The following is a 228,718-nucleotide window of genomic DNA, read 5'->3' as shown; positions in this document are numbered from 1 at the left end:
TTGGGTGGTTACACCCCGAGCAGCACTGGGGGGTTCAGGTTCAGTGGGAATTTCAGCTTTGGGATGTCCTGGGAGTGCTCAATGCCCGGGGCACACAGCTGGGGCTGCACGGCCAGCGTGCGCATCTGGAGCCAGCTCGTCTCGTCTGGGCCCAGGTGGAACATCTGGAGCCAGGGCAGCACATCTGGAACTGCACAATGCGGGGGGATGTGGAGCTCTCCCGGCACAGATGAGAGCTGCGGTTCCCGCATTTCCCAGCCCCATCTCCCTCTGCCTGACGCGTCCTTATCCCCTCCCGAGCACCGGGGCTGCAGCTCAGAGCTCCCCGGGCAGCGGGGCCGGGCTCACACCCGGCTCTTCCCGCAGAATCCTCCTTCCCCTGCTCGGGAATCTCAGCTGCTGCCGCCTCCCCCTGAGGCAGCCCCGACTTTCCATCCCCTCGTGTCCGGGGCTCTCTGTGCTCTGCTCGGGTGTCCCTCAGAGCCCGATGGAAACCGAGGCAGGGTCAGGCTGGGTTTGGGCAGGAAATCCTCCCTGTGAGGCCGGGGAGGCCCAGAGCAGCTGCGGCTGCCCTGGGATCCTGCGGCGCCCAGGGCCAGGCAGGGAGATGAAAACAACATTAATGGATCGATGGAACACTTGATTTGTTATTCTTGGTGGGAGCGCTCGGGCAGGGCAGGGAAAGGTCGGGACGGAGCCGGCTCTGCTGCCGGGGGACACGGGGGACACAGATGGGGCACAGGCTCGAACCCTTGTGTCCCTGCTGGCAGCTGCCAGAGGACACTCGGATATTTGATCCTAAAGCTGCCGCGGTGGCACCTGAGCCAGGGCTGAGGACACTGTCCCTTCGGGGCTTTCCTGTCCCCTCGGGGCTCCCCTGTCCCCGCGGCGGGACAGGGACACGCCAGGGACACAGGAATGGGCCTCAGCCCCGCTGGCACGGCGCTCCGGGCACGATTCGGTTCCTCTCCCCACTGGAGCAGCCGCTGTTCCCTTCCCAAGCCCCGGGCTCGCAGCAGGAACAAGGAAGGTGATGCCAATGTCAGAGCTGTGATTTTTGGCTGGGGTAAAAGGGCACCCGAGATACGGGGAGGTTGCTCCCGGACTTTAAATCCCGTTTGTCCTTCCTGTAACCCTGCCAGGGAACAGCCCCTGCTCCTTGCAGCAGCACAGAGGCGAACGGGCCGGGAAAAGCAAAGTTCGGGCAGGGTTGGATTGTCCCTGCCAGGCCCGGCCCAGCGTGCCGGGGCAAGCGAAGCTCCTGACCCGGGGCCACCGAGCCCCACACCCTGCGGAGCCTGCAGGCCCTGGCTGTGCCCAGGCAGGCCCTGGCAGCGGGAAAACGGGGAATAACCCTTCCCAAAAGGGGCTGTAAACACCGCCCTGGCCACCGGCAGGGAACGTCCCGCTGCTGCCTTCGCTCCTCACTTGGGGAGCGATTCCCAAACCAGCCCTGCAGGGGTTTAAAACCGCGTGGATGCACATGGGATAGCGGTGGCCTTGGCTAGATGGGCTTCGAGGGCTTTTCCAACCTAAACGATCCAAGGTTTGATGGAATTGCTGCCGTTTCCAGGCTGAGCTGATCCTTCATTCCCATTCCCACCTCCATTCCTCCCACACCCCCGGAGCAGCTCCCCCGAGGCTGCAGCTCTGTGCCCCCACCCGTGTCCTGTCCCCTCGGGGGCTCCGGGACACCGTGGGGACGGAGCTGTGCCAGGAGGGACCGGGCTGACAGGAAGGGCTCCCGCGGTGACACCGAGGTGTGCGTGTCACCCCTGTGCCCCCACAGACACCGCGGTGTGCGTGTCACCCCTGTGCCCCACACCGAGGTGTGCGTGTCACCCCTGTGCCCCCACAGACACCGCGGTGTGCGTGTCACCCCTGTGCCCCCACAGACACCGAGGTGTGCGTGTCACCCCTGTCCCCACACCGAGGTGTGCGTGTCACCCCTGTCCCCCCACAGACACCGAGGTGTGCGTGTCACCCCTGTGCCCCCCACAGACACCGAGGTGTGCGTGTCACCCCTGTCCCCCCACAGACACCGCGGTGTGCGTGTCACCCCTGTGCCCCCACAGACACCGCGGTGTGCGTGTCACCTCTGTCCCCCCCACAGACACCGCGGTGTGCGTGTCACCCCTGTCCCCCCACAGACACCGCGGTGTGCGTGTCACCCCTGTCCCTCACAGACCCCGAGGTGTGCGTGTCACCCCTGTCCCCCCACAGACACCGCGGTGTGCGTGTCACCCCTGTCCCCCCACAGACACCGAGGTGTGCGTGTCACCCCTGTCCCCCAGCCCTCAATCTGCTCGCTGTGCCCCGCAGGGCGGGGGCGGTTTTGTGCTCCGAGCCGCCTTGTTTTGGGATTTTTCCACTTGGCAGAGCATGGCCCGGAGGGGGAGATTTAATCTCCGCAAGGGAAGGGCCGGTGCCAAAACGCTGCGTGCGGGGTGAGCCGAGGGCAGCACCCGGCAGGGCGCAGGGCCCGGGGCCGCCGTGCCAGGGACAGCGGTGCCAGCTCGGCTCTGACCCCCGGCCGTGCCCCGGGGAGGCCGGAGGGGGCCTGTGCTCTGCCCGCACGGGGGACACGCGTCTGGTGTCCCCTTGTCCCTGCAGTGTCCCCAGGCAGTGCCACCCCATGTGTGAGCTCACCCAGCCCCCTTCCCTGCTCGTGCCCCCGTGCCAGACCCGGGGGTTCCCCTCACCGATGCTGCCCACCCCACACCCCCTGCGATGCCCCCCTTGCTGCGCCCCCGCACCAGCCCCGTCCCACCCCATCAGTGCCCCCAAACCCGTCCCTGTGCCATGCCCACCCCTCCCCGCAGTGTCCCCAAACCCGTCCCCGTGCCATGCCCACCCCTCCCCGCAGTGTCCCCAAACCCGTCCCCGTGCCATGCCCACCCCAGGCAGAATCCCCCCCGTCCCAACCCCCCGTTCTATCCCAGCCCCCATCACATCCTCCCCCTATCAATGCCCCCATGCCAGCCCCTGTGCCACCTCCCCAGCAATGTCCTCTGTGCCACCGTCGCACCCCATTATTGTCCCCCATCCCAACCCTCTGTGCGCTGTCCCACATCACTGTCCCCCAAGCCCTGTGTGATGTCCCCATCAGTGTCCTCGTCCCTGTGCCATGTCCCTATCCCTGTCCCTATCCCTGTCCCCGCCGTGCCATGTCCCCGCCCCTGTGCCGTGTCCCCATCCCTGTCCCCCCCGTGCGATGTCACCCATCCCTGTCCCCTCGTGTGCCATGTCCCCTATCCCTGTCCCCATCCCCATCCCCGTTCCCATCTCTATCCCTGTGCCATGTCCTTATCCCTGTTCCTATCCCCACCACTATCCCTATCCCTGTCCCCATCTCCCCATTCCCATCTCCCCATCCCTGTCTCCCAATCCTGTGCGATGTCCCCATCCCTGTCCCCAGTGCAGTATTCCCGTCCTTGTCCCCATCCCCTCCCCTGTATCATATCCCCAACCCTGTTCCCCCCCGGGCCGTGTCCCCATCCCTGTTCCCACCTCTGTCCCCATCTCCGCATCACTGTCCCATCGCCTGTACCCCGTCCCCATCCCTGCCCCTGCCCCATGCCATCTCCCCATCCCTGTCCCCACCCCCGTCCCCCCCTTGTACCATGTCCCCCTCCGTGCCCGGTGTCCCAGGCCCCTCCCCGTTCCCTCCCGTTCTCTCCCGGTCCCTCCCGGTCTCTCCCGTTCTCTCCCGTTCCCTCTCGTTCTCTCCCGTTCCCCCCGGTCCCTCCCGTTTTCTCCCGTTCCCTCCCCGTTCCCTCCTGTTCCCTGCCGTTCCCTCCCCGTTCTCTCCCGTTCTCTCCCGGTCCCTCCCGTTCCCCCCGGTCCTTCCCGGTCCCTCCCCGTTCCCTCCCCGTTCCCCCCGTTCCCTCCCGTTCCCGCCCCGGTCCCTCCCGTCCGCCCCGGTCCCTCCCCGCGCCTGCGCGCTGCCGCCGCTCTGGCCCCGCCCCAGCCATGTCGGAGCCGCGCAGACGCCCCGGGGCCGCGGCCGGGGGGGGGCCCGAGGGGGCGGCCGAGGGGGGAGCCCCCGCCGGAGCCCCCGCGCCCGGCGATGCGGAGCGGGGCATGGCGGCCCCGCCGCTCTGCCTGCGCCTGCTGGCCGCCGCCTTCTACGGCCTCAGCTCCTTCCTCATCGTCGTCGTCAACAAGAGCGTCCTCACCTCCTACGGGTACGGCCGCGCCGCCGGGACCCCCCCCCCTCCCCGGGAGCGGGAATTCCCTCCTCGATCGGGACCTCCCAGTCTGGGATCGGGGATACCCCCGGGATCGGGACCCCCCAGTCTGGGATCGGGGATACCCCCGGGATCGGGACCCCCCAGTCTGGGATCGGGGATACCCCCGGGATCGGGACCCCCCACCCTGGGATCGGGGATACCCCCGGGATCGGAAATCTCCCCGGGAATGGGACCCCGACCCCCCACCCTGGGATCGGGGCACCCCCGGCCCGGGATCGGGAATCCCCCCGGGGTCGGCGTGGGGACCCCCGCGGGATGGGGACCGGGACCCCGCCATTCACTCCGCTCCCTGCGCTCGGGTCCCCCCCGTGTCCCCCCCTGCCCCGGGTCCTTCCCAGCCCTTGCCCCCGCACCCCGCTTTGGGGCTGCCGCTCCCCGACCCCGTCCTGTCCCCTCGCCGACGCCGGTGTCCCCTTGCGGTGTCCCCACGGCCGTGGGGCCGTGTGCGGGACCCCCCTGATCCGCGCTCTCCTCCCGCAGGTTCCCGTCCTCGCTGTGCGTGGGGCTGGGCCAGGTGAGTGGGACCCCGCGGTGTCCCCGCACGCCGTGTTCGGGCGTTGGGGGCCGTGGGTGACCCCTGCTCTCTTGCAGATGGTGGCCACGGTGGCCGTGCTCTGGGCCGGGAAGGCGCTGCGGGTGGTCAAGTTCCCTGACCTGGACAGACACATCCCCCGGCGGGTGAGACCCCTCCCCGGCACCCCAATCCCCTTCCCAAGCACCCAAATCCCCTCCCCAGCACCCAGATCCCCCTCCCTGGCACCCCAATCCCCTCCCCAGCACCCAAATCCCCTCCCCGGGCTCCTTTCCCCATCGCCGGGGTCCCTGTCCCACAGGGGCTCTTTGGGATGCCCGTGCCCGTTCCGGGGATCCTGGAGCTCCGGACGCGTGTGAGTGTGAGTGTGTGTGTGTGTGTGTGTGTGTGAGTGTGTATGTGTGTGTGTGTGAAGGTTTCCATGGCGGGTGGGAACAATTCCGTTCTATTTTCATCCCCCGAGGCGGCTCGGGGAGCTCCCGGCTCGCTCCCACAGCCTCCTTTCCTTCCTCTCCTTTCCAGACATTTCCTCTACCTCTCCTGTACTTCGGGAACCAGATCACAGGACTGTTCAGCACACAGAAGCTGAAGTAGGGATGGGTTTCCCGCCCGGGGGTTTCGCGCTTCCTCGGGGCTTTCCGGGGTTGCCGGGGAGCCCAGCGGGCCCTGCGGGTGACGGGGCCGGAGCCGCTCGGGGCCCTGCGCTTCCCTCCCTCCCTCCCTCCCTTCCTTCCCTCCCTCCCTGCCCACGCCGGGATGTGCCACGTGCGTGTTCCCAAACGCTCCCCGCGGGCAGGGAGGGACACGGGGCTGGCCCTAACCACGGGCTGAGGGCTGGGGGTGTCCCTGGGGGCCCCATCCCTGCAGGCTCGGATCTATGGGGTGTGGGAGCTGTGCCATTCCCATAAGGGAATTCCCCACTAAGGACAGGGGCCAAGCCCATAGCCCTGCTCTGATCCTGTATCCCTGCTCCAGTCCCCTATCCGTGTCCTGATCCCATGTCCCTGCTCTGATCCCATATCCCTGCTCTGTTTGGGATCCAGTATTCCTGCTCTGATCCCATGTCCCTATTCTGATCTCATATCCCTATTCTAGTCCCATATCCCTGCTCCAATCCCATAGCCCTGTTCTGGTCCCGTGTCCCTATTCTGATCTCACACCCTTATTCTGATCCGGTAGCCCTGCTCTGATCCCGTATCCTGATTCTGATCCCATATCCCTGCTCCTGTCCCATATCCCTGCTCCCATCCCATATCCCTGCTCCCATCCCATATCCCTGCTCCCATCCCATATCCTGATTCTAATCCCATATCCTGATTCTAATCCCATATCCCTGCTCCCATCCCACATACCTATTCTGATCCCGTATCCCTGCTCCCATCCCGTATCCCTGCTCCCATCCCGTATCCCTGCTCCCATCCCGTATCCCTGCTCCCAGCCCATATCCTGATTCTAATCCCATATCCCTGCTCCCATCCCACATCCCTATTCTGATCCCATATCCCTATCCTGATCCCATATCCCTGCTCCCATCCCATATCCCTGCTCCCATCCCATATCCTGATTCTAATCCCATATCCCTGCTCCCATCCCACATCCCTATTCTGATCCCATATCCCTATCCTGATCCCATATCCCTGCTCCCATCCCATATCCCTGCTCCCATCCCATATCCTGATTCTAATCCCATATCCCTGCTCCCATCCCACATCCCTATTCTGATCCCATATCCCTGCTCCCATCCCGTATCCCTGCTCCCATCCCATATCCCTGCTCCCATCCCATATCCTGATTCTAATCCCATATCCCTGCTCCCATCCCACATCCCTATTCTGATCCCATATCCCTGCTCCCATCCCGTATCCCTGCTCCCATCCCATATCCCTGCTCCCATCCCATATCCTGATTCTAATCCCGTATCCCTGCTCCCATCCCATATCCCTATCCTCATCCCATATCCCTGCTCCCATCCCTTATCCCTGTTCCCATCCCATACCCCCGCTCAGTTTGGGGCGCAGGGAAGGGGGCACAGCCCCTCAGCGCTGCCCTTCCCCGCAGCCTGCCCATGTTCACGGTGCTGCGGAGGTTTTCCATCCTGTTCACGATGTTTGCCGAGGGATTCCTGCTCAAGTGAGTGCTGGGGCCGGGCTGGGTTTGGCTCTGGGAGGAAGGGGCGGGTTTGGAGCTGCCGGATCCATCCCACCCCATCCCACCCCATCCCACCCCATCCCACCCCATCCCACCCCATCCCACCCCATCCCATCCCACCCCATCCCATCCCATCCCACCCCATCCCATCTCATAGATCCCATCCCATCCCATCCCATCCCACCCCATCCCATCCCATCCCATCCCATCCCATCCCATCCCATCCCATCCCACCCCATCCCATCCCATCCCGGGGGAGCTGGCAGAGAGGTCTGTGCTGCTGTGGCTCCCCTGGGGGAGGTGTGGGGTGCTGTGCCAGCCCCAGCTCCTGCAGGGAGCCCAGAGCCCCTGGGCAGGGCTGGAGCTGCTCCGTGCCCGGCTGAGCCCGCCCTGCCCTGCCCTGCCCCAGGCAGAGCTGCAGCTCCTCCAGGCTCAGTTCTTTATCCTCTAAAGAATCACAGAGATAATTGTCTAAAATGTCTTCACTCACAGCTCCTGCAGGGCTTGGGTTGGGGGTGGTTTGGGGTTGGTTTGGGGTTTTCCCCCCTTTCCTCAGGAAGAGAAGCTGCTCCCTGCTCCGGGCATTGCCAAGGCCTGATGCCAGGTCCTGCTGCCTGTGTTTTGCAGGAAGAAGTTTTCCTGGAGCATTCAGATGACGGTGTTTGCCATGATCTTTGGTGCATTTGTGGCTGCCAGGTGAGCCGTCCCCGTTCCCGTACGCAGTGCAGTTCCCTGGAGTGTCCCAGGAGCAGAGGGATTCCACACTGACCTTGCCCCCTGCCAGACGTGCTCTCCAGTAGGAAAGAATGTTTTCCTGACCCAAATCCCACCCCCTCCTGCCATCATGAACTTTTCCTGGCTCCACAGAGGGTGGAGGGACCCTTCCAGCGCTGGCCCTGCCCAGCCAGAGCTTTAACTCCCGATTTTCCCTTCCCAGTGCTGACTTGGCATTCGACCTGGAGGGATACATTTTTATCCTCATCAACGACGCCTTAACAGCTGCAAACGGTGCCTACGTGAAACAGAAGCTGGATTCCAAGGTGGGATGAGCTCTGGCTTCCTCTGGGATGTTGGGATTTTGGTTTCTGTGAGGGCAGAGGGGGAGGCTCAGCCATCCCATTCCCAAAATCTGTCCAGAGCTGCAGAGGGGCTGGGGACAAGGCCTGGAGGGACGGGACACAGGGAATGGCTGGAAGTGAAAGAAGGTAGATTGAGATATTGGGATGTTGGGAAGGAATTCCTGGCTGGGATGGAATTCCCAGATTTGCTGTGGCTGCCCCTGGATCCCTGCAGTGCCCAAGGCCAGGCTGGACGTTGGGATGGTGGAAGGTCCCTGCCCTTGGGACTGGATGAGCTTTAAGGTCCCTCCCAGCCCACACCAGCCTGGAATTCCATGAGATGTGAGAATTCCCAGCTGGGTTCAGCTCCAGGCCCAGTGGCAGTGTGAGCAGGAATTTCTGTTCCCACTCCGACTCTTGGGTGTTCCCATTTCCAGGAGCTGGGGAAGTACGGCCTGCTCTACTACAATGCACTCTTCATGATCCTGCCCACCCTGGCCATTGCCTACATCACTGGAGATGCACAGAAGGTAGGACAGCCATCCCAAAATCCACCCCAAATCCATCCCAAATCCATCCCAGACCCCATGGGTTCTGTGGCACACTGTCACATGGAGGAGCTGGGGAAGGGGGTGCCCCAAAACCACCCCAGCAGAAAGGAGCCACAGCTTCAACGTTGGACCCAAACCCACAGAGTTGCTCCATTCAGGCACTTTTGTAATGCCTGAGGAATGGGGAAGTGGAGAGCAAGGAGAAAACCCAAATATTATTTAAAGAAGCTGAGTAATTTTAGAATCAATGAGTTTATTCAAACTTTCTTTTTTTCCTGTCCTTCCCCTCTCGCCGGGGCAGTTTTGTGGAGTTGCTGTGTGGGTTGGCTTTGCTTGTGGTGATCCTGGAGATGATAATAATATTAATAATAGTAATAAATAAATAAAATAATAATAGTATTAATAATAGTAACAACAATAATAGCATAATAACAACAACAACAATAATAATAGCGGCTATGGTTCTGAATACATGAAATTATTCTTTATTTTTACTATTATTATAATTATCTACCTGTGGTCCTGTATACTTGAAATTATTAATTATTATTATTATTACTACTATTACTATTATAGTTATTATAATTATTACCATTATTATTATCATCATTATTATTATTAATTGTTTTTGTTGTTGTTGCACTCACTGATGTGCAGCTGGCTCTCCTGAGCAGCAAATTCCTTTTTCCTGTCTGTTTTTTGGGGATCTCCTCCACGTGCAGGGAATTCAGCTGAATCCTCTCCCCCAAAGGCTGGAGGTGTTGCCCACCCTGGGGGTGGCCCTGCCACCCCCCCTGTCCCCCAGCCTGGTGGCTTTGTCCTCGTTAGGAGCTTAAAGCCCGGGGATAACGAGCTGGGCTTAGCAGGGACGGCAGGAGGGTGAAGGTGGCTCAGCCCTGCCCTCTCCCAGGGCTGGATTTGGGATCAAAGTGCTCATTTAGGAGCAGGAGCTGGGCCTGGGCAGGAAAACGGGGCTGTGAGCAGCCTCTGTTCAGCCCGGGGAGAGAAATGGCTTTTTGAAATTTGCTTTTCCCCTGAATAAACTCCTTTCTGGGCTGCACAAAGATGTGCTGTGTGCCGGGGCTGCTGCCAGGAAACTGCAGCCCCAGGAACCCCTGGGGAGGGCTGGGGAGGGCGGCTGGGCCCCTCCTGTGCCTCTGGCTCTGGGAATTCCTGTGCTTGCTCTGGAGGAGCCCAGGTAACACATCCTGCTCTGGGCAGGATTCCTGGGCAGAGGGCGTGCAGGAGCTGCAGAGGGGCCCCCGGGGCTGGCATTTGGTGTCCCTGGGGAAAGGGCATCCCCAGGTGCCAGGCAGGAGCCCTGGGTGCCCTGGCATCCCCTGCCCAGCTGGGAGGGGGTGAGGGAGGCAGCTCCTGCCCTGTGGCTGAGCTGGAGCAGGTGAGATTCCACCTGGATTTTGGGCTGTCTCCAAGGCTGGAGGCTCCCCCATTTCGCTGGGCAAGCTTTGCCCCTCTCCAAGTGCTGCAGCCACCCAGAGGGACCTCCCTGGGTGTCCCTGTGTGCCCCTAGGTGCTCCTGGCTCTGGGATCCTGTCCCTGGGTGCCCCTGTGTGTCCCCTGTGTGTCCTTGGGTGTCCCTGTGTGTCCCTGGCTCTGGGATCCTGTCCCTGGGTGCCCCTGGGTGTCCCTGTGTGTCCCTGTGTGTCCCTGTGTGTCCCTGGCTCTGGGATCCTGTCCCTGGGTGTCCCTGGGTGTCCCTGTGTGTCCCCTGGGTGTCCCTGGGTGCCCCTGGCTCTGGGATCCTGTCCCTGGGTGCCCCTGTGTGTCCTTGGGTGTCCCTGTGTGCCCCTGGCTCTGGGATCCTGTCCCTGTGTGTCCCCTGGGTGTCCCTGGGTGTCCCTGTGTGCTCCTGGCTCTGGGATCCTGTCCCTGGGCACCTTGGGCAGAGCCTGGCTCCTGGGTGACACCCTGAGTGTCCTCAGGGATGCTCCAGTCCCTGGTGGCCCCTCTGGGCTCTCTGTGGCGCAGGATCCAGCCCTGCAGATGCTCCCCAAAGCCCGGAGGCCCAGGGAAAAGCCCTGCCCTGAAATCCAGGCTGCCTCAGCAGCATCCCCAGGTCACAGCTCCCTTGGGATGGGAGTTGTGGTTGGCAGGGAGTGGGAGCCAAAATGATCCAATTTGGCTGGGAGAGGCCTCTCCTGAGCCCTCTGGCTTGTCACACTCCTGCCCTGCCCTTTCCAGAGGGAATGAGCTGAGAGCTGAGCCTGGAGGTGCTGCCAGAGCCTTGGGGTGTCATTCCAGGGTTGGTTTTTCCTGCTGTGGGGTGACAGCAGTGCTGGGGGTGCTCCTTGTCCTGCTGGCAGTGGTGTGGGTGCCAAGGCTCTGAACCCAGGCGCTGTTCTGCAGGCAGTGGAGTACCAGGGCTGGGCAGACACCTTCTTCCTCGTGCAGTTCACGCTCTCCTGCGTGATGGGGTAAGCATGGGCTGCTGGGCTGGGGCAGGGAAGGCACCTCCATCCCAGAAATGGGGATTCTGGCGCCCTGGTGTTACTGAAAACCGTCACAAACCCTCGGTCCTGCTGGGAGACCATTCCTGGGAGATCTGGTGGGTGGGGATTATCTCCCACCCTCCTCCAGTGCAGGTGTGGCTGAAAAAGTGGGAACAAAGGGTGGGAATGGATCCTGAATCCTGGAGTGCTTTGGGCTGGGGGGCACCTCAGGCTCCCCTCATTCCCTGGGGGGCAGGGACCCCTCCCCAGGCCGGGCTGGGGGGACCAGGTGGTTCCAAGGGGCTGTCCCTGATGGTGGCTCCTTTCCATAGGTTTATTCTGATGTATTCCACGGTTCTTTGCACTCAGTACAACTCTGCTCTTACAACTACAATAGTTGGCTGCATAAAGGTGGGTGGCATTCCCCAAAAAGCCCCTCAGCCATCCCTTGGGAATTGTGTTAACCCCTCATGTTCCACCCCCTGTGTTCCCTTTCCCATAAATTCCATTTTCCATACAATTCCCTTGTCTCAGGCTGTTTGTTCCTCCCATCTTGTTCCTTTGCAGAATATTTTAATAACCTATATTGGGATGTTTTTTGGAGGAGATTATATTTTTACATGGATGAACTTCATTGGTCTAAATATCAGGTAAGAGCAGAGGTTCATTTATGACTTGTAACTGAAAACTGGGGTGAAACTGAAACTATTTGACACATTTAATGGATTTCCCCCCCCAAAAAAACCCCCATGGTTTTGGGCTTTTGTACTTGGTTTTTTTTGTGCTTGTGCTTGGGTTTTGTGCTTTGTGCTTCGGTTTTGTGGGATGTTCCCAAACTTGGTTTGTTTTAAAGCCAGGAGAATCCACAGGGGTATTGTAGCAGGAAAATCGAGTTTTCCCTGAGTTACCAAGCAGAGTCATGGAATTAAGGCAGCAAAAGAAGAATTTTGGGGATTATTTCATTTGCATTATTATTTTTTGGGGCGATTATTTCAAGTTAAAGAATTTGGGGATTATTTCTTATTATTCTTATTATTTCTTACTATTCTTATTATTATTTGGGGATCCATCTTATTATTCTTCTTATTATTTGGGGATACATCTTATTATTCTTATTAGTATTTGGAGATTCGTCTTATTATTCTTATTATTATTTGGGGATTCATCTTATTATTCTTATTATTATTTGAGGATCCATCTTATTATTATTATTTGGGGATTCATCTTATTATTCTTATCATTATTTGAGGATCCATCTTATTATTATTATTTGGGGATTCATCTTATTATTCTTATTAGTATTTGGAGGTTCATGTTATTATTCTTATTATTATTTGAGGATCCATCTTATTATTCTTATCATTATTTGGGGATCCACCTTATTATTCTTATCATTATTTGGGGGTTCATCTTATTATTCTTATTATTTGGGGATCCATCTTATTAGTATTATTTGGGGATTCATCTTATTATTCTTATTATTTGAGGATCCATCTTATTATTAGTATTTGGGGGTTCATCTTATTATTCTTATTATTATTTGATGATCCATCTTATTATTATTGTTTGGGGGTTCATCTTATTATTCTTATTAGTATTTGGGGGTTCATCTTATTATTCTTATTATTATTTGAGGATCCATCTTATTATTCTTATCATTATTTGGGGATCCATCTTATTATTCTTATAATTATTTGGGGGTTCATCTTATTAGTATTATTTGGGGATTCATCTTATTATTCTTATTATTATTTGAGGATCCATCTTATTATTAGTATTTGGGGGTTCATCTTATTATTTTTATTATTATTTGAGGATCCATCTTATTATTTGGGGGTTCATCTTATTATTCTTATTAGTATTTGGGGGTTCATCTTATTATTATTATTATTTGGGGGTTCATCTTATTATTCTTATTATTTGGGGATCCATCTTATTAGTATTATTTGGGGATTCATCTTATTATTCTTATTATTATTTGAGGATCCATCTTATTATTATTATTTGGGGATTCATCTTATTATTCTTATTAGTATTTGGGGGTTCATCTTATTATTCTTCTTCTTATTTGAGGATCCATCTTATTATTATTATTTGGGGATTCACCTTATTATTCTTATTAGTATTTGGGGGTTCATCTCATTATTCTTATTATCGGAAAATACAATATTGGGCAGTATCTCCTTTCTGGGCTGTGTGGTGGGAGTCTGTCCTGGCCTTTGGGGTGGCACAGATGCGGAATGACGCAGAGCTGTGGCTTTGGGAGGGAAGCTGGGGGTTCTGCTGGAGCTCTGCCTTTCCCCGGGGTGTGTTTGATCGCCGTGAGTTTCCCGGAGCTGTTCCCCACGTTCTCCCCGCACCTCCTGCAGTATTGCCGGGAGCCTGGTGTACTCGTACATCACCTTCACGGAGGAGCAGCTGAGCAAGGAGCCGGAGGCCGGCGCCAAGCTGGACCTGCGGGGCAAGAGCTCGGTGTGAGCGGGGCCGAGCCCAGCGCTCCTCGTGCCGGCCTGATGCGGGCAGGGAGCCCGGGCTGCTCTCGGTTAGCGCGGCTGAGATTGCCGCCTTCCTTCACAGATCCTCGGCAACGCCCGCCCAGCCTGCGCGGGGAACGAGGAGCCTAATTGAGCCTGATTAACGGGAGGAATTAACGGGTTTCTAATCAAGGCGGGGCTGGCAGTGGAGATGGGCACGGGCAGGGCTGGCAGCTCTGCCCCGGGGTGTGCCAGGGTGTCCCTGACGGGATCTGCTCCCTGGGATGCTGGATCTGCTCCCTGGGATCTGGATCTGCTCCCTGGGGTCCTGGATCTGCTCTCTGGGATCTGGATCTGCTCCTTGGGGTCCTGGATCTGCTCCCTGGGATCTGGATCTGCTCCCTGGGATCCTGGGTCTGCTCCTTGGGGTCCTGGATCTGCTCCCTGGGATCTGGATCTGCTCCCTGGGATGCTGGATCTGCTTCTTGGGGTCCTGGATCTGCTCCCTGGGATCTGGATCTGCTCCTTGGGGTCCTGGATCTGCTCCCTGGGATCCTGGGTCTGCTCCTTGGGGTCCTGGATCTGCTCCCTGGGATGCTGGATCTGCTCCTTGGGGTCCTGGATCTGCTCCCTGGGATCTGGATCTGCTCCCTGGGATTGTGGATCTGCTCCTTGGGGTCGTGGATCTGCTCCCTGGGATCTGGATCTGCTCCCTGGGATTGTGGATCTGCTCCTTGGGGTCCTGGATCTGCTCCCTGGGATCTGGATCTGCTCCCTGGGATCTGGATCTGCTCCCTGGGATCGTGGATCTGCTCCTTGGGGTCCTGGATCTGCTCCCTGGGATCTGGATCTGCTCCCTGGGATCTGGATCTGCTCCCTGGGATTGTGGATCTGCTCCCTGGGATGCTGGATCTGCTCCCTGGGATGCTGGATCTGCTCCCTGGGATCTGGATCTGCTCCTTGGGGTCCTGGATCTGCTCCTTGGGGTCCTGGATCTGCTGATCCCAGTGGGCTGGGAGCTGGGGCTGGGAGCTGGGGCTGGCTCTGTGCCCAGCCTGCTCCCTCTGGAACAGGGCAATGCCCTGGGAGCTGCTCCTGGGCTGGGCCAAGACCTCCGGGGTGAATGTTCACTGCTCTCTGGACTGAATTTAAGCTGTTTTCAGTTGGTTTTCTGTTTGTTTGGCCCATTAACCCACTTTCCAAGCTGGGTTTTCCCTCCTGGCTCTGTCAGAGCCCTGCATCCACCTCAGTCTCTCTGAGGTTGGTGACATTCCCAGCAGGAAGGGTTTTCCTGCCCTGCTGAGCTCTGCAGCCTCCCTTGGATCCAGCGTGGCTTTGGGAAAGCTGCTGCCTCACTGGGAGCATCCCAGGGAGGAGCTGCTGGGGTCACAGGAGAGCCAAGGTGGCACAACTGGCACAGCACATCAGGGAATCGCAGGGGCTGCAGCTCCCACCCCTGGAAGAGGCACAAGGACTTAAATCTTCTTTTTGGCAAGGGGGCCCCATAATTCTTGTTTTCTATGGAATGAATCACTCTGAGTTTGTGACCCACTAAAAGAATGGAACTGTAGAACATTGGGCAGTGTTCAGTGAGTTTTAAAGGTTGTCTTACCCAGCACCTCTTTCCAGGTTGTCTTTCGGTTTTAAAAGAATTGTTTTTAAGCTTGGTTAAAAAAAATTTTAGTAAAATAACGTATTTAGAGATTTTTGTACCCTAACAGCTTCTCTAGAAACTGACAGTGGGATTTTCTAGGAGATACTTGCTTAAGCTGAACTGCTGTTGGGCAAAGCTGAATTTGCTGGAATTTTCTGGAAGTTTTTGGATGGGAAGGAGATTTTCTGTGAGGGTGCAGCTCCAGCCTGCTGTGCTGGGGAAGGTGTGGAGCGAGTCAGCTGCTGCCTGCTCCAACATCCCACTCCTGGAGCAATTCCAGAGCCACAATTCCCCTTTTTTGTGGGATTTTGTGGTCACTGCAGGCAGTTGGGGTGTCCTGGAGCAGCCCCTCAGCACATTCCCCCTGTGAACACAGTCAAAAAGAAATCCCTGATTATTTTGTCTCCCAAAATTCCAGTAAAACCTTGGCTTTGTACCGGGCAGGGAGGGTCACAAACCTTTCCCGGTGTGGAGAAGCCCCCCAGTCCCAGCCCAGATGGGGTTGCTGGTCCCAGTACTGGTTCTGGTTCTGGTTTTGTACTGGTTGTTCTGGTTCTGTCCTGGTTCCCAGGGCCCAGGTGCTCCTGCCCTTGCTGCAGCATTCCCAATTCCCAGATCCCAATTCCCAAATCCCATTTTTCTCCCCCTTGTGCTCCAGCTGCACCATGCTGAGGTCACAGCCAGCAGGGTGATTCTGCCAGAGGGGTTTTTATGATTTTCTGTTTGTTTTTGAATCTACTGGTTAGATTTGCAGTCCTAAGACAGAAGGATTTTTAAAGCTTTTTGATTTTTTTTTTGTCCACACTGGGATCCTGCTGGATCCTAAACACTGGGAAAGCCAAGAATTCCTCTAACAGTATTTTCTATGCTATTAATTGACTAAAAAACAAATGTTTTCTATAGAGAATCTATTTACAAAATGAGCATTTTAGTGATGAAAACCTGAATGTATGGCAGGCTGTGGATGTGAGGAATGAGAGCAGAAAGGATTTATGTGCCTCTGTATTTTTGTATTTGCTTCCAATAAACCAATGAACCAAAGCTGCTGCTGCCTCAGCCTCTCTTCCCTGGTGGAGAGGGTGGGAATGCTGGGCTGGATAAATCAGGGATTTAGGGGGCTCCTCACAGCCCCCAGTCCCTACAGGGTGAGGGGGGGAATTCTGGGTTTCCAGCTTTGAATATTCCTTGGGAAGGGATTTGGAGACATTATGGGGAATGAAGGGAACAGCTGGAAGGTGATGCAGAAAAATGGGTTTTGTTTCCATGAGTTTCATGCAGAGGACCAGAGTCACTGCTCTCCCAGCCTCTGAGAGGGAATATTCCACCCCTCTGGAGCAAGGAAATCAGGAATTTTGGATGCAGACAGTAAGTTTAAAAATATTTTAATAAGCTTTTCCAGAATTGCAGACGGGGAAGGGGAGGAAGAGGAGGGAATTACCGACAGTGCAAATACTGTGTGGAAAAAATGTATCCAACAAATCTGTGGGGTTTGTGTGTGTGGGGGGAATTTATAGCACATTGAACCCTCTGGGAAGCCCAAGGATTCCTGTTGGACTGGATTCCCAACTGCACAGAAGGCTTGGAAAATAAAAGCAAAGTTAGCAGATTTCCAGGATTTTCAATAGCTTTAGTAGTGCAATGACTTATCGAGTTACAGTGGCTGCAGTTTGAAACATGAACAAATATTGTATAAAACACCAGCATAAACAAAAGGCAAATTAGAATTAAATATTCTTAAAGTCTAGCTGAGCATTACATAGTGGATTATGGAATGTCAGGTCTCTTCTAAGTATCACCAAAAAAAAAAAAAAAAGAAAGAAAGAAAGAAAGATAAAAAACAAAGCAACATTCCTGAAAATATACACAGTGCTGGATTTCACACACGAGCCTGAGACAATTCACTTGGAAACTTTCCTATGGATTTTTGGGAAGTATTTCCAACTTGCAACCGAGAACAAAGAGCATCAAAATGAAACTGAAAATAGGATTCTGCTTGTGTGGAACCGTCCTTGAGGTTCTGCTCACGACCAGAGGGGAGAGTTAACAGCAACCTCTGCCTCAGGCATTAATCACTGCATTCCTTAATTAACACAGGCCTCAATTAACGAGCCTCACCCAGAGGCTCTCCAGGAGCAGGGCTGGCAGGCAGAGCTGATCATTCCCCAGGGTTCTGCATCCACAGCCCATCCTCATCCCCAGGCTTGGCTCATTCCTGATCACAAAGTCCAAGGGAACGTCAGTGGAGAAGAAACCAAATCAGCCCAAGCCCTCAGCACTGGGGTTTGGGTTTAAACATCCATTTCAAACCATTCAGTCCAACTGGAACCATAAAGAGCATAACCCTGCAGAGAAAATAACCAGTGAAGGATGAACAGCACACCTGTGAGGAGGAGGAGGAGGACACGGGGTCAGCAATGGTACAATTGAACAATTATCCCAGATTTGAACAGAGCAGAAGTGGAGCCGGGCTGAAGAAAACAACCAAACAAAACCAAAGTGAATTGGGATTTCAAACGTTCCTGATTGCTGGATGTAAATCCTACACCCACAACTTCTCACTGGTGCTGCTGGCAGGGTGACATCACCCTATTGCCATTTATTGATGAGGGATTTTTGGTTCTCACACTGGAATTAGCTCTCCCCAGCTCAATGTGAAATTCCTGCTCTCCCTTCTCCAGGTGAGCGTGTGCAGCAGCAGAGGATGCCAGGATTTCCTAGGCTGGAAAAGACCTTTGAGCTCATCAGGGGCTCCCAGTGCAGCCTCCTGTGCTGCTCAGCAATTCCATCCAGCCCCAGCTGCATTTCCAGCCTCGCTGCAGCCCTGCTGTGCTCCCTGGAACCTGGCAGGGCACAAACCAGGGATGATGGAGGGCTGAACCTGCAGAAGATTCGGGAAACTCCAGAATTTGGCTGCTGGGAGACTCCTCTGCGTTCCAAACAAAGGGAGAAAGAAAGCAAGGAAATGTGTGCAATGCAAGCAGCATGCTTAACAAAAATTGAAACATCATTATTTGCCATAGAACAAGAAAAAAATAACACATTTCCAAAATCAAATGCCTCCTAACCATTCTTATGTTAATTATTTACCAGTTTCTGGGAAGAAAATTAACACGTTGGTGATTAATTTTTAACTCCATTGATTTGGTTTGGTTTGGTTTTTTTTTTTTTGTTGGTTTTTTTTTTTAGAAAAGACTTCAGCAAAATAAAAGGAAGCTGACATTAGACTCAGGGTATCAACTCTCTCATAAAAGTTTACCAACTGTACAAGGTAAGAAAATTATACAAGCTTTTGTTTTAAGAAAGGACAGTTCAATCAAGACATAAGTACTGTAAAAATCTTTCAAAGGCTACAAAGAAATCTGGAAAAATACAGAATGTATTTCTTTAGCCCAGATAAAGAATATGGAAAGACATCATTGATGTCAACAATTTTACATAGACAAACCTGACCTGGTTTATTTATTTACCTTTTAAAACTTCTATATATAAAAATAGTTGTGCTCATAACTTTCAGGATTCATGAGGGTTCCTTAGTGATGGAGTGACATTTTCCTCTCTCCAGCAGGAGTGGAAGTCTCTGTGCCTGCTCTGTCTTGGCTTTTCCTGTTTTATTTTAACTTCCTGCAAAGCCCCAAATGCTTTGTTCACTTGTACACTGATTAAATGCTGTTTTATACATTAAATGCTGTATTAACACATTCTTTAATGTATTAGGCTGGGAATATTTTTGCAGCAACTCACTGCTTTGTTCCTTAAATATTTAAGAGCCTTTTTATCCCAGAACTGCAGCTGCCAGCTCTGAGAAATCCAATATTCTCCTGCTGCTTTTCAGCACTGAAGAAAACCAAATCATCGGACCTTTAGAGCCGACTAGAAGGTCTCAGGAAACAAAAAGAAAACCTCAGATTGTTTATGGAACTGGACTTTGGAAGGTAACCCATCAACCCTGAAAATTTTAGACACCCAGAATTTACTCCAAGGAATAAAATCAGCTCCCAGCACTCAGTCTTCCAGAGTTTCCAGCTCCTCCAGCTTCCCGTGGGAGTTGGTTTCCTGGAAGAACTCTGAAGCACCCGGGCTCTCCTTCCCATTGCTGTTCATTCTCCTTCTCTTCAGAGGCCTCTCGCTCTTCTCTTCCAGCTCAGGCTCGTTCCTGGGGGCTGAGTGAGCCACTTTGGGGTCACTGGGGAGGTTTTCGGGCTCGTAGCCGTTCGTGTCCAGCTCTGGGTGAGGAGTTTTCTTCCCACTGCAAGGTCCATTGGCGTGCAGCCCCTCCAGCTTGGCCTCCTCCTTCCCTGGCACCTCCCCCGGGCCGTTGGCAGAGACACCTGGGAGGGAGAGAAACCCTTCAGCAAGGCTCAGCAGCACAACTGCCTGGGCTGCCTCAGGAAAGCACAGTCTGAGCTCAGATTCATTTAAAATCCAGGGGTTTTCTCCTCCTCACTGTGTGACTGATGTGCACACAACTGACAGAACCTATGGAAGTGCTTAAAAGGAACAGAGAATGTCCTGGAATCCCAGGACCCCAGGTGGGCTCTCCTCAGGAAAGCAGAATTTGAGCTCAAATTCCCTTAAAAATCCAGTGTTTTTCTCCTTCTCCTCATTGTGTGACTGATGTGCACACAATTGACACAGGGAGTTCATGGAGTGCTTAAAAGGAAGGGAATGTCCTGGAATCCCAGGACCCCAGGTGGGTTCTCCTCACCTAGGCTGGCTCAGGAAAGCAGAATTTGAACTCAGAATTCATTAAAAATCCAGTATTTTTCTCCTTCTCCTCACTGAGTGACTGATGTGCACACAATTGACACAGGGAGTTCATGGAAGTGTTTAAGAGGAGCAGAGGATGTCCTGGAATCTCAGGACCCCAGTGGGCTCTCTTCACCTGGGCTGGCTCAGGAAAGCAGAATTTCAACTCTGCTTTCAAATGGATTTATCTTCCTGACAAGGCCCCTGCCTAAATGCAAACATGGAGGGGGTTTTAAAAACCACTTTGAACTTGAAATAGGCTGCTTGTCTGTGGGGGTGCCCACCTGGAGAAGAGGAGGCTTTGGGAGAGCTCAGAGGCATTTCCAGGGCCTAAAGGGGCTCCAGGAGAGTGACTTGGGACAAGGCACGGAGGGACAGGACACAGGGAATGGCCAGGGACAGATGGGACAGGGGGAGAGAGGAACAGGAGCAGCCTGGGAGGGCGGCGAGGGGCTGGGATGGAACTCCCAGAGGAGCTGTGGCTGCTCCATCCCTGCAGTGCCTGAGGCTGGCTGGGAGCAGCCCGGGATGGGGATGGTGTCCCTGGCAGGGCAGGGATGGCTCCCAGGCCCAGAGCAGCCCGGTATGGGGATGGTGTCCCTGGCAGGGCAGGGATGGCGGGGATGGTGTCCCTGGCAGGGCAGGGATGGCTCCCAGGCCCAGAGCAGCCCGGGATGGGGATGGTGTCTCTCAGGCTCTCCCAGGCCTCCCGGGATCGCCGTGCCGGGGCAGCCCTGCCCCTCACCGTTGGGGGTGCTGCTGGAGGCGCACTCGTCCCGCTCCGACTGGCTGGTGCTGCTGTTGGAGGCCGTGGGCGGCGGCGACGGGGCCCGGCTGGAGGCGGCGCTCTCGCTCTCGTCCAGCAGGCGGTCCATGTAATCCCTGCGGGACAGACAGACAGACAGACAGAACTGGGACAGGATCCATGGGATCCCTGCGGGACAGACAGACAGAACTGGGACAGGATCCATGGAATCCCTGCGGGACAGACAGACAGACACACACACAGCTGGGACAGGATCCATGGGACACTTGCGGGACAGACAGACAGAGAGACAGAACTGGGACAGGATCCATGGGATCCCTGCGGGACAGACAGACAGACACACAGCTGGGACAGGATCCATGGGATCCTTGCGGGACAGACAGACAGAGAGACAGAACTGGGACAGGATCCATGGGATCCCTGCGGGACAGACAGACAGACACACAGCTGGGACAGGATCCATGGGATCCTTGCGGGACAGACAGACAGACACACACACAGCTGGGACAGGATCCATGGGATCCCTGCGGGACAGACAGACAGACAGAACTGGGACAGGATCCATGGAATCCCTGCGGGACAGACAGACAGACAGACAGACAGAACTGGGACAGGATCCATGGAATCTCTGTGGGACACACAGACACACATCTGGGACAGGATCCATGGGATCCCTGCAGGACACACAGACACACAGAGCTGGGACAGATCCATGGAATCCCTGCAGGACAGACAGACAGAAATGGGACAGGATCCATGGAATCTCTGTGGGACACAGACACACAGCTGGGACAGGATCCATGGAATCCCTGCAGGACACACAGACACACAGAGCTGGGACAGATCCATGGAATCCCTGCAGGACAGACAGACAGAAATGGGACAGGATCCATGGGATCTCTGTGGGACACACAGACACACAGCTGGGACAGATCCATGGGATCCCTGCAGGACAGACAGACATACACCCAGCCAGCTGGGACAGGCTGGAGATGCTCCTGCACACACTGCAGCTGTGGGAAGGTTTCCCATTGGCAGAGGGCAGGGAGGGCTGGGATTTTGGGAATTCGGAACTGCTCCCAGGGATGGGATTCCCAAGCAGCTGGGGCTGCCCCTGGATCCCTGGCAGTGCCCAAGGCCAGGATGGACACTGGGACTGGAGCACCTGGCAGTGTCCTCTGCCCCCATCCCTGCCCTGGATGGGCTCTGAGCTCCCTCCCAACCCAAACCATTCCATGATTCCAAAACCTCTATGTGCTCCCAAGGGGATCCCTCCGGCCACTAAACCTGAATTTGCTGAGCCACCAATACCAAACCATTCCAGTAAAAATAAATCCCATTTGTGCACAAAGCCCCCAAAGGGGTCAAGCTAACAGCAAGTGAAAAACTCCAGAGTCCAAGACATTCCCATCTGTGCCATTTATTCCAGAGCTCCAGTTCAGGGCAGGATGGAGATGGAAACAAAGGGAGATGGTGGATGAAACCCTTGGATGTGGTGGGAGGGATGGATTAACTCCAGAAACTTCTCCTGACACGTAATTATCCTGGAATTCCACCCTGAATTCCCTGAATTTATCTGCAAAATCATTCAAGAGCAGACAAGTCCAGTCCTTAATGACACTGCTGCTGCACCCAACTGCAGGAAGAGACCCAAAAATGTCTCTTTTGGGGAAAAATGAAAAATAGGGGGAAATGGGGGGAAAAATGGAAAATAGGGGGAAATGGAAAATAGGGGGAAAAAACCCATGAAGAGATGGAAGGGAAGGGGGAGCCAGGCAGTCCCTGCCAGGTAAGAAACTCTCTGTAACACCCACAAAGTCCCTGATGGCACTCTGGGTGTCCCAGAGCTCTGAAATGTTTGGAGGAACAATAATATTCCAAAGAAGGATCAAGAGAGGAGCCAGGAAGAAATGAGGAATGAAAATAATAGTAAAACAGCTTGGCAGGAGGCAGTGGAAAGAGTGGGAGAGGCAGATCAGAGCTTTGGAATGAAGGGCAGCAGAACAAACTGGGAGCTCTGCTCACACATTCCCTCTTTCCTCAGGATGGGAATGGGAAAGCAGCTTTGGAGAGCCCAAAATCCCCTGGGATTTGTGTTGTGCTGGCCAGAATGATGGACAAGCAATGCACCACAAATTCCACCTGGAAATGGGAATTCATGCTTTTGTAGAAAATATATTTAATTAAAACAAACATTAAAAAAACCCCCATTAACTTTTAAAAAGTAAACCAATCAAATCCTAACAGAACTCAAACTCAGATTGCTCCTCAGTGCAAAGTGTTTGCCTTGCCCCAAATCAATGCACTTCACACATTATTTATACACACTTAGGGCATTTTTTTACACTTTGGCTGTTTTCCTGCTGCAAATTAGGCTCTGAATCCCTGAATTTTCAGCTGAGAAGAAGATAAAACAAAATTGAACCCCAAAATGATGAAATCAGGCACATCTTACGTGACCCCAGGGTGCAGGTTGTATTTTTTCTTCCCAAAGCGGGTCTGCTGAGCGAAGAAATCGTAACGCTCCGACTTTTTCCACATGTAATAAAAGGCCACACACTCCCCCACCGAGCGGGTCCGCACCTGCAGCACGCACAAACAAGCCTGGGTCAACTCCTGCTCCAAAAAATCAGCATTTCTAGCAAAAAAATGTGAAACTCCAACTCTAAGCTGCTTGGAAGAGGGGAAATTCTTGGGGTAAAATTTCAAAATTGAGAGGGAACTTCAGGGTGTTGTAAAAATATTGGAGAGAAGGAAAGGAAAGGGAAAGGGAAAAGGGGAAAGGAGAGGGAAAAGGAAAGGGAAGGAAAGGGAGGAAGAGTGGAGGAAAGGAAGAGAGGAAGAAAGAAAGAAAGAGAGGAATAAAGAGAGAGAGAAAGAAAGAAAGAAAGAAAGAAAGAAAGAAAGAAAGAAAGAAAGAAAGAAAGAAAGAAAGAAAGAAAGAAAGAAAGAAAGAAAGAAAGAAAGAAAGAAAGAAAGAAAGAAAGAAAGAAAGAAAGAAAGAAAGAAAGAAAGAAAGAAAGAAAGAAAGAAAGAAAGAAAGAAAGAAAGAAAGAAAGAAAGAAAGAAAGAAAGAAAGAAAGAAAGAAAGAAAGAAAGAAAGAAAGAAAGAAAGAAAGAAAGAAAGAAAGAAAGAAAGAAAGAAAGAAAGAAAGAAAGAAAGAAAGAAAGAAAGAAAGAAAGAAAGAGAGGAAGGAAAGGAAAGAAGGAAAGGAAAGGAAAGGAAAGGAAAGGAAAGGAAAGGAAAGGAAAGGAAAGGAAAGGAAAGGAAAGGAAAGGAAAGGAAAGGAAAGGAAAGGAAAGGAAAGGAAAGGAAAGGAAAGGAAAGGAAAGGAAAGGAAAGGAAAGGAAAGGAAAGGAAAGGAAAGGAAAAAGGAAAAGGAAAGGAGCTCCTCCCACAGGAATTTTGCACTTCCAGTTACAAATTCTGGGCTTTGAGAAACCAATTTGGATGTCAATATTGGGAAAAAATGGAGGAGGAAAAAATTCTTGCCTGGAGCCATCCCTGGAAGGGTCCAAGGCCAGGCTGGAGCAAGCTGGGATACTGGAAGTGTCCCTGCCCATAAGATTTTTTAAGCCCTTTCCAACCCAAACCATTCCAGGGTTCTGATTCAACAGCAAAAATGAAATAATTTTGTCCATTTCTTTATGAAGGACAAAATTTATTCATAATTACTTTGTTTTAAATGTAAAAAGTGAGAACTGCACTTAAAGCTTACCTTATTTGCCTGAATCACGTGGAAATCCTTGCCATAGACTTTCAGCCCTTGCTCAAAGTTCCTGCACTCCTCTTCTGTCCAAACAGACAATTCTTCTACAGCAAAATCAAAAATAAAAGCAATAAAGAAAATAGTTAATTAAATAAGCCACTAAAAGGCAACTCAAGTGACAGAAAAGATCTGGGTCCTTTCTCCAGCTGCTGATTCCATAGGAACCAGCCCAGGAATTTCACTTTTTGTTAAAAAATGGGAATTCTGCCTTGGAAGGACCAGACTGGGAAGTGGGAGGAGCTGGTTTATAGGGACTCTATAAATAAAATCTGATCTGGCCTCATTGATCCTTTGGGTCACCAGTAAATCAAATGGTGGGAAAGCAAAATAATCTCATTTATTGGATCCTTCCTGCCCTGTGATGTGCCCATGGAGAGCTTTGGAAGCTGAGCTCCCCCAGTTTGCTGTGCCTGACTGCAGCGTTTGTATTGTTATTTTTGTAAAATAAAAGGTTTATTTGCTCCTTTGTTTAGGATTGTTTCATTTTATGTGTCAGGGTTTTTAATGCTACACTCGGTAAAATAAAAAATTAATTTGCTCCTTTAGTTAGAATTAACTCATGTATCGGGATTTGTAATGTTATACTTTGTAAAATAAAGGGTTTATTTGCTCCTTTATTTAGGATTATTTCATTTCACATATTAGGGTTTTTAACCTTATACTTTGTAAAATAAAAAGTAAATTTGCTCCTTTATTTAGGATTATTTAATTTTATGTATTAGGGTTTTAAATGCTACACTTTGTAAAATAAAAAATTAGTTTTCTCCTTTATTTAAAATTAGTTTAGTTTATATATCAGGGTTTTAATGCTACACTCTGTAAAACAAAAAATTAAATTTCTCCTTTATTTAGAATTAACTAATTTATAACATTTAATGTTATACTTCATAAAAGAAAAGGTTTATTTGCTTCTTTATGGAGAATTATTTAATTTTATGTATCAGGGTTTTTAGCTCTACTCTATAAAATAAAAAAATAATTTTCTCCTTTATTTAGAATTAACTCATTTTATGTATGGTTTGTAATGTTATACTTTGTAAAAGAAGAGGTTTATTTGCTCCTTTATTTAGGATTATTTCATTTTACATATCAGGGGCTTTAATGCTACACTCTGTAAAATAAAAACTTAATTTGCTCCTTTATTTAAAATTAATTCATTTTATGTATTAGGGTTTCTAATGCGACACTCTGTAAAATAAAAATATAATTTACTCCTTTATTTAGAATTAATTCATTTTACATAGCAGGATTTGTAATGTTATTTTTGTAAGATAAAAGGTTTATTTGCTCCTTTGTTTAGAATTATTTCATGTCTCATGTTTGTTGCATCCACTTTGATGACTGAAAGGTCTAGAAGAGCACAATAAAATACCTAAAAAATACCCAGGCGAGTTGTCAAGAAGTAATTTTCAATCTGAAGTTGGGGCTGAAATCCCAGACATTTGTATCAAATATGGCCAGGAAGGGAATTTCCACATCTGCTAATTCCATTCTCCCAGAGAACAAGGAGAGATGCATTTAAATGAAGATTAAACCAACGTTCTGAGCCTGTGGCAGCAAATGTGGGTGGAAATCAGTGGGAATTGAGGAACAGAAACTCACCTCTGGCTGCTTTGACATTGAACCTCAGCCTCCTTAAGGACTCCTCCGTGTCAAAATTGCACTTCACCAGCTCATAGAGGGCCTGCAGGGAGGAAAATGCACAGTTGTAGATTTTCATGTTTCTCTTTGCTGATTTATGACCGGAGATAGCTCAGGGATGCCACTTGTAAGTTTTCTGTGAGCTGTTTAGGTGGCCTGGAAAGGCCCAGGGATGGCCTTGAAGAGCCGGTGCTTCAAAGGATGAGGAGAGACTCCTGATCTTGTCTCGGTCTCGGTGTTTATTAATTGTTTATCTAAAAGATTTTCTTTCAGCCCGACAGAGGTCTGCACAGCAAGTCAGCCCTGGGCACACTGCGAGCCCCCGGGCGGTCACTTATCTTTATACCCGAAGTTACGTGTACAATATTTATCATTTCTCCCCAATACCTTCTACCCTTATTAACCGGTGCACTTCTAGTAATGACCAATCCCCAAGTGCCACCACCACCACAGAAGATGGAGGCCAAGAAGAAGAAGAAGAACAGGACACGCCCCAATTCCTCCATCTTACTTCTTTAGACCCCCCTGTACCAAAATCCTAAATCCTGTGTTTCACACTCCAATTAACTTATCCCTTCACCATTCACCCAGTGAATTCCTCCCAGTCCTCATACAGGTCTCATCTCCTGTGTAGGATTAAAGCCCTGCCACCAGACACTTCTGGCAACATTCCAGGACTCCCGAGCCCCCCAAGGGTGGTCTCGGCCTCTCTGCACCTCCGTCCTGAGGTGCTGAGATCCCACACACAGTGACCCTGCAGAGCCACCCAGAGCCTGCTGGGCCAGCAGCACGCCCAGAAAGCCCTGACACCTCTGAAGATTAAAAATAAACCCTTGGAATCAACACAGCGTAATCGAAGATGTATTTACTGCGGTTACACTTCCAAATCTCTATTTACAGAAGCGAGAAAATGCCCAAGCAGAGCACTGCAACTTTTTCATCCACGACACACATTTGTAAAACTGATGGAAGGGTTTTTCTGAAGCTTTTTCATCTACTACACACGTTAGCAAAATTGATGGAGGGTTTTTTTGGAAGCTTTTTCACCCACTACATACATTTGTAAAATTGATGGAGGGGTTTTTTTGAAGCTTTTTCATCCACTACACACATTTGTAAAATTGATGTGTAGGGGTTTTTTGGGTATGAAGAAAAAAAATTAAGTGAACATTCATAGAGAATTTAATGATTGAAAAATTCTGTACCTGAGAGAATTAACTCATACAGATTCATATATATATATTTTTTATTTATTTTCTATTATATATTTATTTTACATAAATCAACATTAAGCCCAAGTTAACAGTTTAACATTCTCTGAGAGGTAAAATCCTCATAAATTTCGATGTCCACAAGGAACAATAAAACTTCAAACCCAATTTTACCTCTTGGGAGTAAAGTGAAATAAAAAGATGATTAATTCTAGAAAATAAACTGCATATTTATTTTTTATACCTGCTCATTGTCTTTAATGTGGGAGCCCTCAGGAATTGCATCCAGGCCCTTCTCCTCTCCTGTGCGCCTTGAGGCCTCGTTGAGGAATTCTATGACTTTGTCCTCTGGTAAAAAGTCAGGGTTCCAGAGCAGCTGGTCATCATTTTCATACACTGGAAAAACCCCAGGGAGAGCACAAGAAAATGAAACCATTATAATAAAATTAAATAATTATAAAGGTAATTATTGATCAACCTTGGGGGATCATGGGGGCACCATTAATCTGGAAATCAATAAAACCTCATGGATGCAGAGATCCAAATGACCTGGGGTTTGGTCTTGGGGTTTGACTTTGCTTTCAAATCCTGGCATGATCTGGGTTCTGGATTTTAGAACTCATCCTGCAGCTCCAGAATTTTAATCTCCACCTTTTCCAGAGCTTTCACAGGAGTTTGAGGGCAGGGAAGCCACAGTAAACCAAATTTAATGGCGAAATGTGGGCCAAGTGAGATATACCCTGATTATTTTGGAAGAGTTTTATTTTGGAAGAGCCAAGCTTGGACTGCAGCAGAATAAAGTGAAATTCTGGCTATTAAAGTAGGAAAATATCCAGAGCTTGGCTGTGGACTCCTACAACCTGAGGAAGAGCAGCAAGGAAGGAATTTGGGCACTGATTCCAAAAGGAATGCTTGGGAGAGCACAGCCAGCTCAGGGAGGGAGGTGTGGGGCAGCTCAGGGGGTTCAGAGATCAATCTCTACGTGGAAAAAGTATTTTATAATGGAAATAAATACAAATAAACTCCCAAAAGTGGTAAAGAAATGATTAAATGGCTTGCAAAGAAAGCAGCTTCACTTCCCCCAGGACACACTTTGGGAACAGTTCCCAGAAAGTTTTGGGGTTTTTGTTCCAGAGGTTCCCACTCAGCTGATGTTTGGCTGCTCACTCAAGAAAAATAAAGAGTTCTAGGAACCCTCAGAGAATCCTGGAATGGTTTGGGTTGGAAGGGACCTTAAAAAGCATCCAATTCCATGGATTCCCCTGGGAGGAGGGAGCTCCACTGTGCCAGGTGCTCCAAGCCCTGTCCAGCCTGGCCTGGGAGCCCCAGGGATCCAGGGGAATGCAAACCTCCCTGGCATTGAGATAACTGAGCACAAACTTGGCTTCTGGGAGGGCTCCAGGCTTTGTGCTGGTTCCTTAAAAACTAAATTCTACAAAGCTACAAAGAAATCCATTCTCATTGACCTGCAGTGGGAGCAAATCCTTAGCAATGGGCTGAATGAGCAGGAAAATTTCCTTTTTCTGCTCCCAGCTGGGTTCAAACTGGATCTGCCTTTCCTGACAGCATCCAGCCAAAGCCTCTGCTTGGGATGAGGGGAAAAATTGCTGGGGAAAAAAATCCACAAGAGCAGAACTTCTTCTTCCTGATTGAAGAGGTACAAAATGTGAAAAGCAAAGCTGCTGGTACCATTTTGCCCTTTTTACTGTGATAATCTAGTTCCAGCAGTGCAATTTCTCCATTAGCTGTTTCATTTCACACAAAAGAAATCCAGAAGTGAAGAGGCTGCAGCTTGTGTGGATCACTAAATCAGAATCCAAGGGTTCAAGAGACAGCAGGCCAAGAATAAATCCTTCTTTTCCTCTTCCTCCAGCTCTGCTGAGCACAGGATGAGCTCTAATGTGATGATGGTGGCTCTAATTGTCACTCATTTATTAAGACACATGACATCAATCCAGTCTTTTCCTTCTCCTAATCATTGATCCCAAGGAGCAATAAATGGTCAAATCTCACCTTTTTCAGTCTCTTTGTATTTGCAGGTGCCAGCTGGAATTTCAGCTTGGAACATAGAGCCCACCATGATTTCCTGAGTGGAATAAAAAGAAAAGGTGAAGCCCCCCTGAGATTTTTTGTTAGCAAACAGGAGCATGTCCACATCTTTTTTCCTCCCTTCTTGAAACTTTCGTTGTTTAAAATCTAAAAATGCAATTAACAGGTTTCAAAATTGAAGGCAGCTATATGGAAATGGATTTTTGACTGCTTGGGGAGGATTTAAAGACTTCTCATTACCAAAACTCTGCTATTTATGGGGAAAATCTGCAGAGGATTTAGGTGCTCCACAGAGCTCAGAGTTCCCCAGTAACAGGTTAATTAATTATTCATGAAATGTGGGCTGAATATTTACCTTTTTCCAGTCTTCTGAGGGAATATAATCTTCATCTTCTTCAGATTCCTCCTCTATTTCACTATCTGCAAGGAATTTCACAGCCATCTGAGCCCAGAGCAGCAGGGCTGGCAGAGCCAGCAGCCCCAGCCCTGCTCCCTGCCTCCCTCCTTATCTCAGGGACACTTTTGGGGACAGCACTCCTGGCTCAGCAGTGACAAGATTAAAAAATGACCCACCCAGATTTGGATTAAGATACAAGCCAGGCTCTGAGAAATTGAGAAGATATAAATAAAAACATCCCTAAATTTTGTTACTAAATTCACGTTTCTTTTCCCTTGGCTTTGAAGGATCCCCATCCAAGTTTATTTTGAATTTGTGGGAATATTTTTGTGGGGTTCAAGCCCTTTTCCATCAGCTCCTGGCTTAGTTGCTGCTGGTTTTTTTTCAGATAGGTCTCAGCAGAAGGTGGGAGAAATCTGGGAGTGTTTCCTCCTGGGATTTGGGAGCCTGGGATGCCCAGCAGCACTTCCAGGAGATTATTTGGGATAAGGACTGGCAGGAATGTTAAGCTCTTTATGGTATAGGCCAGCTGCCTTTCCCAAGGTGCTGGCTTCTGTACAGGATGGGATACAGCAGCATTAAAATTATCTAGACATTAAATGACATTTTATAGACAGCTGAAAGCTGTGGAAACCCCCAAACCTAATGCAATACACTTGAATTAAGTTAATTCTGTGCTTAAAAATAGGAATTTATTGAAGATATTTGCAATCCTCTGCACAGCTACATACTTGGCAATTCTTCATTTAAATTTAAAGGTTCCTTGGCAATTTTGGATTTAAATAAACCACAAAATAATAATTGCATTTCTAACTAATAATTATCAAGTGTAAGGTATGGTGAGGAATCTTTTATTTGTTCAAACACAGAACAGAAGGAATTCAAATAGCAACAGCCACTTTTATTGAAAAAAAGATGAAATATCTGCTGTCCCAAGCAGCCCAAGAGGGTCAGATCCCATCAGGGGAGATTCCAGGGAAATCAGAGTTCAGGGGTGAAAATGATCAGCTCAGTGCTGGCAAAACTGGAATTCTTGAATTAAATTTTCTTCTTAGTGACCTCCCCCTTCCACTATTTCAGGGTTAGCAATTCTTGACCTTTCCCAGATTTTACTGCTTTTCTGTTTCTCAGGAAATCTGTGTTTTATTGGTAGGAAATTTCAGTTGATTCTTCCCTTCAGGTGGACTCTGAGCTCCTCTGGATGAGAACAGAGCCCAGGCTTTGGCAAATAACCAGGGCACACCAATTAATTTTAACCTGTAAAATGTCAAATTTCAATGATTCAATTTCCCAAATCTTTCTTGTAAAATCAGAGATTATTTCCTGTCCTTCCACAGAGCCAGCAGTGCAACTTCAGCCCTCAGCTAAAACCAGGACTTCCCTTGTTTGTTTTGAGCATGATTCTCATGCACAGCAGTGCCACGAAGAGGAAAATCCAATATTTTTAGGGCTCAAAATGCATTTCTGGCACAGGATACTGGGATTTTGGGGCTGATGAAACTGGACTTACTGGTATCAAAATATTTACAGCGCCGAGGGCGAATGATCTCCTGGGGGTCTTGAGAGGCCACAGACGGGGCTGGGTCATCGTTGGAGGACTGGGTCTCGTCCTCCTGCCCTGACGAGTCCTTGATGGTCTCCTCCTGCCACAAGAGCAAACCAGAATCAATGAGGGAGCAAATCAGCAGCACCTCACTCATCCCTGGCGGTGAAAAATCTGGTTTTGGCAATATTTTATTACTAGATTAACCCCAAATCACTTTTATTTGTGGCATGTCCAGGCTGAGGCACCACAAATGTAACTTCTTATTGTGTGAACACATTTTGAAGTTGTTTTTTAAGTAGATAAAACTTAAATCTTTGCTTTTTTTTTAAATTCACATGGTTTATATTGAATTTCATTTCAATGACATTTTACTTTGGTCTCCAAAATAATTTCTCATGAATTTTCAATAAAAAAGGGAGAGATTTAGATGGAAATAGTACCTGCCATAAAAATCCAAGTTAATTAGGTGGTTCAACCCCACAGGAAGAACAGGCTTGGCTCAGTACATTGACACAAGATCAAAAATAAGAATAAATTCCTTAATTAGAATAAATTCCTTTATTAGTAACATTTTAATGCCTGAACATACTCTGAGGTTGTTTTTAAGCAGATCAATAGAACAGCCAGACTGTCACAAATCTGAAATATGGACCCAAATGAAATGTGAATCTTTGCTTTTTTTAAATCCTCGTGGTTTTTATTGAATTTAATTTCAATGAAATTTTACTTTGCTCTTTAAAATCCTTTCTCATGAATTTTCAATAAAAAAAGAGAGGGATTTAGATGGAAATGGTACCTGCCATAAAAATCCATGTGAATTGAGTGGTTCAACCCCACAGGAAGAACATGCTTGGCTCAGTACATTGAGACAAGACCAAAAATAGGAATAAATTCCTTTATTAGTAACATTTTAATATATGAACATATTCTGAGCTTGTTTTTAAGGAGATCAATGCCAGACTGTAACAAATCAGAAATATGGACCCAAAGGAAATCTGAATCTTTGCTTTTTTTAAATCCTCGTGGTTTTTATTGAATTTTATTTAATTTGAAAATTTTACTTTGGTCTTTAAAATCCTTTCTCATGAATTTTCAATAAAAAAAGTGAGGGATTTAGATGGAAATGGTACCTGCCATAAAAATCCATGTGAATTGAGCGGTTCAACCCCACAGGAAGCACAGGGTTGGCTCAGTACATTAAGCCAAAATCCAAATAAATTCCTTTATTTGCAGACGAACCACCACAACTACAGGAATTATTACAAGCAGAGAAAATGAAAATTATAAATATTGTTTTAAAATTATTTTTTGGTGCTCCCAAGCCTGCTGCTGTACACGTGGTGCTCTGTGCTGGCCACCCAGGGGCTGTGGGGAGCACCATGGCCAGCACACAGGGCCGTGCACTCCAGCAGAGCCCTGTCACATGTGCAGCTCAGAGCAGATTAAAAATAGCAGCCAGTGAGGGCAGGGAGGGAAATGGGCTGGGAGAGCTGAGAGGAGAGAGCTCAGTGATGCCACAGCGCTCCACCCCCACAGCCTGCAGCGCCCCGAGCTCAGAGCCTGCACAGCCAGGGAGCAAACACAGCTGGGATGGGCTGGGGGGGCTGGGATGGACTGGGGGGGCTGGGATGGGATGGACTGGGGGGGCTGGGATGGGATGGGCTGGGATGGACTGGGATGGGCTGGGATGGGATGGACTGGGATGGGCTGGGATGGGATGGACTGGGATGGGCTGGGATGGGATGGACTGGGATGGGATGGACTGGGGGGGCTGGGATGGACTGGGATGGGATGGACTGGGGGGGCTGGGATGGACCTGATCCTAGGGCTGGGATGGACTGGGAGGGCTGCTCCCAGGGCCAGGATGGACTGGGATGGACTGGGATGGACTGGGATGGACTGGGATGGACTGGTGTAAACTGGGCTGGGACTGGGGGTGTCTGCTCCCAGTGCAGGGCTGGGATGTGCTGGGCTGAACTGATGTGAACTGGGATGGACTGGGATGGACTGGGATGGACTGGGATGGACTGGTGTAAACTGGGCTGGGACTGGGGGTGTCTGCTCCCAGTGCAGGGCTGGGATGTGCTGGGCTGAACCGATGTGAACTGGGATGGACTGGGAGGGCCTGATCCCAGTGCTGGGCTGAACTGGTGTGAACTGGGCTGGAAGTGGGGGATCCTTGCTCCCAGTGCAGGGCTGAACTGGTGTGAGCTGGGCCAGAGCTGCTGAGGGCAGAGTGCCAGCCCTGCACTGTCCCTGTGGAGAGGGGCCCTGCAGAGGACAGGACAGGGGTGGCTCCTGTGTGGGACACAGGGACAGCACAGGCAGGGCCCTCCTTCCATCAGCTGCTGGGAGCCCTGAGGACAGCCAGGATGGCATTTGTGCCAGCAGGGACTGAGCACTGAGGGCACAGCAGCGAGTGACCCTGCAGGAGCAGCACCAAGCTCAGCCAAATGAACATTTGGGCCTTAGTTTGATTCTGCACAGGGTGACTGAGGTTGGAGAAGCCCTCCAGGATCACCCAGCCCAAGCTGGGACCCATCCCCACCCTGCCACCAGCCCAGAGTGTCACATCCAAGGGTTCCCTGGACACTCCAGCCCCTTGCAAAGCCTGACCACCCTTTCCATGAGAAAATTCTCCTGAGAGAATTTTCCCTGACAGAATTCTCCCTGCAGCCTTCATGTTACATAAGTTTCTCCCCCTCCCCTGAACCTTTCCTAATCCAATCACACTCTGGATCTTCCTTTTGAACTGTTCAGCCCCCACAAAGAACAATCCTCTCCAGCACCTGTCAAGGCAGCTTGTAAATCCCAGCAACTTCAGCTCCTGACTCAGATGTACCATTCCTCATCCCTGGGTGCCATTCCAGGGTTCTCAAATAGGTGAAGGTACCAAAAACCCAGAATGGATCTCATTTAAGGCCACACTAGGAAATGAAACCTCCTCTAAGGCCTCAGCTTTTAAGTCACTGACAATTCCAAGGGGTATCTTAATGAAATACAGGATGCAGCAGCTGTGCCCGTGACAGGACTCTACATTCCAAGTAGAAAAATCTCTTTTTTAAAATCAGAAAAATATTTGAAGAGAACACAGAAAAAGAGTTTGAAAATGCTAAGCTCAAAACTAAACATTTGGCAAAGATACTTGAAGCATTAGGGTGAGTTAATTCAAGTACAACCAGGCTGGAAAAACACAATTTAAAAGGCTCAGGCTGGAAAACCTGCAGGATTTCCAAGAGCCAGAGCCACATTTAATCCAGCAGTTTGTGCAGTTTCAATAATCAGCTTTTCTACTCCAAGTGAGTGTTCAGCTGTATCCCTAAAAGTGTCTGCAGGCATTTAAAATGTCAGTGCTGAGGCTGAAGGACAATTCCCATCCCTCACATGATGCTGCATCCAGGGACTTTCAATTGCCTCTGCTTGGGATGAGAGAGATGGAATTAAGAGCAATTAAGAGAAATACAGATGGGTAATTAAGAGTAAACCTTATTAGTAAAGCAAGGTTTACGAAATCAACTCTATTACAAATTAGCTCTGCCATGACCTGGGACGCTGAGTAGCGCGGGTATGCAAATCACAAATTTACATATGCAAACGAGCACTCATTTACCTTGTTTTCCCCACTGCAGCCGCTGTTGTCATCGTTATCGACATCATCATCGTCTTCTCCCTCCTCCTCCTCCTCTTCTTCCTCCTCCTCCTCCTCCTCCTCCTGCAGGGGCACGGTGCCATCGTAGCCGTAGCGGCTCAGCAGCTCCTGGATGGGCATGTCACTCTCCTGGGAAGCCCACCAGAAACTGGCATTAACTGGGACATCCCACAGGAACTGCTCCATGGCACCAAGGTTCTCACCACAGCTCAGGGCACTCACACCCACAATGGCCACTATGGACTGGCAAAATTAACAGGAAGTTTGGGCTCCTAAGGAAAATGTGGGGTTTCTGTGTGGGATGACTTATTTCCCAATCCTTAATTTATTTCCAGCAGACCTCCCACCTCAACACAACGGGCATGTCACTCTCCTGAGCAAAATTCAACCAAAACCTGGGAATTAACAGGGATATTTCACAGGAATTGCTCTGCAGCATCAAGGTTCTCACCAAAGCACAGGGATCAGAATGGTCACTAGAACTACACCCAGATTGGTCACTATGGACTGGCAAAACTGGAATTTTGGGCTCTTAAGGAAAATGTGGGAGGCTTTTTCTGCAGGATAATTTATTTCCTAAGCCCTGACTTATTTGCAGCAGACCTCCCACCCCAACAGGATCTCCTGGATGGGCATGTCACTTTCCTGGGAAAATCCCAACAAAAACTGGGAATTAACAGGGATATCCCACAGGAATTGCTCTGCAGCATCAAGATTCTCACCAAACTACAAGAATCACTAACACCCACACCAAGAATGGCCATCCCAAAAGGAATTCCTTTTGGAATGGACTGGCAAAATTGGAAGTTTGGGCTCCTGATAAAAATGTGGGGTTTTTGTGGATATTTCTGGGATATTTCCACAGGGATTAACTGGGATATTTCCTTGATGGATTGATAAAATAGGAAGATTGGGCTCTTAAGGAAAATGTGGGGTTTCTGTGTGGGATTATTTATTTCCCATCCTTGATTTATTTCTAGCAGACCTCCCACCCCAACAGGATCTCCTGGATGGGCATGTCACTTTCCTGGGCAAAATTCAAACAAAACCTGGGAATTAACAGGGATATCCCACAGGAATTGCTCTGCAGCATCAAGATTCTCACCAAACTACAGGAATCACTAACACCCCCACCAAGAATGGCCATTCCAAAAGGAATTCCTTCCCCAGCTGGAAACAAACCTGCTAAACCTTAAAAAAATTTATTTAAACATCATGAAAAAGCTGGTCTGCTCTGAGGAGACATTTCAATTTGTACTGTCAGGTCTCAAACTAATTCAAGTACAACAAAGGCTCCCAAACTCTCACCTTTATTAATAAAAATTACTAATACATACTACTAATAAATACTTTTAATTAAATTTTGTTAATAAATAGTATTAGTAAAAATTGCTGGCTCTGCTAATTAATTTCTTTATTACTTTTAATCCTCAGTGTCCAGCCTCTCTCCATAAGTGAGATTTTTCAGAGCAGAAATTTTGAGGAATCATTTAAAAATTCTCTCTCAAAGCATCAAATCCTTTGTTTATTATTTGGAATCGTGTGCTTGCTCTAAATAGTTTTTTCCTAGTATCTAATGCACATGTTGGCTGATAATCAGATATTTTTAGTTATTGGCTGACCTTAGACTTCCTATCCTAAGGGCCTGCACTGATCTAATTTCTGGAAACATCCCAATAATCCTAATGACAAAGTGGAGCTGGTTGTGCTCTGTAAAAACAAGAGTGACAGGGCTTATCAGCACTTCTTATCCGCATTATTTTATTTTATTTTATTTTATTTTATTTTATTTTATTTTATTTTTTACTGAACTGAGCCATTCTAGATCTTATTCCCCTACTCTCTGGTTGAGCTTTACACCCAGCCATACAATTAAATGGTTTTTGGTCCCCACAGTGTCACTTGATGGGGAATAAATATTTTACTGACACAGATAACATGAAAGGCCTGTGCTCTTAATTAAATCTGGCAGCAGAGCCAGCAGAAAAATCATACTGGAATCATCCAAATGTTCTCCAGGACATTTTGGAAAGGAATATCCTGGCTTTAAGCACTCCCATCCCCACAGAGCTGAGAATTAGAAATGAAAAATTGGAATTTGCATTTTTTTTGAGAATTATGGAAGAGGGATATCACTGACCCTGTGTTACCCAGCAAAGGGGGTTTGTATTTATAATGTTTTTCTATATTTATAATGTTTTCTCAGGTTAAGCCTCTTAACTTCAAATAGTCCATTGCAATTCCAAGAGCTCCAGGGACCAGCAATTCCCCAAGAGAAAACAAAAACTGGGATTTCTTCATCGCTTCAGGGTATTGCAAAATGGAAAAGGTGAAAACAATGAATGTATTTAATTATTATTTACCCACAGCTAGAGGCAACCACTGGCTATGAGGGGATAAACTGAAGGGCTGTAATGTGGTGAGAGAGTTACATGAAATATGAAGGGAAAAAAGCCAATTTTCAGTTTAAACCCCACATGAGAGACATGTGGAGCTCCACTCCTCATTTAATCTACATGAAGCACATTTGGATTCACCAACTATTTATTTATCTTTATGTTTTCCATTTAGTATCAACCTGGAAATTAGCAGATTAAAAAAAAAAGATAATTTCCACTGGAAATATAGATTAAATGGAGTAAATTAATTTCAAGTCCTATTGGCAGAATCACTTAAGCTAAATAGGATTTGTACATCAAATATTCATTAGTGAATCATTAATGATCTGTTCTGGGGGCCAACAAGGCCACAGACAGGATCTAAATTACTCTGCATTTATAATGAACCCACTTGGTAATTTAAGAATATTATTCCTGCCTGAGAAATAATTGAAGACAATACAGAAGTGACAGCAGAACCAGGAAGAAATTAGCATTTACACTGGAAATATTGATTAAATGCACCAAATTAATTTAAAGTGCTATTGGCATAATCATTCATGCTTAAATAGGGTTTGGACATCATTTCCTCTGCATCTTCCTTTAAATGAGGCTATTCCTAAGTGCTCCACTAGTTGACAGATATCTGTATCAAAATGCACAAGAACTGTGAATTATGAGAGGTTTTAGTTTAAAACAAGAACCTACAAGCACTACTCTGGTGCAGCTGGAATACACAAGTTTAGTCAGATGATATTTTAATTTATATTAGTTCCAAAATTCACATCCTATAGATGCAAAAAACAACTAACCAAGCACATTATAAATATTTATGTACCATTTATTTCCCCCAAGTCTTGGTAAATTTACTCAGCCTTTCCCTCTCTTCATTATTTATTTATTAATTTTTTAAAATTCCTGCATGTTTTGTGGGTGTGGTTTGGGATCTGTTCCAGATTGCAAGGCAAGATGTATTGTGTATGTCAGTTGTCTTTTGTCAAGTGGCAAGTTTGCCTTATCTCTCTGAGTGACCACAATCACTCCCCCCTCAGGGGAGATATCTGCTGATAACAGCTATTGAATGTCACTGCATGGCTGATAAGAGCTACAGCATCCCACTGGGAGATGTGAGCCCAGAGGGAGGAGCCAAGCATTCCTGCCTGGATAGAATCTGGAGATCCTGGAACACCAGCCAAGCATTCCTGCCTGGATATAATCTGGAGATCCTGGAACACCACCCAAACATTCCTGCCTGGATATAATCTGGAGATTCTGGAACACCAGCCAAGCATTCCTACCTGGATAGAATCTGGAGATCCTGGAAACACCAGCCAAGCATTCCTGCCTGGATATAATCTGGAGATTCTGGAACACCAGCCAAGCATTCCTGCCTGGATATAATCTGGAGATTCTGGAACACCAGCCAAGCATTCCTACCTGGATAGAATCTGGAGATTCTGGAACACCAGCCAAGCATTCCTACCTGGATAGAATCTGGAGATTCTGGAACACCAGCCAAGCATTTCTACCTGGATAGAATCTGGAGATTCTGGAACACCAGCCAAGCATTCCTACCTGGATATAATCTGGAGATTCTGGAACACCAGCCAAGCATTCCTACCTGGATATAATCTGGGGATTCTGGAACACCAGCCAAGCATTCCTACCTGGATATAATCTGGGGATTCTGGAACACCAGCCAAGCATTCCTGCCTGGATAGAATCTGGAGATTCTGGAACACCAGCACAGTTTCTGCACTGGATTTCCCAGAGCAACAGCAGCTGCCTCTTCCACTGGATCTTCCACCCTTCTACTGGGAACCACCCCTGACACTGCAGGAGGGCTGAGCCACAATTCCAATGGGATTTCTCCAGGATCCCTGCTCCAGCAGAACCACCTCTGACACTGAAGGAGGGCTGAGCCACAATTCCAATGGGACTGCTGCCAACAGGCTGCCCCACAGGGTGACAGGTTGGGTTCTGACTCTGGCAGTGTTGTTTTAGTGTACTGCATTGTTTATGTTATCCTTTTATTTCCTTCCCTGTTACAGAACTGTTATTTCCTGCTCCCATACTTTTTGCCTGAGAGCCCCTTCATGTAAAATTCATAGCAATTTGGAGTGGGGGGTTTATATTCTCCATTTCAGGGGAGGCTCCTGCCCTCCCTAGCAGACTCCTGTCTTTCCAGACCCAGACAGGCTCCTGGAGGCCACCTACCCTGTTGAGATCCTCGATTTCAGACCTGAAGTTTGTCTCCCCTTCCATCATCTCCTCCTCCTCTAGTGTGCGCTCGTCGTCGAAGTCGTGCACCAGCATGTCAGCCGAGGGGTCGAACTCATGGTCATCAGAGGCTGCTGATCCTCCTGGGAACATTCCAGAAACAGCTCAACTCCAGCAGCCTGCAGCTCTGCTGGCCTTCAGCTGTGTCTGCAAGGGAGGCTCCAAGCAGAGCTGTGAGCAGGAATTCCAGTTATGGCTCCTCTGACTCTGCCCAGGGAAATTCCCCTTGTGGGGAGATCCTGGCAGGAAGGAGCAGGAACCTCCTGCACAGCCCGTCTGGGAAATTCTATCTGGGAGCATTTCAGCCTAAATAATCACAAACCTGCCTCCACTGAGCTCTACAGAGTCAAAAACTCACCATCAAAAACTCACAAATAAAACCAAATAAAAATCAACAAATAAAAACTCAAAAACCAACTCACAAATAAAAACAAATAAAACCTTGCAAATAAAAGCTAACTCACAAATAAAAACTCAGCAAATAGAAACTTATCAAATAAAAACAAATAAAAACTCACAAATAAAAACAAATAAAAAACTCACAACTAAAAACTCAGCAAGTAAAACAGAAAAAAACTCACAAAATTCTCCCTTAATCCCAGCCCTGCTCATATTTACCCCCTTTTCTCCTGATTTTAATCCCAACCCTGCTAATCTTCTCTCCTGAATTTTAATCCCAGTCCTACTCATATTTTCCCCCTTTTCTCCTGATCTTTAATCCCAATTCCACTCATATTTTCCCCCTTTTCTGATTTTTAATCCCAACCCTGCTCATATTTTCTCCCTTTTTTCCCTGGACAATTTAAATTCCATTTTCCAAGCTTTGCCCTCACACTGAGGGTGTGACAGGGAGGAGTGACTCTAAGATTTAATTATGAAGCACTTAATTATTTCTCTGAAAGAAATAAAATCTCAGGAGAAAACAACAATCCAGCTGAAGGAACTCCTGGAAAGTTTTCCACCCATAGGATGCCCAAACCCTTGGAAATTATTAAAAATATTTACCTGGGCTTGAAGACTCAACAGAAGGCTAAAAAAAAAAAAGAAAAGAAAGGAAATTATTTTTGGTATGTTGAACCTGTGTAAATAAAATTATTTAGCTGATAGAGAACAACTCACTGCAGAAAAATAGATTTATAAATAATAAAATTTAAAATAAATTTATAAATATTATAAATACATGTCTATAAATAATAATTAAATTGATAAATAAATTAATACATTTATAAATAAAATTATTTACCAAGGTAAATAATACTTTCACTTTAGCTGTGATTGAACTCCAGGTATAAATCCCCTTTTCCACAACCCAGGGATATCCCAGATTCCACTGCCAGTGAGTCTCAGTTTAAGAGGAATTACTAAGGAATTATTTAATTATAATTCAATAAATTAAGAGGAAGCTGAGCACAAATTCCCTGTTCTCCTTCAATTCAGGGACACACTTTTTAAAGGAATCCCAAACCATAATAAGAACACCTTACAGAATAAAGGAAAAAAACCAATTTAATTTGAATCTCTAACTCAGATGTGAGGAAAAAACAAAAAATATTATTTTTGAGATAAAGAAAATGATTCCCTAATAATCCAGGTAGCAGAGCCCCTCTCTGGCCCAGAATTTGGTACCCTGGTCTTTACAACCTCCACAAACATATTCTCCCACAAAATCCTGCTTTCCTTGTGCCAGTCTTGAACCCCTGGGGGGAAATTTGGATGTCAGCCATTCAAAGCTCATTTGTTTGGATAATTCAAGCAAATGCTCCCACTCTTTTCAGGCACACAGTAATGAAATGTTTATTTCCAAGGCAGGAAAACTGAATTTTCCCCGTGGTGCTCCTGCCACCTCCTGCAAACTCAGATATTGCTTGGCACCGTGGATTTTGTTACATTAATTAATGTATAAGGCTGTCCTCAAGGGAAAACTTGGATTTTCTGAAGGGTTTTCCTTCCACTTGCCTCCTCAACTCAGCCTAGTGACGCAGCAAAGCAAAATTAAAACTGAAAAAATTCTGTCTGATTTGAAGCTTTTTATATCAAAAGTTCCTCAAAGAGAGAAGAGACCTTCTTATGGAATAATTTCCCTTACACGTCTGCCTCCCTTTTGTGGGAGTCCCCAGTGTATAAATGAACTCCAAAATTGTCCAGAATCAGGAAAATGCAGAATATAAACACTGAATTCCCTGCCAGCATCCCATCCATCCATCCATCCATCCCCGTGTCTCCTTGTCCCCCTCTCCAGCTCTCCTGAGGCCCCCCAGGATTCCCAGAGAAATTCACATTAATGGGGAAACCCCACAAATGTTTTGCAGATGGTTGCACAACATCAGGGGAAGTTTTGCTAATCACTACACCCAAAAAAGTCTTTATTTGCAAAGATTATCTTAACAAATTCCACAGTCCAGCACTCCTGATCTGGAGCTGAATATCAGCATCAGCAACCTGGACTGGTCTTTATTTGGTGATTTGTTTGTCTGATGAACCTGCATAATTAATAGAATGCAATACATGATCATTAACACAAATTAACAAAGTCTTACTGAGTTTGCAGCAATCTTTGGTTGGAAACTGTGAGAAATGAATTTGCAGAGAAATCTTAAAGTGTGACCCAACTATTTCTTAGTTGCAATACACTCTAAACATTTCTTAACCTATCAACTTTCATAACAGTATGTTAAAAATACCTTAAAACCAATAATCTGAAATGACCCCTCATAAATCCTACTATAATCCACCTTTCATAATTCTATTTCTCCAAAATATCTCATCTTTTTTACAAAACCACTCTTTAAAAGTTGTTTCTAATTCCATTTCTCTCTCAGCAATTTCTATCCTATTCCATTTCTAAATCAACATTTCTTATCTCAACATTTACATAGAAATCCACACTATGTGAACCTTCTGTCAGGCTTTAACATTTCTCTACGAATCCATTTCCCAGAGGAAACCAAATGAATTCAATCTTCCCAGACCAGGAGGGAAGCCACAGAGAGCCTCCCCTTTTCCTCCTGGAATGGGCTGGAATCAGCACCTGCAGGTGTCCCAAACCTGGTGGCACTTGGGGACATGGACTCATGGCATGGATTCCATGATCTTTTCCAACCTTAATTGCAGGATGAAAAATTATTCCAGCAATGACTCTGCCCTCCAAGGAACAGAGCTGGATTCAAAGGCCTGAGAAGAATTTATTCTGAGGGATAAAATATTTTCCTTAGGAAACAACCAATTCTGCAAATACCATCTTAGAACTCCTCTGGAATTAAATTATTAAAGCTTTAGCTGTGATCTAACTCCAGGTAAAAATCTCCCTTTCCACAGCCCAGGGATATCCCAGACTCCAGTGAGTCCCAGTCCAAGAGAAATTATTCCAGTTTGAAGCTGAGCACAAATTCCTGTTCTCCTTCAATTCAGGGACACACTTTTTAAAGGAATCCCAAACCACAATGAGAATTCCTTGTGGAATGAGGGAAAAGCCATTAAAATGTGTTGTTATTGGGAGCCTCTTACACAAATTGACACTCACTTTGCCAAAAAACCTCTTTCCAAAAGGTTCCCTGCCTCCCTGGATAATTTTGGCTGTAACAAAGGAGTGCTGAGGAGGTCTCAGCTGCAAAGCAGGTTATGGGTTTATCACTGATTTGGTGACGATCCATGGGGAATTCTGGCTGCTCCATGCCCAAGGGGCTGACCCAGCTCAGCTCCAGCCTGGGCAGGGAAGTTCTGGGACAGGACTCAATGCAGAAGGAAGAACAGGACACAAAGCGGGGATCAGGGGAGTTCAGGGAGCTGTGGCTCCCAAAAGCAGCCTCTGGCTCCCTGCCCCTTCTCCCAGGCTTTGCCAGTGACACCTGCCCTGCCCGTGCACTCTCCTGTCTGCATTCCTGGCTTTCCAGCCTGGGACGAGCTGCCAATCATTTCCTGCTTCTATTTCCAGCCCTGAGCAGTGTCACACTCCTGCTCATCTTTATTAATGCCCAGCTGCAGCCAGGAGCAGCCCTGACCTCTGGCACCACTCCAGTGCCAGCTGTGCCAGCCCATCCCCAAGGTGACTGGCACCACTTCTCCAGCCTCTCCCTGACTCTGGCCTCTGTGAGTGCCAGCTGGGCTGCAAACACCAGTCTGGGGCTGGACACATGGAAAGGAGAGCTGGAAAACCCTGCAGTGCCAGGCTGGCAGCACAGAGGGTGAGGGAGCAGCCTCTGGTTGCAGAGCTGCCCCAAGACAAGGGCTGGTCAGTCCCATGCCCTGCCTCCAAGGGATGGTGGCTCTGGCCAGGGCACAACAGATGGCTTTGGGGGCATTTAGTGATGACAATTTCCTGGCACTGCTGAGGGCCGCATCCCAGATCCACATTCCTAAGGATGGCACGGCCATGGGACAGGAATTCTGGGAAAAGGCAACAGGAATTCTATCACAGAAGAACTGATAGGATTCTTGTTCTTCAGTGATCTTCATTTCCTGCCTAGCCATTCCCAGGGAAGCACAGAGCACTTTTTGCCTCAAGGGCACTCATGGGAACAAGGAGCTGCCACCTATCAAAGGATATTGGGATCCAAGGCCCAGGAGAGAAAAATACAAGAAAAATCAGGGATAGTGACCATCCACAGGCAATGCACACTGCAATTGTTCTGGAAGTGCACCATCAGCAAAGGTAACAGTGAGCAGCCTGCTGTGAGCCCAAAGGAATGAAAATCACCCAGGAACTCCTAACTCATGGACACTGAGCAGATCTCCAGTGGGCAAGGACTCCTGCTGCAGGGATACACCGAGGAGCTCCCCTGTTAATGCTCCAGAGCAGCCTGGAGGGAGCCCAGCTCTGGGGGCTGCAGGAACAAACCCCAGGCAAAGAGGGGAAGGACAGACACTGAGCCCCAAAGCACCAGCACTGCTGAGTGCCACTGCTTGATTCCAGGGTATTTTCAGGGATCCCAGGAAAGACAGGACTTCCCAAGGTGAGGGACACTGGCAGCAACAACCTGCCAGATCACATCCAGTGCATTCCCAGGATGTATCCAACAGGATATGGGATGGATGGGATAGATCCCATCCAACACATTCCTCAGGGTGTGGATATGCGATAGATGGGACAGATCCCATCCAATCCATTCCCAGGATATGGGATAGATGGGACAGATCCCATCCAATCCATTCCTCAGGGTGTGGATATGAGATAGATGGGACAGATCCCATCCAATCCATTCCCTGGATATGGAATAGATGGGACAGATCCCATCCAATCCATTCCTCAGGGTGTGGATATGGGATAGATGGGACAGATCCCATCCAATCCATTCCCTGGATATGGGATAGATGGGACAGATCCCATCCAATCCATTTCTCAGGGTGTGGATATGAGATAGATGGGACAGATCCCATCCAATCCATTCCCAGGATATGGGATAGATGGGACAGATCCCATCCAATCCATTCCCCAGGCATGGATACAGGATAGATGGATATGGGATAGGTGGACTGAAGCTGGCCAGTGTCCCTCAGACACCTGTGGCTGCCAAGAGGCGAAGGCAGCAGAGATGTGTCACACATGGGAACATGCCCAGCACTCCCCAGCACTGTGACAGTTCATTCAGCTCAGGAGGCAGCAGCCGTGCCCAGTTTATTCCAGGCAATTCCCAGGGCTGCAGGGGATGGCCAGGTCTGATTCCAGCACGTGGGATGCACTGGGATGCTCCAGAGGGATTTACTGGGATGCTCCAAGGGGAATGCACTGGGACACTCCAAGGGGAATGCACTGGGATGCTCCAAGGGGGATGCACTGGGATACTCCATGGGGGATGCACTGGGATACTCCAAGGAGGATGCACTGGGATGCTCTAGAGGGATTTATTGGGATACTCCAAGGGAGATGCACTGGGATACTCCAAATGGGATGCACTGGGATACTCCAGGGGGATTTATTGGGATACTCCAGGGGGATTTATTGGGATGCTCCAAGGGGGATGCACTGAGCTTTCTCTCCCCTACAGCAAAACCACCTGAACAGAAGGGACAGACACTGCACAGTTTCACTCCTACCCGCAAAACTCTTGTCTCTGCTAACACCTTTCACACTGTTTAACAGAACTGATTAATAATGAAACATCTTAAAGTTTGCAGAATAATCTGCAGTGTCTACAAGACAAATACACATCCTGTCCAAATTGACTCAGTTATCTTTAATAGCTCCTGAAGTGTTACATAAAACAGTTAAAAACTAGAATTAAATTATCCTTATATTGATAGCAATATGCCTGACAAGCCCATCAATTTGTTCAGGTCTTGAACTCTGCAACAGCAAAATATCCCAAAGTTAATAAACTCTCCTGTGAGCTGGGCCTGGAGAAAAGAACTGGGTAAAACAGGGAAAAACACCTTTTATTCCAGAGGGGATGTGTCCCTTTCCATAAGAGGAAGGCAACAGCCCCAGCCTGCCCCTCTCTGTGTGTTGTGTTGCAAATTAACTTGTGTTAATTTTTTTTTAAAAGGTCACATTTTTATCTTGGGGAGAAAATAGCAACATTGAAGCAAGGAAAAAAAGAAAACCACTTCTGGTCCTCTTTTCCAGTCCTACATGTGAACATTTCCACAGCCCAAACTGCAGTGACATCCCTCAAATGGAAGCCTTTACACCCATGGATTTTCACTTTCTAAAATTCCTGTCCTTCCAGAAGACAAGGACCAACTGCAATGTTTGAAATCCCAGATCCCAAATGTGAACCTCACAGCCTTGCAGCTTCCACCTCAGCAAAGCTGTCCTGGCCATTTCCCTCTGAGACTTGACCCCTGTATCCAGAGGACTTTTCCCAATGTTTGTCTTTGGAAGTTTTCAAGACCAGGCTGGAGGCAGCCCTGAGGGCAGAGAAGGTCCCACCAGAGACCTCCTGAGCTGTGTCCCACCCCAAATCATCCCACAATGCTGAGCTCTGAGATTCCTGAGAGAGCTGTGCCTGTTCAGCCTGGAGAGGAGAGCTTAAACCCACCCTGCCATGGCAGGGACCCCTCCCATTGTCCCAGGGTGTCCAGCCTGGCCTTGGCACTGCAGGGATCCAGGGGCAGCCACAGCAAATCTGGGAATTCTATTCCAGGGCCTGCCCACCCTCACAGCCAGAATTCCTTCCCAATATCCACCCAAACCTATCCTCTTTCAGCTTCCAGCCATTCCCTGTGTCCTGTCCCTCCATCCCTGTCCCCAGCCCCTCTGCAGCTCTCCTGGAGCCCCTTCAGGCCCTGGCAGGGACAGGGCAGGGCAGAGAGGTGACAGGGACACCAGAGTGCCAGGCCAGCAGCTGATCCCCCTGCACTGAAGGACTGGGCTCCATCCCAGCAGGAACCCCTGCCAGGGCAGCTCAGAGCTCTCCTGGTGCTGAGGCACACAAGGGACAGGGCACTGCAGGGTGCTGCCAATGGCTTCTGCCCGAGGTGCCATCCAGAATCCAGGCAGGCATTTCCCAAGGGACTGGCCTCAGGGAAGTGCTGCTGCTCCAGGCTGAGGAATCTGGGGAGGGACAGGAGATGAATCCCCTGCAGCTTCCCCAGGAGAGCTTCCCATTCCAAGAGAATTCTGGAATCACAATCACAACTCCACCTGCCCTGCCTGAAGGACACGGTTCCACACTTCCCCATCTCCTATTCATTTTCACCTTAACTTCCTGTAACAATCTAAAATACTGTGCTAAGAAACCTGGGATTTTATGGAGTGATTGGATCCTGCTACAGAATCCCAGAAGCAACCAGCCCCAGTCATATGCCAGGCAGCACAAGGAAACATTCCTATGGACAATTTGTGACGTGAATGGATTAGGAGGGAAATATTAATGCAGCCTGGGGCTTCTGGCCAGGAAAAGGCTCAAAAAGAAACAACTTTACAACAATTCCAGCCTCTGCCTAAATCCCTCTGCTGCATCAGGAAGGACTTGAAGTCCTGACTGGAAGCCCAAAACCATCAGTGTTTGATCACATGTGGAAAATATCCTCAAAACTCTTCTACTACAACAAAAGAACTCAAGGGCCACCCTCTTTTTAAGATTAAAAATGCAGAGTGCCACTCTATCCCTGCAATTCCCTTGAGGGGATCCAAGCAGTGCCTATAGCAACCACTTTGGGGTTTATTCCCTCACCAAGGAAGGGAAAATCCAGAATTCCCAGCTCTCCTTTAGGTTCACTGCTACCTCAGTGCAGCGTTCCACAAACACTGCTCAAAATGACACAAAACCCTCCATTAGTTACAGCTAAGATCAAACCAGGAAAAACATGATTGACTGCTGTCAATGCCTGATTTTAATGGTGATTTAGATCAGTAGGAAAACTGGATTTAATCTATTTTAACCTTGTTCTGTATCCAGGAGCTCCTCAAAAACCCTGACTGTTCAAACAGCTCAATTAGCAAACACATCAGTGACTGTGTGAACTTCCTACTACACCTTAGTTCAACAAAAACACCAAGAAAGTGAAAAGGTTACTCAGAACAGTTAGCAGGTCACGTATTCCTTCAGCACTGAAGCTGTTCCAAAACAGAAATCAGAAAGTAATGCTCAAAGTATGAAAACAGAATTCAGTGACATTCCCAAAGTTTAAAATTCTTCAGCTGAAAGAAGCAGAACGTTGAGGAAAAGGGGAATTTTTCCAGACAATAGGGATTTATAGATGACTTCTTAAAGCACACCATGTGAATAAACTGATTTTTTGGTTGAAAACAACAAAACTTTCAGAAATTTAAAAACATTGAAGTGCACTCAAAGAAATTAGGTTGAGACATTGAACTGTCCACTGACACCAGAGGAGAGCTCCTGCTCCTTCCCATCCTTTCCCAACACCATAAAATGCCAGTCCAGGTTTTTATCCCCTCAGAAATTCCCTCTGCAGAAGCAAAACTTCAGTTTTTATTTCAGCAAGTCAGAAAATTGAGGAACCTCAGACATTCTGTGTGAGAACCACACGGAGCTGCTCAGCTGCCTGCCGGAGCTTTGGGAGAAACAGGAATTATGTTCCAGCATCAGTCACGGGAAGGGAACCATGGAATCCCCTGGGTTGGAAAACATCTCCAAGCCCATCCATTCCAAGCACTGCCAAGGCCACCACTGCCATGTCCCCAGGTGCCACATCCACAGGGGCTGGAATCCCTGCAGGCATGGGCACTCAGCCCTGCCCTGGGCAGCCGTGCCAGGGCTGGGGAACCTTTCCACGAAGGAATTTCCCCAATATCCACCCTGAGCTGCCCGTGCCCAGCCCGGGGCCGTTCCCTCTGCTCCTGTCCCTGTTCCCAGCCCGATTTCCCTGGCCGTCCCCTCCTGGCAGGAGCTGTCCCCTGACCCTCCTGGGGACCTGCTGCTCCAGGGCTGCTCCTGCTGCCCCATTCCAGCTCCTGTGGGATCTCTCCCTGCCTGCCCTGAGGCTCTCAGCAAGATGGATCAGCCCACGGAAGCTCAGGGCCAGGACACAAAGGCAGCAGGAGGAGCAGGATCTCCCCTTTCAGGGCCTGTCAGACCCCTCAACCCAGAGCTAAACCAGCCTGCAGGTAATTCCAAGCTATGCCAGCCAAAAATCAGGGGTATTTAGTCCCCAGTGCTCCCACCTCACCACTGGCCACACATGGCCACCCTCTCTCCCACTCCTAATTCACTGAAGGACAACAAAAACCCCAAACCCCCCTCTGGTTCCCTTTATTTTTGCATGCTCAGTATCCTGGCAAGGATATCCTGCAGGAACCTGGCTGGTGCATCCCTTCATGGAACACAAGGAACAGCAGGAATTGGCACTTCTGGAAATGACAGCAGGTACTGAGCTGCCTCTGCTCCACACAAAAGCCTGACCCCAGCTCTTCCAGAGGGGATCAGAAGATCTCATTCTCTCACTTACATTTCACTCCACCACTATAAAGGCTGAATTTACAAAAACCATTCTCTTTCAGCTGCTAATCAAGCTTTTCAGCACCAACCTTTTCTTCTCAGGAGGCATTAAAATACTTATTTTGGAGAAAATCTGTGTGTATCAGCATTCCCTCCACCAAAACCACCCCGTAAGCAGCTTAATGCAGGATACTGGAACAGCCACAAAGCTTCAGCTGATCTTAAGTTAGAGATATTTTCTTTCCAGTTTATGTCTGGAACAAACTTCTGACATGTTGGAGTATGAGGAATCATGTAAAAGGATCCCTAACACAGGTTATTAATCCCAAATTTAATATATATTCAAAATATTTTTTTTTCTCTTTGTCTGTCCTGTATTCAAATCGCTTCTGCAAAAGTGAAGCAGCACTTTTGGTGAATTTAGTTTCACTTTCTGGCCTCCAGCCCTGCTTTCTGAAGGGCCTTCCTGTGCAACCCAACAGTCCCAGAGCCACACTGGGACGGGAGGGGCTGTCCTGATCCTCTGCAACACAGGTTCTAGGATGGCAAAGAGGGCAGGATGAGTTCCTGAGGGCAGGATGAGCTCTGCGCACCCCCAAACAGCAGCACAAGGTTGTAGGATGGCAAAGAGGGCAGGAACCATCGGCCTGCCACCTTGCCATCCACCCTTTGGTGATCTGCAGCTCCTCCAGGCCGTGGCTGCCACCAAAGCTACGTGGAAATGCCATGCTAAGGACAATTCCCGCTCTGCTCCCTGTGGATTTCCTAAATTCATGAAATCCTGGCACGCTTGGGGCTGGAAGGAGCCCTAAACACCATGTAGTTCCAGCTCTGCCAGGGGCAGGGACACAAACCGAGCTGGAAACTGTATCCAGGACCTTAAATCACTCCAGGTATCAATTTTTTAAATTATTACTGTTTCCCCATGAAGATGCAACAGTTGCCTGGGGATGAACTCACCCACAGGCTGACCAAACGCTGCCCCTGCCCCAAAAGAACAAGGAATTCACCTCCAAAAAGGCCAAGATGAAACCCCCCAGTGCAGTATTGGGACCTCAGCCACAGGAACCACATCCACAAGGGAAAAGCCACAGGTGGGCAGCCCCACATCCCGGTGGGACCTCCCTGCCCTGGGGCTGGGACAGCGAGCAGGGAGCGACCCCAGCTCAGCCCCACACGACACAGAGGGACTGCCACAGGAAACTGGGGTTAATTCACTAAAAAATGGACAAAAACTCCAGCCAAACATCCCCAATACTCTGATGGCCACAGCAAAGGCACCACTGTCTCTCCAGCTCTGTAGGAGTGGGTTTCAAACCCACATTTTTGGGATCAGACCTGTGATTCCCTCTGGAGATACAAAACCACCCAGGCAGGTTCTCAGAACTTCTAAGATTAGCTCAGGACGTGTTGTCCCAACAACAGGAAGAGTGCTCCATTAAAGGTTTCGTTTGGAAGGGAAAGAGAAAGCAATTTAAGGGGAAAACCCCATACATGCAGGAATTTCAAGGGGAGAAGCTCCATCTATAAAATCCAAAATCTGGACACTCTCAGCTCACCCTGGGAGCAACACCTGTCCCACAGGTTTTACTTTACCAAAGTATATTTTTCAAATTTCCATTTCCAACACATTTGTCGACACTGTCAGAGCAGCAAACAGCCCCGAGATTGGGATCTGGGGATAATTTAGGGAAAACTTCAGGGAATATCCATTCACCAGTCCCCTCCTGAAAGGCAAAGAGCTGATCCTATCGGGACGGGCCAATCCAACCCCAGCAACCCAGCCCTGCGATCAAGAGGCTTTTTTCCCATTTCCCCATTATTTCCCTATCATTATCATCTTACATCCCGCAACACAACTCCCATTATACCCAGCTAACCCCCCCATCCCCGCAAATCCTGGGAATTCCACCAGAAAGCTCTCCCGGGCTGCCTTTTAAGCAATTCCCCTTTGTTTTAGGGATTACAAAAAAGATATTTAAAGGAAATAAAGCGCTGGTTTAGCATACGCGGTCCTATAAGAACCGGGAGGCGCCGCGCTCGGTCCCGCCCGCTCCCCTCAGGCGCCTTCAGCCCCCGGGACGGCCCCGAACGGGAGCGGGCGGCTCCCTGAGGGGAGCGGGCGGGACCGCCGGTGCCCGCGGGCCTCCGCTCCCCGCAACAAACTTGCGGCGCCGCGCAACAAGTTCCCGGGCGGGCCCCCGACGCTCTCACCTCAGCCATGGTCGCTGGTATTCCCGGGCAGGGGTCACATCGCCGGCGAGCGCCGCCGGATCCCGGGGGGAGCGGCGGGAGCAGCGGGGACGGGACCGGGAGCGGCGGCGGGGCGGGAGGGGCGTGGCCACGTTACGCACGACGTCACCGCGCACCGCGGGAAGCGGGCAGGGCGCGTGCGGCGGCTGTCAGTCAGGGGAGGCCACGCCTATCCGCGCCTGTCAGTCAACGGGAGGACACGCCCACTAGTGTGTAATATAGCGCTGTTCAGCCTGTCAGTCAGGGCGGAGGACGCGCCCCCTTCCTGTCACTTGGGGGATTGGCCACGCCCTCGCCTGTCACGCAACGCACAGGCAAGGCTGAATCTGTCACTCAAAGTCTAAGGCCACCTCCTTACACGTCAATCAAAGCGCACACCGCTCCCCACCGCCTGCCACTCAGCGCACACGCCACGCCCCTCGTTTGTCACGACGCCACAGGTCCCGCCTGTCACTCAAACCGCAAGGCCACGCCCCCAGCCGGCCGAGGCGCGGCCGCCGCCGCCCCCTCATGCCCATATATGTCATCCGGCACAAGCCACGCCCCTCGCGTGTCACCAAAGAACAAGCCCCGCCCCCCACCTGGCAATCACGCTGAGGCCACGTCTCCTCTGAGCTCATTCAATGCCCGGGCCCCGCCCCGGCCGGTGCTCGGTGCTGCAGCTCCCGCTCACCGCGGCCCCTCACGGCCCCCGAGTGCCCCCGGCCCCGCCCGCCGCCGCCTCGGCATCATCGCCCCGCTCCCCCTCCCCTCCCCAGTCCGGCCGCGGCCGCCGTACTCACGCGGGGAGCCGCAGAGGCGCGGGGGGAGTCTCATCGGCCGTGAGGCGAACGGGGGGTCCTCGGGGAACGGGGGCTCTTGCTGGGCGTGAAGCTCTTGGGAGACACAATAACAGCTCCAGGTTACGCACAACACCCGTAACACCACCCCGAATAAACACAACAAAGATGCGGACCCGGCGGTCGTTCACCGTGTCCTCCGTGCAGCCCCGGTGCCTCACCTGCCCGGCTCAGCGCTGTCCCCGGGCCGGCGCGGGGCAGCGCCCGGCGCGCCCGTCGGGCATCGCGGCCGTGTCACAGCGAGGACACCGCGGCCTCGGCCGTGCCCCTGCAGAGCCGCGGCTCACGCGCGCCCGGCGCCTCCGCCCAGGAGCCGCATCCCCGACCCTCACACGGTCCCCGCGGGCGGTGCCGAAAGAGCCGGCGGGCGCGACTTTGCTGACTCAGGGGCGAATCCCCCGCGAGCGAGGCGCCGCAGCCCCGCGGGAAGGTCGAGCGGCGGGCGGGGCGGTGTCGCGGCGGGCGCGGGCAGCGCCGGTTCGGTGACACGGGGCGGGGGCGGGACCCGAACCGGGGCCGGGGACGGCCCGGGGCTGCGGCCGCGAGCACAGCGCGGCCCGCGCGCCGCACGCCGACCAATCGGCGCCGCCCTTGCTGGCGGCCAATCGGCGTGCCGCGTCTTGGGCGGCGTTGTCACGGTAACGGCGCGACGCCATGCAGGGGCCGCGGCCTCCGCGGTGAGTGGGAGCGGTCCGGCCTAAAACTGCAACGTTATGGGAATTAAAAAGCTTTAAAACCCTGAAAATGCCTCTGAATAGATGATAAATTATAGTACAGAACCAATTATAACAGATCATTAATTATAATTAATGATGGGAAAAGTTCCTTTGGTATAAATGGATTACATCCCTTAAAATACTTAGTAATACATAACTTATAATAAATAATTATATTCTGTAATATTAAATTATATTTAATAAATTACATAAGTGTCCAGAATTCTTAATTATAAATGGTTTACATCCCTTAAAACAAAGGGTAGCATTTAATGAATTGTAATATGTAATAAATTATATTCTATAATAAGTCATAATTAATCAATGGTAAAAAGCCTTTATTATAAATGGTTTACATATTTGAATTAATGGGTAATAGATAATGAATTGTAGTATATAATAAATTGTATGCTATAATAAATTATATTCTATAATAAATTGCACTCTATAATAAATTACATTCTCAATAAATTATGAGGCATAAGAAGTTATAACAAATAAATAGTCAAAAGCCCTATTTATAAATGGTCAAAATCCTTTACAATAATTGTCAATATGTAATTAATTATTGTACACAATAAATTATAACAAATGGCTGAACTCCTTATAAGTGCTTAAGATCCCTTGAAATAATTATTAATATATCATAAATCATAATCCATAAGTAGCTGCAGTCCCACAATCTTGTATTATAAATTATTTACATCCCTTAAAATAATTGGTAATACATAAAAAATTGTAATACATAACAAATTACCTTCAATAATATGTCATAATACATAATAGTTTATGATAAATAAATTGCTACAAATATTTTACTTATTACATTATTGTATTGATTATGAAGTGATTTACATCCCTTAAAATAATTGGCAATATATAACTAATTATAAGAATCCTTTATTCTAAATTGTTAAAATCCTTTAAAATAATTTATATTTTATAATAAATTATAGTACATTAGAAATTGGAAGAAACCTTTCTTATAAATAGCAATAGATGGTTAAAATTCTTTAAAATAATTGGTAATATATAAGTTATACTCTATAAGAAATGGTAACAATCTTTTCCTATAAGTGGTTGCAATCCATTAACATAATTGATAATATATAATCAATGTAAGAATCCTTTATTATAAATTGTTAAAATCCTTTAAAATAATTGGTAATAAATAATAAGTTATATAAGAAAAGATGAAAATCCTTTCTTATAAATTGTTTACATCCTTTAAAATATTAGGTAAGATATAATCAATTATAATAGATAAGAAATGGTAAAAATACTTTCTTATAAATGGCTTACATCCTTTAAAATATTAGGTAATATATATTCTATTATAATAGATAATAAATTGTGAAAATCCTTTATTATAAATTATTTACATGGTTAAAATATTAGGTATTATATAATCAATTATAATATTTAAGAAATGGTAAAAAATCCTTTCCTATAAAAAGTTTGCATCCTTTATAATATTAGATAATATATAATCTATTATAATATTTAGGAAATGGTAAAAATCCTTTCTTATAAATGGTTTACATGCTTTATAATATTAGATAATATATAATCTATTATGAGAATCCTTTCTTATAAATAGTTAAAAATTGTTAAAATCCTTTTAAATGATTGGGAATTATAAGCAATTATTAAAAATAAGTTGTAATATAAGAAATTTTAAAAATCCTTTCTTATAAATGGCTTACATCCTTTAAAATATTAGGTAATATATAATGTATCATAATGTTAAAAAAATGGTAAAAATCCTTTCTTATAAATTATTTACGTCCTTTAAAATCTTAGATAATATACAATCTAATGTTAAAGAAATTGTAAAAATCCTTTCTTATAAATGGTTTGCATCCTTAAAAATATAGGTGATATAAATATAGAATAAAGATATAAATATAAAATATTAGGTAATATATAATATATTATATATATATTTATTATATGTATATTTTATATATTATATAAATATATTTTATATATTGTATAAATAATATATATTATTTATATAATATATAAAATATTAGGTAATATATAATCTATAATATATAATATATAATTAGGTAATATATATATAATCATATATATAATATATGATAATATTTAAGAAATCGTAAAAATCCTTCATTACATATGGTTTAAGTCCTTTATAATTTTAGGTAATATATAATAAATTTCTAATAAAAATCCTTTATTATAGACGGTTTAAGTCCTTTCTAATAGCAGGTAACAGATGGATGTTTACAAATGAATGTTCCCGTGTGTTGTTTGCAGGGCACGGCCGGGCGCCAGCCGAGCCCCGAGCCCCCGCGGAGCCTCCACGGCCTCCTCGGCTTCCCTGGGCAAAGCCCCCCAGGGCGGGGTCCTCGGGGGCAGCCAGGGAGCCCCGCAGGTGAGGGGGGAGAGCCAAAATCCACCCGGGCCATGGCCTGCAATGGTTGGGTGGGAAAGGTGGGAAGAGCCCCAAATCCACGAGCAGGAATGATCTCAGAAACCCTGGAATGGTTGGGTTGGGAAAGGAGGGAAAAACCCCAAATCCACGTGCAGGAACGATCTCAGAAACCCTGGAATGGTTGGGTTGGGAAAGGTGGGAAGAGCCCCAAATCCACGTGCAGGAACGATCTCAGAAACCCTGGAATGGTTGGGTTGGGAAAGGTGGGAAAAACCCCAAATCCACGTGCAGGAACGATCTCAGAAACTCTGCAATGGTTGGGTTGGGAAAGGTGGGAAGAGCCCCAAATCCACGTGCAGGAACGATCTCAGAAACTCTGCAATGGTTGGGTTGGGAAAGGTGGGAAGAGCCCCAAATCCACGTGCAGGAACGATCTCAGAAACCCTGGAATGGTTGGGTTGGGAAAGGTGGGAAGAGCCCCAAATCCACGTGCAGGAACGATCTCAGAAACCCTGGAATGGTTGGGTTGGGAAAGGTGGGAAAAACCCCAAATCCACGTGCAGGAACGACCTCAGAAACCATGGAATGGTTGGGTTGGGAAAGGTGGGAAAAACCCCAAATCCACGAGCAGGAACGACCTCAGAAACCCTGGAATGGTTGGGTTGGGAAAGGTGGGAAGAGCCCCAAATCCACATGCAGGAAAGATCTCAGAAACTCTGGAATGGTTGGGTTGGGAAAGGTGGGAAGAGCCCCAAATCCACGTGCAGGAACGATCTCAGAAACCCTGGAATGGTTGGGTTGGGAAAGGTGGGAAGAGCCCCAAATCCACGCACAGGAACGATCTCAGAAACCCTGGAATGGTTGGGTTGGGAAAGGTGGGGAGAACCAAAAAGCCCTGGAATGGTTGGGTTGGACACCCTTGGGAAGAGCCCCAAATCCACCTGTGGGAAGAACCCAAGAGCCCTGGAATGGTTGGGTTGGGAAAGGTGGGAAGAGTCCCAAATCCACGTGCAGGAACGATCTCAGAAACCCTGGAATGGTTGGGTTGGGAAAGGTGGGAAAAACCCCAAATCCACGTGCAGGAACGACCTCAGAAACCCTGGAATGGTTGGGTTGAGAAAGGTGGGAAGAGCCCCAAATCCACGTGCAGGAACGATCTCAGAAACCCTGGAATGGTTGGGTTGGGAAAAGTAGGAAAAGCCCCAAATCCACCTGTGGGAAGAACCCAAGAGCCCTGGAATGGTTGGGTTGGGAAAGGTGGGAAGAACTGGAATGGTTGGGTTGGACACCCTTGGGAAAGGTGGGAAGAGCCTCAAATCTACCTGCAGGAAGGATCATGGAAATCCTGGAATGTTTGGGTTGGGAAAGATGGGAAAAGCAGGAAAAGCCCAAAAAGCGTCTGTAGGAGGAACCAAAAAGCCCTGGAATGGTTGGGTTCGGAAAGGTGGGAATAACCCAAACCCACCTGAGGGAAGGCCAGGAATGGTTGGGTTGGGTGCTTCTGAGAAAGGTGGGAAGAGCCCCAAATCCATCTGCCAGAAGGATCTCAGAAACTGTGGAATGGTTGGGTTGGGTGCTTTTGGGAAAGGTGGGAAAAGTCCAAAATCCACCTGTCTGAGAAGAACCAGAGAGTCCTGGAATGGTTGGGTTGGGAAAAGTGGGAAGAGCCCAAAATCCATTTGTGGGAAGCCTGGAATGGTTGGGTTGGACCCCCTTGGGAAAAGCCCAAAATGCACCTGAGGGAAGAATCATGGAGCCCTGGAACGGCTGGGTTGGGAAAGGTGGGAAGAGTCCCAAATGCATGTGCAGGAAGGATCTCAGAAACCCTGGAATAGTTAGGTTGGGCACCTTGGGAAAAGTGGGAAAAGTCCAAAAAGCACCTGCAGGAAGAACCAAAAATCCCTGGAATGCTTGGGTTGGGAAAGGTGGGAAGAACCCCAAATCCACCTGTGGGAAGAACTGGAATAGTTGGGGTGGGTGCTCCTGGGAAAGGTGGGAAAAGCCCAAAATCCACCTGTGGGAAAAACCAAAGAGCCCTGAAATTCTTGGGATGGAAAAAGTGGGAAGAGCCCCAAATCCACGTGCAGGAAGGATCTCAGAAACCCTGGAATTATTGGGTTGGGCACCCTTGGGAAAGGTGGGAAAAGCCCCAAATCCACATGCAGGAAGGATCTCAGAAACCCTGGAATTATTGGGTTGGGAAAGGTGGGAAGGCCTGGAAGGGTTGGGTTGCCCCTCCAAGCCCAGTGACAGGAGTGGCTTTTCCCAAAGAATCCCCAAAACTGGGGCTGGTCCTGCAGGAAAGCAGGAATTCAAACCCCTTCCAGGTGCCCTCCCTATAACACAGGGAAATGATCCTGAAAATTATTCCAATTTTTCTCCAGGTTTTTGATGAGGAAGGGAAGAATGTGACACCCCAACCCCTCTTCCAGCCAGACCCAAATGCTGCCAGGCAAGAAAAGTTTTATTTAAAAAAAAATAAAGCATTTAAAGTATTTTTTAAAAAAATAAAGTATGTATTTTAAAGTATTTTATCTGTAAGTGCAGACAAGCTTTTATGCAAAATTATAAAATATAGAAATTAAAATATCGAATTAGGATATTAAAAATACCAGTTCAACTATCAAAATATGTTTAGCATAATAAAAATTCTCTGCTTTAATAATATTTAAGCAAGTTAGCTCTGTGTGGTTATGTGCATCCATCTCCAAAAATGCTCTTGAACAAAAAATTTGGAGTTAAAACTCCTAAATTATGTTTCCCTACACTTTCATTTACAAACCTCCAGCACAGAGGGGAAAAACAAACTCCGTGGAATTTGGGCTGACAAACTCAATTAAGTCAAGCAAAGAAGGGAAATAATTATTGGTGTTTTAAATGAAAAATCCTGAGCCACAGCATTATCAAAATGAAGGAATAATTGTAATTGATTACAATTTATAATTACAATAGTAAACACTGATTTCTGAGATGAAGATTGCTTTTTTGCCATGTTTCCCAGGCTGGCTGGTCCAAAGGACAACCCCAGGGCTTGGGATAGCAACCAGGATCAAATATCTATAAAAAATAACTTAAAAAATATAATTTAAATACTAATAATTAAATATAGATACTAATAATATTTAAATATAAATACTAATAATTAAACCACTAATAATTAAATATAGATACTAATAATATTTAAATATAAATACTAACAATTAAAACACTAATAATTAAATATAGATACTAATAATATTTAAACATAAACACTAATAATTAAAATACTAATAAATATAGATATTAATAATATTTAAATATAAATACTAATAATTAAACCACTAATAATTAAATATAGATACTAATAATATTTAAATATAAATACTAACAATTAAAATACTAATAATTAAATATAAATACTGATAATATTTATATATAAATACTAATAATTAAAACACTAATAATTAAATATAAATACTAATAATATTTAAATATAAATACTAATAATTAAAACACTAATAATTAAATATAGATGCTGATAATATTTAAATATAAATACTAACAATTAAAATACTAATAATTAAATATAAATACTAATAATATTTATATATAAATACTAATAACTACATATAGATACTAATAGTATTTATATATAAATACTAATAATTAAAATACTAATAATTAAAAATACTTATACTTACTTAAAAGTACCTCCAGAAAAGAAACACTTTTTAGTTTTTGAGACAATTCCTGCTTGTTTTTCCTCCCTGAAGGACACATGGCAGCAGCCTGTGGACGTCACCCCAGGACGCGTCACCGACCAAGCCCGGCTTGGATGAGGCAGAGCCTGAGGCAGACGCAGATTTCAGCCTGTCTGGTAAAGAGCACACCCAGCAGTTGGACATTTCCCGTGTGCAGTTCTGTATTCTGGGATTTGCTGGATTCCCAGCATTACTTTCCCGTTGGTTTGGAGCAGCCAAGGTGCTGTTTGTGCTCTGGTCCCCAGCAGAACAGCAGGAGGAGGAGGAGGAGGAGGAGGAGGAGGAGGAGGAGGAGGAGGCAGCCCTGACAGAGGCAGAGCTGGAGCAGGTGGTGGAGGTGCTGCTGACAGAGACAGACACGCGCTGGATGCTGCACCTGCCCACGGCCCTCGTGTCCACCGAGGCAGAGGAGGCTCCCAGGGTGCTGTGAGTCACCAATGGCATTGCAAAGATTAAAACAGATTTCATATGTGTAGGGCTAAAATAAGTTTGCTATAAATATATTGGTTTTATATACATTGCTATTTATATTATATTATATTATATATACACAATATTTACATATAAATGTAAATACTAAAATGTATTTTATACATGTACGGTTAGAAGAACTTTGCTATAAATATATAATTTTTATTTTTATATATAAAATATGTATATATATTAAATTTGTATATATATTGCTAATATTAAAAGAGATTTCATACATGTAGTGTTAAAAGAACTTTGCTATAAACGTATCATTTTTATTTATATATATGTTGCTATATATATTATATATGTATTATTTTTATATATTGCTAATATTAAAATAGATTTTATACATGTAGGGTTAAAATAACTTTGCTTAAATATATAATTTCATTTATATTTTACTGCTATATATTATATATTTTATGTATTGCTATATATAATAATGTGTATTTTTAGATATTATATCTATATATCTTATAGAATATATATTTTAATATATATTGTGGTTTTATATATTGCTATATATTTATATATATTGTTATAAAGATACAGTAATTTTAGATTTTATTTTATTTTTATCTTTTTTTTTATTCTATGTTAATTAAGCTTAGACATAGTAGTGAAATAGCTGATATAAGCATACTTGTGTTAAAGTACCAACTTAGATGAAATAACATCCAATAAACATATTAAAGAAGAGACCTACTACAAATATACCAACTATCAGCACTCATTGTCTAAAGACAGTGTGGGCCAGCACCTAAACAAAATAAAAGAATAAATAAATAAATAACATATTTTAAATAAATAAATAAATAAATAAATAAAAATTGTAATTGAAAAACCTAAACCCACAACCAAAAAATACAGATGCTATATAAAAGACCTGAAGAGGAGCCATGCTAAACAATTCTTAGAATATGTAAACTAGTTTAAGAAAAAGTTTACTTAACTTGATTATTTATGAATATACAACAAGCTAACGTAATAGAAAAATATTTAAAAGGCATCTCCAAAAATTAGTGTGCTCTTGGCTGAGTGCCAAGATGCACCCAGCCCTCATCTTCACTCTGTGTTCTTTATCTCCTGTTATCCTTTATGAAACTTTTAAAATTTTCACAAGAAAATAAACGTGTTTTTCACAGCTGGCCCCCATTTCTTACAGCTCCCTGTTGTGGGTGAAATTCTTCCCCCCTTCCACTGAGAATCCATGGCAGCTTAGGAGAATCCAGGGTGGAGGAGGGTGATAATTTGATTTCCATGAAAGCAGTAAGACATTCCAAGCTGCTGCGTTGATTCTTGTGGGTACTTCTAATTATTCATTAATTAGGACGAGTTGAAGGTAGCAGGCAGCTCCCCTTGGTGCTCCCTGAGCCACCAGGGCTGTGTGGGAGTGCTGGAACAGAAAAGGAGAACTTTCCTTTTTGTCTCCTGCCTTTCACTCCCAGGTAGAGAGAGCTCTGAATTCCCCAAAGCTCAGGGGCAGCTGGCAAAGGGAATTTTGCTTTTTCTGGGCTCTGTTCTGCACAGGCCATTCCTGTTTTAGGGCAGCATCACAAAGATCAGAACGAGCTGCTGAATAATCCAAGGCTGAGATTTCACCCAGCAATGCAGAGAGCAGTGCATGGGGGACATGGCAAAGCCTCTCCTGATCAGCTCCTTGTTCCAGACCCTGAGAATTCCAGGCAGGATTTCCCAGGGACTCACCAGGCACCGTTTCCTTTATTCCCCAGGGAGAGGAATAAGATTTACACAGAGCTTTGTGAGGCTAAAATTGACAGTGAGTACTTTGAAGAAAAAATCGTGCAAACCTTCTCTGGAGCTGCCAAAACCAAGGAGGTGCAATGTGAGACCATCACCGTGGCAGAGAAAGGTAAACCTGGCACTGACAAAAGGGAATTTTTACTTCCATCTCTGAGCAGATGTTCCCTCAATTTCCACTTCCAGAGCTTTGAGTGCAGGCAGGACACTGTGGGTTGTGGTGGCCTTTTCTGCCCCTCCTAAATCTTGAATTTAGTGCTGGAACACTGAATCCATTGCAATAAAATTGTTGTTAACGCTCCCAGAGAACGTTATTGTTGTGTGTGAGAGGCTAAAGAAATTACAGGGAATGCTGTTCTAAACACTTTTCCTGTGTCTTAGTGTATGTAAAACCCCAAAAGTAGATAATAATCTGTTTTGAAAAGCTATTTGCCACTTGTTTTGTGGCATCAGCAGGGCTCATTCCAGCCCTTGAGCACATCAAGGCAAAAACCCTGATGGAGCTGCAGCATCACACAACAGGAGGAGCTTTAAAATAATCTGCTTTAATGATTCTTATTAAGCACAGGCAACCTTTTCTGTAAATTTGTAAAGGATGGCAATTAAATGATGAAATTAAAATGTTAAATGAAAAGTATCAGTTCAAATACCAACAGCTTTGGAAGCAGAGGTGGTTCCAAAGCCCAGTCCAGCAGTTGGGGTGTAGGAAGCTCCCTGCAATAATGTAAAAAAAGAATATAATAATGCAAAAAAAAGAATATAATAATGCAAATAATTCATTCCCAGGGGTGGTGGTGACTCCCTGGGATCTGGACCATCCCCTGGATGCCTCAGGAGCAGAACCTGCAGAGACAGAAGGACCCAAAAGCCCAGCAGGGACAAGCAGCACGTCTCTCACAGCTGGAGAGCAGGGTCGGCCTGGGGCTGTCCCTTCTGCCACAGGTAACATTTCCCATTTCTGCCCTTCCTCATCCTCCTAAACCAGGCACATCCCTGGGATCTGTGGGGAAAACTTCCTGGAAAACATCCCTGGGACCTGCAAGTGAGTCTGCTGAAGAATCTTGGGCAGGGCTGCACTTCTCTGCACACTGCCATCAGAAATCATCTTAAATAAAGAGAAATACCCAGCGACAGAGATGGCTGGTACTCACTTTAAAAAGTAAAAGCAAAACACCATTTGTGAAAAATTCCAGGAGTAGCTGAAAAAGATAAGGAAATTATAATGAGAAAAAAATGGTAAGATGATAAAATAATAAGAAAATTATAGGGAAAAAAAATCACAGTGAAAGTATTTTTGGAATTCTCTGCTTTTTTCAGGTGGAGGAAAATTCTTATCCCTTGATCTTTCTGTGTGAAGTTTTATCATGTTCAAAGCATTTCTATGCCATTTATCTGTTATCAGGCAGCATGGGCCTGTTGGGCTGCATCCATGGATCCTTGTGGGTCCATTCCAGCCTGGAATATGCCAGGATTCTGTAATTCAGCTTCTTCCATCCCCCTTGCAGACAGTGCTGCTCCTGCCAGGAGCCCCGAGGAGCAGGAATGCCACTCAGGAGCAATCCTGACCTCAGCAAAGCTGCAGCAGGATTTAGTTGTCATGGAGAGGATTCTCATGGAGAACATTTTCCAACCCAAGCTCGCAGTCTATCGGCAGATTCCCGTCCTCATAGGTTTGTTCCTTGCTCAGTACCCTCTTTCCAGCCAGAAACTCCTCCTTTTCCACAGAATTTCCTCACTTTTGCCTGGCTAGCTAAATGCACCTGCAGCAGACCTGGCTCACTCCAGCCCAATCCAGCTGTCTGCTCTGTCCCCAAGCAATTTTAGGCACAGTTTTAGAAGTTAGGATGTCTTAATTCCTTTCCTTTCCTTTCCTTTCCTTTCCTTTCCTTTCCTTTCCTTTCCTTTCCTTTCCTTTCCTTTCCTTTCCTTTCCTTTCCTTTCCTTTCCTTTCCTTTCCTTTCCTTTCCTTTCCTTTCCTTTCCTTTCCTTTCCTTTCCTTTCCTTTCCTTTCCTTTCCTTTCCTTTCCTTTCCTTCCCTTCCCTTCCCTTCCCTTCCCTTCCCTTCCCTTCCCTTCCCTTCCCTTCCCTTCCCTTCCCTTCCCTTCCCTTCCCTTCCCTTCCCTTCCCTTCCCTTCCCTTCCCCTTTCCTTCCCTTCCCTTCCCCTTTCCCGGCAAATTTTTCTTCTGGTGTGAATAATTGGAGTGAGATAACAACCTATAATAATATAGATTATATATAATAATATAGGTTATTTAATATTTAATAATATAATATTTAATAATATAGGTTATATTACATAGGTTATATATAAATATAAAATAATATATAAATATAAAATAATATATATACAATAGTATGTAAAAATAAATATTAATAAAAATAAATATAAATTATGTATACAATTATACCTGTAATGAGGTAAGCGAAATATTTCCACTCAGACTCTGTATCTGTGCATTTTAGAACCCGTTGTCACCTCAGACACTGAGGCGGAAGAAGATGAAGAGGAGGAGGAGGATGAGGATGAGGATGAGGATGAGGAGGAAGCAGCAGAGGCAGCTGAAGGCCCAGCAGAGGAGGCAGGCCCCAGGCTGGAGCTGCTGTGGTCCTACAGGTGTGATTTAACCAGGGGCCACAGCGTGAGCAGCATGTCTTGGAACAAAGCAAACCCTGTGAGTGCACAAACCCTCCTGAGCTGAGCTGGCCACAGACTGGGACAGGCAGCTGGGGCTGGCAATAAATCCTGATCCAATCTCTCGCTCTCACTTTAACCTATGGGCTTCCCTACACACCACAGCTTTAATCGGCCCAGAATTTCATTAATTGCTCCCTGAGCAGCAATGTTCATAGACTTGGGCTGTTCTAAAATTGAAATTTAACCCCTGCTGCTAAACTTTGTTTTCATTGATGGAGTTTGTTTGTGGTAGTTTAGACACCACATCTTTGTCTCTAACAGGAGCCTCCCAAAACAGCAGAATTCCTCAAAATTCAAGGATAAGATGCACAATAACAGCACAGAAGACAAAGCTTCCTAAATCTGGTCATGTAAATCTCTGTTTGCCCACCAGAACTCATTTATTAAACAAAAATAATGAATGGAAGAGAGGCAAAAAGCAGCTGAGGATGAGAAACAGAAACCCAGTGAGGGGGGGGGAAAGAGAGAAAACAAAGACCATTTCATGCTTTTAGTGCACCAAATCTCCAGATATTAAAAAGTTAGACACATTTAGAGACTTCAGTCTTAGAATACAGGGCAAACAATCAGCTCCTTTTAAAATGTGAGTTTCACAAACTACTTGTTGAGTGCAAGACAAGAAAAATTACTGGAGATGAAGGCTAAAGGCTGCTGGTTTTTACTTCTGCCTATGGAAAGGAATGAAGGGAATTCACTGGATTGTGGAAAGCTAAAACCCGGAATTTGAGGTGCTCTCTGAAGCTCCTTTTACAGCTGACCCTGAAGGGGAAAATTAGAAGTACTCTATTAAATAATGCACAGTAAAATATGATTATAGAGCAATGTATCTCCTCCATGGGAGAGAAGCTTTGTTATTCCAGACACAAAGGAGCTTTGGAAATGTCCTGCGGAGCTCCAGGTGGATCTGAGGCCCTGCTGTTGCTCTGTGCTTGCAGGATCTCCTGGCTGTTGGTTACAGGGAATTTGTTTCTCGGGGTAAGAAGAAAGGTCTGGCTTGCTGCTGGTCGCTGAAGAACCCCATGGTAACGAGCCCTTTTGTTTGCTTTCCCTGCAATCTGCTTTTCTCTTGACAATTTCTGCTGTATTTCCCTTTTAGCTACAGTTATTTACTCTAACTTCTCACAACACTGTCAGCGGAAGAGGAAATTTCATAGATGTAACATTTACACCTCTGCAGATCCATCTGAGAAGGGATCATTTAAAACCAACCATTAAAAGAATGAATCATTTAAAACCAATCATTAAAACCAACCATTTAAAAAAAATAATTTTGAAATCTCACTTACAAGGTGTCCCAAAGTAAAAAAATTCTGATTGCCATAAATTACAACATTCCAGTTTGATTTCTACTACGAACTTCTCTTGGCCAAAATTCTATTAGACTAATTTAGACCAGGCAGAGTCAAATCCTTGATATATCATTACCACACCAAATACTCTCATGATTCCCTGCTGCCACCATAGATATTTTTATGTATTTGGTTTGGAGTAGCCTTGCCGTACCAAATACTGTCATGATTCTCTGCTGTCACCATAGATATTTTTATGTATTTGGTTGGGAGTAGCCTTGCTGTACCAAATACTCTCATGATTCCCTGCTGCCACCATAGATATTTTTATGTATTTGGTTTGGAGCAGCCTTGCCGTACCAAATACTGTCATGATTCTCTGCTGTCACCACAGATATTTTTATGTATTTGGTTGGGAGTAGCCTCATCTAACTTATTTTCCAGTGTCATATTTCTGCCCAATCTTTATCCTTTTCCTAATTTTATCAGTTGTAGCAATAAACACGTGGCGCCAGTCAGAATTTCTGGTCCCGTGGGCACCATCCCTGGCATTTCTGAGTCTCAGACGGGTGAGGGGGCAGCCAGCCCGGCTCAGGGGTTGCTGTGCTCTCTCCGGGCAGTGGCCAGAGCGCATTTTCTGCTGCGAGCACGGCGTCACCGCTGTGGATTTCTCCCGGGCCAGGCCCCAGCTGCTGGCGGTGGGGACAGCCAGTGGCCGCGTGGCCGTCTACGACGTGCGCGGCCGCCAGGACACCGCGCTGCTGGACAGCAGGTCAGGGACGTCCTCCTCATCCTCCTCCTCCTCTCCTGAGCCAGCAGGGCTGGGACAGGCCAACGGGGAGCCTCAGGGACTGCAGCTATGCACCCCGTCAATTATAGATTCATTAATAAATAATTCATATTCTGGGACAGTCCAGCCCCGGGTAATAAATCCTTGTGGCACACTAGGGGTAGCTTTTGGTGCTTTCTCTCTGATCCCTCTTGCCAAAACAAAAGTGAGGGGTGAGCAGGAATTAAGAATAAAATGAGAGAGGGGATGGGTGGGTGATAAAGGAAGCACCTGCCCTAAGGGCAGCTCCCCAGGTCTTTCCTACAAGGTGCAGACTGATTTCATGGCACAAGCACATAAACAGTGCCCTGAAACTAATTATCAAACATGTTTAATAAGGAAACATTCTTCTAGAGAAAACAACCCCAGTGTTCAGACCATTTTTTTAAAAAGAAAAGCTAAACATTTCTGTTATAAGACTTAACAGTCATTAGAAAGTGGAAGTTTAATTATTTTTCAAACATGCTGTCTTGTCTTTGCTCACCTGTGATTTACCACATGTATTTTTTTGTCCCAGTGCATGCCTAAATAAGCACAAAGGTCCTGTGTGGCAGCTGAAGTGGGTGGAGCAGGAAGGAGGTGCAACAGCAGGTGACAAAGAAGAGAGACTGATGTGCATCTCAGGAGATGGGAGGGTGACCCAGTGGTTCATTCAGCAAAGGCTGGATTGCTCTGGTGAGCCCTGAAACTGCTCTCTCTGACCCCAGCTGGCATTCTTTACACCAGTAATCCCACAAAACATCTCAGAGCTGCTGGGCATCCCAGAGCGGCACAGGTTCCTCACTCCCGTCTGACAAAGCCTCCTGCTCTCTGCACAGATCTGATGCAAATCAAACGAACAGAAAGTGAGAAGAAAAAATTACCAGGCGAGAGAGAAAGGAAATGTGAAGGTCCCATATCACAGCAGGCAGCTGGAATGTGCTTTGACTTCCATCCAAAGGTAGGCTCAGGAAGCCCATCCTGGCTGGAGTGTTAGCCAGGAAAACTCTGCAGCAGAGGTGGGAGCTAGCCAGGGACTTGGCACTGCTATTTAAAGCATGTTAATTTTGAAATAAATTGCTTTCTAGCTACTAAGGTTTACCCCAAATGGGTGAAGTGGTAAAACAAGCCCTGTCTTCCTGATGCCCAGAGAGGCTGCCTGGAACACGGGGAGGAATACAGGCTGGGCAGTGTTAAAGGAACAAAGTGGGGATTTATTAAAAGGCCTTTGAATGATACACTTGGGCAGTGCAAGAGCCTGGCCAGGGCTACACCCAGGATGGACCATGGGTGTTTTCAGGAGTTTTCACCCTTTTATAAGTTTTGGTCCATTTCCATGTTGGGGTTCAGTGTCCAATTCCAGCTTCAGGTTCTGCAGTCCCATCCTCTGAGATTGCTCTCCCCCGTTCCCTGTTGTTTGCAATTTTTGGGGCTGAAGCTGCAGTGGTGTCCTTCGTTTTGGGCTGGAAAAGGATTGTTCTGTGGGACTGAGCTGAGAGGAGAACTTGCTAACATTTATATACCATTCAGAGTTATACACCAATGCAGTACAGAATTGTGGGAAATGGATTTATAGGGTAAATTGTGGGAAATAGATTTATAGGGTAAATAAGCTCAAACTTCAGGCATCACTCCCAGGCACGTTACTCACATTTCCTTGGGCAGGCCTCAGGGCAGTTCCCCTCTGAGTGATGGCCAAGGCTGGGAGAATTTGTCCAACACCTCCCACATCCAGGACTCAGCTGAGCTTTTCTTCATCCAGCTGAGTCCTTCCTCCACAGAGCACTCAAAGAATTCATGTATTTTCCACATGGATTGCTGAAAATCCAAGATTTTGAGGAGTCAAACCCCAGCACGTTGTGCATTGGTGGAGAACACGCCCAGGAAATGTGCAACGCTGTGGTTCCACTTTCCCCACCACTCACAGAAGCTCCTCCTTGGCTCTGAACTCCTCCAGCCCTGGATGATTTCTGCAGGAGTGATAAATCCATCCAACCTAGGCCACTCTGCCCTTTCTTTCAGGATACTGATATTTTTCTTGCTGGAACAGAAGAGGGACACATCTACTGCTGCTCTTGCTCAGGCAAGGAGCAAATTCTGGGCACATACAGAGGCCATGAGGTGAGTGACACTGTAAACAAGGACAGCAGGAACTGCTCAACTCAAAAATGGAATCTTTGCTTATATTTAGTGAGCATCTGCAACAAAAGAAACCTAAACTTCTTCTCTTATATTAGGAATGAATTCCCATAGCATAAAGCATCACAGTCCTACAGCATTACTTTCTGTCAGGAATTTTCAATCTATCAGGAATTTTTCAAGTAATTTATTAAAACTGATACTATAAACTGTTTTAAAGCTTTAGCTCTGGCTTTATTCTAAGACAGCAATCAGACACCTGATTGTCCTGTAGAGTTAAATAGTCTTACCTGTGGGAGGAAGGCTGGGTAGCTCTAGAAGAGATTCTGTAGCTCTGCAGCAGCACCCAGTTCTGGTTTGTTTCTCTCCAAACAGGGCCCTGTGTACAAAGTTGCCTGGAATCCCACCAGCACTGACATGTTCCTCAGCTGCTCTGCAGACTGGAGCATCCTCTTGTGGCACCGGGATTCCCACACCCCCCTTTTAACCTTCACCTCTGTCACAGCTGTTGTTCACGACATCAGCTGGGCTCCACACTCAGCCCTCATCTTCGCAGCAGTGAACGAGAAGAGGGTGGAGATCTGGGACCTGAGTGTCAGCATGTGAGTAAGGACTCTTCTCAAGGAAAAGTCTGAAATTTAATTGTCACACACTGTTACCTAGTCAGTGTTTTTATCAGATCATTACAGCTCCATGTTTGTAAATACTCGTTGTGTAAAAGCAGATGGTGGTTACCAGAGATTTGGGGTGAGAAGAGAAGGAGCTGGATGCCTCCTGGAGCTGATGAAGTGTAAAACTGCCAAAACTGCCCTTTCTCTGCAGAAATTGTGGCAGAGTTAGGAGGACAAATAACAAACCTGAGCCTTTGGTAAAGATTGGATGGTCTGAAGTTGAGGTGACTCAGTTACCTGTGACCTTGTCCAGCTGCTCTGGGTTTTGTGTTACTGTCAGTGTGAAGCCCTGGTGGATCCAGAACCCTGCCACCCTGCCACCCTGCAAATTATTCATCTAACAAAAATATTAACCACCACTGTCCAGGTTAGGACAGATTTTAGGCAAGTAGGATATCTCAGTTAACAGCAGCTGGGATTTTTCAGCAGGCAGAGCCCAAACCAAGCCCCGCCTCACTTCCCAGTTTCTGAGATAGCCTAGACCACAGCCAGTGAGATGTGCAGCCCTTCAGCTGATGCATGCATGGTGCCCATTGACTCTTGGCTTGCAGCTTCGACCCGGTGCTGTGCTGTGCTGCCAGCCCCGAGGGGAACCTGAGCTCGCTGCTGTTTGCCAGGAACGCCGAGTGCCTGCTCCTGGGGGACAGCCGTGGCCAGGTGGGGGTGTGGCTGCTGCCCAGCCTGGCTGTCCCCAGCTCCGAACAGGTATGGCCGTGCCCTCAGGGCCTGGGCTCCGTCCCCAGCCAGGCAACCCCGGGAAACACCCAGCCGGGCAATGCTGCAATAGGTGGGGTCACCATTCCGGGTTAGAGGTGGTGCTTCCTGCTCTTCTGCTGCCACACCACTGGGAATTATTTTCCTTTAGAAACGAGATAATGTTTGCATGCTGCCAAATAGGAGAGTGCAAATGTAACCCAACCTGGCCTGCCAAAAGTGCTGTTTTTCCAGTTTTAACAGAATTCCACAGAAGAATCAGCTCTTTTTCCTCTTGTTTTCCAGGTTGGCTCCTTGTATGACATTGTTGCTCCTGCTGGAGCTGTTAAACAGTAGCTGATATCCCTTCCCCTTCAGGAAATGCTGTAGTGTGAACATAAACTGGTTATGTTTGTTAATCAATAAAGTTTCTCTTTGAAGCCACACTGCTTAGAAACTTCTTTCAAATGGCCTCGATTTCCTCCTGGAAGTCCCCTCAGTGCACCACCAGTGCTCATGCATGGGTGGCCTTCTCTGGAATCCTGATCATGGAAAGGTCTCTGCAGTCTTTTCTCCTTGGGTTTTTATCCTTTCCTGCTTTTCCCCCAAAGTCTTTCCTCCTTGGGTTGAAAGCAGGCAGTGTTTGGCTGCCTGGGCTGGCTTTTTTGAGAAGAAACAGAAAAAAATACCCGGCTGGATTTCCAGGCACTTGCTGGCCACAGGAAACAGGGAGCATCTCCAGAGGAGTGATTAAGCACAAGCTGTAGCCCTGCTCCGAGCACATGATGTATGGAAACCTGTATTTTATGGATGCAGAACATGCAGCCTCTCTCATTATCCTGACAATAAACACCCAGCACTCAAACACAGCACTGAATTAAGGATCATTTGTGCTGCATTAACATCCACTTCCTCCTGTGTGCTGCACACCTGACAGGAGACATGCAAACTTCCCCCGACATAAAATTCATCTTGGTGTGTTTCAAGGAAAGACACTCGTTTAGGTGAATCATTTGTTAATCATTATTATAAATCCGACCAAAATACACCCTGTATTTTCCATTCATGCCCGTGACTGTTTGCTTACTGCTAAAAAACAAGCTTTCTGTAACACATCATAACCCACCCTGCACACAGTGAAAATCAATTACCTGTAACTTTATGGTGCTGGAAAATTCTTGTGGTGCTAGGAAGGGCTCAAGATCTCCAAAGTTCCTCATGTATTTTGTTCTTAAATATGGAATTTCTGACCATGTAAGTCAGAAATTTCCTCCTAGAAGCATTTTATTGCAAGGATTTTTTATAGAATTATAAATACACCAAAGCCAACATTAGGAACCAGTAACCTAGAACCAAGCCCTGCTCCCAGAGCAGAGACTCAGCTCCATGTGCTGCAGGATCGTTGGCACACTGGGAATCCTGGCTGGGATATGAATACATGGCACAAACTCCTCTGGAGTGAATTTTGTTAGCAGTGCTTGGCACTGGCAGGGTTTCCCCACAAGCACCCACAGCTAGCAGTAACCAAGGTGAGGAATGAAGAGGTGCATGATGCAGACATCATGGGGAGGAGTTCATTCCATTCTTCTTTAGGACCACCAACACAAACAGACTGGGCATCAGGCTGTGTGGGGAACACAGACACCAAACCCACTGAGGACAAACCCCATCACAAACACCCTTTTGTTCTGGCAGAACACACATTAACTGCACCCACCCAAGCCATACCCCATAAACTGTCACACCTCAGGTGTTCCCAGTAAAGCAGCTACGTACAGAAATCTCTCATCCCTGACTGAGATCCCAAAGCACTTCAACCATGACCAGAAACAAGCAGTTTATTTGTTTTCAGCAAACATTGCCACCCTCAGAGCGAGCTGTTACCCAGTGGAGTGGACAGACCGTCGGTATAAATGGGAAGGCTCCGGCAGAATTCCCCACACCCAGCTGGGAAGCACCACGTTGGCAGCATGAGGGGCACGCTGCTGGCTCTGGGCTGCCTCGCTCTCCTGCTCCTGGCACGGGAAGGGACAGGGGAAGGGAGCAAGGTGAGGCTCTGTGGGAGAGACTTCATCAGAGCCGTGGTGTTCACCTGCGGCGGCTCGCGCTGGAGAAGGGACCGCGATCTGCAGGGTGAGTACAGCCATGGAACCCGGGCTGCCTGCTTGTACCCATCCCAGGGCATCCCAGGGGCTGCCCTGCCTGCTTGTACCCATCCCAGGGCATCCCAGGGCATCCCAGGGGGCTGCCCTGCCTGCTTGTACCCATCCCAGGGCATCCCAGGGCATCCCAGGGGGCTGCCCTGCCTGCTTGTACCCATCCCAGGGCATCCCAGGGGCTGCCCTGCCTGCTTGTACCCATCCCAGGGCATCCCAGGGGCTGCCCTGCCTGCTTGTACCCATCCCAGGGCATCCCAGGGCATCCCAGGGGGCTGCCCTGCCTGCTTGTACCCATCCCAGGGCATCCCAGGGGCTGCCCTGCCTGCTTGTACCCATCCTAGGGCATCCCAGGGGCTGCCCTGCCTGCTTCTACCCATCCCAGGGCATCCCTGGGGCTGCCCTGCCTGCTTCTACCCATCCCAGGGCATCCCAGGGGCTACCCTGCCTGCTTGTACCCATCCCAGGGCATCCCAGGGCATCCCAGGGCATCCCAGGGGCTGCCCTGCCTGCTTGTACCCATCCCAGGGCATCCCAGGGGCTGCCCTGCCTGCTTCTACCCATCCCAGGGCATCCCAGGGGCTGCCCTGCCTGCTTCTACCCATCCCAGGGCATCCCAGGGGCTGCCCTGCCTGCTTCTACCCATCCCAGGGCATCCCAGGGGCTGCCCGCCTGCTTGTACCCATCCCAGGGCATCCCAGGGGCTGGGGAGCAGCACATCCCCTGCTCCCCTCAATCCCTGCAGCTCCAACCCCCCAGCACAGGCTGTGCTCTGCTCCCTCTCCTTGCAGCTTGTCTGGCTCAGCTTCCTGGGCTGCTTTGCTAAAGAAAAATAGTTCAGACTTCTAAGACTTCCCAAGCTCACCTGAGGAATGAGATCCAAGGCAAGGCTATCACTGAAAACCTGCCATCTCTTGTCAGTGACAAGTTTCACTGAAGGCAGTGCGAATGTCTTGCTGTGGTCTTCACTCTCCCCACTAGAAACCCGAAGCTTTGCAATTAAAGCATGTTGAATATCTGCTCTGCAATTTAAGCACTTTCACATGGGCTGTTTTGTTAAAGAAAAATAATTCAGACCAAGATTTTCCAAGCTCACCTGAGGAACAGGATCCGAGGCAAGGCTATCACTGAAAATCTGCCATCGCATTTCAGTGACAAATTTTGCTCGTGCAAGTGTCTTGCTGTGGTCTCCATTTTCCCCACTAGAAACCAGAAACTTTATAAAACGTTGTAATTAAAGCATGTTGAATGTCTGCTCTGCAATTTAAGCACATTCACATGCTTTTGTGTATTTTTATACTTACTAGCATATTTCTTGATACTCAAAATTTTGATTTGATGGTCAGAAAATTCAACCATTACACGCACAGCTAGACATGTGTACTCTGATCAAAACAAATAGGGAACAAGAAAATAATGGAGGAAGGTGACAGCAGAGGCTTTCTACACTTCCTACATCTCCATTTTTGGAAAAGTCTCTTGTAGCAACAGCTTTAAGCAAATACAAAAGTGGTAGCACGGGCAACCCCCTTCCCAAAATCTGTTGAAGAGCCTTGCTTTTAAAAATTGAGAGCTACTACACCTTTACAGACTGCACAAGACCCAGCTGTACTGAGGTACTTCAGCTGCAGCTGGACTGTAATTTCTGTGGGAACACCAGAACTCTGGGCTAGCTGATGCCTTAATGCAACACCTGCAATTCAGGAACCCCCCAGGTCCAGCTTAATGTGCTGGTCAAGAGCCTCTGACACACCAAATCATAGTTTTTCCTGGAGAAGCAATGTATTAGTGTAAGACTCAAGGCACCACAGGACACTTTTTAACATAAATCCCTGAACTCCTCAGTTTTACCACGTTGATCACAGATTATTCCTCACAGTGAGGAGTCCGTGATGCGGTGCTCTTATCAGAGGGCAACACTCAGCTCCCTGGCTGTAGCTTGGTCTGTCTTTCTAGTAAAGATAAAAAGCATAAATTACTCATCTTCCCACGACTTTTAACTTCTCATTTTCCTGCGCCAGAGAGTGAAAACCCCCAGCATTTCCCACACGAGGACGAGGGTGATGCTGACTTCTCACCACACCCAGAGCTGAGGCTGGGAATCCACAGAGAAGAACCCCAGGATGTCAAAGCTGAGCAAGACTTGCAAAACACCAGCAGAGTTCCTGTGCTCAGCAAGCGTGAGGCAGCCAAGCTGCTGGCCACATCCTGCTGCAACGAGGGCTGCACCAGGACAGAGATCAGCTCCCTGTGCTGAAAGGCAGCAGCTCGGAGTCACAGCGTCCAGGGATTAAAATAATCATGACAGAAACCACGGTCCTTTCAGTTGTGTTCTTTAATTGTAGCTTTTGGTGTTAAAATGTCACAGTGCACACCAGCAAGTGGCTTCAGGTTGTCTGCATTTCACAGTGTTTACAGTGGGTTAAACTTTTAGTCATGAGTACATGAAATGTTTCTTCCCAACTAACTACTGTTCTGGTATCAGCTTTGCACCTAAAATGTAATAAAATAAGCAGCTTGTGATAGGTTTGTTCTCTGACTCAGGAAAACCTAACAGCAGGTTTCAGCTGGGAAATAGGGGTAGCAAAAAGTCTGGTTTCAGATTCAGAGCGAGGTGAGCCAGACCCCACCTGGGTGGGGAATGGCTGCACCAGGAGAGACTCAGGACCATCAGTACCAGCCCCAAAAGTGGGCAGGCAAAACCCATGGTTTATTCCCTAATCCAAATACTTCCAGTAACGTTTCCTGGAAGAGAACAGGGAAAACATTAATTACAGGCAATATTCTAAAAATATTTCCCCTACAGAGCAAGTTCTGAAAGCAGCAATGAGCTGCAAAACTGTGCCATAGAAAGCCACTTCCCAGAGAAAACCCCGGGAAAGACCCTTATTCCACTCACCCACAGGCTCACATTTCAAAGCAGGTGAGAGTACCTTGGTCCTTCACAATATTTTCAACAGAGCCAGGAAGAGTTAGGCTGAACATTAATTTCTCCTGCTGCTAAACTCTACTGCCTCCCTATTCAAAATACACACCATAGACATTTGCCACAGCAAACAGCGAGGTGTTCTTGAACACATAGGAGGAAAAGGTGTCGCTCTTGGGATCCCAGAGGCACCTGCTGCTGATCTGCAGGCTCTGCCCACCCAGCTGCCCAATGTGTGCCACCACCACGATCTTGTACCTGGGCACCGCCAGCGCCTTGACCCGCGCCTTAATGACCTGCGGGGAAAAACAGAATCAGTTCATATATCTTCAAATATGGGGATGGATTTACAGCAGGGCAAGGGGGTATGGTATTGAACTACCAGAGGGATGGATGGGATATTGGGAATTAGGAATTGTTCCCTAGCACTGGTGCCCAGAGCACCCGTGGCTGCCCCTGGATCCCTGGCAGTGCCCAAGGCCAGGCTGGAGCAGCCTGGCACAGTGGCAGGTGTCCCTGAGGCTGGATGAGCTTAAAGGTCCCTCCCCACCCAAACCAGCCTGTAAATCCATTAACTAACTCGTATATGTCTGCACTGTCCTCTGAGCAACCCCTGCTGGCATCTCAACACCGCCTCCAGCCTTTATCTTACACTTTATCCGGCATTTTGGGGGACATTTGGGGCACCCATGGAGGCACAAGTGTCCGTCCCGGCCGCACCTCGGCGATGTCCTTGGCCGCCTCCAGGCACGGCCCCGGCTCGTAGCGCCGCTCCCTCAGGGCGCTCCCCAGCACATCCCTCAGGATCTCCTCCACCGCCGCCACCGGGAAGCGCCTGGCAGGTCCTGCGAGGCAGAGCCCGAGTTTAGGAAGGCACAATCGCAGCGCTGGAGGGTTTTAGAGGGGTAATCAACACCCACCTGAGCCGGGCTCGGCGGGGGATTCACCGCCCTCCATCGCCCTCAGCTGCGTGAGGGGAGGCGGCGCCCGGAGCGGGGCCCGCCCGCCGCGTTCCCGTTCTCCGACTCCACCCTCCGTATTCCCGGCCTACATCCCCCCACGTTCCCGTTCGCCGCCTCCATTTACGCACGTTCCCGGCCTTCGTCCCTTGGTATTCCCGTTCCCCTCCTCCGTATTCCCGTCCCCCGCCTCCGTATTCCCGTTCGCGCCTCGTCCCCACACGTTCCTGGCCCCGCCATTCCCACCCTCACGGCTGTGAGTTCCTGCGGCTCCCCTGGCTCCCATAGTTTCCAGCGGTCTCTGTGTGTCCCCACAGCCCTCACAGCTCCCACGGGTCCCCACCGCTCTCTGTGCGTCCCGTGGCTTCCACATTCCTACAGTCCTTGGTGTCCCACAGCTTCCTGTGTGTCCCTACAGTCCCCAGAGGTTCCCATGACTCCTGCATGTCCCCGTGTTTTCCACAGGTCTCTGGATTCCTTTACAGTCCCCATGGTTCCCATGGCTCCCATGTATCCCTAGAGCTTCTCCAGATCCCTCCCTGTCCCCACGGCTTCCACAGGTCCCTACATGGTCCTATAACTTCCACATGTCCCCACAGCTCCCAAATGTCCCCACATAAACCTAAAGATTCTGTGTGGCCCCATGGCCTCCAAATGTCCCCACATGGCCTTTATGTTCTCAAGGCTCCTGAGGGTCCCTGTGACCTCCTCAGGCCCCCATGGCCTCCACGGGTTCCCACAGCCCCCAAAATGTGGGTCCCTATGGTACCCATGGGGCCCTATAGCCCACACAGATTCCCGTGATCCCTGTGGATCCTCACAAACCCGTGTCCCCACAGCCCTGAAGTGACACAATGACCTCCACAGGTCCCCCAACCCCAATCCCTCATGTCCCCGCAGCCCTGAAGTGTCCCCATGGCCTCCACAGGTCCCCCCAACTCCACATCCCTCATGTCCTCACAGCCCTGAAGTGACACAATGACCTCCACAGTTCCCCCAACCCCACATCTCTCATGCCCCCACAGCCCCATTTCCTCAAGCTCCATCCATCCCCACAGTCCCTGTGGATCCTCGTGTGTCCCCACATGCCACCCTCGACCTGTCCCCATGCTGGGACACTGTGCATAACTCCAACAGCAATGACAGTTTTTGGGACAGGGACCCTTTTTTGGGTCAGCCTTCAATCCCTCTGCCCGCTCCTCTGGGTGCTCCGGCATGTGGTAGCAAAACCAGCTCAGAAAAAGAAATGTTTTACTTTTTTTGTTTATTTTCAAGGAAAAAAAATAATAATAATCACATTTAAATTGCAACTCAGTTGGGTATTTCATGTGGTTCTTATGTATAGGATGAATAAACTTTGTTCTGACGTGGGGATTTCTTTGTCACAACGCTCTGCATGGTAAATAATTGCATATTTGAGAGTCGGTGAAATTGGTGACGGGGAGGATGGAGGAGAGACATTTATAAAAAACAGTATTTACAAAAATGATATCCACATAGTCGTACTCTAATCTATAAGGCAAGTAACATTTAAAATATGTTGTTTCATGATTATCTTCAACAAGTCAATACAACACATTCATATTACCAGTGGTCAAATACAAAGCTTCGCTGCAGTAGTCCCTGTGCAACAAACCTGTACGTCTTTTATAGGTTGTTTTTTTTTTTTTTCTCTGAGAACAGTAGGAAAGCAGCAAAGTTTTCATCACAGACTAAGCAGTACCTAGGCCATCGTAGACTAAAGGTATATTATATCTCATTGCACGTTCAGGCAGAAAAGGCCAGCCATTCATTAACTTATTTAACTTAAATCTTAAAAATAGACCTGTGTATCTTCATCCACAAATATTTATAAACATTTTATACACGAGGGAGTTCATTAAGTGGTCCAGGGTGATACCTGGGGATATCTGATTCACTGCTGGGGTGTCACAGTGGGGCTGTCCCACACCCTGGGCTCTCCTCCCACCAGCCCTGGGAGCTTCCTGGCACATCCCAACCCAAATCCTGGCTCAGACCATGCCACATTTCTGTTTGTTTCATGTCACCCAAGCATCCAGGGGATTTCATCAACCTTACAATGTTTGGGAGTGAGAAACCCCTTCCTGCATGGATGAGGAACCCAACATGGGGGCAGCACACCCACAGCGATTCCCACTGTCCCAGAAAATCTGGATTTCTAATGGATGAACAGGGCATTCCCAAAGCCTCCCTGGGATCTGGTGTGTTCCACCACATCCTGCTTGTCCCCAGGCCTTTGAAGAGCATCCCACCATCAATTCATGTTCCAAGAACCACTGCCAGCACCATCATCCCTCCCAAAGGGAGAAGGGAAGCCAGGCAGGAGCAGGGCAGGTTCCTGCAAATCTTTTCCTTGCCTTGCAGTGAAAGAGGAGTTAAAATCCTGACTGGAATAATCCTGATTATCATAAAACTTCCCTGGCTCTACACGGATTCATTTCCTTGAGAAATTGTGAGGAAAAGAGGAACAGAAGAATTCTGGCTATGAAATGAAATCTTTGAGACAGTAATTTCTAACCTGGAAAGTACAACAGGATGACATTACGTATTTTGGTCATGACTAGCTTCAAAATTAGGGGTTTTAACCAAGATGTTTTCACATAAAAACCACAAAAGGGTAGGGAAAAAATGTTTGACTGTCTCTTAGGTAAGTTAAAAATCTGTCACCTTTTCAGTGCACTCCAGCCATTGAAAAATGCTTCTGCTGGGAGAAAGAGATGGTGACTCTTTATTTAGGATGCTCCTGCTGGAGGGATCTCAGAGAGCAGCCCAGGAAGGGTGGCAGGGGGGCTGTACCTTCCCTTCCCATCCCTGCTCTGCCTGGCTAAAAAGGGAGGGCATTCCAATGGAAACTTGCAGGTTTTTCTCACTTATGTTTTAAAAATGATAGATAAAACCTGAAATAGCAGAGTGAAGACAAATTAATTTCACTGGAATACTGATGACGACAAAACCAAGAAGATGTAAACAGGGCAGTAAATTTAAGAACAAATGCAGACACCAAGTGAAAAGCTCAGTATCTGGTGTTTTTTCCTACTATTGAGAGATTTCAGAGTTATTGAGAAATATTGTTAAAGCAGGAAACTGCTCTGAAAGATCTCCTGTGAGGAGCACCGTGAGCTGGCTGAGAATTGTGACTGTTTGCAACAAACAGCAGAAAGGTGGTAAAAAAAGAGTTCCTGCTTCTACCATGTAAGATTCCAAGTCTGAAGGTATCCATGGGGAAAAACTCCTGCTCTGCCAGTGGGACCTTGACTCTGCAGGTGTGGGCTGCCAAATTCCCAGGGGAACATTCCTTTGGGAGAGGCTGCTGAGGACAGTGTAAAGGGAGATGTCCACGGAAGGAATGGAGCTGAAGCCTCTCTGTGCATGCATTCACATATTTGTGATTGAATGCCGCCTTTATTTGTTATTCTGCTCACCCTGATGGATCCTGGTGCTGCTGAGCTCAGGGGTGCCAGGGCTGGGCTGAGCCCCCTCTGCAGCCTCAGCCTGACTTGGGAAAAGCCCTGCTGGGAAACAGAGCTGTGGTGCTTCCCTTGGGAATGCTCCAGGGCTGGAGCCAGGCTGGGAGAGCTGGGAATGCCCAGCCTGGAGAGGAGAAGGATCCAGGGAGAGCCCAGAGCCCCTGGCAGGGCCTGAAGGGGCTCCAGGAGAGCTGCAGAGGGGCTGGGGACAGGGGTGGAGGGACAGGACACAGGGAATGGCTCCCACTGCCAGAGGGCAGGGATGGGTGGGAGATTGGAAAGGGATTGCTCCTGTGAGGGTGGGCAGGCTCTGGAATAGAATTCCCAGATTTGCTGTGGCTGCCCCTGGATCCCTGCAGTGCCCAAGGCCAGGCTGGACATTGGGGCTGGAGCAGCCTGGGACAGTGGGAGGTGTCCCTGCCATGGCAGGGGTGGAACAAGATGATTTTTAAGATCCCTTCCCACCCAAACCAGTCTGGGATCTGTTTGGAACCAAACCAGTGCCATTTCACCTCCCTGCTCTCTGTGAGGGGCCAGGCAACTCCAAACAGATGAAATCCCTGAAAATAGACAGATTTTCCTTCCTAAAAGCCGAGGTGAAGCCTGCAGAGCTTGAATGCCCTGAGCACTACAGGTCCCTCTCTGGAGCCAGCTGCTCTCACCAAGCTCCCAACAAACCCCAGGGCACTCTGAGAAAACCCTGTGCCAAAAACTGGCAAGAGCAGTGTGGAAAAACCTGTCCCAAATCGCTGCTTTTAGTCCCAGTGTCACAGGGCTGGTGTCACCTGCCAGTGCCTGGAGCTGTGTCCCTGTGGGGCTGGCAGTGCTGGCACATCCCACATGTCCCAGAAATAGGACAAAATGTCCCAGGCTGTTCCCATCTCTCTCTCCAGGCCGTGAGGGCTGCGTCCCCACAAAGTGACCGACCTCTGTTTTGTTCACCAGCTCAAACAGGGTGAGCTTGGGAGCTTTGGGTTATGGGTTTTTCTGTTTCAAAGCACTCAAAAACCCAATGCTAATGTAAACACCTTGTCTTTCAAATGAAATATAAAGTAAAATCTCTATGTTCTGGTAATATTTACATTATAAATCCATTTTTTTCAGGTCTATGCCATAGATCTCTTTTGGAACGGTGGGTTTGGAGCAATTGTACATACCATAAACCTGATTCTTAGGGTTTGCCCCTATATTTCTGTGTCAGAAAGGGGTGAGCTGCACACTTTATACAAATTTCCAGTTCAGGGGGAAAACCATTCACGGAGTGGGACACTGGGGAGTGCACTCCCAAAATCTGTGAGGATGTGGGAAGCTGCAGGAGCAAATTGTGCTTTTCCTTTCCTGCTGCTGCCTTCTGTCAATTCACACACAGAGTTCACCCCCCAAATCTGGGAGCCACCTCACACCTGAAATATTCCCACATTTCCTTCTTTTCTCTCACGATGGGCACAGATATCTGCTTTCCTTCATCAAACTGCTCCATGAGCAAGCACTTCCAACATGCCCGGGCTGTTTTCTAGTCTAAATTCACCACTCTAACCCTGGCAACACCTGGAAAACCAGCACTTTTTGTCACCTTACACATTCCCAGAGTCCCAGCACCCGATTCATGGATGCTCCTCTGCGCATCTGTGTTTAATTTCACACAGGTTCCTTCATTTTTGTTCCCAAAATTGCCAAACTCTCCTGTTTCACAAGCCTGGCTGCAGCACATGAATGCCACCCACGCTCTCACCGTGCTGCCAGGAGTGGGATGAGACTGAGATCCACAGGAATGAGCAGCACTCACACAGTGGGACAGGGAAAACACAGAGGGATAATGTTTTGTGCCCCATTCTCCAGTTCAGCACTTCCATGTGTTTTCCCATTTCTCTTCTTCCCAGCTGCTCCCAGTGCTGGCGAGCTGGGCTCCTGCCCTGGCTGCTCCCAACAGCCCCCACGCTGTTCCTGCTCCCTGGGGAATCCTTTCCCAGTGTTTTTCCATACACATTTCCCTGCCTCAGTGCTAAAACAGAGAAGCAGGTGCGGCTGCAGTCCTTTAAAGCATTTTCTAAACCCGTAGAGCTTTCAAAAATGGGGGGCAAAGGCAGAAAAAAGCCAGCAAAGCAACGTAAAACCACAACTGAATGTCTGGAGGAAGCTCGGAAAACGCATCCTTGATCCCAACAGAGACATTTTGTGCCAGTGCTGGGAGCTCAGAGGGACCACCCAGCCTCTTTGCTGCTTCTTTCCTCATCTGTATCCCTGTAAAATACCTGGGCACGGGGCTGGGAAGAGCTGCTGGGATTCCAGCAGGGAATCTGCAGCTGTAAGAGAACACAGAGCTGGAAATTGGGAGTCAATACTCCTTGCAGAAGTGAGATTTCCTTCCTGGGAGACTGTCCTAGGAACCTCCACCTTTCCAAGAATATCTTTCTGGAGTTAAACCAGCTAAACCTGAAGGTTTTTATTGATTGCTGTGAGACGTACGAAGGACTGAAGGAAAATTAAATCAGTCTGTGGGCCCTACTGAACTCTCTTTTGATGAGGCACCCCCTTCATAACAGCTACCAGTATCGTATTTAAATTGTATATATTGACAAAATGCAATCTACCTCTGTAAGCATTGTGCCATTCAACAGTACTACTATAAGATTTATATACCACAGTTTAAATTACATCCATTTCATGAATGGTAAAATGCTAAAACTCAAGTGTCTAACTGCCAAAATACAGCCTTACTGGAATGAGTACAATTTACAAATACAATAATTACATTTTAAAACCATTAACAATGTTACATCTAGAAGTAAATACTGGAGGACTGGTCAAGACGGTGTTTTCCAAGGAAAAAAAATGCTGAAAGTTGTCGACACTTCCAACAGAAATGTCCCGAGTGCAGGATTCAGTTCATTTATCCTTAAACTGTAATTAAAACCCGTTCCACGCACAGCAGTCCTTGGGTATTTTCCATAGTATTTTCCATGGACTTGCATAAGCTTCCATCAGTTATCCGCCAAATATTTACCTAGAAACGGGATCAGAAATCAGCTGGGGGGAGGGAGCAGCCCTGATTCCCAGGAGTTCTTGCCCACCTCCACCAGCCCTTCCTGCCCACGGGAAAATCCTCATTATACTCTGCAACCATGAGGAAAAATCCTCGATATTCTCTGTAACCATGAGGAAAAATCCTTCTGCCGCAATTAGGAAAAATCCTCGTTATTCTCTGCAGCAATGAGGAAAAATGCTTGTTATTCTCCACAGTTATGAACACAAGGAAAAATCCTCGTTATTCTCTACAGCAGTGAGGAAAAATCCTCATGATTTTCTGCAGCAATGAGGAAAAATCCTCGTTATTTTCTGCACTCATGAGGAAAAATCCTCATTATTCTCTACAGCCAAGAGGAAAAATCCTCGTTATTCTCTGCAGCAATGAGGAAAAATCCTCATTACTCTCTACAGCCATGAGCACAAGGAAAACTCTTTGTTATTCTCTACAGCCATGAGTACGAGGAAAAATCCTTGTTATTCTCTACAGTTATGAACACAAGGAAAATCCTCGGTATTCTGTGCAGCAAGGGGGCAAAAGCTCTTCCTGGAGATGCCCTGGAGATGCCCTGGAGATGCCAGCCCTTGCCTTTCCAGCAGGAGCAGGCATGAGCCATGGAACCCCAGGCTGGCGGGTGTCAGCAGGATTCATTTCACGCAGTCTGTCCGTCTGTTTGTCCCCCTGCCCGAGCTGTAGCGTACAGACACACAGCACCAGCGCTCCCAGCACCTCGGCACGGCCAGAGGGAGCTGCGGGGACACTCACCTGCCGCAAACCTCTTCTTGATGAGGGAGAAGCGGTAGCCGGCGCCCACCAGCTCGATGTCGCAGCTGGACAGGGTGCTGCCCTCGCTGGTGAACTGCACGGCCAGCGGGGCGGGCGAGCTCGGCCCCTCGGACAGCTGGAACCGCGCCAGCAGCGACCCCACACCTGCGATGGAAACCGAGAGAGCCGGTGAGGGCACTCGGGGCACCCCGGCACGGACGGGGCACGGGCAAAGTGCCACCCCAGCCGCAGCATCACCCGGGCGGGCGCAGCCAAACCCCCTCATCCACCCAGCAGCATTCGGCTGCTCACACACCCCAGCGCTAGGAGCAGCTTTCCACCTGGAAAACCTCCCGTGGGACACAGCAATCACCCAGCGGGCCTCAGCCTCCCTCAGAGCGGAGCCGAGGACTTGGCACCCCACCACATCCCAGCCCGGTGTGTGAATGCCCCTCGGGATGCCAAGGTGGCTGGCAAAGCAGCACGGGTGGCACACAGCCCTGCTTTTTGAGCTCCAGAATTAAATAGCTTTGTCCCCAGCAAGCCCCTGGGCTCGTGTGCCGGCACCCACAGCGGGTCCGTGCCTGCCTGAAGGATCCCGAGATAATGATGTGCATGTTTGCAGGATTACCTCCATTTTCTGACTTCTGGGAGATATCAGGGATCTTCCACAATATCCTTTGCTGTTCAGCATTCCTGCAAACACATGGAGAAGAGCATTTCTGTAGGAATCAAGGAATTGCCAAAGAGTAATTTGAATTTTGCTCATGGCCGGTGGTGGGGTGGGGAACTACTCTGGTGCTGCTCTCTGGAGCAGCAGTTCTGAGAGCTTGGATTTGGGTTTCACAGCAAGTGAAAGTTCAAGTCATGGTTGGACTTGATAGAAGGCTTTTCCAAACAAAATATTTGTATGATTGTTATGAGGATTGCAGGTGAGCAAGAGACATGGAAATGTGCCAGTGCCTACGGCAGCGACAGCCACACATCCTTCCATGAATCCCAGAATCCCAGACTGCTTGGGTTGGAAGGGACCTTAAAACTTATCCAGTGCCACCCCTGCCACGCCAGGGACACCTCCCAGTGTCCAGCCTGGCCTTGGATACTGCCAGGGATCCAGGGGCAGCCACAGCTGCTCTGGGCACCCTGTGCCAGGACCTGTCTGTTCATCCCCCTAAACCCTGGGTAAAGCAGCCAAAACACAAAATAAGGGCTGATGCTCTGCTGTCTGCACATGTCCCTTCATCCCTGACCATTTTCCTGTGGGAATGGCAAGAGAAAGGGAATTGCAGTGGGGTTAACATTTTCTCCTACAAGGGGAGGGCAGGTTTGGGTCCCCCAGCGTGTCCCCAGCTCCCATCCACAGACCCCCTGCAGCAGGATGGGGATTCTGGGCAGGGACAGGAGGAGCAATCCCTACCAGACAGCAGGAGGAAGCACAGCTTGCAGTTTGGTTACTCCTCCGTCGACGGGGACGAGGAACTGGACGTTGTTTAGAGCTACAGGCGTGGCCATTGCCTCTGTATTGTATTTGTAGTCGATGCGCAGGTCAGTGCTTGCAGGGTCACACCGCCAGCTCACTGCAAGGTTTAATGGAGTAGACTGAATACCCTGGGCAGACACCTTCCAAAATGACAGAAAAAACATTTAGTTTCCGTAGGGCTGAAGGGAGAAATCCCATTTTACAGACGCGGACATCGCATTTGGAGGCAACACCTTGAATTCCCCCTGAATTCTGTACTGGGCTTAAAGTCAGACAACCCAGTGCCACACAGAAGGGACAGTGGGACAGCAAGCCCCCACCTCACATTAGCTCCACTCTGCACTAGGGAAACACCATTTTTTACATTACCATTTTTTATTTTACATTTACCATTTTTTACAGCCATAATCAGCACACTTCTATTTTTAAATTTTTTTTTGCACGGTTTTATCTCACAAAAAAAACCCTACCTGGTATTTGAGCATATCCACATTGTAATAGGTGGCTTGAGGTTTCTGTTCCGATACCTTCTTTAGGTGAGTCATCAGATTTGGCATGTTGACCCAGAACTCCTTGGAGTTGGAGTCACTCTGCACGCTGTCACTGCACAGAGGAGAAGGAACCCTTTGGATAACCTGCCTGGGCAGGACAGGGCTGTTGTACACAGCAGAGGGTCTGCACTGAATCCCACCTCCAGAGGAACATTGGCTCCCTCCCACCCAGCTCTGGCTTCTCCTGATCCATCTGCACTGGGATTCAGAACCCCCCAGTGCTGGGCTGATCCCCCAGGGGGGATTCTTCCCCTCTGCCCTCCCAGGTGAGGCCCCACCTGCAGAGCTGCCCCAGCCCTGGGGACAACATCAGCAGCACCTGGAGCTGCTGGAGAGAGCCCAGAGGAACCCATGGAGCTGCTGCAGGGCTGGAGCCCCTCTGGAGCCAGGCTGGGACACCTGGGGGTGCTCACCTGGAGAGGAGAAGGATCCAGGGAGAGCCCAGAGCCCCTGGCAGGGCCTGAAGGGGCTCCAGGAGAGCTGCAGAGGGGCTGGGGACAGGGATGGAGGGGCAGGACACAGGGAATGGCTCCCACTGCCAGAGGGCAGGGATGGGTGGGAGTTTGGGAATTGGGAATTGTTCCCTGGGAGGGTGGGGAAGGGCTGGGCTGGAATTCCCAGATTTGCTGTGGCTGCCCCTGGATCCTTGGCAGTGCCCAAGGCCAGGCTGGACACTGGGGCTTGGAGCAGCCTGGGACAGTGGGAGGTGTCCCTGCCATGGCATAACCCTGATACCAGGATAATCCTGATGACCTATCAACCCAAACCATTCTGGGATTTCATCAGGTGTTTGAGTGTTTGAGAGTTTCACTCCCACCAAGGAAGACACTTCAGGCCGTGCATTTCTGCAAACTCCCTGTTTTCCCGGAATGCCGCCCTCCCTGGGACGCTGCTGGGGAATGCTTACCAGCAGAGCAGCTGGGGGTTTGGCAGGACGTGCTCCAGCCGGTTGAAGTTGAGCACGCGGAAGGTGAGCACGGCCGGGGCGGGGTTGTTGGCAAAGTGTCGGGTGATGCCCGCCGGGAAGGACAGCACCATCTCCCCCGTGATCTTCACGATGCACCTGCAGCGCCCGGCACACAGAGCCAGGGGGAGCAAAGGGGGCTCAACAGGCAGCAGCGAGGGGGGGCTGCACCATGGATGCTGTGGGGACATTGTCCCCTTCCCACCTGACACATCTGCGCCCCTGGGGGCCTCAGAGAGAGCGGAAACAGCACAAGGGCTGACAGGGATCTTCTTAAAGGAACCCTGTTTGAGCTTCTTATTTTTGCTGTCATTCAGTATTTCAGTGAAATTATTTTGTCTTTGGTCTTCCCTTTTGGGTTTTATCTATTAGAGGGTCTTAAAATATAGGTGGGGAAACCCTCCCAGTTTCTGTTGAATGCCATCCTGTTTTGGCCAGGCACGGGAGGGGAAGGCTGCAGCCCCCCTGCCACCCTTCCTGTGCTGCTCTCTGAGATTCTCACACAAAGTCCTCACCTCCCTTTCTCACAGCAGGAACATTTTTAAATGGGGCACCACAGCAGTGTCCTGCCCCTGGACACTCCAGGCCACATCACCTCCTGTCCTGATGCCTCAGGTTTGGCTTTTCTATTTTCACACTCTGTGCTGCTTTAGTGTGTGGGTCTGGGTTCACATTCAGGGATGCTGAGCTCTGTGCACAGAGCAGGGAGACAAAACAATTCCTGCTCCAGCTGGGCACCAAGGACAAATGATCCAAATCTCAGCCCCAGAGCACAAACCCCGTGGGCTGGAGAGAGAAAAACAAGCAGGGTGGGACTGCAGGGGCTAAAGCTGCAATGGGACAATGAACTGCAAGGTGCAAATGGAGCAGAGCTGATCCCAGGGACAGAGCCCGTGCCCGCTTGTGCATTTTGGGGCCATTTTGGTTCATCTTGGGTGCAGCCCTGGCTGGGCTCTGGTGCTGCCCAAGGTGGATCCATGGAGGAGATCCTGTGAATAAATCCCTGCTTTATTCTGGAGCTCTGCTCTGGGGCAGCCTGCACAAGGCATCAGTTTCTGGCTGCCCAGCTGGGACAGAAGGCATGTGGAAAACCCCCTGAACATCCTTGGACACTTGCCAGAGGAAGTCCTCAGTCCCCTCCTCATCCCTGACAAACCCCTCATGCCCCCACATCAGGGACACCCCGGGGGTCGGCACCTACTTGTTGGGGTCAGCCCCTTTGAAGTACGCGTTGACGGTTTCGGTGAAGGCGGCGGCCACGGGCAGGGTGTCCTGTGCCCCCATGGTCAGGGGGCTGGGGCCCCGTGACGAGCCTGCAACAGAGCAAAGAGCCCCCTTGGCACCCGCGGGCACCACGCCGTGCCCCCAGCCTGACTCCATGGGCAGAGAACCACCAGAACCCCCCAGGCTTCGGATGAGGCTTTGAAACGTTTGGGAAATGGCTCTGCCCCCGCCCCGCTGCCGAAAGCAAGCAAAGAAAAGGATGGAGGAGGCCAGGCGGGAGCAGCATGCGGGGCTGCCTCACGGCAGGCTTTGCATGACAGTTTTTGCAGTCGCTTTTTGGGGCCCACAACGAGGGGCTGGGGGGTTCATTGTGTCACCCTGGGGATCGGGGTGCTGGCAGTGTCCCCCCGAGCTGAGGGGGCTCCTGCCATCCCCAGCACACTCTGCTCTGCTCTGCTCTCCTGCCCTGTGGATGCCTGGAGCATCCTCCACACCCCGCTCGCTCCACGAAACCCTCAGTGCCCGACAGGAAATCTGCAAATCATCAGAAACCTGGAAAAACAGAGGCACTGGCACAGCTTGTCCAGAGAAACTGTGGCTGCCCCTGGATCCCTGGGAGTGTCCAAGGCCAGCTTGGACAGGAGCCACCTGGGATAGTGGAAGTTGGAATGAGCTGAGATTTAAGGTTCTTTCCAAACCAAACCATTCTAGGATTCCGTGATTTGGGAAAGGGGAAAAGCTTGCCTTGGTGTTGCTGTGCATCCTTGGACACTTGCCAGGCTCTAAATAACTCAGCCCTGCTGGATCACACACAGGTTTCCCTTTGCTGGCCAGGAATTGTTGTTTCCAAAAGACATTCGAGGATGAATTCATCACTGCAAGTGCTCCTCAGGAGCTCCAGGTGTGCTGGAAACCCTCTGAGGGACCACAAGTCCTGTGCCCACCACCAAGGGGTTGGCACAGCCAAGCCCACACCTCTTCCCCACAGAAAGTATCCAAAGATCAGCCCAGATGTCTGGGTGTTGATCCCACAGACACCCAAAAAATCCTGGAGAGGTCACTCCTGCCCTTCAGCCTCATCCATTTCCTGCAATGCACCATTTTGGAACCTTTTTTAAATAGTGTATACCAGGTGAAGCACGAGGATTATTTTGCCCCAAATCTGCTAAAAAGGAGCAGCAAAGGACTGCAGAGGGGCAGCTTATCCCCCCATAGTCCATCACCATCCGACCAGGCAGGTGGAAAGGGGGACAGATCCAGCCCAGAGTTTGCTCAGAGCACACGAGCACCTGCCAGCTCCAGCCAAAGCTGTAGGAACTCCAAAGCCACAGGAATTCCAACACCAGCCCTGGGAAGGGCAGCACAGGCAGAGGATAAGGGGGAAGCAAAGCTGAGCAAAACGTGTCACGTTCCTGGTGAGCTCTTCTGCTTGGGCCATCCTCAGAAATGGTCCCTTCCCTTCTTCCTCTGCTGCTGCCCCTGGGAATAAACAGGGGTTTGGGAGCAGGAAATTGGGATTTGCAACATCCCCTGGGAGAAGCACTTCTGTCACTTCAATGACACTTTGAGTTTGGGGACATTAATGGGAGAAATTATGGTTTCCACCAGCGGGGAGGAACCCTCACACCTCCCCGAGGCACCCACGTTAATGGATAAATCCTAAGTGCTCTTTCCTGGAGGCTCAGATGAGGGATTTTCCCTTGCAGTGCCTAATGCAGCCTTAAAGTGCCAAACACTGATGCAGCCACACGTGCCCCTGTCGGTGCCACCCCCGGGGGAATCAGGCGAATGAGGGATTGCAGCTGCAGCCGTGATGGGGGTGCTCAGGGAGTGGGTCCTGCTATTCCTGGAACACCTCACCTGCACACACAGACCCACAGCCACACATTCATTATCCTAACGAGCCCAGAGCCTCCTGCTCTGAGCCCACAGCCCAGGATGTCCATCAGGGATTCCCTGCTGGAATTCCCACCGAAGAACAGACAGTTCCAGATGAGGGCATGGTCCCCAAAACCACGGGACACCACACCCCAAAACTCCAGGACTGAGGGGACACACAGGACAACATTTTCTAAAAATGCTTCCCAAAGACACCACTGGGAGCAAATCCTCGCTGCCCACCCACAGCAATGACCCCTCAGAGCATCAAACACAGCCAATACCCTGGCAGTGGGACATTCCCACTGCATCCACCTGGAAATTCACAGAATTCACAGATTCACAGAATCACAGAATGACTGGGTTGGAAGAGACCTCCAAGATCATCGAGTCCGACCCAGCCCCACACCCCAACTCACCCCTGGCACCCAGTGCCACATCCAGGCTTTGTTAAACACACCAGGGATGGGGACTGCACCACCTCCCCGGGCAGCCATTCCAGAGCTTTATCACCTTTCTGTGAAAAGCTTTTCCTGCTCTCCAGCCTGTATTTCCCTTGGTGCAGCTCGAGGCTGTGTGCTCTGGGTGTGTCAGTGCTGCTGCAGACAGAGCCCAGCCCCAGGTGAGCACAGGCACCTTCCAGGAGCTGTGAGAGTGATGGGGGCACCCCTGAGTCTCCTTTTCTCCACCAGGGGTTCCTCACAGGGTTTGTGCTCCAGCCCCTCTCCAGCCTCGTTGCCCCCTCTGGATGAGCTCCAGTGTCCCAATATCCTTCCCAAACTGAGGGGCCAGAACTGGACACAGCACTTGAGCTGTGCCCTCCCCAGATGGGATCCAAAAACACCCACAAAGTCTGGCTGTGGAGGAGGTGCCAACCAGCAGAGGAGCCTCAGGCTTGGCTGCTAGGGAAGGCACAAGAAAGGGCTTGGCAATGGAATCATCATTCCTTGCAGAATGCACTCCCCAAATGCACAAATTCCAGCTGGGCGCTGCCTGGACCCCGCACCAGGCCATGGAATGTGGGTTGGGGTCTGCCACAGCACCTCACTCTTCTCCTCATCTTTCATCTCGCCTTTTCCCTCTGTCCCTCTGCATCTTTGATTCTCCAGGATGAAAAGTCAGGAATAACCAGGGAGATCTCCTGGATCCCCAGGCTCAGCTGGGATGTGGGAGTGTGAGTCCATCTGAACAACAACAAAACCTCCTCATTTCTAATGGTCTGAAGGTCATGTGGGTGGAATTGGGGTTCTTGGTTCCCTCCACTCTTCCCTCATGAATCCATAAATCCTTCTCTTCATGGCTTCAGGGAATAAATTAATTTTTACACTCATGTTTTCACTAAAAAATAAAAGTAGAAACTATTACAAGCATTGCAATTATTGTCCAGAAACCTGAGAGACAAATGCAGTTGCTGTGGCACAGCCCCACCTCAAACCTGCCTTTCATCTCCTGCTTCAAAAGTCATTTTTATAAACATTTCATTTGCACAAATGACCTGATAATAACAGAGAAAAAAAATAAATCCACTTTATGGATATTTGAATCCAGCCATAAGCAGCAGACCAGCTTAATTTGCCTTATTTTTCCCTACAAAAGGTGAAAATGCAGCTGTGGAGTAGTCAGGGATCCCAGAATATGAGAGCATCACCACATCTCCTTCCACACAGGGAAAAACTGTCCCACGTTCATCAAGCATGTGGATCTTGCCACAAAAAAACCCACAAAAAAAAAACCAGAAACAAATCCAAATCCCAAAAGAAACCATAATTTCCCTTCTGGTATTCCATGCCCTGAGTTCCAGACACCAAACTCAGCAGATCTCCTCTCACTTCCCTGTACATGAAGTTTATCTTTTTTAATTTTCAAGTTGGGTTTAAACATTTAGAGCTCAATGAGGAAATCCATCATGCAGAAGTGAGACAGCTCCTTGCTGGGCTGTGGGATGATCCTGGGGCAGTGCCACACTCCTGCATTCCCAGGATAATCCCACCCCAGCTCCAGACCATTCACACCACCAGAACCAAGCCCAAGAGTTCCAGTACAAGGTTAAGATTCCAAGGCACAGGAAAAGCCCCAGGTGAGCAGGGCTGGTGCTGGACTGAGCGAGAGGCAGGGGGGAAGCAAGGGGAATGTGGAGCTGGAATGTTCCTGCTGAGGGATAATGCTGTCCCTGCTGTCCTCAGCTCTTCCCAGAGCTCCCAACAAGCCCCTGAGAAAGGAAATCCAAACAGGGATTTTGGCTGGAAACTGCAAAACTGCCCCGAGCACCAGGAGGAAGCAGCTCCTGCATGACCCCTCCTGAGTCTAAACAGGGAGATGCCATCGGAGTAGGGACATCAAAGTGGGAATTGTCAGAGAGGGGATCTTGGAAAAAGAGGGAAAGGAAGGACCTAAACCCCCTGGTCACCACCTTGATCCCTGCCTTCTGCTGCTGCTCAGCCATCACTGTCACCAGGATGGGTTTGCTCTAGGAGCCCAAGGAGTCCATGCCAGGCAGTGCCATCCTGGGCCACTGCTGAGCTCCCCAGCCAGGCTGTGCCATCCTGGGCCATCCCTTCCATCCCCAGCCATTCAGTGCCATCCTGGGCCATTCCCCAGCCAGGCAGTGCCAACCTGAACCATTCCTCAGCCAGGCCCTACCATCCTGGGCCACTCCTGAGCTCCCCAGCCAGGCAGTGCCATCCTGGGCCATCCCTTCCATCCCCAGCCAGGTATTGCCACCTGGGCCATTCCTGTGCTCCCCATGCCAGGCACTGCCATCCTGGGCCATTCCTGAGTTCCCCAGCCAGGCAGTGCCACCCCAGGCCCCTCCTTTGCAGGCAGCACAGCAGCTCCCAGGTGCTTCCCTGGGATTTGCGGGAATCCCTCCCCGCTGCAGGCAAACCCCCTCCTCTCCTTCTGCTGTTAAAAGGAAATGTTGGCTCCGTGCCTGTGGGATGAGGCTGCCCCCAGAGCCTGGGGGAATGTCCTCTCTGGGATGTGACACTGCTCGGAGAAGGTGCCATCGGCCCCAAACCGAGGTTTTCCCCTCCCCAGCGCCCCTCATCCTCGAGGGAGCCCAAAACCTCCGGCAGCTGCAGCCGAGCCCCCAGCGGCACAGCCTGGCCCGGCTTGGGCGGTGCTGGCAGTGCCAGCGCACCCCGGAGCCCTTCGTGCCCACAGCGGGACGGGAGCAGCGCAGGGGCAGCGGACGCGGCTCCTCGGGGCTGGAATTGCCCGGAGGAGCGCAGGGGCAGCGGCTCCTCGGGGCTGGAATTGCCCGCAGCAGCTCCGGGAGCCGGCGGGGACAGCCCTGCCTGGCAGGGTAGGCTTCCTCGGCAGCGCAAGCGGCTCCGCTCCCTGGTTTTCACCTCCATCTGGGAATATCCGCAATGTTCCTTTGGGCTTTTGGTTTGCTTGGGTCGGATTTTTTTTTCTTTCTTTTTTTTTTTTTTTTTTTTTTTTTTTTTTTTAAATGAAATCAACGAGGCAAAAAAGAAAAAGAAATCAGCGGGACAAATGGCACAAATCAAATCAAATCAAATCAAACCGATTCCGGTCGGACTGGCGATGTCATCTAAGTAGCCATAGCATTCCGCACGGAAAGCTGGGTTGGATGGAGCCCGGAAAGCTGGATTGGATGGAGCCTTGGAAGGGAACCCCGGGAGCGAGAGAGCGAGGGGAGCGAGCGGTTACCGGCTGTGCTTTGCACTACTTACCTTCGAAAGTCAAATAAAACTTTCCTCTGTCAAACCAAACGAGGGAAGGCTGTTCATTCTCTGTATGGCCAGGAGTTGAAGCGGGATGGGAAAGGTTAAGGAGAGGGAGAGAGAAGGACACAGTGTGAGTCACAGAGCAGGTCATTAATGTCGCTACGGGGAGGGGGCGAGGCGCTGCAGGGCGGTCACACGTGCAGGGACAGGGGCGTGACAGCGGCCGCCGGCTGGGGACAGAAAGCGGGAAGCAAAGCTATGGAAGCCCAGATGGAAGAGTCGTTCTGCCCGCCGGGCGAGCGGTTCGCAGGGGTGCTCTCGCTTTTTTTGGCCGCGGTAGAAGAGGTTTGTCGGCTCATGCGCTCCGGGTTCCGCCTGCGCGGAGCGGGGCCGGCGCTGCTCAGCATTCCCGGCGGATGCTGCTCCGCACGCCGCCCCGCAGTGACACTCAGGGACAGTGACACGTGGCTGTTTGCTCTCGCACCTCAGGACACGACACTTGCAGAGAACCGGACACACGCACACAGAGCAGCGGATCCTAGCTGGAGCCTTCCCCTCCCATCGCAGCCAGCCCCCTGCCTCCACCACGCTGCCGTAACTCGGGATGTGAGGGCCGGAGGGGGGCGTGGGGCAAACAGCTTTTGGAGCTGCTAAATGAACCTTTTGGAATTCGGGAGGTGCCAACCTTCCACCTCCGAGTCCTTTGAGTCACTGAGAAACTGTCATGCAAGGTGCTGCGAGCGGTGGGCGCCGCTCCGAGGGCGGAATTCTCGGCAGTTCCCTGCTAGTACAGTACCTGCCGGCGTTTCACTGCGCCCCTCAAACGCGGGCAGTTTGTCAATAAAAGCATCATCCTCTGATAACACAAGCAGAAGAAACGCAAAGGAAACAAAGAAAGAAAGAAAGAAAAGAAAGGAAAGGAAAGGAAAAAAAAGAGCACAAAAAGAATGAAAACACGGATCCCAAGTGAAACCAAGCAGCGCACTTGTATCAACGCAGAGACAGAGATGACGGAGGGGCACTGACACGGGAACCACAGAGCTCCTTGCTGTGCCAGGAATTGTCCAGACCGACATGCAGCCAACGAGGAAAGCACACCAGAACAGCACGGAGGACACGGGGATGGAGCAGCCCTGCCCCTGCTCCCGGACAAACTCCGTGGGACTTTGCCACAGGGCACGGGAGATGGGGAATGTGCTGGAGCCACACTCCAGGTGTCCCAGGCCCCCGGGACCTGCAGCAGTCCCTGATCCCAGACCTGCCCATCCCTGCACACCTCCCAGCCCAGCTTTTCCTGTTTGGGAATTGGAATGTGTCCCTCCTCTGCTGTGGGTTTCCCTGGATGCTCACCCAGCACCAGGGCCCGCCCTGGCCTCGGTGGGGACAAGGAGACGCTTTCCCAATGCACACCCCAAACCCTGTCTGTCTCTGCCCGTGCCCCATCCAGCTTTTCCCAAGACTTAGGCTGGATGCCAGCAGAAAATGTTCCTCATCCAGAGGGTGCTGGCACTGCCCAGGCTCCCCAGGGAATGGGCACAGCCCCGAGGCTGCCAGAACTCCAGGAACATTTGGACATCACTGCCAGGGATGCCCAGGATGGGATTGTTAGGTGTCTGTGCAGGACAGGAGTTGGATCACTGATCCCTGTGGGTCCCTTCCCACTCAGCATAATCTCTGCATGGAGCTGGAAGTGCAACACCTACAAAATCTGGGGTGCCCCTCCTGGCTGCCCCCTTTGGAGTTCCCTGGCCAGGGGTGACCCCAGAGCCCCGATTTTGGCTCTGCTCCAAGGAAATCTCCATAGAGAGTGTGGGACCCCAGCTTCTCCTCCTAGCCCAGCACCTCATCCCCTCTGCTCAGCACAGGGAGGTCACTAAATCATCAAACATCAGCTATTGATCCCAAAAATATGAGAGAAATAAAGAAATCTAAACGGAGAGCATGAGGGAGCTGGGGTGGCAGAGCTCAGCTCGCTCCCATTGCCCTTCCCAGCCTCCCGCAGCCCCTGGGACTGTCCCTGTGCTCAGCCTGGCTGTCCCCTCCCCTGACGCCGTGTCCCTGCGGCCACCGTGCCCCCAGGCACTGCCAGAGGCACAGGGGACGCTCAGGGCTCGCTGTCCTGGTGACATTTGTTCCAGCCAGGCGCTGTGACAGTGACCAACAGCCGGGACAGGCACCTACAACACCTGAGAGTGAGGTGACACAGGACGGAGACGCAGTCGAGACTCCAGCAAAGCCACGGGGAGGGCTCGGTGCCAGCGGCACCGCGGGGACAGCGCCGTCACGGGGGTGGTGACAGCAGCGCCACCGCTCCCCGCGGGGACAGCGGTGACAAAGGGCCGGGCGCACGGGAACTCCCGCCAGGCCCGGCTTTTCCGGAGGGTTGGGGAGAAAAGACAAGGGAGGGAGGTGATCCTGGAGGAGATGGAGCCGCAGGAAGCGAGGGGCAGGGGCTGGCAGCCAGGGATGGAGGAGGAGGAGGAGGAGCGCCGGCAGCAGGGACAGAGGGGACAGGAGGGGACAGAGGGGATGGAGCGGGAGGCGTGGGGGGACCCAGCGCCTGGAGCTGGGAGCTGCCAGCCAGACTCGGTTCCCATTCCTCATCTCAGCCCCGGGGTTTGGCAAACCCCACTTTTCCCAGGAAAACTGCAGTGTTTGGTTCTGCCCTCGGACATGCCAAGTGGCTGGGAAAAGCCACTTTCTTTTCCAAGACCCCTTTTCTGTTACTGCTTTAAGGGCAAGTGTGAATTTAAGACATTCCAAGAGATTTAATATCCCTGGATCCCAAGGTCTGGCTTCCAGCCCCGCTCACCTCCAGGCACAAGCATCCCCTGCAAAAAAAGCTTATTTTGCCCCAATTTACAGTCCAGAACCACATTTTCTGTTACAATTCCCTTGACTTTCACCAAACATCCATTTCCCACAACATTTGGAAAAACTTCCCTTGCAGCATCACCCCCCTCAATTCCCTTTCAGCATTTCAAACCCTGATGGAAACCAACAGAATCCAACCCCAAGGAATGACCTAGGGAATGAAGAGGCCTCAGGAGTTACTGGAGGATTAGGAAAGGTGAAAGAACAGCAGTGCTGCGTGTGTTTACCAACGGTGGGAGTGGTGGCTGCACTCAGGGAATTGGTGGAAGAAATGGAAGAAGTACTTTCAGCACGGGCTAAAGGTGCTATCGGAGGAGGGCTGGAGGAGTGGATGGGAGGGCTAAAAGGCCTGGACTGGAGAGAAACATAAAACAACACAGAGTTAAATAAAATCTAAACAAAAACATTTGCATCAAACAAATAAAATTTCACCTGGACCCTCCTGACTGCTCTGCCGGTGCCCCAGAGGGAAAATTGGAATTACTTGTTTTAGTACCAATGGCATTTTAGCTTGGAGCTGGGAAAATAGATTATCCCCACCACTGCGGGGATGGGTGTGGAGATTCCCACCATCCACACCAAGGGTGGAGCTCCAGGGGCTGTGGGATGGATGGAATGGGCTGGGCATTGGGCAGGGAGCAGTGCCCACCAGGTGCCAGCTCCCCAGGCCCTCAGGGATCCTTTGGGGGTCACTTTATATCCTCAGCATCACCCCCAAAGCCCTCACACCTTACCTGGAGCGGCCTGGGGTAGCACACAGGACAGCCCTGAGCTGGCACTGCTGCTGGGGAGGCTGGAACTGCCCTGCTCTGCCCCCAGACCCTTCCTGGGACACATTCCCATCCCAGCCCACCCCAGCCCTTGCCATGACTGAGCACTGCTCCTGGGGAGGCTGGAACTGCTCTGCTCTGCCCCCAGATCCTTCCCGGGGCACATTCCCACCCCAGCCCTCACCCTGAGCTGGCATCACTGCTGGGGAGGCTGGAACTGCTCTGCTCTGCCCCCAGATCCTTCCCGGGGCACATTCCCACCCCAGCCCTCTCCCTGCCCTTGCCATGACTGAGCACTGCTCCTGGGGAGGCTGGAACTGCTCTGCTCTGCCCCCAGAGCCTTCCCGGGGCACATTCCCACCCCAGCCCACCCCAGCCCTTGCCATGACTGAGCACTGCTCCTGGGGAGGCTGGAACTGCTCTGCCCACAGAGCCTTCCCAGGGCACATTCCCACCCCAGCCCTTGCCCTGAGCTGGCATCACTGCTGGGGAGGCTGGAACTGCTCTGCTCTGCCCACAGGCCCTTCCCGGGGCACATTCCCACCCCAGCCCTCTCCCTGCCCTTGCCATGACTGGGCACCGTGGTTGGCACCACCAGGCTGGCAGAGCAGAGGTGGCACAGCCCTTCCCAAGGGGATTCGCAGATCCCAGAGGAGCCCAGCCCACCCCGGTGCCCGCGGCTCCACCGCTCCATTCCGCACCGGGAACGCCGCCCGCCGCCCCTGGCAGTGCCCTGGGTGCCCCCAGCCCTGCCCACGTACCACATCGCTGACGGGGGGCTTGCCCGGGGGCAGCTTGGGCCGGGACGGGGGCCGGGGCGGCGGCGGCGGGGGAGTGCCACACGGGGCCAGCGGCGTGCCGGGCCGGGCCGGGGACGAGGAACCTGCAGGGAACAAACAACGGGAGCCGTGAGTGCCCGCGGGCTCTGCCCCGTGCTGCCCACCCAGGAGCTGCACGGAACACTCCGGGAGGGATGGTGCCCGTGGGCTCCTGGCAGCGGCTGCTCGGAGCCCGGTTCTCTCTGCAAAACTGACATCGTAGAGCTTTCCCAAAAATACGGGCAGGAGGGACGGGATGGTGGATGGAACGCTGCTCCAGGGCTGGCACAACTGGGAGTTAGGGATCCTCGTCGCAGTCATATTTTCTGAAAAATCCCTTCCGCCAGGATTTCTCCTGGGAAGCTGAGAAGCCTCAGAGAAAAAGGAAAACAAATTCTTATCTCATTGATTCTCCTGTGTTGTGCTCACACGTGGAATGTGTTCGGAGATTGTTTCATTCGTTTAATGTCAATTGTTTTGACTTGTTGGCCAATCAGTACCAAGACTCTGGAGACAGTCACGAGTTTTCATCACTATCTTTTTAACCTTTTGTAAGTATCTTCTCTGTATTCCTTAGTATAGTTTAGTATTCTTTAATATAATATAGTATCATAAAATAATAAATTAGCCTTCTGAGAACATGGAGTCAGATTCATCATTCCTCCCTGCCACGGGGCACCCCGCAAATACAACAGATCCTTGTCACAGGGCAAAGCTTGGCCCAGCAAAGGAGGGGAAGGGTGGAAGAGGAAGGTTCTGGGATTTGCTGGGAGCACAAGCAGCTCCCAACCCACCAAATCCTCCCGAAAAAGGGAGCTGAGCTCAGGGCTCACACAGCCCCTGCTGCAGAGGGGGCTTTCTGTGACCAAATGGGAATTCCAACAGGTGCCTCACGGGAGATCCAGGAGCCTGCTTGGCTCCACACACAGGAATTCCTTCCAGGAGAAACCCAGCAAGACCTGGAGCTGGGCAGAGCAGGCAGAGGGGGCACCAGGCCGTGAAGGGCAGCAGCAATGGGAGGGAGCTCAGAGCTCAGTGCCAGGACAGCTGAGCAGTGTTTGTCACCAGCTTCCCATGGAGCTCAGCAGCTGAGGAGATGATAACTTAACAATTTCCCCACTTACAAGAGAATAATTTCCTGAGTTCTTTGGGTGATAGCTTAGATTTAGCAAAGATCAAAGCTGGATTTATAGAAACAAGAAGAGGTGAAGGAGAGCAGGCTCAGACAAGAGAGGACCTGGATTAAAGGGAGTAAATTCCAGTCATTCCTCTGCACAGCTCCAAGATTCAAGCCACTTTTATTTCAAAGCCTAATTTGGGAACCAAAGTTTGAATTTTTCCTTCCTTATCCCAAGAAAAGCCAGAGAAAATAGGAAATATTGAGGGAAAAGAACCTTGCAGGACTGAGTGTGGAAGGTTCTGTGGCCACCAGGTAGCCAAATCCCAGCCAGATGGTGGCTTCCACCCAGGGAATGGACATTTCCTACAGCAGAAACTGACAGCATGTGGAAACCAGCACGGAATCAGAAACGTGCTGGAATGCTGGCCTTGGAGCAGCCTGGGGTGGTGGAAGGGGTTGGAACAAGGGGAGCTTTGAGGTCCCTTCCAACCCAGCCCTTCCACCGTGACCCTGCACAGAGCCTTGGTGACACCCACAGGCTCTGAGGGCAGATCCTGGGCTGGGTCTGCTCCACAGCACCCCAAAACCAGCCTTGGAAAGGCGAGAGGGTGGCACAGGTGCTGGGTCAGTGCCACACACTCTGCTGCAGCTTTTGGAGGATTTGCACCATTTTTGTGTGGATTTTTCATTTCCCATTGCCGCCCAGCTGATGAGACAGGAGGCAATTCCTGGAGCAGGGCTGTGGATCTTCTGGGCCAGGCTTGTCCATCTGAGAGGAGCCCTGGTGCATCTCCACCCTGTGCTCGGCTGGGAGCAGGCAGGACAGCAGCGTGGGATGGATCCTGGTGTGTCCTGCTCCTGGAAGCTCCTGGAGAAGTTCCAGCCCCCACAGAGACCCTGCCCACCCCCCGAGCCAGCACAGAAAAGCCACCAGCACTGAAGCAAAGCCGCATCTGCAGCGCCAGCCACACTCAGGGCACCCTCCTGGCGGTGACACAAACCCCGGGCAGTGACACAAACCCCGAGCTCCCACCAGGAGGGTGGCAGGGGGCAGACACGGAGCTGGGGGGGCTGCACACCCACCCCACCACCAGTGCAGGTTCCTCAAGGCTCTGATTCCCCCAAAATCACCTTGGGTGGATGCAGGGTGGGAGCACAGGGCTGAGCTGGGCTCAGGCCCTAAGAGAACAGGCTCAGGCTGCAGCTCCTCAGGCAAGGGGTGCCAGTAAGCCGAGCCTCCCCGGCTCATTTGCCTTAATGAACATCTATAATTAATCAGGTGAAAGCAGGCAGAGCCAGCAGCTTCTCCCGGGGGAGAGGTTCACCCCAGAACGCATCTCCCCATCCACACCCAGAGCCAGGAAGAGCCGAGCACCATTCCCACCGGGAATTACCGGGGTGAGAGGACGTGATAAAAACAAACCCCCCAGCCCTGATCTGAGGCTCGCTCAGACCGTTCACCTGAACCATTCCACCGCCACGGAGAGCACAACCGCAACAACAACAACAACAACAACAACAGCACCAAGCCCGTGCCCGGTTTGGGGCGGGAAGGGCTCCGGGAAAGGCTCCGGGAAAGGCTCCCAGGCGCACAGGGAGGGAGGGAAGCACACGGGAGGCGCAGGACACGGGCGGGCAGCAGGGCACGGCCGCAGGGACACAGCCAGGCGGGAGGGGCACCGGGGCCACGGCAGCACACCCGAGCTCAGCACGTACCGCTGGCGCTTCCCGTGCTGGCGCCCGGTCCGGGCGACGACACCACGGCGCGGTACGTGGGCGGCGGAGGGGGCGGCGGGGTCCCTCTCTGGCCCGCCCCAAAATCTTTGGGAGAGGCGACGGGCTCGGCGGAATCGTCCTTAACGTGGGGCTGCTCGGGGAGCTTCTTGGGAGCGTCTTCCAGCTGCAGCGGCGAGGGCAGCGGGCGGGGAGGCTCGGCCGGGGCGCTGGCCGGGCTGCCCGCCGGGGACGCCGCCTTGTCCCGGGGCGACAGCTCCGGAGGCGCGTTCTCCGGGGATTGATCGGAAAAATTGACCCACTTGTCTTCCGCCGTGGCAGCGGCAGATTTGGGGGACGGCACGGGGCCAAAAATGCTGTCCAAGTCATTGATGGACGGGAGTTTGTCCCGTTTGGGCTCTGCTGCTGCTGCCTGGTCCCCTCCTGCGGTCAGAGGAGGTTTATTTTACACCGGGCGTTAAGAGAGGGCTGCGCTACTCTCTACGGGCTCTAGGCTCTAAAATCACCTTTTCTCATCTGTATTTATATAATTCATGGGCAAGAACGTTTCCACCACAGCCAGGCGCGACATGGAATGAATCCCGCGGGATCCAAAGGCTGGAGGAGGGAGCATGCACCACCACGAGCCAGCACTCACAGCCAAGAATCCCAAATTCACAGCCTTTTGTGTCCTCTAAACCACATCACGTCCTTATCAGCAACTCTGATTTATCAGCAGGTACCAAAGGTGTGCACTCAGCGCTCCACTCTCTCCATATATATATTTATAAACACTCAGGTATAAATACATATATTCAGACATGCTGGTTGGACACTGCTGGAGTCTGGGCATGCAGCACAGGATGCACACGGGGAGTGTATTCCAGCCACGGGGAATGCATCCAGCCACAAGCAGGAACAGGTTGGAATTTTAGGGCACAGATTGAGATTTTAGTGCACACACAGATGGGGATTTCAGGGCTCTGCTCACTGAGCCACCACACAGCAACACTCCCACCTGACTCCAGAACCACCACAGATCCACCAGCCAAGCATTTCACATCCAGGGAAGGGAGAGCCTGACACTAAATGCCCTCTGGGCTCCTCGTGGCAGCATCACCCCCATCCCTGCTCCTCTGTTTTGGGGATCCACATTTAAGATGGGGGGGGGATAAAATGGGGATTTGCTGAACCAGACAAAACCAGACCTCAGCCACTTGCTTCACAAATACACAAGGCACAGCCCAGCAAATGATCAGGCATTTGCTGCTGGGAATGGATGGATGGATGGATGGACATGGACATCCTGCCAGCCTGGAAAATCGGGATTTGGGAGCACAGATGAGATGGGGATGGACAGAGCAGGGGGCTCCTTGTGGCACAGGGATTTCACCCCGAGGGGCTCTGGCTGGCCCCACCAGCCTGCCCTGCTCAGACCCTGCTTTCCCACCAGCCAGCACCATGAATTATATGCCTGGAAGCAGCGCCTGATGTCCTCTGGCTGCCTTCAACACCTTTCCATCCCTGCCCGCGGGCTGCCCCTCATTCCCAGCACCATTTCCCTTCCCTGCCCGGGGCTGCAGGGTCAGGGGGGCTTTTCCCACCTCTCAGCAGGGATTTGGGGGCAGGGAAGGCAGGAGCAGCTCCTGCCACAGGCAGAGCCTGCACAGCTCTGGTTTCTCAGCACAGACTGTGCAGGGCTCTGGAACTGGGAATATATCCTGGTTTTCAGCAGGATGTTGAGGCTAATCCTGCACTGCATTCCCAAAGGCAGGGATGGTGTAAAGAACATTAATTTCACCAGGGTGAGACCGACTTGGGAGGCAAAACCATCTTTGTGCTGCTTCTACTGCAGCATCCACTGAGACACCTCAGGGCTGGGGCTGCCCCTGGATCCCTGGCAGTGCCCAGGGCCGGGCTGGACACTGGGGCTTGGAGCGGCCTGGGACAGGACAGAAATTCCTCCCAACCCAGCCCAGCCTGGAATTCTCTGAACCCCAAGGGCAGAGGATGCACAGGGACCAAATCCGTGCCCAAATTGCGGCCACGGGGACAGGGACCTGTCCCCCAGAGCTGGGGATGGGAGCTGTCCCTCCTGGTGTCCCCCCAGAGCTGGGGATGGGATGCGTCACCCCCAGTGCCCCCCCCGAGCCGGGGCTGTCCCCGTGTGCCCGGTGCCCCCCGGAGCCGTTACCGATGGCCGGGGGCAGGGGGGAGCCGGTGCGCGGCGGCGTGGCCGGGATGTTCTTCGGGGGGAGCGGCGGAGGGGCTGAAAGAGAGCACAGAGAGGAGAGAGTTCAGCCGGAGAGCAGTAGGGACAGCCCGTGGGATGTCTGGGAAAAGGGGACAAGGCAGGGATGAGCGTCCAACCTGGCCTTGGGCACTGCCAGGGGTCCAGGGGCAGCCACAGCTGCTCTGGGAATTCATCCCATCCCTCCCCATCCTCACAAGGAGGAATTCTTCCCAACATCCCATTAATTCCTTCCCAACACCCCATCTCTCCCTGCCCTCTGGCAGTGGGAAGCCATTTCTGTCGGATTTGATGGAATTTTCCCCCTTTTTTTACATCTGCTGTTTCAACCCCCTAAGTTAGCATTTTAATTAAACCTGGACCCTCCGAGGCACGGAGCTGCCTCCGCCTTTCTGCCGTGCCCATCCCACGTGGATCCAGGATGTGGATCCGGGATGGGCAACGCTGGGGCTAATTAACAGCGGCTAATTAACCAGCTGTGCTTTACAGGGGCATTTCTGCAGAGGAAAGGGCTCCGCAGCTGCCGCGGGCAGAGGGAAAGCTGCAATAAAAATCCGGGACTGGGGCTGAGCTGCTCTCCCTGATGTTATCCTGGAAAAACCGGTGCTTCCCACTTTTCCAGCCAAGTGACCTCGGCATGAACGTGCAGGATCAGGATCCACCCCATCCCTGCACCCCTTATCAGTCCCATTCCCTCCTCCACCCCACAGTGCTGTCACCCAAGCCAAACAAAGGGGAAAAAAATCTCCTTTAATTTAAAATATTGTGGAACTGCACAGCCTGGATGAGGACAGCTCAAATCTTTGACCTGATTTCTGGATATATTAATTTATTTTCATGGTCACTTACTTCCAGTTGGAAAAGGTCTTGGAAGTTTTGGGGACTCTACGTTTGTGTTGATGGGCTGGACTGACCCCCATATCTCAGACTGGTCCAGAGCAGCTGAAAAATCAAAACCAAACATTTGAAAGCAATGACAAACCCAAATATTTTCTTCCCATCACCCCAACACACAGATGAGACGCTGAGGCTCTGGGAAAAGAGGGCCCAGACAGTGACAGAAACCTCATTAATTAAGGACAGGGGGTTCTGTAACAGTGGATAATTAAAATCCTGTCTGATTTTGAAGAAGGACATGCAATTAGTTTGACACTTATGCTGCTTGACAAACAAAACAATGCCAGGGATGGATTTGGAGACTTATTATGGGAAGGAAAACATTGTATTGATGGCCAAAGTGGTCTGGAATTTTAGGATATGCAAACAATAAAACCCCATCAGGTAGCAAAATTAAAAGATAATTGTAATCCCAGAGAATAAAGGGGGGGGGGGAAAGAAGATATTTTTGTATATAATTTAGATTTCTTGGAGTTTTTGTGCAGAGAACTGCTTGCAAACGTTGCTTTGATTAAAAGAATTAACTGGAGGCGTTAATGACAGGACATAACGAGGGCAGTGGCCCTCCAGGAGGAGGAGGAGATCTCTGGGAAGAACCCGCTCCAGGGCATGGATGGGGTTGGTTTTGGGGAAAACAAGTCTTGCAAGGTTCCTGTGCTTTGGGAAAGCTGGGAAAAAACAGATTTGGATGGAAGCAAAGTGTCTCTGTGTTAAAGGAAGGAAAAATGATGTTTTGAGACGGCATTTCCTAGGCATGGAGGGGTGCAAGGCTTGTCCAACAGCTGCCTCCAGAATCCTGGGTAGAGTTAAACCTGCTCCAGGGTGAAGGTTTGGCTGGAAAACACTGAGTTTTCATGTTCTTGAGCTGTTCCCTGTCAGGATCTCTCCCAGACCTCATAATTAACTAATTGACTTAAGCACTTGCTGTGTTTCCACCCAGCCTGAATTAACCTTGGACATGGTCACCTGTCTTTCAACCCCTGCCTGGGCTCCTTCCTCCTCCAGCAGGAGGGCTGGGAACCTGGGAATCTGGGAATTGTCCAGCTTGGAGAAGCCCTCAGAGCCCATGGAACTGCCAGTTCCACCCCTGACCTTGTCCCCAAGTGCCACATCCACACAGCTCTGAAACCCCTCCAGGAACGGGGACTCCGCTCCTGCCAGGGCTGGAGAACCTTCCCAGATCCCTGACAGGAGATGCCACCGTGGCCCAAAGTCACTCACCATGTCCCCAAACTCACCCACCATGGCCCCAAAGCCACCATGGTTCCAAAGCCACTCACCAAGGCCTCAAAATTGCCAAGGCTTCAAAATCGCCCTGTTACTAAATTCACTCACCAGGTCCCCAAATTCACCCACCACAGCCTCAAACTCCCTTGCCCCAGCCCCAAACTCACTCTGTCCCCAAACTCAATCACCAAGTCCCCAAACCCACTTGCCGTGCCCCAAACTCACCCACCATGGGCACAAAATCCCTTGCCCTTTCACCAAACTCACCTGTCCTGGCCCCAAGCTCACCCTGTCCCCAAAACTCCCTCACCCCGGCCCCAAACTCACTCTGTCCTCAGATTCAATCACCAAGTCCCCAAGCTTACTTGCCATGCCCCAAACTCCCTCATCCTGGCCCCAAACTCCCTCATCCTGGCCCCAAACTCACCTGCCCTGGGCTGAAGCTCACCAGGTCCCCAAACTCCTTCACCCCAGCCCCAAACTCACCAAGTCCCCAGACTCAATCACCAAGTCTCCCACACTCACTTGCCATGCCCCAGACTCACTCAGCCTGGCCCCAAACTCACCTGTACCAACCCCAAACTCACCAGGTCCCCAAACTCACCCACTCTGTCCTCAAACTCAGCCACCACAGCCCCAAAGTCACTTGTCATGCCCCAAATGCCCTCACCCCAGCCCCAAACTCACCCTCCAGCTTGGCCTCCTCAAAGGCCGACTCCAGCGGGGGCCCAAAGAGCGGGGCCAGTGCCGCAGGGTCCTCCCCGGCCTTCTTGCTGTGGGGAGAGAGCACAGCAGCCATGAGGGACAGGCCGGGGTTTGAGGGGTGAGAGAACACAGAGCAGCCATGAGGGGCAGGTTTGGGTTTGTGGGGTTAGAGGAGCACAGAGCAGCCATGAGGGACAGGTTTGTGGGGTTTGAGGGGTGAGAGGAGCACAGGGCGGCCATGAGGGGCAGGTTTGTGTTTGTGGGGCGAGAGAGCACAGAGCAGCCATGAGGGGCAGGTTTGTGGGGTTAGAGGAGCACAGAGCAGCCATGAGGGGCAGGTTTGTGGGGTTAGAGGAGCACAGGGCAGCCATGAGGGGCAGGTTTGGGTTTGTGGGGTGAGAGAGCACAGAGCAGCCATGAGGGGCAGGTTTGTGGGGTTAGAGGAGCACAGAGCAGCCATGAGGGGCAGGTTTGTGGGGTTAGAGGAGCACAGGGCAGCCATGAGGGGCAGGTTTGTGTTTGTGGGGCGAGAGAAGCACGGGGCAGCCATGAGGGACAGGTTTGTGGGGTTTGTGGGCTGAGAGGAGCACAGAGCAGCCATGAGGGACAGGCCTGAGTTCTGACCCCATCTTTGAGACAAACGCAAATATTTTTGAGGATGTTTTTCACCCCAGACCAAGGAGGAGCTGGCCAAACACAGGGTTTCAGACAGGGACAAGGGAAAGGAGCAGCACCCCAGTGCCAACCCTGTGGTGCCACAGCAGCTGCTGGGACACTGAGTTGCTTTGGGATTAGTCAAAACTTTATGGAAAAGGATTAAAAAAATAAATACTTGAGGTCTGGGCCATGCTCTGCTCCAACACACCTTGAGCTGACCCCTGGAGCTGCACAGGGCACATTCCCAGGGAGATTTGGCTTTATTCCATAAAAACTTGCATGTTTGCTGTCCTGAATCAATACATCCCCCCCCAGAGCTTGGCCTGCTCCCTATGGATCAGGCTCAAGGTGCCTTCCAGCAGGGAATGTCCTTGGGAAGCAGGGATGGGCACTGAGCATCCCAACCACCACCAGCCCCTCAGTCCTGCCAAAATCCTGGAATGGTTTTGGGTGGAAATACCTTAAATCCCATCCCATTCCACCCCTGCCATGGCAGAGACACCTCCCACGGTCCCAGGTGCTCCAGCCTGGCCTTGGGCACTGCCAGGATCCAGGGGCAGCCAGAGCAAATCTGGGAATTCCATTCCTCCCCCTCCCAGGGAACAATTCCTTCCCCAAACCCCATCTGCCCCTCCAGCTTCCCGTCCAGCAGAATGCAAATGGGAATTTCCCAGTCCCAGATGGGATGAGGGCCCTGAGCCTGGGATGGTCCCAGCAGGATGATCTGCACTGACCTGGCGGGGTCTGGCGTGGGCGTGGAGCGCCGGGGCCGTGTGATCTCCTCACCTGGGACAGGACAGACAGGGATGAGAGTCAGAGCCGTTCCCACCCCAGAGCATCCCCCTGGCCCCCAGAGCCCCTGCTGGCAGGGGGGTCACACCTGGTGTCCCACCCACCCTGCTCTGCGGGGATCCTGGCAGCAAAAATCTGCTTTTAACTCAAATTTATTTCTGTACAGAGCTGAATCAGGGAACTGCTCTGCTGCAGATGTCCCCCACACCTTCTCCAGGGAAAGCTTTTGGGAGCCACCAGCTCTGCAGCATCACTTTAAACCAAATTTAACTCCCTCCTTTTCCCACCCCCAGTCCCCAAACCCCCCAGCAGGTGCAAGGAGTGCTGGTTTGATGGACTGCAGAAGATACTCACTGGATAAATTCCTTTTGATCGTCCCCTGGAAGGAGAAACACAGGGATCAGTGGCATGCACAGGGACAGGGGTGCGTGGCAGCTGTCACCCCAGCAGCAAAGCAGCCCAGCAGAGGTGGTAGGAGCTTCTGAGGGGACATTTCCTGCAGGAGCCTGAGCTCCAGGGAGCAGAAAACCCTGTAGAAAATTCCTGAGCCACACAAAGCCACTGCTGGCAGCTCTGCTGTCCCCAGTGCCACATGCACAGGGGTTGGGAATGGGCACATCCACTGGGAATGGGCACTCTGCACTGACATGGGCAGCTGTGCCAGGGGCTCGTGGGGCAGAAGCCAAACTCTCCCAGCCATGGGAACGGGGACACCCCAGAGCCAGAGCGGGGTCTCCAGGGATCCCCATCACTGAGGGCCCCCTGTGCTATCACTGGGTGTCACAAACATCTTTTATGAAAAATCTTTTCTTTAGGATTTTTCTTCCTGAGAATCTGAGAGGCCTCAGGAATAAAATGCAAACAATGGTTATCTGCTGCTGTGGAATGCAACAGGTGCATCTGGGATTGGTCTCATGTGGTTGTTTCTAATTAATGGCCAATCACAGTCAGCTGGCTCGGACAGAGAGCCGAGACACAAACCTTTGTTATCATTCTGTCTTTTTCTATTCTTATCTTAGCCAGCCTTCTGATGAGATCCTTTCTTCTATTCTTTTAGTATAGTTTTAATGTAATATATATCATAAAATAATAAACCAAGCCCTCTGAAACATGGAGTCAGATCCTTGTCTCTTCCCTCATCCTCGGACCCCTGTGAACACGGTCACAGCTGGGGTGACACAAGGGGCTGTGTGGCACCCCTGGCAGCTGTCCCCACGCCCTGTGCCCCCCCAGAGCCCAGCAAGGACAGGGACCCCCGTGGCCCCATCCCAGTTCTTACCGGGCTGCGCCGCTGCGGTCAGCGAGAGGGGAGAGAAGAGACACCTGGTCAGAGAGTGACACGTCAGCACCCCAGGGCCCAGCTGCCACCGCCACACCTCGTGGGTCACCCTGGGACAGCCCCCCAGGGGAACCCAAGGCCTGGGAAATGGGGGGGATTTCCCCCCTGGAAGCTGAGTTCTCATGGAGAAACCCCAGTGGCACCAGGGATGGGTTTCCTGCCTTCTCCTCCCTTTGGATGCACCCCAATACAGGTAAAACGGGGCCCTTACACACCTGGTCCAAATTCTTGGACCCAAACTACACCCCCAAAGCACTCTCAGAGCCAAGCCCAGCTCTATACATTCTATTTGAAAATGCTCTAAGTCAGCAATAAAGGAAATTAAACTTCATTCTAGAAGGGCAGGATTTGTTATTTGCTTTTGGCATTTCAGCTCTAGAGACAGGACAAGAGCACACACAAAGCTGGGTTAAAATATTCCAGGAGATAAAAATTACATTTCTTACCGGACTTTTCCTCTAAAAGAAGGCAGAGAGAGAAAAAAAAAGAAGGAATGAGAAGGTGAGGGATTTTTTTAATGAAGAGGAATCAAAGATTTGTGTCAGGTTAAAGACAAAGCAGAGGGACAGGAGTGCTCCAGCTTCACCCCTCATGTGGGAGACTGGAGGGATAGGGAGCATTTGGAAATGGAAAAGTTGTGTCTGAGCCATTTTAGGGGGAGAATTCCATTGTTTTATCATGACAGGCCCTGTTGGCCGTTCCCAGTTAAGGCACCAGAATTCCCAGTCCAGAGGGCTGGGAATGATGGTGAATATGGACACAGCCCCTGGCACAGAGCTGCCCAGAGCAGCTGTGGCTGCCCCTGGATCCCTGGCAGTGCCCAAGGCCAGGCTGGAGCAGCCTGGGATGGGGGAAGGTGTCCCTGCCATGGAATGGGATGGGATTTGGGATGGGGTTTTAGGTCTCTCCCAGCCCAATCCATGGGATTTATGATCTCCCTCCCAGCAGTTCCAGAGCAGGGCTTTGTGGCTGGTTTGGGAGCGAGGACAAGCCCAGGGTGAGGGCAGGGAGCTGGCAGTGAATGCTGGAGTTCCTGTGGATGCCTGGCAGTGAATCCTGGCATTCCTGCAGGTTCCTGCAGGCAGCTCCCGCCTGGGGCTCTGGTGCTTTCCTGGCCCATCTGCTCCCTTGGCTGCATGTCCTGGCTTTGGGATCCTCCTGCCCAGCCTCAGGGGCTTTTCCCTGAGCACATCCCAGGGAGGCTCCAACCCAGCCCAGCACCCGAATCCCTCAGCCCACCCCACACTGGGATCCTCCTCACCCCTTCCCAAACCCCCCACCCTCAGCAGGAAAAACACCACGGGAAAAGGGAGACAAAAATCCTATTTGGTAAAAGGCACATTCTGCAAGAATTTGGTTTTCCTAATATTATTATTATCATCAATATTAAATTGTTCATTTTGAAGTTGGTTCCCCCCCCTCCCCTCCACTTTTTTTGTGCTTCCCAAAGCATCCAGCTGCCATTTCTAATCCTGAAATGCCAAACAGGAGCTCCCTGGTTGGGAAGCAGAAACAAAGCACACGGATTTTGTTTGACTTTGGCTTGGAGAGCCATTCACACTTCAGATCCAGGTTATTTATAAATCATGGAAAGCTCTGTCTGGGAAGTTACTTCAGACCACACCAAAACTTCCTGAAAGCCCAGAATCCAATCTTTTCATGGCTGAACAGATTGGGATGAGCCAACAGGAATCTTAACAAGCCCTAGGAAAAGCAGAGGGGGATGGACTTTATGCCAGGATAGACTAAGGAAAAATGACCTTTCCTTCCAGGAACCTGCATTCACCTCCAGGGTGGGAAACATCCCTCTAAAATCCCATGGAAAACCTCACAGATACTTCGGATTCAGGGCAAGACCCTGAATGATTATGATTGAAAATTCCCCTTGACTGAAATTCCCCTTTTTCCTCATTGAAAAATGAGGATTAGAGGGGAAAAAAAATCAGGGGTAACACATCCTGATCTCTTTTATGAGCAGGAAAGGGAATTTTTGAGAAGTTTTGAACTGGAAACATCATTTCAATACATCTGAGCAACACCTGCAGACCAGACCCCAAAATAAGTACACCAAAGCCAAGTGGAACATCGGCTCCCACCGAGTTTGGGATGATCCCAGTGCACCACCACTGCCACAGTGCAGCTGGTTTGCAGCTGCCAGATAAATTTGGTCATACCAGACCTCACCAGCTTAGAAGTAAAACGAATCTCTAGACAAGGCAAGGATAGGTTGGATTCAAACCAAAGGGGGACCCGCAGCCAGCCCCATCTGATCCTAAATGCAAACACACCACTGGCTGAGGGCCTGGGTGGTGCAGAGATCCCGACCTATCAGTTATCCATAGAAATTTTGAATCCCCTATAAAAGGGGCTGCCATAATAAACTCTTGGCTGGACAAGGAACTGCAAGGTGCAAATGGAGCAGAGCTGATCCCAGGGACAGAGCCCGTGCCCGCTCGTGCATTTTGGGGCCATTTTGGTTCATCTTGGGTGCAGCCCTGGCTGGGCTCTGGTGCTGCCCAAGGTGGATCCATGGAGGAGATCCTTGCAATCAATCCCTGCTTTATTCTGGGACTCTGCCCAGCCTCTGCTCCAGGGCAGCCTGCACAAGGCATCAACATCACCAAATTTATCTGGCAGCTGCAAACCAGCTGCACCGGGACACACCAGGGGCCGGGCAAGGCCGGGGCACTCACCACGGGGGATGGAGAAAGTGCAATGTTGCCGATGGAGGCCTTGAGCTCGTCCACAGTGGCGGCGCTGCGCAGGACATCCTTGGCCTGCAGGGGCTTGATCTTGATGTTGAATTTCTTGTGCGCCTCCTCCTCCTCCTCCGACTCGCTGGAGGAGTAGAAGTGCTTTCCTTTGGTAGGTACAGCTCAGTTAAGGAATTTTCCTTCCTCGGTGTTCCCAGCTTGCTAGAGAGCAGGATTCTGGCAGTCCCAAAATGCTGACCCCAAAATAGGGGAGGAAATCCTAGGCTGGGCCTGTCACTGCTGCATCCCTGTGCAGCCAAAGCATGAGGAACTGCTGCTCTCAGGGATAAATCCAGCCCAGGGTTGGGTTTATGAATCCATGTCTGGATTTCATGGGAGTTGTTCAGGTTGGAAAAGCCCTATGAGACAATCCAGTCCAGCCATGCCCCAGTGCTGCCCCAGGTCCCCAAGTGCCACATCCACATGGATTTTCAATCCCTGCAGGGATGGGGACTCCACCCCTGCCCTGGGCAGCAGTTCCAATGTCTGATCACCCTTTTCCATGGAGAAGTTTTCCCCAATATCCAACATAAACCTCCCTTGGAATTCGAGGCCACTCCTCCTGCTCCTGTCCCTGCTCCCACCCCACCTGTCTCCACCCTCCTTGTCAAGAGGCAGAAGCTCCTCCCTGATCCTCCTTTTCTCTGGGATAATCACAGACATTTTGGTCTCCATGGAGCATCCCATGGGATGTTCCCCCACTCCTCATTTCACAGCAGTGAGTCAAAGACAATTCAAATGCCTCAGGTGATTCAGCTTTATCTGTGGAGAACCAGCTCCAAATGGAAATCAAAAAGTGGAAATAAAGAATTATAATTAATAATAAATACTAACAGTGAAATAAAAAGAGCCAGAGGCCTGCCTGTGAGCCCAGCTCCTGTTACAGGCTGTAACCCAAGAGGCAAAGCCAAAACCAAAGGATATATCCTGGTTCCTCAGGTCGGATGCTGTATCCCTCCTCATCCAGCTCAGGGGAGTTCTGCATAGGCAACAAAACAAACAAAAAAAAAGCCCCAAACAGGAAATGAAGAACGTTCATTCCTGGACATTCCCTCCTGTGGGAAAGGATGTCCTGCACAGCCCAACCCTCTGGGGCCACACAGGGCACCTCAAATTCCACGATTCATTTTGCAGAAGGAAAAGCTTTAATCCTTGTTGAGGATTCAAAGTTTTCTCTGGATAAACTGCAACATCCCATGGGCCAGGACAGAGCTCCCCAGAGCCAGCTCATCCCTGGGAATTCTGGCTGAGCTGCAGGTATGGAATTGGGGTCTGGACAGAGCTGATTTCACCCAAAGAGCCCAAAATAGGTGTGGGAAGAGCCTGGGTTTCCCATAGGATGCAGCTGGGGCAGGGAAGCTCCAGGGGACACTTACATATCTGTCCCAGTCGATCTCTGCATAAAATCCATTTGGGGCTCCGTTGGTTTTCTTCTGGAAAGGAAAATTCCCACAGTTCAAATAGAGGAAGCAGGAGGAGAGCACATCCTGTAGCGGGTGCTGTTATCCCACGCCCACAGCACAAACCCAACAGCATTCGCCATCTCTGCAATCTCCCATCCCAGGGAGATGAAAGGAGGGGGGGTTTGAAAATTCCTTAGGTGGACATCCAACATTCCTTAGGGAAAAGTGAGGAAAGGGTCGTTTCTCCCTGTGCTGGGATCTCCCAGCCCAACACCAATCAAGTGGGGAAACTTCTCAGGAAACATTTCCTGGGAGATAAAAACCCCTCCCCAAGAAAGAGCAATCCCAGGAAGGCTTCAGATCCCATTATCCCACATGCCAGGTGCTGTGAATTCAGGATGGAACAGTGGGAAGGGTCTGAGATGAGTCCATGCCATGAAACACCAACACACAGAGGAACTGCTGCTTGGCATCAAGGGAATTCCATTTGGAAGGGGCTCCAGGCATCTGTCACCTCTGGAACCCTTCCCTGGCTGGCTCTGGGCACCCAAACCCACCCAAAGTCCCACGGCCACCATGATTTTGGGCACCTACATGGGACAACCCAGCTCCCTTGAGCTTCCAGAGGGACCATTCCCATCCCAGCTCCCTCCAAGGGGCTGGCAGGATGCACTCCCTGGTCCAGGGCTGGGTGCAGCTCCTCACCTCCACAGCTCTGGGTGGAGCAGCTCCCTTGGAGCTCAGCTGAGGAGGGAAAACCTCCCCTGGGTTCTGTTTTGTGGGAATTCTGGGTGCTGCTCCAGGGGATTCCTCCTTTTCCCCCCATCCATTTGTGTTTAACCCCATTTCCATGGGCCTGGCTGACCCTGAAGGGATTTTCCTGCACTCTGGGTTCCAAACCAAGGGGGGCTCCCTGTTTTCCACAGCCCTGTGGGAGCTGGGGGCCGAGCTCAGTTTTCCTTACCCCGTTTTTATTTCCTCCTTCCCGCGTGCCCTCGGCTTTGCTATTGGAGGTTGGATCATTGGGAAGAGGGCTGGGCTGCTGCAAGGGTGGGGTGGCACAAAAAGGGTTAAAACAGCTGCTCCTTGGCTGGTTTTGGGGGTTTTCTTTTTAAGGGCACAAAACTGAGTTTTAGGAAGCAGGGAACATGGATTTGTCAGGAAAGGAAGGCTCAGCTCTGGCTCCACCAGGATTGAAGGTGGATTTTCCTGTGGGCTCTATTCAGCAGTCAGGATTTGCATTCTGGCCACTCCAGTAGCTGCAAAAATTATGTGGGAAAGGGTCTGGAGGATGAAAAATCATATTAAACTTCTCCATTGCCAATCCCTCTACTTCAAACACCTCCAGGCACTTCGTTTTGTCCCCTAAAAATTGCATTTCTGCATCCTTGGAGAGGACACCTGAGGTCCCTCTGCCCACACCTGGCAAGGAAAAGCTGCCCATGGGATTTCTGCTGGAACAGGGAACAGCCTGGGGATATTCCCAGAACTAAAATTGGAAAAAACCTCCAGGATCATCCAGCCCAAGCTGTGCCCATCCCCACCCTGTCCCTAAGTGACACATCCAGGTGTGGACACCTCCAGGGATGGCGACTCCAAACCTCCCTGGACACCCTTTATGTGGAAAAATTCCTCCTGATAGGCCCCCTAAACCTGCTATCTATTAATTGATCCCACCTAAACCTGCTATTTATTAATTTATCATTTATCTCTGCTGAATAGAGCCCTGCTGAAGGAACTACCTTTACTTTCATCTCTATTTCCTAACAAGCAGCTTAAAAACACAGACCCTGCCCAAAGCCAAGGATTTTGGGTCAGACTGGGGGAAAAACTAAAATTATTTCTTGCAAGGAGCAGCTTGGCCCACAAATTTTTATCTTTTAAAAGATACCCCAGCACTGCTCTCCCTGCTGAGCCTCACAAGGGGCTCATCTTTATTTTGAGGTGGAACTCTAAAAATCTGGATTTCCTGAAGAAATAAAGCCCAGTCTGAAGGCAGAATATTTTTTATATCAAACACTAAAGGAGACAGGACCCATCTCCTACCCAACTCTAGCAGGGACATTTCAGTCTAACACCAGGAATAAAAGCAGCAATAATTAAAAGTAAAAAAAAACAAACCAACAAACCACAAACATCTCCTTGTTTTCAGGTTAATATAGAAAATAAAAATAAAGGCTGGAAGCAGCTACTCTGGCAATGAACTCCTCAGGCAGCAAATCTGGCCCAAGCCAATTAGCAGGGGTGGAAACGAGGATGAGGAGCTGGGCCTTAGCAGGACACCTGCTCCCTGTGCTCCTCAGGCCTCCCTCTGTTGGTGTTTTTATAGCAAACCTGGAATTTGCCTTTTTTTAAACATTTATTTTCTATATTAAACAGAAAACTGCTCACAAATGCTGATGGTGGTGGGAGGGGAGGTGACAATGGGCAATACTCACGATGCCATCCCTGTCTGGTGACCCTCTGGAAAGAACAGAAAAAGGAGCTGTGTTAGTGCCCAGACCACACCCAATTAACTCAGGGAAATGAATTTTTAAATTTTAAAATGAATTCATGGCAGCAAAACCTGGAGTTGTCAGCACATCTGGGTTACCTGAACCTCATGGAACCCACACAAGGTCACGGAATTTTTTCCCTCGTGTTATCAGCTGATAAATGTTAGGTTTATGAGGAAATGAAGTGCTGGGGCTGGCAACCAGGGAACCCGGCTGGGAGCTCCTGCTTCCACAGGGAATAACGCCAGCCTGGACAGTTCTCTAATCAACCCAAACTGTGTCCCATCTCTCCTATTCAGGCTCCATCTCCTTGCACAAAATTCCCTGAAATCCTTTGGAATCGGCAAAAATCCCTTTGCTGTTATGTTTCCCCCTCGCTGCATGATCCCCAGCACAGGAGGTGTCACCTGCTGCTCCCATCCCGGCTGGAATTGCTGGGGAGACCTTTCCCAGGTCCACCAGAACCATTCCAGACCCAGCAGCGGCTCCAGGGACCCCGGCGAGGTGTCCTGGGAGGGAGGTGGCCAGGGGTGGCCACAGGGTGTGGCAGATGCCACCATCTCTGCCTTCTCCCGCTCCGTCCCCTTCATCCCTGCCTTCTCCCGCTCCGTCCCCTCCATCCCTGCCTTCTCCCGCTCCGTCCCCTCCATCCCTGCCTTCTCCCGCTCCGTCCCCTTCATCCCTGCCTTCTCCCGCTCCATCCCCTTCATCCCTGCCTTCTCCCGCTCCGTCCCCTTCATCCCTGCCTTCTCCCGCTCCGTCCCTGCCTCTTCTCTCCCTCCTTTTCTCTCTCGGTTCCATCCCTGCCCTTCTCTCTCTTCTCTCCCGGTCCCATCCCTCTCCGTCCTCTCCCGGTTCCATCCCTGCCCTTCTCTCCCTCCTCTTCTGGTCCCATCCCTCTCTCCTGTCCCGGTTCTGTCCCCGCTGCTGCCGGCGGGGATTTGGAGAGCGCCCAAAGCCCCCGGGCCGTGGCCGCGCCGTGACCCCGCCGTGCTAATCACGGCTGCTGCTGCTGCTGCTGCTAATTGCAGCGCGCTCCGGGCTGGCCCCGCCGCGACCTCCGCGGCTGCCGGGGATCCCTCCGGGCCCGCCGGGAACACCGGGATTGGGATGGGATGGAGGGAGCGGCGGGATTGGGATGGGGATGGAGGGAGCCACGGGATCGAGATGAGGATGGAGGGAGCGCTGGGATCAGGATGGAATGGGATGGAATGGAGGGAGCACCGGGATTGGGATGGGATGGAATGGAATGGAGGGAGCACTGGGATCAGGATGGAATGGGATGGGATGGGATGGGATGGAGGGAGGCACCGGGATTGGGATGGAATGGGATGGAGCAGCAGGATGGGTAACAGCGGGATTGGGATGGGGTGGAAGGAGCAGCAGGGCAGGGATGGAATGGAAGGAGGGAGCAGCGGGATTGGGATGGGTGAGGATGGACGGAGCAGCGGGATCAGGATGGGGGAACAGCAGGATTGGGATGGGATGGGATGGGATGGGATGGGATGGGATGGGATGGGATGGGATGGGATGGAAGGAGCAGAGGGACTGGGATGGGATGGAGGGAGGGAGCAGTGGGATCAGGGATGGAGCAGAGAGAATCCCAGCGCTGGATAAGGCAGTGCCCAGCCCCCGGCTCCAACAGATTCCCAAGGGGAGGAGAAGCAAAGGAGCCTCGCTCCTGCCCATCGGAATGAAGGATGGATGAACTCACTCCCAGCTGGAGCTCCCGGCTGTCCCACAGCCACATCCCTGGGGACAGCAGCGTGGCACCTCGGGGCTGCACGTCCCTCTTTGGGGATGTGCTCCGTGTGTCCCTGTTCTTTGCAGCAGGAAAAGCCCGGCAGACATGCCAGTGCCACCAGGGCCAGGCCTGTCACCTTGGCATGGGAAACCTCCAAGCAGCTCCCAGCAGGACACAAAACTGCTCAGGGGAACAAATCCAAGTGGAATAAAAGGAAAAACCTCGGAGATTCTGCTGAGCATGGAACACCTGAGCAGAGCTGCAGGAGGGGACTCCCTGCTGCCTGTCCCCTGCTGTCCCCAGGACATGGTGGCACAGGCTCCTTGGCCACAGCACTTGGGGACATTCACCCCAAAGCCCTCTGAGATCATCCAACCCAACCATTCTCAGCATTGCCAAGGCCACCTCATGTCCCCAAGTGCCACATCCGATTCTCCAGCCCCTTCCCAACTCCCTCAGCCCATCCTGGGGCTCCAGCCCAGGCTCAGCCCTCACACACAGCACCCCCACCAGATGTGGGAAGAATCCAGATGTTTTCTGGGAAGCAAAATCCCTGTGCTGCACCTTCCCCAGCCACCAAACCCTGCACAAACATCTGTGTAAATTGAATTTCCACCTCTAACCAGCTCTAAAGGGCAGAGAGGAATCTGCTCCAACTCCAAGTCCTCCTTTTCCACCGCCCCCCAAAAATCCCCCACACACTGAGAGCTCCCAGGAAATCCCAGATTTGCTGCACATGCAGGGGACAGCTGGGATGTGCCTGCTGATAAAACTGCACCCAAGGACGGCACCAACAGCCCGGGATGCCCCAGATCCCTGCTGAGGGCCCACGAAAGGCTCCCGAGCCCCGGTAACTCACGTGGAGTCAGTGTCCTTCTCTTTCCTGCGTATGCCAAAGGCCTTCCTGGTGCGCTTCTTCAGTCCTGGGGAGCGACAGGGAAAGGAATCGTTAATGTAACCCCCCAAAAAATCCTCCTCAAGCTCCTCACAGCCTCCACGGCTGCAGCCCATAAATGGGGTGAGAAAAGGGACCAGCCAGGCGATCAGGGAGTCTCAGAACTGAGGGGCTGCCAGGAGGTTGGGGGGAACATTTCTTTCTGCCATTTATTTGTTCATTTAACACCGATTAACTCCCTCCCAGTGTGTGGGACTGTTATTTCCCACTTAATATTCCACACTCAATACTTCACAGTTATTTCCCACTCCATATCTGTTTCACAGCTAATATTTCCCAGTTGATGGTTTCACAGTTAATATTTCCCAGTTGATAAATATTACAGTTATTATTTCCTGCTCCATACTTGTTTCACAGTTATTATTTTCCAATTAATTGTTCAGTTAATGTTTCCCAGTTAATATTTATTTCCCAGTTAATATTTCACAGTTAATATTTTCCACTCAATATTTGTTTCAGTTATTATTTCCCAGTTAATATTTCAGGGTGTTTTCCCGGTTAATATTAATTTCATGGTTATTTTTTTCCAGTTAATATTTGTTTCACAGTTATTACTTCCCAGTTAATATTATTTTTCACATTTAATTTTTTTTCACAGTTAATTGTTTCACAGTCAAGATTTCCCAGCTAATATTTCCCACTCAATATTTGTTTTGCACTTATTTCCCAGCTAATATATATTTCACAGTTAATATTTCCCAGTTAATATTTCCCACTCAATATTTTTCCTAGTTAATATTTCCCATTCAATATTTGTTTCCAAGTCAATATTTCCCACTCAATATTGTTTTCACAGTTAATATTTCCCAGTTAATATTTGTTTCCCACTCAGTATTCCCAATATTTCTGTCCTGATGACTCCCTCCTTTCCCACGCTGTTTGTGGGCACTGCAGAAAGGAGGAAAACCCCTCCTGGGTGTTAAAACACAGCTTAAACCCGAGTTTGGTTGTGCTCAGCCCTGGTTTTATCTGCTCAACGCCTGGCACCGAGGATTCCAGAGCCAGCTGGGGAATCCTGGAATTCCAGAGCCCCAGGAGCAGCAGCCTCACCACAGCCCTTGGAGAGCAGAAGGAGCACGGTGGGTTCCTCCAAGCTTTTCCCTCTATTTGCAGAATTCCAGGATGGTTTGGGCTGCAGGGGATTTTAGAGCTCACCCCGTGGGCAGGGACATCTTCCCTTATCCCAGGTTTTCCAGCCTGTGGGATGATCCATGAATCCCATAAAGCCAGCTGAGCCCCACAGGCTCATCCTGCCCCATTCCCGGCTCTGCTTTCCCAAATCCATCCTTTCCCATCCCCACCAGGCTCAGTGAGTCCCTAATAACAGAGAATATTCCCATTTTTGTCCCCTGGAGAACCCTGCTCCCCAAATCCCAAGCAGACCCAGGGGGCTGTGAGCCCCAGGGCTGAGCTGCTCCTTGGTGTCCCCTGGAGCAGAACCCCAAAAGTGGCAGAAATGTGCTCAGGAGCTGGGTTATGTAAGAGTTCCATCTGCCTGGAGGGCTGCTGGCTCCAGGAGAGGGGAAAAAGGGATCTTTGGGAAAGGGGAAGCAAAAGGAGCTCTGCCTTTGGAGAGGGGGGCTGAGAGCAAACCCCAAAACCGCCCTGTGGGTGACACCACAGAGGGACACTGCTCAGGGGACAATCCCAGGATGGCATTTCCAGCAGCTCCTGAGTCCCTGGAGCAGGAAAATTCCCCATCTGGAGGAGCAGGGGCTGAGCTGGGGTTGGGATCTGCTCCTCCAAACCCTAGGACAGGAAAATTCCCCATCTGGAGGAGAGGAACTGAGCTGGGGCTGGGATCTGCTCCTCCAAACCCTAGGACAGGAAAATTCCCCATCTGGAGGAGCAGGGGCTGAACTGGGGCTGGGATCTGCTCCTCCTGAATCCCTGGCACAGCAAAATTCCCCATCCAGGGAGCAGGGGCTGAGCTGGGGCTGGGATCTGCTCCTCCTGAATCCCTGGCACAGGAAAATTCCCCATCCAGGGAGGACCAAACACTGAGCTGGGGCTGGGATCTGCTCCTGAGTCCCTGCACAGGAAAATTCCCCATCCAAGGATCAGGGGCTGAACTGGGGCTGGGATCTGCTCCTCCTGAATCCCTGGCACAGCAAAATTCCCCATCCAGGGAGCAGGGGCTGAGCTGGGGCAGGGATCTGCTCCTCCAGTCCCTGCCAGGTGCTTTCAGAGCTGAAACTCCCCCAGGACCTGTCCTGGCAAGACTCATCCTCACAAAAACCGATCAAACCTCATCCATGAAGCTCCCAGGCCTGAGCCATGGGAATTCCAGGGGGAATTCTCTGGGCTGGAGGTGCCAGGGCAGAGCCAGCCCTGCTGCTGCCTGACCCCACCTCAGCCACAAAAGCCTCTCCAAACCCAGCAGCACCCACCTATAAACCCCTTTTTCCCTGCTGTCCCTAAGAATTCCACCTGGGAAACACAATTTGCTATTTTAAAACTCTGGTTTTGTTTTTCAGCTTTTTTCCTAAGAAGGACCATCATTATTTTCTGCACCAAAAACTGAATTCTAGGAGCAAACCAACCCCATTCCCCCATATCCAACCCTTCACCCTCCAGCCCCAGGCTGCCTCTGGACCCCCAAGTATTGATTTCTAAATTTAAATTTAAATTTTAAATATTGAGTGAGGTTTCTGGAGGGAAAATTATTCCCTTAGGAGCTTGGAGCTCATAGGGAAAACTCCTCTCCAAGAGGAAAGGCAGAGTGTGGATGCTCTTTGTGATGATTGAAGTAGGAAAAAAAATGCTTGAAATGAATTCTGCTTCGTCTGTGCACAAAGATAAAATTTATCTGTGACAGACTTGGGAGCAGGGAAAGAAGGAAGAGGAGGAGGAAAATGAAATAATCACTCTTAAGTTGGATTTTTTCTTGCTTTGGGTGTGGGGATTTTCAGAGCTGGATCATTTTTTCATGAAGGAAAATCTGAATCATTTTTTCATACAGGAAAAGCTAATTTTATTTATAAAGATTACATTTCTATAATTTTTAAAGACTTTGTGTGTGACTCAAATTGGCTGGCAATATTTTTGCTGTTTATCCTATTGGTTAGAAGGTGCTTGTGTGTGAACGTGCAAAACTTTTTACAGATGTTTACATTATTTTTTGTGGATTCTTATGGGATGGATCTTCTGTTATGACAGGTGTAACTTATTTTTCTTGGCAAGATTAGGTTGTGTAAACTGATTCTCATTCTTTGGATTCTTTCTTATGGGAATTAACTAACTGCACTTAGCTAAACCACAATTTTGTAAGGCCTTTCTTTTGTAATAGTTTTGTAGGTATTTATTGTAATGTAAATCAGTATAAATATATAAAAATAAATATATAATAGCTATACATATAAGTATTTATTAATTATATATAATAAATAAATACATAAATAATTATAAATAAAATTTGCCTGCAAATAATGTAATTATTTGTAGGTAGCATCACCCTGCCTTAAAATCGAATTTACTGTGTGACTTTTGCTTTGCCCAACACGCTCAAACCCGCAAATTGCTCCCAAATTCCTTGGGAGAGCCCAGAAATGTGGGAATCCAAGCAGAGAACAACCCTGCCTGTGCTCAGCACAGCAAAACAAACTCCTGAAATCCTCAGGTATTCCCAGAGGGAAAAGCCACGCAGTAAATTCAATTCTAAGGCAGGGTAATGCTACGTAAAAATAAAAATATTACAAAAGAAAAACATAAAATTGTGGTTTAGGCCTGCCACTTCAGCTAAGTGCAGTTAGTTAATTCCCATAAGAAAGAATCTCAAGAATGAGTTTACATATCAGCCTATTCTTGCCAAGAAAAATAAGCTACACCTGTCATAACAAATAATAATAATAAAAAGCAATAACTATGGCCCATAAGAATCCACAAAACAACGTAAACATCTATTAAAAAGTCTTGCACGTGCACCTTGCAACCAATAGGATAAGCAGCAAAAAAATTACAGCCAATTCCAGTCAAAAACAAAGTCTTTGAAAACTGTATCAGTTCTAGGAATAAAGAATCAGCTTTTTCCACATTTAAAAAAACGGAGTCCTGTCTGCTTGAAACCCCAGCAGGCCCTAAATCCTCACACGGCCCTGGGGCTCTGCAGGACACCCCAAAGAGCCCCCACAGTCTGGACACCACAAGCAGATTTGATATAAAATTGGGCATTTTTGGTCCTTGGCACGCCCCAAAATCCCCATTTCCTTCCCCCATGCAGCCCAAGGCCAACCCCACTCAGACTTTGTTTCCCACTCAATATTTCCCAGTTAATATATTTTTCCCAGTTAATATATTTTTCCCAGTTAATATATTTTTCCCACACTCAGCAGTAATTACTTGTTTCCCAGTTATTTCCCACTCAGTATTTGTTCCACAGTTATTATTTCCCAGTTAATATTTGTTTCCCAGCTAATTTTTTCCCTAGTTAATATCTCTCACTCAATATTTCCATCATAGTTAATATTTGTTTCCCAGTTAATATTTCCAACTCATTATTTGTTTCCTACTCAATATTTTCTTTCCCCATTAATATTTCCCACTCAATATTCTCTTTCCCAGTCAATATTTTCCCCCAGCTATTATTTTCAAGAATTCTGTGCTCCCAAAATAATATTATTTACAATATACTATTATATATGATATCTTACACCTTGCATGTTATAGTATTTTATACTATTTTATAATATTCTATATTACCTGGTTTGTACTTTATATATTGTATTTTACAATATATTCTATTCTTTTATATTACATGTTATAGTAATTATATTAATTATTATGTATTAATTAATTTGGGGCTGTTTAAGTGTCCAAGGCCAGGCTGGGAATGACCTGGGATATTGGGAATTGTCCCTGACCTGGCTGGAATGGGATGAGCTTGAAGGGGTTTCCATTATTATTCCAGGATTTCATTATTATTATTAATTAATTATTAATATTGACTCTAATAACAAGGCACAACTTTGATGGTTTCCATAAATCTAACATTATTTCATGTATTTATTTAATTTATTTGTGGGGCTGCCTGAAGTCCTTGGTGCTCCTGAAACAGGGGCAGGCTGGGAAATCTCATCCTTCCTGCTCCAATTTTCCCAAAATTCCTGAAATTTGCCACAAGTTAATCCCAGCTTGAGCTTTTCAATTCTTAACCAGGTGTAGGTGGAGAATTTTAAGATGTTTTTTCCTCAATATGTTATCTAAAAAATAAACTAAACACAAATGACACCAAAGAAAAAAATCAGAATTTAAAGACAAATGTAAAAGCTCCAATCCCAGAAATGTTTTCCAAGGCTGGGGTGGGTAAGGAATGTTTGTCCCAGATAATTCAGGATTTAAAATCTGCTTTTAAACAAACTTCCCATTGCCAGCAGCAATCCAGAGTAAACTGGGATATGCTGGGGAATTTCCCTTCCCAATCCCACAGGAAAATTCCCTGAGCAAGGGAGGAGAAGGGCAGGAATTCCCACAGGACAGCCCCAAAACCTCCGGCTCCAGGACGTAAAATGGGGAAAAAATCAAAAATTTTAAAGGAAAACACTGAAACTGAAGAATTAAAAGGGGGGAAAAAATATAAAATATTAAAAGGGGGAAAAAATTAAAAGGGGGGGGAAATATAAAATTAAAAGGGGGGGGAATATAAAATTAAAAGGGGGGGAAAAAATATAAAATTAAAAGGGGGGGGAAAAATATAAAATTAAAAGGGGGGAAAAATATAAAATTAAAAGGGGGGAAAAATATAAAATTAAAAGGGGGGGGAAATTAAATTAAAAGGGGGGGGAAATTAAATTAAAAGGGGGGGGAAATTAAATTAAAAGGGGGGGGAAATATAAAATTAAAAGGGGGGGAAAATATAAAATTAAAAGGGGGGGAAAAATATAAAATTAAAAGGGGGGGAAAAATATAAAATTAAAAGGGGGGGAAAAATATAAAATTAAAAGGGGGGGAAAATATAAAATTAAAAGGGGGGGAAAATATAAAATTAAAAGGGGGGGGGAATTAAATTAAAAGGGGGGGGAAATATAAAATTAAAAGGGGGGGAAAAATATAAAATTAAAAGGGGGGGAAAAATATAAAATTAAAAGGGGGGGAAAAATATAAAATTAAAAGGGGGGGAAATATAAAATTAAAAGGGGGGGAAAATATAAAATTAAAAGGGGGGGGAAATATAAAATTAAAAGGGGGGGGAAATATGAAATTAAAAGCGGGGAAAAATATAAAATTAAAAGGGGGGGAAATATAAAATTAAAAGGGGGGGGAAAATATAACATTAAAAGGGGGGAAAAATATAAAATTAAAAGGGAGGAAAAAACATAAAATTAAAAGGGGGGAAAATATAAAATTAAAAGGGAGGAAAAAACAAAATTAAAAGGGGGGGGAAATATAACATTAAAAGGGGGGGAAAATATAAAATTAAAAGGGGGGGAAAATATAAAATTAAAAGGGGGGGAAAATATAAAATTAAAAGGGGGGGAAAACATAAAATTAAAAGGGGGGGAAATATAAAATTAAAAGGGGGGGAAATATAAAATTAAAAGGGGGGGAAATATAAAATTAAAAGGGGGGGGAAAATATAACATTAAAAGGGGGGGAAAATATAAAATTAAAAGGGGGGGAAAATATAAAATTAAAAGGGGGGGAAAATATAAAATTAAAAGGGGGGGAAAATATAAAATTAAAAGGGGGGGAAAATATAAAATTAAAAGGGGGGGAAAATATAAAATTAAAAGGGGGGGAAATTAAATTAAAAGGGGGCAAAAATTAAATTAAAATGGGGGAAAATGAAATTTAAATGGGGAAAAAAATTAAATTAAAATGAGAAAAAAATTAAATTTAAATGGGGAAAAAATTAAATTAAAACCCCAACACCAAAAACTGATTTAAAAATCCAAACTAAATGAATTTTGGAGGGTTTCAGCAGCAGAGGCCAGCAGCTGGAAGCACTTGCAGCCCCTTTCATTCCCTCAGCAGAGCAGAGAGCCTTGGGCAGTGCCCAGGAAGAGCGGCTGCGGCTCTGGGGCTCTGCTGCAGACAAAGGCCGAGCTCTCAATGGCTGGCACAGCCAACAGGGCCACACTTGTGCTCCTGGCAAAGGCTCCTGCCCCAAAAATCCACCTGCACAACCTCCGGGCCTTGGGGCTCTGGGGTTTGTACTCCCGAACATCAGGGGAAAGGGAAAAAAGAGAAAAATCACATGGATGGGCTGCTATTAAAGAAATGAGTTTGAAAATTGGCTAGTAGGGAAAATGGGAAACTTATATGAGAAAAGAAATATATATATATATATAATGGGAACATTTATTTATATATATATATATAGGGAAAAATCTCATATTTATATATACATAGGGGAAAATTTCATATTTATATATGCATAGAGGAAAATTTCATATATACATATATAGGGAAGCATTTTTATGTATATGGGAAAAAATTTTATATGTATAGGGGGAAAATCATATATATATGGGATGAATTTATATAAATATATGGGAATTTTTTAATATATATGGGGAAAAAATCATATATATATAGGATGAATTTATATATATATATGGGAATTTTTAAAATATATATATGGGAATTTTTTTTATATATATATGGGAATTTTTTTATATATATGTATGGGAAATTTTTTATATATATGTATGGGAATTTTTTATATATATGTATGGGAATTTTTTTATATATATGTATGGGAAAATTTTTATATACATATGGAAAAAATTTTTATATATGTATGGGAATTTTTTATATATATGTGTATGGGGAAATTTGTATGTATGTATAGGAAATTTTTGTATATATATAGGGGAAAACTTTATATATATATATACAGGAAATTTTTATATATATATATATATATACGGGAAATTTTTACATATATATATATGGGAATTTTTTTAATATATATATGTATGGGAATTTTTTTATATGGGAAAAGAATATATAGATATATATGGGAAGGAGGCAGAATTGCCAGTCCCTCCCGTGCCGAGGCAGATGGATCCTTCCTGACAGCTCTGGAGCCTCCCAACACTTCCAGGTCACTGCTCTGGGGAGGAGCTCTGCATTCCCCTCCTCCCCAGCTTTTCCTTCTTATTCCTCCTCTCCAATCCCAGAACTGCCACCAACCCTGCATAAATCCCATTTTCCTTCATGGTCTCCTCTCCAATCCCAATATTGGATTGGGATTCCTGCCACAAACTCTGGGTTAATCCCATTTTCCTTCGTGCTCCTCCTCTCCCAAAACTGGGTCAGGATCCCAGCCACAAATTCTGGATAAATCCCATTTTCCTTCACGTTCCTCCTCTCCAATCCCAAAACTGGGTCAGGATCCCAGCCACAAACTCTGGGTAAATCCCATTTTTCACTTCCAACAGCTCTTGGGGCTCAGCATCAACATTTAGGGCAGGATTTCCCCCAAATCCACGTTTTTAAGGGATAAAACCCCACCCTGGGGAGGTCCAAGGTGAGCAGCCCTGACCTCACCTGGAATTTTCTCTCCTGCAGTCCCTGGAACAGGAATGGGGCTGGTGAATCACACAGGAAATTCCTGCCTTGCCAGGAAATCCCGAATTCCTGCGTTTGGGCACCAGCTCCAGATGCCCAAGGGCTCATTTTAAACTGGGCTCACCCCAAGGAGGAGTTCTGCCTTTTTTTTTTTTAGGTTTTGCCATGTTTCTTTTCCCAGGTTTTGCCTCTTCTGTTGTTGCTGTTGTTTTGGGGTTTTTTGTTTGTTTTTGAACCCAAACCCAAGAGCTCCAGAGCTTTCTCCCACTTCTCTTCCAAGCTTTTCATTTCCAAGGCCTCATTCCCACAAAATTCCTCCTTGCCAGCTCAAACCCACCTGGATCAGCCCCCAAAAAATCCCAAAATTCTCCATGGACATCTCTGGCCTTGAGCACGGTGGATTTATGATCAAACTCCAGAAAATCCCAGCTCTCCTGACTTGGCGCTCTGGGCATTTTCTGGGATGGTTTTCCATCCATGCCTGAATTCGTGATATTTCCATCAAACCTGCTGGTGGCTTCCTCAAATCCAAACCCCAAATTTGCCTCCTTAAATCCAAATCCCTCCAGTTTTGCCTCCTCAAAATCCAAAACCCCCAGATTTTCCCAGATAATTTCCTTGCTGAATCCTGCAGACAACCATGAGCTCATTCAAACAAAACTTACTGAAACCAGACCACCCAAAAATAAAATAAAGTCAATTTTCAACCAACAAAAAGGATTTTTGGGATGTGCCATTGATGCCTCTGGGCCCAGCAATCCAAGAATGGAGACCACCAGGGCCAAAAGATGATTCCAGAAGGATTTTCCCAGTTTGGATGTGACCAGAGGATCCCAGACTGGTTTGGGTTGGGAGGGACCTTAAATCCCATCTCACCCCACCCCTGCCATGGCTGGGACACCTTCCACTGACAGGACATTCCCATGGAAATTCCCCGATGACCAAACTCTCCAGATTCTAAGGAATTCCCACTCTGGGGTCTGGAGGAGCACAGGGAGCACCCAGGGAAAGCAGGGATGAGCTTCTCCAAAGGAACCACATCTGCTCCCATCTCCCCAACATTTGAGCTCCTCCCTGAGCAGCCATTCCCAAATTCCCAAAGCCTCCCAAGGCCCTGGAGATGCAGCAGAGCATCCCCAAGGAGTCAGACCTGTTCCATGCCCAGATGTTCACCTCTGCACAGGGAGCTTCTGAGTGTTCCTCAATCCCAGGGAACATCCAAATCCTGCTCCTTCCTCAATCCCAGAGAACAACCAAACCCTGCTCCTTCCTCAATCCCAGGGAACATCCAAACCCTGCTCCTTCCTCAATCCCAGAGAACAACCAAACCCTGCTCCTTCCTCAATCCCAGGGAACATCCAAACCCTGCTCATTCCTCAATCCCAGAGAACAACCAAACCCTGCTCCTTCCTCAATCCCGGGGAACAACCAAATCCTGGTCCTTCCTCAATCCCAGGGAACAACCAAACCCTGCTCCTTCCTCAATCCCAGAGAACAACCAAACCCTGCTCCTTCCTCAATCCCAGAGAACAACCAAACCCTGCTCCTTCCTCAATCCCAGAGAACATCCAAACCCTGCTCATTCCTCAATCCCAGAGAACAACCAAACCCTGCTCATTCCTCAATCCCAGAGAACATCCAAACCCTGCTCATTCCTCAATCCCAGGGAACATCCAAACCCTGCTCCTTCCTCAATCCCAGAGAACATCCAAACCCTGCTCATTCCTCATGTGGTCGGATCTCCAGGGGGTTTTATCCCCATCCCAACCCTGCTGAGTGAAGCCAAGCAGAGCAAATCCATGGAATGTTCCTGCCCCTCCATGGAGGTGGAGGAATTTCCATTCCTGGAGACACCTGTGACACCTTCAGTGTCCTCCAGCAAGGATTGGGGTCTGGGAAAAAAAAATCTTTTTTTCTTGGTTTTTTTTTTTTAGGTATCATTGGGATTTTTAGACACAAAAAAGAAACATTTTTGTCCCATCTCCCAGAAGAATGACAAAATATTCCACATATTAAGCACAACCTCCATAGCCAGCCAAAACTGCTCATCCTGCGCCATTCCCAACCAGGGGAATTCTCTTTTTCCCAAGGAAAAGGATCCAAAGAGAATCCGTGAGCCAGGCCCCTCCTGCTGGCCATGGGTGGCCTCAGGCCCTGGGCCCACCACTCCAGCAGGAAAAAGTATTTAAATAATTAATTACAATGATAATTAAACCCCTTTAAGGTGCTCCCTGCGAGGAATTCTCGGTGTTTTGCTCAGGTTTAAAAGTTTCAGCTCCAGTTAAGCCAAGCTTGTTAAAACCATTGAATTTATTGTGTTAATATTAAATAAACCACCCCTGCAATGGACCAGGGGGATCTTGGGTTGGAGTTCCACTCTCCCACAAACCCAACCAATTTCCAACTATTTCAAAACTCAAAAAATCCCCAGGAATTATTTCTAATTTTCCAACTTCTGTTCCAGGTTTGCATCCACCACTTGGGGAAGGTTTCAAGGTGTTTAATGATTCACTTTTTATGAGTAGTGTTTCATTTTCCCCCGTGCATGACTGGGTCATGGAAGGTGATTCCAGCTCTGCCAGAGCCCAACATCCCAGCCCTGGATCCATCCCCAGCGTGGGGCTGGGCAGTGACCAAAGCTCCTGCCAGGCCAAAACCCTCAAGGAATAAAACCAAACCCCAAAAACCCCAAAACCAAAAACCCCGAATCCCCAAAGAGCCTCAAAACCCCAATTTACTTCCCCCAAGCAGCCTCAAAACAAAATAAATAACCCAAAGCAAGGCCTACAACAAGACAGCTCCAGTTTATCCACATTCATTCATCCGTAAACGTCGGAATTTTGGGAGCAGGCAGGTTTTTAATGGCATTTTCCCTGCCATGACCTGCTCCTGTCGTGGGATGGGTTTGATGTCATGGGCTAAAATTAAAACCTCTTTTGCTTGTGACTCTCATCAGCACCAGGGAGAGCAGGGAAGGCTTTTCCTGGGATCTAAAGGACCCCAAAACTCATTTCCCTCACACCAAACCCAGGAGAGGCGGCTCCATGTGCCCACACGGCCGCGACAATTCCCCAGTTGCCCAGGCCAGGGGAGCATCCTAAACCCACAGAAATCCCCTGCATCCCGGGGCCTCTCCAGGGGAATTTGGGCAGGGGGCAGCCCCAGATTTGGGGGATACTCCAGGAATCAATTCCCCAATTTCTGCCTGTCATTCCAGGGAGCTCCTGGGCTGGAAGAGGCTCCAGCAAACCAGGCCCTGCTGCTGCCACCAACGGGCCAGAAATCCCCTAAAATCCAACAAATTCTGCTCTTGCTGGCCCTGGAGCATCCGTTCTGCTAAAATACAATTAAACCCAAGACATCCTCTCCCTGCATCCTGCTCCAGAAGGAATTAAAATGATAAATAATAAAGGAGAGCTTTACATACGGCCGAGACAGACGACAGAGGATGAAATTCCTGTCATGCCCAGAGGCTTTTCCCACACAGGATCAGACACAGCTCCCTGAAGCATCCTGAGCCTGCAGCCCGTATTTCCTCCTTATCCCCCTTTTTATGCCGAAATCCCCAATCCAGCCTCTCCTCCTCCTTCCCCCAACCCGCATCTCCACGGCTCGGCAAGGAAAACCCATCGGCAGCTGCGATTCCCTGGTTTCCCAAGGAAAGGATGCTCGTCCATCCGGGAAAAACACCGAATATCCAATCCCCGAGCAGCACAGCGGGATAAAATCGGGATTTGGGGACCCGAATCCAGCCGGCTCTGCGCCGGAGGAAGCGGCGGAAAGCCGGGAGGGAATTCGCGCAGCCCGAGCTGCCTACACAGGGCTGGGGATGGAATTGCAAATAACCTGATATTATATCACCGCCCGGCTGAGCCCGAGCGGCCGGGATTAGGGGGAGGGGAGGCTCCGATCGCGTTATTATTGTCATTATTGCCATTATCGGCGCTATCGTTCCGTTCGGGAAAGGCTGGAGCCCCCCGGGCACGGCTCGGTGCCTCCCCCCCCGCCGGAGAACGCGCCCGGCTCATCGCATCGCATCGCATCGCATCACCTACCTTCCATCATGGTGGCAGAATTGCATTCCTCAATTTCCGAGGAGCCTGGAAAAACGCAGGAGAGTGCGGGTCCCGCTCAGCAGCGCCCGGCCCGGCGCGGGGAGCGCGAGGAGGAGGATGAGGAGGATGAGGAGGAAGGAGCGCCGGGGCTAGGGGCAGGCCATGGATGCTGCTGCGCCGGTATCACCTCCAGGCTGAGCGCGGAGGATGCTCGCAGCGAGGGAGGGAGGACGAGGCGGGCTCGCCGCCTCCCGCCCCGCACTGCTCACATGCGCGCTCGCTCCGACACACCCCCGGCAGCGCTCCAACCTATTTCCCAGATTTTTCTCCTTTTTCGCCCCCCTTTCCCACCCTCCCCAGCGCCGTTTTCCCCAAAAGCAGAGCCCCTGCCCGCACCTCGTGACGCACTTCCCCTCCCTAATCCTATTGCGGGTTAATTCCTGTCAGATTAGAGGCGCGATGGGCGAAGGGAGAAGGCAGAAGGGATGGATCCCGGGGACAAACCCATCCCTGGCGCCGCGGGGCAGCGCTCAGCCCGGCAGGAGGATGCGTGCGGGGGAAATTCCTCCCGACAGCTTCCAGCAGCGCCCCGGGATTCATCCCGCATGAGGGGAGAGCGGAGCGGGGAACAAAAGGGGCCGGGGAGGCGCCGCGATGCCGTCCTACCCTGTGTCCCCCGCGGTGCCACCCCTGCTCTGTGTCCCCTATAGTGCCACCCTGTCCTGCGTCCCCCACAGTGCCACCCTGCCCTGTGCTCCCCGTGATGTCACCCTGCCCCGTGTCCCCTCACAATGCCACCCTGCCCCGCGTCCCCTCCATAGTGCCACCCCCGGGCCCCTCACCCCTTCCCAATCTGTCACAGGGGCTGGGGAGACTCAGCCTAAATCATTGGGATCCCTGGTTTATCCAAGAAAACGCGGGATTTAGAACCGTCCCTGGCACACCCGGCCGTGCCCGGCTCCCAAAGTCCGGTTATTTTATTTTTCGTGGCAGCAAAGGGGCTCGAACCCCCCCGGGACCCTCATCCCAGAGAGAATCGGGGCTGGACGGGACAGCGGGGACAGCCCGGGCGGGGTCCCCGCCGCTTCCCAGCGCCCGGGGAAAAAAACAAAAAAACCCAGAAAAACCCCAAAACCCAACGGGATGGGCGCCATTGGCGCCCCGAAAAGCCGGGATGGGCACCACTGGCGCCCCTTTGCCCGCGGAGGGGCCGCCGCTGTCCCTCTGTCCCCGCGGGGCTCGGCAGCAGCGGCGGCGCTCTGGGGACAGCCCCGCGTCCCAGGGCGGATTTTCAACGTGACCGCGGAGCGAGCGGGGATGGAAACTCCCCCTGTGCCGCCCGCCCCGCACCAGCGCCCTCAGGATCATCCCCGCGGGCTCGGCAGGGTTTGTCCCCGCTCCAGAGCAATGCCCACACCATTTTGCCTATTGAAAAAGGAAAAAGCTCTTTTTCATTAATAAAAATCTATTTGGTGCCCCATTAAAATAGTAAAAAAATAAAATTAAATAAATAAAATAAAATCTATATTCTCTCCCATTTAAAGAATTAAACCGAAAGCCAAGCAGCTGCAAGGGTCTGGGTAAATCAGGGAGGGAAGAGCAGCTCAGCAGGGTCTGTGCATCCAGCCCAGCCCAGCCGGTGGGAAATGCCCCAGCAGCAGCCACGGGGATGGGATTATTGAGCAGATGGTTCCTGTAATCCCTGCACGGAGCTGCTGTGACCTGCCTGCCCACTGCCAGCCCAGGGACAGCAGCCCAGTGCCCTCGGGAATCGTGGTGCAATCCCGGGCTGGGCACAGCCCAGGAATGCTGCCCCACTGTCCCAGCCCTCAAACAGCCCAGCAGCCAGGCTGGCACACATGGGAGGGCATCCAAGGGATGGACAGACACCTTCCGTGCCCAAATTCCTCCTGGACACACCCAAGTAACACAAATCCCCCCAAAATCCACAGAGCACAGCCCCAGACTCCCCGTCCCTGGCAGTGTCCACGGCCAGGAGCAATCCCAGGGAAGGTGTCCCTGCCAGGGCTGGGATGGGCTTAGGGCCCTTCCAATCCTGAATTTGGGCATTCCGTGGTGCCACATCCAGGACAGAGCCAGTGCCCCTTCCCACAGCTCCAGAGGGCTGAAATTCCTGAATCCAAGGAGAGCCAGGATTTCCCTGCAAATCCCTCCCAGCCAGGCTGTGGATACAGAAATCCTTTTTACCAAATTTCCCCATTTCAGGCCTGGCTTTGGGCAGCCTCCCCATCACCCTGGGAATCCTTGGGCTGCTCCAGCTTTCCCTGGATCCATGGGAGAGCTCAGCCTTGTGAGACCCCTCCTGCCACGGGGCCTGACCAAAACTGTGCCCAAAATTCACCCAAAACTGCTCCTGGAACGGGCTCTTCCCAAAAATCAGGCGGCACAGGAGAGCCTGGAGCATTCCCTGTCCCCGGGGGTGCAGCTGCCATCAAACCCCTCTGTCCAAGACAAACCTGATATTCCCAAATATTGGAATTCACCTTCCCAAGGCCCCCCAGCCCCGCTGAGCTGCCCCAGGGACAATCCCCATGAAAAGCCCTGGAAATCTCCAGCAGCTCCCGGAGGAGAGGCGTGAGGAGCTGCCGGCAACAGATGAAGCCAAGGGCCTGAAGATTAAAAAAAAAAAAAAAAACAACCAAATAAGAAGAGCGGCAGCAAATGAGTCACGGCGAGCAGGGAGAGCAGGGAGAGCAGGGAGAGCACGAGCATCGCTCATCGCTCATCGGGCAGAGTCAGAGTCAGCGTCAGCCGCGGCTCCATGTGACAGCAGCGCCCCGGGAGCCGCCGGGGCCCGCGCAGCGCCCGGATTTGCTGCTAAATCAAACCCCAATCCTCGGCCCGGCCCGGCGAATCCCGGCATTAGCGGCAGCCAGGGATGCGGCATCGCCCCTCAGCATGGGCCGGGATTGAACCGGGATTGAACCGGGATTGAACCGGGATTGAGCCCGGAGCTGTGGGATTGGAGCTCCCGGCGAGTTCAGCCTTTGCCTCTTCCCTGTAAAACCGGGGTACAGCGGACACGGGCAGGGACACCTCCCACTGTCCCAGGCTGCTCCAGCCTGCACTCGGGCACTGCAGGGATCCAGGGGCAGCCACAGCTGCTCTGGGCACCTGTGCCAGGGTCTCACCATCCCCACAGCCAAAATTCCTGCCCAATATCCATCTAAATCTACCAATCTTCATCTTAAATCCATTCCCTGTGTCCTGTCCCTCCAGGCCTTGTCCCCAGTCCCTCTCCAGCTCTCCCAGAGCCCCTTTGGGCCCTGAGCTCTCCCTGGAGCCAATTTCCAAGATTTTTTCCTCAAAGGGTCTCCGTATCAGGGAAGGAGGCTGCGAGAGGGGAGAACCCCCAGGAGCAGCTGAACCCAACCCTCCATGAGCTCAGGAGGGCACAGAGGGGATCGATCCACGCCCCAGCTCCTGAAAACCCAATGGCACCACCGAGACCCCCAGGTGCCTCTCCCTGCACCCCAAACGCTCCTGGGGCAGCCCCAGCTCACGCTGTGGGCAACCAAAGCATTGCATGGGCATCCAGAGTGTCCCGGCAGGAGCAGGGCTGGAGAATCCATGGGAACAGGCCCCAGCTCATGCCAGGGCTGGAGAATCCATGGGAGCAGCCCCTGCCAGGGCAAGGGAATCCATGGGAGCAGCCCCTGCCAGCCCCCAGCTCATGCCAGGGCTGCCCAGGGCGGCTGCTGCTCCCAGCTCAGCCCTTTCCTTCCATGAACCCTCGGTTTTCCTGAGCACAGAGAGCCACAGAGCCATTCCCATGCTGGGAGCTGCTCCCAGGAGGACTCAGGGATGTGGGAATGAGCCCCCAGCCCAGGGACAGCAGGGAGAGGGGGAGAGCTGGATGGGGCTGGAGAACAACGCTGGGAAAAGGAAATTCCTGATGGATGCACCCACTGGATTCCTGCTCCCATCCCCCCCACTCACCAGCAGCCCCCAAACCCGCAAAGGAACGCCCCTGCACGCCCCAAGGGATCCCACCTCGCTCTGCTCCTGCTCTTCCTGCCCAGCTCCAGGACCTCCCCGCCCTCGGCCCTGATAACCGGGGCTGATCGGGGCAATCAGCACCGCCCCAGGGGCACCAGCTGCGGCTGCTCCACGACGCTGATCATGGATTCATCCTTGTTTTGGGGGGCAAAAAAGGCATTCAGGAGCGCTGGCAAGGCCTCATGCAGGCCTGGGGGCTGCAGCCAGCACCCCCATGTCACACCAGGTACCTCACCCGAAATGTTACTGAGCACACTGGGGTTTGGTCCCTGATCAGCCTGGAATGTGCTTTGGGATGGGGATGGATCATCCCCCTGCGCCCCAGGATCAGAGCTGCAGGAGTTGATCCATCAGTAAAATTTCACAGCTGTGTATAAACCCCAGAGAAACAAATTCTGCCCTAATATAATATTAAAACATAATCCAGAGCTTCAGAAATGCCAGTGGGGTCTTTCATTAGATTAAAATTTAAGGTGTTTTTGGGTATCATCCTGATCCCCTTTGGGCCTGTCTGCTTGGCCCACGGCTAATAAAAAACGTTGAATTCTTAAAATTAACTTATTCACAGAAAAGAAACGGGATGGGGAGGGGGCAGAGATGGGGGGCGGTGCTGGGGAACGTCGGGGGCAGCAAAGGCAGAGGCAGCCCTGGGGCGTCCGCATCCACCTGTAAGGGGATCCAGCTGTGCGGGGATCCAGCTGTGCGGGATTCCAGCTGTGCAGGGATCCAGATGTGCAGGGACCCAGTTGTACTGGGATCCAGCTGTGCGGGGATCCAGCTGTGCAGGGACCCAGTTGTACTGGGATTCAGCTGTGCGGGATTCCAGCTGTGCAGGGATCCAGATGTGCAGGGACCCAGCTGTGCAGGGACCCAGTTGTACTGGGATCCAGCTGTGCGGGGATCCAGCTGTGCAGGGATCCAGATGTGCAGGGATCCAGATGTGCAGGGACCCAGTTGTGCTGGGATCCAGCTGTGCGGGATTCCAGCTGTGCAGGATTCCAGCTGTGCAGGGATCCAGATGTGCAGGGACCCAGTTGTGCGGGGATCCAGCTGTGCGGGGATCCAGCTGCGCCAGTTCCAGCTGTGCCGCCCGCGCTGTGCGAGCCCCGCAGGGCCCGTCCCGGCCCCGTCCCCGGAGCGGGCGCTCCCCATTCCCGGGGCTCTGGAGCTGCACTCCCTGCGCAGCGCCCGGGGCTCGGCAGATGGAGCTGTGCAGCTGCGCAGGGCCGGGCCGGACAGATGTGCAGGGACGGACAGATGTGCAGGGCCGGACAGATGTGCAGGGAGGACAGATGTGCAGGGACGGACAGATGTGCCGGCCCCTCGCGCTCCCCCGGTCCTGCCGTCCCCCCGAGCCCACCCCGCACCCGCGGGCAGAGCTCTGCTGTCCCCGTGTCCCCAGCGGTGCCGGACAGAGGTGGGGACAGAGGTGGGGACGGCGCCACTCCAGGGTGGCAGAAATGCCCTCAGCAGAGCGGGCAGTGGGCACCGGGCTCGGGACAGGGAAACCTTGGCAATGGGAATTCTTGGTTTGGGCTCCTCGTGTCACCCCAAAAGGGACACTGGGGAGAGTTCAAACACCCAAACCCATCTCGAGCCCCATCGGCAGGGCCACAACCTGCCTGTCCCCCCTGGCCAGCCCCGTGTCCCCGCAGTGTCCCCATTGCCAGGCTGGCAGCGCCACCTCCCCTCCCTGGGAGCCCCCGGCCTCCTCCAGCCCCGGTGAAATCCGAGCTTTGTGCCTGCCCCGGCTCCTTCCTGTTTGTGACTGCACAAATGTCAGGGGCACTTCCCATTTTCACTTCTCCTTTCTCCCCCGCTGCAGCCCCGGGTGAGCTCCAGGGGCACCCAAAGCCCCTCGGCTGGCAGAGAGCTCCCGGCCCTCTGCAGCTCCTCAGCCTGGGAACGCTCCATCCCAACACAGGGACACCGGGCACAGGAAGATTTGGAATCACTGGGGCTGGAAAAGCCCTGAGGCCACCACTGCCCTGTCCCCAAGTGCCACATCCCCATGGACTTTAAATCCCTGCGGGGATGGGGACCCAGCGCTGCCCTGGGCAGCTGCTCCAATGCCTGACCAGCCTTCCCATGGAGAGATTTTCCCAAATATCCAACCCAAACCTCCCCTGGTGCCACCTGAGAACATTGTGTCCCGTCCCTGGTTCTGGCTCTGTCACACATCACTGGTGAGCCACATCCATCCCCAACTCCCACAGAATGGGGAGAGAAAAGGACATGGAATTCCAGCTGCCCCCCCCCCCCCAGGAGGGCAGGCTGAGCTGGGAAAAAGCAGCAGGACTGGTTTATTATTTTATTTCTGTGCATCACAGTCTCTGTGAACAAGGGTGACCTGGGGGCAGAAGTTTCCTGGCAGTGGCAGGGGCTCTGTGGGACCCTTGTCCCCCCGCCCTGGGAAGGGCTGGATCTGCTCCCACTGCCCATCCCTGGGGTTGATGCCCTGGGTGGGTTTAGGGCTGGTGGAAATCCCCCTGAAATCCCAACTCCACGGCCTCAGTGGGAAGTGATGTCCTTGGGGACAGGGCCAGCTGTCACTCAGGGCTGTGGTGACATCTGTGGTTAATGGTGGCAGCAGGGAGGGGACAGATCCCTGTGCATCCCTGAGCGTCCCTGTCCCGAGCTGGGGTCCCTCACCTTCACCCCACACACACCAGGAGCTGCTGGGAGCCCCTGGAGGTGACCTGGGGACCACCAGGGACAGAGGACAGTCCCACCAGCTCTGCTCCAGAGAGGAGGAAGCGCCACATCCCTGCTCCAGCTTCCCATGCCAAAGGAACCTGTGCCAGTCCAGCTCTGGGTGTGAGGGTGGTGCAGCACTGGAATCCTCATCCCCTGCACTGAGCCTGCCAATGCCCCTGAACTGGGGTTTCCCCCTGCAAACAGAGGGAAAGCAGAAGGGTTCGGGTGGGTTTTGTGCTGTAGCATTTTCTGGCACTGCTGCTCTCTCCTGGCTTCATGTTTTCCCCCCTGAAATGCTGATGCTTTTCCAGCCCCATCATCCCTTTCCCATCCCTTTCCCATCCCTTTCCCATCCCTGCACATCCCCAGGAGCCGTGGGCAGGGCACAGCTGCCACAGCCCAGGGATGTGGGAAGGATGAGTTGGGGTGAAGGGAGGATGGTTTAAATTGAAAGGGGAGAGACTTAGATGGGATGTTGGGAATTAAGAATTGTTCCTGTGAGGGTGGGCAGGCCCTGGCACAGGTGCCCAGAGCAGCTGTGGCTGCCCCTGGATCCCTGGCAGTGCCCAAGGCCAGGCTGGACACCCTGGCACAGTGAGAGGTGTCCCTGCCATGGCAGGGGTGGCACTGGATGGGATTCAAGGTCCTTCCAACACAAACCAGTTCTGGGATTCTGTTAATCCACTGGCAAAGACAAATCACTACTGGCCCTTCGAGGAGTTTCTACCAGGGAATTTTCACCAAAGAGTTTCAGAGGTTCAAACGCTGGGAGAATCCCCCAGGATCCACGGGCTGGGACAGCAGGGGTGTACAGGAGGTGGCCTGGCCCCACGGAGGGAGTGCTGGCAGGGAATGCAGGATGAGATCCACACTCGTTTTCCATGACTGCGCTCAGAGCCAGCGGATCCAGGGAAAGCAGGGGAGCCGCAGGGGACAGGGCCGGTGTCACCCGCTCCCCTGCCCTGGCACAGGATGTTTTTTACTGGAAAGTCGCTTGTTTTGGGTCAGGCCGGGACATGAAAGGGCCGTGGGCCGGGCCAGCGCTTCCTGTCTGCGCTGCCTTCCTGTCGCCTGCGCTGCCACAGAGGAAGGACGAGGCCCCGGCGTGCCAGGGACGGTGCCCGCGGCACCGGGAACGCTCCTGTGCCATCCTGAGGAACGGCTCCGGCAGGGACACTGGGAATGCAGGCCCCGGGGCTGGCCATGGGAGCTTCTGGGCGTTGGCCATGGGGATTCTGGGTTTGGGAGATGGAAATTTTGGGTTTGGGATATGGAAGGGTTCTGGGTTTCAGATTTTGGACGGTCTGGGTTTAGGGCATGGAAGGTTCTGTGTTTGAGACATTGGAGATTCTGTGTTTGGGACATGGGAATTCTGGGTTTGGGATATGGAAGGGTTCTGGGTTTCAGATATTGGAGGTTCTAGGTTTAGGGCATTGGAGGTTCTGGGTTTCAGATGTTGGAGGTTCTGGGTTTCAGCCATGGGGGGATTTTGCATTTTGGCCACAGAAAGGTTCTGAGTTTTGGCTGAGGAGCGTTCTGGGATTGAGCCATGGGAGGTTCTGGGTTTCAGCCACTGGAGGGTTTGGGGTTTTGGCTCCAGGAGGGTTCTGGGTCTCAGCTATGAGAGATTCTGGGGTATGGCCACAGGAGGGTTCTGGGTTTTGGCCAAAGGAAAAGGATTTCAGCTGTGGGAGGTTCTGGATTTCAGCTGTGAAACGTCTTGGATTTTGGGTGTGGGAGGTCTTGGATTTTGGCCAAGGAAGGTTCTGGATTTTAGCCCCAGGAGGGTTCTGGGATTGAGCCATTGAAGGGTTCTGGGTGTGGAGGGTCCCATTTTCTGTCCCCCGAGCAGTGGTGACACGGCCCACGCTGTCTTGGTGACAAAAGCCCCCCAGAGAGCTGCAGGCTGGCTCATGCTTTCATTTATTCACTTCATATAAAAATCTCTTAAGAATGCGTCTGAACACAATATAGAATACTATAACATACATAGTGTGAAACTTTGGGGAACAATAAAATAACCACCTGGAACAATGCAGTGTTCAACAGACAAACAAACCCATTGATCATGCACAACTGTGCTATTGTCATGAACTAATTAGTCACGAGTTGGACCAAAAAGCTTGAAACATATTTTACAAACTGAGATTGACACCGCTCACGATGCCGGACAAGCTTTGTCAGAGGAAGTTTCACAGCACAATTATTACATCAGTTCACATTTTTGTTTTGTCATAGAGATTCACATTGGGTTGTTCAGAAATTGGAACATTGTGACATTGAAAAGCCGGCCCGGGGAGTTCTTTGTTCGGTTCCCCCTCTCTGCGTTCCTGGCAGATTCCCAAATCCGCTGCCCTGGGATGCGGTGTCCCCTCCCCACGGGCGGCTGCCACCCAAATGCCCTTCCTGGGTTGTGTCTGTCTCTTCAGCTATGTTCAGGTTCTTGGACTTTATGCAATACAAAAGGTTACAAGAAAAAAAGGCAACTCTTATTCCGAGTTTTCTACCCCATTAGCATCGCCGCCGACAGGCGATGCTAATTCATATAAATTAATAACTTACAAAACATTACAGTATGTACAGTAGGTAATAAATACACTGTTATAAACAGTAATGGAGGTGGTAGAGCTCGAGGCAGTGCAGGAGGAGGAGGAGGATGGTGGACCTAAACCTAGGGAACGTGGACGAGAGGCCAGAGAAACACAAATATCCGAGCGTGCAAATTCCAGGGAGCTGCCAAGGGGGAAGGCGTGTCACACACTGCCTTGCCACGCTTACTCAGGGATGGACTGAGCTGTGCCAGGGAAAAAAAACCTGCCCTCTGTCCTGCTCACCACAAACCCAAACCCCGGGGAGGAAAAAAATTCCCGCTGTTGCCAGCGAGGGAACGGCGCCCGGCAGCACCGAGTGACTCCCATTGGGTCACCGGGGGGATTAAGAACACACTGAAGGTGCAGTAATGCAAAGCAGAGGGTTTCCCCTTCTGTTTAGTCTGTCAAAGTGATTAACTGCAATAAAGTGACAGGTATTGCCCACGAAAAGAAAGGAAGACTGCTTCTGGTAACCGGAAGAATCCAAAAAGTAGCCGTCAATTCCGAAACACTTTGTGTCGCTTTTGAACTACCAAGCTCCGTGTGTTGAATTAAGAGACTCTTGAAAAGACATGAAAGTGTTTACAAAGAAGGCACACAGGTCTGCAGACAGGTGGACAGGTTGGATATGAGTTATTGATCAGTAGTTTCTATCAGTCTAACTGGTATAAACTCCAAAACTAACAGTATAAAATCTCTCAGTTGTGTGTCAGCGCCGCCTCGGGCCCGACCCAAGCCAGCTCCAGGACCACGCGGTGCTCTCGGCTGACGAGGCTCAAACCACAACGCAAATCACCCGTGCATTTCCTGAGCAATCACTCCCTACCCCATCTGTAACCCTGACTCCAATCTCAAGTAGCTGGAGGATCTGCCAGCCCCGTGGCAGAGGCTCAGCCCCGCTGCGGGGGCCGTCGGAGACCGCTCGCAAGCTCCGCAAGTGTTTAAAAGCCACTCCCGCGGGGCCGGGCCATTATGTGTCCACAGGAGATGTGTCTTCTGTCACAATCTCGATGGTGGCCTCCCTCTGGGGCTCCTCCTGCCCGGGCTGGGCCACGCACAGCGTCTCTGTATTGCTGAAGTAGCCGAGGCTCTCGCCGTCCTTCTCGGGCCCGTCGGAATCCTCCTCCTCCAGCGTCAGTTCAAACTGGAACTTCTCCATCAGGCCCTGGCAGTCCTGGCCCCGCTCCTCCAGGGGAGGGGATGGGCTCTGAGGTATCATGCTCTGGTACCAGTTCCTGTTGTCCTCCAGAGTGTCCAGGATGTCCTGGGCGTCGGGCTGCACCAGGTCAGCCCACGTCTCCCACAGAGGATGGACGATGTAGTCGATGAATCCCACCTGGAAAACAAAGGGACACACATACTTAGGACAAGGGAATAACCTGCAAAAGGTCGACATCTGGAAAGTTCGTATTATATTCGTTTTACAAGCAGAACACCAGGAACAAGTCCCCAAACCAGCACAGCCTAACAATGATATTATCACACCTAATTATCTGATACCCAGACTGCACCCACACACTGTTGGGTTGGGCTGATGTCTTGTCCAAAATCAAACCTTGGAGGAAGTTTCACTAAAAGCAGGAGCCAGCAGGAAATTCAGGGAAGAGCCCTGGGCTGATCCCCCAGTGTGGGCAGCAGAGAAGGAGAGGGGGAATTCTGCCCCTCTGCCCTGCTCAGGTGAGGCCCCACCTGCAGAGCTGCCCCAGCCCTGGGGACAACATCAGCAGCACCTGGAGCTGCTGGAGAGAGCCCAGAGGAACCCATGGAGCTGCTGCAGGGCTGGAGCCCCTCTGGAGCCAGGCTGGGACACCTGGGGGTGCTCACCTGGAGAGGAGAAGGATCCAGGGAGAGCCCAGAGCCCCTGGCAGGGCCTGAAGGGGCTCCAGGAGAGCTGCAGAGGGGCTGGGGACAGGGATGGAGGAATGGCTAGATGGATACTGGGAAGGAATTGTTCCCTGTGACGGTGTGGAAGCGCTGGAATAGAATTCCCAGAGCAGCTGTGGCTGTCCCTGGATCCCTGGAATGTCCCAGGCCAGGTTTGGAGCAGCCTGGGACAGTGGGAGGTGTCCCTGCCATGGAGCTGGAACTGGATGGGCTCTCAGCACTGAGTCTGCTCCTCTCAGACAGAATTCCCAGGTGACTGGGGACAAGGTGGCCTTGTCCCAGGATTCTCACACAACTGACAGCTGGGAATACCCCAGCACTCCCAAGGGGAGCAGCCTTTATGGGCTGGAGTTCCAACTTTGGGTGCATTTTCCTGCAGGGTGCAGTTTGTGCCTATCCCAAACAGTTCCATGATCCCACACTTTCAACGTTCCCGTTTTCCTCCAAACAGCCCCACGAGAGATTTCCTCGGGAGGAGCGCAGCCAGCGGGGCTGCTCATCCCGGGAATGCCGCCCGGCCCCCGTGGGGTGACGTTGCAGGCTGGAAAGAGCGAGGGATGCTGAGCCCTTCCGCTGAGCTCAGCCCTGCCGCGCTGCTCTGACTCAGGGAGGAACCGCGTCCAGGATGGAGCCGGCGCAACGGCCAGAAAGGGACTGGAATTCCTCCCTCCCGGCAGAGCCCGTCCCGCCCCACGGCTTTGTGTGGAGCAGGGAAAGGCTCTCCCAGGAGCCGGGCTCCAGGAGCAGATGTTTGCTTTGGACATGGCTCCCGCTCCCTCAGACACAACAGGATGTCAATAGCACCGCGAGCATCCAACTGGAACGGGCTGGGGAGGCAGCTCCAGCAGAAAGGTGATGAAAAGTTCCTGCTGCACTGGGAAAAAAAGGGTTTGGGATGGTTGGAACCCAACGTGTCCCAGGGCTCCACGGCGCCGATGGGTAAAAATCACCACTCGTTAATCATTGCTTCTTTAAAATTGTTTCTTTAAAATCGTTGATTCTTTAAAATTGTCATTTCTTTAAAATAGTTTCTTTAAAATCATTGTTTCAGGTCACTGCTCCTTTAAAACCATCCCAAATCGTAAAATCATTGGCCACGTGGCTCAGCACTGATCCTAAAATATTGAGGGCATCTCAAGCTTTGAAATATTTGCATATTATCTCCTAATCCACTCATTGTTTCCCTCCAGCACGGACACACTGATTCCCTTTCTCCTTTGCCATTTCACGATGGCCATTTTGTATAATTCCTGTCTTTTCTGCACAGCAAAAATGGCATTTGGAAACCTCCAGCACGGACACGCCACCTCCCTTTCTCCTTTGCCATTTCATGATGGACATTTTGTGCAATTCTTGTCTTTTTCTGCACAGCAAAAATGGCATTTTGAGGCCTCTGGGAAGTGCAGATGTGAAGCAAGGAATGAACTGGAGCTCACATGTGGAGCACATGGGCAAGCCTGGCTGAAGGATTCATTTCTTGTTAGGTTAAGAAACCCGACAGATTTTTCCAACAAAATCACCACGCGGTTGAGTGAATAATTTTGAAAGCACTTGGCCGAGCCCAAGAGGACATTTGGAAATAATTATCATCAATTTTGTTACTTATTCAAGCTGAAAAACCTCAATGATGACTTGCTGGAGTCATTCAAAAACAACAACCAAGACAGCATTATATAAAGGCTGGAATCTGTTTGGACAAACATAAATTCCTGGTTTCATTCCAGATTATCCAGGCGAAATTTTATGGCCTGTGCTACACAGGTCAGAACAAAATCTGACCTTGAAACCATTTTATGAATCAGAACTAGGGATGAGCCAGTTCATCTCCTCCCACAAAAAAAAAAAGGGGCAAATCCAGCTCCTTTTAAGTTTTGCAGGGACATAAATGAATATTTCTGGGATTCACCCTGCACAGGGCAGCTCCAGAAGCCTCCAATTCAACTGGACACGTGCAGTGCAGAATCGTCCTGGATAACGAGTGACAGGCAGAGTTCTGCAGGGTGCTGAGGGGGATCTCAGGTGGGAGAAGCTCCCAGCCCTGCAGATCAGTGGGGTGAGCAGGGTGTGAGGGCAGGACAGGCTGGTGAGGGTGGGCAGAGCAGACCTGCCCTCTCCAGCCTGGGGAGCAAAAGGACCCAACTCCCTCTGGAAACTGGGACACGAGCAGGGGACGAGGAGATGCCCAGGGGGATGGAGAGGAGCTGGAAGAGCCTCCCCAGCCTGTGAGAGCCCCAGGCAGAGCTGGATGTCAGGGTGGATCAGGAGGCACGCTCTGAGCTGCTGGCTCCCCTCCCAGTTGTGCTGCAGGAGCAGCTGAGCTCTGTCTGTGCTGTGAAATGCCAAGCTCAGGCAGGGAGAGCTGCAGCTCAGGGCCAATTACCTGGGATTTTTCCACGGAGGCCGTGTGCTTGTCACACATGGGGCTGATTTCCATGCCTCTCTCCCTCTCCTTGTCCCCCTGCTGGAAGAACTCCTCCATGATCCTGTCTGTCCACTGCCGGTAGAGCTCCAGGGACTTGGTGGGATTGCTCAGGTCGGCACAATGCACCATGTTCCGGAGAACCTGCAATTACAGCCGCAGGAAACTCATAACATCAGCTGCAAAAACAGGAGGGCTTCGGGCTGGATATGCAGAGCACTGCACCACAAGATTCTCTGATTATGCAACAGACCATAAAAATATCAGAAACATTGCATGGCAGCACGTTAAAGAGCTGGAGCTGCTGGAGAGAGCCCAGAGGAACCCATGGAGCTGCTGCAGGGCTGGAGCCCCTCTGGAGCCAGGCTGGGACACCTGGGGGTGCTCACCTGGAGAGGAGAAGGATCCAGGGAGAGCCCAGAGCCCCTGGCAGGGCCTGGAGGGGCTCCAGGAGAGCTGGAGAGGGACTGGGGACAGGGATGGAGGGACAGGACACAGGGAATGGCTCCCACTGCCAGAGGGCAGGGATGGGTGGGAGACTGGGAATTGGGAATTGTTCCTGGGAGGGTGGGCAGGCCCTGGCACAGGTGCCCAGATTTGCTGTGGCTGCCCCTGGATCCCTGGCAGTGCCCAAGGCCAGGTTGGACATTGGGGCTTGGAGCACCTGGGACAGTGGGAGGTGTTGGGTGGGATGGAATGAATTTAAATCACTCCCAACCCAAACCAGCCTGGAATTCTGTGATTCCCTCTCCATGGGTGAGCTGAGCTGCCCCAGCCCCAAAGCCAGACTGGTCTCTGGTGCTCACACAGCCCAGGCCTCACACCTGGAGCAGCTGTGGACGTGTCAATGACATCCCACAGGTTTGTTTGGGGATCCAGCTGCTTCCCACCATTCCAACTCCACTTCCATGCTCTGAGGGACAGAGGTGAGATGCTCCCACTTTATGGAATGAGTAATATCCCTTCCACACATGCACAGAACAGGCCTGACTAAGTGGCCACAAGGATTCAGGCAGCACCAGGGTTTAGAAATAAAAAATTTACAGAGTTTTCCCAGGAGCCTGCTCTTAAGGAGTTGGTCATCAAAGTGGAGAGCAGAGCAGGATGAATCTTGTCCTGCTCACTGCACAACTCTGTTCCAGCACTTTCTGGTCACTTGTGTAAACCAAGGATTAAATTATTGAGGGAACAGGCTGTACAGCAGTTAATTCCAGCCCACTCTGAGGTGCTTCAGATGTGAAGTTCTGAAATAATTTCTTGCAGTGTTGGAACAGGAGAAACAAATGGGAGAAAGCAGCAAGGAAATTTAGGAGCCCTCAAAACTTGACCTTGGAATGTGCCATGCTTGCAGTTCCAATTGTTAAAAAAATCCCTAATTCTGGGTTAACACCTAAAAAATAACACCTAAAAAATATGGGACCACCTCGTGCTTCTTTTTAGTGCAGAGGGAAATGACTGCTGAGAATTCAGCTTCTCTGTATGACTGATTACAAAGCCACAGCAAAACCAGGAGTGTGGCCTCCCCATCCTGGCCCAACCACCCCAAACCCAGGGAATGTGGGTGCCTCACCTGTATCCTGTCTGTGTAGTTGTCCAGAAGGAGAACTCCTGAACTGGTCACCTTCTTTGTTTCCACCATAGTCTTCAGATCAGCCAACAGACTCATGTGCTTGGACATGTCAGTGGCCAGCACCTTTCCAGAATGGGGGAAAACAGGATTTCAGGAGGGGAAACCACAAGAAACGACCATTTTTGGTTGAGAAGAGGGGGAGGGAGTGGCCATACCATGTCAATCACCATCTTCCTGAGGGTCTGGCGCTGCTTCTTGGTCAGGTTCTGGAAGATGTCACAGTGCTCCTCCTGGAGCAGTTTGAAGCCCACGGCCAGGTGATGGTTCTCCAGCACGGATTCGTCGTTGTACATCAGGGCCAGCTCGGAATCTGGGGAAGGAACACCAAGTGTGGGACTCCAGGCTGGGAAATGTGGGGTTCCCAACAGCCAACAGGGGCTTGTTCTGGGCACTGAAAGGTTTTAGTGGGGGGGAAGTTTCTTTTCCCATCCCTGGAAGGCTTCAGGGCCAGGCTGGATGGGGTTTGGAGCAGTCTGGTCTGGGAGAAGTTGTCCCTGCCCATGGGATACTGGATGATTTCAGGATTCTGGGATTCTTTCTAGCTCCATGAGTGCCAGCACTAGCACTTCACAGCCTTTGCTCAGTCCCAGTGACAAAATAATGCTCAGTTGACTCAGTTACAAGTCACTGGCAACAGAATCCTGCAAAAATCCTTCCCAAAACACAACAATCCCCATATTCTGGAATCCAGATCCGTGCTCAGCCTGTGGCAGAACACAACACAAAGGCCAATATTTGGCTTTCTGGTTGTCAATAGCAATAGGATTACTTCTCTTATCTTAATGGTAAAGTTTGCACTCGGGGCTGGCAGAATTATTATGTGTTAGCAAGTAGTAAATATTGACTTTACAAATTGTGCTACAATGGTTCCCTTTGTCAGGGATTGTGTTTTAATTCCTGCTTGAGTCCAAAACGTCTCAGTCCTCCACTGCACTGTATTCTGAGAGGGTAGCACAGCCTGCAATTTGTCATTTGTGGCAGGTAAAATGCATTCCCATTGCTTTTGGGGTGAAATCCTGAGAGATTCAGAACAAGACTCACTTGTGTTAATCAGGAATTGATTGGAGACCCCGGGGTGATCCACATCATGGATTGCAGCTGCAAAAATGGCAGCGAGGATCTCCAGATCCGTGAAGACAGCCTAGGAGGGAGCAACAGGAGCCTGTCAGAGGGGTTTCACCTCTCAGCAGCTGGGGAAGCTGATTGAGGGGAACAAGTTGTGCTCTTTCAATTGGTTTTCTGGGCCAAGGCACTGCAGAAAGGTGACACAGAGATCCCACATGCTGGGATTTCCTAAGGATGGAGGCGAAGGGAGCACTCGGATGAGCCACCAGTGCCCACCCCATGCTGAAAGAAGCCAAGCAGGGCACTCACATCCAGGGCAGGGGTGGAGAGCAGCACATGGGTGGACTGGGCCACGTCAGCAGCGTGCAGGCTGTTGTGGTAGGCCACGTCTGAGTGGTAGTGGTCCTCCAGGGTCATCATGTACGTCACGAACGTGTCCGACGAGATCTTGAAGGTTTTCAGCAGGTCCCGCTCCTGAGGGAGCAGAGCACAGACCCCAGCTGAGTGCCAGCTCAGGCTGGAGCAGGCAGGGAGCAGAGGGGAGCTGGACATGAGAAAAGCAGCAGGGAAGCCTGGCCTGCAGAACACCCACCTGGAATATGGCGTACATGATGCAGGTCAGCGGCCGGTTGTGGGAATACCTGGCCACGTTGAAGATGTTGAGGCCCCACTTATTCAGGTCTTCCAGTTCCTTTGGAGAGCACCAAAAAATAATGGTTTGAATGGTTTTCCAGGCAATTCTGCATTTCCCCAAAATGTTCACAGATATGCAAATGTAATGGTTACTGTAATTATGTAAGTGCTGAACGTGTGAGCTTAATGAACACAGAGTAACTGTGAAGGGCTGATTTTGTGTTTCATAATCGCTCTCCTCTGCCTGCACCACCTCTTTCCCTTTTTATTTTAGGGCTACTTTCATGTATTTTTAAATATAAAATATGCTCTTGAGGCTACCATTAATTACAGCATTTCTAATGGCCACATCACTCCAGGGATACTAATTCCAAGGAAAGGAACAATCCATGCCCAGCTTCCAGATGCTCCCAGAAGAGCAGGAATCTCCCCTACCTTGGCCAGGTGATCTTCCTTCTCTGTCTTCACCCCAAACCGTGAGATGCTGGTGTTGTTCAAGCTCGAGCTGTGCATCAATTTCTTCACCCCACTGATCTGTGTCATGAGCTGCTGTTTTTTCTTCTTCTCCCTGTCCTTCTGGGTGGGAGAAGGGATCTCCACATCGTTCTGCTTGTCTGCAACAGAGCAGGGGGAAATGAGTCAGCACAACGTGAGCTCCCAGCACATCCCACAGAATCAGCCCTCGAGCTGCTGCCTCTGCTCCCCACTTCAGCCCCAGGGGGTTCTGCTGGGGGTTTTCTCATTTTGGGATCCAAAACTCAAAAAAAACCCAGTTACAAAAGCTCTGGTTGGTCTCTTACAGCCACTGTGTGGTCTGGGGACACTGGACATGTCCAGGAATGTCTCTCTGTGCATGGATATGGCACTTGGGGACATGCATTAGGTCTGGACCCCATGATCTCCAGCCTAGATGATTCTGTGATTTTCCATGCCTGAAATGCACCAGGTTCTCCTGGGGGATAAACCACAATTAATTTTATTCCCTATTTGCAGGAAAACAAAAGATATGTTCAAACAACACTTTTTTTTTCCCTGATTAGGGTAAAACCACATCTGTTTTCCCTATTTTCACTTTTTAGGGTCAATATCCCCTGCTCTTAAAACCAATAACAAATGGGTGTCACTGATTCATTAAAGATTTTTCCTTTACAAATATGTATTGAATAAAATCCAAAGCACAGGCTAAATCCCATTGCCATTCTCAGGGATAATCACAGTTTTAGTGCACATGAAGAGGGCCCAAACCTGGCTGTGGAGGTGTGATTAGGAAATAAATAAATCTTAAAACCACGTGGCATTCACTGCCCTACAGCTGATTTATTAAAGCACAGATCCAGTGGCTCATGACTTCCATCCAAACCATTTCTCATGGATTGTACCCCAGCCTCTGAGCACCTTGAGGACCTCCAGAGGGATTAGACTTCCAGACAGGAGTGACTTTTGCCTGGGCTCAATGAAACCCCTGTGAAAGCCCAAGCAGCAGCAGCAATTAGGAAAGGAGCCATTATTCACAGCACAGCCGGGCTGACATCACAGGGTGTTCCCTGGATTTTGCTGAACCACCGAAGGACTTTCCTCCCCATAATCTCCTTAGCAGTGACTAAGGCAGCAGCAAATGGCCATTCTGGAGCAGAAATCCCTGATTTGTGGCATCAGTGTCCCCACGGGGGTGGCAGTGCCACCGCTGTGCCCTCGGGAGGAGCTGTGACCCACGGGCAGTGGGATGGTCCCTCTGGTGTGGTGTGGAGCCTCTGCTGCTCCTCTCTGACCTTCCCAGCCTGTCCTTGCTGGGAATGCAGGGCTGGAGCCTCTGCTCCTTCTGGGAGCCTTCCCAGCCCATTTCATCACAGAATTACAGAGTGAATTGGGATGGGAGGGAGCTTAAGGATCCTCTGGTTCCACCTCTTGCCAGGGCAGGGACACTTCCACTGTCCCAGGTGCTCCAGCCTGGCCTTGGGCACTGCCAGGGGTGTTGGGCACCCTGTGCCAGGCCCTCATCCCCTCCACAGGGAGGAATTCCTGCCCAACATCCCATCCATCCCTGCCCTCTGGCAGTGGGAACCATTCCCAGTGTCCTGTCCCTCCCTGCCCTGATAAAATCAAAAGGCTGAATGAAGCCACATGATCTGGGTTTAATATCTCTGAATTATCCTCACCTTTGGAGATAAATGAGTGTACTACCCACACATTTCTTTTTGTTTGTTTGTTCAACCTCCTCACTTGTAGACTCCTGTTCTTTTGGGTGTTCATTTAATTTAATTTAAATTTTAGGAAGGTAAAACTAATTCATAAAACCCATACCAGCACGACTTCCTAAAACACTGACAATCCTTGTAAAAGCTCCTCTCATTTTTTTTTTTGCAGATGAGCAATCAGGCTGCAATCTGGCCCAATCTGGAGAACCTGCCCCCTCAGCAGTGCCAGGCCCTTGGTCCTTCCCACCCCAAACCAGTCTGGAATTCTGTGAATAAAACAATCCCAGCAGCAGCTCCGGCTCATCAGCCCCTGCTGGGATTCAGGCTCCATTACCCTGAGCGTTTGCGGGGTTTATTTTTGGTTGCCACACTGGCAATTCCTGCTGCACACTCACGTGGCTGCTGGGCAGAGCTGACCACCAGCCAAATCCCTGGTTTGGCCCCTTTGTGCATCCCAATCCAGCCCCATTCCCTCCCTGCTCGAATTCAGGCTCTGGGTTCAGCTGAGCAATAAAATCCACGCATCCCCACAAAGCAGCTCCAAACTTCCATGGATTATTAATGCTGTGTCCTAAGTGCAGGCAGCAGCTCCAGCTGCAGCTGGGTATTGGAATCACTTTAAAGCCCTTAATGGGAATAATTGTGTGTCACACAGGGAAGGCATTCCGGCCGTTCCAGCCTCGGGGCAGAGTCCCCAGCACCCACAGCACTCGGCCTCTGGAGCTCTTGGATTCAGGGATGTCCATAAATATGAGGCTCCTCATTTTAGAACAAATGGTCACAAACCCTGAAGCTGCTTCCTGAGAAAATCCCATTTGTCCTAACAAACGTTGACACAGAGGAGTCATTCATGTATGTGGAGCTGTGAGCTCATACATGAATGAATGAAATGCAAAAATATTCCCTCTTTTTTCTGACTTCTGGTGCAGAACGAGCAGATTCACACAAAGCAATGGATAAATTTCGGGGATGATTTAGTCTGAGCCCCATCTCCGAGGGGAAGGTGCAGCTGAAGGAGGCAGTGGCTGCAGCTGGCCCTGGGTGACTTTGTCCTTTCCATAAGGTCACCACAACACCCCAGCGTTGCATAAGGCACCACCAGCAGCAGCCTCCCAAACCCTCCCGAGGCTCGGGGAGGAATTCCTCCTATCCAAACACCATTCTCCCCATCCCGCAGCCCCTGGAAAGTGAAACCCACAGCGGGGAGCTGTGAATGGGGGCAGTGGGGCTGCCCCTGCCCAGCCCCGCACACCGTGGGGCCGCATTCCTTACCCAGGAAGGTGTTGGAAATGTACTCGGACACTTGGTTGCCGGAGCGGCTCATCTCGGACAGGTGGGTGAGCTCCCGGTTCAGCATCCTCTTGAACTGCGAGGGGGAGAGCACAGAAAATGGCATTTTTGTGGAATCCGCTCCCAAATCCGCGGCGGCAGCGCGGGAGACTCCCCCGGCACGCACAATTCCGGGGATATTTGGGATGGAGCCGGCGACAGATGGTTTCATTTCCACCCTGCTCGGCACCACCGTGACTGGGTATTTCTTTTCAGCCCACGGAATTAATTTTCCTCTAAAGATGCTCATTAGTCGCTACTGTCACAAACGAGGAGAGAACGCCTCAGATAAATCTCTCTGAAAGCTCAGATTTTTATCTCAGGTTGAGATTCCCCATCCCCAAACCTTCTTTTGTTCTGGATTTTCTAAATTTGCTCCATTTTGTATTAAAAGGCTGCATATCCAGAGGAGAAATATGCCCTAAATCTGGAGATCATACAGCAAAATGTGGGATTCAGGCATGATTCCCTCAGATATTAATGGTGAGATCCTGCTGATTTTATAATCCAGCATTTTCACTGCTGCATCATTTCAACCTGCAACACCGAATTCCCAAAAAAATTACATCCATGGACTCTGCATGCACACTACACACATGATTAGCCAAAACACACAGAAATCAGCATTTTAAAAGCATATTTTCCTCACAGAGGCTTTCTCAGAGCAATACAGCACAAAAAAAAAGCAGCCGTTAATAATTCGGTAATTAGCAATCCTTCAGGAATTAAACCCACCTTAATGTAACCCCAAGACACAGATAACAAATAATTGGCTTCAGGCATTTTGGGAAGCTCCTGGCGAGCCAGCACAAATCCTCGCGCAGAAATCGCCGCTCCGAGGGCAGAGGAGCCTTTCCCAACCCCAAAAATTCAGCGCTCATCCGAGGCGCAGCTCCCGCAGGCGCCGGCAGCCGCTAATCCCAGCCTGAACCGAGCCTGGCGGCGCATCCTCCGGGCTGCCCGGGGGTGGGTGCGAGGGCTGCGAGCCGGGAGTGCACAAAGGAGCGGGGAGGGATGGAGGGATGGATGGGGAATGCACAAAGGAGCGGGGATGGATGGAGGGATGGATGGATGGATGGATGGATGGATGGAGGGATGGAGGGATGGATGCGCACGGAGCCGGCCGCGTGCCGGGATGCGCTGGGCAATCCGGGATGCGCTGGGAATGCGGGATGGGGCTGGGAATCCGGGATGCTGCTGCTCGCTCAGCTCCTGGAGGGGCTCCCCGCTCGGCAGGAGCTCGGCTCAGCTGAGCCGCGCCTGGCAGGAGGGGATGCTGGTTTAGCCAGCCCCGCTAACACAGCCATGTTTTATGGGAAAATTAAAATGGAGGAAGCTCCGGGAATATTTAAATAAAGGGAAAAAGCAGGCAGCAGTCTCCTCTCCATTCCTGCTTTGCTTTAATCCTATTCCCTACAGGGAATTGCAAAGCATTCCCAGCTGGATTTTTAAAAGCGTTTTTCACATTTTCGGTGTGATCGGGTTTTTCCTCCTCTGTGGTAAAGGGCAAAATGCAGCAACGCAGCAAAATGTCCCTTTGCAGACTGAAATACCCTTCAGATAAGGGTATAAAAAATAACCACCTTAAATCTGTAACTGCAATTCATAAATTCATACATTCATTCTTAAAAGAACGCATTTGTCATGTTCCTGCCCAAGGCAGGGGGAGGAACGAGATGAGCTTTAAGGTCCTTCCCAACCCCAGCCATTCTGTGATTCACAATCCAGATTTCAATATTTAATCAGTTCTGCAGTCTTTGTTTCAAACACACAAGCAATCCCTTCAGGAGGAAGCCGGAGCTGTCCTTGACACGGAACCCAAAGAAAATCCCCTTGTGCCGTGCTCCCAGCACGGGATCAGTGGGATGTGCAGCTCTCCCGCTGCTCAGGACGTCCTTGGCGATTGTGCTGGGAATGCAGCACATGCCAGCGGCCAGGATTCCCAAAATAAAAGGGCCAGCTTTGCTGTGAAAGCCTCTCCTGTCTGCAGCTGCCTTCCCAGCCCCTGCTGGGGTGGTGGCACGAGGCTGCCCCGCGTGCTGAGGGACACGTGAGGCGTGGGCACAGCCCGAAAGCCTGGTCCTGCTCCCTCTGACAGCCCAGCCTGGGCAAGGCACGGCTCCAGAACCTCCAGATGGGATTCCAGCTCAACCTTTGGCCATGTGGAGCACAGGGAGATGTGACCCATCTGCTCCTCTCCTGAAATTCAGGACTGGCAGAGGTGGGAAGCTGATGGCACCTCCCTTTCACCTGTGCAGCCCAAAGGTGGGGTGTGACCTGCTGGGACAATGCCACCTCTGTCCCTGCTGTCCCCTTGCAGAGCAACCTGCCAGGGCCACAGAAACAGGGAATCCTGGAATGGCTTGGGTTGGAAAGAGCCTTAAATCCCACCCGGTGCCACCCCTGCCATGCCAGGGACACCTCCCACTGTCCCAGGCTGCTCCAGCCTGGCCTTGGCACTGCCAGGGATCCAGGGGCAGCCACAGCTGCTCTGGGCACCTGTGCCAGGGCCTGCCCACCCTCACAGCCAGGAATTCCTAATTCCCAAAATCCCATCCAATCCCACTCTCACCATCACACTGTGAGACCTCACATTCCAGGTAGCAGCTAAAATCCTGCCCCATGGGATACAGGAAGGATTGGGATGTGAAGGCTGGCATCCCATGGGATACAGGAAGGATTGGGATGTGAAGGCTGGCATCCCATGGGATACAGGAAGGATTGGGATGTGAAAGGTTCTGGCTGCCCAGGAACACATCCCACAGCACTGTGCCGTGGATTTTTGTCCCACAGGGGCCCCACTCCACCTCCTGCCAAGCACGAGGGACAAAACCCTTTTGAAACTGCCCTGGAAAGTCTCGGGGAAGGAGCAGGAGGGGCAGCAGGGAGGGAGCCCTGACCCCATCTCTGCTCGCGGTGACGCCCGTGCAGGGCAGCAGCAGCAGCAGCACGGGCACACGTGAGCCCTCCCTCCCTCCTCCCTGCCACAGCCCGACAGCCCCACATGTGCTGCACCATTTCGCTGCAGCCCAGCCTGCACCGGCAGCGGGAAAGCGCCGTCAGCAGAGCACGATCACACAAACCACTTCTCATCTCCGGGCTTTGCTCACAACGGCCCCTTTCAGGCCATGAGCCCCAGCGGTGCTGGACAAACAGCTGATAAACACGGCTTTACCTCACGAGTGGCCTCAGCCAGCACAAAGGGCGGCCACTGCCTCCCCGCAGAGGCACACAGCAATTGAGCGGCCGCCACAAGGTCACCCGAGGCATCTGCAACCCTCGGGATTCTCGCAGCCCATCTGGAAGCAGCGATCTGCCCCCCGCAGCCTTCATCTCCCTCACTTCCCCAGCCCTGTAATCAGCAGCTTTTACAAACACGGGCAGCAGAACCGCAGCACTGCGAGGGTCAAACCCCGCTGAGCTTCCCGGAGCTCCGGGAATTCCCGCAGCATTTGCAAACTTTACCGGGATTTATCACCCCAAGCAGGATTGACTTCATCACACACATCCCCCTTCCAAACCCACCGAGGCACCCGGTGCTCCGAAAATTTTGGGGATTTTCCCTCGCTGCCAGGAGCGGCGCTGCTTGCCGGGAATGGCTCTGCAGGGATCAGTGCCTTGCGTCCTGTGCGACCCCCCGGAGCAATCCCGACCTTAAATCCGTGCGGCAGCGACGGGGAAAACAGACAGATTGCAGGGAGGGAGAGGAGAAATTCCAACGGGAGCGAACGCGGGGATGGGGGCTCTGGAGCGCCGCCCGCAATTACGGTACCGCGGTAATTACGGTAGTGCCCATTGCGGCACGGGGCCGCGCTGCTGCTTTGATTAATTTTCCTAATTAATAATCATCCCCGCGCCTTTTCCAAAGGCAAATAGCACTGATAAACTCACCGAGAGATGGGAATTAGGAGTGTAGGGATGAGGAGGGGATGCTCACCCCAAATCCAGGTTTCCCTTAAATAGGAGAAAATCAGGAAATGCTCAGTTCTCCTTTTCCTCCACCCCAAACTCCGGCCACAGGACCACGCAATTAACACCTTTAACTGACGGGAGGAGTGCAGATAACACCAATAAGACCAAGCCCAGGTGCCATTTTCCATATCCAAGAGCACACCAACATTCCCAGCCGGTCTGGAAGCATCCAGAGCCCCAGCATTGAGTGGAGCTTTCCTGGTTTGCCTGCTCTGAAGCAACTGCAGAACTCATCTGCACCACATTAAGCCCCCCAGAACTGAACCATTCTTGGATTACCAGCAATGACCCTATTCCATGCATCCCCTGCCCCAGGGAATCCCAGCTCCCTCCCAGCCGTGGGTGTGGGTGGGAATTTCCTTGATTTCCAGTGGCCAAGTTCACTCCCAGCTCCCTCCTGCTGCCCACAGCAAACCCTCCCTGCTCAGGGCTCCTCCCCACCTGTATTCCTCTGCTGAGCTCTGGTTCCAGACACAGAAAGCCTGGGAGAGGGGTCCTGGCAGGGTGGTGACGTTGGCACCAAGGGCATGGAGACACTTGGCAGCTGCTCTGTCACCCCATCCTAACCAGATGTGCTCCATTCTTATGCAGAGAAAGAAAGTTTGGCCTAATTTAGGATTGAATTTGACAGATTTAGGGGCCCAGTCACATTGGGGGGTTCAGGGTGACCCTACCATGACCTTCCAGAGCCTGAAGGGGCTCCAGGAGAGCTGCAGAGGGACTGGGGACAAGGGATGGAGGGACAGGAGCCAGGGAATGGCTGGAAGCTGAAAGAGGGTAGATTGAGATATTGGGATATTGGGAAGGAATTCCTGGCTGGCATGGGATTCCCAGATTTGCTGTGGCTGCCCCTGGATCCCTGCAGTGCCCAAGGCCAGGCTGGACACTGGGGCTGGAGCAGCCTGGGATGGTGGGATGAGATGGGCTTTGAGATCCCTCCCAACCCAAACCAGTCTGGGATTCCATGATATGACCCCAATGGGGTTTAGGAAAACCCCCCCTGATGATTTAGTGTGGAAATCCCCCCTTTTGTGGCTCTTTATGGAAATAACAACTCTGTTCCCCTCCTGGGGAGGGTCCTGAAGAGGCACCCAGAGCCCCGCCAGCCCCACAGCGACTGCCGGGACGGATCCTGCTGCCATTCCCGTTCCCTCTGCAGTTTGGAGAGGGGCTCCTGGCGCAGCACAGGGAGGCGAATAAAGCCAGGAGCGGGGATGTGCTGCTGATGGAAACCCTTTGAAGTCGCTTTAGCCCAGCTGGGGCTCCCCGAGGCCGGGAGTCCTTATGCAAAGCGGCCGCTGAAACGCAGCCGGAGCCATGGCAGGAGCTGAGGGCGGTTTGCAGATAAAAGAGCGGCTGGGATGCAGGAGAGCTCTGCGGAAGGGATGCTGCCCCGCACTTTGATGCCGGAATCTCGCTGCACATCTCCAGTGTTTATAAACTCAGTTTATAAACTCAGCTCCCGACCCGCCCTTGTGACGCAGGGCTCCCGTCCCCAGACAGCCCAGCACAAAAGGGCACAGCGCGACTTTCGCTGAGGAATCCTCCCCATTAATTAGCCGGGTAATTAGCGCAGCTCCAGAGCCGCAATCAGACCTCGGTGGGGCTGCGTGGAGCGGCTCTTTCCCCGGGATTCCCGGGATTCGCGGCTCTGGGAGCCGGGAAGAGCCGCCCCTCACCTGCCCGAGCCCCGTCGGAAATGATTTACACACAGGAGGGAAATTACTCACCCGAGCCATCGGGGCAGACAGGGAGCGGGGAAGGCTTTTGTCTGGGACCGGGATGCATGCGACACTCCGCTCCAGGTTAAAAAAACTGCATTAATGCCACCCCACGGAAGGAATATTTGTTATTTGCCCAACCCTTTCTTCCTGACATCTCATTCCTCCAAACCAAACTGCTGGGTTTTGGAATTGTGGAGCATTTCTTCGAAAGTTTGGAAGCCAAGAGTTAAAATTCCTGTCTTGGAGCAGCATAACCCCGCTTATCTGTGTTTTCCTGCTGTTACATCACTTACAGAAAGGACCGTGGCAAACAGATTTGCAGCTGTCCTTGTTACTTCATAATTCCCATCGATTTTCCTTGCTAGGTACTCCATGGAGAATGATGGGAGGTGCATTTAATGCTTAAACAAGAAAAAAAAAAAACCAAAACCAAAAAACACGAGGTTGTTTCACACTAAACAACACAAAAAGAAAGTTTTCAGCCATATTTCAGTGCCTGGAGAAAAGTGGAATGGTTGCAGTCAACTATCAGTCATTAAAAAAATCAAATTTCTTTTGCAGCTCTTTCTAGTTCTTATTTCCTAAAACAATATCGCGTTTAATGCGCTAGAAACTCTTTTTAATGAGATACAAAGTACTATTTGTTTTTTGGGTTTTTTTTGTTTTCCCTTCAGCTGATTTTGGAAACCCAAAAGTAAACACAGGCTTATGAAATCTCCAATTTCACATCAAAGCAGCCTTGATTTATAGAGATGTTCAAAGGAAGACTTTAAAGGAGCAACATCATGACCAACTTGTTGGCCTGATGTTATTAGAATAATTTAGAAATCCACAATGTAAATGTTGATAAATAAATAGCAGGTTGCCATAAATCAGCATGTGGCTGCTCATGAAAGCGAGAACATCTATCTGATGTAGACAGAACAATATTCAGATTTTCCCCCCGTGAAGTTTAGCATTTCTGAGAGCGGCAGAACCTCCCTTGGGTGGGACGGGATTTACGCAACACGGGGCTTTAAAAAAGCGATGAATTGGGAGCTGGAGCCGAGCGTTCGCAGCACTGGGGCATTTCCAGCTCGTTTCCAGCCAAATGAGACTCGAAATATGCAAATTGCTGCGAATGCCGGAAAGGAAAAGCTCCCTGCAGGAGCCTGCCCGAGGAGAGCGCCGGGGTTCGCGCTGCTCTGGCCGTGCTGCAGCCAGCCCGGATTGCTCCATTCCCCACAACTCCGGGTGTTACTCAGCGCTGAGGCAGGAAAATCCCCTCGGCCGCCGCGGGGAAGGGCTCGGGTCACGGAGAAAGCAGCGCTGAGCTTCCCTGAAAACCCGTGTGTCATGTGTGGGATGGGGCTGGCACCGGGAGAGATCCCCGAGTGCCCTGCGGGGCCGGATCTGCTGCTCCTGCCTGCTCCTGGGGCCCCTGGATCCCAGTCCATGGATCCCGGTCCTGGAGAGTCCAACACCACTGCCCTGGATCCCAATCCATGGATCCCAGTCCTGGAGAGTCCAACACCACTGCCCTGGATCCCAGTCCATGGATCCCGGTCCTGGAGAGTCCAACACCACTGCCCTGGAGAGTCCAACACCACTGCCCTGGATCCCAGTCCATGGATCCCAGTCCTGGAGAGTCCAACACCACTGACCTGGATCCCAGTCCTGGAGAGTCCAACACCACTGCCCTGGATCCCAATCCATGGATCCCAGTCCTGCAGTGTCCAACACCACTGCCCTGGAACCCAGTCCATGGATCCCGGTCCTGGAGAGTCCAACACCACTGACCTGGATCCCAGTCCATGGATCCCAGTCCTGGAGAGTCCAACACCACTGACCTGGATCCCAGTCCATGGATCCCGGTCCTGAAGAGTCCAACACCACTGCCCTGGATCCCAATCCATGGATCCCAGTCCCGGAGAGTCCAACACCACTGCCCTGGATCCCAGTCCTGCAGTGTCCAACACCACTGCCCTGGATCCCAATCCATGGATCCCAGTCCTGGAGAGTCCAACACCACTGCCCTGGATCCCAGTCCATGGATCCCGGTCCTGGAGAGTCCAACACCACTGCCCTGGAACCCAGTCTCAATATTCCAACACCACTGCCTGCGGATCCCTGTCTCCAACACCCCTGCCCAAATACTCAGGCTGGGTTTCCCTCTGTATTGATGTGAAATAGCAGGACTGGCAGAGTTTAAGATTCCAGAGAAGCCCCCACCGGTTTGGGTTGGAAGAGACCTGGAAAACCATCTCATCTCCTTCCAGCCCTTCCACCTTCCCACTGCTCCAGGCCCTGCCCAGCCTGGCCTTGGTCGGTGATTTCTCGCTGTGTGATGGCACAAAGGACAGATTGCTGCTCTCCTTGGGTGGAAGAACCCCAGCAGGGAGGCCTGGCCCAGTCTGAAGCTCTGGAATCCTTTGGAGGAACCTCAGGAGGGTTTCTGCTCCATCCAAAATGATTTTCCAACATCCAGAACAGATCTCTCCTACCCAATTCATTTGGCAGCTACATCTGGAGTGTACAGCTCATCTGGTTGGGTTTTGTATGGATTTCCTCTCTCTCCCCCACTGAAAGGTGCATTTTACAGCACAAATGGCTCTGCTGGGAGGAAGGAGCGCACAAAAGGCACATCCCAGGCCAGGGATGACTCTCCATTCCTGTCCCACCTTTCCCAGAGCTGCATGGTCATTGCCACACCAATTCCTCATCCCAGCACTGCTTTTACTCTTCCCTCTGGGGAGAGGTGAGTAAACAGAAGCAGGAACAGGCCAAACACTGGCTCTGCAGTGTCACTTTTAGAGCTCTACCAGCTGGAAGAACGTTGGATGTGTGGAGAGCAAAGGGAGACTGGGGAGGAAGGGGAGCGGCTGAGAAGCAGCAGCACCAAGCACAGACCTCCAGCAGCTCATGTGCTGCCACCAAGGTGATTAAAGAAAGGCCTGACGGCATCTGTGGCCCCGAGAGCGCTGCAGGAGCTGCAGATCTCAGCCCCACATCTTGTGTCAGTCACACCCCTGCAAACCACAGCGGGGCCTGGGTGCCAGAGGAAGCCGAGCGCTGCGTCAGGAGAGCCACAAAGCCAAGAGCCTCCCTGGCTCACAGAGCCTGCCCTGCTCCAGGGAATCTGGGTGGGATAGCCTGGATTGCATCCTCAATCACAGAAAACACCCCCAAAATAACAACTAGCAGAGCGTTTGTCATTGAACAGGACAGCGATGCAATTAAACATGGGATTTTGCTAATCGTATGAAGCAGCAATTTAAATTTAATTTAAATCTGAATCAAGCTCTGCAGTCATCATTTAGGCAAATCCAGCTGGGGTTTTACCTGAGTAGGAGAACAGGCTTTGGAAAATTCAAATAACTTTGTGCCCTGAGAAGACTTTTCCAAGATGCCTGTGTTGGAAAAAAATTCTGGAACTTTGAATCAACAGAAGTTTGTTTTCTTCAGAAAACACGGGATAAAGAGGGAGTCCTGGGAAGAGGGCACTGAAAATCCAGGGAAGAAGTTGGTGTAGCTCAGCATCCCCCAGAAATGTGGCAGCTGGTCCTGCCAAAATGAAAATGAGCCTAATGCAAGCATCAGACCCATACAGAAGGCACTAATTAATGGAGATAAACTTAAATGAAAACTCCTTCTCACACAGAGATAGGCAAATGCTCCTCAGAATCCTTTTGCTGCCATTGGCCCAGCTGTGCTAAACCAGCAGCAAGGTGAGACACTTCTGGTTTGTTTGCTTTAAGCCAGGCTTTAATCGGGGGAATCTCTCCCTCTCAGGGCTCTGAGGGTGAATCTCCATCCCAAACCATCTCCACAACTTGTCCTGCCTTTGATAACTCCACGTCTTTCAATTCATTTCACTTCATGCAAATATTTGGATCAGCCCCATGGAACACAGCTGGGGAGAAAATGAGGAATTTGGAGTCAGGCTGTCCACAGAACCACTCCAAACCAGGATGAGGATCAGCACTGCCCTGCAATCCTCCTCAGCTCCTCGATGCTGCTCCTCTGGGATGATACCAGCATCCTCCACTCCAGAGGGACCCTGCTCCCCACATTTAGTCACTCTCCAGTGCTGCCCTCAGCTCGTGATTCATTTTGAACCTGCCTTTGAGCTATTATTTATTTAAGCCCCACCCTGACGTGTTATAACGTAAAAGTCTGAGAATGCTGAACTTATAAAACCTCATCACTTCCCAGGAACACCAGGATTGGGTAAAGGACACGCCAGAGGCTCCTGGGCACCGTTGTGGCTCAGAGGATGGGTGACAGCTCCCCAAAAGGCTCCTGGGGAGGAGGATTTGAGCCAAAATCCTACTGACAACGCCTTGATCTCTGCACCAGCCATGGCCAGGGGATCCCCCTTGGACGGGATTTTCCACAACATCCCAGAAGATGGGAAAGCATCCAGCACTCAAAATCCCTTTGCTGCAGGAGGGGATCCCAGATGGTGACACTGTCTCCTAATCCCCACACATCCCACAGCCAATGCTGCAGCCCTCCAATATTTCAATTCCTAAAATAGCTGAAGCAGTTTAACCAAGATATCGGGACAGACACCCCAGAGGGCTGGCAATGACGAAATATCACATAATTAATTACGTGTGGCCCCGATATTCCACCCTGCTTTTGGGGCATATCTGACACCCCCAGAATGATTTACTTTAGAGGGCAAGAAGCACGGGAGGACACAGAGACAGCCACTCCAAAGTCCATTTACGATGGTGATGACAGCGACACGCAGGAGCTGACTGGGACCCAGCTCCCCAAATGCCTGGGGATCCCAGCGTGGGTCAGAGCCAGCACCCAGCGCTGTTCCCCCCTGCTCCAGCAGCTTTCCCGGCAGCTCCCGCTCACCCCCCCGAGCGCCGGCGTTCAAGCCCCGCTCCCGCAGCGCCGGAGGAACGCGGTGCCCTGTCCTTTAGCGCAAGGACATCCCAACAGGGACAAGATCGCCCTCAGACGGGGGGACACCCCAAAATCATCCAGACACAGCTCCTACCTCCTGCAGCATGCCGCCGGCGCGGGTCCTGCTCGGCAGCGCGGCTGCCCGGCCACGGAAGGGTTAAAGAGCGACGTCAAAGCGGCGCGGGGAGCGCGGGGCGCTGCGGGAGCGCGCAGCGGGAGCGCGCCCGGCGCGGCCCCGCCGGCCCGGCCCGGCTCGGGGCGCTCCGGATCCCGGGAATGCCGGCACGGCGCGGGGCTCAGTGACTCATCCCGCCGTGCGAAAACAGCAGACCTGGAAGCGTCTTTGTTCCGCCGGCTGCCGCAGCGAACAAACCTCTCTTTGTGCGGCGATTAAACAAAGGAAGTCGCAGCGCAAAGCCAGGGCAAGACTAAACAGCCCGGCACCACTTAAGGGAAACATCACGTAGCAAGGGGACGGGGCCGGGGGCTGCGGGGCTGGGGACGCTGTGCAGCCCGGCACATCCACCGCTGGCACCGGCACTTCACGTTCGTGGCCAGATGTTTATTGAGCCACCCTCTCCCGAAAGCGAGGGGCGGCCTTGCTCCGCTTTTCTGCTCGAAATGCCCTTTGAAATCCCAGCAAAACCAGATCGGCTGCGTTGTTTATCTTGCGGCTCGCAAGCGAGAGAGGAACACACGGAGCAGTTGTGCTGCTGTCCCGGGCCGCTGGCTGGACAAGGCTGGAGTGATCCAGCACTTGGGAATAACAGAAACATCCTTAAGAGCTGCAGTAAGAGAGTTTAAGGATTTGCAAGGAAGAGTCCTCCAAGTAACAGTTTGGGAAGAGGCAAGGGGGTTTGCAAAGTCATGAGAGGACACCACTCACGCTCTGCCTATTTAAACTTAGAATATCCCCAGAGAGCAGAATTCTGTTCTCTGGACTCCATGGACTGCAGAAAGCTCTGAATTAAGGTCTAATTTAAGGAGAGGCAGAGGTGCAGCTCAGGTCCATGCAGGTATCTCTGTTTGGGCTGCATGGACAGGCAGCTCTGCAGGAGCAATCCATGCTCTCCATCCCTCCATTTCATGATGTGATGGCCCCATAAAAACCTGGAGCTGGCAAGGCCAGCATTTCAGCTGGGAAAAAGACCCGCTCCTTCTGATGATCCAGGGGATGCACTGAGCACATCCTGCCCCAGATCCCAAATTAGGGACTAGAGCAGGTCCCATCTGCAGCAAAGTGAGGCTAAGGACAGCTGCCTAATGCCAGGACAGAAAAAAGCCCCTTTTTTATCATCACTGACTCACAAACCCTTCTGACACAGCAGCTGCCTGAGCTGGAAGCTGGATGTGGTGATAAATGCAGGAAAAATTGAGTATATGTGTAGGAATAATGTAAATAAGGGTGGCTGGGTCTCTCAAGCAGCACCGAGTGCCTGCAGAGCTCCTTCCAGGTTATTTTGTGTCAGCGCAAAGCTGCAGGGCCCTATACGTTAGGAATGTTAGGAAATTCAGCGTTAGGAAAACAAACTCCCTTCGTGGCAGCTGCAAACAGGTATTTTTGCAGGTTATTATTTTTTTCCCCTCTAAACTAGAAAGACAAGAGCGCTGTGCACGGTTAGTTCTGCAGAGATCCGGGCTGCCCTGCGCTGGAAGTGCCTCGGTGCCAGCATCAGAGGGAGCAGCGTTCCCTCCCTCCCTGCCTCCCTCCCTGCCAGCTTTCCGCGGGATCCCTGCGGGTGGCACTGCAGGGTCCCCGCTGCCCGCGCAGCCCCCAGGCTCAGCCGCTCCTTGCCGGCGGTGACTCCCGCTAAACGAGCAATACGCACATGTTTGGAGCGCTGCCTTCCGAACCCCATCAGCTCAAAGCGCGGCTGCCGTCCCGCATGGCTCTGCCCCCTCCGCTGCCTCCTCTATTTTATTTTTGCCGCAGCGCTCCCGAGAATCCCCCTGCGCGCACGGATGCCGAGAGCCTCCCTCTCTGCCCCTCTCGGCGCTGTTGTTGCAACTCTGGACTTTCTAAACTACGTCTGTCAGGAAGGAGACAGGAAATTCGAGTCACACTTGCAACAGCTGTGCCATGCCTACTATCGGGCTCAAATGACGTAGTTTGGCTGGGGTGGCGCGGGGCCAGGAACCGGCGAGAGCGGAGGTCAGGAAGATAGGTCAGTGTTTATTCTGCTGCTGCGCTTGGGAGCATGCCGAGCCGATTTGCTTTCTTCCTATCTAGACTGTTTCTCTTTCCGTTTTTTCTTTAATAACGCGCAGCCCAAGCATCCTGTTTTCAAAACATCTGCCGGCTCTGCTGTTGGCCGGTGACAAACGGAGATGCTCGGAGCATGGGACGGGATGCTCGGAGCGGGGCAGGGCGGCGGAGCCTCCTCAGCCCCGGAGGTGCGGGAGAGACCCAGCGCTGCCAGAGCCCGCACCTTGTCTGCCACCAACCCCCCAAAAAGCCGCAAATCCCCCGAATTGCCAGGCGCTGAAACCAAACCTTCCAGCCCGAACCGTGATTTGTGACAATGTTTACAGCTCCACAGCTAAGGCAGGCGAGGTGTGAGGCCATTTTATGCTTCTCTTTCACAGCTGAAAACTGCGAAACTGGAAGTTGACCAAAAAAGCGCAGACATTTCAGAAACGGGTTATGAAAGAACAAAGTTTCAGGAAGTTTTTCTCGAGCCAGCTGCAAGCCACCTGCACCCCGAGTAATCGCAACTTTAAAGTGCTACAAAAGCAATTCAGTTTCACCTTCACGAGGCCAGATTTGTCTGTCAGCAAAAAAGAAAAAAAAAAAAAAAAAAGTAACCTCAAATTGAAGGGCGCCGTGTTCACACTGGAGGTGCAGCCTGAACCCTCCTCAACTTTCATCCAGGGTTCCCTCAACACAAACTCAAACGAATAAAATGATATTTATTTCTTGGAAGCTCGGACTGTAAAACTTTTACTGCTTCCTTTGCCCTTGCACATCGTGGTAATCACTACCAGAAGAGGAAGCTGAAACAACACTGGATTTCTTTGCTCAACTTTTCCCCATAAATTCAGTTTCTGGTTGCAGTCATTTCCAATAAGGAAAAAAACCCCAAACCAAAGACATCAGGGTGGTGCAGAATTGGGTTTAAAACCATCACAACTGGGCAATGCCGGGGATGCGACGGGCGCTGGGTTGGGAATTTGTGAGTGTGACAATTCCAGCGGGCACGGCGGGGCTGGAAGCGCTGTCTGGGAGCGCTGGAAGGGGCAGGCGCGGGCCGGGAGCTACCAGGCTGTGCCCGGGGTTGTGCCCGGCTCCGTGCCCGGCTCCGTGCCCGGTGCTGTGCCCGGTGCTGTGCCCGGGGCTGTGCCCGGCTCCGGGAGATGCTGGAGCAGGCTGGGCTCAGGAGGGCTGGAGCACCAACTCCCACAAGTTGCTCAAAACTCGCGCTTTGTCCTCTGCTGCCTGTCAGGATACTCCAGCCACTCTGCTCTCCCCCTGCTCCCCTGAATTTAAACACCACGGACTTTTCTTGCTTTACTTCAGCACTTTATTCTGTGCAGAGAACCTCTCAATTCCCCTCTGGCTCCCAGGAAAGCTCAGCGGAGCAGCAGCCCCCGAGCTGATCCCTGTCACCATCCCTGCCTGCCCACCCTCACCATGTGCTGCCAAGCGGTGCCAGCCCAGCGCATTAAAATCAAATTAAAACGTCACCGAAAGCCAAAACAGCCGTAAAATACCGGACCCACAATGTTTACAGTTCGCCGTTATTATTATTAAGCAATGAAGTTAATTGACTTCTGGCGTGGTGATTTGTTAAATGCGGGCGTTTGCAGAGTGTTCCTGCTCATATCGGCTCCAAGGGACCGGCGCTAATTGAAACCTCTTTAATTTTCGGAAATGAGCCTGCGGCAGCCATAGGGCTCTCCACGGTACCCTGGATCGCGCCCCTCAAAGACTATCCCGGATCGCTCTCCCCGATCCATCCCGGATCCATCCCGGATCGCCTTCCCCGGATCCATCCCTGATGGCTCTCCCTGATCCATCCCGGATCGCTCTCCCCGCTCCATCCCGGATCCATCCCTGATGGCTCTCCCTGATCCATCCAGGATCGCTCTCCCAGATCCATCCCGGATCCATCCCGGATCGCTCTCCCAGATCCATCCAGGATCCATCCCGGATCGCTCTCCCCGATCCATCCCGGATCGCTCCCCACGCCACCCGCCGCGAGTTCTCCCTGCACGCGTCTCCGCGGGGAAACGTGCAGTCCCTTCACCGCAACTAACTCGGAGCTGCTGTCCTGGACAGACGCGAGGACGGGCCGGGATCAGGCTCAGAGCCCCGCGCCTCTCCGCACCCCCATCCCGCATCCCCGTCCCGCATCCCGGTGCCGCACGTGGGCTCACCTTGTTGGATGCCATCTCGCTGACGGAGCGGTAGGTTTGGATGGTCTCCAGCTGATCCAGGCACCAGTCGAGCTCCTCCAGCGTCTCCATGGCCAGCTTCTGGTAGGGCTCCTCTGCGAAGAGGCACACGGACATGTATTCGGGCTGGCGCTGCGGCCGCCTGTCCATGGCGGGGCCGCCCGAGCCGCCGCCAGCGCTGCCGGAGGTGCCGCTCCGCTCCCTCATCACGCGGCCGCCGCTGCGCTGCCCCGGCCGCCGCCAGCGAGTCCCCGCCCGCCGCCGCCCCGGCCCGGCCCGCCCCGGCCCGGCCCCCGCCGCTGGGGGAACCGAGCGCCCCCCGGGCAGGGCAGGGCAGGGCAGGGCAGGGCAGGGCCGCGGCTCGGGAGCGTCACCGCGGCCCCCCCGCCCCGCCGGCTGCTGCGGGGATCGGCCTCCCCCGCCGCCCGCGGGACGCTGCTCCTGCTGCTGAGCCAGCCCCGCTCCCCGCTGCACCCACAGCCTGCTCCCCGACAGCGCTGAACCCCGAGAGCTCTCCTCCCCAACAGCCAACAGCCCTGAACCCCATCAGCCCTGAACCCTGAGAGCTCTCCTCCCCAACAGCCCTGAACCCGAGAGCTCTCCTCCCCAACAGCCCTGAACCCCATCAGCGCTGAACCCCGAGAGCTCTCCTCCCCAGCAGTGTGCTCCCCATCAGCCCTGCTCTCCAAGAGTTCTGCTCCCCAACAGCCTGATCCCCATTAGCCCTGCTCTCGAACACACCTGAACCCCAACAGCCTGAACCCCATCAGTCCTGCTCTCCAGGAATTCTGCTCCCAACATCCCTGCTCCCCACCCCTGCCTGCTTCTGCTCCCCACCAGCTCTGCTCCCCAACCTCTCCAGCCCTGCTCCTAAACCTTACCAAGTCTCACTCCCCACCAGCTCTGCTCCCCAGCCCTGCCTGGTCCCATTCTCCACTGCTGGCTCTGCTCCCCACTCCTGGCCCCATTCCCCACTCTTGATCCCACTCCCCACTCCTGGCCCTGCTCCCCACTCCCAATCCCACTCCCCACTCCTGGCCCTGCTCCCTGTCCCTCCTGGCTCCCCAGCTCTGCTGGCTTTGTCCCCATCAGCCCCCTGCTCCCCAGCAGACCTTGCACCCCAAACCCACCGTCCCTGCTCCCCGAGCTCTCCCAGCCCTGCCAGCAGGACACTCCCCAGCAGCTCTGGGGTAAAAGTTGAGGTTTCCACAAGCGGATACAGTGAATCATAAAATCTCCCCATGAATGTAACTGCTTCTCATAATCCCGGTAACATATGCTCATCCCATAAATCTGTCAGGGCTGATGGATTCAGCGTTCCTACCGGCAGGTACCAGTGACATCACAGGGCAGGATTGCTCAGACACACTCAGGAGCTGAGCCAGAGCCCCAGCCCTGTCCCCCTGCCCTCCCTGCCTCGTGTCCCTCGTGTCCCAGTGTCCCCAGGGAAGGAGCTGCACCCCGTGCTGCTGTCTCTTCCCAAGGACAGATCCTCTCTGTCGCTCACCACATCAATAAAGCATTGGAGAGGGACCTTCCATCAAATGATTGAGAATAAACAGAAAATAAACCCTGCCAAAGGTAACTCAGCAATAAGCCTGGCACAGGCACCTTTGAAAGGTTTGGTGAATCCAAATCTTTGTGGCATTGGAAGTTAATGGGGTTTTTTCTGTACCTGCAGAGCTCCAAACATTCAAAGTTCTCTCATTCCTGCCTAATCACAAAGCAGGTGAAAATAGCCAAAATCACACAAAGCTCAGTGTATTTTCCTTTCTCCCATGAGAAATTCCCATTTCCATCGAGGGAATTTTTCCCATTCCTTCTCAACTATTTTTTTCCTGTAAATTAGTTGACCCAGAAGGACTCAAACCACTTGTTGCAGAAAACGTTGGGATTGATAAAACCAGCACAGGCAAAATAAGTTTAGGAAGAGCAAGAAACCCATCTCAGCCAAACTAAACTTCACATGTTTAAATCAAATCCTGTGTTCTCCTGCCCTGAGACTCCTCAGGAAGCACAGCCACGGCATGTGTGCATTCCTGGAGGAGGAGAAGGAACAGGTTCACAGGGACTCTGACACCAGACCCTAATTTTAGCCTTTTGGGGGATTTCCAGCCTTGCCCAGGTCTGCAGGACCTGCTGCCACTGTCACTTCACTTCCAAACTTCACCTCAGAAAGAGCCATCAGGGAAGGCAGGACCCAGAACAGAAATCTGCTCTTGATATTGAAGGACTCCCATTCCCCAGAGCTGATATTCAGGATATTCCTCTATTCTGTAATCTGAGTCTTATGTAATAAAAGGGAAAAAAACCCAACTAAAACAAGCAAAACTATATTAGGGATATCGAGATGAATTAGGAAATGTGAGGGTTTAGGGGGTTTGGCTGTAAGTATTTTATATTTATTTTTTGGGTTTCAGAAGATGAGCTAAATAAAGAGTGACTATTTTACACATTTGCAATGTTCTCTGGCATTTTTAGCAGGGTGCATCAGGACCCTCCTTCCCTTGGTTTCTGCCTCCCTGCTTCATCCCTGGGAGGTTTCCTGGAGGAATCCTGGGAGAGCAGGGATCCCTCCATGGTTTACTCATGCAGAACACTGTCACTTGCTAAGCCTTAGCACTGAAACCACTGAGAGCCCAATGGGTTCACGATTTAAATTGGGATATTTTGAAAACGGCCCCCTAACATACCTCCAGTCATTTCAATGGCAAAGACTCAATAAAGTGAGAGCAAACAGCTCTTGCTAAGGATCACTCCAAGGGGAAAACTGTGAGTTCTGCTGCTGTTCCAGGGCAGAAATGGATTTTAAAAAGTACCATTCACGTTTTTCTTTCAGAATTTGCATTTTTCCTGACACCGGCCAGCCTGCCCACAGCTCCCTCTGGCCTTGGCACCCAGCGAGATGCAGCACCTGCATCCCTGTGCAGCTCTTCTTGGTGTTTTTGGCTTTTGACTCATCCCAATCTTTTATTTTTCACTCATTTTCTCATGAAAGCAGCCTGGTGCACCGATGCCTGCAGATGTGTGCCCTCCATGGTCACCGGGCAGTCATTTCTGAACCAGCTGCCTTGGCAGGGGCAGGAGGGACGTCACAGGCACCACATTCCCTCTCATTTCACAGAATCACACGGGCCAGTCAAGAAGAGTCACTGTCCTGGCCCACAGCAGGAAGAGGGCCCAGCTCAGCCCTTCTCAGAAACTCAGAGCTGTCCCTGAAGGCACCGAGTGACGCAGCCTGAGCCCAGCACCCCGGAAACCCCAACTCTTATCAAACCAGCCCTCCCTGGCTGTGTGCAGCTGCACGAGCTCCCTCTGATGAACTTGGGGATATTCACCAATAAATTGTGAAAGCAGGGGCTACAGTCCCACTCCTAAGGCTAAATTTGCTTTTAGAACCAGCATGTGAAATTAAAATATACCCTCCAAGTCCCCCGTGAAATATTTTAAGATCCACAGCTACCCCAGAATAACAGCCAGATATAGAATCCATTAGGAGTTGCTCTTCTACCAATCTAAAAACTTTGTGTGGGAATGATCTTAAAATAACAAATATTTTCTGGCTTTCCTCATATTTAATGTTCATGGATACCAGAGAATGGTTTGGGTTGGGTGGGAACTTAAATCCCATCCAGTTCCACCCACGGGCAGGGACACCTTCCACTGTCACAGAGTGCTCCAACCCTGTCCAACCTGGCCTGGGAGACCTCCAAGGATCCATGGGCAGCCACAGCTTCTGGGTGAAATCCATTCCAGGGCCTCACGTGGGACAATTCCTTCCCAATATCCCACCTAATTCCATTCTCTAGCAGTGGGAGCCCTTCCCTGTGTCCTGTCCCTCCATGCCCTGTCCCCAGCCCCTCTCCAGCTCTCTCGGAGCCACCTGAGGCCCTGGCAGGGGCTCTCAGGAGCCTTCTCCAGTCCAGGCTGGCCACCCCCAGCTCTCCCAGCCTGGCTCCAGAGCAGAGGACAGGGATGAAGTGCCCTGGGATCCTCTCCCCGAGTGGTATCTGCTGTTGCTACAGCGACTCCCACAAACAGTAAACACAAGTTTAGATGCTCCATGAGTTGTTTTTCCCTGAACCCAACGTGAGCGTCCCACTGACATCAGCAGAGCCAGAAACTGTCCCAAGGCCCGGGCAGTGGCTGACTTCCATCACCTTCCTGGTACAGCTGAGGCACATGGGCACTTTGGAAACACTGCTGCCATTTCGGGATGGGGCTCCTGGAACACTTCAGGACGCATCTTCAACCATCTCACATTTCAGTTTATATTTGGGGGTTGCATAAGCCAAACCCGTAAATGACAGCGGAGCTTTGGTCATGTTTGCTGGGCTGAACTCATTGCTGACACAGAACAGGGAAGTGAGGAACAACAACAGGAGTTTCAGTTTTTGAGTCCTGCCCGGTGTTTGCGCAGGAGGGCTGGGGCTGGTGGCACTCCAGCAGAACTGAGGTGACATTTCCTCACAAGAGCTGAGCAGCTGCCAGTCCCTGCGAGGACAGAGGCAGCCCTCGCCTCGTGCTTCTCTGCTGGCACTGGGAATGCTCCAACGTCCTGAAATGCAGCACCTCTGCAGTGCCAGGATTCTGCAAAAACTGCATTTTTGGTAGGTTTTGCCATCTGCTCCTTTGCCAGCTCTGCAAGGTGATGGAACACACGGAATCTCTCCCTGCAGAGGTGACTTAGCAGCCCCTTTTTAGAGGCTTTTTCCCACTTACTGACATTTCTGTGCTCTCTTTTTCTCACACAATTGTTTAGGTTGGAAAATCCTTCTCAGACTATCCAGTCCAACTATTCCCAGCACTGCTAAGGCCATCACTGACCCACATCCCCAGGTGCCACATCCACAGGAATTTTAAATCCCTCCAGGGATGGGAAGTCCTGGGCAGCTCTGCCAGGGCAGGGGAACCCTTTCCAGGAAGGAATATTCCCAAATATCCAATCTAAACCTCCCCATGCTCAGCCTGGGGCCGTTCCCTCTGCTCCTGTCCCTGTTCCCTGGAGCAGATCCCAAACCCCTCCTGTCAGGAGCTGTGCAGAGCCACAAGGGCCCCCTGAGCCTCCTTTGCTCCAGGCTGAGCCCCTGCCCAGCTCCTCAGGGATTCTGCAGCCCCTGCCCGGCTCCTCAGGGATTCTGCAGCCCCTGCCCAGCTCCTCAGGGATTCTGCAGCCCCTGCCCAGCTCCTCAGGGATTCTGCAGCCCCTGCCCAGCTCCCTCAGGGATTCTGCAGCCCCTGCCCAGCTCCTCAGGGATTCTGCAGCCCCTGCCCAGCTCTCTCAGCTGCTCCAGATCCTTCCCCAGCTCCATTCCCTGCCCTGGACATGCTCCAGCTCTTCAGTGTCCTTTATGTCAGGAGGGGCCCAAAAGTGACCCCAGGATTTGCGGTGTGGCCTCACCAGTGCTGGGTACAGGGGGAAAGGTGAGAGCTGCTCATCAAGATGGACTTGAGGCCTTTTTTCACTCTTGAACACTCGGAAAGTGAGAGGTTTTGGGGAGCATCCTCTTTTCTGGGAGTAGTTCAGTGCAAGGACAAGCACACACCTCACACATGTCACAGATGGGAAGGGGATTAATGGGATGAACTCCCACCCTTGGCTCCCCCCAAACCCCATCTGTGCCATCCTTCTCCCAGCAGAGCTCCGGCCCCTCAGGGCCTGCAGGGATCTGAGCACGAGGCCAACATTATCTGCAGCTGCAGAGTTCCTCCCTTCACCCACAAACTGTCCCCATCGTGTCCCCAAGTGCCACAGCAAGGCAGGAGGGCTTGGTGCCTTTGCCCTCGGCTGACGCAGGACGTGAACCGAGCCAGGAAACATTTTGAAAAGGGATCCAAATGCCAGAATTTCAAGTGGGGTTTATTCTCTCTCTCCTGATTCCCTCATGATTCTCTCTTGTCACCCCAGTCCTGATAAATAAAAGCATTATGACTTCTTCTGGAGGGAAGTGCAAAGGCCGTAAAGCCACAAGAGTTTTAAGGCCAAAACACCACATCTCAACCAGGTGAATTAAAAACTTGGGGAGAAGTTACAGTTCCCTTTCCAGCCGCCAAAACCCTCAGTCTTCCTTAATCCAGGAGGAATATTCCCAGTGGGATTGAGTTGTGAACAGACTGTCCAATCTGGTGGACGAGAAATGTTGAAGACAAATATTTGCCAACATCCTTTCAAACTCAGCTCTCCTCAACTGTTAAAGATCAAACTGTGGGCTCGCTGTACTGGTAAAAGTCTCCATTTCTACTTCTGCAAGGAAAAAGAGGAATTCCTTCTATTGGATCACAACTTTCCTTGTAAACCTTGGGAATGTGGAGCTTAAAACTTAAAAAATCCCCTAAAAACTCTGATAGACTCTGCCAAAAATTCCAAGAGGAACTTTCACATGGAAGGTTAAAAGCAGCTTCCAGCAGTTTTCCTGACTTTACTCAGTCTATCCATCCTGTTCCACATGTTTACAGTGCCATAAGACATCTTCTAAGTTATTTACTCTTCATTTCATCCTGGCTGCAATAAATTGGGGCTATTTATAAAGTTCTTCAGTGTTTGGGGCTGTCCTTCCCAGCCCAAGCTCCAGGTGCCTTTGAAGCAGCAACAGCTGAGACTCGAGGTCACCAAAGTAATTTTCCAGTGATTCCAAATGATTTAATAGAATATTATCACTCTATCTAAACCTTACCTCAACAATTTAGACTCAGGATAAAATCTGTTCCTCTAGGAGGAAAATAAATAAGAGCAGTTGCTCCCTTTTGCCTGGGAAAAGTTTTGATGCTGGATTTATTCCCAAATCCAGGGTGTACAACATGGCACTGAAATGTTCCCCTAATGTTGGACAAGCTGGTAAAATTCCACAAAGCCTACAGCAGACAAACACTCATAAACCCCCAAAGATGAAAATCCAAGTGTTACAGGGGGAAATGGTTCCTTCCCTCCAGGAGTGGCACGCAATTGGGTGAAGAGGGAGCAGATTTGGGAACCTGAGCTCCTCCTCTATGGCTCCTGGGGGAGATGAGGATTTTGGAGCCCTGGTGGATGTGTATGGCCAGGTGGAAATGTTTATCCTGGTGCACGAAAACTCTGCTGTAGGAAAAGTCTGACAGCACAGTCCCAGACCCCCAGCTGGAAGATACATTAAGAAAACAACTTTAAAAACATCCCTAATTCCCAGGTGAAGCCACAGGGCTCAAGCCCAGAGTTTGCAGTCATCAGAGGACCTTAAACCACCCCACTTTTAATTATTCTCTGTTTATGACAGATTATCCCAACTGTTGTCATTACTGCAGATGACACAAAGGATTGGGGAGAGCAGGCAGATGCTGGAGTAGATCATATGGATGGCAGATGATTATTTGGGAGCTGATAGAGCTCATTAATGTCACTGAAGGCCTCATTTGCATCCCTCACTCCTTGGCTGCTCATGACTAAGAGCTCGTGTGGGGGGAAAGTGGGAGAGGGCCCCTCTGGGGGAGAGTCCATCCCAACTGATCCAGCAGCTGATCCCACCTGGGCTTAGCTGGGAACTGTGGGATCAACTCCTGGGCCAGGGGAGGGGGCAGGAAAAGGGAGGAGAGAGAAGAGGGAGAGGAGAAAGGGAAGGAGAAGGACATGGAAAAGAGATGGGGAGAGAAGGAGAAAGAGTAGAAGGAGAAAGAGGAGAAAATGAGAGGAAGGAGAAGAAAAAGAAGGAGGAGAAACAAGGAGAAGAAGGAGAAAGAAGGAGGAGAAGGGAGAAGGAGATAGAGAAGAGGTGTGGAAGGAGAAGGAGAAGGAGAAGGAGAAGGAGAAGGAGAAGGAGAAGGAGAAGGAGAAGGAGAAGGAGAAGGAGAAGGAGAAGGAGAAGGAGAAGGAGAAGGAGAAGGAGAAGGAGAAGGAGAAGGAGAAGGAGAAGGAGAAGGAGAAGGAGAAGGAGAAGGAGAAGGAGAAGGAGAAGGAGAAGGAGAAGGGTGCTCAGCGTGATTTACCAAGGCACTCACACGGCCATGGCTCAGATAAAAGTCACACAGATCCCTCTCGTTCCCCAAAAGAAAATGGCTATTTCACCTCCCCAACACGAGGTTCATTAGCAGGAATATCACCCCACTTTAATGACTAACCAGTGTCAGAAAATGGCTATTTCAGCCCCACAACACGAGGTTCATTAGCAGGAATATTACCCCACGTTAATTACTCCCAGTGCCTAGCATCACTCTAAAACCCCAGAGCATGTTGAGTAAAACAGGTTTATCAACAAAGGACGTGCCAGGACTTGATGGAAAAGGGGCCTGTGCAGGCTGGGAGCCGTTCACCCTTTGCCTTCCCTAATGGAGCTGTGGTTGCTCACGGATCGTGTGGACATGTTTACATATTTATTCCTCACAATACCGAGGGAATAACTGACACCCGGTGATTTATTTGTTTAATGTATCCTGTTAGTGATTCTGAGAGCTATTTCCTTGAATTAAAGCATTGTTCTACCAGATCCAGAAAATATTCCTGTGGAAATCCTTCTGTTGGACACATTTGGAAATTCACATGGAAAACAATCAAAGGCACAGAGCACAACCCCTGGGATTCACTTCAAATCTGCAATGAAATGTCCAAATCTTACAGCACCACCTCCCAAACTACAATCACTGAAAAAATCCTGTAATTACAAGTTGCTTTTATAGATCCAATGCCTTGTGCAGGCTGGACTGAGTCCCAGAATAAAGCAGGGATTTATTCACAGCATCTCCTCCATGGATCCACCTTGGGCAGCACCAGAGCCCAGCCAGGGCTGCACCCAAGATGAACCAAAATGGCCCCAAAATGCACGAGCGGGCACGGGCTCTGTCCCTGGGATCAGCTCTGCTCCATTTGCACCTTGCAGTTCATTGTCCCATTCCAGCTTTAGCCCAGGCAGTCCCACCCTGCTTGTTTTTCTCTCTCCAGCCCACGGGGTTTGTGCTCTGGGGCTGAGATTTGGGTCATTTGTCCTTGGTGCCCAGCTGGAGCAGGAATTGTTTTGTCTCCCTGCTCTGTGCACAGAGCTCACCATCCCCTCATGTGGAGCCCAGACCCACACACTGAAGCAGCTCAGAATGTGAAAAATATAAAAGCTAAACCCTGAGGCATCAGATCCCCCATGCACCTTCCAACACTCGGGAATCTATGAACAGATTTTTTTTCTGAGCACAAGAGCCATATGAGCACCTGAGGAAGGTGTGATTGGAAAGCAGGTGTGATTGGAAAGGTGTGACTGGAAAGCAAGCTGCATCCAGCAGCACCACCCAGCCCCACTCTCTGCCATTCCCAACTGCTCCCTGCTGCAGATCCTATGGACACTCACGCTCCCGACCTGCCGGAGTGCAGGGCTGGAATGAGAAGTGAGCAAAACCCATGGGAACCAGGGAGCCACCAGCTGCACTGCCCCTCCTCCCCACCCTAATTATATCTTTTGCAAAGATAAGTGCAGATGTGCTAAGAAAGGCTCGGAGCCCCAGCGCCCGCGGAACAGGTGGAGCCACGACGCTCTTGAGCAACTCCCCAGCAAATGGACGAGCCTGCCCTTCTCCCCTCGCCGTATTTTTGGGACTCCAGTCCGACCAGTCACTCGAGCTGTCCCCTCTCAGGTTTCTCACACCTGCAGCCTCCCTCGGCGTGCAGGGGAGGTGGCAGGAGAGGAAGGGCTCTCTCTTTGTTGGCCGTGGAGTGGGGCCAGCGGGTGCCCGAGCTCGGCAGGAGCCGCGGCCAGAGCGGGCACGGGCACTGCATGCAAATGAGCACAGAGTTGTCTCACAGTTTATTCTTTCAACAAAAAAGTACTTTGGAAATGTAGATTTTTTCCTCTGCTAGCCAGCGTTAACACATGAGATGGGGGCAGAAAGGCCTGGGAAGTGAAATCCCTGCGGAGAGAGGAACGGGGTGAACTGGCACAGCCACTGGCAGGGGGTCACTGAGGAGGTGGCACTGGAGGAGATCCAGCTGTGGGGGAACGAGGATGAAATCCTAACAGGGGCTCCAAAGCTCCAGGAACAATGGGGCCTGTATTCAGGCTGGGTTCAGAGATGAGAGGGAAGACAGAGACAAAAAATGAAGTGAAAGCTTTTCCACTGCTAATTGCGAAAAATGCCAGGAAATGAGTGAGCTGGAGCTGCCAGGAATAATGTGGGAGACTGAAATCGGGGATGAGTGTTTGACATCAGCTACAGCCTCTGGCAAAATAGAGCCAAGATTTTGGGGGGCATTTTTATTCTCTTTTCTCTTTTCCAAACAACAGCGAGCAGGAAAAAGGAATTTTTTGGTTGGATTGCTGAGGAGCCTGGCATTCTAAATTCCCTAATTAAAGACAGGTCCTTTCTGGGACACACCATTCCAGCTGCTGGGAAAACTCAGCCCCAAGAAAAACGGCTCCAGAGCTGCTGAAGACGTCATGGCAGTGATTAAACAGCACTCGCCAAGAACATCCAGGATACATCCAGGTTCAAACTGGAAGATTCTGGGAAGCAGGAGGAGATGTCTCACCAAGAGAAAGCACAGGGAATGAAAAGGAGAAGGAAAAACCTCCTGGTTGCAGGGAATGCCACAAAAATGGTTGCAAGAAGGAAGAAGCCCAAGCTTCTGTCAGCACGGATAATGAAAAGGAGAAGGGAAAATCTCCTGTCTGCAGGGAATGCCACAAAACCAAAGGGCTGCAGCATCCCAAGAAGGAAGAGGGCCCAGCTGGGAAGCAGAGGCTCCCAGCGAGGGGAGGAATTCCTGCAGTGTGACTCGGCTGGGCCAGAGGAGCAGCAGGGCCGGCGGTCCCTCAGTGCCATAGTAGCAGCGATGTTTCTGAGTCAACAGCCCCGAGCCCGAGCCCCGGGCCAGCTGCGGTAACCCGAGCAGGACCCTGAGCCGCAGAAATGTCACTGTCACTGCCGGGGGGCCCAGCTGGGCTATCTTTAGCCAGCCCCAGTTAATCACCTAAGCTCCCCACAGCGCAGTGGAAAGTGCCTGGGAGCTCCAAGGGGCGATCCTGGTCTATTCTCAGTACCCGGGATGGGCTGAATCACCCTCCGGAGGTGCTGCCACTCTCTGCTCGCTGCTCCCCTCTGCCCCAGGCACAGGAAGGGACCCCAGAGGTCACCTCCCACCCACGGAGGGGCCACCCCAGCTGAGCAGCAGCACCAGCAGCTGCAGGGCATTGCTGGACACCCCACAGCCCCCCTGTCATCAGCCACCAGCAGCCTTCACCCCCGGCCTGCTGTCCTGCTATTCCCAGCCCTGCAGCAGCTGCCATGTGGGAATGCTGTGGGAAATGGTGCCCAAGGGCTCCCTGCACACCCATCATGGCCCTCCATGTCCCCAGGGCCAGGCCACCCTCCAGCCCTTGGAGGAGGAGGTGGGGTCTTTCCAACACAGCCTGCTTTGGCAAGTCTGCACCCACCATTCCCAGTCTTCTTTCTTGTCTTTGTGTGTTTGGAAATGGACTCCAGAGGAAAACCTCAGTGACCTCTCACTGATGGGAAGAGTCTGAGCAGTCCACAGTTCCCATAATCTGCCCCACCCTTCTCAAAGATGCACCTTTTTCCTGTTGTCACCTTCCTAAGCACCACAATTTTCATGGGCGACTCACACTGACCTCACAGCTTTTCCAGCCTGACCCCTGTCCAATGATGTGGGCCTGGACACCTCCACCTCCTCCAGGCTGTCCCCATCTGGCTGCTCCCTCATTGTCCTCCATCCCTCCTTCCCAAGCAGGCTGGGGGATGAAAACTGAGACCAAAAAAATGCTGACTATTTTGGTCTTTCCTGTACCATTACCATTAGACTGTTTCACCCATGGATCAACACTTTTATCTGTATTTTCTTTCCCTGCTCCATCCCCCCACTGGGGTCCCCTCACCACTCACAGCTCCATCAGCCTCTGGTCAGCCCAACACATGCCAAAGTTTTCCATGCCTCCCTTGCTCCCTGTGTTTCTCACTCTCTGCCTGCTCCTTTCTTGCATTTTGATTCTCTGAGAAGCTCCTTGCTTCACCAAGCTGCCCTCCACTGGAATTCCTGATCTTCCTGCACAACAGGATGGTTTGCTCCCGAGCTTTTCTTCAAAAAGCAGCCATCACTTAAGACTGGTCTATAATTTTTAGGTGGCTGAAGTGGGATGAAATGAATCTTATGACAATGACATAGTCTTCAGAGCAAGTGGCAGTGGAAGGCCTGGGCAGCAAACAGAGGAGCTCGTGCAGAGCCCTGGTGCTGGCCAGTCCCAGCTTGATCCCAGTTTGATCCCAGTTCCTATAACCCACCCCGGGGTGAGCAGCAAGACCTCAGCCATGCTGTTTGGGAGCAGAAATGAAGCATTTCCAGGGAGCTGATCCCAGAGGTCACCCTGGAGCAGGAGCCCAGCCAGAGGGAGCCGGTTAGGGCAGAACTGGACAGACCTGCAGAGTCCTGACTGCACCCACCAGCACAGGCTGGGGTGGTGGATCACCACCCAGGTCATGAGAACCGGGTCACAGAGGCCACCAGGACAGGCCCACTGACTGACAGAGGAGCCAGGAGTGCCCAGCAATCAGGGCACAGCCGTGACTGCGGTTCCTTACCTGCAGAGCTGGGTTTGGCCAGGCCTGGTGGGAATGGTGCTTCCCGTGGAGCCAGCCCTGCAGGGCCGTCAGCCCGGGGCCCTGGGGTGGGCAGCAGGGCAGTGCCAACAGCATCACCCCTCCAGCAGAGGATGGGGATGCTGCTCCTGGCAGAGGAGGGTGGCATGGAAGAGGTAACAGGAGCTGGGAAAAGCACTGGGATAAGCCCAGCAGCTGGATCCAAAACCAGAGGCTCAGAACTGTTGGAGGGGTCACTGTAGCTTTTCAGGGAGACCCTGGATAGCCCCACAGACACCTTAAAAACAAACTGAAAAAGGCAGAGATGGGGCTACTCAAGTACTGCCTTTCCAAGATCCCAAATGTCGCTGGGAATGAAGGACCTGAGCTGCAATGGGCATTGCAGAAGATGTTTCACCAGGAATCATCATTCCCACACAATAAACAACACTAACAACCCCAACAGAGCATTGGGAACTCTCGGAAAGCAGCAGCTAATAAAAAGTTTTGCTCCTGCATTAAACCCGAAAAGCACTCTCATATCCATTTTGTGTGTTTTAATGTGTCCGGTTGTACGTCAGCCCTGCAAAGCTCAGCTTTGAAGATGCTACAGGAGGAGATGAAAGCTCCAGATTCCCAAAGCCCAGCTCCACTGCACCTTTCTCATGACAATGAGCTGCAAAAACGAGGCGTGAACACCAAGAGCACCTAAAGGTGGCTGATAGAAGTTGATGAAGCTTCCCAGAGAGGTAATTTCTGATGTGGAGATAAGCCTAAAGGTTTAATCTGAAATGCTAACGAGGAAGGAAAACTGGAGACATTCTGAGGAAGGATTTCAGGAGATAGCATCTCCTGTAGGGTGGGATGGTTTTACCACAGGGCAATCCCGTTTCCCAGTGGCCTTCCCCCTGCAGGGAACAATGCAGCCGAGGTGCCACAAATCAGAGGGGTAAGTGACAGCGCTTTTATGGTGCCAAATGGAAGTAACAAAATGCAGGAAGCATCCTGTCAGATGTCACTTAGCAGAGCTATCACCGGGGAATCTGGGAAAGGGATTTGCCTGCATAGTAGGAATTCCTCGGTCCTCGGAGAGGGAGAAGCAGAAATGGCAAGAGAGGCTGAATCTAATCTTGGCCTGTTGAATGAATGAAAGATTCCTCAGTTCCAACTTTATCTCAGGGTTTGGCACATTATCCTTTCACTGACCACGTAGATTCCTCCTTGCCCCGGGGATTCTTGCCTTAATCACAAGACAGGAGGAGAAATAGGAAGCGAGAGAGGAATTCTCCTACCCAGGGTCTAACAGTGAGTGCAGGAGGTGGACGGTGCACACCAGGGAGGGAGCTGCAAGGAGAACACTGGGAAAGATTTCCTAGGGAATGTAACACACTTTGAACGCATTGCTGAAGACAGAATTTCCAAGGTCATGGTGGATTTTTACATTAAGTGAAGCCCCATCACAGCTTTGCTCCCCACAGTCCTCAAAGGGCAGTGGGAAGAGCCCAGGGATCTGCAGGCTGGGATGGAGATGCCCATTGGTTTGGATGGGAGGGAAGCCTGGACTCAGCCCTAGAGCTGAGCCTGAGGATTTCAGATCCCAATCCCAATTTCCTGTGCCCACACTGTGCTTCTGTTTCTCCAACTAAACGAGGCCAGGCTGGGTCACAGCAAGCACATTTTACTGTGTGAGCAGAAGTGTTTTCTTCAAGCACACGTGAGTGCAGGAGTGTGAGAAAGCCCTGGAAAACTCAGGATATGATGATATCCTGACCTGGGTACCCACCTAGGATTTACCTGGGCACTGCATTATCTTATTTGCTGCATGTGGGAGAGCGCTGGGGAGCTCACACGTGCGGGGAAACCAACTTGGATCCTGGAAGCAACATCCTTGTGCTAACGAGGTGCTCCACCTAAGCTAATTAGCCCTGCCTTTCAACAGCCTTAATTAGGTGGGGCACCATCCTGGGCTGTTGTGGCTGGACGGCTTCCGGTTCTGGAGCTGGCTCAGCCTCAGCCTGGCCGAGGATTCCCGAGGATCCCTGAGGATTCTCGAGGATTCCTGAGGATTCCCGAGGATTCCCGAGGATTCCCGAGGATTCCTACCCGGATCTGGCTGTGCTGGAGAGGGGCTCTGCTTGTGCCGGGCTCTCCCCGTCCCAAAGTCCTCCATCCTCACATCTGTGCACAAACACCTCCTGCACCCCTGCAGGCGCCCCAAAAGCTCCTCCTCTGAAACCTCGAGCTGACTTTCACAAGAGGCCCACGGCACGGAAGGAACTCCCCGGCCAGACCACACAGCAACGATCTGAGCTCAACCAGAGGAAAAAACAAGCCCAGAGTCTGAGAGATGCACAGGATTGACTGTGCTCTGTGTCACCGTTTCACAAGAATTTGACAAACCACGGGCAGAAAGGTCCTCACTTGGATCTGCCCCCAAATCCAGGTGCTGCTTTCATCCCCTGACCCATCTGCAGCCATTAAATCAGGTTTTAACCTGGACATAATGAAACTTCTGGTCTAAAGGGTCTGTCAAGAGTGAAAGTCCTTTGTGGTGAAATAAATGCTGGAGTAGGAAAAGGAGGAGGAACCTCAGGGAAGAATCCTGGAAGTTCAAAGCACAATCCTGGATCTACCTGAAAAGCTTCACTTGGCCACTGGCATTGGATGCAAAGACAAAGTTTATTAATAATCCTTAGCTCTTCATGGGGAAAATTATTCAGAAATGTTATAAACAAGGGGCAGAGCAAGGCTGCCCACGTCACCTGAACCACGTAGTACAGGCTACTGGTAAAATGTTAGACCTGCTTCAATCAGGTTCCTTGGCTCCTGGGAAGGTTAAAAGGTCACAATTTAACACTAAATTTGCCTCTATTTCCTCTCAATTTAATCTCCTGATGTTTCTCAATATGAAAGTTAAGAATGTGGTTTCAGGAAGCATCCCAGCTATAATCCATAGGAATTCTTTATGACACACAGCACCCTTTGTGTCCCCATGCCTTGCCTGAGCCATGGAAAGACAGGACACAAGGTCACCCCTTACGTTCTGAATGAGCATTTCCATGATATTAATTATTAAATATAACGAAATGATGTTTTTTCATGGCTAAATGTAATTACTTGAAAGCATTGTCCTTTAGGATGGCAGCTTAAAAACCTGCTTCAGTTTGGAATTTTAATCTGTTTCCCTCCAATAGGTATTTTATGTACTTAAGGGGAAACGCCAACCCCGCCGATTCACCTCAGCTGAACTTTGTGCCCTTGGTTTGCCTCTCCCCGAAATGCCCGGGACTGTCATCCCCCAGCTGAAATCCAGGGATATCTGCAGGGAGCAGAGTCACCCAAGAATGCAGAATGTTGCAGAAAACGGCCTGTTTGGAGTGACAGGGCTGCGGAGTGAAGCCGCGAGTCAGCGCTATCGGCGGATCCGCGACTGCAGCGTGGGACACGGCGCGAGCCCGGGGAGCAGAACCAGCACACAGAGCCTGGACAGCCTCAACTTCCTGATCCACAACCCCCCAGCTTTTAAAAATTCAGGATATTTCACATGTCAGCTGGGTGGTGGCTCCCCAAAACACCCAGGTTTTGTCCACCCCCACACCATAACTCTGATTCCGGGGAGAGCCTCAAGGCCCAGACTCAAACTCCTCAGTGGCTGAAGCAGAGCTGAAACTTCCCCGTGCTAATCCTGGGTATTCATCTCCCTCCTGCACAGCTCGTGACTCACTGGCCTTTCTGTCTCCCCAAGTGCACGTAGAACTTGTGGAATAATGTGCTGAAAATCACGGAGTGAGTCCCATGGGGAGCGGGGTGGGGAGGAAGAGGGAGATGGCAGGAGCCTACAGAGCAGCATCATTTGTTTTGACAGCTTTTAATGTTCCATATTAAACCCTGCACGTGCTCATCTCCACCTGGGAGCTGAGGCCAGCACACCCTGGCTGTTTAAGAGGTGTGTTTGGGACATGGCACCACATTTCCCCTGAAATTACCAGGGAAACAACATCATATTCATTCCCTGGTTATCCATATACAGAACTTGATATTATAGAACACCAGATATTAATTTATTTGTACATTTTTTCCTAGATCTGAACTATTTTAGCTAAATTCTGAGTCCTGTATGACAACATTCCTTAAACCTGGGGTCAGTCCTGACCCAAATCAGGTATTTTACACCACAGAGATGCCTGGAAGGGACAGATGGGGACAAACGTGACCCAGCAATGACAGGCAGACTTGAAAGTGTAACCACTCCCCAAATGGCTGCAGCCAGCAGAGCTGAGCACAGCCTCTCACTCTCAAAAAACATTTGATTAAAGCCCTCAAAACACATTGATTTAAGCACTTCAATCTGAGTTCAAAGAAATCAAAATGTCAGCACTAAAAGCACCTCTTATTAACAATTCCAGTTCAAATATCAGATTGAATGGACATGGAAGTGGAAATGTTCCTCACTGAAGGTCAGCTATGGCTCAGCCTGCTGGGGATTATTCCAGGGCTTACTTTTCCTGCTCTGAGTTTTATACTCTGAGGCATTTTCCAGAATTTCTTACATTTGGCAGCATAAGAAGCACCTGGTGTCAGGCTTGGCCAAGGTCTCTGTGCTGTCACTCACACTGTCAGGAATTCTGTGCAGGAAATTCAGCACAATTACCAGAATTTTGGTGGATTTCAGCACGTGACTCCCCACTCTAGGCAATGTGCACCAGGAGCTGTTCTAGCAGCACTCAGAGCCAGATTTGGAAGTGTGACAAAAGAGGGAGCAGCTGCTGCTAGAAAATGTGGTGTGAGCAGCACCTCTGCCTGGGTCCCTCCTTCCTGACCTGGAGAGGGTGAGGAGCAGCTTTTTGGCTTTTACCTGCACGGGATGATCCCACTGGAAGGGGGTGGAAAAACTGAAAAGTTCTGTGCAGTAGAGCTGAAACCCAGGAAGCTGCAATGCAAAATTTGAGAAATACCCTCCCCAAGGAGCTGGAATTCAGGTGGAGGCCCAGCAGCATTTGAGGAGGAGCCAGGTGGGGACCCTGTCCTATGAAGTCTAAACCAGAAACACTCCAGTTCAACTGGAAACTTCTCCTGGAGTTCTCTTCTTCAAGAGGATCTTTGGGAAGAAAAGGGAGGAAAGCATTTCACAGCTGTCAAATGGCAGCAAAGTCCATTTCCAACAAACCCTGCACTTGTGTGTGTTTATTCTTGGATTCTCTTAGCAGGACCGGCCCCACGCTGTGCTCAGTGACAATCCCCACAGAACAGACGCCGTCCCACATCCTCCTGGGCTGTCCCAGGCCAGCACAAATGCTCCCAGCACGGATCCACACGTCCTGTTCTCGAGTCAGCTACAGCAGGGACACGATTTTGGGTCACTTCTTGTAAAAGCTGTACAGGGAATGAGGCGGGGAGGGAGGGAAGAGGCGCAGGAAAACAGGCTGGCTTTTCCACTTCCCAGAACTCTCCCCTGGCTTTTCCAGAGAACACAAAGATTGCTCTGATCAACTCCTGCTTTTGTCAGCCTCATATCTGGTATTTAAAGAAAAGGACACTGCTTGTAAAATGTGACATTTCAGAAGCATTTTGGTATGAAGTGCTAAGCCTGACAAACCTCCCTAAACACAGGCTTGAGGCACAAAAGGTCTGACTGGATTGGACCCACTTGGAATGGAAACATTGGGGTGGCTGGAATATGCTCCAGGGGCCCTGGCAAGCTGCAGCCAGAGCCTCTCTCCAAGTGCTTGGAACCTGCAGCCTTTGAGGTCCAGGGAAAGTCTGTTTCAGAAAGCTTTTGAAGAGTGTGAAGGTGTGGTGGAGGAGTTTAGCATGCACAGATGATTAATTTGCTCCTGGAAAGGGAGATTTCTGACAGTAGGATATTTATACTGGAATATCTACATTAAAATGCACAGTCCCTTTAAAATTCAATTTAACTATGGAGTTCCTTAGCACTGAATAATGATCTTGGATCCCAGCAAACCTTGGGTCAGATCCTGCTCCTGGCTCATGTTTGTCACCTCCAGAGGCACAGTCCTGATTACAAAATCAAAAGATATTAATTGTCAAATCAACACCCTGCAGGATTTTGGAGGGGTTTTTTTAAATTTTGAATTCCTAAAATGATTCTGAGCTCGAATGCACAGCAAAGCCAATCAGTGCTACCTGTGGATGTGAGAACATTTCCCACAGGGAGAGGTGTATGTAAATAGTTTTTAAAGGCTACTGCTTAAAACATTTAAATGTTGGTAATCATACATATTTACAGTGAACTCAATGAACTTTGAATAAACTGACAAGTTTGATTAATAACCATAAATAATTAGCAGCTGTTTCCTTTCTGTCAAAAAAGGTATTGCAATTATAGCATCCTTAAGGCTGTCATTTACAGGCACTTCTTGGAGCAAATATTACAATGAAATGTTTCATTAACTCTTAGTGTAACATTCCTCCCCGCTTGCACAATGGTGGTTACATTAATTAGCACACCTTGCTTGGCTACAGAAATCATTTTTAGTTCATCAGGAGATGAAACTGGTGATAAAAGCAAAACATTTCTGGGTGATTTGAACATCGAAACGATCAATATGTTCTTTATTCAGTGTCACTGTTTGGCAACTGCTGAGCGTGAATCAGAATGGATGCAATTCCATATGGAATAGAGGGAAAAGTTCCAGAGCAACCCTTTGCTTTCTCTTTTAATTCCACCTTGATTTTTAAAGCTCTAAAAGTTTTAATCTTTGTAATTGTTATTTTGTAATTTTAGAGTTAAGTTTGGTGAGCAGACTGTCCCTGCAGAGGACAGCAAATTCCAATTCTGCCCTTCAGGAACAGTCCTTTCCCCTCTTTATGTTCCCCTCCAACCTGGAAACAACCCCTGCTCCCACCAAGACCAATAAATATAAAAAAAAAATTTGGGAATTCCTGCCTGACTACAGACCAAAGGATTTGGCTGCTGAGAATCAGAACACAACGTTCCAAACACTTTTTAAAACACAAGAAGAAAGCAACTTCCACTGGGAATCAGGTCGTGCAGGAGGACCGAGGTTTGGCCTTTGGGGCTGGCTGTGGGATTTGAGCAGTGCATTTCCCTGGGAATGTCTCCACAGGGATTCTGGATGCAGCTTCTCCCATGGAGTGTCCAGGACAGAATGCTCTGCACTGAGAAACTTCCCAGAGCTGTGGGGCCGAGCTGCTGCTGGGGGCTTTGGGGGGGCCACTGCAACCCCCAGTGCCTGGAATGCTGTGACATGGAAGCGGAAAGGACTCAACCAGCGGGACAATGTTCATCGCCCAGGCACGCACACACTGTGCCCTGCGACCTAAAAAAATAACCCGGCCTGCCAGAGCTTTGGTTTGGGTGGTTTTGTTTGGTTTGGGCTGTTTTTCCCTCTGATCCAGGACACAGCTCTCATTCTCATCTGGAACTGATTCAGGGTGCCGAGGAGTGCGCTGTCAAAACCTCCCCCAGCAGCCCTGATGCTTGTGTGCAGCAAACAAAGGAGACACAGATTTTATCAGCGCTGATATCAGCGATGGCAGAGCCCAATTGTCTCCGCAGGGCCCTTGCGCAATGCAGCGGGACGGGAGCTGGGAACGGGACCCGACCTGGCCCTGCAGAGCAAAACAGGGACACAGCGGGACCGGACCGGGCCCTACAGAGCAGACCAGGGACACAGCGGGACCGGACCGGGCCCTGCAGAGCAGATCAGGGACACAGCAGGACCGGACCGGGCCCTGCAGAGCAGATCAGGGACACAGCAGGACCTGACCGGGCCCTACAGAGCAGAGTGAGGCAGGGACACAGCGGGACCTGACCTGGCCCTACAGAGCAGATCAGGGACACAGCGGGACCTGACCTGGCCCTACAGAGCAGAGCAAACCAGGGACACAGCAGGACCCGACCTGGCCCTACAGAGCAGAGCAGACCAGGGACACAGCAGGACCTGACCGGGCCCTACAGAGCAGAGTGAGGCAGGGACACAGCGGGACCTGACCGGGCCCTACAGAGCAGATCAGGGACACAGCGGGACCTGACCTGGCCCTACAGAGCAGAGCAAACCAGGGACACAGCAGGACCCGACCTGGCCCTACAGAGCAGAGCAGATGAGGGACACAGCGGGACCGGACCGGGCCCTACAGAGCAGACCAGGGACACAGCAGGACCGGACCGGGCCCTACAGAGCAGAGCAGATGAGGGACACAGCGGGACCGGACCTGGCCCTACAGAGCAGAGCCAGGGATACAGTGGGACCTGACCTGGCTCCAAAGAGCAGAGCCAGCCAGGGACACAGCAGGACCGTGCCACCCCGAGGTCCCTCCGCTGCCACTGCACGGCTGCAGCTGCCCGGGTCACTCGGAACGAAGGCACCCATCCGATAAAGCCCTTTGATAGCCCGGCTGGATCGATGGTTTATCCTACCTGAGTGTGGGCTCATCAGTGAAATGCCAACTGACCAAAACCCCAGAGGTTTGGCTCTGTGACCCCTCCAAAACACATCGCTGCTGCTGTTAGAGAAGCCCTGCTCCTCCCTGGCTGCCCGAGGATGCCATCTCCGTGTGTCCTCAGGGCTCAGCTCCCACTAATGCCTCAGCATTTAGCTTTTATGGGTTTTATATTTTTAGCTTTTTAAAACAAAATATTTTTCAGATCCTGTTCTGCTTTAGCACTCTAAAGCTGCATAGCCTGTCAGGTGCTGCTCTCCCATTTTATTCAGACAAAACCATTCCTCTCTAGGCCTGAAACCCAAGGACACCTCACTGTCTCAGGCCCTGAGAGGTCCCTGAGAGATCCACTGTAAACAACAGTGAATTGTGGGCAGCAAACTGAGAGCAAATGACTTCATTAGCTGAAGCTGTAAGTGGAGGATTAACCCTGATATATAAATGGACCAAACTTATAAAAGTGTGAAAAAGTGGTGACCGTCGCCCAGCCCATCTTGGGTGTAGCCCTGAGAGGCTTTTGACAGCCCAAGGTGTGCCTGTCAAAGGCTTTCAATAAATACCTGCTTTTATTCTCTTAATTTCCTCTAGCCTCTGTTTGAGGAGCCGCTCCAAGGCACCACCAGCCCCTCGGGAGCCTGTCCAGAGCCATTCCCGATGGGAAAAGGGAGCAGAGACGCCTCCATCCCTGGGTATCTGTGAATGGCTGTCCCGGGCAGGCTGGGGAATGCTCAGGGAGTCCCGCACAGCACAGCCGGGCTGCAGGAGGCAGCTGGCCCCGGGGAGTGACAGGAGCGACAGGCTCCTGATGGCAGCAGCACGTGGAGCATCTTCATGTGACATCCACAGGTGGGGCGGAGGGGAAAACAGTTTTTATCCGTTGCTATGGAGTTATGATTAGCTTGTGTGTCTTCAGAGCCTGCCGAGGAGAAATGAAGGCTATTTTCTTATATAGATGTCATGAAATCAATCCTGGCAGAATTTCGGGAGTCAAAGGCTAAGCAGGTTTGCCCGAGTGCCTCCTGTCACTTGATACACAAATAAATCTAGCCAGGGGACCTGAAACAAGTGTCACTTGTCAGCCAGAGCAGGGCACAAAAATGACTTTTTAGTCTCGTTTGGAGCTGTTTATGCACACAGCAACACAACAAACGTGCGTTCAATAAAACACAGCAATTATCCTCACCCAAAATGAGCCTTAGAAAATGAAGCAAAAAACCACCCTTATTGCAAAGGGTGACTTCAGAAGAAACTTTTCCCTTATTCTCTCCAAATGCTAAAAGCAAACCTGATGTTCTTCTTTTAAAATGTGTCTGCCTCTAGCTCTTTGGCACAGGCTTGCTGCTGGGAGGGCCGGCAATCTATTTAATGACTGCATTGACGTCAATAGCATAACTGAAATACTTACTAAGATGCATGAGTCCAACTTTCGGGGGGTGTGTTCCAGCAGGCGGGCGCAACACGCGGAGCGGACTCCGGCAGGAATGAACTCCCCCCAGAGCCGGGGAGAGCCCCGGGATGGCCGGAGCTGCCCCAGCCCCGCTGGAAATCCGCTCTTTTAACGTGAGGAGCGGCAAGAATCGCCTCAGCGCTCACCAGCACGCCTTTAGGCGCGTCATTAAGCTCATTATCTACCTGATTTCTCACACGGTTTTGGTTAGTTTCTGAATGATCCGCATCGTGCCTGCGCTGCATCCTTTAAAAATAATATCTGTAGGTGCTCACAAGCCTCCATTGTGCACGCAGGCTGTGACTCGGGGGCTCGGCTGCTCGGGAACTCGTGGTTCCTCTGCACCACTTAAAAACCCAAAGCACCACAGCCATTTGACTTTTACAGTGGCTCTCCAAATCAAAAGGTCAAATCTTCAGCCAAACTCTCGTCAAAGAAACAGAATTTCAGGGTGAATCCACTGCTCCGTGTGTGCCCAGAGCCATTCTGCACGTGCCAGGCAGAGCAGGATGGAGCAAGAGCAGCAGCTCCGTGCTAATTGCTGGGGATCAGAGATATTTGTAACCCAGAGCTCACTCGGATGCACAAGGCTCCCTAGCTCCTACGAGAACTTGGGGCTGTCAGCAGCACGAGCATTATCCAGCCTTTGTTTATGCTTTACACAAAGGTTCGTGCACGAGTCTGTGTACGTCCTACACCCACAGGAAAAATGAAAGAGTACGAGTTTGGAGGTCGTGTAAAGGCATGTGAGAGGAGCAGACAAACGTGCCGAGGTACAGGAAAGCAGAGCTAAGGCACAAGGAAGAAAAACAGCGACCCTTCCCTCCCATCCCCAGAGAGGAATTTGAACAAAGCTTTAATCCCCTGAGCCCTGAAATGCTGCAGGTGACATATCCCAAAGGGCAGCACCCCACAAGCCTGGGGCTGCGGCAGATCAGCAATGTTGTGTCATTAATTGTGAGGAGAATGCCTATCATTAATTGTGAGAGCTGCCCATCATTAATTGTGAGGAGAATGCCTATCATTAATTGTGAGAGCTGCCCATCATTAATTGTGAGGAGAATGCCTATCATTAATTGTGAGGAGAACTGTCATTAGTGAGTGCTGAGAGTATCCAAGGGCATCTTGAGAAGACTCTCCACAAACCCCTCGCAGTCAGGGGAAAACTCAGTGCTGTTTGATCCACAGCTCTGTGCTTTGCTCCTGTCACCACTGGTGACATTAAATGTGGCAGTGGATCAAACAGGAATGGGAAAACACTGCCCATCCCAGGACTGATGGTGTGGGAGCAAAACAGGTTGGGAAAAGTTTGTACCAAATTTGTGGAAGAATGAGAGGCTTGGACTGTGAAAGGCAATTCGATTCAGAGGGAATAAGGGTCACTGAGGGGAACAAACATGGAAGAAAGAACAAAAGCAAGCAGGGAAAGCCAGACGTGCTGCTGGTTAAAGGTGTTATTGGTTGAATCATTGGGTAGGAACTGCAGACCTTCACTGGGCCAGCGGAGGGGAGAGCTGGGGGCAGAAGGGAAGGCTCTGATCGATTCCTGAGCCCAAGGTGGCACAAAGGTCACCAGCAGTAACTGTGGCAGAGGCCACGCTCAGCACAAACAAAGGGGGACAGGAGAAAGAAACCTCAGGAGAAAGAGCCCTCAGGGACACTGTGACACCGTGTCCCTCATTGTTCCTGTAACCCAGAGCTGGCTGAGCCCTGGCCCTGCACAGCTGCTGGGGATGCCACACACCACAGGAACCCACAGCACTCCCATCATCCTGCCCAGCTCGTTAAGGACTGATGGACTTTTGCTATGGCTTTGTATTTCCATGTTATGGTTTCTCAGTTAATTCATAAAAGTGATTTTGTGCGTTCCTGTGAGCTGCACTTATAACAAAATAACAGGAAAAATCTGCCAGATTTACTTCAGCTGATACCAAGGACAAAACACAGGATGTTCAATCCATATTGCCCTTCCTTCTCTGGCTGTGCTTGCAAGGTTAAGAAAGCTCTGAAATACACAGTGACACCAGCAGTGCCTTTCAGAGTCCTTTGTCCCAGGAAAAACCCGGCCAAAAGTTTTTCTGCTTAAAGAAAATGAAAGCAAAAAAAGAATTTCCTCATTTCACCACAGCTCATTTATTCCACCACGGGCCTGGGTCCTCAGTGATGCAACACCAGCAACAGATTTGGCTGTTGTTGCTTGGAAAATCCTGGAATATTCCAGCTGGAGTAAATAGCTGGCATGTATTCCTTGCAGTGCAAATGCTGGATGTAATTTGCCTCCCTCCAGGGTAATTTTATTAATGCAGCCCTGTTTGCTTTAAGGCCTGAGTTCTGTATTTCTCAGAACAGGATATAAATCACCTCGTTAATGACAAATCAAAGCAGACATCCACAAGATGCTCACAGTGATGTCAGTGCGTTGTGGTAAAGCCGTGAATCAACGGGTGACACTGGAGAGTTAAAATCAAATTCCCAGCTTCAACAAATCTCGTGAATCTAAACCCAGTCCATTCCAAACACAGTCTTTCATCTGCAGAGATGTGAAGCAGCCTGGTCCCAATCAAAACACGACTGCTTCCTTCTGCAAAACCTTCAGGAAAAACACTCTGCATCCTCTCAGCTGCTGGCACAGAACTGGAAGGGTTCTACTAGGAAAACCTCTCCTTCAGTTCATCATTTCCAAAGCAGAACCATCCACGGGGGAAAAAAAGGTGCAAACACTGAAAAAGTTCCTTAAAAATCTCTGTTCTTGCTGAATTAAATGGAAACTTCCTTAGAAAGTCAAGGGTTGTGATTGTTTCCTGCTGCTTGGAAAGGAAGTCAGTGTGACAGTGGCTGTGAAGAGGCAGAGGAAGGCAATGACCTGAATTTAACCAAGAACACAGGGTTTTCTACCAATAATGCCAATATTGGCTGGTTTATGTAGGAAATCACACAACTGCCTATTAATCTCAAAAATGCATCTCCTTCTTACCTACAAAGTGTCACAATTTACCACAGCTGCAATGATCCAACTCACTTTTAAAAATTTTACTTGAAGATTTCACCTAAAAGCAGCTAAGATTCATGGTTAAAAACCTATTTACTTGAGGGGCCACAAATCCAGCCTTTACAAGGTAACACAACACTTGCTCTACAGTTCTGTGTGTCAAACACTTCATTACTAAAGGAATTCTCATATATTCCCAGCATGAGAAGCTTGGATCAGCTAAAAAGTACCAAGTGGCCTACAGCTCTCATTGGAAATAGTGTAGAAAAATATGCCCAAAGTGTTAAAAAGTTGAGAGCCACTTTTTCCACTGAACGTGTTAAGAAAACGAACCTAAAAATTCCTGGAAGGGCATTTTCTCCTCATTATTAGACTGTCTAACTTACATAAACAGATTCATTGAAGGCCTAGGAAATTTTCCGTGGGTTTTTTTGTTTTTTTTTTCACACAGGCACAAATTCAAAGCTTTGCTAGATCCAGCCTTAGATCAGATGATGAGCTGCATTCCTGCTGGCTGTGACAGAAAGGGAAGGAGTCTGAGACTGTGTTGTCCAGTTTTGTTTTTGAATCAGAGGTTTCCATCTCCCATTAACAAGTTTGGAGGAACCTAACCTGGAAGTGTCCAGGACTCTGTGTGTCCCTTGAGAATAAATAACACACAGCAGGAGAGGAAATTATAGTTATCCAGGCTTCACATGCTGTGAAAATTAAGCTTTATTAGTCCCTCCAAGCATGTAATTATTGGAAGGGCTGAGATTAAACCTTACAAATGGGCACTGATCCAAATCTTATCTCCTTCTCTCCGGAGCAACCTTTGAATTAGTGCAAGCAGGGCCAGCTCTGATGCTGAGCAGGGTTCTACAGACCCTCAGCCTGGCTGAACCCAGGTGTCAAAGCAAATAAACCTGTCCTAGCTAATCAGCTTCTGCTGCTCACCCTTGTCCTTCCCCTGCCTGAGCAGCCCTCACGGTGCTGCCCACCCCACCTTGCCCTGGCACCTCCTTTCCCAGCAGGAAGGCAAGGGAGTCTCACCCAGGAAAGGTTTGAGTACACAGATCACATGGAGACAAACTGAAATAAACAGAATAAAAAAAAAGACCCAGCTGTGCCTGAGCCTGTTCAGGGCTCGTGGGCTGGGGCTTGTCCAGGCCTGTGCTCACAGGGACTCACAAGAACAGCAGCCACTGTGGCCATGACTATCAAACCAAAATCGTGTTCATCTCCTGTGCTAATGCACCAGCACAAACCCCAAACCAAACGATTAAAATAACAATATTTGCAGCCTGGTAGCTCTCTCCTGTGAGTTTTGCAGGAGGAACCCAGACTTGCACTGGGGAGGAGGCAGGAGAGCAGCTGTGAGCAGAACTGGGCAATAAATGCTGTGTGCCCTTGGCCTGGCAGCCATCCCCACATCCCACACGTACCTTGCAGGTTCACTCTGGAGACAGGTGGCTGACTCGTGGCTGGAGATCTCCTAGGAGGGAACAAGAATTCTCTGTCAGAGGTGGGATTTTATCTTTGCAAACCCTGCCAGCTCCCCCAGTTAAAAATCCTTTTCTGTTGTCCCAAAAAGCCCCAAACATTTCACAAAGATTTGTCGAGCAGCACTGACAGATCTGTTAGGAAAAGCCAGAGATGGCTGCTCTCTGCCTGCTCCAGAGGCTGGAAATGAGGAGAAATGGAACCATCCCATGCTGCCTTTGCAACTTCGTGCTCAAAACATCCCTGAAGGCAGCAAGGGCCAGGCTCTGGAGTTCCCCCATGGCCAAGGCCTTTTCCCACAAAGCTTTTCCCTACAGAGTTTGGAATGGACCCTGCAGTGATGCCAAACTGCTGCAAGGCAATGCCACAGGTCAGGTCAGAAATATGCCTTCAAACCCTCCAGTTAACACTGGAATTGCTCCTGAAGTGAGGAAGAGGATGCTGCAGTCACTACTGTTTAGCTCTGAGACAGCTGAAGGACACTTCCTGGACTCTGACCAACAATCTCAGCAGCAATTCCTGGATTTTGGAGGGGCCAAAAGTTATTTGAAAAAAATTGGTTCAAGTCAAGCCAACAGGATCTGACTGGGAAAAGGTGCAGATTCCCTCCAAATGTCAACACAGTTCCCTGTAAGACTTGCCAAACAAAACTGTTACTTTTTCAAGCTGAAACCATCATCAGAGACTTGTTTTCTAAAGGAGTTAAAAAGAGTTGACACCAAAACCAAGACACTTCAGTTTGGATTGACTGCAGTCCTTCAGGCTGACCAAAAATGAAACTTTGGGCTTCTGCTTCCCCAAAGAAGTTTCAGATCCATTTTAACTGAAGCCAGATTTCCCCACACTCTCCCTTCGCCGACCTCCTTCCTAACCCCAAATTTCGGAGTCAGCCACTGAACTACAACATCCATTATTCGCCAGCTCTGCTTTGAAGCTGGAATCAAAGCAGGCAGAGCGGCTCAATTGTGCTGCAATTGTAGCTCCGGGGGGTTCTTCAGAAGTGCTCCGGGAAGGCCTCGCTGCCCAGGTGAGGTGTGGAGCGCGATTCCAGCCCCGCTCCCAGCCCGAGCCTCCCCGGCACCCAAAGGCTGTTCTGGCAGCATGAGCAGCACCCGGGCTCTCTGAAGGGTTCAGCACAGGGCACACGCGCTGGGCGCTCAGTTCCCGGCAAATGTGCCCCGACCTGCCTCTGCTGAGCCTTTGAAAAGCCAAATCTCGAGATCTCTAAAAAACAGAAACTCCCCGACAGGGACAGCGCGGAGCAGAGGGATCCAAGCTCAGGGATCTCCAAGCGCCGAGCTGCACTGACATGCCTTTGAGAGGTGGGCAGGCACCAGCCGCTGCTCCCTGCGCTATTCCCCGCTCCTGAGCCACCCTCGGGGCCGTGTGCCCATCCTGTTCTGCGGGCAGGGAGGGAAGAGCTCTGACAGCGCTGTCCTTGCTCGGCTGCCGCTGCCCGCTCCGTCCCGCCCGCCGCAGGGCATCGCACCGAGCCGGCTCCGGATGCTTCCCGACCGCGTCCTGCGCTGCGATTGCCAAACTCCGCCACTCCAAAGCCATTAATCATCCTCTCCTCTTTTCCAATCAGGAAACTGCCTCAAGAACCCTGACGTTAAAGTCCAAAAAATATGACTGCCAGTTGTTTTTTTTCCTGCAGGCCTTAACATTCATACTTTCCAGCAAATATGTGGGACAGCATCCTCTTTTTCTTTGCTCGGGCCAGGAGGGGTGGAGGAGGAGGAGGAAAAAAGAGAAGAGAGGAGAAGAAGGGGTAAAGGAAAGCTGAGATTCTCATGATGCCCAGAGCAGAAGTTTAAGTAAAATGTCACATATCATGAGACAGATGATAAAACCATGAGCTGGCAGCATGGCTGCAACCCAGCAGAGCTCTGTGGAAACTGCGCAGGAAGCTCCACGGCACCTGGAAGCACATTCCACCATGGACTGGGATGCTTGGCATGGGATAGTTTAAAGATTTAATGACTTTTACTTTGGCCAGGCAAACACTTTATACCTCAATCAAATCTGGGAATGCTTTCCAAAGGACACTGTAAGATGCCTGTGTGTCCTACAGGTTACACCCTCGCTTCCTTCCGGCCATGTCCAGTTTCAGATTCCTCATTAAGAACAGCCAAAATGCCCAAGCTTTCCAAAAAAGCAAAGCTTATGAAAAAGGAATATTTAAACCATCTGGGTTTTCATTAACCTCCACCTTGGAATGCAGCAGTTCCTTCCCATCAAAATTTGCCAACAGGAATCAACAGGAGGGAAAACCTCACGCCCAGATAAAATGCTGGGCTTTATGTAAAATAAAGATGATGAGCTTGTGGTGGACACCAGGTGATGCCAATCACACTTGGAGTGGAGCGAGCCCGTGGTGTCCCACTGGGGACATCCTCATCCTCATCCTCACCCTCATCCTTCCCTTCTGGAGCCAGTGAAGGATCAGTGGGACGGGTGGGTGCACAGCAGACCTCGCCAGGAATGAGTGATGATGGTTTGAGGCTGAACAGCTCTCTGGGGCCCAGCAGGCCAGAGGATGACGATGACTGGCTCTGTATAAATAGCCAAGGGGAAACAGTGGTTCCGGACAAAGGCCTAAAAAGGAGTTTGTTTGGTTTCTCCTGTGCAGCAGGTAGGAAAAACAACATCCTCCTCCTGAGTGCATCACCTTCCTCCTTCAGAGCAATCAGTGTCAAAGGAAGTGATGTAGGATTCAGTTCTCTGGGCAGCCCTCTGGCAGCTGAGCTCCAGGATGCCACTTCTGGGAAATCCTTGCTGTTCCCAGAGCTCCAGGTTTGGGGTGCCCTTTGGCCATGAACAGCTCATGTGAGATAAGCTCTGTTGGGTAGAGCTGATAACACCACCTTAGGGGGTTTGATCCCTCTGCGGGCCAGTTAAGAGTTGGCCTTGATTCTGCTGGATCCCTTCCAACCGGGACAATTCTGGGATTATTATTGCTCTGTGAAGCAGCAGTGGAAATGCAGGGCAGGACCATTATGGAACGCCTGGGATAGCCAAGGTGGCCACATGACAAAGATCATGGAACTCTTTAGGTTGACAGAGACCTCTGAGATCACCAAGTCCAACCCAGCACTGCCAAGGCCACCACTGACCTGTGTCCCCAGGTGCCACATCCACAGGGATTTTAAATCCCTCCAGGGATGGGGACTCTACCCATGCCCTGGGCAGCCGTGCTAGGGCTGGGGAACCCTTTATGTGAAGAAACTCTTTCTGATATTCAAATAAACCTTCCCTGGCCCAGCCTGGGGCTGTTCCCTCTGCTCCTGTCCCTGTTCCCTGGAGCACAGCCCGACCCCCCCGGCTGTGCCCTCCTGTCAGGAGCTGTGCAGAGCCACAAGGGCCCCCTGAGCCTCCTTTGCTCCAGGCTCAGCCCCTTCCCAGCTCCCTCAGCCTCTCCTGGGCCTCCAGACCCAGATCTGTTTCTTTCTCACTCTCCAACCCCTCAATGTGTTTTTTTGTGGTGTGGGGCCCCAAACTGCCCCCATGATTCATAATGGACATTGCACAAAATGAAACACAATGCCTGCTCCTCAGGGAGGACCTGAGGGATGAGGGGATGAGGGGAGGAGAGGATGAAGAGATGAAGGGATGAGGGGGATGAGAAGACGAGGCGGTCACGGAATGAGGGGTGAGGGAATGAAGCTATAAGAGCATGAGGGGATGAGGGGATGGATGCCATGAGGGGATGAGGGGATGGAGGCCATGAGGGGAGGAGGAGACACGAGGACAAGGTGGTGAAGGAATGAGGGGTGAGGGAATGAAGGGATGAGAGCATGAGGGGATGAGGGGATGGATGCCATGAGGGGATGAGGGGATGAGAGGACAAGGTGGTGAGGGAATAAAGCGATGAGAGCATGAGGGGATGGATGCCATGAGGGGATGAGAGGATGACGTGGTAAGGGAATGAGGGGTGAGGGAATGAAGGGATGAGAACATGAGGGGATGAGGGGATGGACACCATGAGGGGATGAGGGGATGAGGAGATGAGGGGATGAGAGGACGAGGTGGTGAGGGAATGAGGGGTGAGGGAATGGAGCAATGAGAGCATGAGGGGATGGACGCCATGAGGGGATGGACGCCATGAGGGGATGAGAGGACGAGGCGGTGAGGGAATGAGGGATGAGGGAATGGAGCGATGAGAGCATGAGGGAATGAGGGGATGGACGCCATGAGGGGAGGGCAGACGGCGCCCCCTGGCGTCGCGCGCAAACCGCGGCGGAGCCGTGAGGCCATGGCGGAGCCTGAGGCGCCGTGGCCGCCGCTCCCCGGGCCCCGCCGCTCCCCGGCCCTGCCGCTCCCCGGGCCCCGCCGTTCCCGCCGCTTCCCTGTCCCCGCCGCCCCTGCTCGGGCCCCGCCGGCTCCTCTTGTGTGCGAAAGGAGCTTAAAAAGCCAGGCTTACTTGTTGGAGGTGCCGTGTAAATTGGTGAGAAGCGTGAAGTTGTTCCTCACGCTTCTTAGACTGGCCAGCACCTGAGGGAGACAAAACCGCAGGTGTCACCTTCTCCGCTTCAATGCTTTAGAAAAACTATTTCAGAGGCCAATATGCCATCAACTCACCTGGGCAAAAGGTGTGACAATCAGGTCGTCGCCATGCCTAAGGAAAAACGGAGAAAAATGTATAAATTTCTGTACAAATTTACCTTCAAACAAAGTGAAATTCACCTCAGGGAAGGAGCGTTTTCCTGAGGGGGGTTTTCCTCACGAACGTACCCACGCAGCATTTAGTTAACACCACAAAAAAGCTTGTTCCTAATGGAAAGGTCACCGTGTATATCCAAAACAACCGGCTGCAGCAAGCATTCGGACTGAGAACGCCAGGCAATAAAAGCCAGGAAATTCAAAAGTTAAGGCTCACGCTTGCACCGCGGTGGAAAAAAACCAACCGTAGTGGTGCGGGGAAAGGTCACCTTTGAATTTCCTGGCTTTTGTTGATCTCTGTCGCAGTCTCTAACCTTGTTCAGACGCCGGGTTTTGTCTGGCTGTTTTCATCACGGAAGATTTGAGCAGAAGTTGTGAGCAAAATATACCAGCAATAAGAGGGATTTTTTTTCTTTTTGCCTTTTTTTTTTTGGTATTAGTTATGGCACTTGAGCGTGTATGGAACATTCTGTATGATTGACCTAACTGAGAGATGGTAGGGTATAGAATCATTGGAAGGTTAGGCTTGGGAGGGAGCTTAAAGCCCATCCAGTCCCACCCCTGCCATGGGCAGGGGCACCTTCCAGTACCCCAGGTGGATGCAAACTCCACCCAGCCTGGCCTTGGACATTTCCAGGAATCCAGAGGCAGCCACAGCTGCTCTGGGCACTCTGTGCCAGGGCCTGCCCACCCTCTTGACCAAGAATTCCTTCTCAATATCCAACTAAATCTACCCATTTTCAGCTTAAATCCATTCCGCCATTTCCTGTCCCTCCATTCCTTGTCCCAAGTTCGGCTCCAGCTTTCTTGGATCCCCTTTAGGCTCTCTTAGAAGCAACATTTTGGTCAATTCTATTCTTAATCTCATAATTAATAACAGGATGTACTGAGCAAGGGCAGCAGAGCCAGCTCCAGGACCCTCTGGAGAGTTCTCCACCAGTGCTGGACCCCTCCAAAGAGCAATTGTCCCTGCTGTGCTGCCAGAGGTCATCCCTTCATCCTCACTCGGGTATCAGTGCTATTAAGCCTAAATTTAATTAAAATTGTCTCCTGCTCATGGAGACTCTGTCCCAGTGCTAACAGAGCCTTGATGCCCATGGTGGATGGACACTTCAGCTGCAGACAGCCATGAATTTGGGGGAAATTATGGGATTCCCCCACCCCAGCACACTGCTGGGAATTGTTACAATCCACCCTTTACACGAAACACTATTTGCATAATCTGGAGTGTTTCCTCCAATAAATATTTACTCAGTTTTAACTCAGCAGGAATATTTTCTCGCAGAATTCTCGTGGATCTGGCTAATATTCAGATTTCCATTCCGTGACAAAACTTTCGCAACAGCTCAACTTTGTTTAACGAGCACTTTTTTTATAGCTGAATGGCCGCTTCAAAACTTCAAAATGTGCCTTTCAAAGTGAGGGGCTGGGAATCCAGGACACTCTGTGGGTATCGATCCTCTCAAGCTTAGCCATCTGTCTCATTTTCCCCTTGGTTCTTGGGAACAGCCCCAAAACACGATGGGGAACAGCAATACTGTAAATAAAAGTACAGCATAACTTATCTGTTATTCCAGGATATGGCTTTGAAAGCTCTTCTGCTGAATTCTGGAGAAAATGGGAATGTTCAAGGGATGGGATGGGATGGGATGGGATGGGATGGGATGGGATGGGATGGGATGGGATGGGATGGGATGGGAGAGGATGTTGGATCAGCACCTGTTTTGTGCGTTCCAGCTATGGAATGTGCCAGAACCACCCATAAGCTCCTCTTAACACAGCTCTGAGGATCAGAGCAGCACAGAGAGCTGTAGGAGAGCGCAGAACACGAGCTGAATTGGTGCTTACTGTTCGCTCGGGAGGGAGGAGTTCCTGGACATGGTCTTTGGTGAGAGGTCATAGTCGCTGTCGGATCTGTAGAGGAACGACTCCCGGCGCTGGCTGTGGCCCGGGAACGTCGTGTGCAGGACGAGTCCCGACGAGGAGCTGGCCTGCGGGTCCAGCGGGCTGCGCCCCGGCGACGGGCCATTCTCCACATCGAAGCTGCGAACGGAACACACACCGCGGGTCACACGCTGCCACAAGAGGGCTCGCAGAGCATGTGTCACCTCAGTGTGGCTCTCTGCCACTGTGTCACAGCATGGCTCCCTACCACCGTGTCACCTCAGTGTGGCTTCCTACCACCGTGTCACCTCAGTGTGGCTCTGTGCCACCGTGTCACCTCAGGGCGGCTCCCACCATGTCACCTCAGTGTGGCTCTGTGCCACTGTGTCACAGCATGGCTCCCTACCACCGTGTCACCTCAGTGTGGCTCTGTGCCACCGTGTCACCTCAGTGTGGCTCCCTACCACCGTGTCACCTCAGTGTGGCTCTGTGCCACCGTGTCACCTCAGGGCGGCTCCCACCATGTCACCTCAGCACAGCTCACTGCATCACCTCACCGTGGCTCACTGTGCCACCTCAGCACAGCTCCTACCGTGACACCGGCCTGCGGCCATCAGAGCCACTCACCGACCCCGAGTTTCTCCCGAGTGCAAGGAGGACCCTGTGTGACCATAAACATTTACCCCGGAGGCTCCTGTGCTGGCTGCCTCTGCTCATGCTTCCTTCAGCACGGACGTTGAGCGGCTCAGCACAGCTCTCAGCACGAGCACGCAGCAGCTGAAGAGGGCAGGGATAGATCAGAGATGACGGAGAATCCATCCCTGGCAGGCCCTGGCACAGGTGTCCAGAGCAGCTGTGGCTGCCCCTGGATCCCTGGCAGTGCCCAGGCCAGGCTGGAGATGGCTTGTAGCACCCGGGACAGTGGGAGATGTCCCTGCCATGGCAGGTAATGGAATGGGATGGGCTTTAAGTTCCCTCCCAGCCCAAACCATTCCAGGATTCCATTATTCTAAACACCCCACTCCACCCTCAATGCCTTTTGCACAAGCCCAGGGGTTCGATTTGCCAAACCTCACTCCAAGTCTTATGAGCACAACAGGGACTAAAGGCACCACAACATGACAGCACTCTCCAGCCCAGCCTTGCTCCCATCTGCTCCGGAGCCAACCTTTTGAAACCCTGTAAGATTTGCAAGCACTTGGCAGTTGTGGGAGCTGGATGCCCAAACCTTGTTTTATCCATTCAAGGTATCACTTCAGTGAATTTTAAACAGCTGTGCTGTAAAATGAAGGGCTGTTTAAAAACTAAATAAAACCACCAAACTTTTTGTCACCTTTTCCATTTTACATCCACTTTCTTGTGGTTTCATAGCTTGGCTGCTGTGACCCGTGGCTGAAGTCACCCTGGCTACTCCAGCAATGACACCCCTCATAAACACTGAAAATGAGCAGGTTGGCCTCCTTTGGCCTGATGGAAACACCAGATGTGTGACCATGGCCCTGGAAGCCAAGTGAGGTACGGCCACGCTCAGGAGGAATTTCCTTGCCTTTGGAAGTCAGCTTTTGTCTCTTGCTCCAGTGCCTCATCCCATGCTGGATGCTGCCCCACCAGGACACCGGGCTGTGGTTCCTGCTGTGCCTTTCTCCACCCCTCCACTCCTTAATCCAGAAGATTCCCTGAGCACAGTGGCAGGGAAGACCCCAGCTCTCCCTCCTCTCTGCAGAGAGAGCTTCAACTGCGGCAGGAGGAGCACATAAAGTATGAACGCCTGAACTTGCCTGGATCCTGCAAGTTTTTCAGATTTCTACATCACTGGGATGAACTGCTGCCTTGATGAGAAGCCTCCACAGCCAATGCCCAGCTGGGAACACCATGGCTGCTCCAGCTCCTGCTGCCCACTTCCCCTGTTCCCCGTTCCAGCACCTGGCATGCTGCCGTACGGATCACATGGTTAGTCCAACTGAAAAGTGCTTTTATTCCTTTCCTCAAGTTCAATGTGCAGCCACACCAGTGCTCCTCAGGCTCCTTTTCCTTGGCCTTGATCCAGCACTCAGCCACCCATGTGCTCAGCCAGAAGTTAACAGAAAATTCCCCAAAAAGTGACTGATCCCAGAGTTTGGAGTTACCTCTGCCAGGACTGAACAGGCACTCCCAGAGGTACAGCCTGTGAGCAAGATCCTCAAACCCAGGAATAACTCTGCTGGCACTGCTTTTTAATAGGTACAAGAACTGGAATATGGGAAAATATTCCCTTTGGATGATCCAATGTTAGGAAAATGTGACCTGAGACACAGAGAGCAAGACCTTGTGTTTGTCACCAGTTGCTCCTGGTTTGCACAACACCCACCTGGAACTGTGCCCTGATGCCAAAATATCCCCCAAACAAACACTTGCTGGAATTAGTAAGAACTTCAGTGGGATTGTAAAGTTGCCGTCTCAGAGCTGCATTTCCCACTATTTTTTTTTCTGTTGGAAATTAACTGCTGAGCTTTGCTGGAAAAACTTCATCACTGTGTTCAGAACACTGTAAAGACTGTGAGATCCTCTTTGCAGTTTGCACACCCCACAGGCTTTGTCCAAGTGGAAAAAAAGCTGCATTTGCCCACTTAGAAGTAAGGATGGCAGAATACAAAGCACAAAACCCCCAAAATTTCCATTCCAATTTATCCCCAAATACCAGCACTCACAGCGAGACACCCCATTTGTGATATAAACTGTGTTATCTAAACATATGGGCCAGAAATTTGATATCTAAAGTCCCTAAAAATCTTTCAGAAATCTCTGTCTTCATAAGAGATATCTCTAGGATATGTGGGAGCATTCCCTGCCTGACTCCAACCTGTGTTATCAGACCTATTTACCAACATTTCCCAGTACTGGGAAATCCCTGCGCACCAAGGGATTCCAGGGAACTGAGCCCTGCCAGAGTCGAACAGGCTCCAAAGGAGGAAAGGTGACACCAGCACCAGTAGAGCTGCCCAGGGCAGTGGTGGAGTCTCCATTCCTGGAGGGATTTAAAGCTGTGCAAATGTGGCACCTGGGGACACGGAGGTGGGAATGGACGGATTTGATTATCTTGGAGGCCTTTCCGGAGTGATTCCACCATCCCAGTGGGACGGGCCCTAGCCCAGGCAGTGCTGTCTCCCAGCAGTGTGGGGCTAGGAAGGAAGGGGGCCTTTCCCGGGATGTCTCTGTCTCTGCAGGCTCCCCGTGCCTTTCCCGGGATGTCTCTGCAGGCTCCCCGTGCCTTTCCCGGGATGTCTCTGTCTCTGCAGGCTCCCCGTGCGGCTCTCCGGGATGCAGGAGCTGGGAGCGCAGGGCGGGGAGCAGCGGCCGTTCAGCTCCGCTCCCCACGGGCCGCGGGGCAGCTGCAGCTCCGCTCCCCGATCCCTGCGCATCCCAAAGAAGCCAGGATCTCAGGGAAGCGAGAGGAAGGAGACGGCAGGTGGCAGGAGTTAGCTGCGAGCGGGCACCGGCCCCGGACCTGTGCAAAGCTGCGCCTGAGCCGCGGTATGAGCAGACAACGCCGAGCCAGGAGAAATCATTGTAAAACACAGCGAGACTTCGTGAGTCACTCTGCAAACAAAGAGAATTCATAACAGCAACCCCCAGCTGCTCAAATGCTGCAGTGTTACTGTAACAGCTACAGGATCAGAGAGCCTCCCGAGCTGGAAGCGACTCACAAGGGCCATCGATCCAACCCCTGGCCCTGCATCCCAAATCCCACCCTGGGCATCCCTGGCAGCGCTGCCCAAACGCTCCTGGAGCTGCTCTGGCAGCCTCGGGGCCGGGACCATTCCCTGTGGAGCGTGGGCAGTGCCAGCACCCTCTGGGGAAGAACCTTGCCCAAAATCCCAGCTAAACCTCCCCTGACACAGCTCCAGCCGTTCCCTGGGATCCTGTCCCTGGTCACAGAGAATAAATTGGTGCCTGTCCCTCCACTGCCCCTCGGGAGGAGCTGCAGACCCTGGTGAGGCTCCCTCAGCCTCCTCCAGAGGAACAAGCCCAGTGCCCTCAGCTGTCCCTCGTATTTCCACTCCAGACCCTTCACCAGGTTCAGGAACCGATGTCCCTGGACTAGCATTGCCCACCAGCAGTCGTGGAATGTATCAAAATTTGGCACAAGGGTGGAGAAACAGGAATGTGCCACGCTTTGGATGTAATTCAGAGTCATTCAATCGTCATTGCCAGTCAAGTGGTTTCCATGAGAGCTGCACAGCCCCACAGTTTGCTCTGGAGTAACAAACACAAACACATTCCAGCCCAGCAGACCAGGCAGGCTCGAGGATTTTTGTTTATGTTGGGAATTTACACTTTTCCCGAGGATGATAGCACTGACTCTCCAAGAAGGTTCACCATCTGCTTTGCCTTCCCAGAGTCATTCCTGAGGACATTACTTCCCATCTCCTAACTACAGTACAACCTTCATGATATCAATGTTTCCAAAATATTTCCAGAGGTTTGGGCAGGCTTTGTTAATTATAAAACTCCTTTTTGAGATTCGTGAGTCTCACCAAGACATCCCTCAGGATTCTTAGAACCACGAACAAGGAAAACTGCTGTTCCTTGCACTGCCTGGCCGCTCTCTAACGCTGTGCACCTGTTCCCCATTATCTGAACAGCTTGCTGCTTTTCCTAAATAATCTCCCATGTGGAAAGGGCTGTGCTTGAAACCATCAGCACTCAATGGCCCAGGATGGGACACAGGGAGCCTGGCACAGCCCTGGCAGGGGCACAGGGCTCCCCGGGGTGACAGCTCACAGCTCCACAGGCATCACTGACCTTCTTCCCCTCCCGACCTTCTCCCACTTAGGGAAAACACTGTTACTCTTAGGAACCCCTTACAAGTTCAAACCCCTCTGCTGGCTTTGTCCCTCTTGTGGCTCCTGACTTTTTTATCCAGGTGAGGCCCCACCTGCAGAGCTGCCCCAGCCCTGGGGACAACATCAGGAGGACCTGAAGCTGCTGGAGAGAGCCCAGAGAAAGCCCCAGAACTGTTCCAAGGGCTGGAGCCAGGCTGGGACACCTGGGGGTGCTCCCCTGGAGAGGAGAAGGATCCAGGGAGAGCCCAGAGCCCCTGGCAGGGCCTGGAGGGGCTCCAGGAGAGCTGCAGAGGGGCTGGGGACAGGGATGGAGGGACAGGACACAGGGAATGACTGTAAATTAAAAGAAGGTAGATTCAGATACTGGGATATTGTGAATTGTTCCTGGCTGGGAGGGTGGGCAGGCCCTGGAATAGAATTCCCAGATTTGCTGTGGCTGCCCCTGGATCCCTGGCAGTGCCCAAGGCCAGGCTGGACAATGGAGCTTGGAGCAGCAGGGGAAGCTGTCCCTGCCGTGGCAGGGGCGGAATGGGATGATGTTTAAGGTGCCATAGAAGCCAGCCTGGTCTGTGGTTCCGTGATGCCACAATCTCCAGAGCTCAGTGTCCCCACACAAGGCAGCAGCCCCTGCAGCCCCTCCCTGTGCTGTCACAGCTGCCTGGCACAGGAGCCCGGCAGCACTGACTGAAGTGTTTGTAACAGAAGCTGTCAGCTGCTGCTAAACACATCATTAAGCCTCTGCGTGTATCCAAAAGCAAAAATATGTGTTTACTTGACTTTGTAATCTCTGAATAAAGAAGTTCAAGGCCAGGTCGGACAGGCCTTGGAGCAAAGTGGGCTGGTGGGAGGTGTCCCTGCCCTGGCAGGGGGTGGCACTGGATGATCTTTAAGCTCCTTTCAATCCAAACCATTCTGTGACTTTAATTCACTCTCTGTTCCTGTTCTCCTGCTCACTGGGCACAACAGAGACAGAACAACCAGAGCCCCTGCCCTGCTCACAGCAGAGCCCAAAACAGACCCGAGAGCCGCTGCTCTCTGCAACCCAAACCCACCTTCAGCAGGTAAAAATGAGTCCCCAGAGCCCTCCCAGCTCTCAGAACCCATCCAGCAGCACCCTGGGGAGGCTCCTGTTTGCACAGCAAATGTCAGGGATTGTATCCAGTGCCGTGCCGGATTGGAGCAGCCACCAGGAGATGGCTGGAAAAATACAGCAGGAGGTAAAAATGAGTTTGGATTCTCTCTTAGCACAAAGGATTCCAAAAAACCTAATCCTTTAAATGTTTACTACAGATAAGCAGCTCGACATTATCCTGTAACAAGTGAACATCATGGAGTTGTTTCAAGTCCCCCAGAGAAGGAATTCTGAGTGCTCAAATCCAGTTGTTATTTTTCCAAATGTACATCTTGGGCTATTTTATCCTCTTCCAATGGTTCTCTGCCACTAATCTCTGGAAAACGCAAGGCACAGTCAAACAAAGCAGACATCCCACCTGTATTTTTACTTCCAGAGCTTGGAAAGACTTGGATTTGAGTGTGAGAGCTTGGATGTGAGTGTGATCACTCCCACCATGGGCAGCGATGCCATTTCCTAAGGGACTTTTCCTCCTGAAAACATTCCATCTGACAACTGATGGAGCAGTTGCTTCCCCTCCTACCCAGCTGAGGTATAGCAAGGTATGAGTGGCACAGGGTGCCCATACAGCTGTGGCTGCCCCCGGATCTGTGGCAGTGCCCAAGGCCAGGCTGGAGCAGCCTGGCACAGTGGAAGGTGTCCCTGATGAGCCTGAAGGTCCCTCCCAGGGCAGACTCCCCAGGGTTCTGTGGTGCCGCTGCTGTGCAGCTCTGGCAGCTCTGCTCACGCTCCAGGCGTCTCTGCCCACACCTCCAGCACCAGCTGTGCCTCTGCCGCACGAAGAACCCAGCTGAGCCTCCCCAGGGGAAAGCTGCCCCTTTTCCCTGTGGGGACAGCTCGTGGCTGTGGGACAGGAGGCACAGGGACAGCACGGTGCTCCAGAGCCGGGATTTTGGCAGCGCCTGCTCTGTGACACGCTGCTGTCCCACGGCACAGAGGTTTCCAGTGTTTGCCCCAGCCTGGCCTGGCTGCTCTGCTCTGTTCAGTGTCACTCCAGCTCTCCCAGCTCTCCCAGCTCCAGCCAAGCCCTGTAGCATTTCTCAGACTGTCTCTCCCAATCCACAGCACATGGATGTTGGAGGCTGCCTGTGGTGGCCTGGCACATGTGACAGGGACACTGGTCTCTTCTGGTGGGGCTCCAGGACACCCTCCAGCCCTTCTGGACAAGCCTTGATTCCTTCCCAGAACCAGTGTGGGGGGGTAATTCCAGCCAGCAAGTGGGAACACGGGGTCCAGCCCTGCCTTTCCCCACTGGGACATTACCGGCAATGGAAGGGGAATTCCAGTCCTATATTCCATCTTTTATTGATGCATCTTCAAGGATCTGCTACCCCTCTGAAGTGCAATCTGCACTCAACTCCCTTCCCAGAGCCAGGCCTTCAGCAGGGCTCTCCAGGGTCCCCTGCACAAACACCCTGAGCTCCCAGCACTCAGGAAAGCATTCCCGGATCCACAGACAGCCAGAGCATCAGGAGGCTGCTGGCCAGAGCCAGGCTTTATTCCATCCTGCCCTTAAACAGAGACCCTGGCACGGCTCCAGAGGCACTTCTGCCTTTCCAAGCAGGGGGAAGCTCTGAGCTGCTGCATTCCGGCCGGCCCCACTTCACAGAGCTCCTCTCATCTGCTGTCAGCCACACAGGAGACAGGAACAAAGTGACAACCGTGGTGACAACTTACAGACACCACAGAGTTTCCATTTCACCTGAGCTGAACAGGCAGCCTTTGAGGTGGAAGATTTACACATTTCCTGCACTAATTTTTTAAATTCCCCCAGCCCTTGCATGGTATCCAAAACTCCAGCAATGGGTGCGTGGAAAGCTGCTGTGCTCGGAAATGCATCCAGCCTTTCCATTTGATTCATGGAATAATTATTTGACCTGGTTTTTGGATTTATCTCCATAATTGGGATCCGTGGAGCCTGTCAGTAAAAAGACAGTGAAATGTCCTAAAATGGTATTCAGATCTTTAAATCCTTTGGAGACTCGGCCTTTAACAATAATTAATCCAGCTGGGTACATTTCAGCAAAATTTTCCTTGCTTCACATCTCTCAAATGCCTGCACCCCCCATCTCTCCTATCCACGGGAAAGGACACTGTGATAGCAAATGTCAGAGCCCAGGGATGTGATTCCAAGGGCCATCTTTTCAGAGCTCTCATTGATCATTTCAGGGCCAGCAGGAGCTCCGTGCAAAGGCTGCATCATCCAGCTCAGGAGCATCTGCCACCTGCTGCTGTTTTAGGGGTGAATCTGAGGGATGGCAAGTCCTGGCCCGTTGGCACAAAGGGTTTGCTCTGTCTGAGGGGTCTGGCACAGGGATCACAGCCATGGCTGGGAATGGCACCTGCTGTCCCCACACAGGGGTGTCACAAGGGCCTGAGGCAAAGGCACCAAAGGAAATCACCAAAGAACAACGCTGGTGTGAAAACAAGAGGGGATAAAATGGACAGGAATAAACTGAGGTTGGAAATCAGAGGGAAATCTGTGCCTCGAGAGCAGCCAGAGCACTGAACAGCTTTCCTGTGGGAGTGATGGGGGTAAACACCAACTTGATGTTATTCCTGGTGGGATTAATAGTGTAACTCATGAAACATTGCTCCAGGGAGATCCTGAAGGCCATTCCAGGGCATAGAGGGGCTCCAGGAGAGCAGGAGAGGGACTGGGGATAAGGAATTGCTCCCTGGCAGGGTGGGCAGGCCCTGGATCCCTGGCAGTGCCCAAGGCCAGCCTGGAGCACCTGGGCCAGTGGGAGGTGTCCCTGCCATGGCAGGAACGAGAGGAGCTTTAGGATCCCTTCCGATGCAAACCATTCCGTGATTCCACAATTCTGTGAAATGCCCAGCCCAGCTCACGCAGGCACAGCCAGGGAATACAAAGCCTGCCAGCCCAGACAGTATTTCCATAAATTTGCATTTTTCCCAAGGCCAGTGAGGCGGAAGGGACAGCTCTGCCTGCCCACACTGCCTCCCCTCCTCCTCGGGCAGCTGCAAAACAAAAGGGGGGGAAAGAGGGTCAAGCTAAACCCCAGATTTTCATTTTCTGCTGTTAAATCACATGGTCTGCAATGAGCTTTAATCACTCAGGACAGCAAACTGGATTTAGCAGAAGGAAAAGCTTCCCCAGCGTGGAGAGAAGTCAGAGGTGGTGAGCAGCAAGAACAAAACCTTTTAAAGGAATGACTGTGAGGCCAAAAATCCAGGCAGGGCAGAACTCCTGCAGCACATTTCATGTGGTTTGTGCCAAATGGTGGGGTCAGGCAGCAAATCAAACCCTCTTGGGATGATTTCCCTGATGTGAAAACAGATAGAGTGCTGCTGGCACCCAAAATATCATTTAATAACACTGTTAATGTTCCCTAGACCCGCAAATCCTCTCCAGACCTGCTCCGGGGCTTATTTTTATCTTCCTTAATTAATGGTCCCTTAGAAGCTCTGTTTCATGTTGAAAATCACTTGCTGGAATCACTGTTTTGGAGTCACTTCCTGCAAACCATAAAGCTTTTCAAAAGAAATAAGAGATGTGGGAGCACTGAGCAAAACCAGCCCAAAACTAAAATCTGAAACAAGTCATCAAGTCCAGGAGCATCAAACAACACAACAAAGCAGCCACAGCCACTTGGAAATTTGGGATAAATACAAGCAGAGCACTTGGTACAATTAATTAATGCTTAATTACACAGAAGGTGAAGTTTGCAGTGTGAGTAAGCACAAATGTGTGGGCCTGGCACAAAATCATTGTATCTGATTGCAGTTACAGCTCCATTCCCGAGCTAATGAGAATTGAGCCATCCTGGGGGTTTTGGGCTATTGATAAAGGGTATTGATAAAGGGTTTGACCTGAGCTAATGAAGAATGAGTAGGCAGAGGCAGTCGATGGCCAAAGTGGATCCATTTAAAAATATTGACTCACCGTGTGGAAACATTTGGGGTGGTGAGACCTGTGGAGAGCAGGCACTGAGGGGTTACTGCCGTGGAGGGGGAGAGATGCTGGAGTTCACTGATGGAACACAGGAGAGAAAATACCTGGAATTAGGGAGGAGCTGATTTAAACACCGGAAACTGGTAAGGGAGCTGCAGGGAACACCTGAAACTGGTGAAGAGCTGATTAAAACACCTGAAATTAGTGAGGATTTAATGAAAACACCTGAAATTAGTGAAAACACCTAGGCTTTAGTGAAAACACCTGAAATTAGTGAGGAGCTGATAAAAAACACCTGAAACTGCTGAGGCACTGCTGGGAACACCTGAAACTGGTGAGGAGCTGATTAAAACACCTGAAATTAGTGAGGAGTTGATAAAAAACACCTGAAATTAGTGAGGCTTTAGTGAAAACACCTGGAATTAGGGAGGAGCTGATAAAAAGCACCTGAAATTAGTGAGGAGCTGATAAAAAACAGCTGAAACAGGTGAGGAACTGCTGGGAACACCTGAAATTAGTGAGGAGCTGATAAAAACACCTGAAATGATGAGGAGCTGCTGGAATAGATGGTTCCAGGCCTTTCAGTGGTGCCACAAGCAGCAGTGGCCCTACACTAAAACCCAAATTACACCTGAACATGGGGAAGAACTTTTCTGCTCTCAGGGTGGCAGAGCACTGGAGCAGCTGCCCAGGGGGGTCACAGAGCTTCTCTCCTGAGATATTCCAAGCCCACCTGGATGCGTCCCTGTGCCACAGCTCTGGGTGACCCTGTCTCCAGCAGGAATCCGTCTCCTTTTGTCCTTGTCGGGCCAGCCCCGGGTTCCCAGGTCAGGAGGTGTTGGTGGCACTGTGTGGATGTTCCTGGGGTGGCTGCTGGCCCTGACAGCCTCTGGGAACCATCAGCATGCAGAGCCAGGGTGAGAGGCAAACAGGGGATTGTCCTGATAGCCCTCAGCCAGAGCCCAGCGTGACACTGTCTATTAATACCCCGGTGTCACCCTGCGGAACAGCTGACCCAGGGGACAGCAAATGCCACACAGATAGCCAGGGCCTGCTGGTGATCATGTGAGGAGCAAACAAGATAAGGAGAGGACAACAAAAGCCTCGTGTCAGAGCCTCCTGTGCTGAGCTCTCAGCCAGAACAGTCGGGCTGTGCCTCGTGCCAAGGTGCTGCTGTGTTTGGGCAGGGGGGTGTGCAGGGCTCAGGAGGCAGGGGAGCAGTGTGTGCCAGCCTGGGCAGCTGGGCAGGGCTCACCCTGCTCAGGTCAGAGATTTATTGCTGCTCACAGCACATCCATGATGGCTTTGCACTGTGCTCTTGCAAGGGCTGTTCTCTGGGATTGAAGCTAATTCTCTGATTGCTGTTCACTCATCACTCACAAACCCAAATTCAGGTTAAATTTGTACCTGCAGTGAGCAAAGGCACGATGAACCCCAACCCTTTTCCATGAGAGGGAAGCCAAAAGCCACTGAGACAGCCTGAGAACGTAACCATGGCCACACTGGTGGCTCTGGGCCCCTGTGCCTGTCCTGGGGGCACAGAGGCAGCAGTGGCACCTCAGGCACACGTGCTGAGGGCAGCTCTGACACAGCAAAGCTCCCTCCAGCAGCAACACTGAAAGCTGGGTGCCTCTCAAACATCCAGAGCTGGCCTCACTCCTAAAGCACAGCAAATCTGTGAGTAGAAAACACAGCCCAGCTCCTGACTGAGTGGAATGGCTGAGTTAATAAACCCTGTGCTTCATCCCTGCAGAGCTCCTTGCCACAATCATCTCAATGGATCCCTGCTCCTGAACCTCTTCCCAGCTCAATGGGGCCATTGAGCCCAGAATAGCTGGACTGCCTGTGCTGCATCCTCACAAGAGGATGAGGCTCTTGCTGCAGTCTAAGAAAGAAAAATCACTCAGCACAAATCAGCTCTTTTAAACCCACTGATTAAATAGATATTCACAAGGCAGAGCACAATGGCTTGGAAGGAGCCATTGCAACCCATTACACAGCTCCTCACTCATGCCCAGGAGAGCCTTTCCTTTGCTTCTCTAATAACAGGAGAGAAAAGGAAGCCACAGGAAAGATATTAAACTGCATAAAAAATAGGTGACAGGCAAATTTACAAACTTGGAGGGGCAGAGAGAGAGAGGATTTGGGCTGGCAGTCCTGCTGGGAGCCTGGAGCCCTGCAGGAGAAACTCCAGCTCCTCTGAAGGGAGGATGGAACTCCAGAGTTTATTGAAGGGTGACATGAGGGGCTGGGCAATACTCAGAAACTCCATCTCTGGCTCTGTAAAGATCCATGGAGCTGCTGCAGGGCTGGAGCCAGGCTGGGACACCTGGGGGTGCTCACCTGGAGAGGAGAAGGATCCAGGGAGAGCCCAGAGCCCCTGGCAGGGCCTGAAGGGGCTCCAGGAGAGCTGCAGAGGGGCTGGGGACAGGGATGGAGGGACAGGACACAGGGAATGGCTCCCAGGGATGGATGGGACATTGGGAATTGGGAATTGCTCCTGGCAGGGTGGGCAGGGGCTGGAATAGAATTCCCAGATTTGCTGTGGCTGCCCCTGGATCCCTGGCAGTGCCCAAGGCCAGGCTGGACACTGGGACACCCTGGGGCAGTGGGATTGTCCCTGCCCAGGGCACAGGGGACAGGATGATTCCATGGGATGTTCCCCTGCCTGTGGACCCCTGCAGCCCCAGCCCCTCCCAGCCTGGATGAAGAACTGACCTTTGTCAGCCTCACGCAATTCCTCCTCCAAGCTGCTGTGCTGCCAGGTCAGATCTCGTGCAAGGTGACAATTTCTAAGAGCTCTGACAATTTCCTGTGTCTCCTCAGGAAAACACGGTATTTTTTTTTCCTTGCCAGAACCCACTTTTTAACGCTCTTAATCTGAAATAAACCCATCATATTCCATCTGTCATCAGCTGGGCTTTCATTCCTGGAGTTAAACTGGTCTGGGAGAGCTGCAGTGAGGGCAGAGTTTAATGGAATAATTCTTACACTGCACAATTTGGACGCAGCAAAGCAAAAGGGGGTCAGCTTGTTCTTCCAGCCTCCACTCCAAACAATTTAATGTCTTTATGGATGAAAAATGTCAGAGCTTTTTGTGATCTGAGGGAAACTGGGACATTCAATACAGCCCCACTTCAAGCCTTCACTCACACACCTCAATTCCTTCAGCCAATATTTATTCTCTGGATTTTCCAGAGCTCTTTTATGCACTTAAATGGAGAGATACAGACAGAGCCGCTCCTTCAGAGCCACTGTGCCCCAGTAAATCTCTGTCCTGGGGAGCTCAAACAGCCAATAGGAGCTCAAGTGATGCACCTGACACAGACCCGTTCCATCACCACCTTCAGATTTTGAATTAATCTCCCCTTCCAAACTCATTGCCAAACCATATTTAAACATTTCTTCCTAAGGGAGTGATAAAAATTGACCAGCAAAATCAAAACAGAGCATAGAATAAAGATTAGAGCCAAATTATCCATGATCAGTGTAAGAATAATAGACTTGCCTAGGATAACTGGGCACTGAAATGTGATTTAGAGCTTTCCAAGAGCTCTGCCAGCTCACCCTCCGTGTGACTTTTGGAACACTCAGGCTCTGATGAGTTTATAGCACAGTTCTGAGATTATAAATCCAAGGGTGTGGCTTTAGCTCTTTTATTGGGGATTAAAATTAAGAAATATTTATCCAACCCCTCAGCAAAGCACGAGTGGAGCCTGCCAGGAGCAGATTCCCAATTCCCTGCTTTCAGCTCTCCTGGATGCCATGGAGCAGGATCCTGATCCCGATTCCCCTGAGCATGGGGCAGAGGATCTGCTGCCCACAGGGCTGCAAAGGGACGCTGGGCTGGGAATGCTGCTCCAGAGCTCCAGGGGCTGTGGGGGGCACCAGGAACCCCCCAGCTCCTGTTCCTGCAGCCTCAGAGGGTTTCACACCCACCTTCCTCTCTGTTGCAGGAAGAAGGGTTGCAATAATCTCCTGTCCCTGGTGGGATGAGCAGGCACGGGCAGCGTGGCTGCTGATGGGATCCAGGAGAGCTGGGGAGGGCAGCTCCCCCTCCCTGGGATGATCCCCTCACCCCTCCCTGGGATGAGCAGTGTTCGGGAGGCATGAGGACAACTCCAGCAGCTCCAGACCCAGCCCTTCTCCCACCCAACCAGCCGGCAACTCCCACATGGAATTCCCCTCCTGCCAGCTTCCAAGGCCAGATGATTTCATCCCAAACGTTTATCAACTTCCAAACCAGTAAACGAGGAGTGAAACTGTTTCACCAAAAAAAAAAAAAAAAAAAAAAAAAAGGTGAAGTTTGTGCAAATCCATCCCTGCTAAAGCCAAACAACACAAACATAAATCAGGGAAGATCGAATTTCTCCCTTCTCCTCACATGAAGTCATTCCCAGGATTTCATTTGAAAATCCAGGAGTGTGCTGTGAAGATTTTGTAACTACAAACCAATAAGAGAAAGCATCCAGGAGGAATAATTACATAATTCCTAGCTGAACTGGCTGCTCAGAAGCATTCACAGCCTGGAAGAGCTGTAATAAATAGCTCCTCATCTCCTGGCTGCCGCTGCAGCTGATGAGTCACGGCTGTTCCCGGGATGGATCCCAGAATATCCTGCTCCTGTGCGTGCTGCATGGACAATCAGCCGGCAGGGAACGGCTCTGGGGCAGCACTGGTGTGGCCCTGCCATGCAAACACAACTGGGCAGTGTTGCACTGCCCGTGGGGAATGGGAATATTTCACTGGGATTCAGGGAATGGGGCACGCCCGGCCTGGAGGGTTCTGCTGCCATCCCAAGGGTTGGCACAGCCCAAAGTGACCCCGGGGGCTTTCAGGGAATGGTTCCCAATCCCACACTCCTGATTGGCACCAGAGGAGATCCTCCTGCGGTAAAACCATCCAGAGAGAGAGAAACAGCCATGGAACCAGGAAAACATGAGGGAACAAGTCCAGGGATGGGACACAGGGAACCCAACAGGAAGAGACTGGAGCCAGGCTGGGAGAGCTGGGAATGTTCACCTGGAGAAGGATCCAGGGAGAGCTCAGAGCCTTTCCAGGGCCTGAAGGGGCTCCAGGAGAGCTGCAGAGGGACTGGGGACAGGGATGGAGGGACAGGACACAGGGAATGGATTCAAGCTGAAAATTGGTAGATTGAGATGGGATATTGGGAAGGAATTCCTGGCTGGCAGGGTGGGCAGGCCCTGGAATAGAATTCCCAGATTTGCTGTGGCGGCCCCTGGATCCCTGCAGTGCCCAAGGCCAGGTTGGAGCAGCCTGGGACAGTGGGAGGGGTCCCTGCCCAGGGTGTCCCTCCTTCAGGGGTGGAACCGAGGGATTTTTAAGGTCCTTTCCAACCCAAACCACTCTGGGATTCTATGATAATGCACAGGAGAGGGGATTTTTATACATCCCACAAGGAAACCTGGGATGTTCCCAGTGCTGTGTGCAGGGAGGGTGTTGGGAGGTGAAGGCAGCAGCTGCACTTTGAGATGTGCATAAACAGCAGGAGATGAAAGAGCAGAACCTGTTTGGAAATGAGGTTGTGACGTCAGATGGGGAAAGGCCTTTCTCAGCCCTGTCATTCTCAGTCTCACCCACCTGGGGATCTGTCCTACAATTCCCAAAGAATCCTGACATTCCCTGAGAGTGGCAAACACACCTTGGTGTGGCACTGAAGGCCAGAGAACACATGCAGGTACCTAACAGCCAATTACACAGGTACAGGGATTTTAATTGCATTATGGAATCCTGGAATGATTTGGGAAGGGAGACACCTTAAAAATCATCCCAGTGATTTTTCCCACGGCAGAGACACCTTCCACTGCCCCAGGTGCTCCAAGCCCTGTCCAGCCTGGCCTTGGGCACTGACAGGGATCCAGGGGCAGCCACAGCAAATCTGGGCACCTGTGCCAGGGCCTGCCCACCCTGCCAGGAACAATTCCCAATTCCCAATGTCCCACCCATCCCTGGGAGCCATTCCCTGTGTCCTGTCCCTCCATCCAGGCCCCTCCAGGCCCTGCCAGGGGCTCTGGGCTCTCCCTGGATCCTTCTCCTCTCCAGGTGAGCACCCCCAGGTGTCCCAGCCTGGCTCCAGAGGGGCTCCAGCCCTGCAGCAGCTCCACGGGTTCCTCTGGGCTCTCTCCAGCAGCTCCAGGTGCTGCTGATGTTGTCCCCAGGGCTGGGGCAGCTCTGCAGGTGGGGCCTCGCCTGGGAGGGCTCCTGCAGGTGCTGGATGTGCCTCGCTGGCTGCTCCCAGCCCCGAGCTCCTGAGCTGCTCTGCCTTCCCAGGAACGACGTCAGTGCTGCCCTAGATACCGAGGCTGCTGCTCCACACGGCCCTGCCAGACTTCCCCTCATCTCTCACGTTATTCCCAGCACTTCTGCCTTCACCCTCACTTCACCTTTCCTGCTACCCACGTCCAGCCCTTCCCAGCTCCCTCTCCTCTCCAACCCACAGCAAACCAAGTGTTTATGTCTCATTTCTCCAACCTTCCCACCCCAGGAATTCCCCTCATCCCCCTCAGATTGGAATCCCTCCCAGCTGGGTGATCCCAGCTCCTGGAGCTCCTGTCCTGGTGGGATCCCATGGATGTCATTCCTGGTGGGATCCCATGGATGCTGTCCCGGTGGGATCCCATGGATATCTCTCCTGGTGGCATCCCATGGATGCCTGTCCTGGTGGGTGGGATCCCATGGATGCTGTCCCGGTGGGATCCCATGGATGTCATTCCTGGTGGGATCCCATGGATGCCTGTCCTGGTGGGATCCCATGGATATCTCTCCTGGTGGGATCCCATGGATGCCTGTCCTGGTGGGTGGGATCCCATGGATATCTCTCCTGGTGGGATCCCATGGATGCCGTCCTGGTGGGATCCCATGGATGTCATTCCTGGTGGGATCCCATGGATATCTCTCCTGGTGGGATCCCATGGAAGCCTCTCCTGGTGGGATCCCATGGATGCCTGTCCTGGTGGGATCCCATGGATGCCTGTCCTGGTGGGATCCCACAGATGCTCCTCATGGATTGCCCACACCCATCCTCAGCTCCCCTGATGGGAGCCTCAGTTTGAGAGCTCCAAGTTTATTTTGTGCTCTCCTAAAAGCCACAGATACCCTGTCAGTCAAGGGCAGCTCCTGTCCCATTCCCTGCCTCCAGGAAGGATCCCACCCATCCCAGCTGCTGTCCTTGGCTCCTGCTGGGGCTTCCCAGCGTGGCTCAAACCCCTGGAATCCAAAAGCTCCAGATTCCCCTTCTTCCATGGGGCAAATCTGGAAAATCTGCTTTTCTGGCAGCTATCCAAGGCAAAGGTTAATCCTGTGGGAACGAGAATCCCCAGCACTACCTGGGCATCTTTTCCAGCCATGTTTGCTTTTCCCAGTCCTCTGGTTTTTCTGTATTCCTACACAAAAACACCATCAAATAATGCAATAATTCAGGAGTTTATATCACCAACCCATCATCTTTCATCCATGGCCCCTAACAATATTTTATAAAGGAATCCAACCCTTTGGATTAATTCACCTCACTCCCATTTCACCAGCAAACCGCCACCTATGGCCTCCATCCAAGGAAACAGGGATTAACACCAGGCTGGAATGTCCTGGAGCTTGCAGGGAACACAGAGCCTCATTCCCTCACACTGAGTGGGAGCACAGGGACCTGGAAGGGAATTGCCCTAATCCCAAATTCCACAGTTCCCATTTGTACCCCAAATTTCCTGCTGCTATCCAATCCAGGCAAACCTAAACAGCCAGAAAATGAAATGTGGGAATGTTCCACCAGAAAAGTGGGAATTTTCATGAAGTTTCTGTGGTAACCACCACAGAATTACGTTTAGTCTTGCTGCTGCTTGTTACCAGAATTGTTCAAGTTTATCTGGAATTAGCATGGAAATACAAACACCTGAGGGAGCACAGCAAAAACTCCCTAAAACTTCCCACTGCAATCCCAGGGACGATGCCAGAGCCAGGCCAAGCTCGGGATAGAATCTGCCAGGAAAGGTTCTGAAGAAACAGAGTTAATTTCAGGATAAACCCAGGAGCTGATTTGGGATAAACCCGGGAGCTGATTTGGGATAAACCCGGGTGCTGATTTGGGATAAACCCGGGTGCTGATTTGGGATAAACCCAGGAGCTGATTTGGGATAAACCTGGGATCTAATTTGGGATAAACCTGGGAGCTGATTTGGGATAAACCCAGGTGCTGATTTGGGATAAACCCAGGTGCTGATTTGGGATAAACCTGGGAGCTGATTTGGGATAAACCTGGGAGCTGATTAGAGGAATAAACCTGGGAGCTGATTTTGTGATAAACCCAGGAGCTGATTCGGGACAAACCCAGGAGCTGATTCAGGATAAACCCAGGAGCTGATATTAGAATAAATCCGGGAGCTGATTCGGGACAACCCTGGGATCTAATTTGGGATAAACCTGGGATCTAATTTGGGATAAACCCGCGGTGAAGCGGCCATGCCCCAGCCCCAGCTGCTCTTTCCAAGCCCACAGCCCCCAGGCTCTGGTTTGCTTTGTTTTCTCTCTCCAAAGGCTCCATTCCCAGCGGCAGGAGAGCCCAGGGCTGGCCAGGAGCAGCCTCTTCCCAAGGAGCCACCCGTGGGTGCTCAGGGATGCTCCCCTGGAAGGGAATCCAAGCTGGGAGCCCTTCAGCATTCCCAAGGGACCCTGAGGAGCACCCTGGGCTGTGGGAGGTGTCCCTGTCACAGGATGAGCTTTAAGGCCATTCCCAAGCCAGACCATTCCAGGACTCTGGAATGCCTGCCGGTGGTTCATCCCATCCTGTGGTTCTGCAGAGCTCTCCTGATCCCTTCCCTGCTCTGTATCCTCCAACCTCTGTATCCCCGGTTTCCACCTCATCACCAGGGTGAATAAACTTGGGGGTTTAATTTTCCATAGTGCTGCAGAGAGTGAAGATAATTTGATTTATCCCTACACCATTTTCCCCTTCCCTGCCGTGTCCTGAGACCTCATCCCGGCCACGTTTCCCGCACTAATTCCAATTTCCCCAGCATTTCCCACTCCCGCGCCCCGCGGGGCTGAGGAGGTGCTGTCCTGTGCTCGGAAAGGCAGGATGAGCTGGGACCATCCCCGAAAAGCCGCGGGATCTGTGGGATGAGGGCTCCCGGCAGGAATCCATCAGCTCGGTGTCACGGGCTGCTCCCCGCCGAGCTCCTCTGCAGCATTCCCACATTGAGACAATTAACACGTTTTTCCCAGGCTCTTCCTTCCAACAAAAAGCTAAAAAAAGCGAAACTGCTCTGAAAGGCTCGCAGGCATTTTCTGCCCTAGAATTTAGAGTTACATAAAAAAAAAAAGAGACTTATTTATAAGAGTTTACATTAAAAAAGCAACAAAAGTAATTGGGGCTGGGGAGAAGCAGACCCTATAAAATGATGAATAGACCCTATAAAATGATTATTAAACCCCTTTTAAAGCCAAGCTATAATTTCACCACTTGAAAATTTGCTTTTTTTCTCCCCGGAACGAATGAAAACCCCAGCGTGAAGGAGCAGCGTTAGCACTTCAGCGCATCCCTGATGCGGCTGCCGGTCACTGTGGCGGAGCGGGGCGCTCCCGGAGGTTCTGGGGCTGCAGCGGGGCCGGGCGGGGCCGGGATGTGCGGGCGCTCCCGGGAGGTTCTGGGGCTGCAGCGGGGCCGGGATGTGCGGGCGCTCCCGGGAGGTTCTGGGGAGCAGAGGAGCCGGGCGGGGCCGGGATGTGCGGGCGCTCCCGGGAGGTTCCGGGGCTGCAGCGGGGCCGGGCGGGGCCGGGATGTGCGGGCGCTCCCGTTCCGCCGCTCCATTGGCGTCAGCGGGAGCCTCACGGCGGCCCCGCACGGCTGAGCGGGCGAGGAAAGGCAGCAAAGCCCGGCGGCTCCCCCAGCACAGCGGCTCTGCCCCTCCCGAGCCTGTCGCTGCCTCGTCTGCCTTGCTTCACACCCTTCAGCGAGCTTTTGAACCAACCAAAACACGGTTAAAATGAGCAGCGAGGGTCAGCCCGCTGCCTCAGCCTCAGCTCCTGCGATCAGAGGATTTTCAAGGCTCTTCCCAGCCCGCACCAGGCTGGGATTCTGTGACAAAGTGAACCAAGACAGTGCAAGGGCTGTGAAGGACACTTTGAGTGCTTCCAAAGGGGATGGAACGGCTCTTTGCACTGGAGCTCACATGGTTGAGGGAATGATTTTCCAGCCCTTATTAAAAAAACCATTTCATAGTGCATGGAATGAAGGTGCTCTGAGATATAAGGTGGGCTCGACCCTCTGGGTCACTTCCAGCTCAGGATATTCTGTGATTCCAGGATTCTGTGATTCCCTGAGTCCATTATTCCATCATTCCATCACTCCATGATTCCATCATTCCATGATTCTATTATTCCATGATTCCACCATCCTAAGCTCCAGAATCTTTCTTTCTGCAGTGGCTGCCCTCAGCAGGAGCAGCAAAGGCATTCCCTGTCTGGTCCCAGAGCTCAATCCCTCTGCCAGAGCCCCCAGTTCCCAGGGCAGAGGGATGATGATGATGATGGTGATGGGTTTGGGGTTGCAGTTTGGAGGGAAAGGTTTTTAATCACACCTGGTTCCTCTGAGAAGGCTCCTATGGAGGCTCCTATGGAAGTCAGGACAGGGAAGAGCACTGGAAAATCCTTTGTTTAGTTCTTAGGATTAAACTTGGGCTGAGCTTTGGGCCTGGGGAGCAGAGGGAATTCCCAACATCCACCTGCCCTGCTCTCTGGATTTATCCTGTGCAGAACTCGAGTACAGTGCCTGGGGATGTGGGCCCAGCCCTGGAAAAGCTCTTCCACTATTCCCACCTTCCAATTGCAGGGGCCTGGCCCAGCTGCTCTCAGGATGGCAGAGCTGCAAACCACAAGCTGTGGGGCCGTGTTTAAACAGAACAATTTACTGAACTTTGGGATTCTTTGTGCGTGACAAGCTCCAGGTCAGCAGGAAGCCCAAATTTCCCTTATTAAATTTTGCTTCTTTCTGCTGGAAAGAAGAAAAGAAACCCCTTTTCCATCGTGGTGCTCACTGAGAGCCTGAGATTGGCTAATCTGCCAGGGAACTGGAGCTAAAAGAAATCCATATCCCAGTTATTAGCCCCTGGAGAAGAGGGTTAGGAAAGAAATCCTGATCAGGCTTTCAGAACAGGAATCTCATTCCTAAGCCTGCTAAGATGTGAGAGTGGGAAAAGCCCCAGAACTTCTCAGAAATGCTGAGAGCTGAGTTTGCATTCACAGCATCCTGGAATGGTTCAGGCTGGAAAAGGCCTCAAGGATCACCCCAGTGCCACCCCTGCCATGGCAGGGACACCTCCCACTGCCCCAGGTGCTCCAGCCCCAATGTCCAGCCTGGCCCTGGGCACTGCCAGGGATCCAGGGGCAGCCACAGCAAAGCTGGGCACCTGTGCCAGGGCCTGCCCACCCTCCCAGGAACAATTTCCAATTCCCAGTCTCCCATCCATCCCTGCCCCTGGCAGTGGGAGCCATTCCCTGTGTCCTGTCCCTCCATCCCTGTCCCCAGCCCCTCTGCAGCTCTCCTGGAGCCCCTTCAGGCCCTGCCAGGGGCTCTGGGCTCTCCCTGGATCCTTCTCCTCTCCAGGTGAGCACCCCCAGGTGTCCCAGCCTGGCTCCAGAGGGGCTCCAGCAGCTCCAATTCCTCCTGCAGTCACACAAACCCAGGGAAAGCTGTCCTGGGTTTTCCTGCTCCTGCCTGGCTGTCACCTCTCCCAGGGGATGCTCCCTGGGGACACCAGACCAGGCTGGGGAGCAGCTCCTCCACCCCGAGGGGTCTTTGCAGCCAGGGGGACTCAGACTGAGCCCCTTGGACAAGGCAAGGAGCAGGAGCAGGAGGAAAAGCCTGGAACAGCAGCTCTGTGTGCATGGCAGGCACAGATGTCCAGGAACTCAGCTGAAAAGTTTCCCATGCCAGTGAAGCTACCCAGATCCCTTCCCTGGAAGTGAAGGTAATGAATGGAAATATGGAACTGTAAATACGTCAGGAGCAGCCTCTGACTCTCACCTCCCGCCTCTCAAAAGCAGCGGGAAAACACAGCCAGGAGCAACTTGAAAAGGCCCAGCCTGAGGAGAAGGGAAAGGTCACTAAATACCAATAATTAAACAGCAGCCCCTTGCTCCCCAGAGCCCCTGCACACCCAGCTCCCCCCAATTAAATCCCATCATTTGCTCCCAGCTCCTTCCAGGCAGGCATTGTCTCAGCTGCAGACACAGCCAGCTCTTTGTGCTTCCTCCAGGCTCTTCTGAGAGCAGGAGAAATATTTGGCCTCTCCTTTTCTAAATTGTGCCCACAGATTTCAGAGTTCTGTCTCTCAAATCTACCTGCTGCATATAAATCATTGCTTTGTTGGAAATCCTGCCTATTTATAGGAGGCTGTGGAATTAATCTGTCAGGGGAACCAAAATGGTTTAAGATCCAGCTGAAATCCATGGAAATAAGGTGACTGGAAGGTTTAACCCACAGATCTGGAGAGTGTTAATTCCCAGAGCAAACCTTGAGTATTCTGAAAGTCAATACAAAAATCAAAGTGAAATTTGTGCATGAAGTGAAGGGGAAATCGGGCTCTGCTCCCAGGGAGCAGTGACAGGACAACAGGAGACAGCTTCAAGTTGTCCCAGAGGAGGTTTAGATTGGATATTTGGGAAAATTTCTTCCTTTCCAGCCCTGGCACAGCTGCCCAGAGCAGGGATGGAAGTCCCCATCCCTGGAGGGTTTGAAAAGCCCTGTGCATGTGGCACCTGGGGACACGGGTGGCCTTGGCAGTGCTGGGGACTCGGTGGTCTCAGGGGGCTTTTCCAGCCTCAGTAACTCCACAATTATGGTGCCACGTTACGGAAAACCCCTCCAGCCTCACAGCCAAGTGCCACAGCTCAGCCTGAAGCAGGGAGCAGAGGGAGCCAAGGTCAGGGTGACTCCTGTCCCGTGGTTATCACCGCACTGATAAATCTGTTTATATCCCAACACAAAGATACTCCTGCCACTCCAGCTGCTATCAGGGAGCTGTGGCCTCTCTGAGATTCCTGAGCTGTCAGGAATCCTGGGATTTGATCCCACCACTTCACCTCAGGACAGAGTTTCTGCTCCTCCCCTGCCCAAGTTCAGCCTCTGCAGCTCCAGAGTCAGGCTTGAGTTTGGGGCCATCCCTGTGGACAACCAACAATTCCCACATTGCTCCAGAGGAGCTGCTGTGCTGGAGCATTCCCAGCTTCCATATCCCCAGAATGAGCTCCAAGCCCCATTCCCACCCTGAGCACAGAGCATCCCCTCCCCTCTGCAGCCCAAAGCAGCAGTGACAGAGTCCCACATTGTCCCCACAAGGGGATGGAGGGCAGCAGCTCCTCTCCTGGATTTGGGGAGAACGTGGAAGATAAAGGTCATCCATGGAATCATGGAAAGCTTTGGGACACTGAAAGTTCATCGCATCCCACCAGGCCAGGATGAAGATCCAGTTCAAAATTTCCTTTGGGGTGGCGTTGATTTTGTCCATAATTAAAGCACAGGATCTCTCCCCTTCCCTTCATTTGTAAATCTGGCAAATCAATTAACACTCCCCACCCAATGTTCCTCTTTCTTGGCTTATTGGGGCTCCTCCGCAGGAGGAACTTTCCAAAACAAAGCAACAACTGCCCTGGCTAAACCTTAGGGGGAAGCCATGGGAAAAATCCCAAGATAGGCTGGGTTGGATTGGGTGTCAGGAAGAAATGTTGGGAAGGAATTCCTCCCTGTGAGGCCCTGGGATGGATTTCCCAGAGCAGCTGTGGGTCCCTGGAAGTGTCCCAGGCCAGCCTGGAGCAGCCTGGGATGGTGGAAGGTGTCCTTGGATGGAATGAGATGATCTCCAAGCCAACCCATTCCAGGATTCCATAGTTTTAATACAGGCCCTGCATTCTTCCTGTTCTCCAAGCATTCCCCTTCCTGTTCTCTCATCCTGGAACTGCACACGACAGGAGCAGGATGTGCTCTGGAGAAGCCAACCCCATCCCTCCCCAGCACCATTCCAAGGCTCAGAGCCTTGGATATTCCTATATATTTGTTTATATTTTATTTATATATTTATATGTCAGGGGATATTTTAATTCCTATATACAAATATTGACCTGTAGGTTGATCCCAGAGCCGCGGTTAAACTATTAAAAACCATAATGAGATTACAGAGAATAAACTCTGTGTAAACCCAGAAGATTTGTGTGTAGGTGAGATCACAGAAAGCAGGATTTGAAGAAGCAGAATATAAAATTATCTCCAGATTCCCAGAGATTCCACAGACTATCCACCCTGGAAGCCCACATGGACCACACCAGCCAAAGACTCCAACCCTGAACTCCACGGCGGATCTTTACCCATAAAATGAGGTTTTGGTGCCATGTCCCAGCCCCAAGCTGGGAAAAGCCTCTGGGATTCCCCTGGGCTCTCCCTGTCCCCCTGCCCTGGCCCAGCAGAGGCAGCAGCAGCTGCTCCATCTGCTCATTAAAATGCAACAGGGAGAAGGTGCCGAGGTGGCACCATGGAATCGCTCCAGCGAGGGACGTTTTAGGGACTCATTAATTTTTAAAGGAAAATTGAGGTTCATAAACACCTGAGAAGGAAAATAAACCAGGACAGCGGGAAATTTTCCATCCTCTCCCCACCCTGTCCCCACAGTCCTGCTTGGAGGTGTCGCGAGGGCGCCTCAGATCAAACTCTGAGCAGGGAAGATCAGAGAAGGAAATATTCAGCAAACCCACAGTTCCAGAAACCCCCTTAACCATGTTCCCATCCAGCAGCTGCTTCTCAGCCTGGAAAAATCCTGATTTCCAAGCTTTTGTGCCCACCAGAAGTGCTGTGATCCGGACAAACCCATGGCATACTCACCAAATCCACGAATGGCGGCGATTGGGTAAAATATTAATATTTAACATCTTCCCAGCTGATCCTTCTCCTCTATCATCCGAAAAGAGTCAGGACATGTCCTGCCAATTCCCAACTTGGGTCCCTCTGGAGTTGGCTCAGTGGCACGGAGATGTTTCCCGGAGTTTTTATTCTTTGGGATTACATGGCAACTCCCCTTGCAGGTGGATGCCACTTTCCAGAGGAACGCAAATGCCTCGGCAAGCAAAAAGTGGGGGTGCCTGTGGAACAGCCTCTATGGACTCCCAAATTTCTTCATTTCTAGCAGGAGAAAGAAAAAATAAATCTATTTCTGGCACCCCCCCCTTTGACTGCAGCTTCCTGCTCTCATTTGTAAAATCCCAACGATCCTGAGACAGCTGGGGGGGAAAAAACCTTTTCCAAGCTGCAGCACCATCCCCTTTCTGCCGTTCCTCCTTTCCAGGTCACATCCCTCCTTCCTCCGGAGCCGAGGCAAAGTTTTGTGACGCTGCAGCAGCCCCGGCGCGGGTCCCTCCCGCGGAGCATCCGCCGGGGTGAGCGCGGGGCTGCGGCGGGGCTGCGGCCGCACCGCGGGCTTACGGCGCGGGATGGGGCGGCCAAAGGGCCGGAACGCGCATCCCGCCGGCAGGAACGGCAGCGGAGCCGCCGGCTCCCTGCCAGGGGTCAGCGCGAGCCGAGAGGGGAGTGCCCCGCTGCCGTCACTCTCTGTCCCTGCTGTCACCCGGGCGCGGGGCCGCTCCTCCCAGCCCCGTCCATGCCCATCCAGGTGCGGCTCCTGCGGGAAACGCCGGGCGGGCAACGGGACCGCGCCAGCCGCAGCCTCGCCCGCCGGATTGCCGAGCGAGCGTGTGCCTCTCTCTCTGCATAAAATGGAATTTTACAAGATTTACAAGATCTAAATCCCGCCGCTCCACATCAAACCCGACGCGGCTCCCTGGTGCAGCGAGACGTCAGGGGTGGGTGGGAGATGGGGCCGCATCCGCCCGGGAGCGGCTCCCGAAATTCCGGCCCCCCCCGCAGCCGGGAGGGGAGCCGGGGACAAAGGGAGGGCTGGGAGAGCCGGGGATGGAGGGATGGAGGGGATGGGGGGATGGGGGGATGGATGGATGGATGGATGGATGGATGGATGGATGGATGGATGGATGGATGGATGGGAAGGAAGCCGCGCAGGATCGGGAATGCTGGCAGGGCTCTGCCCCACCCGCACCTTGCGGGGGTGACAAAGGGGACCCGGTGGCGCCTCCTCCCCTCGGGAAGGACAAAGTTCGGCGGCACCAGACGCGCAGCAGGCACCGGAACATTCTCCCTTCCCCGGGTTCGTTTGTTTGTTTGTTTGTTTGTTTGTTTGTTTTCCCCCTGAAGTCTCCAAACGTTTCACCTTGACAACCACGGGAAGGGATTTTATCCATCAGCTGCAATTGAAGGTGTCGGGAAAGGGGGATAAAGGGGATTTTTATAGCTGGTGGATTTGTACAGCTGATGGATAAATGGGATTTTATAGCTGATGGATAAATCAGATTTCTATAGGTGATGGATAAATTTCATCAGCCGTCAGTGATCCATAACATTCCCTATTCCCAAAGCAGCAGGAGGGGACAGCAGGAGACAGAGCAGGGTTCACCCCACGGATCTCAGAGGATCCACAATCCAAGCCCCCCTCCCTGCAGTTAACTCCGAGCTGGAAAGGCAGAATGAGGAGCTGCTTCAGCAATTGAGATGCCAAATCCAATTTAAAAATCCAGGGAAGGGGGAGAGTGGCAGTGTCATTCCATCCCCACTCAGACTCCCCAGCTGCTCTGACACACTCAAAGCTCAGGAAAAGCTTTTCCAGACTGGGAAAACTGTGTGGTTCTCTCCTGTCACTGGGAGATGAGACATAAATCCTTATTTTTATTCTATTGATGTTATTGATAAAAGGATTGAACAAATCTATAAAAATAGGGGCAAATCAAAGGTATAAGGGAAAGATCAGGATGGAGCATGAATGATCAATATTCCAGAACTCTGCACCTCTCCTTGGCTTTGCTCCATCTCCACTTTGGTTTGGCAGGAGCCAGTTTTACTCACAGGGGTGAAGAATTTTGTGTAAACCATGGAATTCTGCTTCTTATCCATGAAAAAGGTGCCCAGCAGCCATGGATGGAGGTAATACATAGATACATAGATACATAGACAGGTCCAAATCAGGGAATCATGGAATGGTTTGGGATGGAAGGGACCTTAAATCCATGGAATCATGGAATGGCTTGGGATGGAAGGGACCTTAAATCCATGGAATCATGGAATGGCTTGGGATGGAAGGGACCTTAAATCCCACCCCATTCCATGGCTGGGACATCTCCCACTGTCCCAGGCTGCTCCAACCCCATCCAGCCTGGATTTGGGCACTGCAGGGATCCAGGGGCAGCCACAGCTGCTCTGGGAATTCCATTCCAGGGCCTTCCAACTCTCCCAGCCAGGAATTCCTTCCCAATCTCCCATCTAATTCCACTCTCTGGCATGGGGAGGCCATTCCCTGTGTGCTGTCCCTCCACCTTCAAACCCCTACCCTGTGGAATGAACATCTGCACATTCCCCTCATTGTTCTTGGAGAAAAAGCCAGAATGAATTCTCTGCTAATTCTGGAGCAGCCACTTCCACGAGCTGTCGGTTTTTCTGACCCCACCACACTGAGTTTGTGCCTTTTCCCTCTCCATTCCCATTTTTCTGGCGTCTCCCTTCACAATCCAGCCTTTCCCAGCATCCCAAATTTGACGTGGGGAATTGCAGGGAGCGGGGCACTAATCACATGGTGCTGGGTGGGAAGGAGAACAATCATTCCCTGGATTTTCCTCCTGGAGTTTCTTAGACAGTTCAGTGATTATCCCGAGTGGAAACCCAGGAATTGCAGGATCAACAGGACAGAAATGAATAAAATCCCAGGGCTGGGATCAGAACCCACTGGGCCTCCCTCCCTCCCACTCCCAAATCCCCAAATTGTTCATTTGGATCTCCAGACTCCATTTATTTATTAATTAGCCTTTGCAAGCCATGCTAACGAGGAGCCTCCTCCCACTGGGCCATCCTGGCAGCACCAACACTGATGCTCCTCCAGGGAAACTTCAAACATTTCCTGAAAAATCGCACAGAAACCGGAAAACCAGCTCAGAATGGGGATTTTTTTTCCACATCTTTGAGCAAAAGTTACATAAGGCAGCCCCTGCTTTGCTGCTGCCTTGAGACTCTGCAGGCCCCCAGTGCTCGGGCACCTTCATTCCCTCAGCCAGCAGCAGGGAAGGCTCAGGAATGTTCCCTGTCCTCACAGCAGCCTGAAAAACACCAGCGGATATTTTGGGAATTTTGAGACAAACCAGAAGCACAGAATACAAAAATGAGTTTATTCCGTGCTCTCTCTTCCCAGATTAAAGACCTACACTGATGTAATATTGGGGTTTTCAGCCCAGATAACGGGGTTTCACCCCAGATAAAGAAATCCTAAACATGTTTTCAGGGATATTTCTCTTCCCCCTCATTGCTAATTATGGAATAATCAGGATAACACACAACCACCCCAGCTGATCACTAAAAACCACCCCAAAAGGAGCTTCCCCCACGCTGTTCCTGGCATTTTACTGTCTGTTTTTTTCCACAGCATCGACCCTTTCTCAGACACTGAAATTCCTGGGGTTTCTGCCCCTCTGGGGAGCACAAAGCCATTTATGGGTTTGGGAAGGCTGCAATTGCTGGGGCTCCTGAGCAGCTTTCCATTCATCCCTCCTTGCTGGCCACGCTGATTGAGGATGATGAAATCCTGATCTGCAATTCTAATTCCCTTCTTTTTCCTGAACAGGCTGCCCAAGAGCTCCAGGAATATTATTTTACCAACCCTCACAATACACACCATTCTCCAGGGAGTCCTGAACAATGCACTTATTTCAGATCCTGAAACACAGACCCACTCACAATAATTAGCTCACAAACCCCAATTTTCAGATCACCTATTTTTCTTCAGAAATTGGGGAATGCTATCCAGCAAATAACGAGCTGTACCAACAGCAGGGTGGCTGGAAACATGCAGCAGAATTGGTGTGCCAGGTGCTGCATCGTTAAATCACGGAATCCTGGAATGGTTTGGGTGGAAGGGAACTGAAATGCCAACTCAGTGCCACCTTCCAGGGACAATTCCACTGTCCCAGGCTGCTCCCAGCCCCAATGTCCAGCCTGGCCTTGGGCACTGCCAGGGATCCAGGGGCAGCCACAGCAAATCTGGCAATTCCAGCCCAGCCAGGAGTTCCTTCCCACTATCCCATCTAAACCTTCCCATTTTCAGCTTCCAGCCATTCCCTGTGTTCTGTCCCTCCATCCCTGTCCCCAGCCCCTCTGCAGCTCTCCTGGAGCCCCTTCAGGCCCTGCCAGGGGCTCTGGGCTCTCCCTGGATCCTTCTCCTCTCCAGGTGAGCACCCCCAGGTGTCCCAGCCTGGCTCCAGAGGGGCTCCAGCCCTGCAGCAGCTCCATGGGTTCCTCTGGGCTCATTCCAGAAAGTTCCTCTCAGTTTCCAGAGCTCTGGATAAAAACTCTCAGGAAATGGCACAAGCACTCAACATTTTCCAAAACTGGGATCCCCAAAAGTCATTTTCCAGCAGGAATTTGTCATTTCTGGAGCACTGCTCTGAACCCACCCCGAGCTGTGCTCCACAAATCCAACCCCAAGTGCCCTCAGGAGCTTCCACCTCAGCTCCATCCTTCCCCCCAACACTGCCCTTCCCAGCTTGCCATGAACAAAATCCCATTTTCCAGTGGGTAACACTCTGTCCCAGGAATCCAGTCTGGAAGAGGAGGAGTTCCCAAGCAAACCCTGCACCCAGAGGGGCCAAACTGGGAGCCAGAGCCACCAGACCGGGGTGGGGGGAGTGGGACAGAGGCAGGAAAAGCTGTACCAGGGGCAGAGGGGAGGAAAACACAGGGAAAAAAAGAAGGAAAATCATCTCATCCCTGTGAAGTTCCTGAAGAGCTTCCAACAGAATGA

General features: G+C 51.0%; 7 protein-coding genes and 1 long non-coding RNA gene across 19 annotated transcripts; 3 read left to right on the top strand and 5 right to left on the bottom strand.

The window, feature by feature from the left end:
- The first annotated feature begins 3,979 nt into the window (after positions 1-3,979).
- Positions 3,980-13,850, top strand: SLC35D1 (solute carrier family 35 member D1). Of its 3 annotated transcripts, XM_059478284.1 has the most exons (12): positions 3,980-4,187; positions 4,734-4,767; positions 4,845-4,931; positions 5,308-5,375; positions 6,844-6,915; positions 7,561-7,629; positions 7,871-7,973; positions 8,429-8,521; positions 10,910-10,977; positions 11,325-11,403; positions 11,560-11,642; positions 13,362-13,850. In XM_059478284.1, exons 1-12 carry the CDS (start codon positions 4,084-4,086, stop codon positions 13,468-13,470), a joined length of 969 nt encoding a protein of 322 aa, XP_059334267.1. In that variant the 5' UTR covers positions 3,980-4,083; the 3' UTR covers positions 13,471-13,850. The 3 variants fall into 3 exon arrangements, with proteins under 3 accessions (XP_059334267.1, XP_059334268.1, XP_059334269.1); XM_059478286.1 differs by lacking the exon at positions 4,734-4,767 and having other exon boundaries at positions 3,981-4,187; XM_059478285.1 differs by lacking the exons at positions 5,308-5,375; positions 6,844-6,915.
- Positions 13,851-18,260: 4,410 nt separating this feature from the next.
- MIER1 (MIER1 transcriptional regulator) lies at positions 18,261-52,759 on the bottom strand. 7 transcript variants are annotated; one of them, XM_059478814.1, is made up of 14 exons: positions 52,646-52,759; positions 52,428-52,520; positions 40,559-40,583; positions 39,491-39,636; positions 34,857-35,024; positions 31,211-31,343; positions 29,659-29,723; positions 29,268-29,340; positions 27,499-27,650; positions 26,005-26,086; positions 24,352-24,446; positions 23,088-23,215; positions 20,612-20,748; positions 18,261-19,448 (listed from the first exon to the last, which is right to left on the bottom strand). In XM_059478814.1, exons 4-14 carry the CDS (start codon positions 39,587-39,589, stop codon positions 19,123-19,125), a joined length of 1,458 nt encoding a protein of 485 aa, XP_059334797.1. In that variant the 5' UTR covers positions 39,590-39,636; positions 40,559-40,583; positions 52,428-52,520; positions 52,646-52,759; the 3' UTR covers positions 18,261-19,122. The 7 variants fall into 7 exon arrangements, with proteins under 7 accessions (XP_059334797.1, XP_059334795.1, XP_059334798.1 ...); XM_059478812.1 differs by lacking the exons at positions 52,428-52,520; positions 52,646-52,759 and adding an exon at positions 51,607-52,101; XM_059478815.1 differs by lacking the exons at positions 40,559-40,583; positions 52,428-52,520; positions 52,646-52,759 and having other exon boundaries at positions 34,857-35,167; positions 39,491-39,530.
- A 379-nt stretch (positions 52,760-53,138) lies between these two features.
- Positions 53,139-70,318, top strand: DNAI4 (dynein axonemal intermediate chain 4). Its single transcript, XM_059477709.1, has 17 exons — positions 53,139-53,161; positions 55,484-55,601; positions 57,986-58,053; positions 59,354-59,457; positions 59,650-59,767; positions 61,549-61,688; positions 62,363-62,518; positions 63,082-63,246; positions 64,041-64,249; positions 65,208-65,294; positions 66,182-66,333; positions 66,908-67,065; positions 67,209-67,330; positions 68,392-68,490; positions 68,884-69,110; positions 69,731-69,884; positions 70,179-70,318. The coding sequence occupies exons 1-17, from the start codon at positions 53,139-53,141 to the stop codon at positions 70,227-70,229; spliced, it is 2,151 nt and encodes a 716-aa protein (XP_059333692.1). The 3' UTR covers positions 70,230-70,318.
- Positions 70,319-71,695: 1,377 nt separating this feature from the next.
- LOC132077190 (uncharacterized) lies at positions 71,696-73,424 on the bottom strand. Its single transcript, XR_009419013.1, has 3 exons — positions 73,333-73,424; positions 73,125-73,244; positions 71,696-71,887 (listed from the first exon to the last, which is right to left on the bottom strand). It is a non-coding gene; the product is annotated as an uncharacterized LOC132077190 (long non-coding RNA).
- Positions 71,703-74,285, top strand: INSL5 (insulin like 5). The gene is made up of 2 exons (XM_059478704.1): positions 71,703-72,005; positions 74,050-74,285. Exons 1-2 carry the CDS (start codon positions 71,786-71,788, stop codon positions 74,283-74,285), a joined length of 456 nt encoding a protein of 151 aa, XP_059334687.1. The 5' UTR covers positions 71,703-71,785.
- Positions 74,286-74,345: 60 nt separating this feature from the next.
- DYNLT5 (dynein light chain Tctex-type family member 5) lies at positions 74,346-75,920 on the bottom strand. Of its 3 annotated transcripts, none has more exons than XM_059478467.1 (4): positions 75,875-75,920; positions 75,607-75,799; positions 75,213-75,250; positions 74,346-74,773 (listed from the first exon to the last, which is right to left on the bottom strand). In XM_059478467.1, the coding sequence occupies exons 1-4, from the start codon at positions 75,909-75,911 to the stop codon at positions 74,739-74,741; spliced, it is 303 nt and encodes a 100-aa protein (XP_059334450.1). In that variant the 5' UTR covers positions 75,912-75,920; the 3' UTR covers positions 74,346-74,738. The 3 variants fall into 3 exon arrangements, with proteins under 3 accessions (XP_059334450.1, XP_059334448.1, XP_059334449.1); XM_059478465.1 differs by having other exon boundaries at positions 75,064-75,250; positions 75,675-75,799; XM_059478466.1 differs by having other exon boundaries at positions 74,346-75,250; positions 75,675-75,799.
- A 1,249-nt stretch (positions 75,921-77,169) lies between these two features.
- Positions 77,170-130,259, bottom strand: SGIP1 (SH3GL interacting endocytic adaptor 1). Its single transcript, XM_059478355.1, has 24 exons — positions 130,060-130,259; positions 117,398-117,461; positions 114,738-114,762; positions 112,273-112,329; positions 111,821-111,875; positions 110,837-111,012; positions 108,590-108,601; positions 108,084-108,095; positions 107,159-107,183; positions 106,747-106,798; positions 105,338-105,423; positions 103,376-103,468; positions 102,470-102,544; positions 100,279-100,719; positions 97,386-97,507; positions 96,082-96,208; positions 92,987-93,046; positions 87,388-87,499; positions 86,130-86,285; positions 85,142-85,274; positions 84,609-84,811; positions 83,823-83,887; positions 83,192-83,356; positions 77,170-82,405 (listed from the first exon to the last, which is right to left on the bottom strand). Exons 1-24 carry the CDS (start codon positions 130,067-130,069, stop codon positions 82,383-82,385), a joined length of 2,349 nt encoding a protein of 782 aa, XP_059334338.1. The 5' UTR covers positions 130,070-130,259; the 3' UTR covers positions 77,170-82,382.
- An 8,424-nt stretch (positions 130,260-138,683) lies between these two features.
- LOC132076669 (cAMP-specific 3',5'-cyclic phosphodiesterase 4B) lies at positions 138,684-224,129 on the bottom strand. Of its 2 annotated transcripts, XM_059477910.1 has the most exons (15): positions 223,696-224,129; positions 198,908-199,102; positions 196,979-197,015; positions 196,821-196,891; positions 192,340-192,389; positions 165,498-165,610; positions 150,466-150,559; positions 147,434-147,612; positions 146,958-147,056; positions 146,675-146,839; positions 146,342-146,441; positions 145,456-145,610; positions 145,241-145,363; positions 143,632-143,814; positions 138,684-140,703 (listed from the first exon to the last, which is right to left on the bottom strand). In XM_059477910.1, exons 1-15 carry the CDS (start codon positions 223,740-223,742, stop codon positions 140,338-140,340), a joined length of 1,977 nt encoding a protein of 658 aa, XP_059333893.1. In that variant the 5' UTR covers positions 223,743-224,129; the 3' UTR covers positions 138,684-140,337. The 2 variants fall into 2 exon arrangements, with proteins under 2 accessions (XP_059333893.1, XP_059333895.1); XM_059477912.1 differs by lacking the exons at positions 165,498-165,610; positions 192,340-192,389; positions 196,821-196,891; ... (1 more) ...; positions 198,908-199,102; positions 223,696-224,129 and adding an exon at positions 151,258-151,459.
- Positions 224,130-228,718: the final 4,589 nt, after the last annotated feature.

Source organism: Ammospiza nelsoni, chromosome 9 (genome assembly GCF_027579445.1).
Source record: "Ammospiza nelsoni isolate bAmmNel1 chromosome 9, bAmmNel1.pri, whole genome shotgun sequence".
Lineage (NCBI taxonomy): Eukaryota > Metazoa > Chordata > Aves > Passeriformes > Passerellidae > Ammospiza > Ammospiza nelsoni.
This window is presented reverse-complemented; position numbering and strand designations above follow the sequence as displayed.

Bases quoted from the DNA above. Each gene is read 5' to 3' on its own strand.
- SLC35D1 (XM_059478284.1), top strand. From the start codon at position 4,084: ATGGCGGCCCCGCCGCTCTGCCTGCGCCTGCTGGCCGCCGCCTTCTAC. The intron at 7,630-7,870 runs GTGAGCCGTCCC...TTCCCTTCCCAG, and splicing joins GGTGCATTTGTGGCTGCCAG to TGCTGACTTGGCATTCGACC. The intron at 10,978-11,324 runs GTAAGCATGGGC...TCCTTTCCATAG, and splicing joins ACGCTCTCCTGCGTGATGGG to GTTTATTCTGATGTATTCCA.
- LOC132076669 (XM_059477910.1), bottom strand. From the start codon at position 223,742: ATGTTAAATATTAATATTTTACCCAATCGCCGCCATTCGTGGATTTG. The intron at 165,611-192,339 runs GTACGTGTGGGA...GCCTCTTCGCAG, and splicing joins CTCCAGAGTGAACCTGCAAG to AGGAGCCCTACCAGAAGCTG. The intron at 143,815-145,240 runs GTGAGGCACCCA...CTGTAATTGCAG, and splicing joins ACTACACAGACAGGATACAG to GTTCTCCGGAACATGGTGCA.
- SGIP1 (XM_059478355.1), bottom strand. The intron at 103,469-105,337 runs GTGAGTTTGGGG...TTGATTTTTCAG, and splicing joins TGAGGAGGCCAAGCTGGAGG to CTGCTCTGGACCAGTCTGAG. The intron at 86,286-87,387 runs GTAGGTGCCGAC...CGGGCGCTGCAG, and splicing joins AAAGGGGCTGACCCCAACAA to GTGCATCGTGAAGATCACGG.
- MIER1 (XM_059478811.1), bottom strand. From the start codon at position 21,869: ATGGAATGGTTTGGGTTGGGAGGGAGCTCAGAGCCCATCCAGGGCAGG. The intron at 19,449-20,611 runs GTGAGGGGCAGG...TCTCCCTCCCAG, and splicing joins CTCCAGCAGCACCCCCAACG to GTGTCTCTGCCAACGGCCCG.
- INSL5 (XM_059478704.1), top strand. From the start codon at position 71,786: ATGGGAAGGCTCCGGCAGAATTCCCCACACCCAGCTGGGAAGCACCAC. The intron at 72,006-74,049 runs GTGAGTACAGCC...TTCCTGCGCCAG, and splicing joins AAGGGACCGCGATCTGCAGG to AGAGTGAAAACCCCCAGCAT.
- DNAI4 (XM_059477709.1), top strand. From the start codon at position 53,139: ATGCAGGGGCCGCGGCCTCCGCG. The intron at 61,689-62,362 runs GTAAACCTGGCA...ATTCATTCCCAG, and splicing joins CATCACCGTGGCAGAGAAAG to GGGTGGTGGTGACTCCCTGG. The intron at 66,334-66,907 runs GTCAGGGACGTC...TTTTTGTCCCAG, and splicing joins ACCGCGCTGCTGGACAGCAG to TGCATGCCTAAATAAGCACA.
- DYNLT5 (XM_059478465.1), bottom strand. From the start codon at position 75,911: ATGGAGGGCGGTGAATCCCCCGCCGAGCCCGGCTCAG. The intron at 75,800-75,874 runs GTGGGTGTTGAT...TCTGCCTCGCAG, and splicing joins CCCCGCCGAGCCCGGCTCAG to GACCTGCCAGGCGCTTCCCG. The intron at 74,774-75,063 runs GTGTGTATTTTG...GTTCTCTTCCAG, and splicing joins TGCTGTGGCAAATGTCTATG to GAAACGTTACTGGAAGTATT.